At 47.2% G+C, this 285,921-nt stretch overlaps 6 protein-coding genes, 1 long non-coding RNA gene, 1 other non-coding gene and 1 pseudogene across 21 annotated transcripts; 2 read left to right on the top strand and 7 right to left on the bottom strand.

The window, feature by feature from the left end:
• Positions 1–3,754: 3,754 nt before the first annotated feature.
• Positions 3,755–7,744, bottom strand: MYD88 (MYD88 innate immune signal transduction adaptor). 2 transcript variants are annotated; one of them, NM_001279600.1, is made up of 5 exons: positions 6,013–6,340; positions 5,043–5,177; positions 4,473–4,653; positions 4,193–4,284; positions 3,755–3,909 (listed from the first exon to the last, which is right to left on the bottom strand). In NM_001279600.1, exons 1-5 carry the CDS (start codon positions 6,338–6,340, stop codon positions 3,755–3,757), a joined length of 891 nt encoding a protein of 296 aa, NP_001266529.1. The 2 variants fall into 2 exon arrangements, with proteins under 2 accessions (NP_001266529.1, XP_030864787.1); XM_031008927.3 differs by having other exon boundaries at positions 3,889–3,909; positions 4,492–4,653; positions 6,013–7,744.
• ACAA1 (acetyl-CoA acyltransferase 1) lies at positions 7,714–22,252 on the top strand. The gene is made up of 12 exons (XM_004033844.5): positions 7,714–8,175; positions 8,354–8,447; positions 10,967–11,024; positions 12,972–13,051; positions 13,338–13,380; positions 15,585–15,683; positions 17,106–17,186; positions 18,269–18,459; positions 18,628–18,807; positions 19,088–19,143; positions 19,259–19,404; positions 21,845–22,252. The coding sequence occupies exons 1-12, from the start codon at positions 8,005–8,007 to the stop codon at positions 21,918–21,920; spliced, it is 1,275 nt and encodes a 424-aa protein (XP_004033892.1). The 5' UTR covers positions 7,714–8,004; the 3' UTR covers positions 21,921–22,252.
• Positions 22,253–22,337: 85 nt separating this feature from the next.
• DLEC1 (DLEC1 cilia and flagella associated protein) lies at positions 22,338–97,338 on the bottom strand. Of its 7 annotated transcripts, none has more exons than XM_055381286.2 (37): positions 96,902–97,338; positions 90,841–90,991; positions 78,199–78,309; positions 75,683–75,882; positions 75,250–75,470; positions 74,132–74,210; positions 61,276–61,363; positions 59,185–59,358; positions 58,255–58,391; positions 56,562–56,654; positions 52,088–52,178; positions 51,213–51,375; positions 49,909–50,101; positions 49,033–49,091; positions 48,241–48,409; positions 47,703–47,796; positions 47,358–47,488; positions 47,093–47,251; positions 44,556–44,695; positions 37,239–37,392; positions 36,462–36,572; positions 35,402–35,532; positions 34,683–34,865; positions 33,226–33,296; positions 32,612–32,763; positions 30,490–30,608; positions 29,897–29,967; positions 28,290–28,495; positions 28,059–28,175; positions 27,848–27,973; positions 27,646–27,740; positions 27,337–27,421; positions 26,924–27,142; positions 24,359–24,520; positions 23,185–23,338; positions 22,773–22,896; positions 22,338–22,678 (listed from the first exon to the last, which is right to left on the bottom strand). In XM_055381286.2, the coding sequence occupies exons 1-37, from the start codon at positions 97,310–97,312 to the stop codon at positions 22,555–22,557; spliced, it is 5,268 nt and encodes a 1,755-aa protein (XP_055237261.1). In that variant the 5' UTR covers positions 97,313–97,338; the 3' UTR covers positions 22,338–22,554. The 7 variants fall into 7 exon arrangements, 6 of the variants coding, with proteins under 6 accessions (XP_055237261.1, XP_055237260.1, XP_055237258.1 ...); XM_055381285.2 differs by having other exon boundaries at positions 34,683–34,874; positions 96,902–97,334; XM_055381283.2 differs by lacking the exon at positions 22,773–22,896 and having other exon boundaries at positions 34,683–34,874; positions 96,902–97,334.
• LOC129532297 (serine/threonine-protein phosphatase 2A 55 kDa regulatory subunit B delta isoform-like) lies at positions 83,976–84,815 on the bottom strand (annotated as a pseudogene).
• A 9,532-nt stretch (positions 97,339–106,870) lies between the features above and the next one.
• PLCD1 (phospholipase C delta 1) lies at positions 106,871–129,111 on the top strand. Of its 2 annotated transcripts, none has more exons than XM_004033840.5 (15): positions 106,871–107,061; positions 116,220–116,384; positions 119,871–120,099; positions 124,942–125,071; positions 125,170–125,401; positions 126,053–126,254; positions 126,341–126,485; positions 126,563–126,712; positions 126,805–126,963; positions 127,185–127,344; positions 127,458–127,574; positions 127,980–128,158; positions 128,249–128,381; positions 128,453–128,602; positions 128,749–129,111. In XM_004033840.5, the coding sequence occupies exons 1-15, from the start codon at positions 107,028–107,030 to the stop codon at positions 128,832–128,834; spliced, it is 2,271 nt and encodes a 756-aa protein (XP_004033888.3). In that variant the 5' UTR covers positions 106,871–107,027; the 3' UTR covers positions 128,835–129,111. The 2 variants fall into 2 exon arrangements, with proteins under 2 accessions (XP_004033888.3, XP_004033889.3); XM_004033841.4 differs by lacking the exon at positions 106,871–107,061 and adding an exon at positions 111,431–112,224.
• LOC129532327 (uncharacterized) lies at positions 108,473–111,926 on the bottom strand. Its single transcript, XR_008678017.1, has 3 exons — positions 111,821–111,926; positions 109,064–109,132; positions 108,473–108,504 (listed from the first exon to the last, which is right to left on the bottom strand). It is a non-coding gene; the product is annotated as an uncharacterized lncRNA (long non-coding RNA).
• Positions 129,112–129,395: 284 nt separating the features above from the next.
• VILL (villin like) lies at positions 129,396–143,140 on the bottom strand. 3 transcript variants are annotated; one of them, XM_019024885.4, is made up of 19 exons: positions 142,910–143,140; positions 142,670–142,744; positions 142,176–142,381; positions 140,794–140,902; positions 139,450–139,560; positions 138,952–139,151; positions 138,469–138,547; positions 138,273–138,371; positions 137,587–137,725; positions 137,133–137,233; positions 134,981–135,118; positions 134,714–134,872; positions 134,001–134,180; positions 133,263–133,408; positions 132,176–132,320; positions 130,604–130,786; positions 130,326–130,397; positions 129,878–130,129; positions 129,396–129,636 (listed from the first exon to the last, which is right to left on the bottom strand). In XM_019024885.4, exons 1-19 carry the CDS (start codon positions 142,967–142,969, stop codon positions 129,523–129,525), a joined length of 2,568 nt encoding a protein of 855 aa, XP_018880430.4. In that variant the 5' UTR covers positions 142,970–143,140; the 3' UTR covers positions 129,396–129,522. The 3 variants fall into 3 exon arrangements, with proteins under 3 accessions (XP_018880430.4, XP_063559771.1, XP_063559772.1); XM_063703701.1 differs by lacking the exons at positions 130,604–130,786; positions 142,910–143,140 and having other exon boundaries at positions 142,670–142,741; XM_063703702.1 differs by lacking the exons at positions 129,396–129,636; positions 142,910–143,140 and having other exon boundaries at positions 129,891–130,151; positions 142,670–142,741.
• A 9,050-nt stretch (positions 143,141–152,190) lies between these two features.
• Positions 152,191–275,006, bottom strand: CTDSPL (CTD small phosphatase like). Of its 4 annotated transcripts, XM_031009404.2 has the most exons (9): positions 274,832–275,006; positions 189,345–189,499; positions 179,608–179,640; positions 171,981–172,082; positions 168,768–168,824; positions 165,153–165,245; positions 160,755–160,940; positions 155,780–155,901; positions 152,191–154,823 (listed from the first exon to the last, which is right to left on the bottom strand). In XM_031009404.2, exons 1-9 carry the CDS (start codon positions 274,908–274,910, stop codon positions 154,757–154,759), a joined length of 894 nt encoding a protein of 297 aa, XP_030865264.1. In that variant the 5' UTR covers positions 274,911–275,006; the 3' UTR covers positions 152,191–154,756. The 4 variants fall into 4 exon arrangements, with proteins under 4 accessions (XP_030865264.1, XP_030865265.1, XP_055237256.1 ...); XM_031009405.2 differs by having other exon boundaries at positions 152,191–155,901; XM_055381281.1 differs by lacking the exon at positions 179,608–179,640.
• On the bottom strand, positions 167,170–167,246 carry MIR26A (microRNA mir-26a). The gene has a single exon (NR_106223.1). It is a non-coding gene; the product is annotated as a microRNA mir-26a (primary transcript).
• Positions 275,007–285,921: the final 10,915 nt, after the last annotated feature.

Below are 285,921 nucleotides of genomic sequence, written 5' to 3'. Positions count from 1 at the left end.
TTCAATTCTTTGGGGTATATACTCCCAAGTGGAATTGCTGGGTCATATGGTAATTCTGTTTGTAATTTTTTGAGGAATTGCCATACTGTTTACTATAGCAGCTGTGCCATTTTATATTCCCATCAAAAGTGAACAAAGGTTCCGATTTGTCCACATCTTCACCAATGCTTGTTATATATATATATATATTTTTTTTTTTTTTGATAGTAGCCATCCTAATGGGTATGAAGTGGTATCTGTCTCATGGTGGTTCTGATTTGCTTTCCCTAATTAGTGATATTGAGCATATTTTTATGTGCTTATTGGCCATTTGTATTTTTTTTCTTTTTGTTTGTTTCTTTTTTTTCTTAGACGGGGTCTCACTCTGTTGCCCAAGCTAGAGTGCAGTGGCGCAATCTTGGCTTGCGGCAACCTTCGTCTCCTAGGCGATCTTCCCACCTCAGCCTCCCGAGTGGCTGGGACTACAGGTGCATGCCACTACGCCTGGCTAATTTTTGTATTTTTTTTTTTAGAGACAGGGTTTTGCCATGTAGTCCAGGCTGGTCTCCAACTCCTGGGCTCAAGCAATCCACCCGCCTCAGCCTCCCAAAGTGCTGAGATTACAAATGTGAGCCACCACACCTGTCCCTCATTTGTATATCTTCTTTGGGGAAACTTCTGCCCAAGTCTTTTGCCCATTTTTGAGTTAGGTTGCTTGTTTCTTTTGTTGTTGATTTCTAAGAGTTTTTTTTTTTATACATTCCAGATATTAACCCCTTATCAGATATATGGCTCAATATTGTCTTTTTACAATTGCTCTGTTTGAACCAGCATCCAACAAAGTTATACTATATCAGTACATTTGATCGTTATGACCCAAGTCTTATCTAATCTGGAGGAAATCCCTCTCCCCAATTCTCTCCCTGGTCATTGACTTGTGGCGGAATCCATCTCCATCGTCACACAGAATCGTAGTTTTGAATTTCAACTATGCTGCTGCCCTCCAAAGTTTCCTGCTTTGCCTTTGATAATTTCAGCAGTAAATTTTCCTTATTGAAAAAGGAAAGTTTCTCTTTTAAATGCTCGTAGAGGACTAAAACTGAAAATGAGAAGAGGAAGCTTTATCTACATTTGGGAACACAGCTAATGGGAAGGAAGGCACTGAAGACAGGCAGGTGTGAGGAGTGTGAGGGTCAGATAGGGGTGGGGAGAGCACATTTGGGTCAACAGCCTGGCCTAAGAGAAGAGAGGCTTTTCCCAAGAAGGGACCAGCCCAGGACTGTCTTCCCAGCCATGGGCAGCACATGGCAGATCCTGGGGGCACCGCCAGGGCCACACTGTGGCTCTGCTCCCCAGGGGATGCTGGAGAGAAAGGTTCAGCCTCAGGGGTTCTCTGAGTACACAGGGCCTTCCCAGGAGTCCCTGAGGGCACAGGGGCAAGGCTGGGGAGGCTACAGCATCCAGGTGGCTCAGGAGCCAGGACGTGGCAGCAGATAGACCACTGAGAAAAAAGCTACTGTCACTGACAATGTCTGAGCACTCTAAAATGTCACTAGAGTTCTCTCTGGAATTATCATGTGTGAGTTTTTTTCTTTATCTTTTCCAAATTTTCTTCAACAGTGAAAAAGCAATATTTTCTTTAAAAATAGATCAGTACCTTTAGGATTAACATAGATGTGCCCAAAGAAGATTATTAGGAGTAACAATGCAGCTCAGTGGCTGGAGTTGGGGGGGTCCTCCAGACTCTCTTTGGAGCATAGATCAGCCCCTACTCCAAGACTGGACCAGGACCCAGGAGCATGGCACAACCAAGAAAAGACTGGACATGGCCAGAGAAGGGCAGTCTCCTGAGTGTCTGTAGCTGAGGTCAGTATTCCTGGTTCCGCCTGCAGCCCTGCTGAGGACTGAACCTATGAGGAGGGGGCCCAGCTTTCAGGAAGCCCGTGCCAAATCCAGGCTGGAACCCACCCAGTGGACCAGCTTCTCTTACCTACATTACTGCTTCCAAACCTCTTCCACTCAACACACACACAAGTTTCCAAGGTAGAATATTATTTATTATTATAAACTCAGGATGCAAGATATATTCCAGGATACAGGAAGAATGGCAAATATCGGCTTTTCTCAGATATCTTTGAAATTATTTTAATGCGTACAAAACATGTAGAAGATGCCTCTCGAGATTGCTTTAAAATGCCCAGTATTAAAGGGGGACAGGTGCATGGCAGCTAAACGCCTCAACAAGATCATGCAGAGAAGGGCATCCATTCCCTCCCAAGATCCTAAGAAAAGGTACCTTGCTCCAGCCTGGCTGAAAGTGGAGCAAAGAGATGCATTTTCTATTGGATTTAGGGTCCTAGGGTCTGTCCTGGGGCACAGACACCTAAGACCATGGCACCTTCTCCCCAGAGGAGAGCCTGAGGGTAAAGTACAAATTGCTCTGGGAAGGAGAGAGGGAGAGAACAGCTGTGTCTGTAGTTCATTGTTGTGTGAGTTTAAGCAGCTCTCTTCCTCTCTCTGTGCTTCATTAGCGGTATAAATACTGGTACATTGGGTCCTTTCCAGAGTTTGGTTTCAATGAGTAGGGACACAAGAGACAAGGAATAGAAGAGTGCCCAATTTTTGTTCAGGGACATGGTTAGGCTCCTTCAGTGATGGGACTTTCTCACCTAGCTGTTCCTGGGAGCTGTACCTAGAAAAACGTGTGTATGCTGGTGCCTGTGTGTGTGAGAGTACACGTCTGTACATATATGTGTGTGTCTGTATGTGAGTCTGTATGTGCCCATGTGCCCACAAGCTTTGGGGCAGGAGGCTCTTATATGGTCACTGTTTGTAAACAAATAACTTTGTAAGGCAATCAAGGTACAAAGTTGGTGGGAAAGCTCTCTGCGGGTGGCCCAGGGAGGAAGGCTCCCTGCTCACATCATTACAGTGACTCATCCACAGAACTCATACTTGATGAATATGCCAGAGGCCAGGATCCCTTCTCATGCCAGGTGGAGCTGAGAGCATGACCACAGGCATCCTGACAGGCGGAAATGAAAAGCAGCCCAAGCTGCTCAGGCGAGTCTCTTGGGGACTTGTCACTGCTGAAGGTTGGGCAGAAGCTGGGAGGTGTGAAAGATGCAGATGAGAGGTGGACCCATTAGGAAATAAGGCTCAAGGTGGGATCTCCTTGGGCTGGGCCAAACTGCTTCCCCACCTGCCCTGTGGGGAAGGAGGAAGTGGAATGGGCGGTGTGCAGAGAGGCACTGAAGCATCAGTAGGCATCACTGTGGAAGAAGCTGTCCCAGCAGTGTCGTGGTCACAGCAGTGGCCAGCATGTAGTCCAGCAACAGCCAGCTCTCCCGCAGCCAAGCCTGGTCTCCCCCAGGAGACCCAGAGCTATGCTTCACCATTTCCTACAGGGATTCAAACACAGCTACTCTCTGTTCTCCCCATCCCACTCCTCAAGTGAGGAAACTGAGGCTGAAGATGTGTGAATGGCTCAGAGCAGAGCTGGCTCTGCTGGTCCTTCTCCTAGTCCCAGCTGGTCCTGTTCTATAGTGTCCTGGCTGATAATCCAGCAAGTGGACATGCCACTCACAGCCACTGGTTCCATGCAGGACATGAAATGTGATGTCCAGCTGCTGCAGACATGTCTGTGAAGTTGGCATCTCCAGGAATTGAGAGGTAAGTAGAGCACAGATTCCTCCTACAACGAAAGGAGGAGGCAGGGCAGAAGTACATGGACAGGCAGACAGATACACACACACCCAGGGCCTCAGAACAGTCTTCAGGGCAGGGACAAGGCCTTGGCAAGGCGAGTCCAGAACCAAGATTTGGTGCAGGGGTTGGTGTAGTCACAGACAGTGATGAACCTCAGGATGCTGGGGAACTCTTTCTTCATTGCCTTGTACTTGATGGGGATCAGTCGCTTCTGATGGGCACCTGCAAGCCAAGGGGTACCATGCTGGCATCAGGCCCTTGCCCCATGGTGGGACAAGCCCAGTCTTCAACCCCAGGGTTAACAACAGCCATCCCCCATCTAAGTACCCCTGGCACACATTCACTCACACAAAAAGGCACACACATGCACACACGCTCAGGTGTGCAGAGATCTTCAGCAGTTCTTTGGTACTGCATCCACAGTCCTTGGGGAGGGAAGGCTGACAATCCAGAGGCCCCACCTACACATTCCCTCATTCTCTTGCCAGAGCAGGGTTGAGCTTACCTGGAGAGAGGCTGAGTGCAAATTTGGTCTGGAAGTCACATTCCTTGCTCTGCAGGTAATCATCAGAGACAACCACCACCATCCGGCGGCACCTAGGGGAGAGTGGGCAGGCTGCAGGTCCTGTGGCAACTTAGTTCAGCATATCCCCTGGGAATAGCTTCAGGAAGGGCCCACTGTGCCCAGGCTGGACAGTGCACAGCTAGGAGGAGATGCCCAGTATCTGGACCCCAGGGCAGGGCTTCATGCATCCACGCACCCACCCCGTGGCCTTCTAGCCAACCTCTTTTCGATGAGCTCACTAGCAATGGACCAGACACAGGTGCCAGGCAGGACATCGCGGTCAGACACACACAACTTCAGTCGATAGTTTGTCTGTTCCAGTTGCCGGATCATCTCCTGCACAAACTGGATGTCGCTGGGGCAATAGCAGATGAAGGCATCGAAACGCTCAGGCATATGCCCTGGGTGCAGAGCACAAGGGTGGTGGTCAGAGCTCCATGGGAAGGCTTGGGAGGGATCCAGCCAAGAGTCCCCTGCCTAGGCAACCCTGGGCCCTGCACCCTTCCCAAGATGATACTCCTCAGAGAAAGTGCCCTTTCCAGGAGAGGAAAGATGAGTACCTCAGGGGCTAAGCTCTGGATTAACCACCAGACAGACATTATTTCATGAGCATCTCACAGCAATCCAGAGGTAGGACTATTATCTCCACTTCTTAAGTGAGGAAACTGAGGCTCAGAAAGATTAAGTGACTTGCCCAAGGTCTCACAGCCCATCTGCTTCAAACACCCATGCTCTTAACACCACAATGTCCTATTCCACCTGTCCCATGGGAACAGTATTGGACCCTTACCCAGGGGGTCATCAAGTGTGGTGATGCCCGCCAGCTCTGCTGTCCGTGGGACACTGCTGTCTACAGCGGCCACCTGTAAAGGCTTCTCAGCCTCCTCCTGCTGCTGCTTCAAGATATACTTTTGGCAATCCTCCTCTGTGGGGAAGAGACAGAGTAAAGCAGCCTCCCTGGGAATGCCTACCTCTTTACCCACAGTCAGGATCCAGCCGCTGTCCCACCTCCTCTGGCTGGGTTGTTCTAGAGGGCTTCCCCAGTTCACTGGTGCCACGCGAAGCTCAACGGCTCTGAGAAGTTGAGTTCCCACTGGCTCTAACTGACCCAAAGGGATGTCAGTGGTGTTCTGGCTTTCCGGAAGGCCATCAAAGTCAGGTTTGTATCTCTGTCCCTTCCTAGGGATCCTAAGAATGGTACCAAGGTAGGTCTGCTTCTTCTGGGATCCAGGGCAGATGTGAGCAAGGGGCTGTGCATGCCAGAAAGGCTCAGGAGACCCACTGGTTATGGTGCAGTGATTCCAACTCAGCAAGGTGTGCCTGTCTGTGGGCGGCTGTATCCAACGCCTATGCATGTATATTATGTAAGTGCCAGTGAGCAGAAAGAAGGGCTGCATTTCCCCAGGACTTGAGGTTTCTAAGACAGTCCACTGTCAATCGCCCCACCTGTCCTGTTGCTCTACTTGAAACAGCCCAGATGCCCCCACAGAAGCCTGATTCTGACTCCTGGCCCTACCTGAAAGCCTCTGCCTAAGCTGCTTCCTTCCCATCTCCGCCTATCCGGACCTTTCTCCAGTCCTTCTTAATAACCGCGACCGGTTATTAAGAAGGAACGGGACCCGCATGGTTCTCCCTCTGCAGGCTTCTTCGGGCCCCCGAGGCAGGAAATGGGGTCTCTCCATGGGAGACAGGATGCTGAGGCCGCGGAAAGTCAGCCTCCTCACCCCCCAGGTACGAGGCCAGGAAGGGGACGTCCTCACCAATGCTGGGTCCCAGCTCCAGCAGCACGTCGTCGCGGCCCAGCTTGGTAAGCAGCTCGAGCAGTCGGCCTACCGAGGCGCCAGGGCGTCCCTGCCAGGCGTCCAGCAGCCTGCCAGTGGGGTCCGCGTGTGTCTCCAGTTGCCGGATCTCCAAGTACTCAAAGTCCATCTCCTCCGCCAGCGCTGTCCAGTCGGCCGCCACCTGTGTCCGCACGTTCAAGAACAGAGACAGGCGGCGCCGCACTCGCATGTTGAGAGCAGCCAGGGGAAGGGAGGATGTGGAGGAGACCGGGGCCGCAGACCCCGCGCCGGGACCTCCTGCAGCCATGGCGGGCGGTCCTGGAGCCTCAGCGCGGTCGGGTCGCATTGTCTGCCAGCGCTTCCTCTTTCTCCTACGGCACCCGCCCCGCCCCGCCGGCTTTCGCTTTCCGAGAAGCGCCGCCCTGCCCTACAATCTGGAGCCCCGAGCAAAAGTGCGGAGGCGGGGGTGCCCACCTCTACCCTTGCGGTCTCGAGGCGGGTGATGTGGGGGCGTAAGAAGTAGGAATCTGCCTTTTGAGATCTGGAGAGGTCCACGGCACCGCCCTCGAGGGTCTGGTGATGGTGCTAGTAGGTTGGCGGCGGAGTGAGGACGACCCTCCTTCGGGGGTTGTAGGAAACGGGCCTTGCTTTTTGGGATCTGGTGGAGCCACGGTTCTTCCACGGAGGAATCTGAGGGGTTCATACGGTCCTGTCCTCGAGGATGGCGAGGAGGGGACAAGTGGGAAGGCACCAGCTCTGCCCTCCACTGTCTCTGGGGAACACGCAATCCTGCCAGTAGGGGTATTGGAAGACCCCTGCTGTGCTCCCCGAGGTGGGAGTGGGAAACGGACAGCTGCCTTCTGGAGCCTGAGGCATGCCGTGGCCCTGCCCTCGAAATGGTTGGGGAAGTCATGACACTAGGTTGGGGAGCACAAGGCACCCTGTCCTTTGGTGTCTGTGGGAAGCCCAGCACTACTCTCCAGGGTCTCAGGTGAAGACATGGCCCTCCTATTGGGAGTCAAGGGGGCACGTGGTCTTGCCCTTTAGGTTTAGGGACACAGTCCTGACCTGGGGAGCCCTGGTTCATTCACTTACTCATTCGACAAGTACTTATTGATCATCTACTAAGTGTCAAGGGTGTCGCAGGCTCCCCGGATACATGGTGCCTCTCTGCCTTGGTGGAGACCCCAGCCTAGCACGGGAAATGGGCACTAATAAAATCATTCCAATTGGGTGTAAAACTGGTAAAAGTGTGAAATGTTCATTCTCCAGTTAGAGAGCTTGTCACACCCCGCATGTCTGTAAAATCTGTTCTCCCGGCCAGCCCGGAAGCCCAAATTCCCTGTCTTCTCGAAAGAATGGGAAAGCCCAACCACGTCGGAGCAGGACTCGGGCGTCTCGGAAGTATTTAGGTCCCCCAGCTCGGGTACTGGGACCGGAGGGATAGCAGAGCCTCCTAGGAAGTGGGTAGAGGAATTAGAGCCTCGGCTTCCATCTCCAGCCCCCAGGCAGTAAGCGGTCCTGGCTGCTCAGCCTTCCGTTTGGCTGCGGGCAGGAGACAGGGATTTGGGGGTCAGGTCTCGGGTTTGGCTACAAAAGGTGGAAAGACTTCCGGTCTGCATTTCTGGGCGGGGATTCGTAAAGATACACCTTCTGGTTGGCTGCGGTAGGCCAAGGTAGGCGGGGCATTGAGTGGAAAGCTCGGCTGGGCGGTGCCTGTGGGCCCTCCTATAGAGGGCTCAGTAGGCGGTGGCGGGGAGGGGCGGGTTCCCAGGCCGACTCACCTTGTGGTTGGCTGAGGCTGGAGGTGGACGGGACTTTTGGAGGGTCGCTCGCGTCTGTTCGCAGAGCTGTGGGCGGAGTTGAGGCCTTGGAGGCTGAGATGTGGTTCTACGCGTGCGCGGACGGCTGTCTGTTAACTCCGCGGTCAGTTCCCGGACTGGTGGCTGGTCTGCAGGGTTGACCTGCGCAATGCAGAGGCTGCATGTAGTGCTGGGCCACCTGAGGGGTCCGGCCGATTCCGGCTGGATGCCGCAGGCCGCGCCTTGCCTGAGTGGTGCCCCGCAGGCCTCGGCCGCGGACGTGGTGGTGGTGCACGGGCGGCGCACGGCCATCTGCCGGGCGGGCCGCGGCGGCTTCAAGGTGAGGCCCGAGGGTCTGGGCGCCGAGTGTGGGAAGACGCCGGCGCGGGCTGGGGTCCGGTTCGTATGTTGGTTATCCTGGACGCCGGAGGCAGCTCCGCACCCAGCTGTGGTCGCTTTGTCTCCCTGGGGTGGGCATGGGGGAGTGGGGGTCACTGCGGCTGCTCTTTCTGCTGCAGGACACCACCCCCGACGAGCTTCTCTCGGCAGTCATGACCGCGGTTCTCAAGGACGTGAATCTGAGGCCGGAACAGCTGGGGGACATCTGTGTCGGTGAGGAACCACTCAGGCCCTGCGCTGGGCCTTTCCCGTTCTTCCGTTTGTCCAGAGCTCTCCTCACCTCCCCACCCCGAGTTTTCACTGGGGGAACCTCCATGGCCTTGACCTTTGAAGGGGTCCTGCCCCTCCACACCTGTGGGTATTTCTCGTCAGATGGGAAGAGAGACTGAGAAAAGAAATAAGACGCAGAGACAAAGTGTAGAGTGGGCCCAGGTGACCGGCACCGGTCTCCGAGTTCCCTCAGTATTTATTGATTACTATTTTCACTGTCTCGGCAAGGGGAGTGCGGCAGTGTGGGGGAAAGGAAGAGAGATCAGACTGTTACTGTGTCTGTGTAGAAAAGGAAGACATAAGAAACTCCATTTTGGTCTGTACAAAGAAAAATTTTTCTGCCTTGAGATGCTGTTAATCTGTAGCCTTAGCCCCAACCCTGTGCTCACAGAAACATGTGCTGTATTGAATCAAGGTTTGAGGGATTTAGGGCTGTGCAGGATGTGGCTTGTTAACCATTTGTTTGCAGGCAGTATGCTTGGTAAAAGTCATCGCCATTCTCCATTCTCGATTAACCAGGTACACAGTGCACTGCGAAAGGCCACAGGGACCTCTGCCCAAGAAAGCCTGGGTATTGTCCAGGTTTCCCCCCACTGAGATTGTCTGAGATATGGCCTAGTGGGAAGGGAAAGACCTTACGGTCCCCCAGCCCGACACCCGTAAAGGGTCTGTGCTGAGGAGAATTAGTAAAAGAGGAAGGCCTCTTTGCAGTTGAGATAAGAGGAAAGCATCTGTCTCCTGCTTGTCCCTGGGAATGGAATGTCTCGGTGTAAAACCCAACCATACATTCTATTTACTGAGATAGGAGAAAACCACCTTATGGCTGCAGGTGAGACATGCTGGCGGCAATACTGCTCTTTACTGCACTGAGATGTTTGTGTAAAGTCAAACATAAATCTGGCCTATGTGCACGTCCAGGCACAGCACCTTTCCTTAAACTTACTTATGACACTGAGTCCTTTGCTCACATTTTTTCCTGTTGATCCCCTCCCCACCATTACCTTATAGTAATGGTACATAATGCCACATCCCTCTTGCCAAGATAGTAGAGATAGTGATCAATAAATACTGAGGGAACTCAGAGACCAGTGCCGGTGTAGGTCCTCAATTGCTGAGCACCAGTCCCCTGGGCCCACTTTTCTTCCTCTATACTTTGTCTCTGTGTCATTTCTTTTCTCAGTTTCTCGTCTCCACCTTGTGAGAAATATCCATAGGTGTGGAGGGGCAGGCCCTCTTCAGGCAAAACGGGGTGAACAGGGTGATGGTGGGGAGAAGGTCAGCAGGAAAACGTGAGTAAAGGAATCTGCATCATAAATAAGTTCAAGGGAAGGTACTGTGCTGAGATGTGCATGTAGGCTAGATTTTTGTTTCTCTTTACCCAGACATCTCAGTGTAGCAAAGAGTAACAGAGCAGTATTGCTGCCAGCATATTTCGCCTCCAGCCACAGGGCGGTTTTCTCCTATCTCAGTAAATAGAACCAATAGTCGGCTTTACACCGAGACATTCCGTTCCCAGGGATGTGCGGGAAATAGAGGCCTTCCTCTTTTACTAATCCTCCTCAGCACAGACCCTTTACAGGTGTCGGGCTGGGGACAGTAAGGTTTTTCCCTTCCCACGAGGCCATATCTCAGGCTGTCTCAGTGGGGGGATACCTTGGACAAATACCCAGGCTTTCTTGGGCAGAGGTCCCTGCGGCTTTCCACAGTGCATCATGTCCCTGGTTAATAGAGAATGGAGAATGACGATGACTTTTACCAAGCATACTGTCTGCAAACATATGTTGACAAGGCACATCCTGCACAGCCCTAAATCCCTTAAACCTTGATTCAATATAGCACATGTTTTTGTGAGCACAGAGTTGGGGCTAAAGTTACAGATTAACAGCATCTCAAAGCAGAAACAATTTTTCTTTGTACAGATCAACATGGAGTTTCTTATGTCTTCCTTTTCTACATACACACGGTAACAATCTGATCTTTCTTTTCCCCACAACCTTCAGTCCAGCCCTCTATTCCACCCCTCACCTTGAAATACAGCAATATGATATGGCAAGAGTCTTATCCAGCAGATGCCACCCCTAGGTCGGCAATCACTGTTCCACCTCTCTGGGGTGACAGCAGGGCTCACAGGAGGATACCTGGGGAGATGTGCATTTTCAGAAACTCCCATTTCACTTTTAAGGGCAGACAACCTGCCCATCTGTGCTGATTTGGAAAAGCTGGGTGCATGGGCAAGTGAGCGTGGGACCCTCAGGGACAGGAGCTGGTGGATGACCAGGACAAGCTGTTGTATGGCTGGCTCTCCCTGCCCCAAACCCTGATGTTCCAGAGTTGCAAGTGAGCCTGCCAAGGGCTAGTGTCCCGAAGAAAGATCTGGAATGCCTCATCTCTGGTTTTCACAGCTATACTTTAGTGCCCAGAACACCACCACCTGGCACTGAATGAAAGTTTGTTGTCCACAGGAAATGTGCTGCAGCCTGGGGCCGGGGCAATCATGGCCCGAATCGCCCAGTTTCTGAGGTAAACTTTTCTAGTTCTAGCCATGGGTTGGCCATTTTGACACTTTACTGGGCCCAGGCCCCAGGAAACTCAGTGTGCAGGCTGGGGAGGATAAGGTTGGACACCAGAATGAGGCAACGAGAGTCCTTGGCTCCCTGCTCTTGTGGACTTAACCTCTCCCCTAGTTTGAAGTGCTGAGCCAGGATACACAAAACCTTTGGGACTGGAGCAGAAGTTCTCTGTAACTTGATTTTTAGCCAAAGCCAGGTTGTCATTTGCCTTTTGTGAGTGTGGACTCTGTCCTCATTTGTCAGGTGAGTAACCAAGTAAGAATGCTGAAAAGTGACTTTCAGCTTTTTTACTAGTTGAGCTGAGAACTCCAGTCATATCCCACTAGCAGAGACTTTGGGATAGGGCAGAACCATGGGGAAGGAGGACCCTCAGGAGGAGACCTGGTCAATTTTCCTTTAAGCGCCTGCAGGGGAAAGAGTGCTTAAATTATTTTCATGTGTAGATTTAAGAACTGCTTGGCTTTGTACTTCTAGATGCATAAATAAATAAATAGGAACATTAGCTAGTGAAGGAACAGGAAAACAAAAACCCTGTAGGAACTGGGAGAGGTTTAGACTGCCCAGCCTGTAGTTCAAGGCCCCCTACAATCTGGCTCCAGACTTACCTTCCAGCCTCATCTCCTAGCTGCTTACTCACCTTGACTTTTCTTCGTTCAGCCAGCTGTGGGCCTACTGTCTTCCCTGATATGGTCATTCTGTCTCCTTGAAGTGCTAGCCCTACCTCCTCTTTCTGCCCTAGACAGAAAGACAAACCCTGCCTAAACACAGTCTCACCATTTTGGCATGACTTATCCAGGCTCTCAGGCTGAAATTGAGAGCCCCTTCCTCTCCAGCAGTAGCCATAAACTTCCTTGTGATGTGGTTTGCCCTCTTGCCCTATTATTTCAGTCTCTGATAGTTGATTCATTTTCTGTGTGTTGGTTGGGCATCCTCTAGGGCACAGTGTTATAAGCATCGCAGCATCCCTCAGGTGATGCCTTGTGGTAAGTAGGTATTTAGTGAACACTTGTTGGATTGAGTGAAGGAATGGTAACTACCTGCTAGGGAGTTAAGGGACCCTGGAGGGGTCAAACAGGCTGCACAGGAGGCTATCCACCTGAGAGAGTCTCTGCAGAGCCTGGCCTGGGCACTAGTTCAGAGGTTCCCAACTCTGGCTACACACCAGAATCACCAGGATGCTTCCACTCCCTCAGATTCTGAGTCTGTGGGTCTGAGGAGGTCTGGAAATTTCCCTAGGGCTTTGTACTGTTGGCCAAGGCAGGTTACATCAGGAGGGGAAGCCCTACTAGCTTCCAGGGCTAAGACCAGTGTGAGAGTCTTGGGGAACCTACCAGAGCAATGGATGTTAGAATATATGATGCCCATCAGAGTGCTTCGTCTAGGTGGGATCAGGCTTTCAAGAGTCCAGGGGAACATGCAGGGTTAGCTATATGATTACTGGTAAGGCTGAGCGGTCCCTGGCCTCAGACTTTAGGCATTTCTTTTGCTCTGGTGCTCTGTCCCAGCAGCAGTTCCTTTTCTCTGTTTTTTGGGGGAAACAGAGATATACAGTTTTCATTTCTGAATCTTCAAAAGGAGAGAGAGAAGGATCCCTGTGGCCCAAACAGGCTTCCCTTGCCTTTGGGCTGTGCTTGGTCTTTGATTGAAGATTCTCATAGGAATAGAAGGGAATGTGCTTGTGGGGCCCTGGGGAGCAAGTGCCTGCAGAGATGGGGTCTGCCCAGTAGCTGCTCACCCCCATTCCATGGATCTGGCCTGGCTTGGGGGCAGAGCTGCTGGGTTTGTTCCCCTGCCCTTTACATCCCTTGAGGGGGGCAGTTAGAAGCATACGACTGCTTTCCATGAGAGCCTGGCATGGAATTGGGGGCTGATTCTACTCTCTCACCTTCTGTTTCAGTGACATCCCGGAGACTGTGCCTTTGTCCACTGTCAATAGACAGTGTTCGTCGGGGCTACAGGCAGTGGCCAGCATAGCAGGTAAGTTATGACTGGGTGGGTGCCTTGGTCCTGGACCTGTGGGTTTGGGTCAGCAAAGTCGCTGTCTGCCGGGCAAGCAATAACGATTTCTGAGAGGACTCTAACCACAGAAAGAGTGCAGGAGCGCCCCCTACCACTACCCAAAGCCTTTTCTGAACACTCCTGGGTCTTCCATTTCTGAGGCTGGGGCTGAGTCCCATCTAGAGACCAGGTGGGGAAGAGGCTCCACTGCTTCCAGAACAGGTGGACTCTGGCAAAGGATGTTTATGAAATGCTTTTGTTGCAGGTGGCATCAGAAATGGGTCTTATGACATTGGCATGGCCTGTGGGTAAGAATTTTTTTCTGCCGGAGCTTATTAACCAACTTGTGACAATAAAACTAATTTTCATCTGAGTTCTCAGAGGCCATGATTTCAGGATTCCCTCCATCCCCTTTAGGCAGCTGGCCAGGAGTGGGTTCTCACAAATGCAGGTTAAGAGTGGCTACCAACTCTGGCTGCTCAGGAATCACTCACACCTCTCAGCACTAGCAGGGGAGGGGAATTGGCCTCTAAAAGCTTACTTTCTTGGAAATCTTTCAGCCTGGAAAAGGTGGGAAAACATTTTGAGAAAACCCAGCATTTGGGTTTCCTTTGGGGGCCCTTGTTGATTCATGATGCTGCTGAGAGAGAAGTTGCAGTTTGGGTTCCCTAAAGCCAGGGACAGCGCCTACTGTATAACTAGTTTGTTCATTTTACTAGGCTGTCTGTCCCTTTGTCTCCCCACCTTGGTACCAGTGTGGAAACTTCCAGCTGCCTATGGGCTATGAGGGACATAATTAGATCTGTGGTGGTTTGGTCACTGTCACCTCCACCTAGACTGTGGCTCCATCATTGGCTGCAGCAAATGGAGCTGCAGAAGTTGTATCTGGCAGTGCCTCCAGGGAAGGTCAGGGCACAGGTGCCCAGGCTTGGGTGGGCATCTGGTGCTGGGAGGGCCGGGGAGTAAGGTCTTTGGCAGACTGGGGGAGGTGAGCAGCCCCAGGGTTCTGACATGCCCCCGCTGCCTTTCACATCCTCTTTAGAGTATTTCTTGAGAGGACCCATTGCTGGCCCCTGTCCCAGGGCTGTGGCAGCTGTCACTGAGTTGTAATGACCTATGTCTACAGTTGTAAATAAAGCCAAAGACCACTCTGCAAGGACTTTGGCTGGGCAAAGGCCACTGCCGTTTGATTTCTCTCAAGCTCTTCTATCTTACTGGGTGAGAGGTGGCATGGATAACTTGAGAAGGGCTGGAGGTTTTATGAGTTTCTTAGACAGTATCTGATTCCCAAGCAGGTTAAGGATGATGGTACTAGGATATTAAGATCTGGGCCAGGCCTGACACCCACATCATAGGCTGACTTTTCTCCATAGACTTTGATCAGCAAGTATTTAACACAGGGCACTCTAGTTGGAAGTGGGCTCTGGGGCCAGACTACCTAAATGTGGATCCAGGCTGGGTCACCATGGATAAGTTATACAGTCTCTCTAGACCTCAGTCTCCTGATCTATAAAATGGGGATACCTAGCTCAGCTCTGTTGAAGTTGAGAAGAATAAATGGAGTAATAGCAACAGTTTACACTGTGGAGTATTTGTCTGTCGTGTGACTGACACTGAAGCACTCTAATATCTCAAAAGAATTCAGAATAGTGCTGGGCACGTGAAAAGCACTCAGTCAAGGTTATCTGTTATCATCCCTTGAGGCGTTAGGGTCCCCCATGGCCTCAAAGCCCTTTTTTGACCACACTACACTGCCGTCTCCTTCCTCTCAGCTCATAGCACTTCCTTGTCTATGCAGGTCTGAATGCCCTTTGAGCTCAGCTTTGTGGTTACTTTTATTTTTATTTTATTTATTTATTTTTTTGAGACAGAGTCTTGCTCTGTCGCCCAGGCTGGAGTGCAGTGACACGATCTCATCTCACTGCAAGTTCCGCCTCCCGGGTTCACACCATTCTCCTGCCTCAACCTCCCACCCTGGCGCCTGCCACCACGCCCGGCTAATGTTTTGTGTTTTTAGTAGAGGCGGGGTTTCACCATGTTAGCCTCATGATCCGCCCGCCTTGGCCTCCCAAAGTGCTGGGATTACAGGCGTGAGCCACTACAGCCGGCCTGTGGTTACTTTCAAATTGTCTCTTCTCCCTTCTGAATTTGTGGGCCCTGAGGGCAGGCCCTGGCTTGTGGATGTGTTTCCTCCTCTGTGGCTGACAGCAGAAGGCTTTTCTCTGGAATTGCCAGTTGGCTGATTTAGCAGTGTATACGGAAGCATAGCCCTGCCCCCAGGAGTGTTTATTGTGCAGTGCTCTGTCCTGGGGTGGGGGTCGAAATAGAGACAGGGCTCAGTACTCGTGGCTGGGCCTTGCTGGCCAAGTGCCCTGCCTGTGACTCCCAGAGGCCCACTGGTCTTCCTAGGGCTCCCTGGCTATTTCCTAGCACTTGCCAAGTGTTCAGCTATCTCTGGAGGAGTCCTGCTAGGGCCCAGTTCACCTTACCTTCTCCTCTTCCTCCTCCCCAGGGTGGAGTCCATGTCCCTGGCTGACAGAGGGAACCCTGGAAATATTACTTCGCGCTTGATGGAGAAGGAGAAGGCCAGAGATTGCCTGATTCCTATGGGGTGAGTGCTCCCATAGCTCTGTGTGCTTGTGCCTTCTCTGCCTGGGGCAGGGAGCCAAGGAACTTTATCATCTCTGTGGCTGGCGGTGCCAAGCCTTGGCCTCCTTCCTTTGGGCATGGTCTGCTCCGCAGGGACTTTGGGGATGAGACTTGATGTTGCCCTTGACTTCCATTTCCTGAAGCCCCCAGGTCCTCTCTGTGCCCCCGAGTTTCCAAACATCGCCCACCTTGTCACTCCCACACTGAGGTGCTCAGTCATAGGAAGGACAATGGTAGCTCCACTCCAAAGCCTTGGGGGCCTAGAAAGTTGAGAAGGCAGTGGGAAGCTTGTGATGACGGAACATGCTGGTGAGGTGAATTGGGCCCTGTCAGGTGCAACAAGAAAAGTATGTGGCATTTGGCCGGGTGCGGTGGCTCATGCCTGTAATCCCAGCACTTTGGGAGGCCGAGATGGGTGGATCACGAGGTCAGGAGATCGAGACCATCCTGGCTAACACAGTGAAACCCTGTCTCTACTGAAAATACAAAAAATTAGCCGGGCGCGGTGGTGAGCGCCTGTAGTCCCAGCTACTTGGGAGGCTGAGGCAGGAAAATGGCATGAACCCAGGAGGCAGAGGTTGCAGTGAGCTGAGATCGTGCCACTGAACTCCAGCCTGGGTGACAGAGGGAGACTCTGTCTCAAAAAAGAAAAAAAGAAAAGTATGTGGCATTTGTATGGAACACTTTAGCTTCTCTGAGCCTCTGGGCCATCCCCAGGGTCTTTGGACCAGGAGTCCTGGATCCACTAGACATATGAGGAGACGGAGGCTTGGAGAGGGGCAGTGCCATGGCTTCTTTCACATACTGTATCTCCAAGGGAAGCCTATAAAGCCAGAAGCCTAGGCTGGAAGGCCTAGCTGTGGCTCTAGGTTCTCAGGATAAGCATAGACCCCAGCCAAGGTGACCAGGAAGCTTAGGTTTGGCCTTTCCAGAGGAGATTTGGGAGTCCTCATCTCCCTACATTGCAGCAGTCTTCCTTGAGGCATAGGAGAAGCTGGCCAGGAGTAGCCAACTAGTGCCCCCACCCAGGCCCTCCCCTGCTCCTTTTCTACCCTGCGCTGAGGCAGCTCACCCAGGGAACAAACTCCTTTCTGCAACTGCCCCCATGCAGGCTGCCCTCTCTTGAAGAAAGTCTCTTTGGTGTATGAGCTTCTCAGGATCTGGCCAGCATTGCTGACTTCCCTATCTGTGCCTTTATATCCACTTTCAGGGCAGGCTGTACCATATCCTGAGTCATCACTACTGTCTGTGGCATGGACTGGCCCTTACATCCTCTCCTGCCTACAGCCTTGGGAACCCAAAGTTCCAAGCACAGCTCTACAGCCTGGTCCCTTCCTCTAGGCTGTCAGACCAATGCCCACACTATCTGCTGTTTGTGTTCTAGGATAACCTCTGAGAATGTGGCTGAGCGGTTTGGCATTTCACGGGAGAAGCAGGATACCTTTGCCCTGGCTTCCCAGCAGAAGTGAGTGCTGCCTGGGGAGGAATGTTTAAAGGGCTGGAGAGTGAGGTTTTGAGTCTATCTAAGTGGTCTGAAGTTGCACCGTTTCGTGGTTACTGCTGGGCAGTGAGTGCTTTCCAGGCCTTGTGCCACCCAGGTTGGGGGTGGGAAGTAGGAAGTGTCAGGGCCACTGTGAGGTGGTAGTACTTCCAGGTTCTATTACTGTCTGTTCACCCTGACTGCCCTAGCTAGGCCTCAGTTTCCCCCTCTGTTATTTTCTGGCTGCGGTTTGGGGACTGGACATTGTAGCCTGGAGTGTGGGGCCAGCAATGTTAGGGACTCTGGCATCCTAGCTTCTGGACCATGCTGGGTCTGTGGCAGCATCCTGAGGCAAGAACTGAGGACGATATCAGAGAAACCCCAGGGGCTCAGGCAGGCTAAGATTGGCAAGTCCTGGCTGTCCAGAGAGGACAGCAAAAGCAGGGAGTGGTATCTGGGCCAGGTGGGCTTCCCTGAGGCAGTGATTCTTAGCCACTTTGGGTCACATAACCATTTGAAAATGTGTTAGAAGCCTTAGATTCCTTCCACTTGAATGTCCCTGGGCACTTATATGCTGCACATATTTGCAAGGGTCACCCTTAAATACCTTGTGCTTTAAAATTGCTTAAATACAAAAATACATGAGTAGTTTAGTATATGTCACTTTAAATAGGCGGAAACTGGGGAATAGATGACATCGAACTGTTGAGTTTGAGCAGAAAAGTTGGCAGAACCCAGCACAAATATTTCTGGGGTTCCATCCTCAGTTTAGCAGAGAGAATCAAGCAGGCTTAATCCCTCTTGGACAAAGGGCTCTAAGTGGAGGCACCACTTCCAAACACCCTTCCCCCCTTTGAGGTTGGGATTGGCCACGATCTGGAGGTCTGGGGCTGATGGTGAAGAAGGCCCTGTAAGGCCTTAGCCATGCCCTCAGAGCTTCCCCAAAGTCGAGCATGTCCCTGAATTTAGCAGCCTGAGCTTGTGTCTACCCAAATGGATAGGGGTTGGGGGCAGGGAGGAAGGGAACCCCAAGGGAGTCTGAAGCTGGCTGTCCATGGTGCTGGCAGGGCAGCAAGAGCCCAGAGCAAGGGCTGTTTCCAAGCTGAGATTGTGCCTGTGACCACCACGGTCCATGATGACAAGGGCACCAAGAGGAGCATCACTGTGACCCAGGATGAGGGTATCCGCCCCAGCACCACCATGGAGGGCCTGGCCAAACTGAAGCCTGCCTTCAAGAAAGATGGTTCTACCACAGCTGGTGAGACTGGTCCGGGGTTGGGGTATGAGAAAGCAGGCCATGGCCATGCTGAGTGCTGTACTCTGGGAACCTGGAATAGACCAGGCCCCTCTGCAAAGTAGAAGTGGGAGGGCTGGGATCTCCTTATCCCCACCCCGATGCCTTCTTACTCCAACAGTTTGCCCCTAGGAAACTCTAGCCAGGTGAGTGATGGGGCAGCTGCCATCCTGCTGGCCCGGAGGTCCAAGGCAGAAGAGTTGGGCCTTCCCATCCTTGGGGTCCTGAGGTCTTATGCAGTGGTTGGGGTCCCACCTGACATCATGGGCATTGGACCTGCCTACGCCATCCCAGTAGCTTTGCAAAAAGCAGGTAAGGTGGCTCCTTCACATCGTATCTGGGTCCCGCCTGGATCCTGCAGCTGCCCTGCATGCTGTTGCCAGGGGCATGAGGATGGTCCTGTGGGTGCTGCAGAGTGGAGGTGGGGCAGGCTAGTGTCCCATACTTCAAGCCCTTCCTGACCCCACAGCTGGGATTGGCTCACCCTTCTGGAAGAGACACACACCAGGCAGCCTGTAGGCCCATGGATGGGGTGGGCCCCAGGGGAGGCAGAGGGCCAGTGTGTCAGCTCAGGTCTTTACCTTGTCTGCAGGGCTGACAGTGAGTGACGTGGACATCTTCGAGATCAATGAGGCCTTTGCAAGCCAGGTGAGCCCTTGTTTCTCAATGTTGCCTTGGCCCTGGAGAGCCGAGGTGGAGTGAGCGGGCAGGTGGTGCAGGGGAGGGGTAAGAGGGCTATAGCTGATGATCTGCCTCCTTCCAGGCTGCCTACTGTGTGGAGAAGCTACGACTCCCCCCTGAGAAGGTGAACCCTCTGGGGGGTGCAGTGGCCTTAGGTCACCCACTGGGCTGCACTGGGGCACGACAGGTCATCACGCTGCTCAATGAGCTGAAGCGCCGTGGGAAGAGGTAAGGCTTTGCTCCTGGCGGTGGGGTCACGGGGGGATACCCAAGTTAGGGCACCTGAAGGGCAGGGGATAGAGGTAGGTGGGCTTTGGATCATAATCTCGACAGACACAGTCCTGAGCACCATAATCCCAAATGTTGAAATCCCAAAAGATCAAAGTCCCTAAGGTCTTGGCTGGTCCAGAGGTAGTGAGTTATCTTGATTGTTCAGTTACAGATCAAACTCCATGTTCTACTCTTTACCCCCTTCTTACTTCTACACTTGACTAGTCAAGGAGAAAAATCCTTACTGTCTAAAATCCCAAAAATCACAATCTCAAAAGATTAAAATCCTGAATGTTGAAATCCTAATGTTGAATTCATGTTATGAATTCTAGGGAAGGGATTAGTGCATTTTCCGCTGTATGCAGGATAGTGCATCATATTAGTTATACCATGTAACTAATATGATGCAACCATTACCTTGTTATTGTCTTTATTTGAATTAAGTATGGTTTAAGGAAATGTGAATGGGTGCTAAGTTGACAAGGAATGGACTTAATTTTGGGAATACCTAGAAACCTGACAAAGCATTGTTTTGGGTGTGTCTGTGACGGTGTTTGCAGAGGAGGTTAGAGTGTGCATCTGAGTGGACCAGGTGGGGAAGATCCGCCCTCAGTGTTGGCAGGCACCAGCTAATTGCCTGGGGCCCTGGAGAGAACAAATACAGAAGGTGAACTGTCTCTCTCAGAGCTGGGACACACTTTTTTTCTGCCTTGGACATCAGACATTTGATTCCATGAAAGTGCATTATCACATTGACTTTGTAAGCCTTGTGCATGTACATAAAAGTGTTGAAACTTCCTCAGTAAAAGAGGTGTGCTGTTTGTGCACCTGCGTTTGTGAAAGATAAAATTTCTCAAGATCTTGGTTCTTTGGTTGACTACTTGTGCAGTGGTGACCCATCACAGGTTGGTTTGTTGAGACAGGGTCTTACTCCGGTGCCTAGGCTGGAGTGGAGTGGCTCCATGTTGGCTCACTGCAACCTCTGCTTCCCTGACTCAAGCAATCCACCCACCTCAGCCTCCTGAGTAGCTGAGACTACACGTGGGTGCCACCACACCCAGCTAATTTTTTGTATTTTTTGTAGAGACGGGGTTTTGCTATGTTGCCCAGGCTGGTCTCGAACTCCTGGGCTCAAGTGATCTTCCCACCTTAGCTTCCAAAGTGCTGGGATTACAGGTGTGAGCCACAATGCCTGGCTCCATCACAGTTTTTGATCAATCTCATCAAAAGACGTAGGTTGTCCATCATGGTATTCATATGACTGCAGTTATAAAGCTGGGTGCACATGATTACCAGCAATTTATACAGTTTGCTTTTAACCTATTTATGAATACAGTTTGTCTGTTTATAATTGTTATACTCCTGTGACTATTGTTAGCATACCTGAGTGTTTGTGCTTGCAAAAATTTGTAATTATTTTCTATTTTATTGTGTAAAGTAGCCTGTGAAGTGTTCTGTTGTTTTTGTTTCTCAAATCCCCTTTTAAAAATGTACATTTTTTTTTTTTTTTTTGACATGGAATCTCACTCCGTTGTCCAGGCTGGAGTGCGGTGGTGTGATCTCGGCTCACTGCAACCTCTGCCTTTTGGGTTCAAGCAATTTTCCTGCCTCAGCCTCAGCCTCCCGAGTATCTGGGATTATAGGTGTCTGCCACCACACCCAGCTAATTTTTGTATTTTTGGTGGAAACAGGGTTTCACCATGTTGGCGAGGATGGTCTTGAACTCCTGACCTTAGGTGATCCGCCCACCTCAGCCTCCCAAAGTGTCGGGATTACAGGTTTGAGCCACCGTGCCTGGCCTAAAAATGTAAATATCTTTTAAATCAATCTTTTAAAAAAGTTTTTTTCTAAGATGGGGTCTTGGTATATTGCCCAGGCTGGTCTTGAACTCCTAGGCACAAGTGATCCTCTTGCCTCAGCCTGCTGAATAGCTGGGACTACAAGTAGATGCCATCATGCCAGGCTTTCAAATTATTTTTTCCAGAATTATATTTTCAGGATTTTGATCTTTTAGGATTGTGATTTTCAGGATTTTAGACTTTAGGGATTTTGTTCTTCCAGGATTTCAACATTTGGGATGATTGTGTTTGGGATTGTGTCTTTTGGGATTATGATCGATCCCTGGGGAGGGGAACATGCACACAGAAGCACCCTGAACTTAGGATGTAGGGGCATGATCCCTGTTTTCCTTAAGGGCCAGCCTTGAAAAGGATACTAGCCTGCAGTGGGCATCTGTCACCATGTGTGTGCCCAAGTGGGAGGCCAGGGTACCGCTTGCCCACAGATCTGGTCTTATGGTTTTGCATCCTACTTGTCCATGACGTCCTTCTGGGTCAGCCTGGTCTGGAGGTAATTTGGTGGGTGCCTTTGCCCAGCCAATTAAGTTTTGTTTTCACAGGGCATACGGAGTGGTGTCCATGTGCATCGGGACTGGAATGGGAGCCGCTGCCGTCTTTGAATATCCTGGGAACTGAGTGAGGTCCCAGGCTGGAGGCGCTACGCAGACAGTCCTGCTGCTCTAGCAGCAAGGCAGTAACACCACAAAAGCAAAACCACATGGGAAAACTCAGCACTGGTGGTGGTGGCAGTGGACAGATCAAGGCACTTCAACTCATTTGGAAAATGTGAACACTGATGACCTGGTATAGGAGTGGGTGGGGTGTTGAGCCACCCATCAGACCCTCTTTAGCTGTGCAAGACAAAAGCAGCCTGGGTCACCCAGGCCACAAGGCCATGGTTAATTCTTAAGGCAAGGCGAATCCATGGATGAGAAGTGCAATGGGCATAGTAAAAGTGCATGAATTTATCTTAGTGGCTGTGGTTTTTTTCCAAGACTAATTTTGCCATACTGGTCTTCGCTATGCACTGAGTAGTGATCTCAATGTGGTGGTCTCTGCTGTGGTGTGGCCTGTCCTTTATGTTAGCTCTGAGGACATATCATGAGGGCCTAAGCTGAGACCATTGTGGAAGGGGGTTCTTCCATTCCAGGAGCTGCCCAGAGGTCCCCAGGTCCCCAAGTCTGTGTCTTTGTGCTGAAGAGCTGCTCCTAATCCCTGGGCAATGTTTTTTCTCCAGCTGGGGCCTGGGGCTGAGGGCTGGGGCGGAGCCTCAGGGCTGGTGAGGCAACATGTATCTCTCATCATAGGAGCCTTGGCCCCGGAGCCGCAGGGTGCAGGACTTCTCACCGAGCACACCTTCCACCACCACCGTGGACTCGTACAGCTCACTACTCCTGTGGGGAGCATGTGGGGGCTGAGGTTAGGAGGCACCTGGGCAGGGGGTCCAGGCTCTGTGGGCAGTTTGGGGAAGGTTGGAAGGGGCTGCACCTGGCAGTGAAGAAAACCTGCAAGGCGATGGAGGTTGGGGGTGCATTGGCGGATCGTGCTTCTAGCAGCCCACTGTTTGGGGAGAGCCTGAAGGCCACAGCGGCCTTGGCTGGCTCCTGCTGGCCTGCACCAAAGGGAAGGGAAGACACATGAGTACAGGCAGCCCCATGTACTCCCACAGGAAGACTTTACCCACCCCCGGGCCTGTACCTCTGGTCTTGCTCAGCACTGCAGGGCAGGGCAACCCTGAGATCATGTGGGATTGGGGGACTGGCTGCTCTGCAGAAATTCCAAGTGGTGCCTGCCCTGGGAGCCAGCATGCAGGGACAGCGCACAGGGGCCCCTTCCTGGGGGTCTTCTCTTGGCACAGCCCTGTAGGGGAACAGTGGCTAGGTGGGAGGGTAGGACATACCCATCAGCATAGTCCAGTAGCTTCGGCAGCCGCTCAGGTTCATCAGGTAGACCTCCCGGACTCGCTGCTGGCTCACAAAGCAGGTCCCAAAGTCCACCCAGCTGGTGGAGAGCTGCAGCTCAGGCACGGCCACCACAGCCCGCAGGGGCACCACCTGTGGGAGACCAGGCAACCTTGTCCATTCTGGGTGGGCTCTGAGCCAGGGCCTCTGGGACACAGAGAACCCTGCTGACCCCAAGTGCTGATGCTCCTGAAGAAAACGGGAAGCTCCCAGAAGTTGGCAGGGGGCCAGCGCCACCTTAAAAGGCCACAGGCTGCTACTGGGAGTCTGCACAGGGAAAGGGCCAGGGTGATGCCATCCATTCCCCCACTGTCCCTGCCTCCCTAACTAACTCATAAAGCTTCAGTCCCTGCACCCTGGCTGGTTGGGCTCTGCCCTCCTTCACCGCTCCTCCTGTGGTGGCCCCCAAGGCCCAGCCCTCAGCTCCTCTCAGCCGTGGACCATTTGTCTGTATCCCTTGGCCGCAGGCCCCACCTGTGCCCTCCTCTATCTCCTGGCAGCCCCTGCATCACACTCAGGCACTGGCATGCACCATCCCACAGCCTCAGCCCCAGCAGCTGCCCAGGTGCCAGGCTAGAGCACCTCGGCTCCACTGCTCAGCCTCCTGCCCCCGGCCTCTCTGGAGTCCTCCCCAGGCCACTCCTTCACACTCCTTACTAGCAACCCCTGCTTAGCCTCCACACTACGGCCTGGTGACCTTCTGGTCCATGGTGCTCGCCCTGGTGCTTGAAGCCTGGCAAGCCCCAGGGCTGTCCTTCACAGCTGCATCAGGTGCTCTGTCCCACCCGTCAGGCCTTTCTTTTGGCCTGGCTGTCAACGTGTTTCCCTTCCTTGATTAAATGGTGTTCAGGCTTCATGTACTTCCTCCCGCAGGGAGCCTTCCCTGATTTCCCACACTCGGCCCCTCACCTGGTTTTGAGCTCATGAGGCAGGTGAGGTTGGATGGCCCTCATCTCTCTGCACACAGGGCCTCTTCTAGGGGAGACTGAGCCCCAGGACAGGGGCAGGGGCTCCTTATTTCTGAGGGCCCTGCTAGGTCTTTCCTCCTCTGGCCCCAGCAGAACACAGCCCAGCCCACTTCCTCCTCCACATGTAGGTGGGCCTGGGGCGTGCCTGAGTGGTCTGGTTGGTGTACTCCAGGAGCAGGTTCTGAGTAAACACCATCTCTCTCTCTCCACTCGCACTCTGCTGAATGTCCACCCCAGGCAGTGTCTGGTCGGCCGGGAGCTTCTGATAGGAGAGCAGCTCCAGGGAGAGTGAGAAGGACACGTTCACCTGAGCAGATGTGGACATGGTGTCAACTCCGGCTGCAGAGGGCAGGTGGCCACTTCCCCACCTGAAGCTCCATCCTCCTTTCCTCCCAGGCCCAGCCTTGCCCAGCAGCTCCCCAACCTGGTGCTTTCATTCCACAAGCGCTGCCCAGCACCTACTCTGCCCAGCACCCTGCTAGTGTCTGGGACAAGTCATGTCTGCCCTCAGAGGTCAGAGGCTAGAAGGGAAGGGACATGAGCAAGTTGCCCTTTACCGCTTCAAATGCCCAAGGCTGTGGTTGGGCTGAGAGACAGAGGAAGGACTTGGTCTGTGTGCTGAGGACAGTGAGGAGCCTCTGACAGGTCACTGACCTGGTGGGGAGGTGGGCTGCAGACCACACATGAGTGTGATGATGCCAGACCAGGGGCTGAGGCTGTAACTGAGGCTGGACAGGATGAAGCTTGGACTCCTGGCTCCCAGCACAGGTCCTTGGTACAAGCTTCTCAGAATCAACTGTGAGGCACTTGTTAAAAATACAAATTCTTGCGCCTCACCCAGACCTTCACATCTCTGGAGGTGGGGTCTGGGAGTTGCTGCCTTAACAAGCTTTGTCAAGGGTACTAATTTGCTGGGAGCAGTGGCTTACATCTGTAATCCCAGCATTTTGGGAGGCTGAGTTGGGAGGATCGCTTGAGCCCAGGAGTTCAAGACCAGCCTGGGCAATATATTGAGACCTTATCTCTGCAAATAATAGCTGGGCATGGTGGCATGCACCTGTGGTCCCAGCTACTTGGGAGGCCGAGGTGGGAGAATTGCTTGAACCCCCCAGGCAGTCGAGGCTTCAGTGAACCATGATCACGCCACTGCACTCCAGCCTAGGTGACACAGCAAGACCCAATCTAAAAAAAAAAGGCCACTGATCTATTGCCAGGCTTAGAAACTGCTGTCCTAAACCAAGATATGGGTGTAGGGATGAAGAAAATAGTGTTGGGAGAACTTTAGGAGGGGGCATCCGCAGGGCTTGGTGGCTTGGTCAGAGATGGGTCTAGGACAAGGGGTGCCAGACCTCTGGGCATGAGCAAGGGGGCTGGGGGTGGTATTGCTGAGACAAAATGCCACCACAAAAAGGAGGCACAGATGTGGGGCAGGACAAGGTGGGGAGGGGATGGGGAGTTCACTTTGGACAGATTGAGTTTGGCTCTAGAGCCTGGGAGATAATTCTGGCCAGGAGCGAGAAACCTGAGCATTGTTAGCGCATGGAGGGTGAGCTGCAGCACCATTAATTATGTGATGTCCTTTTTCTGGAACCTTTGGGCTTCCCCAGAGCTGCCAAGGACTTTTAAATGCCTGGTGGCTAACCGCCGTGTCTCCTTGGAAGCTCTGGTGGAATGGAACCTCTGGCTGTGCTCTGGGCCTTCCCATCCATTTAGCTCGTTGAAGGGAGCAAACGCAAAGTGGGTCAAGGGTGCCATTCTGTCTTCTGCAGATCCGTGTGTGTCCCTGACCTCCATGATGAGGTCCTCGGGGAGTACCATCACCTAGCACAGCATCTAGTACACAGCAGGCCCTCGCTACACAGTGGAGTATACATTGGATAGAAATAATATGGCTCTTCACTGAGGCTCTGGAAATGGATGAGACAAGCCAGAAATGTGCAGAGTGAGGCTAGGACCTGGCAGAGCTCAAGGGAGCACAGCATAAACGGAAGCCCTCCAAGGAGAAGAAGAAAGAGGGCCTCTGAAGCAGGAGGGGAAGTAGGAGACAAGGCAGGGCTGTCTACCCTCAGCCTGCCTCTGCACACCCTGGAAGCCCACTGTGCAGATATGGGTGTGCGCACACTCAGCCTCATTCCAGTTGCCTCAGAGACCAGAGGAAGTTGATGGTTTCCACTGAGGTCCTGACATTCCCAAGACCTTCCCCTACCTAACCAACTCTGAAAATCCAGGATCCAATTGTCACTGAGAATAAGTCAGAAGAGGAAAATTTACGTTAGAACCTGGAGTGTCTTACAATTACTGCAACCCCATGGGCTCACCTGAGCTGGGACACAAACCCTGAGCTTGCACAGGAGGACGGAGTCTGTGTGGGAAGGGGAGGTGCTCACAGGAATGCATCAGCCTCCGCCAGCATCTCAGCAGCGGGGACTAAGAGGGAAAGGGAAGTCTGGGGACATTCATGGAACACGTGCACGCATGTGTGTGAACACAACGTCTGGTGTGGCCATGCCCATGTCAGCCACTTGTGCAGAGGTGCTGAATGTGTTGTCTCTGGTGGGAGTGCACCCCTGAGTGTTCATGCAGGGTATGGCAGGGTCAGGCATGCAGTTTGCATCTGGGTACAAGCACATGAGGGTGGCGTGCAGGGGTGCTGTCTGTACACATGCGAGGGTGTGCCATCGAGGCAAGGGCTGCAGACTCCCCCACTGACCAGCATGTTCTCCTGTGCTCGGAGCACCAGCTGCTTGTCCGCTGAGGCTGTCTCCTCCTCACACTCCTGCTTCTGGCGACGGCCAGGAGCTCTGTGGTCCCGGCTCGCCCCATCTTGAGAAACGGAGAAGGGCCTGGAGACCATAAGCCGGAAGTAGTGTGGGATCTCTGTAGTGTTGGTCAGCTTCAGGTGGTGGGTGGTCACCAGCTCACTCAGCACCTGGGCAGCCACAGAGGTAGGAGGCAGGGAATGCATCTTGTCTCTCTCTTCAACCCCATGGCTCTAGGGTAGGGCTGGGAGGGCTGGGGGAGGGGATTTGGACTCAGACTATAAGGCCTGAGTCCCAGAAGGGCACACAGAGACATCTGAGGTCCAGGTAAGCTGGCAGGGCCAGAGGGTGGCAGCACACTCACCCCAGAGCAGGGCTGCTCGGGAATGAGGTCACTGGCCTGGCACCGGAATTCCATACTGCTGCCGTAGTCCAGCTCCACACTTAGCCTGCCCAGCAATAGGCATTGTTGGGGCAAGCCAGGCGCCTGGGGCCTCCTGGCTGCCCCCACTCTGCTCATCCAGCCTCGGGCCAGCCTTTCCCTGGGCTCCTCTGCTGACTTCTCCACCCATGCCCGTCCTTTTGCTCTGAGAACCCTGCCTGGCTCCACCAGTGCCTGGTGAGGGTGCACCCCATGGGGATGAAAGGAGATGGGGCACCCCAGCTGACTCACTGTGCAGGCCTCACGTAGCTATGCAGGTCCAGTTTCAGGGGTCCCACTGCAAAGTCCTGCAGGCGATGCCTCTTCCCTGGAATCTCCCTTTCCACCTACTGAGCCCAAGTCTGATCACAGCTGATCCCTGGGCTGAGTAGGCAGCATGCTACCCAGGAGGGAGCAGTGGCTGCGGCCCCCACCCCAGGCCGGAAGAGCTCACCTTGCTGTCTAAGCTCATGAAACCCAGGGCGTAGCCAGTACACTCCACCTTGTGCAGGATCTCAGGGCTGAGCACCATAGGGGTGAAGGAGATGTAGATGGTGCTGCTGCCCCCAGCAGGGACCACCTGGCATAGACACAGCAGCCTTAGCACTGTCCCATGCCCACTGGCCGGCCAATGCAGACAGCTCCCAGCCCATACCCCAACTCACCACCTGCTTGGGGCTGATACAGTACAGGTGGCCGGAGGGCACCCCCTCATGTGCCTGCAGGATGACTGAGATGAGCTTCTGTGCCACCCTGTTGCTGGCACTGGAGCTGCCCTCAACCTGTCACCAAGGAATCACTGAGGTTCACGCAGTCACTGAGGTTCAACTAGCCTACTGGCTACACCTCAGTGGCCCTCAGTGGCCAGCCTGCCCCGCCCCTCCATCCGTGCTCACTGATGAGTCAGTTTCATGGCTGAATTCCGATGAACTGGAGGGGCTTGGGGACCAGAGGAGGCAGCCACCCTCAGGGGTATCAGGGCACACAAGCTCATTCCTGGCTTGGTCCCGCAGCGGGAAAGGTGGCCCGTAAAACACCAGCAGCTCCACCAGCTGGTCTTCCTTGTCTTCTGGAACATAGGTCTCCCAATCCAGGCGGATGTCTGGGGCAGATGTGGGGGGCAGGGTGAGGAATAAGGGAGGAGCAGACAACCCCCCTGGGCCTCCTCCTCCTCATACCCCCAGACAGAAATGACCCGTTCTCCCATACCCAGGTGGAGGGGGTGCCTCTCTGCCTCTCTAATGCCACTTCCAGGCAATTCTCATTTAAAAATTTAAAAAGGCTTTACAGGCTTATGCCATTTGGCTCTATCACCTTAAGTCCTCATGGTCACAAGACCAGGTCTCCATGTCCAGATGCCTGAATGCAGGTGCTCTGCTCTCTCCCACAGCTGCTTCTCCTTCCGGCCTGTTTGTGGGCAGGCTGGGCTCTCTAACCCCCACATGCCCTTCCTTCTTCCCATCTATCCATCAGCCTATGTCAGCTTTCACGTCCTTCCCCAGGCAGACTAGTCTTTGGGGGCCGCCATGTCCACCTCTGTCTTGCCAGCATCCTCATATCTCCCTTTGCACCCACCTGGCAACACCTAACCCTGAAAGAACTGAACTGTGCCGTCCCTCTGAGTACCACTGGGGGAAGTCCCCCAGCTGAACAGATTGCCACCCCCATCAATCTGTCCCCAACCTAAGCTGGGGCTCCCCATTGCTCTCTCTCCAGCCTGCACCATGACAATGTCAAGCTGTCCCTGCCCTCCTCTGACACCTCCCATCTGCCTTCCCACACCCAGCCAGTAGCCCCACCTCATCTCCCAGAAGCCCCCAAACTGAGAAGTCCCCAAAGTCCTGTCCCAAACCTAGACATCTGCCTGCATCGAACCCATCTTCCCCTCCCCTTCTGCCTTCAGTCCTGCTCGCAGCTCTCCTCAGGGGCAGGCATGGCCAGGGCCCCCTCTTCAGTGTTACCAGCTTCCTCTCCTAATCCTTTCTCAGGCCCAGAGCACTCTTTGCCCCCACATGCTCCCTTGGCCCACATCGGCTTACCCTTCCTCTTAGACTCAGCCTACACTCTGCCTCCCCTCCACAGGGGAGCCTGGCCCCTCAACACGTTCCCCCAGCACTCCGGCCTTCCCTTCAGTTGTATGCCACACACTCCACACACTGCAGCCCACAGTCACATCTGTCCCACCTATCAGGAGGGAAGCCCCTCAGCAGAAACCCTGCTGTCCTGTCCCCGCTGTATCCCCAGCAGCTCTCAGGCAGGTCAGGTCCTGCCGGCTGGAGGAATGAGAAACGGATCCCCTCTTAATTGTCTGTTCCTCCAAACAGCAACCCTGGTGAGAGCAGGGCATCCGTGGGCCCATCCACACTTCCGTAACCACAGGTCCCCTGGACACCTGGGTCCCGTTCATGGGCCATCGGCTTCCCTCCCACCTTCCCTCCCAGCCTGGCTCACCACAAGGCACAGCCTGTGGCAAGAGCCCTGACTTCTCTCATGCATGTCTTACCACAGGGGCTGGAGTTATTCAGGCGAAGGGTTCGCGTAACTGTGTCTCCTCCGGAGACCTGGGTGCCAAACCTGGTGGGGGACAGACTGGACTCAGTACAGCCATAGCCAGCGTACACCTTGCAGGTAGGGAGGAGGGCTGGGACTGGGGGCTCAGGCAGGGGGAAATACCACAGTGGTCTGGCCTCACTCAAGAATTAATGAGACCCGGGGCTGGTGCTTTCCCCAGGTGGCACCAGGTGAGCTGGGCTCTGGGGCTGCCCTGTGCCCTGGCAACCCACCCACCTGCCCTGAGCAGACTATGCTGATTCCAGTTCAACTGTGCCAGGGGTCCCAGGGCTGGTGCTGACCTCGGACCACACTGACTACTCACCACTTCTGCCCCACAAAATCCCTCAGAGATGTCCAGGTGGTGGCCACGTCCCCTGAGGCCACCTTACCCCAGGGAAACCCTGGCCTGGAACCTTCTTGTAGGTGGCACCAATGGCCCTAGGCCAGCTGGAGAATAACAAGCCAACGTGGGCAGCCCAGCCCGGAGGCCGGAGGGTTTCAGGGGCTACCAGGGAGCAGAGGCTCAGGCTGAGCATGGAGCACCTGACGACTGGTTCCTTCTGGGCCTGGTCAGTAGTGTAGGAGGTGGTCCTCAGGGAGCTGATGGGGCAGCCCACCGCTGCCATGTGCACTGGGATGACTTCCGGCGGCAGGTCTCCCACCTGCAAACACACCCCAGCCCTTTGTCACTCCTGTCACCGGTTGCCATCACATCCCCTCTGGGCAGGGCCTCCACTTGTCCAGCCAGCCCAGGGGCCCCACAGTTTGGTCCCAGCCTCACTGTGTACCACTCTGTCTTCTCTCCCACTTCCCGCCATCTCCATTCTCCCTCCCAGCCAGGCAGCCTGCACAAAGCTCCCAGCCTGAGGACTTTTTTTTTTTTTTTTTTTTTTTTTTTTTTAGTAGACACAGGGTCTTACTATGTTGCTCAGGCTGGTCTCAAACTACTGGCCTCAAGCAATCTTCCTGCCTCAGCCTCCTAAAGTGTTGGATCTACAAGTGTGAGCCACTGCACCTGGCAAGCCTGAGGCTCTTCGGCCTCTGGTAGTCCCTTTGATCAAATTTCTGTCTTTTAAATGAAAAGAACTTTATTACTTTTCTCTGCTAATCAAAAGTAATAAATCTTATTTTTAGAAAATATAAGAGTGTGATAATCACCTCCAATCCTACCTCTGCAGCATGACTTACTGTTAGCATTTCAGTGTACAAGTGTCTACACTTCTTTCGTGAAGACCCAGATATAAATGGGGAGCATGCTGCACATGCCTTTAATAATCTTTTCTTTTAACAATATAGGATTATTATTATTATCATTATTATTATTATTATTATTATTATTATTGAGACAGAGTCTTGCTCCATCGCTCAGGCTGGAGTGCAGTGGCATGATCTCGGCTGACTGCAACCTCTAACTCCTGGGCACAAGTGATCCTCCCACCTCAGCCTCCTGAATAGCTGGGACCAGAGACATATGCCATCACGCCCAGCTAATTTTTGTATTTTTTGTAGAGAAGGGGTTTTGCCATGTTGCCCAGGCTGCTCTCAAACTCCTGAGCTCAAGACATCCACCCACCTCAGCCTCCCAAAGTGCTGGGATTACAGGCATGAACCACTGCACCCAGCGAACAATATAGGATCAATTTTTACTAATAAAGAGTTTACAGCATCATATAACAGGCTGTGCAGAATTCCCTTAGGGATGTGGCCCAATGTCTGTATCCACTCCTCTACTGACAGACATGGAGAAGGGGGCTCAAAGCACCCTTTCCCCTGTATCTTCACCAACAACTTTTAAACCTTGCTAATGTGTCAAAATCAGTATTTTGTGGCTCTTATTTTGCATTTCTTTAATTATCAGTGGTGGTGACAGATTTTAATATGTTTATTGGCCATCTGTATTTGTCTTTCTTGGAGTTGTTTATTCAAACCTTGCCCACTTGGGATACTTTTCCCCAGCTTCCTGTTACTTAAGATCCCTTTTTATATTAACATGATCAATTCTTTGTCATACAGAACACACACAATTTAAAGCAAATATCTACTACAATTAATCTGTTCAATTTACTAAATAGTTCATGAAAATCTTCTATTTAACAACTTAACGGTAGGATAACGTATGCAGGTTTCATCCCTCCAGACTAAACTAGGGGTGCCTTGCTGGTTACCTTATTCATCCCTGTATCCTCCACACTACAGTGGCCCACACAGGAACCCACACACGGTAGATACTCCATTTATGCTGAGTGCTGGAGCAATTAAATGGACCCCTGGGTGAGCCCCACCAAGGGCGGGGCAAGGACGTGGCTCTGGGAGGCTGCTACTGTCCCTCCACTCCACAATCCCTACTCCAGGTCTTGGGTCCTGGCCCAGGCAGCAGCCTACTGTCTCCTCTTCCCTCCTCGATATGGCCCCAGCCCTGCATCTCCTGGGAAAAGGTGTGAAAAGTTCTACTGCTTATGAGGACCCCTCCTGCCTGAAATGCCTCAGCCAGAACCCCAGAGGCTGCCTCAGGCACGAATGCCCATCCCAAGCTCGGTGGGCATCGCGTTTCAACCTGGTGAGGTTTGAGAGTCTGAGGGCCAGGTGTTGGAGGGGAGAGAGGCTGAAGGCAAGGGCTGGGCAGACTCTCCATCCCCCAGGCCACTGCCCTCTTGTGTGCCCTTACCGTGCAGATGAGGTTGTCCCAGTACTCGCCCCACATGTTGGCACAGCCTGTGATGTCAATGCACAGCTGCTGGTAGGGCCCCAGCATGCCCTGGGAAAAGTGAGGGAAGAAAGCAGCTCCTTTCCCATGGGATAGCATGCTCTCCATAAAATCTGGGAAAGAACCATGACTATGGGGGATTCACGGGCCTGGGGTTGGGAGTGAGGTCCAAACCCTCGGGTGTGAGCAAAGCACTGTCCCGGATAAGCCACCCTCCAGCCCCTCCTTGGTCAGGCTACATGTGCCCTCCTCCTGGGAGCCCGGAATCCAGAGGCAAGCTACTCAGGGTCCTGCGTGGTCAGCCTCTCTACTCCCTGAGAGGCTGGGTCCCCATGGGAGCCCTCCCTCATGAGCCACTCCCATCCCAAATGGAGTCCAGGCCCTGTGCATGAGCCTGTGCCCTAGAAGGGAAGTGGCCTCAACAGGAAGAGGCATTGTCAGGTGGAGCGCCTTGGCCATCTGAGAGCAGTCTCTGGTCCTGGTCCCGCTCCCTGGCAGCTGCCAGCCCACATCCACAGAAGGCTGTGGCTCTGGCCATGGCCTGGGCCCCGAAGCCCCACCCTGGTGGCGCTTACCCAGCTGCTCTCGCTTGGCCAGGTGCTCTTGCATCCGCACTGTCTTTAGCAGGGCAGGAGGCATGTCGGGACTTTACAAGTGGAGACACAGAAATAGTATCAAGTCAGACAAGCCTGTCCCAAGACCTGAGCCAGGTTCTAGAGCAACCAGCATTCTACCAGGTGCCCAGCAGAGGAAGGTGGCCCTGCCTGCTCTTCCCAGGGGAGAGCTAGTCAGTTCTTTCCTTTACCTCCTTCTCTGGTCTTTGTTCCCACTGTACCCCTACCATTCAAACATCCCCAGCTGCTGGCCACCCACCCGCTGCAGGGATTACCTCCCCAGAAACCCAGGCGGGCTCTGAAGCAGGACTCCCTGCCCACAGGCTCTGTGCCATGGTTACTCCTGGACACAAACTCAGCCCAGACTCCCCATCTCTAGCCCAGAATTCTGCAACAGGCCCATTTCCAGTTTTTCCTGCTGACATCTGTCCAGCATTGGGTACACACTAGCTTTCCACAATAGAAAGTTAATGCCTTATAAACTGTTCGTGGGTCCCCTTCCACCCATAGCCGTGGTTTCTAAGTTGGGCCCTCTTGCTTCACTAGATTAGGTGGTGAGGTGTCCACACAGTGGAGATTCCAGAAAAAAAAAGTCCTAAATTATAATGTTTCATTTCAAGTTAGAGACTTGCAAAATTCCTGAATATTTAACAATCAGTTCCCCTGAACCAGTGCTAGCTGGTTCTGGCACACCTGTGTGTATGTGTGTATGTGGGTGTGTGTGTATATGAGCATGTATGTATGTGCATATGTATGTATGTTTATGTATATATGTGTGTGCATGTGCGTATATGTGTATACATATGTGTATGTGTGTATATTTGTCTATGCATGTGTATGTATATGTGTATATGCATGTGTGTATGCATGTGTATATGTGTGTATGCATGTGTGTGTATATGTACGCGTGTGTGTGTGTGTGTGTCTGTGTAAGCAGCACTCTAGATCTTGCCTCTGTCCTTACACATAGTAGCTTTGCTGATCACTGTCTGATCTATGGGGCACCCCATCTCACTCTCCACATGTCAGCCCAGGCACGCTATCAGTGGTCCCTGAAGACTCCCTGCTCCTGAACTATTATTCCTCCCACCCTTTGGCCTGCACAGTTCCTTCTGTCTACAGTAACCTCTCCCTCACCACAGGCCCATCTGCCTGGTCCATCAGAAGCCTCCACTCCAGCAGGCCAGGCTGAGGAGAAGGGGCCGCAATCCCAGCCTCTCCCACACGCCCACTCAGGGCCCGGGAGGTGGACAGCAGGAGCCATTTCCTCTCTGCCTGTCCCCATGTCTACCTGTAAAAACACACACTCCCATCTCTCACACCGACCAGCCACTGGCCACCTAAGCCACACAGAGGCTCAACAGGGTACACCCCATCCAGCTTCATCTGCCCTGGGAAGTGAAAGAAGCAAGACTTACAGGCTGGTCTTTTTGCTCAGGCTGTTTTGGGGGCTCCCGAAGTACTCAAACTTGAGGGAGAAAGGGGTCCGTATTGGGGAGCGATTGGTGAGAATGAGCTGGCGAGTCACACGGGTCCTCAGTGGCACCGCTGAGCCAAAGTCCAGGCGGAGCTCCTTTGGGTGGCCTGGCCACTGCTCTGTGCTGAAAACACTGTCCTGTGCCCATCGGTACTATGTAACACACCACCCTTGGCCCTGCCCAGAGAGCCATCTTGGGTGGGCATGCAGAAGCTGCCCAGACACCAGGCTTCATCCTCAGACTCCTGTTTCATTGAGCTGCCAACCACAGCCCCACCTTTCCTGCCCACCCATGATGCTGAGAGAGGCCTCAAACTCTGCACAAACCGTCCCTGGCCAGCGGCATGCTGGCATGGCTCCCAGTTGCTGGGCCTCATGTGGGCAAGCCCAGGGTTCCTACAGCCCTGTCCCCTGCCATCTCCTGCCTGCCGGGGCACCATGCCTCCAAGTATGTGTGGGGAGACCACACAGAGGGCAGGGATGGGGTAAAGGAAGCTGTCCCCACAGGAGTAGTGAGTGGCCGCAATAACACTGTGGCATTTTCCTGGCTGCAGGAATCAGATGGGCGCAGACTGATACCACAGTGCCGTGCTGGTCCTGGGCACGGCTGCCTCATTCCTCAGTCCACTGCCACCCCCAGACCACCAACCCTGGGCTCACCTGCAATCAGAGCTCTCCTTAGAGATGGTGATGGCCACTTGCAGTCCCTGGGGCTTCCCAGAAATGCCTAGAACCAGTGGCTTCTTCATGCCTGACACGTGACAAGGGAGGGCCAGATGGGTCAGCTCTTCCTATAAGAAAGCCCATCCAGGGGTCAGACCAGGCCTGGGGCCTCTGAAGATGAGCCCAGATGGTCTTCCGCAGCACAGGGGATTGCTGTGGAGGGTTCAACACAAAGGCCTTGACCTCTGGCCAGGCTCATCTCCAGTCCCTCCAGTGAGCCCAGCCAGTCGACCCGCCCTCGGCCCCAGGAAGCCTGGCCCTTTCCTCAGGGCCTATGGCTGTCTGAGTCTGCCCCAAATATCTGGGCATGCCCACGTGAAGGGAGACCCCTCAGAGAGGGCCTCTGGAGAAGCTGCGCACTTCCTCTGATGAAGCTGCTACCCTAGAAATCAAACCCTCCCTGAGCAAGATCTGTTCCACACCTGGGCCTGCCTGTCTGTCGTCCCAGAGCTCAGGCCAGCCATCCCCATATTTGCCAGGGGGAACTGAGACCTGAGTCTGCAAGTCTCTGCAAGGAGGAAGTTTCTTTTCCCACAAGAACCACAAAGGGACAGCTAGGAACGGCCCTATGACTGAGCATATTCCACCCTGGTGGCCTCTAGCGGGAAACCTAGGTACCAGTTAGCCTCCCCAAGTAGTACCTGGCACAGTGCCTGCTGTGAGCAACAGCTCTGCTCTGGATCTCTGGGCAAATCAGAAAGCTGGGCCTACCTGCGGCCATAAAGAATGGCCTGGGGAGGGCAAAAGCTCATGCCAAAGGCCAGGCATGGCCAGTGGGTCTCAGGGCACATCCAGGCCTACTCCAGGCTCTCTGACCATGTGTCCCTAGGGAGCAGACCCAGCAGGAATGGGAACCCCAGACCCAAATGCAAGAAATCTCTTCCCCACCCACAAGAACCAGCAATGTGGCCTAAGCTAGGGCCTCCCTGGTGGCACAGGTACATATGGTTGGCAGGGTGCCTTCCCGGTCACTCAGGCCCTACATTGCCTTACTCACCTGGGTATGAGCAGTCAACTCCAACTTGAGCTGGCACTCCTCGCTCGGGCCCAGCAGGCCATGTTTGGGGGAGACTGTCACCATGCAGAAATCTGCTTGGTGCCCAAGGAGCTGGCAGACACATGAGTGAGCCTGTTGTCACTTACTGGGCTCCCAGAATGGACCAGTATCCAGAGAGTGCTCAGCACTGCTGCATGCAATGCTGGAGACTGGCAGACTGGGGCCCACAGCAAAACCGACAGGGCTGGGTGCTCACTTCTGGGGATAAACCACGGGTCCCTTCTCCTCTCCTCCCCAACCCTGGATGGACTTTACCACTTGTTGGGAGGTTATCTGGACTAAAGAAACTGCCCTTGAAGGCCCCGAGGGATGGGGAGCAGAGGGCAGATGCTTCTGGTGCACATGGATGTGGCCTTATGTCCCACGACACTCAGAGCTCCCCAGTCAGCCACGGGCAGGAGCAGCACCACAGCTGGGCTCCAACAGCTACCTGGGCCAGTCATGGGCTATGTTGGCTGGGAGGCTCTAGCTATGTTCACCAGAAACTCCTTCTTGGTCAGGGAACTGGAATTCCCTAGAGGCAGGGCAAAAAAAGCTGGACCAGATATGTTGCTCCTTTGAGGAGCTTTTATGCACACTATGAGCAAGGGACAGGATGTGGGAGGGAGGCTGAGTATCTCTGTTCTGCGAGGATATTTGGGGGACAATGCCCCCCTCTACGTGGGCCTCTGTGGCTGAGGGCTGCAGACTGCTGCCTGATGCTGTGGGCTCACTCACCTTGCCCCAGTGGAACTGGGTAGGCAGGAGCGTGCCATTGATAAGTGTGATGGTTGTCTTCGCGGGCACACCCAGGTAGAGATTTCTAACCTCCACCTGGCTGCTCTGTAGGTACACATGGGGCTTCTGTACCTCAGCATACACAGGAAGGTAGCTGGAACACAAGGAAACAAAAGGCATACTGATCAGAAAAGAAGAAGTAAAGCTGTCCCTATTTCTAGATGACATGCAGTCTATGTAGAAAATCCCAAGGTATCTATATTTTTAGAAACTCTAGAATTAATGAGTGGGTTTGGCAAAGTTTCAGGATATAAGATCAATATACAAAAATGAATCACATTTTTATATACTAACAACAAACATGTGGAAACTGAAATTTAAAATATAGTACCATTTATAATTGCTCAAAAAGTAGAAATCTCGGGTGTAAGAGAAATTGTTGCAAGAACACTCTGGGCTTATTTCAAAGTGGCTTATTTCATTTTTCCTCTGGGCATATTTCAGAATGGTTACTTCCCCTCCCCATCCCACCCTGGCTAAACAAGAGAGAATTTTTTTTTCCAGTTTTCACCATGAGAACCTACTGAGCCCCCAGGATTTTTAAACTCTTAAGCTAGCCTATACTTAGCCACCAGGAATTTGTTGAAACTACCATTTAAGTGTTCTTCTGCTTCAGGTAAACTGATCTGTATTCTCAGTATTTGCCTATATCTCCAGCTTTTGGGGTGGCCACTTGTCCTGCAACCTCAACTCTCTGATAGATCTAAGAAAAATCATTGTTTCAGTTTGTTCAGTCTTTCCTTGTTGTGAGAGCAGGAGCTTGATGGGCAAGCTCTTTACATGTCTGAACGGCTGAAGGTATTTTGTAGGTATGATTAATGTTCATAATCAGTTAAGTTTAAGTAAAGGAGATTATCCTAGATAATCTAGATGGGCCTAATTCAATTAGTTGAAAGGTCTTTTTTTTTTTTTTTTTGAGATAGAGTCTCACTCTGTCACCCAGGCTGGGGTGCAGTGGTGCGATCTTGGCTCACTGCAACCTCTGCCTCCCGGGTTCAAGAAATTCTACTGCCTCAGCCTCCCCAGTAGCTGGGACTACAGGCATGTGCCACCATGCCAGGCAAGTTTTTGTATTTTTGGTAGAGATGAGGTTTCAGTGTGTTGGCCAGGTTGGTCTCAAACTCCTGACCTCAGGTGATCCTCCCACCTTGGCCTCCCAAAGTGCTGGGATTACAAAGGTGAGCTACCGTGCCTGGCCACTAAAAGGTCTTAAAAGCAGAAATGGGGTTACCCAGACAAAGAAATTCCATGTGTTTATAACAGCTTCATCTTATCCCCAAAAATGCCAGCATGCCCTTCCTGCAAACCTGCCCTACAGATTTTAGGCTTGCCTAGTTAGTCCCTATAGTTGTGTAAGCTGATTCTTTGTAATAAATGTCTTAATAGGTTATTAAGAAATAAATATTAAGCCTTGACTGATATAACCATATCAAGGTAAATTCATATGTAAATACAAAAGACAGAATAAATGTATTTTTGCTTACTTTTCTATCTGATTTAAAGGGCAACTATATAAACCAATAACTGTAAAACTGTCTTGATAAACCTATAATGTATAAATATGTATGTAATTTGTATGACAATAATAGTACAAAGGAAGGGGAGAGAATAGAGCTGAGCTATATTACAGTAACATTTCAGACTACTGAAATTAAGTTGGTGTTAATCTAAACCAGACTGTTTTGAAATTAAGATATACTATAAAGCCCTGGACAACCAGTAAGAAAATAACTTTTTAAAAAGTAAAAGAAACATGGAAATTAAAACGGCATACTAGAAACTACCTATCTAACAAAGAAGAAGGCAATAATGGAAGAATGCAGGAAACACAAGGAATGCAGGAAACACAAAATACATACAGAAAACAAATAGCAAAATGAGAGATGTAAGTTCTACTTTATCAGTATTTACATTAAATATAAAGGGATTAAACAATCCAATCAAAAGGCAGCGATTAGCAAAATGGATTTTAAAAAAATGATCCAAGTATATGCTGTTTACAAGAGACACTTTAGATTCAAAGACACGAATAGTTTCAAAGAAAAAGGATGGAAAAATATATATCATGCAAACAGTACCCAAAAGAGAGCTCCAGGAGATATATGAATGTTAGATAAAATAGGCTTTAAGACAAAAATGGTTATTAGAGACAAGGAAGGATATTTTATAATTATAAAAAGATCAATTAGAAAGATATAACAATTATAAACATGTATGTATCTAACAACAGCACCACAAAATACATGAAGCAAAAACTGACAGAATTGAAGGAGAGATCAGCAATTCAACAATAATGGTTGGAGACTTCAACAGCCCATTTTTAATAATGGAAAAACAACCAGAAGATAAACATTGAAATAGAAGATTTAAACAGCACTATAAACCAAACAGAACTAACAGGCAACACTCTACACAATAACAGCAGAATACATTATTTTTCTCGAGTGCACAAGGAATATTCTCCAGAATATCCCACAAAACAAGTCTCAATAAGTTTTAAAGGACTATAATTATATAAAGTAGGTTCTCCAACAACAATAGAATCAAATTAGAAATCAACAACAGAAAGAAATTTGTGTAACAAAATATGTGCAAATTAAATAACACATTCATAAACAAGTCAAATAAGAAACCACAAGAAAAATTAGAAAATACTTTTATATCAATGAAAATGAAAACATGATATATGAAAAGTTATAGGATGCAACTAAGGCAGTGGTTAGAGGAAAATTTATATTTGTAAATACAATTTTCTTTAAACAAACAAACAAAAAAGAAAGATTGCAAATCAAAAACCTCAGCTTTTACCTTAATAAACTAGAAAGAGAAGAGCAAACTAAACCCAAAGCAAGTAGAAGGACATAAATAATAAAGACTAGAAAGCAGAGATAAATGAAATAGAAAATAGAAAAACATTACAGAAAATCAACAAAAGCAAAAGCTGGTTCTTTGAAAATATCAACAACATTGATAAACCTTTAGCTAGACTAGACTGACCATGAAAAATTTGCTCAAGACTCAAATTAGAGAAATCAGGAATGAAAGTGGGGACATCACTACTGATCATACAGAAATAAAAATAATTATCAGAGAATACCACTAACAACTATGTACCAACAAATTACATAACAGATAAAATGGACAAATTCCTAAATTCCTACAGTGATGCAAACTACCAAAACTGAGTAAAAAAAAAAAAAAAAAATCTTTTTTTTTGGGGGGTGGGGTGGGGCATACAGAGTCTTGCTCTGTTGCCCAGGCTGGAGTGCACTGGCACAATCTCGGCTCACTGCAGCCTCTGCCTCCCAGGTTCAAGCTATTCTCATGCCTCAGCCTCCCGAGTAGCTGGGATTACAGGTGTGCACCACCACACCCGGCTAATTTTTGTATTTTTAGTAGAAATGGGGTTTTACCATGTTGGCTAGCCTGGTCTCGAACTCCTGACCTTAGGTGATCCGCCCACCTCGGCCTCCCAAAGTGCTGGGATTACAGGCATCAGCCACTGTGCCTGGCCAAGAAAAAAGTCTAAATTGACCTATATAAGAAATTCAGTTACAAACATACCTCATCTTATTATGCTCTGCTTTATTGCACTTCACAGATACTGTGATTTTTACAAATCGAAGGTTTGTGACAACACTGCATTGAGCAAGCCTATCAATGTCATTTTTCCAATTGCACGTCCTCATTTCATGTCTCTGTGTCATGTCTTGCAAACTTTTTTGTTATAGCTGTTATGGTAACCTGTGATTAGTGATCTTTGATGTTACTACTGTAATTGTTTTGGGGTGCCATAAACAGCAATCATATAAGATAATGGGCTCAACTGGTAAATGCTGTGTGCGTTTTGACTGCTCTACTTACTGGTCATTCCCATCTCTCTCCCTCTCCTCAGGCCTCCCTATTCCTTGAGACACAACAATATTGAAATTAGACCAACTGATAACCCTACAGTAGACTCTAAGTCTTCAAGTGAAAAGAAGAGTCGTACGTATCTCACTTTAAATCAAAATGATTAAGCTAAAAATGATTAAGCTTAGTGAGGAAGGCACATTCAAAGCTGACACAGGCAGAAAGCTAGCTTTGTGCCAAACAGACAAATTGTGAATGCAAAGAAATATAATATCTAGCAAATGCCCTATTTGTGAAAATTTTGAAGTAAAAGATAATAAAGCAAATAAAATGTTATGCAAACAAGGAAAAGAAAATAGGAGAAAGAAATAATGTGATCAGGTTAACTGATAAAACAGAGGAGAACAAAACTGCTGCTTGAAATCCCTGCACACGTTACGTGCAATGCAATACTTAATGATGGAATGAGGGCATCAAAGGGCGGGGGAGCTGAGCAAAGCACTGCTGAAGATCCATTGGCTTAGCCAGGTCAGGGCTCCAGCCCCAGAGCTCAGAGCAACACATGGAAGAGTGGGCTGCCCCAGGCACAGAAGTCAAATATCACATGATCTCACTCAAGTGGGTGCTAAAAATGTGTACATACGGACACAGAGATTGGAATGATAGACAACGGAGACTTGGAAGGGTGAGGGCATAGGAGGGAAATGGGTGATGAGAAATTAGTTCATGAGTACAATGTATGCTATTTGGGTGATGGATACCCTAAAGCCCTGACTTGACCACTATATAATCTACGCACTTAACACAATTGCACATGTACCCCATAAATTTGTACAAATAATAAAAATTAAAATTGAAATTTAAGAAAAAGACTGGGCTGCCACAGTATTTGCCCCCACTGAAGACTGTGGGTATCACGCTGGAGAGAGGCCAGGGCAGAGCCTGCAGTAACACTGGACCTCTCAACTGTCATGAGGAAGAAACAACCAGAAAGATGCTATTCCTTCATTCTTATTTACGAATGAAGGCACGGATTGATTTGTGTAGCTGCCCAGTGTGGGTTTTCTCCACTGTTTGTTTAGGGCTGTTTTCCCCAAAGGTCCCTTTCTCTGATGGATTCACGCTAGCTGTGTGCTCTGAGGGTGGTGACTCACATGTACTTCACCCCTTAGAATAGGGGTGCTCTCCACATCTACCCCCTTTTACTCAGAAGAAACTTACACCACCAGCTCCTTATGCAAATCAACTTCCTCCTCCATTCAAAAACAGGACTGGACAGGCAAAGATTACTAGAAGCAGAAGAAAACTCAAAAAGTAAAGAACTCCAACATCTGGGAAAACAGAAATTCGTTTTCTTGGGGGAATCTGAGAGGCTGTTGCATTGATAAGACTATAACAGATTACTATAGAAAAGGAAAGATGCAAGAACAACAAAGCTTGAAATTTCAAAACATGATTGCCTCTTCTGGAGACAGATCCTCCCTGTCACCCAGCAGGGGAAGGGGCAGGTACACGACCCACACAAGAGCAAGAGCAATCAGGGCCTATCTCTGCAAAGAGCCAGATTCGCTCTCAGAGGTTGTTAAGGTGGGAGTGTGTGAGCCTGGAGCTCTAAGTGGCCTCTCCCCAAGGCAGAGTGCGAAGGGCCCTTGTCAATAGGGGAGAGAAAGGCCCACAAAAAAAGAGCAGCAGATGGGTTGGGGCTGGGATGGAGGTAGAGAAGGGAGAAAGAGGGTAGAGAAAGAGAGAAAGCAGAAGACCAGACAAAGGGAAAAGTGTTGGGCCCTTGGATTCAGCAAGGTGGGAATGCCCAGTTACATGAGCCAATGCTTCCTCTTTTTTGCCTAAGTTGGTAATGTCTGTGTTTCCATCACCTGCTACTGTAAACATTCTGATAATACAAGGTCCTTTCAGGAGAAAGAACAGAGACAGAAAAGGAAAGGAAATAAGCAAAGACTTAATAGAAAGCCCTTCCCCAGAGCTGCAGGCAGACTTAGCCTTCACATCTAATGCCCGCAAATTGCCCTGAAGGACCAATGCAAAGACTCATACCTAGACCTGTAGTTGTTATCACAGGAGGGGACATTTGAACAACTGTCAGATGGTCAAGTATACAAAGTCCAACAACATTTGTCATGGTGAGAGTGTGGGGTAATGGCTAGTCTCACACACTGTAGGCAGACGTATAAAATGACACAGTCTTTTTGGAGGATAATTCAAGAGCATCCATAGAGATTTAAATGAGCATTTAAATGTTTTTACAATGAAACACCAAATATATGCAAAAATGAGTATAAAACATATATACAGTTTAAACATATATATAGTTTAACGACTAATAAAACAACATCTATGTACTACCTCCACACAACTTTAGAAACAAAATATTATCACCAGCCAGCTTAAGAAAATGAATATATATATATTCATTCACTGCAACCTCTGCCTCCAGGATTCAAGTGATTCTTCTGCCTCAGCCTCCTAAGTAGCTGGACTACAGGCGAGCACCACCACACCCAGCTAATTTTTGTATTTTTAGTAAAGACGGGGTTTCACCATACTGGCCAGGCTGATCTCGAACTCCTGACCTCGTGATTTGCCTGCCTCGGCCTCCCAAAGTGCTGGGATTACAGGCGTGAGCCACCATGCCCAGCAGGAAAATGAATATTTTATTTGAAAATAATTTGGGAAGGAGTGGGGAGAAGGAGATAGGGGATATGGATGAAACAGTACTTGCAGTGAGTTGACAATTATTGAAGGGAGGAAAGAGTATGTGGGGGTTTATTATACTATTCTTTCTGTTTTTATATATGTGAGAAGTTTTCCACTAGAAAGAAAGAGAAGGAGGGAAGTGGGGGAGTGGAGGGAGAATGAAGAAGAAAAAAAGGAATACTACTAATACCTTTGAAACCTCTAGCATGTTCCTCCCAGAATACAATGGTATGTGCTCATTTAAATATGTCACACTTTTTAAATGTCCATTCTCCTGTTGACAGACAGTGGTTTTTTCTAGTTTTTCCTGTAGGAACAGTCCAGTCTGAGCATTCCAACATGAGCACACATCTCCCACTGTGCATGTATAAGGATTTCCCTGGGAGTATACTCAGAAGGGCAAACACTAGCTGATGCTAACGTAGTTTCGAAAGTAGTTATACTAATTTACATCTCTTTAATACACACACCCTAGAAAGATATATACATAATATTATCAGTGGATCATCCCTAGGGAATGGATTATGGGTCATTTTGAGTTTCTTTTCTGTAATTTACAAATTTTATAGAATACTAATTTTCTGGATTCAATAGTTTTAAATCCAGAACATCTCTAGATAAATATATAATATAGATAAATACATCACGAATATGCATAGTTTGTTGTAGTGGCTCTTCCCACGGCACCCTTACCTCCAGGCCCCATTTTCCACCTCCAGCTCCAGGACGGTCTCCAGATGCTGGCAGTGCAGGGCCTCCAAGGTGATGTCCACCCTGCACTCCCCCAGAGAGTGAAGCTGGCCACTCGAAGGCTCAATGTCGAAGGGAGACACCTGCCCCGGAGAACACTCAGGAGGATGAGCACTGAGGACACTTGGAATTGCAGAGGAACTGGGGGCTGGCCATGCCTAACCAAAGTCACTCCTAAGCTGCCCCAGCTCTTCCAAGAGCCATCTGGGATCCAGAAACAGGCAAGCAGGTGGGGGACCACAGCCACAAGAGTCTCAGGATTAAGAGCATAGAAACTGAGTCTCCAAGTAAAGGAATACATAAGTCAGAGGGCCCCATGCCCTGGCCCAGATCTGAGAGATAGAAGGTGGAGGGAGGTGCTCCAGGGAAAATGGGGAGAGCTGGGGAGCCAGAGGAGAGCTGGTGAGCCAAACTAGGGGGGTAGCCCTCTGAGCAGCTTCAACTGAGGAAAGCCACCAGGTCACTAGATTAGGGGAGGGGAGAGTCTGTTGTGGCCAGATTTCTCCTTTGCACCCACGTGGTCTTTCCCCCACCCCCTCCTTCTGTCCCCTACTGCAGGCTCAGCCTCATTTACCCACCCCCACCCCCACCCCGCCCCCCGATCTGCCCCTCCTCCCATGCCAGGCACACACACAAAGGGAGAGGGGAAGGGAAAGAGCAGGAAGAAAAGTGTCCCCATCTGGGGAGGGCTCTTTACATTCCATTCTTCCTGCCCTGACTGAGAGAGGACACTTGTCCCTGTAAGGAGCCACTTTGCTTTATTTTGTCTTTGTTGCTCATGTGCATCTCCCTTGGAGCTCTGGAGCTCTGGGGGTGGCTGTAGTCTAGGGTTGGGTTTCAGCAGCTCTGTGTCCCCTAATCTGAGACCATCTAACAAACCCCAAATCCCAACATTATTTTTGAGAGCTCAAAAGAATAGAGTGCAGAGAACTGTAGAGAGGGAATTATCTTACAATACTATAACATTGGCAATTATTTCCATTATAAAACATAGTTATTCTTCACAGTGGGAGAACACCACAGACTGAAAACTAGACAAGAGGGATCAGATGTGATGCCGCTACCCATCAGCCGTATGACCCTGGGGAAGCCCTGCCCCTTCCAGTCTCTCCTCTATCAAATGAGGAGGCTGGCTGAGGTCTGTAAGCTTCTAACTGTGCTCTGGAAAATCCCAGGAAATCCCTAGAAGTGCAGGGGACTGGAATGTGGGGAGAAGCAGGATGGGGCAGAGGTGCCTAACAAGGGGGTCTCTGGGTGGCTGGAGCAGTCACAGTTTATTCTGTGTACTGGGCTTTTGCATAAAGTTTCATGTGAAGAAAGGGTTCTTGGCTAAACATAACGTGGACACTAAAGATACTGATGCCACCCTGCCCCCAGCCCCATCCCAGCCCAAGCCCCAGCCTTAGTCTTTTGTGGTTTCAGGATCCATGGTGGGAGATCGATGAGCCCTGGGAGGGAAAGCATTGAACTCCAAGCCTGTGTAACAGGTACTTGGCAATGGCGTTGGCAATTTGATGCACACTGTCATAACTTCTAGGTTTCAGAGTGCCCAGCTATAGGCCATCAGGTAAAGGAGCAAGGCCTCCCTGGAATAGAAAGGAAAGTCCACTTTCCTTGGAGAAAGATAATGCACACTAGCAAAATAAGGTATATGCATGGCTTGGATTGTCTTCCCTGGGCTCCTTAATACAGAAGGAAAAGTGTGCGGTGTTCTGACTCGGAGGGCAAGTGGGCAAGCAGGATGGGGACCTCGGTGGGAAGCAGCCAGAAGGACAGTGTGGTCACCAAACAGACATGGCCAGGGTCTCACATGTGCAGTCCACCAGGGAGCTGCAGCCATGCCATGGTGAAGGGGCGGTGATGTACGACTCACTGCGGGCACTTTGCGAGTAGCTGGTGATTTGTGTGACTTTGTCTTGTTCCAGATCGCCCACTGCATTTAAATATGATTACGATAATACTTAGCTGCTTTTTTTCCTACTTTTATAGTGAAAAGTGCTATTTGAGTGGAAATAAATCTTGAATTTTCTTTTTGGAGCCTTGGGTTTGGGCTGCCAGCCTGTGACCAGATGCCATCTGGTAGCAGATCCCTGGGAGGATCCGAACCTTCCAGAGAGTGGGGAGGAGGTGGGAATGCGGCTGGAGCAGCAGCAGCCTTGGAGGCTTCCTGCCCAACCTAGCTGCCCATCTCTTCCTGCCTCAGACGGCTCTGAGGGAGAAACCCACGCCCTACTTCTAAATCCGATGGTAGCGAAAGGCACAGGAAATGCTGATGGGGGATTACATTTGGCTGTAGAGAGGAGCTGAGTTGCCTCAGCGATGGGGAGAACAGGAGGCACCGCCAGGCCGAAGTCACCAGGCAGGCTTTTCCTCCACCAGCCTCAAAGCTCTGATCTAAACACACCAGGGCAAGTTTCACCAGGGCAAGCTAAACGGGCTCATTGTGGGGGCACCAGAGGAACCAGCAGTGCCCGACTTACATCCTCAGGCCTTTCCTGGAGGCAGACTGGGCTCTCCTTCATGCGCCATGTGGCTGGGAGCTGGCTGACGTTCCGGATCTGGATGGAGTTTGTGGCTTTCTGCCCCAGGCGGAGCAGACCAAACTGAAGGGCTGAGACGTTGATGATGAGGGCAGGCCCCTGAGACACCCAGAGGGCCTGTCACTGGGCCACCTGGGGATGGTTCAGTATCCCAGCCCTGCCACCTCTCTGGGCCCACCCCACTGCCCAGCTCCACCTGCAGCACCTTAAAGACAGCCTCAATGTGTAACACCACTGGCGAGGGCGAGTCTTCGATTTCACACAGCAGGTCCTGGCTTGTGGGGCCAGGGACACCCCCAGTAAAGTTCAACTCAAAATCCCCGACCTCACTGGGCTCTGAGAAGAGAGGGAAAGAGAGAGGTGGAGAAGAGAAGCAGAGGCAGTTTCCTCCTATGACTGGGCCCAGACATCTCATCTCCCTCACATCCCAGGCCTCAGCCAGAGCAGTCACAGGACACCAAAAGCCCTGCACAAGCCCCTTTAACTCTGAAGATTTCTTCCTGAGCCAGCCCCAGGCAGGTCACAACCCCTCCTGCAGTCCCCAAGGTACCTATGACCCCTGTGCCGGGCTCCACTTCAATGATGTGGCAGTCGCTGATCTTCCCCCACAGGTATCTGATGGGTGACTTGCTGTTGTTCCACATCTGAAAGACACCCGAGACCAGGCTGCCCATTTACTGCCCCTTCATGTCAATTCTGTACCTGCTGAAGGACTGTAGGATTGTGGGCTCGTAAAGAGTCCATATGACACTTCCCGGCTAATTCCTGGCCACCCAAAGCCATGGGCCTCCCAACCCAAAAGCACCCTCCCTCCACACTGCAGTGCCTGTGGCTGACATACTCTGCCAAGGACGGGAATAGGTTCCACAGCCCTAACTTTCAGAGGATTCTGGGAGGCTGATAAAAGAAGACAGCCATGCCTGGCCTATGCATCTGTGCAAGTCAAGTTGGGTTCAAAGCCCTGGGAATAGCCTCAGCCTCCATGCAGTGGCTGCTACCATCTGCCCCTCCTGCTATATCCTCCCTACACTTGCACTCATGTCAACACTGCCTCTGCCAGCCTAGGCAGGGGAGAGACAACGACCTACCTTAAAAGGCTTCTTCACATTTATCCCAACGTAGTTCTCCCCTGGGATGATGAGGGCATATGGCTCTAAGAGAACCTGGAAAGGTTCTACTGAGCCTTTCACCTCGATTTCCAGGACGATCACATCATCCACAGAGTAGGAGGAGTGCCCCAGGCTCTCCGCTTCTGAACTAAACACAAACCCACCGTTAGCTAGGAGCCGGCACACCTGGAAGCACATCCTAGAGTGTCCCTGCCTCTGTCCCACATGTTTGGCCTTGTGAAAAGAAAACACTGCCTAACTCACAGCTCCTGAGCCCCCTAAATCAGAGGCATTAGCCAGTGCCTGAAAGGTGATGAGCACCGATGGCTGTGACAGTGGTTTAGTGTAAGGACTGGGACGGGGCACTGCCCTGCTGCCTCCAGGGACCATCTGCAGCCCTCCAGCCTGGGATCTCTGCACCGGGCTGCCTGGAGCCCTAGCCTGAAGGTTTACACCGTGGGAGCAAAGCTTTCCCTCCGCACTCACCACCACCGAGGGCCCTCCAGTTTGGCTCCCCAAGAGCAACAATGGGCCTGGGGCACAGCTCCAAAGTTCCTGGGGTGGCCTCATAGTGAGTTTAGTGAGCTTAGTGTGCTCAGCCCATTGCAGGGCTGGGTTGCCAGGGCAAGGCAAAAAAAATGCTCTCACTCCCCAAAGCCTGCGGGGGCCAGGCTGCCCACTCCCCCTCACCTGATACCTTCCCCAGGAGAACCCCCAAGGTCGGGGAAGGCCCAGCTGCCCACTTCTCATCCAGGGCCCAGTTTCTCTCACCTTACAGGCTCTGGGACTTCCTCTAGCACCATCTGGAGCACACTGTGAAAATCCCTCAGCTGCAAGGCAAACACAGTGCCCTGAAAACACCACTGCGTTCCAGCAGGTTGTCCTGGAGAAGGCTGGGGCATGGCAGGAATTCTTCCTCCCCTTAGCCTAGCCATCAGAAGGACCTTCTGAAAACCCAGGGTTGCTTCCCTGCTGCCTCCTCCCCTCCTTAGGAAAAGTGAAGTTGCTGCCAGAACATGAGCCAGGACTCAGGGGCCTGTCTCAGCTGGGCCTGGGGGCAAGAAGCAAAGGCCTTCCTGATGCTGACAAAGCCCCTCAACGTGTCTGAAGCACCACACCCTCCCAGGATAGACAACGAGGCAGCTGGATGCTGGGACCAGAGGCAGGATCACTCATCTCAGCCCCAAACCCACTAACAATGGCCCCGGAGCATCCTTTTCATGCCCAGCTTGAATTCCCTTCTAGCCTAACCGTGGCCCACAGGGCTTCCCTCCACGCTGGGGCCAGCGCTGTGCTAACCTGGCCCTCAGGTCCCTGCACCTCACTCTCTCTAGGGGATGCTGTGGTATGGGTGGGGATGGTAATGTTTTTTGCCATAGTAGACATGTGGGAGACACCCAGAGCGGAGGAAGCCGGCCAAGGGTCTTGCTGCAGATGGGGTGAGTCTGGGATCAGGACCAGACAAAATGAGCTGCTTTGCCCCGGACACCAGGTGTGTACTCCAACCCAACTCAGCCAAGTGCTGGCCTGGGCAGGATGGCGCCTCGGTGGGCCCAGCTGTGGCTTCAGTGTGATTGAAGAGCACGGGTGGGGGGTCTAAATACATGATCCAACCATGTGTGGCTACTGAGATGACACCATCTGAACCTCATGAGGAGAAAAGCTCAGGATGAACTCGTGGTCTGTGTGGGGGCTTAGAACGCCCTTTCTGGGCATGATGGAGAAGGCGGTCTCCTTGTCAGGGTGGCACTTGATGCTGTCCATGCTGAAGGTTTCTCCAGGCATGAGGGGCTGCAGGTTGGGCTTCATGATCTGCCAGTAGAAGGCCAGCTCCACGTGCCTGTGGGGGCAATGTATCCAAGGCCATGTCCCAGTTCTGCTGGGACCAGGTCCCTCCACCCCATGCCTCCCTACCCTGCTCCAAGAGGGAGCAGGAAAGGACCTAGGAACAGGAAGAAACCGGGTCAGTCTTCACACCCTTCCAATGGAGGACCCTCCAATGGAGGAGGGGCAGCAGGTAGGCGACGGAGTCTAAGACAGAGACTATGTAAGAGAGCTCCTCGCTTCCCAGCCATGGCAGCTGGAGGTTGGAGCTACCATGACTCAGGGGACATGGTAAGTCAGGAACTCATGTTCCAATCATTAAAGTGTAAGAGGCTATGCATCACCCCCTAATATTGGGAAGATCTTCTGCAGTGTCTCTCACCACATGAGTTTCCAAGGTTTGCCACATCAACCCCATTCCTGCCCTCTGCCTTTCCTGTTATGGGCTCCCAGGACAGCTGTGTCCAGAAAGATATGTGCCTACTGGCTGCCAACAGGAACAGTGGCAACTCCATAGCATAGGAGGGGCAGGACTTGCAGCTATCCCGGGGGAGAGGTGACAGAGTCCTGTGTAATGTCTGGGGTCCCCAGGGCAGCCCTGGTTGGGAGGCTCCCTGAGATTTGTCCTGGTTTCATGGTGGTGCTCAGAGGTGGGTCAGGAAATAAATGGCAAGGAGAATGAAACCCACAGACTATAGTCTGTCTGCCCCTGGGACTTGGATGGCTTCCCCTACACAGGCATGGTATGTCGTCTCTGGAAAGCTGGGGCTGGCTAGGGATGGTCCAGGATGATTTGGGGCAGCACTATCTAACATAACTTCCTGAAGGGATGGAGATCTTACAGATCTGCACTGTCCAATATGACAGCCACTAGCTACATGTGGCTGGTGCCACTGAGGAAGTGAGCTCTTAATTTAATGTTAATTGATTTAAATTTAAGTAGCCAAGAGTGGCTACTGGTTTCCATGATAGACTGGGTCAATCTGGATCCCTCAATTGAATTTGGATACCCATTCTGTGCCCAGTCTTCCCCAGGCCCTTGGAAGGACCTCCTGTCTCACTGGGACTGAGGGCCAGGTAAGCAAGAAGAAGGGTTGGGTATTGGGGCACACACAGGGGTTACCCACGTAGCATTTCTAATAATCAGCTGCTTCCTAGCCGTGGACCGAAGGTTTTCAGGCTCAAATCGTATGAAGTGCTGGGCTGTTAAGTCTGTGAGCTCTCCAGGGTCTGGTTGGCTTTTTTCACCAGAAATATAGATCAGATCCAAAGCAATCAGCTGCCCAATTCCTGCCAAAGTAGAGTAAGCAAAGTCAGTGAAGGCTCACTAGGGCTGAAATCAGGCCAAGGCTGCTGCAGGACCCATGCCGCCATCCATATGCAGCTGGCCTTGACCGTGATTCCTGCAAGCTCACACTGGAGGGAAAAGGGGGATATCCGCACACAGGTTAATGTTCTCACATCTTTGAAGACCAAAAGGAGGTGATTTTGAGAACCTAGCATATAGCAGACACTCAATTAATGAGGAAGGGAGAGAAGAAGGGAGAAAAGGAGGGAGGGAAGGAGAAAAAGAGGGAAGGAAGGAGGGAGGGAGGGGCGACCAGGGGCATCTTGTCACGATTCCTAGGATGCCTCTTCTAACCCTGCAGAAATCTAGAGGTGGCTCTGGCTGTTTATGTGTGAGCCACTGGCAATTCCCCAAAGGAGTCAAAGTGAGTTTCAAAATGAAACAATGAAAGATTTCACCCCAGGTTTCCATCTGTCTCTTGCTAGAAGGCTCCTTGGACTGTCTTGGAGGCCACACTGGCTTGGGTCTCCAAAGTCAGACCAGAGCAATGGGCCTGAAACTAGACTCTGGCACCTGGAGGCTGCAGCATTCTTAATGTGCGCTCCTGACACACAGAGGAAAGAGGTGGGCTGCTGCTAATGCTACTGCGGTCAGTGGCCCCTGGAGCTCGGGCAGCCTCTCCAGCCCTGCCCCTGGGAGTACACTCAAGCCCACCTATGGTCACCAGCTCCTTTATCTGGCAGTTGTCGCACATGATGATGAAGGTCTGCTCTGCCTTTCCTAGGCTCTTTGGGGAAAACAAGACCTGGGGGAGAGAAGGGTTCCGTTACCTCCCATTAAAGGGCTTCCACCCTCCCCACCTCCCACCCTCCTCCTCTCAGACACACACCCCTTTCTTTGCTCTTCACTCTCTGTTCCCCTCCCTGCCACCTCCCACCTTACTCCTAAGGCCAAGTGTTTTACCCTAGCTCCACCCCAGAGAAAAGCAGGGAGCAAGCTAAAAGGATATGAAGATAAAGTTCACAGAGACCAAAATACAAATGGCCCTTAAACGAATGACAACACATACCCTCATTCATAATAAGAGAAATGTCAGTGAAAACCATCCAGAAGAACGGCTTTTTACCACTCATACTGGCAAAGAGCAGAAGGTGAGCTGTCATAAATGCAATGATTTGTTTTCTATTTTTTCCCCAATTCCCCCAACCCCCAGCCCTGGTAATCACCATTCTACTCTCTGCTTTTACGAGTTCAATTATTTAAGGTCCAACATACAGGTGCAATCATGCAGTATTTGTCTTTCTGTGCTTGGCTTCACATAATGTCCTCCAGACTTATCCATGTTGTCGCAAACGACAGGATTTCCTTCTTTTGCAGGGCTGTTATTCTATTGTGTACATATACCTCATTTTCTTTATCCTCTATCAATAGACACTTAGGGTGATTCCATAGCTTGCCTATTGTGAATGACACAATGAACATAAGAGTGCGGATATCTTTTAAATGGTATCTTTTGAGCCCAGGAGTTAGAGGATGCAGTGAGCAATGATCACATCACTGCACTCCAGCCAGATTTCATTTGTATATATACCTAGTAGTAGGACTGCTGAATCATATGGTAGTTCCATTTTTAATTTTTTGAAGGAACTCCATATTATTTTCCATAACGGCCGTACTAATTTACATTCCCATCAACAGTGGGCAAGGATTCCCTTTTCTCTACATCCTCGCCAACACTTACCTTTCATCTTTCTGATAATAGCCATTCTAACGGGTGTCAGGTGGGAGCTCACTGTGGTTTTAATTTGCATTTCCCTGATGATTAATGATGTTGAGAATGTTTTCATATACTCATTGACCATTTATATGTCTTCTTTTGAGGAATGTCTATTTGGTCTTTGGCCCATTAAAAAAAGCAGGTTGTTTTCTTGCTATTGCATTAAGTTCCTTATATATTTTTGGAGTTAACCCCTCCTCAGATGTGATAGTATTTTCTCCCATTTCACAGATTGTCTCTTCACTCTGTTGCTTGTTTCCTTTGCCGTGTAGAAGCTTTTTCGTTTGAGGTAATCCCATTTGTCTATTCATGTTTGTTTTTTTGTTTGTTTTGCTTTTTGAGACAGGATCTTGCTCTGTCACCCAGACTGGAGTGCAGTGGTGTGATCATTTCTCACTGCAGCCTCTAACACCTGAGCTCAAGCGATCCTCCCACTTCAGCTCCCAAGTAGCTGAGACCACAGGTGCATGCCACCACACCCGGCTAGTTTTTTAAATTTTTTATAGAGATGGGGTCTCCTTATGTTGCCCAGGCTGGTCTCAAACTCCTGGGCTCAAGAAATCCTCCCACCTCAGCCTCCCAAAGTGCTGAGCCACCGCACCTGGCCCCTATTTTCACTTTTGTTGCCAGTGCTTTTGAGATCATATACAAAAAATCATTGCCCAGACCAATGTCATACAGATTTCCCCCATTTTCTTCTAGTAGTTTTACATTTTCAAGTCTTATATTTAAATATTTAATCCATTTTATTAATAAGTTAATTTTTGTATATGGTGAGAGACACAGGTCTAGTTTCATTCTGTTAAATGCAATGATATTTTGTCTTGATTTTGTTCAAAATAATCTAGAAGAGCAGGGTGGGGAATGTCTGAGGGAAATGGAGGGGTATAGATGTAATAAGATTGGCCAAGAGTTGATAATTGTTGAAGATGAGTAATGAATACATGGATGATTATTCTATTTTTGTATATGTTTTTATATACAACGTCCATGAACAGTTTCTAAGTTTTATAATACACTGTATTGGCAAAGGTGTAAAGAAACAGACACCCTTACATACTGCTGTTGAAAGTATAAATTGGTACAATCCGCATGGTAAGGATTTTGGCAACATGCATTACAATTATGAGGGTACAAAGCGCTGGATCAGCAAATCTACTTCAAGGACTGTATCCTGTGGGTAGACTCATCCTTGGACAGAGTGATGTATGTATAATTTATACATAATTTGTAGCCAGAGATCAGAAAAAAATCTTCAGGTCAATCAGCAGGAGACTGCCGAACTAAATTATGGTCCATTCACACAGTAGGATACTACGCAGTTATTAAAACATATGAGAATGATCTCTAAGATATAGAGTTAAGTAGAAAACACAAGGCAAAGAACAGAGTATAGAGTGGGCAACTTTGTGTGTGAAGAAAAAAATGGGGGTAAAAACATGTGCAGTTGCTTATTTGGGCATAGACTATCTCTGGAAGGGCATTCAGAAAACTGGCCAGGTATGGCCTCTGGATGGCTGAGGAACTGGGGTAAAAGGGAGCATTTCACTGTTTACCCGTTTACATCTTTGAATGTTTTATTTTTATTTATTTATTTTTAGGACAGGGTTTCACTCTGTTGCCCAGGCTGGAGTACAGTGGCTCAGTCACAGTTCACTGTAAACTCAAACTCCTGGCCTCAAGTGATCCTCCTATCTTGACCTCCCAAAGTGTTGAGATTATAGGTGTGAGCCACTACACCTGGCTCTTTTGAATTTATTTTTTATTTTAAAAATTGTCTATACAGACAGTATATCACTATGTTGCCCAGGCTGGTCTTTAACTCCCAGACTCAGCAGTTCTCTTGCTTTAGCCTCCCAAAGTGCTAGGAGTACAGACCTGAGCCACTGCACCCAGTCTCTCTTTTGAATTTTTAATCACGCAAATGTATTTCTTATTCGGAACTATGAATACATTTTGGAACAGACAAACCCCCAAACAATCAGTAAACAAAATATGCAAGAAATGCCAAGGGGAAAGCCTTCCCCAGCTCCCTCACTGCTCCCCTAAGAGTCCTGCTGCTACCCTCTTCCTTTACTTGGAGATCCCAGGAGGATGGGATGAGGGGGATGTCCAGGGCAGAGCAGCTCCAATTCCTTAAAGCTTCGATGAGCCTGTGACAAGGCCTGGACTACACCAAGAGAACAGGGAACCTGGCCTGTGTATGGGCCTTGTAGACCCAACCTGCCCCTCAGCAGTAGATGAGGCCTGACAAAGCCCCTGAACTGGCTCAGTCTCAATCCCAAGAACTAGTTTCTCATCAGGGATCAGATGAGCAGGGACATGAATAAGAGAGCCACATCCTAGGGCTGCAGAACCTACTGGGCACTTGAAACTAGAAAGCAGCTGATAAGAGGAAGCCCTTCCTGACAGCATGGCAGAGTCGCTGTGGCAGTTGAACTCCAACTTGGCTGCACACCAGCATTCCCTGGGGGACTTTAGAAGTCCGGCACCCAGGCCACAGCCCAGTCTAGTGAACTCAGAACCTCAGGGGTAGGGCCTTGGTGTTGTTTCCAGGTCTCTCAGGTGATTGCAATGTGCAGCTGAGTTTAAGAACTAATAAGGGCTGCTGGATCTCACTACCTGGTGATATGGCACAGGCCAAATCCACCCCCCAGAAGCCAGACGGTTTTTGCTCCTGAATGTCAGGGGCCTCCCTCGGCAGGCTAGTGTGAAAGGCCAAGCATGTCTGTAGCAGCCCACACCCAGTCACATGAAGTGGAGTCAGACTCCTAGACCAGGAGTCGGGGAGAGTGGCAGTGTGCTGCAACAGGGACAGGAAGTATCACCATTTCTCACGGGCATCTCTGGAGACCAGCGAGCAGGTGTGATCAGCTGAAGGGGGCAGCAAAAGGGGCCAGTTAGGAAAGGAGACACCCACAGCCAGGGGCAGACCGCTGAGAGCTTCTGCAGAGGTTCAGGATGAGGCGTAACGGAGTTGGGCCTTGCTGACTATACAAACTGAGGATGAAGCAGGAAAGTGAGAACAAAGCCACAATAACCGCAATAATCAGGTACCAGATGATAGAGGGGCCTGGGGGAGGGAAGACCCAAGAGAGACTGAAGAACCAAGGGAAGATCTTGGAAGCAGCTTGGACATTGGTGGAGGTGGCTCCCAGACTAAAGGTGTGGACTAGCGAGGCTCAGGTTTGTGATGTGATGCTAGGGCTATCTGCATTTGCTTTGTGAAAATGCTCATAAGACAGTCAAATGACATCTGACATCACCCTACAGAATGCAAGAATATGCGTCTACCCAGAAGTCACTAAGGCTGGGATATGGGATGGGACTGGACACTTGAGTCATGAAAACAGAGACAAATGCAAGCATGCAAGCAGTTGAGGAAATATATGCCAATGTCTGATTACCTACCTCCACTAATATAGCATGTCCCGGGGCCAGCTCAAACACCGAAGGCAGGATTCCAAAAGGAGGTTGTTCAACAAAGCCGACGGTTGCAATGGCCTTAAAGAAAAGCAGATTACCCAACAGTGTGGAAGACATTGTAAAAGCCAGTATTCAGATTGCAAACTTCTCTCCTTCAAACATCCATTTTGCAATGTGAAGGAACTTAAGGATCATCCAGTCACATGGTAATGAAGAAACTGAGGCTTATTCATTCAGCAGGCATTTACTCAGCCATCACCAGGTACCAGGTGAGGTACTGAAGGTTAAGGAGAGTAAGTCTTAGAACATCTGTGAAGAGCTGACTACTGGCAGGAGGTACAAGGAACACCATCACCAAGTGATTGGGACACAAAGTGACAAGCGTGTGAGGTCTCACTCAGGAGGTGAGCTGAGTGGGCCCTCCCCTGGGCTCCCAAAGCACATTGTCCTTTTCCTACAGTAACACCCAGTGTCACAGGTGCTAGCATATGTGTCTGCCTGCAACTCTGACCCACCCCTGGCTACAAGCTCCTGAGTCACGAGAGCTGCAGCCCCAGTGCCTACACAAGAAGTCACTTAGCATGCCAGGGACACAAACCCATGCCTACAAGACCCTGGTCAGTAACAGAAATGAGTGAAATGTCTTTCTTGGAACATCTTGAAATGTCGTCCTCTAGATGTATCCCTTGTTTTCTGGGTACAAATAAATATCTTTGCTATGAGAAAAATAATGGTGTGAGCATGCTAATGGATGGTGTCAGTGCTGATGGATGGTGTGAGCATGCTGATGGATGGTGTCAGTGCTGGGATGCTCTTGGGACTGGTGGAGCTGGGCACTCAGGACGAGGTACACAGGGCCTGCCCCCAGCCCTGGCCAACAGGCTCACAGTGAATCCTGGCCCTGGCCTTCATATCTTCCAGTTTTTCAAAGGACTGGAAATGTAGAACTTTATGTAAAATCTCCTTTTTTTTTTTTTTTTTTTGAGACGGAGTCTCACTCTGTTGCCCAGGCTGGAGTGTAGTGGTGCGATCTCGGCTCACTGCAACCTCCACCTCCCGGGTTCAAGTGATTCTCCTTCCTCAGCCTCCTGAGTAGCTGGGACTATGGCACATGCCACCACACCCGGCTAATTTTTTATTTTTAGTAGAGATGGTGTTTCATCATATTGGCCAGGCTGGTCTCAAACCCCTGACCTCAGGTAATCTGCCCGCCAAGGCCTCCCAAAGTGCTGGGATTACATGTGTGAGCCACTGCGCCTGGCCAAATCTCCTTATTTTTAAATGTTGGCTCAGAAAATGTTAAGTGCTGTGCCAAACAAATACCAGCAGAATTTGGCCAAAGGGCAGCCAATTTGTAACCTCTGAACTATTCAGTCATTTGCTACAATAAAGAAGGACTGAATGAGTGAATGCAGTCACATTTGAGCCAGGGCTTGAAGGATAAGAGAGGTGATACCGCTTGCCCAGCATGGTACAGGTATTAGTGACATAACCAGAACTACAACACTGGACCCTTATACATCCATTCTCATTCGGGTTGTGGCAGTTGCATAGAGAGTTTACAACACTCTGCGTTCTGTGTGTTTCCAATCATAGGTATACTCTAGTAAGTTCCTCTGGGGGTTATTTCCTTTGATGGATTTGTAATTTTTCCAGTTAGCAACCTGTGATCACTCACCTTGAAACTTAGTGGTGGCCAGCTTGTTTTGGGCATAATGCAGAACATGCCAACACTGAAACCCACATTTTTGCAGATGAATCTGGTCATCTTGACTCCCCCAATGAGGCAGTAACCACAGTCCAACACCGGTGACACTGTAGCCACAGGAGAACATGTGCAAGAGAAACAACAGGTCACTCTTAATAGGCCCTACTGTCATGCTTCTCCTGAGGTACAGCCAGAGATCAGGACAGCTGGTCCCAGCCCAGCACCCTATGCAGAGAGGATGAGTGGGGACATGTCCTGACCCTGCACCAACTTGGGCTCTGCCCAGGCTGCTGCTGGCCACATGGCAATAGTGCCATGGGACTCTATTCACTCCTGGCTAGAGCAGCAGAAGTCAGTGCCCATTGTGGATTCATGCTCAGCCAGGGCCACCCAGCATGGTCCTTGGGGGCTATGGCAGAAGTAAGGGGGATCATGGTCCCAAATTCCAGCCTATGCCCAGCTGTAGAAGCTTGTCGCTGAGGGAGCCCAGCTGAAGCCAGCTTTGCTAAGGACTCCTACCCCCACAGCCACGAGGACAACAACAACCTGTTAGGACTCCTCAGGGTGCACAGGCACTTCTTCCTTGCCCACTGTGGCATAGGTCCCCTCAGGGATGTTCATAAGCCAGCAAAACCTATGGTGGGGTTAGCTGGACTGTTGGCTTCATCCCCTGCTGTGAGTCAACCTCCACTGAGAAAACCCAAAAGCAAGCAGAACAATCATGGCTTGACACTGTGGATGGCTACAGAAGCTGCTAGCAGTTTCCTCTGCAGGACCCACGGCCCCTGCCCAAGAGAACCAAGCTGTGTGCTGCTACAAAGGGAACCTCAGAGGCAGGCAGTCCTTATGGGGACTCTCCAACCTTAACTGAATCTGTGGGAAGCTACGGTGCACACTCACATGTCAGCACGGGGGGCGGCCTCCGGGCCTGCAGGGGGATCAGAAGTGTGTGGGCTGACTGGGTCTCCACTAAAATAAAATCATCAAAATCCCCAAGGCAGTCAGGAAAAAACTGGACAATGAACTGGCAGGTCATTCCAGGAGCCACCATTCCACCTTTTCCTGGGAACATCCCTGTGCATGACAAAAGTGACAAGTGAGGATCCTGGGAGCAGCCAGCCACCAGGGCTTGAGCTCAGCTGATACAGACCCCAGCCCTGCCAGGGCTGGCTCTGTAAGTGCCTATTGGGCCAAAGCCGTGCTGATGGCAGGACAAGGGCATGAGAGGGGAGCAGGCTGCAAGGGTGGCGACTCCAGGTAAGCATGCCAGAGCCTGGGGGGAAATGACACCATCCATCCAGAAAGGTCAGGTGGGGCCATGCCTGGCCCTATGGCTTAGAATTTCTTTGGTGGATAGCAGAGAAACTTTTGAGATTTCTGAACGGGGTGACATGATCAGAGTTGTTCTTGAGACAAATACTGTGACACTAAAGTAGGAAGGCTGGCTGGGGGGCTGCTGCCGAGGCTTAAGTGAGGAATGGAGAGGGCCTGATTGAGGAGAATGGCAGCACGAGGAGTGGGGAGATAGCAGGACCAGTGCCTGGGTGGAGGCGGTCAGGAGAAAGGAGCTGTCAAGGCTCTGAGGACACATTGCTGGTGGAGCATGAGGAGCCCTCAAGGACTGCTGATGGGGGGAGTCCAGGCCCGGGCTGTAGACTCAGGGCGGGAGTCAGCAACTGGCAGCAAGCCCAGCAAGTGACTTCAAGGCAATCCACACTACTACTGCTACTGCTACTACTACTACTACTACCACCACCACCACTACTACTACTACTACTACCACTACTACTACCACCCCCACCACTACTACTACTACCACCACCACTACTATTACTACCACTACTACTACCACCACTACCACCACCACTACTACTACCACCACCACCACCACTACTACTACCACTACTACTACTACTACCACCACTACTACTACTACTACCACCACCACCACTGCTACCACCACCACCATCACCACCACTACTACTACCACCACCACCACTACTACTACTACCACCACCACTATTACTACCACTACTACTACCACCACTACTACTACTACTACTACCACCACGACTACTACTATTACTACCACCACCACTACTACCACTACTACTACCACCACCACTACTACTACTACCACTACTACTACCACCACCACCATTACTACTACTACCATCACTACTACCACCACCACTACTACTACTACCACTACTACTACCACAACCACCACTATTACTACTACTACCACTACTACTACCACCACTACCACCACCACTACTACTACTACCACCACCACCATTGCTACCACCACCACCATCACCACTACTACTACTACCACTACTACTACCACCACCACCACCACTACTACTACTGCCACCACCACTACTACTACCACCACCACCACCATTACTACTACCACTACTACTACTACCACTACTACTACTACCACCACCACCACTGCTACCACCACCACCATCACCACTACTACTACTACCACCACCACCACTACTACTACCACCACCACTATTACTACCACTACTACCACCACCACTACTACTACTACTACCACCACGACTACTATTACTACCACCACCACTACTACCACTACTACTACCACCACCACTACTACTACTACCACTACTACTACCACCACCACCATTACTACTACTACCATCACTACTACCACCACCACTACTACTACTACCACTACTACTACCACAACCACCACTATTACTACTATTACCACTACTACTACCACCACCACTACTACTACTACACTACCACCACCACTACTACCACTACTATTACTACTACTACCACCACCACCACTACTACTACCACCACTACTACTACCACCACCACCACTACTACTACCACCACTACTACTACTATCATTGCTACCATTACTACCACCACTACTACTACTATTACTACGAATACCACCACTACTATTACCACTACTACTAATGAACTTACAAATACTGAACTTACCCAGTCCCAGAGCGAAGTATGGCGTGGAAGGCGGGAGGACTCGCAGGTAACGGCTGGTCGTGGTGGTGTTCTGCAGTGCAATTACCATCTGTTGAAAGGTAAGATGATCTCTTTTAGACAGCAACACTTATAGACGAAATGATACGATGTCCAGGATTTACTCTAATATGGGAAGGGGGTAGAGGTAGAAATGAAATAGGCTTGGCCACATGTTGGTAACTGTCGAAGCTGGCTGAGGGGTACATGGGGATTCATTATGCCATCCTATGTACTTTTGTTTGTTTTGGGAAGTTTCCATAGTAAAAAATAAAATACAGGCCAGGCATGGTGGCTCACGCCTATAATCCCAGCACTTTGGGAGGCTGGGGCAGGCGGATCACTTGAGGTCAGAAGTTTGAGACCTGCCTGGACAACATGAAGAGACTCTCTCTACCAAAAAAAAAAAAAAAATTAGTTTAAAATTTTAAAAACAAATAAATAAAATACAAGGTAAAAATGAAGGCAGGAATAGATCTGTCAGACCTCTGAGCCTAAGCTAAGCCATTGCATCCCCTGTGACTTGCGGGTATATGCCCAGATGGCCTGAAGTAACTGAAGAATCACAAAAGAAGTGAAAATGCCCTGCCCCGCCTTAACTGATGACATTCCACCACAAAAGAAGTGAAAATGGCCTGTCCTTGCCTTAAATGATGATGTTACCTTGTGAAAGTCCTTTTCCTGGCCGATCCTGGCTCAAAAAGCTCCCCCAATGAGTACTTTGCAACCCCCACTCCTGCCTGCCAGAGAACAAACCCCCTTTGACTGTAATTTTCCTTTACCTACCCAAATCTTATAAAACGGCCCCACCCCTATCTCCCTTCACTGACTCTCTTTTCAGACTCAGCCCGCCTGCACCCAGGAGATTAAAAGCTTTATTGCTCACACAAAGCCTGTTTGGTGGTCTCTTCACACGGACGCACATGAAATTTGGTGCTGTGACTCGGATCGGGGACCTCCCTTGGGAGATCAATTCCCTGTCCTCCCGCTCTTTGCTCCGTGAGAAAGATCCACCTATGACCTCAGGTCCTCAGACCGACCAGCCCAAGAAACATCTCACCAATTTCAAATCCAGTAAGCGGCCTCTTTTTACTCTCTTCTCCAACCTCCCTCACTATCCCTCAACCTCTTTCTCCTTTCAATCTTGGCGCCACACTTCAATCTCTCCCTTCTCTTAATTTCAATTCCTTTCATTTTCTGGTACAGACAAAGGAGACACATTTTATCCGTGGACCCAAAACTCCGGCGCCGGTCACAGACTGGGAAGGCAGCCTTCCCGTGGTGTTTAATCATTGCAGGGACACCTCTCTGATCATTCACCCACGTTTCAAAGGTGTCAGACCACGTAGGGAGGCCTGCCTTGGTCCTTCACCCTTAGCGGCAAGTCCCGCTTTTCTGGGGGAGGGCAAGTACCCCAACCCCTTCTCTCCATGTCTCTACCCCTTCTCTGCTTTTCTGGGGGAGGGGCAAGTACCCCAACCCCTTCTCTCTGAGTCTCTACCCCTTCTCTGCTTTTCTGGGGGAGGGGCAAGTACCCCTCAACCCCTTCTCCTTCACCCTTAGCGGCAAGTCCTGCTTTTCTAGGGGGCAAGAACCCCCAATCCCTTATTTCCACACCCCAACCTCTTATCTCTGTGCCCCAATCCCTTATTTCCGTGCCCTGACCCCTTTCCCACTTTTCTGGAGGGTTAAGAACCCCCGAACCCCTTCCCTCCGTGTCTCTACACTCTCTTCTCTCTGGGTTTGCCTCCTTCACTATGGGCAACCTTCCACCCTCCATTCTTCCTTCTTCTCCCTTAGCCTGTGTTCTCAAGAACTTAAAAGCTCTTCAACTCACACCTGACCTAAAACCTAAACGCCTTGTTTTCTTCTGCAACACCGCTTGGCCCCAATACAAACTCGACAGTAGTTCCAAATAGCCGGAAAACGGCACTTTCAATTTTTCCATCCTACAAGATCTAAATAATTGTCATAAAATAGGCAAATGGTCTGAGGTGCCTGATGTCCAGGCATTCTTTTACACATCAGTCCCTTCCTAGTCTCTGTGCCCAATGCAACTCGTCCCAAATCTTCCTTCTTTCCCTCCTGCCTGTTCCCTCAGTCCCAACCCCAAGCATCACTGAGTCTTTCTAATCTTCCTTTTCTACAGACCCATCTGACCTCTCCCCTTCTCACCAGGCCAAGCTAGGTCCCAATTCTTCCTCAGCCTCTGCTCCTCCACCCTATAATCCTTTTATCACCCCTCCTCACACCTGGTCCGGCTTACAGTTTCGTTCCCTGACTAGCCCTCCCCCACCTGCCCAGCAATTTACTCTTAAAAAGGTGGCTGGAGCTAAAGGCATAGTCAGGGTTAATGCTCCTTTTTCTTTATCCCAAATCAGATAGCATTTAGGCTTTTTCATCAAATATAAAAACCCAGCCCAGTTCATGGCTCCTTCGGCAGCAACCCTGAGATGCTTTACAGCCCTAGACCCTAAAAGGTCAAAGGGCCGTCTTATTCTCAATATACATTTTATTACCCAATCCGCTCCTGACATTAAAAAAAAACTCCAAAAATTAAATTCTGGCCCTCAAACCCCACAACAGGACTTAATTAGCCTCACCTTCAAGGTGTACAATAATAGAAAAAAGTTCCAATTCCTTGCCTCCACTGTGAGAGAAACCCCAGCCACATCTCCAGCACACAAGAACTTCCAAACGCCTGAACCGCAGCAGCCAGGCGTTCCTCCAGAACCTCCTCCCCCAGGAGCTTGCTACGAGTGCCAGAAATCTGACCACCAGGCCAAGGAATGCCTGCAACCCGGGATTTCTCCTAAGCCACGTCCCATCTGTGTGGGACCCCACTGGAAATCAGACTGTTCAACTCACCTGGCAGCCACTCCCAGAGCCCCTGGAACTCTGGCCCAAGGCTCTCTGACTGACTCCTTCCCAGGTCTTCTTCGCTTAGTGGCTGAAGACTGACGCTGCCCGATCGCCTCCGAAGCCCCCTAGACCATCACGGACACCGAGCTTCGGGTAATTCTCACAGTGGAAGGTAAGTCTGTCCCCTTCTTAATCAATACGGAGGCTACCCACTCCACATTACCTTATTTTCAAGGGCCTGTTTCCCTTGCCTCCATAACTGTTGTGGGTATTGACAGCCAGGCTTCTAAACCTCTTAAAATTCCCCAACTCTGGTGCTAACTTAGACAATACTCTTTTAAGCACTCCTTTTAGTTATCCCCACCTGCCCAGTTCCCTTATTAGGCCGAGACACTTTAACTAAATTATCTGCTTCCCTGACTATTCCTGGATTACAGCTACATCTCATTGCTGCCCTTCTTCCCAATCCAAAGCCTCCTTTGGGCCCTCCTCTTGTATTCCCCCACCTTAACCCACAAGTATAAGATACCTCTACTCCCTCCTTGGCGACGGATCATGCACCCCTTACCATCTCATTAAAACCTAATCACCCTTACCCCGCTCAATGCCAATATCCCATCCCACAGCATGCTTTGAAAGGATTAAAGCCTGTTATCACTCGCCTGCTACAGCATGGCCTTTTAAAGCCTATAAACTCTCCTTACAATTCCTCCATTTTACCTGTCCTAAAACCAGACAAGCCTTACAAGTTAGTTCAGGATCTATGCCTTATCAACCAAATTGTTTTGCCTATCCACCCCATGGTGTCAAACCCATATACTCTCCTATCCTCAATACCTCCCTCTACTACCCATTATTCTGTTCTGGATCTCAAACATGCTTTCTTTACTATTCCTTTGCACCCTTCATCCCAGCCTCTCTTTGCTTTCACTTAGACTGACCCTGACACCCATTAGGCTCAGCAAATTACCTGGGCTGTACTGCTGCAAGACTTCACAGATAGACCCCATTACTTCAGTCAAGCCCACATTTCATCCTCATCTGTTACCTATCTCGGCATAATTCTCATAAAAACACACGTGCTCTCCCTGCTGATTGTGCCCAATCAATCTCCCAAACCTCAATCCCTTACAAAACAACAACTCCTTTCCTTCCTAGGCATGGTTAGTGCAGTTGGAATTCTTACACAAGAGCCAGGACCGCACCCTGTAGCCTTTCTGTCCAAACAACTTGACCTTACTGTTTTAGCCTAGCCCTCATGTCTGCGTGCAGCGGCTGCCGCTGCTTTAATACTTTTAGAGGCCCTAAAAATCACAAATTATGCTCAAATCACTCTCTACATTTCTCATAACTTCCAAAATCTATTTTCTTCCTTATACCTGGCGCATATACTTTCTGCTCCCCGGCTCCTTCAGCTGTACTCACTCTTTGTTAAGTCCCACAATTACCATTGTTCCTGGCCCGGACCTCAATCTGGCCTCCCACATTATTCCTGATAACACACCTGACCCCCATGATTGTATCTCTCTGATCCACCTGACATTCACCCCATTTCCCCATATTTCCTTCTTTCCTGTCCCTCACCCTGATCATGCTTGATTTATTGATGGCAGTTCCACCAGGCCTAATCGCCACACACCAGCAAAGGCAAGCTATGCTATAGTACAAGCCACTAGCCTGCCTCTTGGAACCTCTCATTTCCTTTCCATCGTGGAAATCTATCCTCAAGGAAATAACTTCTCAGTGTTCCATCTGCTATTCTACTACTCCTCAGGGATTATTCAGGCCCCCTCCCTTCCCTACACATCAAGCTTGAAGATTTGCCCCCACCCAGGACTGGCAAATTAGCTTTACTCAACATGCCCTGAGTCAGATAACTAAAATACCTCTTAGTCTAAGTAGACACTTTCACTAGATAAGTAGAGGCCTTTCCTACAGGGTCTGAGAAGGCCACCGCAGTAATTTCTTCCCTTCTGTCAGACATAATTCCTCAGTTAAGCCTTCCTACCTCTATACAATCTGATAACAGACCAGCCTTTATTTGTCAAATCAGCCAAGCAGTTTTTCAGGAAACCTTTATATCCCTTACGGTCCTCTGTCTTCAAGAAAAGTAGAACAGACTAAAGGTCTTTTAAAAACACACCTCACCAAGCTCAGCCACCAACTTAAAAAGGACTGGACAATACTTTCACCACTTTCCCTTCTCAGAAATCAGACCTGTCCTCGGAATGCTACAAGGTACAGCCCATTTGAGCTCCTTTTTATTAGGCCTCAGTCTCATTCCAGACACTGGACCAACTTAGACTGTGCCCCAAAAAAACTTGTCATCCCTACTATTTTCTGTCTAGTCATACTCCTATTCTCCATTCTCAACTACTCATACATGCCCTGCTCTTGTTTACACTGCTGGTTTACACTGTTTCTCCAAGCCATCACAGCTGATATCTCCTCGTGCTATCCCCAAACTGCCACTCTTAACTCTGGAAGTAAATAAATAATCTTTGCTGGCAGGACTATGCTGAATCTCCTTAGGCACTCCCTAATCAGATGTCCTAGGTCCTCCCAATTCTTAGACCTTTTATATCTGTTTTTCTCCTTCTCTTATTCCATTTAGTTTTTCAATTCATACAAAACCGTATCCAGGCCATCACCAATAAGTCTACACGACAAATGTTTCTTCTAACAACCCCAAAATATCACCCCTTACCACAAAATCTTCCTTCAGCTTAATCTCTCCCACTCTGGGTTCCCACACTGCCCCTAATCCTGATCGAAGCAGCCCTGAGAAACATCGCCCATTATCGCTCCATACCATCCCCCAAAATTTTCGCTGTCCCAACACTTTACCACTATTTTGTTTTATTTTTCTTATTAATATAAGAAGGCAGGAATGTGAGGCCTCTGAGCCCAAGCCAAGACATCGCATCCCCTGTGACTTGCATGTATATGCCCAGATGGCCTGAAGTAACTGAAGAATCACAAAAGAAGTGAATATGCCCTGCCCCACCTTAACTGATGACATTCCACCACAAAAGAAGTGTAAATGGCCGGTCCTTGCCTTAAGTGATGACATTACCTTGTGACAGTCCTTTTCCTGGCTCAAAAAGCTCCCCCACTGAGCACCTTGCAACTCCCACTCTTGCCCGCCAGAGAACAAACCCCCTTTGACTGTAATTTTCCTTTACCTACCCAAATCTTATAAAATGGACCCACCCCATCTCCTTTCACTGACTCTCTTTTTGGACTCTGCCCGCCTGCACCCAGGTGATTAAAAGCTTTTATTGCTCACACAAAGCTTGTTTAGCAGTCTCATCACACGGACGTGCATGAAACTGACCTATTGTTTAAAATAACAATTACTATTTATGAGCATCTGCTCTGTACCTCCTCAACCTCACAACAATTAGGAAAGGTGAGAACTGTTTCTATCTCACAGCTGAAGAAACTGGAGTTCAAAGAGGCACCAGTTAGGTTTGAGCCTAGGATATCTGGTTCCAAAGTTTTGCTCACCTCACCTCTTACTTACTGTCTTCCTCAACACATATCTCTTTGACCCATTCTTCCCATGGACAGAAAGAGTGTTATGGCACCTCTATGTCAGGATGTAATTGGGCCTCTTATGCAACCCACTCACCCCCTTTAAGCCCCACTTTCTTTTCTCCCACCCCAGATTGGGAGACCCCCAAGGGCAAGGTCTAGACCTAATCCTCCAACTGCACCCAGCACAGTGTGTAGCACATCAACACAGGTACACATCTTTTGTTAATATTTTGTGAAATGTTACACTAGAAAACAATGTATAAATTATAACATGACAGAAGCCATGTTTCCATCACCCAGCTTAAGAAATAAAACATTACAGATAAAGTTGAAATCCTCTACCAGCCCCCCACCAGATAAAAATTGACATAAATATGAAGTATGTCTTCCTATTTTTATTTATAGATTTGTATTCTTAAATCAGCATTTACATCAATTTTTGGCCAACACTACATATTACACCAATCCATCTGTGAAACAGCTGGTGGGAACTAGGGTGTGAGCACCATGGGATGGTATTGTCACAATTACCAAGGCTTTCACTAGTGGTCAACTGAAATGAGGTGCAGGTGGAAGGCCAGGGAGTGAAACATGGTAGCTGTGGTGGCTGCAAGGTTTGGGACAGTGATCATTATAAGGATTGTGGCATGGACTGGCTTTCCTTAACAGCACTGGAAGCTTTGGAGGAAAAAAATAATAGGCTCAGCAGAGCCAACTGCCAACTCAAGGCCTGCTGTGAAGACATTCCCTGCGTTCCTGGGTTTCAAAGAATTGGCTGCGTGTGTGTGTGTGTGTGTGTGTGTGTGTGTGTGTGTGTGTGTGTGTGTTGTTCCTTACTGTTTGGTTTGGTTTGCTGTTTTTTACCTAGTATTTCTGCACCTATGTTCTTAAGACTGGTATATATTTTTATTTGGTGTCAAGGTAATTAGGCTTATTACCTAATAATGATGGTACACTCCCTCTTTTTCTAGTCACTGAAATAGTTTCATAAAATAGGGAATAGCTCGAATATTTTATAATCTGTGCCTGCAAAATGATCTGGGCCTGGTGTTGCTTTTTGTGGAAAGTTTTGGTTTTTTTTTAATTGTTTTCTTCTAAGTTGGACAGCCACATGGTTTAAAGAGTCGGAGTTCGACAAGGTTTTGAAAATAGAATACTGCCCTCTTCCCCTGGCCCCATCCTGCCATTTCCCACTCCCCAAAGATAAACACTTTTTCATCCTTTAGCTGATTATTTCGGTATTTATTTCCATGTCTCCAAATAGTATACTATTTTTGTTCAGTTTTAGGTATTAATTATAGATGGAGGATATGGATATTCCCTCTTCCCTCTCCCATATCTGACTCACCATATGACATGCCCTTCCTATCCCCCATCTTTCCAATATAGTTATATCATACTACTGGTTAGATTAGTAATTCATGTTATATTCAAGTTACTAAGTAAATGCTATTCACAGCTGAGCATGAGGTGATTCCTTTCCCTGCCTTGTACAATTTTTGGTTTTCCTGGAGTGAATAATCAACTAATTATTTTGTTTGCTTTGTGCTTATCAATAATTCAATCCTTCTCCACCACCCTACAAATCTCTCCCCCATATGTCCAGGTGTATCAGGGACTCTTCTCAATGTCATTTCCATAAATCAACCTCTCCTAGAGCCTTCTGGCCTCTTCTAATCTGGGCTAGTTGCCCACTACACCTACTGCTATCATATAGGATAACTCCTGGAGCAGTTTTAAGACACATCCATAAGTTCTTTGACACTGTTCTCATTAGAGATGAAGTCTAGGCTGGACACTGGCTCACGCCTGTAATCCTAGCACTTCAGGAAGCCGAGGCGGGTGGGTTGCTTGAGCTCAGGAGTTTGAAACCAGCCTGGGCAACATAGCAAAAACCTGTCTATACAAAAAATACAAAAATTAGCCAGGTGTGGTGGCCTGCACCTGTAGCCCCAGCTTCTTGGGAGGCTGAGTTGGGAGGAGTTGCTTGAGCCCAGGAGGCAGAGGTTGCAGTGAGCCAAGATCATGCCACTGTACTCCAGCCTGGGCGACAGAGCCAGACCTTATTTCAAAAAAAAAAGGTTTAAAAAAAAAAAAAAAGAGATGAAGTCTACATATCTTCCCTTGAATCTGGATGAACCTTAGTGACTTGTTTGTAATCTACGGCATGCAGAGGATGTAGTGCTGTGCAACTTACAAGATTAGGTCATAAAATGTGATGCAATCTCCTTCTTGCTTGCTAGGATACTCACTTAGAAGTGCAGATACTTGGCCAGGTACAATGGCTCACGCCTGTAATCCCAGGACTTTGGGAGGCCAAGGCGAGTGAATCATCTGAGGTCAGGAGTTCAAGACCAGCCTGGCCAACATGGCAAAACCCTCTCTCTACCAAAAATATAAAAAATTAGCCAGGCGTGGTGGTGCGTACCTGTAATCCCAGTTACACAGGAGGCTGAAGCGGGAGAATTGCTTGAACCCAAGAGGCAGAGGTTGCAGTGAGCCAAGATCCTGCAACTGCACTCCAGCTTGGGCAACAGAGCAACATTCCATCTCAAAAAAAAAAAAAAAAAAAAAGTGCAGATACTCACTTGCATTGTCATGTAAAAGTCTGATTAACCTGAGATTGCCATACTGTAAGGAAGCCCAGCCCACATAGAGAAGCTATGTGGTGTAGACATTCTGGTAGACAGCCTCAGCTCTCTATCTACAACAGCATCAACAGCATCAACCCCAACTTTTATGTCACTCCTAAGCACTGACTCTTTCCAGTAATGGCCTCAGACATTGTGGAACAAGTCATTCCCATTGTGCTCTCTCTGAATTTTTCACCCAAAGAATTTGTAAGCATGATAAAATGATTGTTTTAAGTTGCTGAGCCTTGGGAAATTTTGCTTTGCAGCAATATTAACTGCAAAATCTCTTAAGAGTTATTAACCTGGAGATTTCCTTCACCTCTCCCCTATGTTGGATCTCTTGGTACCACATTCCATGCCTTCCTCTTCTTTGGTTTCCTCATTTCTATTAAAGAAGCATGTTCCCTGGGAGGTTTCAGAGAAAGGGTACACAGGACATACATTTTTAAAGACTGAAAATTTGAACTGTTTTTATCCTTACACTTTATAGTTTAGCCGGGTAAATAACTGTTATGAACATCAAAGGGATGAGAATTAGACAAGTAGGCAAAGATCAGAGGAAAGACTGTTCCATAGCAGTCTATGTCTACCTCATCTACAGCCTCAGGATCTCCAGGCTCTGAGCACAGGCTTCCACAGCAGGCATCTGCAAGCCCTGAAAAAGAATATCTTCCATATGTCCATCAGCAGCTCTCCCTTTTCCCTATTCTACTCCCTAACTGACATGATTTTAGCTCCTTTCCTCTGGGTGTTTGCCAGCTTCCACAACTGTCCTTAAAACGTGATGGCCAGACACAGAAGTCCCAGACACAGAAGTACAAAAGACAACACATTACTGTTAAGTCCAGGGAGTAAGCAAAATGCTTCCTCTAATGTTCAGCATATAGAGCTACCATATTGGTCTGCTTTTTGCCATGAGTGGTTGAGATATTCCTAAAGAATTATGGATAGGCAAGTGCTCTTTAAACTATAAAATGCAATCCATGTGCGTGTGAAGGGATTGCTATCATTAGGCCTAGTTGTCTTTGTACCTGGTGAGCAGAGTTGGTGACTGCTAAGCTTGGTCTTGACCTGATTCCCCAAGAAGGTGGGAAGCTTCTAAAAGAAAGAAGCTGGGAAAAAGGAATGAGGAAAGCCTCTGCTCTTGCAGGAATTACTGGATATACTGTTAAGATGTAGAGGACAGTAAGAAGGAAAGGGGGTTCAACTATATATACATATTTGCTTATGGTTCAAAAAGAAACAATGGAAGAATGCAAACTAATAGAAATAGTTACCTATAGATATCAGGAGAGTACAAGAAAGAGGAGGAGACAGGAATCAAAGTTAGAGGGAAAGTTTTATTCTGTTTTTTAAATGGAAAATCAAGCTAATAAATGTAGATGGAATAATAGAATTAGAAATTACCATTTTGTAAGCCCTGATTGAAGAAAAAATGGATCTGGACAATAGTCATTTGGCAGTCATCTAGGCTGTTAACTATTAAGTGAAAGTTTGATAAGAACTTTATAGAGAATGAATCAGACTTTCAACACCTGATGCCATTCATAACTGATCATGGGAAACCCAGATCCCATGCTTCCTCCTGATGGAATGCAATGAGAAATACACAGTACCACCAAGGAAGTATTCTTGTCAAAAAAGAGGAAAAATGGAACTTGAATCTCATCAAATCTCTATATCTAATGACCAGTTTGTGGAAAATATGGAAGATAAAAGAACACGTTTAATGTCACCACAATAACGCAATTAGCCAAATCCAGGGTGTACGAAATTGCAGTTTCTTCAACAAATAAATGGCATTTTTAAAAAGCAGGAGGTGGGAGAGGAATTATTATCAACTAAAGGAGAATTAAGAGATACTTTAATCAAATGCAATGTTTAGATTCTGATGCAAAGAAACCAAATATAAATGGACATTTTTTTTAAACAAATGAAGATCAGACATAGATGGGTATTAGTTGATATTAAGGAATCATTATTAATATGGCTGGGTGTGACAGTGGTACTATGGTTACTTTTTAAAACCCTTATCTGTTAGAGATACTAATTGATGTATTAACTGAAGAATGACATGATATCATATTTTCCTTATATGACTCCAGCACATACATGTGCATATAGATGTGTACATGAAGAGGTTGTAGGAGTAATAGATAAAACCAGATTGGCAAAATGTAGTTAACTGTTGAAGCTGCATATTGGGCACATGAGGAGTAGTTATAGTCTTTTCCCTAGTTTTGTGTACAGTTGAAAATTTCTGCCCTGTCCCTCTCCCTCTCCCTCTCCCTCTCCCTCTGCACGGTCTCCCTCTCCTCCCTCTCCCTCTCCCTCTGCACGGTCTCCCTCTGATGCCGAGCGGAGGCTGGACTGTATTGCCGCCATCTCGACTCACTGCAACCTCCCTGCCTGATTCTCCTGCCTCAGCCTGCCGAGTGCCTGGGATTGCAGGAGCGCGCCGCCACGCCTGACTGGTTTTCGTATTTTTTGGTGGAGACGGGGTTTCGCCTTGCTGGCCGGGCTGGTCTCCAGCTCCTGACCGCGAGTGATCTGCCAGCCTCGGCCTCCCGAGGTGCCGGGATTGCAGACGGAGTCTCACTCACTCAGTGCTCAATGTTGCCCAGGCTGGAGTGCAGTGGCGTGATCTCGGCTCGCTACAACCTCCACCTCCCAGCCGCCTGCCTTGGCCTCCCAAAGTGCCGAGTTTGCAGCCTCTGCCCGGCCGCCACCCCGTCTAGGAAGTGAGGAGCGTCTCTGCCTAGCCGCCCATCATCCGGGATGTGAGGAGCCCCTCTGCCCGGCCGCCCAGTCTGGGAAGTGAGGAGCGCCTCTGCCCCGCTGCCCCGTCTGAGATGTGAAGAGTGCCTCTGCCCGGCCGCGACCCCGTCTGGGAACTGAGGAGTGTCTCTGCCCCGCCGCCACCCCGTCTGGGAGGTGAGAAGCGTCTCTGACCGGCCACCCCGTCTGGGAAGTGAGGAGCCCCTCCGCCCGGCAGCCGCCCCGTCCGGGAGGTGGGGGGCAGCCCGTGCCCGGCCAGCCGCCCTGTCCGGGAGGTGGGGGGGGAGCCCCCGCCCGTCCAGCCGCCCTGTCCGGGAGGTGGGGGGCGAACCTCTGCCCGGCCGCCCCGTCCAGGAAGTGAGGAGCCCCTCTGCCCGGCGGCCACCCCATCTGGGAGGTGTACCCAATAGCTCATGGAGAACGGGCCATGATGCCGATGGCGGTTTTGTCAAATAGAAAAGGGGGAAATGTGGGGAAAAGAAAGAGAGATCAGATTTTTACTGTGTCTGTATAGAAAGAAGTAGACATAGGAGACTCCATTTTGTTCTGTACTAAGAAAAATTCTTCTGCTTTGGGATGCTGTTAATCTATAACCTTACCCCCAACCCCGTGCTCTCTGAAACAGGTGCTGTGTCCACTAAGGGTTAAATGGATTAAGGGCGGTGCAAGATGTGCTTTGTTAAACAGATGCTTGAAGGCAGCATGCTCCTTAAGAGTCATCACCACTCCCTAATCTCAAGTACCCAGGGACACAAACACTGCGGAAGGCGGCAGGGCCCTCTGCCTAGGAAAACCAGAGACCTTTGTTCACTTGTTTATCTGCTGACCTTCCCTCCACTATTGTCCTATGACCCTGCCAAATCCCCCTCTCCGAGAAACACCCAAGAATGATCAATAAATACTAAAAAAAAAAAAAAAAGAAAAAAAAAAGAAAATTTCCATAATAAAGACTTTTTAAAAATAAGAAAGCAGATGGGGTGGGAGCTGTAAAGAAACAAGATGTCTACCTCATAAACTGGACCAATTTCATAATCTGTGAAAAACCCAATTGGTGGCTTAGCTAGAAACACTGGAGTATCAGCACAACTGTGGGATGAAAAAAGAGGGGGAGAAAGGCTGTTAGTTTCATCCATACAATGAAATAGTAGGCAGTGACTGATTAATGTAAAAATAAATACATAAAGGCTATCAAAGATATTCACAATATACCATTTGTTGGGGGGTTTTTGGATCTTATTGTTAATGCAGGTTATAAAATAATTTTACAGTATGATCCAATCTTTGTGAAGACATAAGTAGCTACATATTTCATTTTCAATATGCATAGGAAAAACTCTACATGTTTAAACACCAATAAGTAACTGGGTTTTTAACATAGGTATCTCAAATATTAGTCTTTTCTAATCTTTCTTTCTTTTCTTTCTCTTTTCTTTTCTCCTCCTCTCTTCTCTTCTATTTTCTTTTTGACAGGGTCTCACTCTGTCACCTAGGCTGGAGTGCAGTGGCACAATCTTGGCTCACTGCAGCCTGGACATCCCTGTGCTCAGGTGATCCTTCCACTTCCGCCTCCCAAGTGGCTGGGATCACAGGTGCATGCCACCACACCCAGCTAGTTTTTGTATCTAATTTTTCTTAATAAAAAATATTAGTTGTCTAATAAAGAAATGTTAATAGTTTTAGGCTTACTAAAATTATGAACCCATGAAGCAACTCATTACTTTCATAAGGACAGTTACTGATATATAGGCAAAGGCACTCTTAAAGAAAAATCACAGTTTACACTAATTATTTATAATCAATCAAATTTCAAATGCTGTTATTACTCAAGACCTATGTCTCTAACGGGATTGCTTCCATTTGACCCAGATTGCTCCAATGTAAATAAAGGGCCAACACCAACCCCTATTTCTCAAGACCCCTGGCAGGTCAGAAAAGCATAAACCCAGGACTCTGGGGAAGGTTCAAAGGCCACACCAGTGGGTGACCCTGCAGCCCTGCTCTGTTCTGATACTGCTACCCTGCCCCGCAAGTCTAGGGACCTCTACAGCCAGACCAAATGGAGGACCATCTAGGTTAACTCTCATGGGTCAGGTTTTCTGAGAGTTCAAGTCAGAGAAAGACATACCTCTGTTCTGGCTCTGTACTCTGGAATTCTCCTATCGGTGCTGGCTTCTTTGGAGGAAAAACAAGAGACTTGCCTCCATATGGAGTGTTAGGAGGAAAAAAGCGGGGATTTTTTAGGAAGTGGTTCCGACTCTCCATTCTGGCAAGCAGAAGTCTGTCTAGCTCTCTCTGTGGCACACGTAAGTGGTTCATCCAGTTTTTATTCCTTGGTTGACTTGCTTTCTTTGAAACATACAAAAGCATAGAGTCAATGACAGGCAAAGGGATTGTGCTTGTTGACATCTTGACCAACTGCATGACCCATAGATGGCCAACACAAGCTCTACTCTATTTTGCGATGGATTCATCACAGCTTCTCATGTCATCTGAATGCCTTCCCCTTCACTGCCTCTCTGTCCCCCCAAACACTGCTCTGCACACCCTTCCAAACTGACCTTGAGAGGTTCTCTGGTCCTTTCTTTGGCCTTAGGAGTTAAATTCCATGTCAGGCTGTCCACAGTGTGGTCTAACTCATCTTCGAACTCAGCAAGCTTCTTCCTGCATGAATCTTCAAGCTTCTTGTTCAGCTCTTTCTTCTGGACGGAACGCTTCTCACAGCTAAATGTCAGTTTTGAACATCCAGGTAGGGAGATGCCTACAGCATCAAGGAAACAAACTGAATCACTGCAACAAGGTGAGGAAGTGGGCATTCCTAAGATGACCAAATAAAACCACCAAAGCCACAGTTAGCTTGATCTTTCTCCTAAACTTTCACATTTACCACACCAGCTATAATTGTTCTTCAACATATGAATTACTCCTGGAACTTATTCTATGTATTCAAAATGGCCACGTGTGGTGGCTCACACCTATCATCCCAGCACTTTGGGAGGCCAAGGTGGGAGCATCACTTAAGCCCAGGAGTTGACACCAGCCTTGGCAACATAGTGAGAGTGAGACCCTATCTCTACAAAAAATAATTTAAAAATTTGCTGGGTGTGGTAGTGCATGCCTGTGGTCCCAGATGCTCAGGAGGCTGAGTGGGGAGAATTACTTCAGCACAGGAGGTCAAGGCTGTAGTGAGTTATGGTTGTGCTTCTGCACTCCAGCCTGGGCAACAAAGCAAGACCCGGTCTCAAAAACAAACAAACAAACAACAACAAAATTTAGGACTAGAGTGTTAAAATATTTTCCAACATGGTCAAAGAACATGAGTAGACCACTGTCACACACACATGCCTGTACACATACCCCATACATGAACATGCTTTCTGAAGAGCTCAGAGAAGGAATGAAAGTTTGTATGAGCTTTTTACACTGATCATCCCCCACCCCCTGGCCAAGCACAGTGGCTCATGCCTGTAATCCTGGCAATTTGGGAGGCTGAGGCCGGCGGATCACTTGAGGTCAGGAGTTGGAAACCAGCCTGGCCAACATGGTGAAACCCTGTCTCTACTAAAAATACAAAAAAATTATCCAGGCATGATGGCAGGCGCCTGTAATCCCAGCTACTCAGGAGGCTGAGGCTGAAGCAGGAGAATCGCTTGAACCCAGGAGGCAGAGGTTGCAGTAGATCACGCCACTGTACTCTGGCCTGGGTGACAGAGCGAGACTCTGTCTCAAGAAAAAACAAACAAACAAATGAAAAAACAAGAAAACCATCCCTCCAAACGTTAAATGAGAACATTCATTGCTAGCAAGAATGCAATCAAATGGATACCATCACAAATCTCTTAGCACAATGCCTGGTTAACTCTCAATACATGTTAGCCCCATTCTTATTGACCTGCATAAGATACTGAGTTTCCAACTAACTTTAAAATACTAAGTGCTGGCCGGGTGCGGTGGCTCATGCCTGTAATCCCAGCACTTTGGGAGGCTGAGGTGGGTGGATCACCTGAGGTCAGGAGTTTTAGACCAACATGGAGAAACCCCATCTCTACTAAAAATACAAAATTAGCCAGGTGTGGCGGCACATGCCTGTAATCCCAGCTACTTGGGAGGCTGAGGAAGGAGAATTGCTTGAACCTGGGAGATCGAGGTTGTGGTGAGCCAAGATCGTGCCATTGCACTCTAGCCTGGACAACAAAAGTGAAACTCTGCCTCAAAAAAAAAAAAAAAATACTAAGTGGCTTAGTACTCCATGACACTTGATTCTGCTACCTCTTTCTTGCCTTACTTCCCTACGTAGCTCAGACCATCAGTGGAACTCTCCCCAGGAGCACCCTCAGTTTTCTAGATCCCAATCCTCCCACCCCAAATACCTTCTCAGCTCCCAAGCCCCAGAGAATCAAACAGTCCCTCAACTGGAGCTATGGGAGAGCTTGTCTTCTGAGCCCAGCATGCTAGGCAATCCCAATAACTGGACACAGAATCCACACAGGGACTTCTCCCTGTCCACGTGTGGACTCTTCCAAAAGTCTAACTCCCTGCTTAAGCCCACATCACAGCCTCCCACCCCACTCATTCTCAGAATATCTTGCCTCCCATATCACAGGAAACTGGCCCAATGTCACATACATGTACACACCCTCTCTGCCTCTCTACCCAGGCTTCCCTCCATTCTGAAAGGATGAGAAGCTGCTCTTTTCCTGCATGGGAAAACCCATAGGTCCCTGCTCCAACTCATCAGGAACATGCTCCCTTGCTTATCTATGTCTTCAGTTTTTCCTTCTCTTGGTTCTTCAACTGCAACTCCAAGCACTTACATAATTCTTGGTATTGGGCAGCAGATGTGGGCATCATAGTCCACATGGAGAAGCCTGGACTTCAGTCATACAGGTGGGGGAGCACTAGCAAGAAATTGGCATGCTCAGATGCTCAGATTTGACTTTCCCAACAGTCACCATCGAAATTAAAGAAAAGGTGAAAAACACCTCTGAGCAAGGAAATGGCAGCAGAGGTAGCCAATGTGGCCCTGCTGAACTTCCCCCAAATGGTATCAGAGGCACTGAGAGCACAGAAGCATTACCTTTAGGTGCAGAGTGAAACGGCACTGTATCGGTGTAGTAATCTTCTGGGGAGATCAAATGATGTTTCCGTAGCAACTTGCTGTCTATACACCATCTGAAGACACTCTTCACTTCATAGAAGGGAAGGGGAGAACAAGGTGTTTCCAGCCAGACTGACCTTGAAGAACCCACACCCAAACTTTCTTCATCCTCCAAGCCTAAACTATCTAACAAAATTCCTTCTCAGAACCCTGTGGGAATGTTGAGATTTAAGAAACTCATCAAGTATCTATCAGCCACTTAAAAGAGGCCAACCACTGGGCAAAGCTGTGTTGTATTATTTGAGCTAAAATACTGTTACAGAGAAGTCTATAAGAAAACAGAATTATGAGAAATATGGTAGATTGAATAAACGGTCCCAATTCTTCACTTCTGTCTATATCCAGGCCCTTGACTGTGTGACTTTGCAGTGCCTGCTACTAGAGACAGTGCACTTCTTCACTCCTGACTGTGGCCATGTGACGTGCTTTGGCCAACGAGATGTTAGCAAAGGTTTGAAATGCACTTGTGCAGCTGAGCCTTCCCTCTTGTGGCTTTGCCATTATTGTGACAAGAGCTTCCCTGTCCCTTCATCTTAGACCCCAGGGGGAATCCAGAGCAGACCTGAGCCTGACCTACGAAGGAGACATGCCTAGCTGGACCCACAGCTTGGAGCCAGTCCAGCCAGCCAAGCCCAGCCAGCTCGGCCAATTCCCCACTGACTTGCAGATACAGGAGAGCGAAAATTTCAAGAGAGGGAAGGTGATAATTAACGTCTACGGGTGATGAGCCCAGAAATAGTAGCAAACACATTATTACTTATATAACATATAAATAACATTATTTATAGGTATTCCAAAGAATTAAAACTAGCAATGGCTACCTTTGGCAAGTGGACTGAGGTTGGGAGAGGTGAGGTGGAAAAGGCTTTTTTAAAAATAGACTTTATTTTTTAGACCAGTTATAGGTTTGCAGCAAAATTGAGAGGAAGGTACAAAGATTCCCCATACAGCTCCTGCATGCACAGCCTCCCCCATTATCAACGTCCCCCACTAGAGAGATACATTTGTTACTACTGAAGAACCTACATAGACACATTATTATCACCCGAACTCCATGTTTACATTACAGGTCACTCTTGGTGTTGTACATTCTGTGCATTTGTACAAATTTATAATGTACAGGTGGAGGCTTTTTATTCTTCATTAGAAGTTCTTCTAAACTATTTGATTTTTAAAAACCGTATATATTTATTACTTTGATAAAAATTAAAGAAAAAACAGGAAGAATATAAGACTTTTTCAACTTTTATACAGTTTTATTATCACTTGTCAATTATTGATAGGCAATGCTGGCCTGGGAGTGGGCATTTCCACACTGTAAACAAGACAGCCGCCTAGCCGCCTGCATCGGTGCTGGCCTCAGGTAGGGACAGTGCAGACACACTCAAGAGCAAGCGGCTATGTCTGGTTTTGCGGGGCAACCTAGAGCACCAGAAAGTGGTGTCACACAGGGGATCAGGACTGGGCAGAGAGAGCACTGAAACATCTCATTCCCCTTCATCCCATCCCTCAACAGATATTTCCAGGCAAGAAGATATGGGAGTGTTTGTAAGAGTGAATGGAGTAAGCAAATATTACCAGGAGAGCTTTTGGATATTCTTAGGGATGTGTAATTTAAGTATACTTCACAATATTTCAGATATATCAAGAGGAACAAAGAATAATACAGTGGGCCGGGCACGGTGGCTCATGCCTGTAATCCCACCACTTTGGGAGGCCGAGGCAGGCGGATCACGAGGTCAGGAGATCGAGACCATGGTGAAACCCCGTCTCTACTGAAAATACAAAAATTAGCCAGGTGTGGTGGCGGGCGCCTGTAGTCCCAGCTACTCAGGAGGCTGAGGCAGGAGAATGGCGTGAACCCAGGAGGTGGAGTTTGCAGTGAGCCGAGATTGCACCACTGCACTCCAGCCTGGGCAACAGAGCGAGACTCTGTCTCAAAAAAAAAAAAAAAAAAAAAAAAGGAATAATACAGTGAATATCCAAGTACCCATAAGTCATTGCTAAGACAGTTAACCTCCACCATGTCCCACTCTAGAAAGATCATCTCCAATCCTGTCCCCAGCTGGGGAAATCACTCACTAGAGTACATATGTATCATCCCTATGCATGTTTATATTTTTGAATAGTTACAGATTCTTAAAAACAAATAAAACTTCTGCATGTCTTAAATATAACATGTCAAATGTCATCACACTGTATGTGTTCCGCCTGAATTTTCTTTCTTTGCGGATTATCTTTATCTTTGTGAGATCCACCTATGTGATCCATGTAGTTCTTTTTTTTTTTTGAGACACAGTCTCGCTCTGTCGTCCAGGCTGGAGTGCAGTGGCATGATCTCAGCTCACTGCAACCTCTGCTTCCTGGGTTCAAGCGCTTCTCCTACCTCAGCCGCCTGAGTAGCTGGGACTACAGGCTCGTGCCACCACGCCCAGCTAATGTTTTGTATTTTTAGTAGAGACGGGGTTTCACCATGTTGGCCAGGCTGGTCTCAAACTCCTGACCTCAGGTGATCCGCCCGCCTTGGCCTCCCAAAGTACTGGGATTACAGGCGTGAGCACTGTGCCCAGCTGTGATCCATATAGTTCTAATAATCGATTCTTACTGCTTTTTAGTATATGATAGACAACAACCTACCTATCCATTCCCCTAATGATGCACCCCTGAGCTGTCTCCAGGTGTTTGCTATTTCAAGCTTCTGAATACATTTTCTTGTCTGTACATACAAGAAGCTCCCAACTGGACTTGCTGTCACCAAGGAGGCCCACAAAAAGGCAGTGGTCTCGCCCACTGGCCTTCACTCCTTTCCCTGACATCATCATCATCATTCTGATGGGTGTGAAAGGACATCCCTCTGGCTCTAATTTGCTGATCACTAAGAATGAGCATTTTTATTTATTTTTCCATTTCTGCAAATTCCCAGTCATGGTTTTTGCTCTTTCCTAAGTGAGCTGTTTGCCACTTTCTTGTTGTCTCCTAATTCTTTACATATTCTGGATACTGAATCTGTTCGTTATATTTGCTTTTGTGGATTTTGTTTTCACTTTTTTTTTAAGATGAAAGCTAGTTTATTAATAAAGTAAAGGAATAAAAGAATGGCTACTCCATAGGCAGAGCAGCCTGTTTTTACTTTTTATTTCAAAATAAAGAAGTTTAAAATTTAATGTAGTTGGCCGGGCATGGTGGCTCACGCCTGTAATCCCAGCACTTTGGGAGGCTGAGGTGGGCAGATCACTTGAGGTCAAGAGTTCAAGACCAGCCTGGCCAACATGGTAAAACCCCATCTCTATTAAAAATACAAAAATCAGCCAGGTGTGGTGGCGCATGCCTGTAATCCCAGCTACTCAGGAGGCTGAGGCAGGAGAATCACTTGAACCCAGGAGAGAGAGGTTGCAGTGGGCCTAGATTGAGCCACTACACTCCAGCCTGGGCAACACAGCAAGACTCTGTCTCAAAAAACAAAAACAAAACCAAAAAACCAAAAACCACTAAATTTAACTACAGTATTGTTTTTTTTGAGACAGGGTCTCATTCTATCACCCAGGCTGGAGTGCGATGGCACGATCTTGGCTTATTGCAACCTCCACCTCCCTAGCTCAGGTGATCCTCCCATCTCAGCCTCCCAAGTAGCTGGGAGGCGCATGCCACCACACTCAGCTATTTGTGTGTGTGTGTGTGTGTATTTTTTGTAGAGATCAGATTTCACCATTTTGCCCAGGCTGGTCTCAAACTCCTGGGCTCAAGTGATCCACCCAACTCGGTCTCCCGAAGTGCTGGGATTACAGGCTTGAGCCAGCACGATCAGCCTGAATTTCTTAATGTTTTCCTTCACTGGGCATTTAGGACCTTGTTAAAGAAGGCCTTTCATCTCCAGAGCTCATGAAGATGCTTTCTCATAGCATCTTCTAGGCTTTAAAAGATTCAGAGCTTATTTGCTGTGTGGTGTTGGTGAGGGCTTTAATTTTTCTCCCCGCAACCCAGATAACCGGGGTCACCCAGTTAACAGAGCTTTAGAGTCCACGTTGCTTTCCGTTGCTCACGTCTTCACTGACTGCTCTGTTCATCTGCCTATCTCAGAATCACACCCTTTCTCCAGGACCACTCTCCTTCTGCTGGAAGTACGTTCTTCAGTGAGTTCCTTGAGTCTCACTCTCCTGAGTTTCCTGTGGTGATAAATTCTGTTTCCCATCTGGAAATGCCTTTACCATAAGCAGATTCTTGAACAACCATCTATTTCAATGCCTGATTCTAAGCTGATGGTGAAGAGTCCCAAGTCACACTCACTGTATCACATGGCTTCCGGCTCCTACTGTGGCTGCTACAAAGTCTATTCTCAGTCTCAGCATCTGCTCTCTGTAATTTGTGCTTTTTCCTTGGCTGCATTTAAGATCTTCTCTTTGCACTTGGTGTCCTGCAGTTTCATGATGATATGGATGTGGATTTCTGTGCTTCCTGCTTCTGCGTATTCAGGCTTTCATAACTTACAGAAAATTCCTGGCCACTGTCACTTTAAGCCTCACGTCCCCACACTTCTCTGTTTAAATGTGTGCTGTGCCTCATCCTGACCTCCACACTTCTTATGTTTCATGTTTTCTATCTCTTTGGTTCTCTAGTCTGCATTTCTACTGATTTTCCTTTCCATCTACTAATTCAAAATCTCTAGCCAAAATGGGCCTGTTGTTAAACCCACAGTTTCATCTATTGTACTTGTCATTTCCAGACGTTCTCTTTGATTCCTCTCCAGTCTGCCAGGTCATTTTAGTGGTCTTGTGGCTCCTGGTTCAGGCTGTTTCCTTCCTTTAGTCTGTAAATATCTCAAGCATTCTTAGTTTAATTTAGGATGTCAAAGGCTGGGTTCTCTGAGGTTCAGTTCCGCTGTAGTTCTGCTGACTTACTCGTGGTGGCTTTTCCCATATGTGCTTGGTAATTTTACCTGTGAGCTCATGTTTAGCTGGTTTTAATCTGGGGAAATCCAGAGAGACCTGGGTGTGCTGGGAGCAGCCACCCACCATGCATGTTCTCACAAAGTTTGCAAAGAACACCATTCTTTTAACCTGGGCCACTTCTCAGGGCTGTGCTTACAGCAAGTGGTCTAGAGGAATGAGGTCATGTTTCTTCTAGTCAAAGTGCAGGTTTGTTGACTGTCCACTGAAAAAGCAGTGAGTTCTCCAACCTCAGCATGCATCGGCCATGACATCAGCCCCACTGCTTGCATAGCATCTACCTGGGCCCCTTGTGTCACCCCCTGGGAAACCTGTGCCAGCAAGAGGCTCATGCTGCTTGCTGTGCTCCAAGGACCCAGGAACCTCATGTCTTCAGTCAACATCTGTGAAACACTGTAGGCTAGCAGATTAGTCTGTAAACAGAGTAGAAGTCAGACCCAGAAAAACGTCAGTCCCTCCAGGCGCCTGCACGCTGCCCTCATGGAGGCAGGAGAGCTCCTCAGTGTGAGCTTTTCCAGATCACGCAGCTGCCACCAACACAAACTTCAAACCCTTGTAATGGGAAGCTATGCTTACACATCTCAGGGGAGCTTTGGCCGCCCCAGTGCAAGATCTCAGATAAACTTCCCTCTGGACTCTAGTGGACGGAGACCTCATCATCTTTGAAGGCACAGTTCCAACTCCACACCTCATGTGGTCCAAGGCTTCAGCTCTGCGCCACAACTTGCTGTTCACAGGAGGCAGCGGTTCCTGCTATTGGCTGATGCACCCAAGGCCAGCCAGGGGTGTGGGGCTTCTCTCGCAATAAACGTCTTTAGAGGCTACGGTTCTGGTTTCAGCTCCCTCTTCGTTTCTGGCTGTTGGAAGATTTCCCTTGCTTATTTGTGGTTCAACTATGCACCTATCCGAACCATTCCAGCAACATTCAAAGCTATCAAAGATGCAGTCATTCTCATAGAGAGAGCAGAGCTTGCTGTGCAGGTACTCGTGGTCCCGGTGGGTCTCCATCAGCCTGCTCTCTATGTTGAGGTCCCACACCTTCACCGACAGGTAGTCTCTGGTCATCAGGTACTGCCCACTATGGCTACATTTTACATCGGGTATGGATGAAATTATTTCTGAGAAGAAGGACCTACTGCTGGGATCTTGAGGCTCTTCAAAAAACTTGGAGTGTCTGTTGCACAGGGCCGAGGAGCCCATGCTGCTTAGTCAATGGTTCCTTTGCTGCTACTGTAGACAAGCACGTTGCACTGGTATGAGTGGAACTTGGCTGCCACGATGACTTCTGTCAGCTGCTCCATGTTAGCAGGTTTGATGTCTACCACGTCAAAATGTCTATGTGTGATTTCTAAGTGTCATAAATTAATCCTCAGGTCATTGATAGTGCTGTAATTCTAAATGAATCTTGAAGTCATCCATCTTCATCATTCAAGTTATAACTTTCTGCTCTTTTATCTCATCTGCTTCTTTTCCATAATTTTATAGTTTTATCACTTGTAGAGAGTAGAAAATGAGCAGTGTTCTGTCGTAACCACCTAATTTTATTTTTTGCTCAATTTCTAGACTTTTCTAATAGCCAAACCCTGGTTCATGACCTTTAAAGGTACTGTAAACATTATATTCTCCCCTAGAATGAGGGCGGCTTTTATTCTCTAGCTCTGCTGAAAAACAACTCCACCGTCCTTGTCTCCTGCCACAGGATCTCCAGAGTAATTAAACTCAACGGTGGAAATGACATCTGCTGCAGAGTGAGGCTGTGTAGCCCCCTGGTCACTCATTGATGGTCGTCAAAGCCTCTTCTGGCCTCTCCCCTGCGGCAGATCTTCAGCCACGTCCTCCTCGATGGCCCCATTGACTTGCGAGAAGCACCACTGGAACTCGTTGCCCTCTGGCAGCAGCAGCAGCCTCCAGCTCCTGCTACGGCAGCAGGCAGCAGGGACAGGTGGGGTTGGGTGGGGACCGCGGTGGACCAGGGAGGAGGCCTCTGTGCCACTGCCGCTGAGCGATCAGTCCCGGCTGTCACCAGCGCCCGAAGAGAAGACTTGTTGGAAGTTTTCAAACTTTGTTGTTTGCTCCATTAGCCAACATTATCTTAAGACATGGTGCCAGCCAGGTGAGGTAGCTCACGCCTGTAATCCCAGCACTGTGGGAGGCTGAGGTGGGCGGATTGCTTGAGCCCAGGAGTTCAAGACCAGCCTGGGCAACACAGTGAAACCCCATCTCTACAAAAAATACAAAAATTAGTGGGTGTGGTGGTGCCCGTCTGTGGTTCCAGCTACTCTGGAGGCTGAGGTGGGAGGATCCCTTGGGAGGTGGAGGTTGCAGTGAGCCAGGATGGGGCCAATGCCCTCCAGCAAAAAAAAAAAAAAAAAAAAAAAAAAAAGAGAGAGAGAGAGACATGGTGCCTTTGAATGGTCTTTCCTTTTGGAGGTCTCCTATAACCAACCTATCAGTGAAGACATGCATTCCCCCATCACATATGTTCATTGAGAGTTCCATCAGGAAAACAGAAACCAATCTATGTATATCAAATATTAAAGGTTTTAATACAAAGGATTGAAGACTGAGGGAAATAATGTCAGGGAAGCCATCTGCTATAGTTTAGGAGTTTGTTCCCTCAAATCTTATACTGAAATTTTTTCCTAAGGTTGGAGGTGGGGCCCAATGGGAAGTGTTGGGTCATGGGAGTGGACCCCTCATGTGTAGATGAATGCCCTAGGTGGGGGCAGGCAGGGAGTGAGTCCCACTATATTAGCTCACCTGGCCCCCCCAAACCCTCCACTCTCACTTGCTTTCTCGCCATGTGATATCTGCATGGCTCCCCTTAGGCCTTCTCCCATGAGTGGAAGCAGACTGAGGCTTTCACCAGATGCCCAGTATTCCAGCCTGCAGAATGATGAGCCAAATCAACCTCTTTTCTTTATAAATTACCCAGCCTCAGGTATTCCTTTACAGCAACACAAATGAACTAAGACATCATCATTAACAACTTCAGCCAGCAGCACTGAAGCAGGGCTTTCTTAAGACGTTATCTGGAAACTCAGCCTGGGCAACATGGCAAGACCCTGTCTCTACTAAAAATACAAAAAACTAGCCGGGTGTGGTGGTATGTGCCTGTGGTCCCAGCTACTAGGGAGGCTGAGGTGGGAGGATCACTTGAGCCCAGGAGTCAGGGGTTGCAGTGAGCTAAGATTGCACCACTGCACTCCAGCCTGGGTGATGAAGCGAGACCCTGTCTTGAAAAAAAAAAAAAAAAGTTATCTAGAAGTTGTTTTCAAACTCACAGCCACTCAATCATCTGCCTACTACTGCTTTTTGAAATAAATGGCCTTCCTTTCCAAAACTCACCAAGGGCTTCTCATCAGCTGACCTATCCTGGAAGCACAAGGGGGAGGTGCCTTCTGGGAAATGTACTCCCTGGTCTCTCCTTGGCAACAGAGACTTTAGCAGGGGGTAACAGCAATGCCAAGTTGACACAAGCTAGCCCAGTTCCCAAGGACTTTGGTGATGGTTTATTTAAAATATCAAAAGATAAGACTTCTATACAAAGGATAAAGGCCACGTGACAAGAGATGTATCCTCTCTCTTCTGATACAATTCTTTCCACAGTCCTGCCCCAGGTTATGGGTGGCTAGGTGCTGTGTCTGCAGGAGCTGTCAGGCCTGGGCATGTACCCCGAGCCTTGGAAAAGCCTGCTCTGGCCTTGTGACCATCTTTTCTCCTCTGGGAAGGGTGGGCTTCCTATACTAACACTGTGGCTCCTGGGCATGGCTCTGCGAGGTCTTGGATAATGTGGACAAGTTTCCAGCAAGGGACAAGAATGAAAGCACAAGATGTTCTGCAGCATTCTGATCTTTCTCCCTCACTTTGGAGAATTTACATGTGCTTGCCACTTTGTCACATTTTTATTAGCAAACACAGAAAGGTTGCCTCTATGCCTCAAATAAGAAACTTTTAGGGGGATGTCCTCATTGCCAGTTATCTAAGTTACAAAAAAAAGTTACCTCACCCTTCTCTGAGAAGCAGACACACCAGAGGGGTATCCATGGAACTGGATTAGTGTGTCTACTTCTTCACTTCTTAAAAGAAAGACACATTACCAGCAGAGACCTGAGAAACCAGGGCAGATAATGGCTGATTAGAACTTAATATCATTCTTGGGTAAAAATAAAATGAAAGTCATTGAAAAATTCTCCAAACTGACATTTGTCTCCTGGTTCTCAATGTTTTATTTCACTTTCATTTAAAAAAAAAAAACCCAAATAGTTAATTATTTAATCTCCCCTAATCTCTAATCAACAACAACAAAAAAGGGACAGTAGCTGACTCCCAGGATTCAGGGAACATCAGGCAACCAGTAAAGACTCTGGACATTTGCTACCAATAATTTCTGCAAAATCCACATTATCTGGGCCACCATTGACGGAGGGGTCCTTGCAGCTACACTGTGCTGTGGTGGAGGGGGAAACAGGAAGAGATACAGAACCTGTGCCTGAGTGTTACTGTTTAATGGGACTTGAGTCTCAGAGGTCTGGCAGGCCTGATGAAGGATAGGGCTTCTGCTGCTCAGAGCCACACTCTAAGAGAAGTCTTCAACCCTCCTGAGACACCATGGCTCATCAACAATCCTTCCTCCTCCCAATAGAAGAAAGCCATGGGTTTTGACAGCAGACACACCCAAGTTCAAATCTAAGTCCCACCCCTTCCAAGCTGTGGGGCCTCAGGGAAGTCATTTGATCATCTAAGTTTAGTTCCTACACCTGTAAGATAGAAAGAAAACCTACCTTACAGGGTTGTCGGGAGGATTTAGTGGGATAACCTATGCAAAGCATATTAGCATCTGGGCCCTAGTAGGTCCTCATAAGTTTAAATGCCTTTTAAGGCACTGTATCTTCCACTTCTTCCTCCCTTAGATCTTTCCCTCTAGGCCAAAGATATAACAGGTCTCCTAAATATACTGTCTTTTCTGTCTACTGCACTGGAAAATGATAATTTTCAAGAATTCAGGAGAATAGGTCAAGGTCTTTGTGGGGAGTGGTGGAGGGAATAAAAGGAATCAGCGTTTCTTGAAGAAATGGCTGATTCCAGGTCTGGGGCCAGAAATACCCAAGATGAGCCTGGAACATCTCACCAGCTCAGAAAGCAAGGAAGTTATCAAAGACAGCTGATTGTCAAATGAATCAGCAGTCAACTGGAAAAGGCTCTCTGCCAAAGATGGAACAATTTGAGCACCAAAAGGATAATAAATAATTTGCAGTCATGAAATCCAAGCGTCCACAATGATACTAAAACAACCAAACAAACCTCATTAGTCACCTTTGGCAGATGTTAGGGGAACCAACTCACTATTTTAAACACTGGCAAATAAAGGGAAAGAATTAATGCTGCCCATACTTTGGGGTAATCAAAGTAGTTTCTGAAAAGTTTGTCTTTATAGAAGTAGTTCAGCTGACAAATAAATAAAGAAAGATAGAATTATTATTACCATTAGCATTTCATTATAATTTGTAACCCCTAATAAAATAATAAAATAAAAAGGCTGCCAGCATCATGAAAGGAGAGATAGCAACCACATATCATGTACCTCCTGAGGGAAACACATAGCATCACCTATGAAGTGTTCTTTCCCCACCACCTGGCCATCATTGAACCTAAACCTCATAAAGTCTCTAGAACTAATTACAGATTTATGGGAAATACAAGGAAGAACAGGTTAAATGACACCATGATGCTGATATTAGTAAAATCCAGATTATGGACAAGTCCATAGGAAAAACAACCCAATTTTGATTATAGGTAGTTAATTGCCCCCTAAGAACATTATTAACATTCTGATATACAAATTTTCAGCTTTTTTTCATGCATCTATACTATAAAAATGGGATTATCCTAACATTGTTCTGTGACTTTTTTGCTAAATTAATAAATAGCAGACAGCCATCTATATCTACAACACAGGTATAATTCATTCTTTTAAACAACTTTGCTGTATTCCATAGTGTGGATATACCATAATTCATAAAGTCAACTTATCTTTGCATAGTTGTATTTCTAAAGGATCACTCTTTAAACTTCTGCATTAAGAAAAGAATTTTCAGTCAGTGCTGGTGGTATGGCAATGGAGCTTTGATGAGGAACAAGATATTGGTGTAATCTGAGAATACCTCTCTACAAAATGCTAATCAATTATAATTTGATTTGGAGAATTTAATGCAGAAAATCCTGGCAGACACCAACCTATTCAGGGGATGGAGGTTAACACCACGTGACCCTCCTGCTGTGCTGCAGTGAGATGAACAAGGAATAACTTTATGTGGTGCTGTTGCCCAGAATGCATGCCTAAGTCTGGTCATGGGGAAGCATCACACAGAACCATCCCCATCCTACAGAATATAAGTCTGGTCAAGAACTGTCAGGAAGATGAAAGACAAGAAAAGATCAAGGAATTGTTCCAAATGAAGGCATCTCAAAAAGAGACATGACAATTGCATGTGGCATGACTTCCTGGACAGGATCCTGGGCCTGAGAGGGGGAAAAAGCCACAGTAGGACAGTCAGTAAAATTTGAATGGGATGTAAAAGTTGTCTGAATCAAAATGGAGTCACTTGTGTTAAAAAACCCTGACAAATGGTGCTGGGGAAGGCCATGCATAAGTGCCTGATAACAAGAATTATCACAAAAGATGCCTTGTATTAGTCCATTTTCATACTGCTATGAATAAATACCCGAGACTGTGTAATTTATAAAGAAAAAGAGGTTTAATGGACTCACAGTTCCACATGGCTGGGGAGGCCTCACAATCATGGTAGAAGGTGAAGGAGGAGCAAAGGCATGTCTTACATGAGCGAACGCAAGAGAGTGTGTGCAGGAGAATTGCCCTTTATAAAACCATCAGATCTCATCAGACTTACTATCATGAGAATAGCAAGGGAAAAACCTGCCCCCATGATTCAATACCTTCCACCAAGTCCCTCCCATGACACGTGGGGATTACGGGAGCTACAATTCAAGGTGAGATTTGGGTGGGGATGCAGACAAACCATATCATGCCACAAAAATCACAACCTCACACAGAGGTCATTGCAACCGTACATACACACACAAATCTGCCCAGCAACCGCCTGTTTAATCTCAGACTGGTACTACTCTTGTTAATGATTCTTCAGCCAAGGATAATTACTTCAAAACCATTGTGTAATCCTCCTCACTTTTCCTTTAAAAACCTTTGTCTTCCTTTACCTCCCTGAATATGCACACAGCTTACAATGGCACGTGTATTACCATTGCAGTGCCCAACATTTTCTTTTAGAGAGTCTCTCTCTGCTATTTAGGTTGACAAGTATCTGTGGGTCAGAGGTTAGTGTTGCACAGAAACTGATTTCCAGGTTGTGGGGGTTACATGCTGGTTATGTAGGAGAGCGTCCTTGTTTTGAAGATACACATACAGAAGTGTTTTGTGGTAATGAAATATTCTTTTGTGGTAATATTCATATTATCATGTCTGCGACTTGCTCTCCAAATATCCAGAAAAAGCCTAGAGAGTGGGCAATGGAGCAAACACAGTGAAATATCAACAGCCTGGGAATTGGGCAGGCATGTGGGAGTTCTTTATACACACCTGGAGGCAACCTGACAAGGCTCTCAAGGTCCTGTACTCCAGCCTGGCTCATGACCCGCTCGTTTTCTGCAATAGCCCGTGCTCGGGCCTGAGTGATATGTCTCTCCAACATTTCAAACTCATCCAGCCGCTGCTTATAGAGCTCCCGAATCTGGCAGGGGGATGATCAAATGCACAGAAATATGGTGAGATTACTTACCATTACTTAGCTTTACTCAGCCCTACCCCAGGATCAGGGCTTCCAGTGAAGCATAGAATAGTCAGAGAACTATTCCAACCATCTGGTCTGAACTACTAGATCTGAAAACTGAGACCCATAGAGGGGAATGGTTTAAAGGTTTCCATAGTAAGGCCAGTAACAGACTCGAGCTTGGTTACCTGTCTCCTGGCTTCACAATAAAGAGAGCTGCCATCCAAACAGTGAAATACCAAATACAAGTTAGCACACTTCCTGTGGTGCCACCCAGATCCACGTTCAAGGAAGGACTTGCTCCCTAGCTACAGGGAACGTCGTCAGCAGACAGCCCCTTCACAGTCTACCTAAGCTGCTGAAAAGGAGTCACCTGAGACCATGTCCTTTCTGCAGCACCCACATCCTGTGACTGAGAGAGGCAGGGGTATAAAGACCTGGCCATTTTGACCCAAAGAGAGAAACTTTGACAGGCAATACTCTCTTCAGAGCAACATGCTGCATTTGTCAAGGCTTGTTGGGCCCCCATCACAGTTCAGCTTCTTCCGTGGCTCACTCCTTCTTCCATTCCCCTCCCCTCACAGGTGTTGATAGCTAACAAACACCTGTAGCCCAAACTCTGTCACAGTACTTGCGCCCAGAGAGTCCACTTGGATGCCCAATATACTCCTCAAGACTAATTACTGATTGACTATTCAACCAGCCAAACTTCTGATCCATATTTTCTGGTTCAGACTTCTCGAGGCAAGAAGCAGAGAGCTCACTGGTACAGGTAATATGAAAGATAGTTTGCATTAGCCAGGCATGGTGGTGTGCACCTGTAGTCCCAGCTACTTGGCAGGCAAGAGAATCGCTTGAGCCTAGGAGTGCAAGATCAGCCTGGGCAACACAGTGAGACCCTGTTTCTTTCTTTTCCTTTCTTTCCTTTCTTTTCTTTTTTGAGACAGAGTTTTGCTCTTGTTGCCCAGGCTGGAGTGCAATGGCATGACCTTGGCTCACTGAAACCTCTGCCTCCCGGGTTCAAGTGATTCTCCTGCCTCAGCCTCTGAAGCAGCTGGGATTACAGGCGCCCACCATGATGCCCAGCTAATTTTTTGTATATTTTTTAGTAGAGATGGGGTTTCATCATGTTGGCCAGGCTGGTCTTGAACTCCTGACCTCAGGTGATCGACTCACCTCAGCCTCCCAAAGTGCTGGGATTGCAGTTATGAGCCACTGCGCCCAGTCTTATTTTCCTTTCTTATTTATTTATTTTTTAGAACTGGAGTCTTGCTTTGTGGCTTAGCCTGGAGTACAGTGGCACAATCACAGCTCACTCCTGCCTGCTATTCCTGGGGTCAAGGGATCCTCCTGCCTCAGCCTCCAAGTAGCTGGGATTACAGGCATACACCATATCCAGCTAATTTTTAAATTTTTTTGTAGAGATGGGGTCTCAAACTCCTGGACTCAAGTAATCCTCTCATCTCAGCCTCCTAAAGTGCTGGGATTACAGGCATAAGCCACCATGCCCAGCCAACCCCATTTCTTTTAAAGAAAAAAAAAACATTCTATGTAGGAAGACAGTGTTCCTTATTGTATTCCTAAAGTTGGTGGGATCGCAAAGATTTATTTAGTCATTCTTTTAATAAAGATTTATTGTGTACCCAGGCGTGGTGGCGGGCACTTGTAATCCCAGCTATTTGGGAGGCTGAGGCAGGAGAATCACTTGAACCCAGGAGGCAGAGGTTACAGTGAGTTGAGATTGTGCCACTGCATTGCAGCCTGGGCAACAGGAGCGAAACCCCATCTTAAAAAAAAAAGATTTATTGTGTAATTACCATTTACATTTGGGGAAATGAATCAGATATGGTTTCTGCTCTTAAAGAGTTTACAGTTTAGCAGGAGGGGCCTGGCAAGGATACAAATAGGTGAAATCAACTCTTAAAAGTGCTATAATAGCATATGAATGAGGATATAAGGAAGGCTAAGAGGAAGTAACTAAATCTTCTTGGAGTCAGGAAATGTTTTTCAGGAGACAGTGGCCTGGGACAGTTCCTCAAATATAAAGTACTATGTTCTGTGTTATGTGTCTTACTATTTGGGTCTGCTGACAATCTCTGACCCTAATTTCTGGATGTAGGAATTAGCATCTTGTCCAAATAACAAGACCAACTATCACTTACTGAGGGCTTACCATGTTGTAAATGCTCAATATTGTAAATGCTTTACTGTATTGACTCATTTAATCCTCAAAACAACCAACCTATGGGGTGAATATTATTATTATCTGCATTTTACACATAAGGAAACTGAGGCTTATAGAAGTAAATATCACCCAAGGTCATATGTGTAGGAGCCAGGACTTGAACCCAGGGTGTATGGTTCCAGAGCATTTGCTTTCAATCATTAGACCATGAGATATTTCTATAGGTGGGCTTGGGGAAGATCAGCTGCCAACGGGGTTATCTGAGGGAAAAACTCAGGCAATGCAGACACTCATACGGAATAGTGATTATTGCTCCTCCCAGGGAGAATGAATCTGAGTCCTGTACAGATGGTCACATGGCAGTGACATCTAGAGACGAGTGAGGAAAAGCAAAGAACAGATGACGAAAAAGGAAAGAGGGAGAGGAATATAGGTATAAGAACAGCAACATTGCTGGGCGCAGTGTCTCACGTCTGTAATCCCAGCACTTTGGGAGGCCGAGGCGGGTGGATCACGAGGTCAGGAGTTCAAGACCAGTCTGGTCAACATAGTGAAACCCTGTCTTTACTAAAAATACAAAAAATTAGCCTGGTGTGGTGGTGTGTGCCTGTAATCCCAGCTACTTGGGAGGCTGAGGCAGGAGAATCACATGAACCCGGGAGGCAGGGGTTGCAGTGAGCTGAGATCGTGCCACTGCACTCTAGCCCAGGCAACAGTGCAAGACTCTGTCTCAAAAAAAAAAAAAAAAAAAAAAGCCAGCAACATTACAGAAGTGGAATAACAGATGCCTGCTCTTTTCAAAGTTTCTTTTTTTGTAATTACAAAATTAATTCGTGTACACTGCAAAATTCAGACAATATAGAAATGTGCAAAGAAAAAGTTAAATGTCCCATAAGAATATTGTTAACATTTTGTTGTGAAAGTTTTCAGCTTTTTTCCCATGCATATATATTATAAAAATGAAATCATCCTAACATTGTTCTATGGCTTTTTTGCTAAATTAATAAATGGCAGGCCAAGCGCAGTGGCGCACGCTTGTAATCCTAGCACTTTGGGATGCTGAGGCGGGCAGATCACTGAAGGTCAGGAGTTGGAGACCAGCCTGGCCAACATGGTGAAACCCCATCTCTACTAAAAATACAAAAATTAGCCAGGCATGGTGCTGCATGTCTGTAATCCCAGCTACTCAGGAGGCTGTGGCAGGAGAATCGCTTGAACCCAGGAGACGGAAGTTGTAGTGAGCCAAGATCGTGCCACTGCACTCCAGACTGGGCAACAGAGCGAGACTCTGCCTCAAAAAATAAATAAATAAATAAATAAATGGCAGCTGTGTTTGTCTACAATGCAGGTATAATTCATTCTTTTTAACAACTTTGTAGTATTCCATAGTGTGAATATACCATAATTTATAAAGTCAACTTATCTTTGCATAGTTGTATTTCTTTTTTTTTTTTTTGAAACAGAGTCTCGTTCTGTCGCCCAGGCTGCAGTGCAGTGGTGCAGTCTTGGCTCATTGCAACCTCCGCCTCCTGGGTTCATGCAATTCTCCTGTCTCAGCCTCCCGAGTACCTGGGATTACAGGCACACACCACCACGCCCGGCTAATTTTTTGTATTTTTAGTAGAGACAGGGTTTCACTATGTTGGTCAGACTGGACTCAAACTTCTGACCTCGTGATCTGCCTGCCTCGGCCTCCCAAAGTGCTGGGATTATAGGCGTGAGCCACCACGCCCGGCCGCATAGTTGTATTTCTATAGGGGATCACTCTTTAAACTTTTCTGCATTCTGAAATTTCTGCAATTTTAAAACTTCAAATGTTTAAATTAAATGTCAGCTTCTAAATTAAGATTTTTATAATGTGGGCCAGGCACAGTGGCTCACACCTGTAATACCGGCATCTGGAGAGGCTGAGGTGGAAGGATCGATTGAGGCCAGGAATTTGAGACCAGCCTGGGCAACATAGTGGGACCCCATCTCACAATTTTTAAAAAATAAAAATTTAGGCCAGATGTGGTGGCTCATGCCTGTAATCCCAACACTTTGGGAGGCCAAGGTGGGCAGATCACGATATCAGGAGATCGAGACCATCCTGGCTAACATAGTGAAACCCTGTCTCTACTAAAAATACAAAAAAATTAGCCAGGTGTGGTGGCAGGCGCCAGCTACTCAGAAGGCTGAGGCAGGAGAACGGCATGAATGTGGGAGGTGGAGCTTGCAGTGAGCCGAGATTGCGCCATGCACTCCAGCCTGGGTGACAGAGTGAGACTCCATCTCAAATAAATAAATAAATAAATAAATAAATAAATAAATAAATAAATAAATAAGCTGGGCATACTGGTGCACACCTGTGGTCCCAGCTACTCCAGATGCTGAGGAGGGAGGATCAGTTGAGCCCCTGATGTTAAGGCTGCAGTGAGCTGTGATCACATCACTGCACTCCAGCCTGGGCAACAGAGCCAGACTCTGTCAAAAAAAAAAAAAAATTGTAATATGTATTACTTTTTTTCTTCAAAAAAAGGGATCACTATTTGCCAATTCAGACTCTGGTATAGTGGCTACTTATGGGACAGATACTGAGAAGATAGAATCCAGTGAACTGGGTGACTGGTCATGGGGTTTATAATGCTCCATATATTCTCGCTCATGTGAATGACAGGGATGTGAGTCTGAAGTTCAAGGGCAAGGTCTGGCTGGGTAGGTTGAAGTCTTAGCAGAGTGAACGTGGTGACCCACGAATCACTGAGTACAGGGTCCCAGCCAGGGGCTCTGGCTGCACTTTAAGAAGCCTATAACCCATGGAGGCGGCGAGGCTGGTCCTCTAAGTATCTCACATACTGTATAGGTATTCATTTTGTTAATGTCTATCTACCTCAGTTAGGTTGAAAGCTACAGAGGACAGGTTGCGTGTGTGAGTGTGGGTGTGTCCGAACACTGGCGTTTTTATTCACTGCTGAATCCCCACTGCCTAGAACAGAGTATGACACCCAGCAGACATTCAACAAATGTGTTAAGTGAAGGAATGACTGAAGCTAAGGACGTGGGATGCATGTCACTTAAGGGGCAGGTAGAGGACAGAACAGAAAGGAGAAGAAGAAGATCTGAGAGGCAGGAAGCACACCGGGGTAAAGGATCGGGTATGGGAGGAGTGCCCACAAGTTTAAGGGAGTCCTCAGTAGTGTGGCCAGCAGAAGCCGACTCAGCACAGAGGCCCCGAGTCAGCTGGTTTTCTCCTTGTACAGATGAGGAAGCAGAGTTGCTGTTCTAGAGACTAGACACGCTTCCTAAAATCTGCGCATGAATGGCCCAGTCAAGATTGTGGTTTGTGATACAAAGGCACCCCAAAGCCGGGTGACTTTTGGCTTTATCATCTCCATGGAACAACTATTCAGCGGTCTGCCGCAGTCGTTCATTGATATATGCAATATATAACGTATGTGTCTAGAGAAATATAGACAGGTGCTACAGATATATGCCGCACGTTGGGTGGTATGTGTGGTATTTGCATATGTGTGTGTATGGATAGAGCGTCCTTCCACTAGAATGTCGGGCCCACTTCGGCATGATGGGCTGTTTCTCAGCTGCAGCCCCAGATCCTGGAACAGCGCCTGGCACCTGGCAGGTGCTGACGCGTGCCGAGCGCTGAGACCCCGGCACCGTCCGCAGACGCGACGCCACCGCCACGTTACCTGCTGCAGCTGGTCCACGAACTCCTCGTGGCGCTCATTCTCGCTGCCGCGGGCCTTGATCAAGCTTGCGCTCACTTCGTCGCCGATGACCTCGGCAGAGTACAAGTTGCGGAAGACGCCAGTGAGCAAGTGCGAGATATCTTGGGTGCGCAGCGAGGAGGGGGTTAGACGAAGCCGCTGAGGCTCGGGACGCTGCGCCAGCGCAAGCTGCGTGAGGCGGCGGGGCCGGGCTGCGAAGCTGTAGTGGAAAGCCTCAGAGTAGGAGAGGGAGGAATACAAGGAGGACTTCCAGGTGGGCTGGCTGGGGCTGCTGGACCCGGCTGGTGGCGAAGTTGGCGCCCACATTGTCCCCTGGCACTCGTTGGTCCGGGACGCTAAAGACCTCCGCGTTTTGGAGCTCCTGGTCTCCATGGCAGCCGAGACGCCGCTAACTCCCTGCGGCACTTGGGCTTCCGGCCCCACCCCTTCCGCCTTGCCTTTCTCTCGGATCCCGTCATCGCTGTAGTCATTGTAAACATTTGTGTCTTCAGCATTGTCCTTTTAAAAGTGAGCTTACTAAGTGTGAGGACCCATGGAGAAAGGTTTAATTGACACAGCCAGGCCTATCTGCAAAACCTTGTACCTAACTACCTACCTTCATCCATTCTTTAATTTGTTAAGCAACTGTTCATTCCCTCATCATATTTATTGTGTAAAGATTGTGTTTCAGGTCTGTGCTGATAGCTGAAGATACCAAAGAAGTATGATGCTGCTTCTGCCTTCAGGAAGTGCACAGTCGTGTATGTGTGTGTTTGTGATGATGGCGGTGGGTGTGGAGGTAAAAGTAAAACAACTGTACTTTAGTGGGCTAAGGCCAAGGTGGAGATAAATATTGGTTGTCATGGAACTACAAAGGAGGACAGGAACTTAGTCTGTAGAAGGAGCGATTACTTCTTGGAACAAATGAAAACCAAGCAGAGATTTCAAAGAATGAGTAGACTGAACATCATTAGTCATCAAAGAAGTGGAAATTAAAACCACAATGCAATACTACAGTTAGTAGAATGACAAAAAACAAAAAAGTACCTAAATAAGAGCGTGTGTGTGTGGTGGCTCACACCTGTAATCCCAACACTTTGGGAGGCTGAGGCAGGAGGATCACTTGAAGCCAGGAGTTTGAGACCAGCCTGGGCAACATAGGGAGACCCCATCTTTACAAAATATTTAAAAATGTGGGAAGGACTGAATGTCATTCAGGAGGAGTGGAACTTAAAGAGTGTGAGGGTGGAGGAATGACACTGATAGGTTAGGGCAAGATCATAAGTGGGTTGGTAGGCCACAATAGGGAATTTGGACTTTATTTTGAGGGCAGTAGGAGGTTCATCAAGGGTCTTAAGCTGGGGCATGTCATGGTCAGCTCTGTTTTACTAAGATCATTCTGATTGCTATGAGAATAGACAGGAGAGGCAAGAGGCATCAGGAAGTTCAGTTAGGAAACTAGCACAGAAGTTAGGAAAGAGATGAAGGGAGATTGGATGAGAGAGAGGGAACTGGATTGGAGATAGATCCAAAAAGTAGAATTGATAAGACTTGCTGGTGGATAATGGGAGGTAAGAAACAGGCACCAAGAATGACTCCCAGGTATCCTGTGTGTGCAATCAGGGGGGTGATGACAGCATCACTGAGATGGAGAAGAGGACTGCATTTGTCCAGGGCAGCAGCATGACATCACATTGACTGTTGTCATTTGCACACCATGGCTTTTGCTCACAGGTGATACAACCAATCATTTTCTACTCCACATTGAGTTTGCTTGCCTTACATCCTGAAACCCACTTCCAGAGATGAGTGCTAGCATGCTTGCCCACACACCTGGGCTACTTCCACTTCTACTTCTCTTGGTTGGGCCTGGCTCTCTCTTTTGTCCTTTCCAGGACCTTTTCTGTCCTGAGAGCTGAGAAGCCAGGGCCGCCTGCCCTGGACTGTGTGCTTGAGAGGCCCATCTCTGGCTGTCCCCCGCACTCTTTCCCACAGAGTAAGAGATCACAGGGCCAAGATGATGTGCCCCGTGCCTCGCCTCCAGGCACATGGGACCCCAAAAGTATGTGCCCACATGTCCTGAGTTCATTCCAGGGCCTATGCAGGCCTCTTCTTTAAGTTTATCCTCCCAGGGCTGACTTAAAAGGGTAGCTATGGTGGGGGGAGGAGGAGGGAAGTGGAGGGAGCTTTGGCAAACAGGCATTTCTCCAATTTTCCACAAGCATGCAAGGCCCCCAGTGGTGTAGGAAGGAGCTGTGGGTAGGAAGAGGGGTGCAACAGTCTGGGGGCCTCCATTGCTCTAATGTGGCAAATGGAGCCCCAGTTGGGTGGTCTTGTCATTTAGGAGCAGTTCCGCTTGTGGAGGCTCTCTGGCCCCCTTCCCTGTTATAGGGAAGGACAGGACAATGGACTCTTGCCATTACTTTTGGCTTCTCCACCCTGCCTCTAGACAGCCTCAGAGACAGTCACAGAGTCTGACTAGCCTGGGAGAGGTCTCCCTTTGCATGACCCCTCCCCCCTCTGGCTCCAGGCTAAGGTTACCAGCAACCCTCCTGTCTCTCCAGTGGCAACAGTCCCCCCTCAGTCCTCATCTCAGCAGCCTCTGGTGCTGCTGCCCATTCCCTCCGACTGACACACTCTCTTCCCTGCCTCCCTATTTCTTCTGTGCATCACCTATCTCCACCCTCGGGTCCCTGTTCTACCAGTATCTCTCTGCTTGATAAACTGGATTCATCCCTGATTCTACCATGCCCAGCATTCAATTTCTGTTTGCTCCCTGGCTAACTGGAGAAATGAATGGCTGCGACCCTGCACCGATAACAGGGCTCAGGTCACTTTTGGAACCACTCTTCAGCTCCCCTCCCCTGGGGACTTCATCGGCACAAAGGGAATTCCTTGTGAGTTGCTGTCTTCATTTTATAACCCGTTCTATTGACTACATTCTTGTTTGTTTGTTTATCTCTGGGTTCCCACACAAATTTTTGGCCTTTACATTTTTTTTTTCACTGCTTTTTTCTTTTTGAAACAGGTTCTCACTCTGTCACCCAGGCTGGGGTGCAGGAGTATGATCACAGCTCATTGCAGCCTCAACCTCCTGGGCTCAGGCAATCCCCCTGCCTCAGCCTCCCGAGTAGCTGCGACCACAGGCGTGCACCACCATGCCCAGCTAATATTTAAAATTATTTGTAGAGACAAGGTCTTCCTAAGTTGCCGAGGCTGGTCTCAAACACCTGGATTCAAGCAATCCTCCTGCCTTCACCTCCTAAAATATTGGGATTACAGGCATGAGCCACTGCACCTGGTGTTTGGCCTTTTTTTTTTTTTCTACTTTTAAATACATTTCATAGTTTCATGGATGTCCGACTTTTTTTTTTTTTTTTTTTTTTTTTTTTGAGATGGAGTCTTGCCCTGTCCCCCAGGCTGGAGTGCAGTATTGCAATCTTGGCTCACCGCAACCTCCCCCTCTCAGGTTCAAGCGATTCTCCTGCCTCAGCCTCCTGAGTAGCTGGGATTACAGCCATGTGCCACCATGCCTGGCTAATTTTGTATTTTTAGTAGAGACAGGGTTTCACCATGTTGGCCAGGCTGGTCTTGAACTCCTGACCTCATGATCTGCCCACCTCAGCCTCCCAAAGTGTTGGGATTACAGGCGTGAGCCACTGCGCCCAGTCAGATGTCCAACTTTTTGATTGCAAAGAAATTTTTGCTTATCTGTGGTGATGTATATAATGAACATTATGCATGGACCTTTTTTTTTTTAAGCTTATCACTATTATTAGTGTTAGCATATTTGATGTGTGGCCCAAGACAATTCTTCTTCTAGTGTGGTCCAGGGAAGCCAAAAGTTTGGACACCTGTGTATAAAAACAAATTCAAATAGTACATAAATAATAAAAAGGAAGTGTCTTCCTCTCAGTCCTTTCCCCCAAATTATTAGAGTATTTCTGCTTACTTTCAGCTGTTTTTTTCTGCCTGCACGAACACTGATATCTGTCAAGACATTTAAAAAATTGTTTAAAAACAGGCCGTGCATGGTGGCTCGTGCCTGTAATCCCAGCACTTTGGAAGGATGAGCAGGTGGATTGCTTGAGCCAGGAGTCCAAGACCAGCCTGGCCAACATGATGATGAACACTGTCACTACTAAAAATACAAAAATTAGCCATGCATGGTGTCACATGCCTATAATCCCAGCTACTTGGGAAGCTGAGACACAAGAATTGCTTGAACCCGGGAGGCAGAGGTTGTAGTGAGCTGAGATAGCACCACTGCACTCCAGCCTAGGTGACAGAGTGAGACTCTGTCTCAAAAAAAAAAAAATTAATAACAAAAGTGAAATAATGTTATACATGGATATTGTCCTGCCATTTGTATTTTTCACTTATTATGTCCTCTGGCAACTCATGGAGAACTAATTTTTTCTTTTTTGCTCCTATAAATAATGCTGTAATGAGCAACCTTGTTCATGTTTGTGCATACTTTGCATAGCTGTACAATGTTTCTGTGGGATAATATCATAGAAGTGCTTGGCCAAAGGTGTGCACATTTTAATAGCTGAGATACTGCCAAAATGCCCTCCAAAAAGATTATACCAGAATATAATCCCATTTGCAAAATGTGAGAGTTCATGGACATTTTAAACATGTTTTGAACCATATCCCAGTTTTTATCCCTAGCTCACATCTCCCTCCCAAACTCCAGACTTGTACATCCATCATGTTCTTGACATCTGGATGGCACCTCAAACTTAATATGTCCAAAACAGAGTGCCTGCTCCTCCTCAGCCTTCCCCATTTCAGTTAATGGGAGCTCCATTCTTCAGTTGTCCAGGCCCAAAATTTGGAGTCATCCTTGACTCCTCTCTTTCTCTCACAGACCCCACCTGTAATTCCTGTTGACTCTACCTTCAAAATATATCTGGAATCCTATCAATTTCCACACTCAACTCCTACCTCCAAGGTCTGAACCACCATCCACTCCCACCGGAATTGGGTATTACAAGAGTCTCCTCACTGGGCTCTTGCTTCAGCTCTTGTCCCTCCGTGGTGACTTCCAGCACTCAGAGGATTCTTTTACATTAGTCAGATCATGCCCCTCCCTGGCTTGAAGCCTTGCAAGTGCTCCCAATTTTGCCCAGAGTAAAAGTTGAATTTTTTTTTTTTTTTTGAGACGGAGTTTTGCTTTTGTTGCCCAGGCTGGAGTGCAATGGCGCAATCTCGGCTCACCGCAACCTCCGTCTCCGGGGTTCAAGCGATTCCCCTGCCTCAGCCTCCCAAGTAGCTGGGATTACAGGCATGTGCCACCACGGCTGGCTAATTTTGTATGTTTAGTAGAGACGGGGTTTCACCATGTTAGTCAGGCTGGTCTTGAACTTCCAACCTCAGGCAATCCACCCACCTCAACCTCCCAAAGTGCTGGAATTACAGGTGTGAGCCACTGCGTCCAGCCAAGTTGTATTCTTTTTTGTTGTTGTTTGAGACAGAGTCTTGCTCCATTGCCCAGGCTGGAGTGCAATGGAGCAATCTCAGCTCACTGCAACCTCCTCCTCCTGGGTTCAAGTAATTCTCCTGCCTCAGCCTCCCAAGTAGCTGGGATTACAGGCACCTACCACCACTCCCAGCTAATTTTGTGTGTGTGTGTGTGTGTGTGTGTGTGTGTGTGTGTGTGTGTGTGTGTGTGTATTTTTAGTAGAGACAGGGTTTCGCCATGTTGGCCAGCCTGGTCTTGAACTCCTGGCCTCAGGTGATCCACCGGCCTCAGCCTCCCAAAGTGTTGGGATTACAGGCGTGAGCCACCGTGCCCAGTCATAAAAGGTGAATTCTTACAAGGCCCAACAGGACTTGGTCCCGGTTACCTCTCTTTCTCCTCCCATGATCAGCCCGCCGCACTTCCCCGTTCTCTTGCTCTCTTAGCTCCAGCCACACTGGCCTTGTCCTCCTTGGCTCGTCCTCCAGCACACCAACACCCTCCTGCTTCAGGGTGTATTTCCTGTGCCTGGAATCTTCTGCCCAGATATCTCTAAATGTCTCAGTCCCTCACTTCTGTCAAGGCTTTGCTTGACTGTCACCTTTCCCATAAAATCCAGCCTGATCAACCCTTTTAAAATTTAATTCTGTCAGGTGAGGTGGATCGCTTAGGGTCAAGAGTTCAAGAGCACCCCAGCCAACATGGTAAAACCCGTCTGTATTCAAAATACAAAAATTAGCGGGGCGTGGTGCCACACACCTGCAATCCCAGCTACTCAGGAGGCTGAGGCAGGAGAATCACTCGAACCTGGGGGGCAGAGACTGCAGTGAGCTGAGATCACACCACTGCACTCCAGCCTGGGCAACAGAGCGAGACTCCATCTCAAAAAAAAAAAAAAAAAATTAACCCTATCCCATTCCTGAACTGCTTTAACCCACTTTTTTCATTTTACTTATTATCTGCTAATATCCTATACAATTCATTTCTTACATTTGTTAAAATGTCTCTTTTCTTTCCATTAGAATTTGGGCTCCAGGAGGGCAGGGGTTTTTGATGTGTTTTGTTCACAGATGACTCCCAAGCCTCTAGAACAGTGCCCACTACACAGTAGCTGCTCAATAAATATTTGTTGAATAAGTGACATAGCAGAACAGTTTTCAAATGTGGGTCTCTTCAGTTCACACATCCCATAAGTGTGTTTCCTCCTTCAGGTGAGTTACCCCCTGCCTCCTCCTTCAGATAAGGGTCTGAGGGCAAGTTTCCTGTCTGTTCCCCATGCCAAGCACTGTATTCTGCCTCTGGGGTGGAGGTGAGCATTGGGACTCAGTCCACAGTGAAATAAACATCACAGTTACATTCACAAATGAATACACAATAAAATCCCACAAATATAATTATAGAATAGTAACCCCAAATAATCCCATAGCAGGTCCAGCAGCCTCATAGTTCACTATGGCATCCTGGATCCCTGCAAGGTCAGGACCTGAGGATCTGACCCTGCATGACCTGAGGACTCTCACTTTGCCACAGCTGCTCCCTTGGGAGGAGCAGCCTTCACTTTTCCTCCTGATGCATCTGGACTTGGGCCCATGACCCTCTGGAGGGAGCTCCTATGGGGGTTTTGCAGCCCTCAAAAGCAGCAGGGGCATGACCTCAGACCAACAGCCTCAGGCTGGGCTCTGGCCACCTGGATCTGTAGAGGAGGCCAGGCAGAGGATGGCTGTGGGACTATGGGATTCTGGTGGCCTTCTAGCAGGTACTTATTTGTGCCCTGTACTTGCCATCCATTAATTCTGCCAGTTCTAAGGATGATTATAGCTCCTGATTGAGGAGCTCAGAGAAGCGAAGTCACTTTTCCAAAGTCTTAACAGCAGGAAGCTGCAGAGTCAAGATTTAAACAGCCCCTTCACCCCATATCCTGGAGCAGAGGCTCTAAAGACAGGGAGGGGGCAGAATAAACCCCATTCACCTCACCTACCCAAGCTGGGCTAGGTTTGCATTTCATGGGGGAGGGACTGGAAAGGGCCAGCCCTGAAGCACGCTTGGAGCCTGACCATCCTGAACGTTGGCATTCTTGGGTGATAATACCCCCTCCTCAGGCCTCCAGAGAAAGTAGTGGTGGAGAGACCAAGTGAAGTGGCTTGAGGCAGGCACTGGCGCCAACACTAGGTTTCTCTTCCCTGTCTCCAGTGATCCCAGAAGCTCCATCACCCCATCCACCCTCACACAGACATAGAAGACTGGGCATGGTCAGGAGAGTGAGATGCCAGAAACTCCCCCATTAAAGAACTAGTCTTTGGGGCATGTGTGGGCCCTCTGTGTACCCAGACTAAGCCTGCCAAATAGCCCTCTGAGTCACCGGGATCTCAGGGCATCTTGCACAGGCAACTGAGAGCTGGATTTTGAGGAGGGTAATTTAGGCACCTGGCCAGGGCTGGGCCCACAGACGGCCCTGGGAGTTGAGGGCAGAGGGAGTGAAGGCAAAGGGAATGGAATCCAGCAACTTCGTGGCTTGGTACAAAGCCTCTTTGCCTCCTCTGAGCTCCAGCCCCTCCACACACGTTCACTCGTACCACACAGGCTTACCCCTAGCAGGAACCAGCAGAGCACCTCCGAGCCTGTGAGAGCCAGGAGGGGCCAATAGCCAGGGGAAGAGAGGAGAGGACTGGAGTGAGGGCTCACCCACGGCTCTGAGCAGCCGCCGGGTTTCTCTATGAGCAGGGCGGGGCCCAGCCCTCATGTCTGGCAGAACCTGGTTGCATGTGCCAGCTCTGAGTCAGCAGTGCCCATCCTGCCCAAGAACCCTGGGCTAGGGAGGACGCTGCAGCTCCTATGTCTGTGCCAGGGGCCAGAGGAGGGATTCTGTGAGGTGGGTTTGGAGAATGCAAAGGAAGAGCCTGGCTGCATCCCCACCATGGTACATAGACAAAGGGAAAGGAGAGGCTCCCAGGTAATGTCCTGGCTTGGGGCCTGGGGCTCAGAGTTGGGAGATGATGTGAATACATAGGAATGATGACTGAGATGAAGCCATGTCCACTCCTGGTGTCAGAGTTTCACTGTGACGCTGCCTAGGAAGAGGAGGGGGGCTTGAGGAGGCCTGATTTGCTGAGTACAGGGGCTTGCAGGCTCCAGGAGTATCAGAGGTGCAGGTGGTAGGCTCCAAGGCCTGAGGAGGCCTCCAGAGGGCAGAGAAGGGGACCCTTCTTCCCCACTCATCCCCTGTATGGAGGTCCAAAGTGATGCCTGCCAGTATGAATTGGCTCACCCCTCAGCAAACATGGAGTGTGGCCCTGGGCAGAAGGGAAACCAAGGAGGGACCTGACAGGCCTGCCCAGGGCAGGGGTGTTCGCACTGCAGGACAGGATTGGAGCTGAGTGCCAGGTAAGGGATGAAGCCCCGTCTGTGGAGAGGGGGCATGCAGAGCAGGGGGCTCTCCAAAGCCCAGAAGTCCTGATCCACTTTTAACCCCCAGAACCAGAAGACTGTCCTTCAGCTGTTTCACATCCCTTATTCAAGGCCACCTAGGGCCCAGAAGAGGAGGGATTGGGGTGAGCCCGGCCCCCTCCCCGCAGAGCTGGTCCAACTAGCTTTGCCTGACTCTCGCATTGGCCTTATCAGCCCAGGAGGCCTGGGTGGCTTCCTGGGAGGCCCTCTGGGGGCTCTTTGACACCAAGAGCCCAGTTTTCCCAAGGGACTCTCCAAAGGGGTGTTGGGCAACAGGATCTAGGGACCCTCCCAGGGTCTGTGGTGGGAGGGGTCTCTGGGCAACCTATAAAGGGGGTTTTCTGGGTCCCAAGAGTTAGGGGGTAGGTCTGCATAGGGACCTTGCCCAGACAGCCCCTTGCGAGGCCACCTGAAGAAGGGACCCTGGGGATCCTCCCCCTCGGCTGCATGGATCGCTGGGGTTTTGGGATATGAGTGGCTCAAAAGTGAAATCCGTGCACCTGCTTGCTTCCCCCTCCCAAACCCCCAACACTCCACCAAAGGCACTCTTGGGGTTAGAAACCTCCCAGCGAGAGGGAAGGGGACCCTCCTCCCGACAAGGTCCAGGTATTGCTCTCTGAAGACCTTCTAATTGTGTCCGTGCACCCATTTCGCAGAAGGGAATGCGAACACTGGGAGCTGCGGCTGGAAGCCTGGACGCCGCGTCTCCCTAGCGCAGCAGCCCGGCTGGGCGTCGGACCTTACACGATCCCTTCCCTAGGATGACGCCGGATTCTTTCCAGCATCACCCCGACCCCAGCGAGGCGCCCACAACAGGGCGTGGGGCCCGGCCGCCCGCGGTAATGACAGGGCCCGCGGCCCGTGGGTGGCGGCGGCGGAGGAAGCTGGAGGGATCTGGCTATTTCTGGTCGGGGCGCGCCCGCTGGCCCGGGCCAGGGTTGGCCAGTCCTCCGGGCCCCCAGCTCTGCCCTCCCTCTCGCGTCCCCAGAAGGGGGCGGGGAGAGACGCGGGTTGGCGGGCTCAGGGGGCGGGGGCGCAGGGCAGCGGGGGCGGGGCGGTGTCCCGGGACCACCCCCGGCCTCCTCCCACCGCGATCCATTCAGGTCCCTGCACCGCACTCCGCTCGGACCCCAGGCCGCCGGTGCTGTCGCTACTCAAGTGAGTCCCGCGGTGCCCCTCCCGCCGCGCCGCCCGTCGGGCATGGACTCGGGCCGGGACTTCCTGACCCTGCACGGTGAGTGCCTGGCCCGCGCGAGCGGGAGACCCTGCAGGGGTGGACGCCTGGAAAGCTGTTCCGGGCCCTGGACAGGGAGCCCCCAGCTCCTTCGGCCGCCTCCACACCACCCCGGGCCCGCCCCTCTGCCCCTTCGCCGGACTGGGAAAATCTCAGCCCGCGGCTCCCTGGGTGGGACTGCCGGGCACGACCCTGGGCGTTTCCAGGCTTGTCCGAGATCTAGCCCGGGGGGTGGGTGGGCGGGCGGTACGGGTCTAAAGACTTCCCTCCGCCTCGCGGACCCCCTTGTCCTGGTCATGAAAGTCTGGGCTCCACGATCCCGCTCGCACGGAGGGGAGGCGAAGGAAGGAAACAGCATCCAAGAACGACCAAAATTCTCCTTGCCCCATCCGGGCCGCCCCAGAGGCTCCCCAAAGCCTGGGCGTGCCTGGACCGCGTCAGGCCGCGCGGGTGTGGCGGAGCAGGGGCTAAGGGGGTGGGGAGAGGAGGTGTGCAAGGTTAACCGTGGTCGGGCTGTGCAGCCTTAACTGCCCAGCGCAGAATAGTCAGCGATGCTCAGGCTGAAAGAAGCAGCACGATCCCCTCTTCTGCGACCCTCCTCGGGGGACAGGGCCAGGTCTCAGCTGGAGCTGCCTGCTCCATCCTTTGTCCAGCGGAGCTTTGTTTCCTCCAATATGAGCCAGCTCTTTGCCCTTTCGCTGTCCCTCCAGCAGCGAGGGGAGCCTGGGCTCCCGAAGGCAGATCTGGAGGCCTTCTGGGAGGCGGGAGGTTGGGGAGGGTAACTTTGGGCGCCTCTTTGCTCCAGGACAGGCACTCACCCACTCTTGGTGGGGGCTTGCCCTCCTGCACCCCCAGGTCACTTGCCATCTCAGCAAACCCTGCTCCTTTCATACCAATCACTGCTTTACTGTATATCCCTCTCTTTTAGTACCCTTGGGGTTGGAGGCTTTAGTGGCCACCACCCATCCATCGAAACTATTCATGGACATAATAGATGGGAAAGAGAAGGGCAGAGTCCTCTAGCCTTCCACTAGAGTCCCCCTGGAATTTAGAGGGACTTAGAGATGTTCCCATCAGCCAGCCTCCAGTCTATCTCGTGTTCTGCAGCTGGCACAGACCTGGTCCTCCTGGCCCAGAGAGACCTTGCTCTGTGCCCAGAGCTGTTGCTTTTACACCAATAGCCTAGGCCCCTTAAAGCCACCTTGTCTAGATGAGTCATGGAGTCCCTGCCCCTTCCAGTGCTCCCTCTTCTTTCTTCAGGCCAGAGGTGTCTTTCGTGCGCCTGCCAGACTAGCAAGAAGGGAGGCTGGGCAGCTGAGAGGACACAGTGGACACCTCTGCTTTCTCTCTGACACAGCGTCATTCCTTGGCTCCTGTTAGAACAGGCTTCATCCTCAGTGTCTGTGCCTTTGTCCAGTTTCTCTCCTGAGGCAGCCTTGATATCTTTTCCATGGAGGAAGACACATGGAGGCTCAGTCAGGACCCAGTCCTGTGGCATAGGCTTGGCTGCCCTGGCCCACCCCATTTGAGACCAGCCTCCCCAGTGCCTAACTCAGTCCAGCCTTTCCTGAAGGGTTGACATGAACACTGTGACCCCAAGCTGTTTTCCCTGAAGGCCCTGCCACTTCTAGCTCATCACCCAAAATTACCTCAACTGCCTTCTGTCCACACTGCAAACCAGATGGGGAAATAAGAACCTGTCAAGGAGAATTGTTGGTGGGAGGGGGTGATCACTGTGCCCTGTGCTGTTCCAGGTTGTCTACACTTGCATTGGAGAGTCTGCATCCGTTTCACAGTGTGGGTGCCCCAGCACTGGATGTGCTGCAGGACCACACTCTCTGGCTTAGGGCTCCACACTCTCTGGAAGGAGCCCAGAGGGACTCCTTCTATTGGCCTGGGGAGCTATGCGGCTCACCTAGATGTGACATGTCCCTTCTGTCCTCACCCCAGATGCATGCAGAAGTAATGTAGTTTACTGGCATAGATTCTGAAAGCAAAGTACCTGAGTTCAAGTCTTGGCTTTCTCATCTCAGATGAATCCCTTGACTTCTCTGTGTGTCAGTTTCCTCATCTGTAAAATGGGGGATAATACCATCTACCTCATAGGGTTGCTATGAAGATTGAATGAGATAATATCTACACAGCAGTTAGAACAGTGCCTGGTACCCAGTGAGTACTATGTTCCTGCAGGAGGCCCCCTCCCCAAATTTCTATGCCCTATGAGTTGCCATCTATAGTTCTTTGGGAGATGATGGGGGCATCATAAGGTAGTTCCTAGTCATGGAAAACAAGGCCAGAACTAGATTCAAGAGCGAGCCAGCCAGCTCTTTCTAGTGCCTCTGAAGCCCTCAGACTGATGCGACAGCATCCATCCTCCTTCCTTCACCTTACTTCCTCCACTCTTTATTCTGGCTATGCCTGGACTGGCTTCTCTAGCAGGTCCTCCAATGTGCCCAAAAGAACATTACCTCCCAGGGCCCTCCCCTCACTGAACACCCCCCACATACACACTAACTTTTCCTGCACCCAATCCCTTTTGCCCCCACCCCTGCAAGAGATGCCGTTTGTAAAAACAGAAAATAGAGGGGCCTCATCTTGGCTCCAGTAGACCTGGGCTCCAGTCCTAGCTTTGGTTCTACTTACTGTGGGTCTGAGAATCATCCATGGGATAGCAGTACATATTTCACAGTGGGTGTTGTGAACATAAACGCCAATGGGCATAGAAATTCTAGGTTGCCCCAAAAACCAGTCCTCCAAGAGATGATGATTCCAGAGCTCTTAGCAAGTTGGGGTGGCCAGCTCCTCACTCACCTATGTTCCAAAGCAGTCTGCCCCTGGGCTTCCAGGCCCATGCTACACAGGCACACACTGATCCACACCAATCTTAACTTTTTGTGCCACAGACCACTTTGGCAGTCAGGTGAAGCCTGTAGACCCCTTCTCAGGATTATGTTTTTATTCATTTATTTATTTATTTATGAGACAGAATCTCACTGTCACCCAGGCTGGAGTGCAGTTTGCGCCATCTCGGCTTACCGAAACCTCCACCTCCTGGGTTCAAGGGATTGTCTTGCCTCAGCCTCCCAAGTAGCTGGGATTACAGGCGCCGGCTGCCATGCCCGGGTAATTTTTGTATTTTTAGCAGAGACGGGGTTTCTCCATGTTGGCCAGGCTGGTCTCGAACTCCTGACCTTAAGTGATCCTCCTACCTTGGCCTCCCAAAGTGCTGGGGATTACAGGTGTGAGCCACTGCGCCCGGCCAGGATCATGTTTTTAAATACAGAAAATAAAATACATAAGAATTCAAAGGAAGCCAATTATTTTGAGATGTTATTCTGTCTACAGGTTCTTGAGGGGTCTTTGGTCTGGTTAAGAACCCCTGCACAGTTTCTCCATAACACAGGCTCCCTTTGCACTCTGCTTCCCCTCTCCAAAGAATAGCTTTTCCGTGTTCATATTTCAGCTCATCTACCTTGTCCATCTACTCACCTTGCTCATGATTTATTCTCTCTGATATGACCTTAGGCAAGTTACTCTGCGCTTCAGTTTCTTGTTATTACTGCTGTGCTTGTCTGTGCCAATAACTGGCTTTGCCAGTGACTCACTGTCAATGCTGGTGACTGGAGCTGCAGTGAAGCGAACTGGGGGAACTATTCAGAGGCTGAGAGTAAGAGTCAGGCCTCTGGGTGGTGTCCTGACATTGGCACACAGTAGGGGCTCAATAAATAATTACTGGGTGAATGAAAGGGAAGTTGTGATGTACATGAAAGGACCCACTGTTCCCGAGCATATTGGCAGCAAAGTTTTGTGCAAAGTTACAGTCGTTCTCATGTATTCATGAAAGCCACCCTGGGTTAATTGGCTCATTTTAAGATCAGAATTTTTTCAAGAATTTCGTTTGCATCCGGCACCTTGGGGATTATCACTTTGGTGGTCAAACCGAGAGAAGCAAACAGGCCCACCTGAGGTTCACAAATGAGGCAACAGCAAGCTGAGTCGCAATGAATTAGTTGAGCAATTGAAGTAAAATACTTGGGGGGGGGCTCGGTGTCTGGCCCAGGCTCCATCCCCGGTCCCGCCTGACCTCGCCCCACTCAGGTCCCCGCTAGACTGCCGCCCACCTCCCACTGGGACTCCCCTCAGCTTTTCTCCCCAGACTCATCCCTTCGGTTCTGCGCCAGCCTCAAAGGTGGCGTTAGAATTCGCCGCTCAGGCTCCTTGGTCAGACCCCGCCCACACTGCCTCCCGGACCCTGGCTCCGCCCCCGCACCGCCTCCAAAGCCGAGGGCCCGCCCCTCCCTGCCTGGACACCGCCCTTCCAGTGCGGGATCCTCCCAGGCTCGCCTCCTGGGCCCCGGCCCCACCCCCGGGCTGCTTCCTGGATATGGCTCTGCCTCCACGTCGCCTCAGGAGCACAGGCTCCCGGCCTGAGCTCCGCCTCTGAGCCTGGCCCCTCCCTCGCCCCGCTGCCTTGGCTCTGGCCCCGCCCCCAGGCTTCGACACAGATTTGCTTCCTGGGTTACGGATTTGTCCCACTCCGCCTCCGCGGGGCCCGGCACCTCCTCGGCCCCGTCTCCTGGGTTCTGGATCCACCCCCACCCCCACCCACGCCTCGACACCACTCTCGCCCCATCTCCAGGGGTCGTTGGTCCCACCCCTCTTGGATGGCCCAGCCTTTTGGGGTCTGACTCCGCCCTCCCTTAGCCCAGATTTTCTTCTCGTCCCGCCTCCTGTATTCTGACTCCCCCGACTCACTTACTTTGCCTCGGTTTCGCTCTCGCCTCACCTTCAGGGGGCATAGGTCCCGCCCCTCGTGGACTAGCTCCGCCTCCTAGGGTCTGACTACCCCCTCAGCCCAGATTTCCCTCTCGTCCCTCCCCTCCGAAGTGCGCCCCTCCTCTCGAACTCTAGCTCCTCCTTCCCATTCCTGGACTCCGCCCCTGCTCCCCTCCAAGGGCGACAGTACCGCCCCCTGGACCAGAGCAGTGGGTGTTGTGAGCATAAAACACTGGAGGCGGCACTGTCCCGGACCCGGCTCCGCGCAGGCACGGGCACTGTGGAGGGCCATGCAGTGCCTGGGGATCCGGAGCCGGAGCCGCTCCAGGGAGCTCTACCTGCAGGAGCAGAGCCTTAAGGTGGCGGCGCTCAATGGACGGAGGCTGGGTAAGGGGCGCAGAGCACTCCGAGATCTGCGGGGGAATGGGAAGGCAGCTGGAGCAGGACGCCGACCACTTGTCCCTTAACGCGGGGCCATTTGCCTTGGAGCCTTTAATTGGTCATGTTTAGTACTTCTGTGAGTGTGTGGCCCACTGTGGGGCAGTGTTTGCAGTGGTAGCACGTCGGGGTGAGTACTAGAGTGATTAGTTACCCCTTCTCATTATTTAACTCAGCCCTTCCAACGCTCCCCATCCCTTGTCACCCGACGCCTTCCTGTTTACAAATTTCTGAGGCACCGTGTATGTGGCCTGGTCTGTGTAACCAATGAGGTGATCTGCAAGAGTTTGTGCTTCAATATGATCCTGTGCAAAAGTGTGCCTGTATGTGATGGGTGTGACAGTGGTGATCTAGTATGGGACCCAGTGCCGACTGAGTAGTTCTGTCATGCCTGCGGTCTGTGGTGGGGCCACTGTACAGTGTGTAATGATGGTGATGGTGTGTAATGTTGTGAAACAAAGTGTGTGACATTGTGGCACTGAGGGTGGCTGCTTGTAACCCAGTGTGACAGCGTGTGATCTGTTGTGATACTGTTCAACTGAGTGTGACTGTATAACCAATGTGACAGTGGGTGACCTAGGGTGACTGAGTGGTTCTGTCATTCCATTATGGTGTGTGTGTTATATGGATTTTCTGATGTTCTTACTCTGTGGCAGTATGTCCCTTCACAGTGGCTGCGTAAAGTTTCATACCGCTGACCCTGTGGGTACGCTACCTGCTTCTGAGTCCTGACTCCACCATGCAACTTCCTTGAGCCTCAGTTTCCTCTTGTGTAAAACAGGAATAATGACAGTGCCTTCCTCAGAGGGTTATTGAGACAATTAAGTGCATGTGCTAAGAACAGTATCTTATTTAAATATTAACTATTATTATGGGAGCCTCTATCATCATCATCATGATGCTCTGGCACTATATGTTGTGTGGCTATGCATGACTTAAGTGTGACACTGTGCAACTCCCTGTGACAGTGTGTAATTTTGGGGGGCAGTGTGTCATTGTGTGTGGCTCATTGTCTCTTTGAGGTTGTTTGAGTGGTGGTCTAGTGTGTGACTGTGTATTTGTGTGGCCATATCTGTGTAGCTGTGTATCGCTGTGGGTCCCAGGCCCAGCGTGTCGTCATTATGCATCACCCTAGGTATAGGAACAGGACTCCTGGCACCTCCCTCAGCTTCCCACTGGCACCTGCAACACCCTGTATGCCCCACCACATGGCCATCTCACTGTGCACAGCTAGCCTGGGCAGGCTGCAAGGTCAACCCAGGGTCAGCTCAAAGTCCCCTCGCCACGACCCTCCCACAGGAGGAGAAGCTATTAGATTGATGCAAAAGTAATCACAGTTTTTGCTATTGAAAGTTTTTGCTATTACTTTCAATAGCAAAAACCGCGATTACTTTTGCACCAAACTAATATTATGACTGGGTTGAGTAGGGCTGGGTGAGGGGTGCCACAGACTTTCTGGGTGCTAAGGGAGCAAGGGTGGTGGGGCAGGCAGTCCAGAAGCTTCGGAAACAGAAGGGCCCCAAATGAGGCTAAGAGATGAGGGCACCTGCCCAGGTTTCCTAATGGTCCAGAGGGCTGTGGCTATCACCTTTCTGGAATTATCACCCTGGAACTGATGTCCACTTTTTAGAAACCATTGTTGGCAGCTGGGGGTTTGTCTCTGCCTGACTGTAGATAGGGCCACAGCCTGGCTCCAGGACCGGATGAGCATGTCATCTCTTCATGGTGTTTTCCAGAACAGGAGGGTGGTGCTCAACTTCTACTTCCTGGCTCCCAGCTCCATTCCCATACATGCTGTTGGCAGTGGCTTGCCCTGATGTATGCCCAGCTTGTGGGGTGGGGTGCTGGCAGAGGGTAAGGAGATGTCCCTCTCAGCTTTAGAGGGACATCAGCCTTAGAAGGGATAGTGGAATTCCCTGCCGGAGGCTGGAGGTGGCCCTGTCCTCTGGCAGCCTGGGAACTCCCTTCTGCCTCCTCTTGTCTCAGGCTCCTCAGACACAGCCAGTAGTTGGGAATATTCTATCAGAGCCCCCTTCTTTTCCACTGGGACTCCCCTTGGGCTAAGAGGGAGCTGCTCACACTAAGGCAGAACAGCTCATCAAGTGGGTGGACAGACCTGGGAGAAAGGTGGAGGAAGGTCACATCAGACTGTCACCCCTGAGGAGGCCCAGGGATGCCTCCCCTACACTGTTCTTAGCCCAGTGCTGATGGGGGAACAAAAGCAGAGAGAGGGAAGGGAGTTGCCTAAAGCTATAGGGGGTGGAAGTTGGCACTGACCTCTATCCTGACTGGAAGCAGGAGACTGGGGAGGGATAAAGAGTGTGTGAGCAACTGAAGCCTAGGGAAGTGGTCCAGAGGGTTCTGTGAGCCCTGAAGATATGTGGGACAGGCTGGCTGGGGGAGGGGGTATGGATAAAATGGGAGAGGCCATCTGTTGTTGGGGATCTGGGCTCAGAAAAGAAAAGGCCTGTGGCTTCATGAGGGCTTCCCCACATAGGCTTAGGCTCAAGACCCTCAGACTAGACCCTTGAAGTCCCTGAGGCTGCCACTGTGCTGGAGCAGCAGGACAGAGATTGCTGATGGGCCACATAGTTCTAGGGAGAGAAGTGAAGTGGCCGATTGGCTCTCAATAGAGCTGGCTGCTGGACTATGTACGTGGCTAGGGTGATACACGCTCACATACGCCCTTATAGATGTTTCTATATTACACCAGTGGGTTACTAAGGGTTGGGGTCACTTTTATCAACTTTATCAGTTGGTGCAGAACCTGCTGGGTGGTGAAGGCTCTGGTGTCCTTTTGGTGCCTCCTGTCTGGGCCTGGTAGGACCGAGGGCATCGCATCTTTGGGAGGCCACGCCTCTGAGAGCAGCAAAAGAGTGGGGCAGGACTGGGGCAAGCAGCCAGGTTCCTCTCTGTGGGCTCTGGGACAGGACCTGCTCAGCTTCGGAAAGGGATGCACTGTGCCTTAAAGCTGCTGTATCCTGGGGGGTCCCAGACCCTGGGCACTCTGAGATGGGGCTGGGGCAGTGAGGGACAGGGCCATCCCAGCAGGCCAAACACAGGCTACAGTGCACTCATCTGTCTCTTCTTGGGGCAAGGATCAGAGATCACTCATGTGGGCTCAAGTCAGAGGTGGGGGGGGACAGCAAGGGTAAGGGTGGCAGAGATGGGCACAGGGGTCCCACAGCAACCACAATGTTGACACCAAGAACCCCAACTGCCATTATCTCGGGGCCTGCACAGATTCAGGCATCATCTCATTGAACCTAGAACTTCCCTTTGAGGTGGTTGCTGTTATTATCTCCATTTCATAGACAGGAAAGCAGAGGCCCAGCAGCATGAAGTCCCTTGCCCAGGTCACACAGCTTGTTGGGAAGGGCACCTGAACCTAGGCACAAATGATTCTGGAGCTATTGGAGTTGGGACGTTGTTTGGCTCCATGACGCTCTGGGGTCCATTTCCATCTGTGTCTGTCCCCCTTTTGTCTCCCTGCTTTGCCTAACCTTTTGATCCCAGCTTCCTTCAGTTCACTCTGACTCCTAAGTGTGACCAGGAGGGGCTCACCTAATCTTTCAAAACCATCTTTCAGAACATTTCTTAGGGGGCTGGTCCTCTAGCAACCAGGGGTGCTTGAATTAGCTGCCTTTCTTTTGTTCATTCAGCTGTGGGTGGCACGTCACAGTGTGTAAGTATGGTCTTGGGTGGGCAGGTGTCCCGTTTGCATGGTCACCTTAGCTGGCAATCAGGGATGACTTCCTGGAGGAGGGCAGGCTCTGGGAGCAGGTTGAAGCATGGGTGGAGGAGGGAGGAGTAAACAGAGCTGAGGATGAGGCTGGTGAAAAATGGGCTCTGAGAGGGTCCAGAGGTGGGCATGGCCAGTGTGAGGCCTAGGGCATCAGGGAAACTAGTGGAGAAGGTGGCATCTTACTGGCTTTGATCCCCAGGCCTACAGGATGATGAGGATCTACAGGCGCTGCTGAAGGGCAGCCAGCTCCTGAAGGTGAAGTCCAGCTCATGGAGGAGAGAGCGCTTCTACAAGTTGCAGGAGGACTGCAAGACCATCTGGCAGGAGTCCCGCAAGGTCATGCGGACCCCGGAGTCCCAGCTGTGTGAGTGCCCTGGGGTCACAGGGGAGGGGATAGAGTGTGGGATCTGCTCAGGGCTGGGTAAATACAAAGGCCAGTCATGGATCAAAACCACAGATGGGGAAACTGAGGCCTGGCCTGGTGGGGCATAGGTCATTTATACAACCTGGGCTGGCAATGGGGAAACTGAGGCTGGCTGGGGTTGGGGAGCAGGGCCAGTTAAATTGCCTGTCGGGAAATTGAAGCCTAGTCTGGACTGGAGAGGGCAGTCATGGAACGAGGACCACAGATGGAGATGGCAAAGCTTTTGAGGGATGGGGATACTTAACCATGACCACAGATGGGGACAGCCAGGCTCAGAAGCAGGGAGGGAGTTGGACGGTGGCCCAAGGTCCGGGCAGATAAGGTACTTCCGGGGTTGAGTGGCCAGATGGGAGCTAGGGCTGCAGGAGGCAGCTCCTCCCTGGGACTGGAGCCACAGGAGCGGTGTTAGGGCAGAGCAGGACTGGGACACACAGACAGAGGCCACTGTTGGGGAGCCCTTGTGGGTCTGAGGGCATTCTGGAAGCTTCTAAAAAGACCAAGGAACCCAAGTCTCAGGCCACAAATGGAGAGAGCCTCCTGCAAGGCCTCAGGGAGAAGAAAGCTCTGCTCACTTCACTCAGTTCTCTCCCTTTAAGGGAGAGAATTCCCTAAAGATCCTGTAAAGTGAGATGTCTCCCTCTATGCCTTTAGTTGGTGGGGAAATTTTAGACCGATGCTGTACAGTTGAACAATGATGGAAATGTTCTATATCTGCACTGTCCAGCATGGGAGCCACTAGCCACTTGTGGCTATTGATTGAGACCTTGAAATGTGGCTAGTGTGACTGCCAAACTGAATTCTCAATCTTATTCAATTTTAACTAATTTATATTTAAATAGCCCCAGGTGGCTAGTGGCTGCTGAATTGGACAGTGCGTATAGATCATTGCAGCCTGGGTTTCACATAGCCAGGCCCCTGGAGATCCCTCGCCCATTCTCCTGCCATTGGCTGAGGTGTGGGTGGGGAGATGGGGGCAGGTCTATGGGGAGTGAGACTGGACATGGGTGATAAGCCCAGGTAGAAGGAGAGCATAAGGAAGGGGAGGATCACCCCACCGAGGGTGCCTTTCACCCAGGAAGGGTCTGCCTTGCCTCAGGACACTGGAAAGGACCCTGAGAAGGTATGGCCTGCCAACCTGTGGCCAGTGGAGGGGCTGAAGGTAAGGCAGGACAGGAGCAGGGCCAGTTGCAGACAGCCGGCTGGGTCCTTGGGGCTGTGAGCCATGGAAGATTTCTGAGCAGGGCAGGGCAGGGTCTGAGGGGTAGGGGCTCCAGAACATTCTGAGGAAACCACACGGAGCCCCAGCTCAGCCTGCTGCCACACAGTACAGGAGTGACCGCCTGACCTTTTCTCTGTCTGTGGCGCCAGACAGGCTCCTTCATGGGGCTCTTGCCCTGATATGGGATTTCCTGTTAGATGCTGGTGGGTGGGAGCACAGTGAGAATGGGAATCTTACACTCTGAGCCCTGGGGATTCCCTGGAGCCCACCTACCTACCGATACGTATGGATGACTCCCAGTGTGTGCCTAGCTCTTGGGAAGCGTGAGGGGGGAGATAGAGGAGTGGAAGACCCAGGCCTTTCCCCGCAGGAACCACATTTGAGCTGGCGAGAGGAGGACCTTGTATTGGGACAGCTGTGAGCAGATGGGCAGGAAGGGCATTGCAGGCAGGAGGCCCAGTGTGAGCCAAGGTGCAGGGTGAGGAGGAGGAACAGGCATGAATGGGAGGCTGAGGGGCTGCGTCCTGCCAGGAGGAGGGGCTGCAGGGAGCCAGGTCCAGGGTCAGGGAGCCAGGTGTGCGCAGGTATGGAGCAAGGCCTGAGGGGGCTTTCTGCCAGTCAGACGCCTGAGATGGGTCTCGTGCTGAGCCTGCTTTGTTGGCTGCCTCCCTTCTCTGGGTGAGTGGTGAGACTGTTGTCTTCAATTGCTCTTTAACCTGGAAAACAGAGGCCAGGTGAGGGAGGCCTGGAATAGCCTCCCCTTCTGCCCAGTTTTCTTTAGCTCTGCTTCCTGCTTTTTAAGTCTCCCCAATCCTGCCACTACTACCCACCCCCAAGACTCTGGTTCCCAGAGGCCAAAGGTGTTATCAGCAGTGAAGGCATCTGGACTTTCTCTCTGTGGGTGAGGGCGCTGGCCTTGGGGCGGGGGAGGGTCCCATGGCTCAGGCTTCCTGTTTTCATTCCTGACCCAGGCAGCTGCAGCTGCACCCTGTGTGCGGCCATGTGGGTCACCAGGGGCTGCAGGCAGAGGGATTAAGCCGTGCTGTCGTCTGTCCCCCACATGGCCCTGGGCTCATGTGTCCCACTCCTCAAAGCCTGCAGCCCAGGCTGGCACATGTTACATCTGTGGGCCCTGCAGGTGGCTAGGAGGCCCCTGGGCACTCAGAGTGGGTGAGCACAGGGAGGGACAGGTGGACTTCAGCTAGAACCGTCTAGGAGCCAGGACAGATGGATGAGGATGGCTCAGGATGGAGGTATGGCAGGGGCAGAGCCTGGATCCTGCTGCTGGGAGGCACAGCATGAGCCTGACTAGAAGAACTGGCTCCTGGCCAGGCCATGGAGGGCACATTGGAAGCGGGGGTAGACAGGGCCTGGCATCTCCCTGAAGCTTGGAAGGCTGGGTGTGAGGGGAGGGCCCTCCCCTTGGCTCCCCTAAGGGCAGAATGATGTAATCTCTCAGACCCCTGCAGGAGACCCTCCAGTTTGCCTCTTGGGACTGGGGAAGGCAGAGTCTTCCTGTACCCCCTGCCAAGGGGCTCCCTGAAGTCAGGACACACACAGCTGCACACAGGGCATGACCCTGTCTCCTCTCCCATGCAGGGCTTCTCCCTCTGTCTTCGGCCCTCTGCCCATAGACCCCAGGGCTGGGGCTAACTGAGGGTGGTTCCAGTCTCTTGAATGTTCAGGAGAGGGGCCTGGTGGCTCTTGTGGCTTTATCGGGTCAGGACAGACCCAAAGTCCAATACAGTCAGAAGGGCGCATGGCCCTTCTCTGTCATGGGCCCCACACTCCAGAGTGGTCTGTCCGCATCTCTAAGAGCCTTGCCCTGCTCCAGTCCTCTCCCTGGGGCCCTGCACCCCCCATCACCGAGAGAGCAGGCCTGGGGTCCCAGGTGCCTTTTCCGCCCTAAAGTCTGTCTTTCTCTCACTCTCTGTCTCTCCTCTCCCTGTGCGTCTCCACTGTGCCTGCAATGACTGTGTCTCATGCTCTGTCTCCCCCTCAGTTTCTGTCTTCCTTTCTCCTTTTTGTCCCCTACTTGTCCAACCTCCTGCCCCTCTCCTTTCCTTCTGGACTCAAGGCCTGAGCTCCGGCCCTGGCTCTGTGTCTCCAAGCCATGCCCCTCTCTACTGTGGCCTTGGCCATGTCAGGGTCAGGGACTGACCTCACAGCATTCTCTCCCTCTCTCCTCCACCATCCCCCTCTCGCAGTCTCCATCGAGGACATTCAGGAGGTGCGAATGGGGCACCGCACGGAGGGTCTGGAGAAGTTCGCCCGTGATGTGCCCGAGGACCGCTGCTTCTCCATTGTCTTCAAGGACCAGCGCAATACACTAGACCTCATCGCCCCATCGCCAGCTGATGCCCAGCACTGGGTGCTGGGGCTGCACAAGATCATCCACCACTCAGGCTCCATGGACCAGCGTCAGAAGCTACAGCAGTATCCTTTTGGTGGCAGTGGGTCCAGGCCTGGCTTGTGGACACTGGCTGTGGTTATCCCCAGGGCAACTTGGGTATGGAAGCTGGTTTAGGTACTTTGGGCTGCCATAACAAAATATCATAGGTGGCTTAAACAGCATAATTTATTTTCTCACAGTGTGGAGGCTGGAAGTCCAAGGTCAGGGAGCCAGTATGGTCAGAGTCTGGTGAGGGCTCTCTCCTTTGCTGGCAGATGACTGTCTTCTTGCTGTGTCCTCACATGGTGGGGAGAGAGAGACTAGGTTCTCTGCCATCTCTTCTTGTAAGGGCACTAATCCCAACGTGGGTGCCCCACCCTCATGACCTCATCTCAACCAAGTTATCTTCCAAAGGCCTTGTCTCCAAATATCATCACGTTGGGCATTAGGGCTTCAACACATAAATTTTGGTGAGTTGGGGGGTGGGGTATACAATTCAGAAGGGAAGGAGGGAAGATACATGAAGCCCTCTTTGGTCTAGTCTGACCAGAGCCCAAATAGCTCTGCTGCTCTCTGATACTCCCTGTGTCCCCGTCTGTCACCAGCATGGAGTTGGGGGTCTGGGGAGCCTGAGGGGAGCAGCCTGCTGCAATGGGAGACCAGTCTTGGATGTTTTAATCATGTTTTCTAGAGTTACCACACGATTTCCCTCTGGGAGTTGGGAGGCCATGGTACCCTCCTGTGCCATTCTTTGGGGAGTGATCAAGTTCCCCTGGGTCTGGTGTGTAGGCCAGCCTGTGAGCTCAAAACAAATTAACTTCAACATTTAGTTACACAATGACACACTGGTTTATGATTCGAAGTGGTCAGGCTTCTGGCATGTATGGATTAGGGTGGAGCCAGCGCTCTCCATTTTTTATGGCAGCTTTATTGAGGTATAATTCACATACCATATAATTAACCCTTTTAAAGTGTTGAACCTGATTCAGTGCTTTTTAGGATATTCACAGAATTGTGCAGCCATCATCACAATCAATTTTAGCACATTTCCATCACCCCAGAAAGAAACACTGTACCCCCTAGCAGTCACTCCCCATTTCACCTCAACCCCCAGCCCTAGACAGCCACTAATCTACTTTCTGCCTCTATACACTTTCCTGTTCTGGGCATGTTACAGAAACGGAATCATGGAGTCTTTTGTGACTGGCTTCTTTCATTTAGCGTGATGTTTGCAATGTTCATCCATGTTGTAGCCTGTGTCAGTACTTCATTCCTTCCAATTGTCTAGTAATATGCTATTGTATGGATAGACCACATGTATCTCTTCACCAGGTGATGGACATTTAGATTGTTTCCACTTTGGGGTTTTTATGAAGAATGCTGATATTAACATTCGTATATAAGTTTTGGTGTGTATATATGTTTTCATTTCTCTTGGAGTAGAATCGCTGGGTCATATGGTAACTATGTTTAACCTTTTGAGAAACTGCCAAACTGTTTTCCAAACAGGCTGCATCAATTTACATTCCCACCAGCAGTATACGAGGGTTTCAGTTTTCCATGTCCTTGACAACACTACATTTGTCTTGATTACAGACACCCTGTGGGTATGAAGTGGTATCTCATTGTGATTTTGATTTGCATTTCCCTAATGATTAGTGATATTGAGCATTTTTCCATGTACGTTCATATATCTTCTTTGGAGAAATATCTATTCAGGTCCTTTGCCCATTTTTTGGATCATTTGTCTTTTTATTATTGAGTTGTAAGAGCTCTTTATATATTCTAGATACAAGTCTTTTATGAGATTTATGCTTGCAAATAATTTCTCCATTCTGTGGGTTGTCTTTTCTCTTTCTTGATGGGTTTTTTTAGGCTAGAAAAGTGAAACAGTGAGAGTGGAGAAGGAACAAAGAAATCTGGAACTGCTTGTGATCAATTAGTTGTAAACACCCCTGCACTCAGATCAGCCTCTTGATATTCTTTGAAGCACAAAAGTTTTTGGTTTTGATGAAGTGTAATTCATATACTTTATTTCTTTTGTTGTTTATTTTTTTTGGCATCATATTCACGAAAGCTTTGCCTAATCCAAAGTTCTGGGATTACAGCAGTGAGCCACTGCACCGGGCCTGAATTCTCAATTTTATTCTGTTTGTCTATATGTCTGTCCTTGCACCACTACCACAATATTTTGGTTTCTGTAACTTTGTTGTAAGTTTTGAAATAAGGAAATGTGAGTTCTCTAAATTTGTTTCTGTTTTTTTTTTTTTCAATATTGCTTTAGCTATTCTGGGTCCCTTGAGTTTCTATACGAATTTTAGGATTAGCCTGTCAATTTCTGCAAAGAAGCCAGCAAGATTTTGATAGGGATTATATTGAATGTATAGATAAATTTGGAGCATATTCCCAGTATAATAATGTCAAGTCTTCTGATCCATGAACATGTAATTCTTTCCATTTATTTATGTCTTCTTTCATTTTTTTCCAACAGTGCCTTATGGTTTTCCAGGTTTTGCACTTAAACAATTTCTTTAAAAGCATTTTGTTCACTTTGCTGCTACTGTAAATGGAAATGTTTTCTTAATTTCACTTTCAAATTTTTCATTGCTGGTGTATATCCACTCCTTAGGGGACACATTTTGAGCCCTGTTAATTTCCTTTTCTGTGTGCTTTTGAGCATTTGAAAGACTTTTAAGTGTTATTTCTCAATGGCACATCTGCCTGATTGTGAGCTTTTTAAAAAGCCCAATTCTATGGCATTTTTGTCATAATCCCACCTTTGGCAGAGCCTTGACCTTGGACAGTCTCATGCCCTCTGCAGAGTCCTGCTGCCTACACCTTAAGATCATAAAGCCATTCTAATTTATAGTGCATACACTCAGTGGAACATTATACAGTCATTAAAGCTGTTTATGGAGACTACACTAACACAGGGAAATAATTATGATATAATGTTACACAGAAAATGGACTACAAATGTATGATTTCCATTATTTTTGGCAGATGCATCATTAGGAAAATTAAAATCCGGGCAGGGCGCAGTGGCTCATGCCTGTAATCCCAGCACTTTGGGAGGCCGAGGCAGGTGGATCACCAGGTCAGGAGATCGAGACCATCCTGGCTAACATGGTGAAACCCCGTCTCTACTAAAAAATACAAAAAATTAGCCGGGCGTGGTAGTGGGCGCCTGTAGTCCCAGCTACTTGGGAGGTTGAGGCAGGAGAATGGCGTGATCCCGGGAGGCGGAGCTTGCAGTGAGCCAAGATTGCGCCACTGCACTCCAGCCTGGGTGACAGAGTGAGACTCCATCTCAGGAAAAAAAAAAAAAAAGAAAATTAAAATCCAGAAAGGCTGGGCTCGGTGGCTCACACTTCTAGTCCTAGCACTTTGGGAGGCTGAGGCAGGTGGATCGCTTGAGCTTAGGAGTTTGAGACTAGTCTGGGCAACATGGCAAAACCCCATCTCTACAAAAAGTACAAAAATTAGCCAGGCATAGTGGCATGCACCTGTAGTTCCAGCTACTTAGCAGACTGAGGTGGGAAGATTGTTTGAGGCTGCAGTGGGCCATAATCATGCCACTGCACTCAAGCCTGGGCAACAGAGTGAGACCCTGTCTCAAAAAACCAAATAAATAAATAAATTGCAGAAAAAAATATTAGGAGGAAAATGCAAATATCAGAAGCTTCTGGAGGAGGTAGGTAGATCTTTAAAACTTCATTATAGGCCGGGTGCCGTGGCTCACACGTGTAATCCCCGCACTTTGGGAGGCCAAGGCGGGTGGATCACTTGAGGTGAGGAGTTCAAGACCAGCATAGCCAATATGCTGAAACCCCGCCTCAACTAAAAATACAAAAATTAGCCGGGCATGGTAGCATACGCCTGTAATCCCAGCTCCTCAGGAGGCTAGGGTAGGAGAATTGCTTGAACCCAGGGGGCAGAGGTTGCAGTGAGCCGAGATCGCGCCAGTGTACTCTAGCCTGGACAAAAGAACAAGACTCCGTCTCCAAAAAAAAGAAAACTTCATTCTAACATATATATGTTTTCCAAATTGTATATATATGGGTATAGATGTGGAAAAGAATAATTATGACAGAAAGCCAGGTGAAAAAAATCAAGTTTAGAATGGTCCAGCCAAGCACGAGATTCGTGTGCTGAAGGCTATTCAGCAGGTGGAATATCCATTTCTTTAGTGTTGGATATTTATTATTATATATTATATGTTGAAAACCAGTCCAGATGGCTCATATCTGTAATCCCAGCACTTTGGGAGGTCAAAGCAGGAGGATTGCTTGGGCCTAGGAGTTTGAGACTAGCCTGGGCAACATAGGGAGACCCTGTCTCTTACCAAAAAAAAAAAAAAAAAAAAAAAGCCAGGCATGGTGGTGCGGTGCACACCTGTAGTGGGAGAATCACTTGAGCCTGAGAGGTCTAGGCTGCAATGAGCTGTGATTGTGCCACTGCACTCTAATCTGGGCGACAGAGTGAGATCTTGTCAAAAAAAAAAAAGAAAAAGAAAAAGAAAAGGAAAACCAGAAGGATATACTTTGGAATGTTGATAGTATTTATCCCTAGGTGATAGACTACGGGAGATTTGTTTGATTGTTTACTTTTCTGCATTTTCTAAATTGTCTACAGTGGGCCCTTTTGTAGTAAGAAAAGAAATGTTTAAAAAATTTTGAAAGGTTTGAAAACCAGCAAATAGAAAAAGATCCCTTAACGGGATGTAACATTTTCCTCTGAAGAGGCCACTGAAACATGGATGTGTAGTAAGTCAGGCCTGCAGGGAGCTGTGGCTATAGGTGGCTTCAGCTGGAGCCATCCATGGCTCTGGCTGGGACCTTGGTGGGTTCCAGGGTTCCTGGGTTCTTTCCTTACTTCTTGCCCAGCTGGATTCACTCCTGCTTGCGAAAAGCTGACAAAAACAAGGACAACAAGATGAGCTTCAAGGAGCTGCAGAACTTCCTGAAGGAGCTCAACATCCAGGTGGACGACAGCTATGCCCGGAAGATCTTCAGGGTGAGGCAGGAAGTGGAGGCTGGGGCTGCCTGTCCATGGGGCCCTTGACCCCAGCCCAAGGCCTGCTCTGAGCCCACTCGGCTGTCCTGGCTCTGCAGGAGTGTGACCACTCCCAGACAGACTCCCTGGAGGATGAGGAGATTGAGGCCTTCTACAAGATGCTGACCCAGCGGGTGGAGATCGACCGCACCTTCGCTGAGGCCGCGGGCTCAGGGGAGACTCTGTCGGTGGATCAGTTAGTGACGTTCCTGCAGCACCAGCAGCGGGAGGAGGTGGCAGGGCCTGCGCTGGCCCTCTCCCTCATTGAGCGCTACGAGCCCAGCGAGACTGGTGAGAGCCTGACCAGGGCCTGCTACCTGCAGTCGCAGGGCCGCACTGGGCTGGGAGACCCCTGGGGAGACTGCAGCCAGAAAGAAGGGAACCGGAGGGAAGGGGCTGCCTCAGCCAGCCCCGGGGCCCTGCTCCACACTTTCTGGTCCTATGAAAGCCGGCAGATGAGAGACAGGGCTCTGGCATCCCTGCCCTTCTCTGGTCCTGTTTCCCTCTTGGCACCTCCTTCAGGGGGCTTTGAGGACCCCTTCTTCAAGAAACAAGAGAGATAGCTGAAAAGCAGATGCTACTCCTGCTTCTTTTTTTTTTACTCATTCTTGGCCCAGCTTTGAGATGTGATAGAGCAGAGAAGATGGGTCCCTGCCCTGGAGGGGGCTCCAGTCTGGAGGTACAGAGAACGGGGAGATGACACCCTGTCCTCAGGGGTCTTAGAGTGTGCAGACAGGGGAGGAGGAGGAGACAGGGCCCCACTCTGGAGTAGCCACAGTCTGGTCGAGAGCCTCAGACTTATCCTAATTCCAAGAGCTCTGGGAGACTGGCTCAGGACAGGCAGGCAAGCGGGTTCAGAGGGCTCCTCTGTCCAGATGGGTGGGCAGTCAGGAGCGCCTGCTGGAGGCTGGCTCTGATGGGCAGTGGCCTCCTCCCTCCCAGCCAAGGCGCAGCGGCAGATGACCAAGGACGGCTTCCTCATGTACTTACTGTCGGCTGACGGCAGCGCCTTCAGCCTAGCACACCGCCGTGTCTACCAGGACATGGGCCAGCCGCTTAGCCACTACCTGGTGTCCTCTTCACACAACACCTACCTGCTGGAGGACCAGCTAGCCGGGCCCAGCAGCACTGAAGCCTACATCCGGTGCTGCTCAGGGAAGCCTTGGGTCGGGAGTCTGGGTGGGACCCGGGACAGGACCTGGAGGGTCCTAGCCACCACCCTCCCCGCAGGGCACTGTGCAAAGGCTGCCGATGCCTGGAGCTTGACTGCTGGGACGGGCCCAACCAGGAACCAATCATCTACCACGGCTATACTTTCACTTCCAAGATCCTCTTCTGCGATGTGCTCAGGGCCATCCGGGACTATGCCTTCAAGGTGGGAGTGCCCCTGGCAGGTGAGGAGTGGGATGCTAGGGGTGGCCCACCACTCCTAATGTGCCCTTGGGCCTCCAGGCGTCCCCCTACCCTGTCATCCTATCCCTGGAGAACCACTGCACACTGGAGCAGCAGCGCGTGATGGCGCGGCACCTGCATGCCATCCTGGGCCCCATGCTGTTGAACCGACCACTGGATGGGGTCACCAACAGCCTGCCCTCCCCTGAGGTGTGTGGTGGGGATGGGGGATCCCTGGGGGAGGGTGGGGAGCCTAGCCGGGGCGCTAGGCGTGTCTTGACCAGTTGCCCCTCCCCACCTAGCAACTGAAGGGGAAGATCCTGCTGAAGGGGAAGAAGCTCGGGGGGCTCCTGCCCCCTGGAGGGGAGGGTGGCCCTGAGGCCACTGTGGTGTCTGACGAAGACGAGGCTGCTGAGATGGAGGATGAGGCAGTGAGGAGCCGTGTGCAGCACAAGCCCAAGGTTTGAGGGGGAGCTGTGGGGTGGGGCAGCCCAGGCCTTCCCCATCCCCTCACCCCTGGGAGGTCTGCCTTGTCTCAGTTCTCTGTGGCTGCCACTCAGACCCTCTGCCCCGCTCTCTCTGTCTGTCTCCCTCTGTCTCTCCGCGCCTGGGTTTCTGGCTTTCTCAGTGCCTACCCTGCCCCAACCACTGAATCTAACCCGGGCCTCCCCGTGGCCCCCAGGAGGACAAGCTCAGGCTAGCACAGGAGCTCTCTGACATGGTCATTTACTGCAAGAGTGTCCACTTTGGGGGCTTCTCCAGTCCTGGCACCCCTGGACAGGCCTTCTACGAGATGGCATCCTTCTCTGAGAACCGTGCCCTTCGACTGCTCCAAGAATCAGGTGAGGCCTGGCTCCCCACCACTCCCCTGCTCTGTTACAGAGAGAATTGGCAGGGCAGGGCTTGGGCCTCACCAGGAGGCCTCCACTGCTGACTGAACCACACCTCCCCTCAGGAAACGGCTTTGTCCGCCACAACGTGGGGCACCTGAGCAGAATCTACCCGGCTGGATGGAGAACAGACTCCTCCAACTACAGCCCCGTGGAGATGTGGAATGGGGGCTGCCAGATCGGTATGGGCTGGCTGGGGCTGGAGGAGGCCTGGAGGAGGGTTTCAGTCCCAAGGCCGGGGGCCTGGAGCCTCGAAGGCCATGCAGTGGAGCTCTGAGGACCCAAGCAGGGTCAAATGCAGGGGCTTGTGGAGCTGGTAATATCAGTCTGGAAATATCTGCCCACCAGCATGTCACAGTGTCTGAAACCTCATTAGCACACTAGTCCTTTGAATTCTCACACCAGGAATGGAACCTGTGGTTAGCATGGTGGGTCACTGAGGGTGGCAGGAGGGCAGCAGGCATTGGAGTGATGCTGGGCCCTGCTAACTCACCATGTGACCCTAGGCCTTAGTGTACCCTGAGCAGGCTGTGCTCTAGGGCCCCAGGGCCAGCCCACAGCCTGCGACTGCTCTGTCCTGCCTGTAGTGGCCCTGAATTTCCAGACACCTGGGCCAGAGATGGACGTGTATCAGGGTCGCTTCCAGGACAACGGGGCCTGTGGGTACGTGCTGAAGCCCGCCTTCCTGCGAGACCCCAACGGCACCTTTAACCCCCGCGCCCTGGCTCAGGGGCCCTGGTGGGCACGGAAGCGGCTCAACATCAGGGTACGCCGGACCTAGGAGGGAGAGGTACCCACGGACCTCCCTTCCCCGCTACCACTCCTGAACTGTCCATTGTCCTCTGCCTTTCCTCAGGTCATTTCGGGGCAGCAGCTGCCAAAAGTCAACAAGAATAAGAATTCAATTGTGGACCCCAAAGTGACAGTGGAGATCCATGGCGTGAGCCGGGACGTGGCCAGCCGCCAGACTGCTGTCATCACCAACAATGGTAGGTGCTGGGCCTGGGCTGGGCTACTAGGGCTGGTGTCCATGCTGTTGATATGGTGCCTGTCCCCCTAGGTTTCAACCCATGGTGGGACACGGAGTTTGCGTTTGAGGTAGTTGTGCCTGACCTTGCCCTCGTCCGCTTCTTGGTGGAAGATTATGATGCCTCCTCCAAGAATGACTTCATTGGCCAGAGTACCATCCCCTTGAACAGCCTCAAGCAAGGTGAGTGTCAAGAGAAGGGGATGGCCAGGGTGGTGGGAAGCAGGGCCTGGCGTCTCTTGGGCTAGGGCTGGCTGTCCCTTGATGCATCCCCTCCCCGCCCCGAGTGACCAGAACTCTGTGTTCCCTCCTACCTGTCCACCCACCAGGATACCGCCATGTCCACCTCATGTCTAAGAACGGGGACCAGCATCCATCAGCCACCCTCTTTGTGAAGATCTCCCTCCAGGACTAGGCTGGAGGAAGCCAGTGGGGTCCCCGCTGAGTGGGCTGGGCCCTCTGTCCACATGTGGGGACAGGGCTGGTGTGGCTGCTCCCAGCCTCTTGCTCAGAGCTAGGCCCCCAAACTGCCTTCAGCTCTAACATAGTGTCTGCTGCTGCCTCCCTGGGGACCAGGAGCTAGCCCAGTCCCTGGAGCTGTCCTTCATTCCGTTAGGAATAACACTGCAGCCCTCTCCACCCTCCGGCCAGCCAGTGGTCAAGGGTTTTTATAAAAATCAGGATAAGATTAAGCCTTGTGGTCTCTTTACCTGGATGCCAGAAAAATCCCCTGTGAAGCATGTGTGTGTGTGTGTGTGTCCCCATGTCCTAGAGTGCTGGAGCCCTAGCACCTCACTCTCCACCTTCCTTGCACATAGTTGAGTAGGGCAGGGGTATCTGGAGAGACCAATGAGAAATAAACCCCTCTGTGGGGTGGCACCGAGAGCTCACACCCGCCAGCCCTGGAGGCCCCTTCCCCTGAGAGGTGGACCTGCTGAGTGGCCCGGGCTTGAAAGCACGCATACCACACCTTGTATGGGCTGCCTGCTTTTACTGACACGCAGAGGATGACCAGACGCCTCTGAGGGGAGTGGAAGCAGGGCCTCCCCAGCATTGTAGGTATGTTGGGGTCCAGGGGATGGGGCAGTCGAGAGGGCTTGGGTTCAGAAGAAGCCCAGCTGCTTTTTCTCCTGCCGCTGCCTCCACGTGGCCATGCTGTAGAATTCCTCCTTGGATTTCCCAAAGATATCTTGGAAGTCAGAGTCTGAGAGATAGAACTGGGCAGGGGAGAGAGGGGGAGGTACAGGGGAGGGTGTCATCTGAGCCCAGAATCCTGCCCCACTCAGTAGTGTCAGTCATCCAGGGCTTGGGACTCCCGCACCTGTTTGCCCACCACCCCAGCTAGAAGACACATCTCCCGGGGCAGTTGCCCACTGCCCGCCACCAGTGGATCCTGCCTTGGGCTCCTCCAGCTCAGTGTCAGATGCACTAGTGCTGGGGCAGTGAGGGGGTGCCCACCTCCCTGCGGGCAGGGTCCACGCCCTCTGGCAGGTCCTCAACGGCCTGGTGCATCAGTTGTTCCCGGCGCAGGCCCCTGTTGATCGTGGCGCTGGTGCTGCTGACGGAGCTGCTGGTTCTGCTGCCACCCGACTTGGGGCTTCGCACCAGATCATTCTCTGAGCTGTCCTGGGAGCCCTTGAGGGCCTGCAGGGCCACGGCACCTGCCCTGCCATTGCCCGGCCATCTGGATAGCCGGAAGTTGTTGACTTCCTGTCCAGAGAGGAGCCTCAGGCTGGGGAAGATGGGGAATCAGTAGCCCACAGGGAGGCTGCACTGAACCCACAGGCCTCTTGCCTCCAACTGCAGCCCCTCCCACCTACGAGGGCCTGGCACTTCCCCTGCCCATCAGGACCATGCTGTCGGAGCCCAGGCCACTGTGGGGAAGGCTAGGGGCCCCAGGACTCACTGCTGTTATCTCAGAGATGGTTGATGCTGCTGCCGGGCTGCCATCCACCACTTCCTTGTGGGACGGGTGGCTCTGGAGCAAGAATCGGGGCAAGTATCAGGGCCAGGGCAGGAGAAGGGGGCACCAATGGGACACAGGAGGGGCCTGAGGACAAGACCAGGTCTCTCGCACACACTGGCGATCCCCAGCCAGGGCAGTGCCTCCTCATTCCATCGGCCCAGGTCAGGCTCCTCTCCCCACAAATTAGGGTGGGACTGGGGGTTTCAGGCCTCACTCACAGTCCACTTGTAGGGGTCCCAAGTGAAGAACCATCCAATGAAGGTAGGAGGCTCATGGCCCTGCTTGACCAGCACGATGGGTGTGGCCGGGCTCCTCCCTGCTGGGTGGGTCTTCAGGTACTCCTGGCCCCAGGCCACCGCCTCCTTCCACTCACTTGCAGCTTCCCCAAGCCACAGGAAGATCTGGGCCACAGAGGGGGCCTGGCCTTGGGCAGGTGGAGGGGCTGCCCAGAGCTGACCCCTTCCTGTCCACTCCCTGTCCAGTTGTCCCAGACAGAACCCCACATACACATCCCTGGCCAAGCAGACACACTCAGCAAGCGGCTGTACCCACACACCCGTGAATACACGAGAAGGTCACAGGAATGCATGCATACATGCACACACACATTCAATCCACACATTTTTTTTTCTTGCATGTTTTACCTGGAGATCAATCCACAAATACTTATTGAGCACCTACTGTGTGCCAGGCATTGGTCTAGGCTTTGGGGAGTCAACAATGAAAGAAAATGGACAAAAATCCCTGCCCTTATAGAGCTTTCATGAGAGAGCAAGTCACATGTATGTCTGGAGGAAAAGTGTCCTAACCAGAAGAAACAACCAGTGTAAAAGCCCCGAGGTGGCCGTGTGCCCGGCATGTTCAGGGAACACAAAGAGGCCATTGTGGCTGCAGCAGAAGCAGTGAGGGGGGAGCAGGGGGAAATTGGGTCAAAGAGTTGGGGCTGGCCAGGTCACGTAGGGCTGTGGTAAGAGCTCTGGGTTTGTTCTAGTGAGATGGGAGCACACAGCTTCATCACCAATTCAAACAGTGCTGCAGACACAGCCCCACAGAGATGCAGAGAACACACATTATTGCAGCTTACACAGACACACAGTCATCCATCGCCACACAGCCAGACAGCAAACCATAGCCACACACTGTCATCCACTGTTGTCAGACACAGAGCTGCATGCAAACACAACAGCACTTGTTTACACAGCCACGCACACCCGGCCAGTTATACCACTGTGCGCAGAAACACAGACCCACAAACACACCCATCCATCATTCGCCCACAGCCAGTCATGGTCTTGCTCACAGACACATTTTCACCAGTTGCCACTGGTCTGGCCAGTTCTAGCATCACGTGACCTCACAGTCACTGACAAAGTGTCACACACAGGTGCACGAAGGCAAACGCTCACACCAAGCCACACACATGAATGATGCGATTGGGCATTCCACTCACAGTCACTCATGCAGCACCGACACATGCTCGGCCGCAGGCACTGTCGCTGGAGCCACACATAGTATCATAAGGCACACAGGGCCACACACAACTGCAAACATGGTCTCAGTTACCCCTGAGTTCCAACACACTCCTAATCTCCCAGAGTCTCACTGCTGCCACCTGGTGATGCACACTCATCCACGGTCTCACATGCACCGCAATGCAATTGCTCAGTGACAGGGTCAGACTCACCCACAGCCCTGTGTACAGAGGCAGATGGCTAGATACACACACCCAGTTACACAAACAGAAACACACCCCCGTCCATAGCCCCACCAGGCAGGGATGGCCGCCTTACCTCCTGCCAGGTGTCCAGTAACATGATGTCATAGTTGTCCAGGTCCTCCTGGCTGAAGAACACCACTTCTGCGAGGACCAGGCAGCCCACGTGGCTGGAGCACTCAAACAGTCGTGGCTGGAAGCTGGGGACCTCCTCAGGGAGCCTGGCCAGCACGGACAGCAAGGCTGTGAGCCACCCAGAGGGGCACCCCAGCCCATGGCACAAGTGCCCCACCCCAGGGGCTGGGAAGCCACTTCTCAGGAGTGGGAGCCCTGGGCCCTCCTCTGAGCCCCGTGGTTCGCTCCCCGAGCACTCCGCTCTGCTCTGGGTACAGGGTCCCTCTCTGCTCATGGAGAAAGCTCTCGCCCCACCCAGCTGTGATGCAAGGTGCCCCATGAATTTCCCTAGGAGAGGGCTGCAGGGGTAGGGGAGGGCCTGAGCTGGAGTCTCGCCCTCCCTGGGATGGGAGGAGCTCCTCAGCCCACCCCTGGCAGAGAGTAGGTCTCCGGCCCAAAGTGGAAGGAGGCAAGCCAGGCTGGGAGAAGGAGACGGGAGTACTGAGCTCAGGAGAATTGTGGGGAGTGCAGCACATAAACCAAGCCCCACAGGCAGACCAAGAGCGACCAGGACTCAGCTCCCTCCTCCCCTTGAGGCCTCACTCCTACCTCCTACACACACCCTGTCCACTTACACACCACACACAACACCCTGAATACACCTGTTCTTGCACATCCACACACACTGTATACCCACACATCATATGACACTGTATACACACACACTGGGCACCGTGATCCCTGAGGACTGTAGGGTGGGGAAGGGTGCTTTGTCCCCTGGCCCAGGACCAGGACAATGCAGGGAGGGGATGCTGCCAGCAGAGGTCGCCACTGCCCCCACCCTCCCCAGCATCTTCGAGACCCAAGTTACCCAGGCCTGGGAGTGAAGCGCGGGCTGTACTCGTGGGAGCCTCTGTGAGTGGGAAGCTGAGAGTCCTTGGTTCTAGTCTTGTCTTGCCAGCTCTCTGTGTGAATCCCAGTCATCCACCCTCCTCTCTGGGCCTCAATTCCTCCTCTGGGTAAGAACACTCTCCTCCCAACCCTGTTACCTCTTGTTGCTGGGGTAGGGGGCCCGGCCTCCCAGGGCCTCCCAGAAGTGGGGAGGCTCCTGACCCTCCAGCACCGTTTCCTCATTCTTCCTGGAAATGACAGTGACCACCACCCGTGCCATCTCACGCTGATCACCATTACAGCCCTAGCAGGCAAAGAGATGGCTCAGGCCCTGCATGAGGAGGGGCCTTCACCTCCGGCCCCACATCTCATTCACAGGGTGTATGGGGTGGGGCTGGGCCCAAGTCACAGGAAGCCTAAGCTGACAGCAGGACACCGGTGAACAAGGCATCTTCCTCACCCTACAGGCCTGTGTCCCCAGTTGATCTGGATCACAGGGTCTGGGACCCTCGCAGGGTCCAGAGCATGGGATAGGAGGCCCCCAGGCTTAGAGAGTCAGTCATAGTTTATGCTGAATATTAGAGAAAATTCCAGCAAACTGGCATAGGCCTCCCCTTTTCCCAAGAGACCTGGGAAGGGACATGCCCTGTGCTCCAGGCAGTAAGGAGGGGAGGCGGCCTGGGCCTGGCTCTGACCTGCGGACTCTCAGGTCCACCTGTCACTTTGTAACTTTCCCCAAGTTCTAGAGGGGACCCTGTGGCTTCTTCCCCTCCCCATTCCCCCCATCGGCCTATCTGAGGCTGGACTCAAAGTCTGCATCCCCTGTGGAGAGGACCCACCCCCAGCCTGGCACCACCACATCTGGGCATGAGTCAAGTGGTCAGTGCTGTGAGTACCTTCCCAAACCAGAGGTAGCAGACGCTGGCTGTGACCAGCAAGAAGATGTCACTGGAGTTGAGGGATGAGGCACGGGCTGGCACCTCCATGGTCCTGGTGTTGTGGCTGTCAGTGCCTTGCACTTGGAAAAGCCTTGTGGTGGATGCTGGCTGCCCCTTTCCATGGTGCCCAGCTCTCTCCTACAGGAGAGCAAGGCCTCAGGCTGGGCAAGGGCTCCCAGGGGTGCCTTCCTGTCCCAGTGTGGGACATATTGCCTCAGAGCTCAGGGACCCTTGCTTGAAGCCATCAAGGCCCTCACTGTGATTCCACATGAGGAGTACAGGACCCTCTAAGTGTGGAGGGCAGGAATCCCATCAGTCTGGGACAGGGACAGACCCTTTCTAAATGGACCTTTCCCCCCATCTCTGAGTGGTCGGGGCATGGGTGCTCAGGCCTTGGAGGTGGAAAGTGGGGACCAGGTTTGCTAGTGTGCAGCCCCAGGCAAGCCCCTGGCTCCCTTTCAACTCAAATTCCTCATCTGGCTCTGGGACTGGGGAGGGAAACTCAGGCAGGGGCCAACCTTGGAGCTCCTGGGCCTTGGACAAGCTCTGGGAAACTAGGGGATGATAAGCAGGCCCCAGGCCCAAAGAGAAGGTGCTTAGAAGTGTGTGCGGGGGCCATGGCCCATGCAGAACTGGGCAGGCTGTGGCCAGAATGGCAAGGTGTGACCTACCTGGAAGATCACCAGCTGGCCCTGGAAGATGGCGAGGAAGTGGGGGGGCTCACTGCCCATGGTCACATGCTCCTGTACTAGGACGCCACCATATATGACATCTAGTTCCTCAGCGTTGCTGTTCAGGGCCTCAATCTCATCTGCAGTGGCCTGGTGGCCCTGCAGGTAGGGGCAGTGAGTGAGGGCCTGGCCCAGCTCTCACATTTCACTCCCAGAGCCCAGCCCTTGGGCTTTAAGGTGAGTGCTGCCTCCCTCAGGCTGGCACACCTGCCATAGGTACAGGATGTACTGGACACGGCCCAGCCTCTGGTATGTGTAGAGCACAAGGTAGCAGTTGCCTGCACACAGCTGTCCATGACGCTTGGGGTCCACGGGCTGCCTGTGTAAGTCCTGGATGCACCACACCTGGGGAATAAGGGACCAATGGGCACAGGTGGCTGCTCTTCCTGAACCAGCCCACCCATCCTGTACCCAACCGGAAAGCTCTCCCCAGCCTCCGAGGCCTTCCTCATCCACGCAGGCCAGGGGCCCACCCTCAGCTCCAGGTCCATTCTGGGCCTTGTGCTGGGCTTTGTACAAGGATCTGCAGGTGACCGTTTCCCCATGGACCCCTGAAACCCACCACACTTGGGAGATGGGCCCAATCCCAGCCACATGCCCAGCCCTAGTCCCAACCCCACCAGCCACAACCCTGGTTAGGGGCAGTTCAGTCCCCTCCCAGCTGCTCGCTGCTCAGGCCAGGCCAACAGAAGCCGGGCGGAAAGGGAAGCCTTGGAGCTCTTGAATGAATTCCCTTTTATCAAGTGTCATTTAGAAAACACAAAGCCTGTTCAAAGACTGAAGGGGAAACACTGTCTCACATCTGTCAGTGTAGTTTCTTCTTCCTGTGGGTGGCAGAGCCTGGAGCCAGGCGGACTCTGGTCAAATCCCAGGTAGGCCCTGTGTTGGCAGTGACATTGTTCTAAGCTTCGGGCCTTTCCCACCTGTATATTGGGGATGATGACGCCTCCCTAACCTCACCTCTGCATGGCAGGAGACAATGCCTGGGTGTCCTTTCCCACACTGACCCTGACAGTTGTCCCTGGGGAGCTGACCTCGACCAGAGCAGCCAGAGCCCTGTCTTTCACAAAAGTGGCTGACTTGACTACAGGCCACCTAACAGTGGCACTTACCGGGCAGCCAGGACCCCTGGCTCAGGCCCTGTCTCTGCCTGCCTGTCCACTGCCTGCCAGGAGGGATCCTGTCCCTGACTTTGTGCTTGGCACCTGAGTCCCAGGGCTCTCTTTCCCTCCGTCCCTCGCCTTTCTCTCTGCTTTCCTGTCTCCCTCTCCCACTGTCTGGCTCTCTGTCTCTCTCTGTGTATCCCATCTATCACTGACCCTCCTTCTCTTCTCCCTGTACCCCCTCTCTCCCTGCTCTTCCTCCACCCCACCTCCTCCTCCCTTCCCTCTGCCTCCTCCTCATCCCCTGTCCTTCCCAGTCTTTTCTTCTCTGTCTCTCTTTGTGCTCCTTCCCTGTCTTCCTCTTTCCCTGTCTCCCCCTTCTTCCCCCTTGCCCCATCTCCTCCTCTCTCAGTCTCTTCCCACTCATCACTTCTGTCCATCCATATTAGGGCAAAGGAAGAAGGAAATCTTGCCTTTTCTCTGACCTCCACCTACCTCGAGAACTAGGACCCCTCGCATAGGCCCAGCAGTTCTGTTCCCACAAGACCACAGGATCCCCACATCAGCCTTGGGGCCAGATGGGACCACAGTTTCTGACCCCACTTTATTTAAAAACTAGGGCCTAAAAAATTCAGGGCTCTGCCTAGGGGGTCAGCCAACAAGTCAAGATACAACCACACCCTCTACAGAGCCTGGAAGTGGCCCTCAACCCCTGCGTCTCGCAGGACACTGGGCTGAGACCAGATGAGTGGTTGACAGTGTATGGCTGTGAATTGGGGTTGGGTGTGTGGGGCTGTAATTGATTATGTGTGATACTGTGTCTGTGTTGGTGTGTCTCTGCGGATTGATGGTTGTGTGTGACTGTGGTCATGTCTGATGTAGAGTTTTTGCAGCTTCATATTTGTGGTTGTGTACTTGGCTGTGATTATGTGCAATTACAAGGTGTTAGTATGTGTGTCTGTATAAGCATATGTTTGATTTTGTCCTACATGTGACTACAGGGCGAATTCAAGTGTCCAAGTGTTACTGTACTGTGTGTCTGTGTTGTGTGAGTGCCCGTGGCTGTGTATGATTAGGCGTGACTATGTATGAACTGCCTGCTAGGAGAGTATGTAAATGTACACGTGTCCCTTTGTGTCCCTGATTGTGTGTGGATGTGCACCTGGGTCACTTTAGATAGCAGTCATACCGTTTACCTGTAGGCAAAGCTTACCTCCGTGTGCCCATCTTCCCCCAGCTAACCCAGTACCCCTCACCTCCACCTTCCCAGAGCCGTCGTCCACCATCCTGAGCTGGGCCGCTAACTTAGGCTGGGTGTGCAGCTTGCCCACGTCCAGCTTTACATGAATCGATTTATCTGAAGGGGGGACAGTAGGCTTCAGTGGCGCCCTCTGCCCCCCCCCACACCATCTCCGCCCCGCCCACTCCTCAACCATCCCTCCAAGATTCCAGGTCCCGCCGCGTCCTCCGCAGCCCACGCCCCTTTCCTCAACCTGAGAAGGTTCTGTTCCGCCCCGTGCAGACCAGGCCCCGCCCCGTGCAGACCAGGCCCCGCCCCGTGCAGACCAGGCCCCGCCCCGTGCAGACCAGGCCCCGCCCCCTCCGGCCCCGCCCCGCCCGCTCACCCATCCCGCCGAGTTGCCGATTCCTGCCAGGCCCCGCCCCCGCCATTCCCGCCCCGCCCCCGTCAGCCCCGCCCTGCCCGCTCACCCCTCCCGCCGAGCTTCTGGTTCCTGCTCCGCTTCTCAGACCAAGTCCGGAAGAGCTGCTTGAACGCGGCCGACTCGGCGCCGTCGTTCACCACCTCCACGTTGGTGTAGGTCGGGTAGCCCTTGGCCTGGATGAAGCCCTGGGGCGGAAGGCATCGTCAGTCCTGCGACCCTGAGAGTCCACTGCCCCACTGCCGCTCCTGGGGACCTACTGCTCTGGGACAGCTGAGCTCCAAGAAGCGTTAATTAACCGAGCTCATGACCCACTTAGCGAATTGACTCTGTCACCACCGACTTCTCTGAGGTCCCTGAGGGCAGGCAGGGCCCCCTTAGTCCAGGCCTCGTGCAGGACAGGCCATGTCAACCCTCACGGACCCCAGACAGAGAGAGCCCTGTCTCCTCCCCAGCCCCACCCTCAGAAAGCGAGGCCGCCCAGTCAGTAGGGCCCCAGACCTGAAGGCAGGGCCACGTGCCCCTTTTACACATGGTTTCTCAGAGGCCACCTGGTCTTTACTCTCAGGGCTCCCAGGGCAGGGCTACCTCCCCTTTAAGACTCCAGCATAGGATTTCCCAACTCAAACTCTAGGGGAGGGCTGATTCCTCCCTTAGACCCTGGGGCGGAGCTGCCTCCCGACTCAGACCCCAGGGCAGTGCTCTGTTCCTCTCAGACAGAGCCCCAGGGCTCACCACAGCCCGGCTGAAGGCAGCCTTTCTCTCCTGGAGGCTAGACATGCGTCCCTGCCACACATAGATCTTGAAGCCACCCTGGTCCAGGATGTAGAAGTCCTGGGAGCAAGGGTGGGGCTGGTCAGTAGGTGGTCCAGACTGGGCTGGGGTTGTGCATGGGGAAGGATGCAAGTAGCTGGGGCCAGGCCTTCCTCACCTCCTCCTGCAGCAGGTCCTGGGTCAGTGGGGGGGTCGCCAACTCCAGGACCACCAGGTCTTTGCCCTTCTCATAGACACTGGGGGGACAGGAACCCAGGAGTGGCCAGCCCAGCCCCTCCCTGATCTGTCTCCATTCCAGCCCCTCTTAGGACCCCACCCCAGTCCCTCAGAGACAGAAGGCATGGGGGCTGGAGCCCCGAGTTGTAGTCTTGACTTTTACTGCAGCCTTGCCGTGGAGCTTTAGGCAGCTCCCTGGCCCTGGCAGGGCGCCACAGTCCCCCTGTATGTACAATAGGTTTCTCAGCAAGGCAGCTACATGCCATGGAAGAGTACAGGCTGGACCCATGGTCCACATGACCTGTCCCAGAAACCCAGCAGCCTTTGCTGGAGGGCCTTCTAGAGATGCCGTGTTATTGCAGTAGTGATGGACACAGAGTCCTGGACTGTCCCAGCCACCCCTGCCCACCCCAAGGGTACTCACTGGTACAGGCGAACATTGGCCTTCTGCAGCTGGTTGATATCCTTGCTGGGCGTGGCGGCACGCAGGCTGCCCACCCTGCGGCCCAGCACAGCCTCCATGATCTGCATGAGGTCCGGGGCTTTGGCCTCATCATCCACCACACCAATCTGTGCACGACCACCACGTTCCCTGTCCCGGAGGCTGTAGGTCAAGGCCAGCCCCTGCGGGAGAGGACCTGGCAGTCAGGGTGTCACCAGTGTGCCCTCTCACAGCAGACATTTCTCCTGTCACTGGCTCAGCTCCCAGAGGCTGATGGGGAGAAGGGCTGATGTCCCCTCATCCTGGCATCCAGGGGGACACCAACAATGCAGGGTCTGAACTCATCTTGTAACTCATAGGCGTTTCTTGGGTTGTAGCAGAGAGCCAAGCCCAACTCTTTGGGTGGCCGGAGGATGGTCAACTGGAGGATCATTCCCCGCCCAAGCCCCGTACTCCCTAGTTCCTTGGGCAGACACTGACCCGAGCCTTCTCAGAAATGCTGGTCTTGGGCCCATTCCACTGAATCATCATCTTGCCTAGGTCCAGCAGGAAGATGTCACCCTTATTAAAGCTGTTCCAGGAGAGCTCCACCTGCCAGAGCCAGGGAGGGAGACAGAGTGTCATACCACCAGCATCCGCTAGAGGGGAGCATAGCTGGGATGTGTCACGTGTGCATGAAGCTGTATGCAAACTGGGTGTACGTAGGCATGTGTGACTGTAGATAATGCTGCATTCCACAGGGTGTACATGACTTACAACACTTCTCACTCAGTGCATGTCTGTTGCTGTACATGTGTACATGTACACATGTATACAGGTGGGGTGTATCTGTTTATCTTTTGTGTGTGTGCATATACACACGTATGTATATGGGGACATCACATGTGAAGAAGTGTGTGTGCTTATGGTGACAGTGAATACCTATGGATGAAGATAGTCTCCAAACGGACACACTTTTGAGAGTAAAATGGAGTACTTTAGATAATTATGCCAGGATAATAGGAGAAACATGGGGCTTTATGGTGTCCCTGAATGACCAGAGATGTATGGTCACTGGGTCTGTGGGTGACATGCAGAGCCTATGTGGGATTGTCTCTGTGTCACAGGCTGCCTATGCAGACTCACTTGCATACCTCAAGGGTTACCATTCACACTGTAGACGTTGTACACCTGAATGTTCATTACACCAAATTATGGCCAGATGGCAGCAAAATGTTTTGTTCTAACAAACCCAGTATTTTCCTGTAATTTCCTGACAGATGGAAGAAAGGGGCACTGTTCTGATTTGCACAAGGGCACTCTATGGACCAGAGGAGCACCCGGGGATAACAGTGGGAGACAGTGTGTGTGCATATGGGTGACAATGACAATGTGTGTGAGAGAGTGTGAGGTTATGCACCACCTCTCACTGTGCTGCTAACAAGGACCATTCACAGGCGCCATATCATCTGCCCCATCTGCCCAAGTTCTTTTTTTGTTTCAGAGACAGGGTCTTTCTCTGTCACCCAAGCTGCTGGAGTACAGTGGTGTCATCATGAATCACTCCTGGGCTCAGGCGATCCTCCTGCCTCAGCCTCCCAAGTAGCTGTGCCCATGTTCTCAATATGTCCCTGAGATAGACGCATAAACAAAAGGTCCGGGGAGCAGTGGCAGAAGTGGGGCTAGAAGCCTGGTGTCCTCTCTGTACTCCTCATTCAAGACCATCTGGGAATGCTGACAGCTCCTTGTTCCCCACACCCCCAGCCAATTTCCAACCTCCTTATACCTCAGTACACCCAGTCTGAGCCGAGTCCAGAGGTCAAGAGGCTCCCCTGGCAGCCTCACCTCAGTGGCAGACACGTGCTTCCTCCCTTTGATGTGCAGCAGTCGCTGGATGTTGAACAAGTTGGTCTCCACATGCTTGAGGTCAGATGCTAGGCCTCCCTTCCTGTAGCTGAGGTGGGAATAGCAGGAGGGTATATACATTCTGTGTATGTAAGAACACAGACTGCCATGTGCACGAATGACTGCAGATGTGAGCACGTGCACGTATGTGCCTGCTTCATACATGCACTGGAGTCTGTGTGAACACATGTATGTATAAGTACATGGGTGCACACATAGGGCATGAGTGTGCATTCATTTCCATGTGTAGTGCACTTCCATGCATAGTCATGTGGACACATGCATATATGTGTACATGTACATACATTTGGGGGCACACTGTGTATTTGTTTATCCCTGTAAGTCTAGATGGTGAGTGCATGAAAGTGGGCAACAGCATATATGTGTGTAGGTGAACATGGATATTCACACACGTCCATCTATAGGTGGACATACATGAGGGTGGTGTGTGTTTCTGCATCTGCGCATATGCTTGTGTGCATGTGTTCATGTATATGCTATATGCATATATAGGTTCAACTGTATGAAATGGAAACGATCAAATAGCAGCAATTTCCTATATTTCCAAATATATTGCTAGTTAATTTAAAACACCTGTGAAGCAATTTACAGCGAAAGATATATTCCTACCAGCACAGTAACATAAAAGCAAACTCAAAACAACATTGGTGTCTGCTCCTAGGTATATATCAAGGGAAATGAAAACATTTGTCCACACAAAAACTTGTATACGAATGTTCATAAAAACAGATTCATAGCAGCCAAAAAGTGGAAACAACTCAAGTGTCTATTAAGTGATGAATGGATAAATAAAATGTAGTATATTCATAAAATGCAATATTACTTGGTAATAAAAATAAGTAATAACACATGCTACAACATGGATAAACCATGAAAACAATGTGTTAAAGCAAAAAGAGCCCGTCAGGGAAGACTATTTGTTGAATGATTCTATTTCTATGACATGCCCGGAAGAGGCAAATGTATAGACAAAGTAGATGAGTGGTTGCCTAGGGCAGGGGATGGGGGTGTTGGAGGGAAATGGGGAGTGATGGCAAAGGGGTATGGAGCTTCTTTTTAGGGTGATGAAAATGTTCTAAAATTGTGGTGATGGTTGCACACAACTGTTAAAAATCACTGACATGTATATGTACTTTAAATGGGTGAATCGTATGGCGTATGGGTTGTATCTCAATAAAGGTGTTACCCAACCCCTCCCGGCTTTCCCCATTCAGGGATGTGGACGATGGCCATCCCAAGACTGCCCCAGCCAAGGCACCGCCTCCACGGCTCCCTCCTGCCCCGGCCGCCCCCGCACTCACATGATTCCCAGGCGGAAGTAGCTGCAGAAGCAGTCGGACTCGTGGGCCTGCGCCTCGCGGTGCAGCACGGTCTGGCCCCCCAGCTCGTCCTGTAGGCGCTGCTGGAAGGCCTCCGCAGCGCCCTGCGCTTCCGCACCCGCCTGCTTCCCGACCCAGTAGTGCAGGTCGCTGGACGCCCCCTGCGTGGCCTTCGGGCTCTGGGGGACCTAGGGTCCGGGTGTTTGTGTATATGTGTTGCGGGGAAGACGGAGGTGCGGGTGGAGAAGGGGAGGATGTACCAAGGGCCATGGGGAGACGCTAGGCAGGGGCTTCCGCGGAGATCAGGAAGTGGGAGGGAAGGACTAAGAAGCCTCAATGGTAACCGCCCCCTTGTGGGATGTGATTCTCCGGCTCTCAACTTGCCGCTTCCCAGGGCAGAGTTTATGCCTGTGCCTCAGTCTCCCCAGTGCTGGGCCATGTCACCCCTCTCAGACAGACTTCCCCAAGCGACTCACGTGGAGGATGACATAGCAGTGTTCCTCAAAAAAGTTCCCGTAAGCCCCCTCGGGTACCGGCACCATCTTCCGGTTCTGGGAGAGGAGAGTTCCCCGTAACAACTCAGGAGGCCTCTACCCATGACACCCGCTGGGGTGGGGTGGAAGAGGACGCTCTGAGTTGGGGGCGGGAGAAGCCTTGTGTGGAAAACCCCACGCTCTTCCATGTCACCAACTCTCCTATTTGGTCGTGCCTCTCACCTCAGAGATCCATATGTGGAGGCCTCCCTGCATGCCTGGGAGGCCCTTGCTGATGTCCATCGTAGGCCAGGCAGGAATATGGGACGACACAAGGAACAAGAGCCAGAGTTCTCAGGCTGGAGACCGACACCTGGCTACCTGTACAACTTCATTATAGAACATGACTTTTATTAGGAGGGCTCTGTAAACACACAAATGTCAGCACACAGACTATGAAGACTCACAGATTCTGCAGCAAGTGACAGGCTCAGCTGATATGAGTGGGTTGGGCAGATTAGGCATAAACACTTGACAATTTTTTTTTCCAGTTTTTTCGAGACAGGGTCTTGCTCTGCCACCTAGCCTGCAGTGCATGATTCGAACACACTTCACTGCAACCTCCACCTTATGGGTTCAAGTGATCCTCCCGCTTCAGCTGACAAATTCCTGAAACAGAGCTGAACTCTGTATAAACACAGGCTCTGCAAACAGCCACAGGCTCTGCAAATAGCGATTTAGCTTGCTCGAGTCTGTGCTCTGTGGTTCTGCACGTGCAGAGAGGGAGAGAATGAGAGGGCAGTGAATGACAGTGACATGGAATGAGAAGTACCTGGGGGAAGGAAGGGACCCTCACTTCTGTCGATTTTGTTATGTCTTGGCACTTCATATTCAATTACCTGAGGCTTCCCTGCACCACTCCTTCAGAAACCTGTGTGTGAGGTTTGGTCCAAAAGTCACTTCTTTCTGAATCTCTCACTCAGGGTGACCCTGGTGTGTTAGTCCTTCCCTCCTCCCCCTCCACTCCCACTGTGTCTTATCAATAGCAGGAACACCCTTGGCTCCAGGCAGAACAAGGTGAGGGGACAGAGTTACAGAATCAGGTGTGGCACAATAGGTGTCATAGAGTGGCTCACATTCCTTACACCTTTGTCAGGGCCCCTGGTTTGGCCCTGGTGAGTTCACAGTACACTGTGGCAACACCCAACATGTAGCCAAAGAAATGTGGGAGCGGAGGAGGCTGTGGGGCGGGGGAGGGGGGCAGAGTGGGCTGTCCTTCTAGGGGGTTACAGCTGGGTCCGTCACAGCTCACAGCTCCTCCCGACACCCTATGGAAACCATAGGATGGTTGTTGGCTATGGTCTCCCTCACCAGAGCAGCAGATTCCTGAAGGCAGGGGTTTGTCCTGTTGTTTACTGTGGGATCCCAGCTGCCCGGCCCCCAGCAGGTACTCGGTAAGTAGTTGTTGAATGAGTGAAGTGCGCTGCCCTGCGACTGGACTGAGTGAAAATGAATGGAGAAGGGAGCCGTCCGTGCACCCTAATTGCCCCAAGAACTGTTGCCACAGTTGATGGCCTGTTGGTGTGACAATGACATGAGTGACAGGCAGACATAGTGGCCATGAAAAGGTGATCTCAAGCAACAGAAAACGTGAGGACATTGGGTGACAAGCAGGATGTCCACCAGTGGTGGCCCCGTAGAAGGACACTGTGTAATAGGCAGAAATAGTGACCAGTGACAGTTACCAGAGGCCCAGGCAGGCAGTGACCAGAGGTGCAGACAGAAACTGTGAGCTGTAGCTCATGGAAGAGTACAACATGGTGACAGAGTGCCAGAAAGACTACTGGATGGCCTCAGAACAGTGTCAACCAGGGCACATGGGGGACTGGAAAGTCAAACTGGCAGCCAAAAAGTTGGGACTTGGCTGGTGTCACTGGGAGAGGCAGCATCGCCCCCAGGGGTCCAGGAGCCCGTCTGATATCCAGCCCCAGCCCGTAGAGCCAAACCCTCAGCTGCCAGGGCTGAGGTCGCACTCGCATGGCACCTGTGTTCACTCTCTTTCACCTGGACTCCAGGGAGGAATGGGTGCTCAAAGATTGGGGGCCTCCTCCCTCCCCACAGTGCCACCTCCAGCCTCCCAAGCCCTCCTGCTGTCTTTCCTCAGGGGAACCCCCCACAGTGCCCCCTCCAGCCTCCCAAACCCTCCTGCCCTCTTTCCTCTGGGGAACTCCCTTTCACCACCTTCCCAAGTGGGAACCCTCCTATCCCTGGTCCTCTCCCTCCTCCTAGAAGCCCTCCTTCTCTTCCCTGGGGGTGCACTTCCTCCCCTCAGGGCCCCTTTCTCTTCCGGATGCCCAATTCCTTCCCTGGTTTCCCTTTCTCTCCCCATGCCCCACGCCTCCCCTTTTCCAGGGTTTCCTTCTGTCCCCACTGGGTGCCCCTGCCTCCCCCTGGTTCTTCCTTCTCCCCCCTGATTTCCCGTCTCCCCTGGGATCCTTCCCTTTTTCTCCCATTTTTCCTCCCCAGGCACCTCCTCCTTTCCTGGTTCCCTGTCTTCCCCTACACCCTTCCCTCTCTCCCTCCCCACCCTCCTCCCCAGGTCTTTCCTTCTCTTCTCCAGGCTCCCCTCTCTTTCCCGGGGCACTCCCTACCCGCTTCACACACCCCCTCTTCTCTCCCCCTGCCCCTCGTGTCCCTGGGTGCCTCCTCTCTCCTCGCCCTCTCCCTCCTCCAGTGCCTCTTCCTCTCCCTACAGGAGCCCTTCCTTCTTTTGTGGGTACCTTTGAAGGGAGCCCGAGATTACCTTGCTCAGCTTCCATGGAGCAGGGAGTGGTGCCACCCTCTAGAGTGAGGGGAAAGGAGGATGGGGCCAGGGTTGGGGGCAGGCACACTGAATCTGTGGGCCACGGACTTCCCTGCCCATCTACAAAATCTGCCACTTTCTTCCCCTTGGGCTGCCGGCCACAGCTGCCCTGCCCCATCAGTGTTTTCACCTGCTGGGCTGCTGCTGCCTCCCAATTCTGCCGCGGAGGCTCTGTGGCCCTGAGCCCTGGGACCCTATGCTCTATGCCCTTGACTTGAATAGCCCACTCTGCCCCACTGGTTCCCTGGAAACCCACCCACCCCCCCAACTCTCTGCCCAGGCCTACCTGCTGGAAACTGCTTCCGCGCCTTTGCCCTCCCTGTGGGCAGTGCTAGGCCTGGCACGGGGCCAGTCTCTGCCTCCCTACTCCTGGTCCCCGCCACTGTAACTCAATCCTAGCTCCTGCCCTGCAGGACACACCCCACCACACAGTGCTCAGCGGGCTAGGCATTCACTTAGTCAGTCAGTCAACAAATATCGAGCAAGCCGTCTGGGGACCAGCGCCCTCCCCAGGGCTATGGTTAAGTCTCCCAGGTCTCACTGCCTGGGTACTAGTGGCCAGAGAGAGCAGGGGATGGAGGCCTGGACTGGGCTAAGAGGTGGGGTGTGGAAGATACTGGGATTTCCTTCTCTGGAGTACTAATTGGGCCCCTGATCCCTCACCCGGAGTGGTGGGCTCCGCCTGGACCAAGAGGGCCAGGCCACTCCAGCAAACTTTAGGAGGAAGTAGGACCGAGGCTGGGGGCTGTGGGGTCAGGCTCTGTGAGACCCAGCTCACTTCAGGAGGGGAAGGTGGTCAGGGCTCCCTCTAGATATTTCTGCTGTCCCTACCCAAATGTGAGCTCACTGCCTGGCACAGCCCTCCTCAGGGAACCCTGATACCCATCATGGGAGAGGCCAGTCCAGCTCTTGCAGCGAAGACACCTCTCCCTCACCTCAGCTGCCACTCCATTGCCACTCTCTCTCTCTCACTGTGGGGTGGAGAGGCTGCAAACAGAGCCTTCCAGAAACTCCAGGGGCACAACCTCCTCTTGGCGGCTTAGGGCCTCAGTCCCAGCCAAGGTCTAGCCAGCGTGGGCCATCCCATCAAAGCCACGCTGCTAAAGCCTGCCCACTGCCCAAGACCCTCTCCCTGTGTTCAGTCTTCACCCCACAAAGGTCTCTGTTACAGGGGTCCGGGGACTTGGGGACTCAGGGGCAGTCTGTGTCCAGCAAGACCTACAGCTAGTGTGTGACTGTGTTTAACAGACACAATGCAGGGTCCCTGTGTGTGAAGGGATGCCTGTGTCACAGGCACTTGGCTCGTCCCCATGTGTGCCATTGCCTGTCCGACCTCATGTGTGTGCCTGTGTCCTGGCATGCCTGTCTGATCCCCACTTGGGACAGGGACCCTGTCTGTGACAGTGGCAGTGTGTCCACTGCACCTGTGCATACCTGTTTCCCTGTCCCTTTTTGTCCCTGTACCCAGGAAGACTCTGTGTCCTCACTTCTTCCCACTGACTCTTCCCCCATCTCCCCTCAGCCCACCCGCTCTGTTTGTTCTTGAATTCCCTGGCAATGGGTCTTTCCTAAGTCACCAATGCCCGCTCTCAACCAAGCAGCAGTCAGTTCAGTCACCATTGTTCCTTCCCTCTCACTCCACCCGTCTCCTTCAGGCCTCTAAATGGCAGCAGGTGCGAGCTTGGGCCTTCACTCCTGTTTGTTTTCTAGTTTCCTTCCCAGTTCCAGTCTGAAGGCTGCAAATAGCATGGAAATGCCAGTGACTCCCTGACCCAACTCCCCTGAACCTTGCCCCAGCCTAAGTCTCCATCTTCCATCTGTCACATATCTCTCAGCACGTTTGGTCTCACACTTAACATTGCCTCAGGCCCCTCCCAGATCTACCCTCTCTGAGCCCCAGGAACACGTTCAGTGTGAACATCCAGAGGGTGCTTAGGCTCCAAACCTGGAGTTGCCCTGGTTTCTCTCTCCCCCAAGCCACTGGCCCGTCAGCAGCTGGTTCATGGTGGATCCTGGGCCTGGCCCTCCCTCTCACGCCTCCTGCCTGCTCCGGAGCCAGCCTCCCTCTGTGTCTCTGGCTCTGCCTGGCCGCTACGGCCATCCTACCACAGTAGCCAGAGGGATCTTTTTTCCTAAGATTTAAAAAATTGTGGTAAAATATAAAAAATCTTTTTTTCACAAGATTTAAAAAATTTTAGTAAAATATACTTAAAATTTACCATCGTATCCCCTTTTTATTTATGTATTTATTTGAGACAGAGTTTTGCTCTTGTTGCCCAGGCTGGAGTGCAATGGCACGATCTTGGCTCACTGCAGCCTCCGCCTCCCGGGTTCAAGTGATTCTCCTGCCTCAGTCCCCTGAGTAGCTGGGATTATAGGCATGCACCACCACACCCGGCTAATTTTGTATTTTTGGTAGAGACGGGGTTTCGCTATGTTGGTCAGGCTGGTTGCGAACTCCTGACCTCCAGCGATCCACTGGCCTCAGCCTCCCAAAGTGTTGGGATTACAGGCGTAAGCCACCACGCCCGGCCTGTATCCACTTTTAAGTATACGGTTCTGTGGTGTTAAGGACACTCATATTGTTGTGCAACCACTGCCACCATTTCCAGAACTCTTTCATCTTACAAAGCTGAAACTCTGCAACTCTGCACCCATTAAACATAGACTCCCCATTGCCCCCGGCCCCTTGCAACCACCATTCTATTTTCTCTCTATGATTTTGACTAACTAGAGGGAAAATTCAACCTCAGAATTTAACCATAAACCCGCTCACATCACCCCCCTCTCCAAACCTTCCAGTGGCTTCCACTAAAACTGGGATGAAACTCTCAATGGCCGTTCCCGGCTGCCTCTCCCATCACTCTTCCATGGCTCACTGTGTTCTGGCAATATGATTCCTTGTGTCCCTTGAAGACGCCCAGGTCGTTGTCTGCAGACCTTTGCACTGCAGGCTTCTCTGCCTGGAAGCCCCACTCTCTATATTCCCGTAGCTGCTCCTTTACTGCATTTAGGTCCCAGCCAAAATGGCAGCCCCGCAGAGGGCCCTTCCCGCCCTCCTTAGCCACAGCAGTCTCCCTCCTCAGACGTCACCACTTTCCTCATCGTGGTGCTCCAAGAAGCTGGTCTCCTTGCTAAGTGGGATCTTTGGTTAGTGTCTGTGTCCCAGCTGGACTGTGAGTCACTGTGGGCAGAGCCTTGCTGTTGTCCACCTGTGTCTAGAACGGTGCCCGGCGCACTGCAGTTGCTTAATAAAACGTTTGCTGACATGTTTCTGTGGCCTGCGCCTGACCCAGTGTGTGTGTGTGTGTGTGTGTGTGTGTGTGTATCTGGACCCTTTACTGGGCTCAGTCCTCCTTCTCTGAGAAGCTGAGGGGGTGACCCCTCTCCACTTTGGTTGTGGGCCAGATACCCCAGCTGGCACAATCCAGTGTCAGCAACTTAGTGGGGGGCATGAGAACTTCTCCAAGGCCCCAACCCTCGGAATTGTCTGGGTCTCTGCAAACCAGAAGATGTCACCTGGACAGAACTGCCCTGTCTAGAACCACCTACTCTGTAACCTGTGATCCCAGGCCCAGGATAGATGGCAGTCTGGCCTTAGAGCCTGGCCTGGGGCCAAGATGAGGAGCACTGCCTTGAGTCTGGCCTGGACAGCCTCCGGCTCGTGGCTGTCACACCCCAGGCACACAGAGGGGAAACTGAGGCCCAGAGCAGGCTCACAGGCAGCCGGGCGCTGAAAGAATGGGAGGGTGGGATGCCTAGCCTTCCCCTCCCTCCTCCCCCTAGCAGGAAAGGGGTCCCACCACCCCACCCCCATCCCCACCTCCACCCTTCTTCAAGGGGGCCTGCCAGGAGTCAAAAGGGCCCTGGGCAGTTTGCCTTGCTAGCAAAGCCCTGCCCTCTTCCTGCCCCAGCCCCCCTTCATCTACCACCCCCTCACTCAGCAAGTTTCCACGGCTTGGGGCCTACTTTGTTCCTGCCTGGCTTATCTCCAAGGCCCAGCCCGCTCCATGTCAATATTGACCCAGGTGAAGGAGTGGCCCCAAGATAAGTCCAGGCTCCTCCCCAGTTTCTCTGGGCTCAGGCATCCTATCCCAGGCTTCATCCCCCAGGCCTTCTCCAGTCTTTCCCAGGCAGGTGCAGAATGTTGCCTCTCGTGGTGGAGTCCCGGCTCTGTGAGGAGCGTCCCTCTCTGAGGGCAGACAGGGATGGGGAGTGAGAACTGCTGACTCAGGTCCTGGAGCCCACTCCTGGAGATGCCCTGGCTCCTCGCGCTGGAGGGGAGCAGCCATGGGCCCGCATGTGTCCCCACATCTGGTGGTCCCGCCCTGGGCTGCGGGATGTGGAAGGAGCTGTGGCAATGGTCACCGGAGCTTGCACAGGCTGCAAGTGACTCCTCCCGAGGACACCACGGGAACAGCTGGGTGAGAGGACAGACCAAACACCAACCCTGGGCCCCTGCAAAGAGGTGTCACTGCCTTGCCCACTGTGGTCCTGCCCAGCAGCACACCCACCCATTAGGACCCAGCTTGGGTCAGGAAAGCCCTGGCCTGTTGGAGGGGTGGTGGTGCAAGGCTGGGGTCCGTGCCTAGTGGGCAGTGTGACCCTTCCAATGTGCAGTGGGGGGCTCTACTCTGCTCCCCACCTGTGTGAAAGCAGGTGCTGTCAGCCAGGCGGGGGTCTTACCAGGCCTCCCTCCTCACCCCTGCCTTGGGAAAGGCTCCCAGTGCCCAGGTGGGCTTTTCTCTGTACTTTTCTGGATTTTCCAACTTTTTAGCAATGAACATGTATATGGCTGATCTTTCAGGTAAAGCAACACGTCATTTTCCCCAAAGCTCTGGCCACAGCTCCTTTGCCACACCTGGGCATCAGGCCTGGAACAGTTTCGGAGGACTTGCCTTTCCTCTGTAGCCAGTCAGAGCAGGGGGTCTCAGCCCTGGCTGCCCTTTCCAGTCATCTTGGCACTTAAAAACATGACGCAGGTCCCCATATGCAGAGATTGGAAATGGTCTGGGGTGGACTTGAGGGATGTATGTTTGAGACCCCTCAGGTAATTCTAGGGTACAGCTTCAGCCGGAGCTGAGAATCACTGCACCAGGAGAGGGAGCTGTAATGGAGGTTTGGGGTGGAAAGCTCTGGGGCCATGTCCTCCTCCCGATGGCCTCTGTTCTCAGAGGTCAGGCTGGTGGCCATGCCAGTTGATGGCTCTGGGCCTTGAACAGTCTGCTGACCCACGGCCAGCCCTGACACAGGAGATTTATCGTGCAAGCATCCAGGTTACTCCACAACTCGGCCACAAGCCCTCAATGCACTCCTTATCCATAAGCTCAACAGAATGTTCGTCAGCTGATGTGCCACTGTTCCCAGGCTGGCTTTTCCCAGCCACTCCTTCCCACCCTCCTGGGCTTCCTGCCCATTCCTTGGTCCTGTAATACACACAGATGATATGTGCTCAAACTAGAAAACACGGAAGGGCATATCTCAGCATGTCCAAGTCCCAAATAAGTGCCCTCTTGACGCCCCGTGTGTCCTTCCCACCTATTTCGGGGACCAGTGGACACTCATGAGGATACCTCAGCCTCAGGCACTGCCACAATTCTCAGCCTTTTATCTGTTTGCCTGTATGCAAAGGTGTGAAGCAGTAGGGTACAGGGTTGATGCCAGAGAAGGTGAGAGAGGGACAGAGAGGGCTGGGGAGCAGAATGAAGGACACAGCCTAGGAGTCTGGAACCAGGGGAGGAAGCTGCAGTGACTTCTCTCTGGCTGGCCAGCTGCTCCACTGTGATGACAAAGAACCTAGGGGCACGGTACAGGCTTAGCTGTGGGGTATTTGGGGTTTTGTCTCTGGGTAAATATTAGGTCTCCTGGGCTGATACACATACTGTGTCCTGAGTTATTTGGGATGAATATACATGCCTGGTAGAAGAATCCTGTATCTTGTGATAGAGCAGACTGCAGAGCTTTGTCTCACTGGCCTGTTTTCTCATCCACAAAATGGGGATAAGACTTACCTTATGAAATTGACACTGGTGCTATCCAAATCAGATATGAAGAGAAAGAGTTCTGAGAGTGGCGAAGCCATGTCCAAGTCCCTGCCAGGAGTCTCTAGCAGAGGAGGAGTCGCTGCTTCTCTCACCTGCATGTACAGAGGGACTGGGTTCAGGGCACTGGCGACAGAATGTCTCACTGCGAGAAACTGCCTGGGACATCCTGACTCCTCTTCCGACTCCTTGCCGTGCTTCATCAGGCAATCATCTTGGCCACTGTGCCCATGGGTATGGGTATGGGTTTAGGCACCACATATAATGCCTGTGGTTCTTATGGAATGGGAGGCCCCAGTTCTCTCAGGCTGCATTTTCCAGCCTGCTGGGAGGGCTAGAATCTTTGTGGGAGAAGAGTGAGCCATACTGCTTCCGGAGGGAGGAAGCCAGGGGGCTGAACAGCAGTCACCCTTGGAGTGACAGGCAATTTGGGTGGGATGGACGAGGTAGAAAATCAGTCTGTGGCTCCTGGAGTGCTGCAGCCCCACTCCCATCTACCCCTGTTCCCCGGAAGTGGGGATACCAGGAGACCCAAGGTGATGGCATGAGGCTGTGCAGGAGGCGGGGAAGGGAGGGAGGAGAGGCGCTGCTGGTAGAAAAGTAGTCAATTCACAAAAGAGTGCAGTTTCACATGTTTATTTTTGGCAGGAAGGAAATCATTGCAAACCTTTTGATTGACAATACTCGCCCCTGGAAACGTGCACATTCCGCATGTAGCATTTCCTAAGTAATGCTGGATTGTTTATCACATTCAAATGTCCAACAGAAATCCATGACTACCCAGACACCAGCATCTCCACTACCCGGGGTGGGGGAGGGTGTGTCAGTCTGCAGAGAAGCTCCTGGGAGAATGGAACAGGAACAGACATGATCAAATTTACAGTACAGTAGGAACAGAGGCAGCCAGCCAATTTTGCACAGTTAACTGCAAGTACGTCAAGCCATTCACTCTTCTCGAACCCTGGCATGCCAACTGTCCAGCACAGCACCTTTAAAAGCAGAGGCACAAACGTAGGATTGTTTGACCATAGGGCTGTGTGGTTCTGGATTTTTTATTAGAAAGCCATCTTTAAAAATACAGGGTTGTAAAATGTTGCCAGGTTACAGACTTACAGGTTTTTTTTTTTTAACACCAAAAGTTCAAATGCTGCAACCATGACAAGTCAGCATCATTAGGGCATCCTCGTGTCCCCAGAGACATCTCATCAAAATTGCACCACGTCAAAGGAGCTTCCTCACCATCAACTGTGGCAGGTGGCATTCCTTTTTCAGTATGCAAATGCATTATTTACAAACAGCTAATGCATGGAACCACAGACCAACATGTAGGATTCCAGAACAAATGGAAGACAGAGCATTAACAACATTGGGAGTGCCTGTGCACTTCCACTGGAGGCCTGGCCAGAGAAGTCATAACATCATAGTGGGCTGCAGTCCACAAACCCAAGGTGTCCTGTCCCAGAGCTCAATGTCAAAAATACTTCTCCAGAAGACTACATTTAAACCTGGTACAGAAAGGAGCATGGAAACTCAGGAGGTCAGGGTTCTCTTTTGGCTAAAGAGTTGGGGGTATTTTGGTAACATGGGAAGTATATGGCACAGAGAAGTGGCTAACAGGTTTCATTAGGTTTCAAAGCCCACAATTTAATACATGGTAATAATTAAAAACAATACCCGTATTTACCTTAAAAAACATAAACCCCAAACATTCGTCTCATTTCTTGGCCTTATGTTAGAATTCTATTGCTTCATTTACATGTAGATGATTAAAAATATATAGATATAGATATAGATATTTTGATTATGTACACAAAGCAGATTCAAGGGTTAAAATAAAAACAGAATTTTGGAGTGTGGTCAAATAACGTGCACAGATTCCAGAACCTTCAGAGGGCCTGCTGGCCCTCTCCAGACATTCTGTGTCTGTGGTGCAGGAGCTGGGCCCGTCCCTAACAGCTCCGCACTGGCTTAGTGCAGTGGTGCTCACAGTTTCAGGAACTACTAGGTGAAGTGTCTGGCTCAAGTCTGCCAAGTGTCTTCACTCCATCGTCAGAAGTGGAGCACTATCCCTAGGTTCGATTCCCATGAAATATTTTATGATTTCCATCCTCTTTGCCCGCTCTTCCAAATAAGGCCCTGTGATGCCAACGAAGGGGGCGTGGTTGAGGGTCTAAGGCTCTCATTAGGGCCTAATTCTGTGTGGATATCAACACATGACAGACACTTGACTGCAACATTCAAGACATTTAAGGCAGTGGGTTCATTTAATGACTACTTTTCCAAATAAAGATTTGTGGCATGGGCAGTTCTACCATGTAACTGTCATTATCTGTGGTAATATCTAGCAAGGGGCTGTTCTATTTGAATTGGCATGCGGATTACTGGTTTGGAACACTCAGAATACTGGGAGACCTGTTTACCCCCTGAATACTTACTTCCCTTCTGAATATTCACACAGCAGTCCACAGGCCAAAGTGCTGTTGGGAGGATGTAATTGGCAGCTGGCTTCATTACTTTGTGAATGAAAGCAAAACAAAGATATTTTACTTTGACCCCCGATTTCCAGTCTTGTTAATGCCAGTCACTCCACCAGAATGCTGGCTGAAGACCAACCCACAGAGGACTAAGGCAATGGTGCCAACATGAAAGGGTTCTTTTTAATTGTTTTTAAGAGCAATACTTTACAGACTGTCTTGTTGTCAAAAAAGGAACATGGCACTGCTTAAACACCAAACTGGGAAAGGCTGCAAAGAGAGCCTGTGCTCTCCCTGCGGGAGCTCTTCCTCTCCCTGGTTTGGGGCAATGAGTCCCACATCTAGACAGGCTTCCCCAACCCTTGGCTCAGAAATAGGCTGTGCTTCAAAGGAGAAGACCAAGAGATGGACTTGGGCCACATCAGCTTGGTGGCTGGTCGAGGCCACAGGTTCTCAACAGAGAACAGTCAGCTTATTTATCAAACAGGATCTGATACTGACTGCAGTTTAAAATCCATGCTACACCTAAGTGGTGCTGTGGCCCTTTTGCCTTTGTACCCTTCAGGGGCCAATGCCAGGAAGGGGTTACAGGTGGTGGAGGCTGCAATGGGGTGGGACACCTCTGTTTCTGACCCTGTCCGAGTTTGTAGCTTAGCAGTGAGCATATTCTGAGCATAGGCACAGTGGCAAAGAACAGTGTAACAGCCGCTGGTCAATTCCATTTGGTGGCAGCGCGGTAGCAGCAAGGAAAATTCCCAAACAGCTCCATGTGTATCCAGCTTTTGGAAAGGAAAGATTTAAAAATCAATAAACAGATTTCTTTTATATCCAAGGGTTTTAGGGTTTCTTGTAACTGCTCTACCCCAAACAATAACAACAAAAAACACAAATGTATGGCAGTAGTGTGAGAGCAGAAGTGACAGGATGTCACTTTTCAAGGAGAAAATGTGACCTCACGACAAACTTGTCACCATCAGAAATAATAATATAAAATAATCTATTGTTTCCTAAAGTGTTGAGCCACACAATTGCAGATACATTCCAAACTGGGTCAAAAATGAGTGGAGACAATGACATAGTCATGAAATCCTCCTATCAGGAGCCTGACCCTGCAGCATGCCACAGGTTGTCAGAGCAGTCACACCTGTTGGGGGACAGGCTCCTGTGACTCACTCCCCTCCCTCAGCACCCCCCGCCACACACACACACGCTACCAGGTTCTAGAAAATTGTCATGTTCATCTTCTTATAGTATCTAAGACAATAAAAGACTAAAAGATGTCTGGAAATATGTTGTGTAGAAAAATTAACTCTCAGCTTAAAATAACATTCAAAAGGCACTTCATCCTGTAGGAAAGAGATTCTGAGTTGGGTCAGCTGCTCCGAGCTGGGATAGAAGGGGACAGGTGGTCTGCTTGGAGGGGAGGACAGTTGAAAGGAAGTCTGATAGAGATCAAGCTTTTTTTTTTTCTATTTTTTTCTTTTTTGGTATGTTTTAAGAAAAGCAAATCCAGTAAAATGCATGTCCCTTTATGAAATTTCTTAAAAGAGTTCTTTTAAAATAGTTGTTTCTGTTCTTAAAAAAACAAAACAGGTAGGCATGGCCACATTCACCCTGTGGCCTGGAGCACGGAGTATCCTCACTTTCAGCTCCCAGGGAGCTGAGGACAGGCAGGTCCCCTGAGGCCAGAGGTTCCAGAGTGCACAGGCGGGAGGCAGGCAGAGGCCAGGGCTACCTATTGCAGAGTCTGTGCAGCATGCTGTACACGTCGTCCTCCCGGCTCAGGCCCTCAAAGAAGGGGATGAGGTCCAGCAGCTCCGTGTCCGTCATGTCATCGAACCAGGACTGCACAGGCACCTGGAAGACAGTGCATGGAGGAGGCAGCAGGACTGCATCTAGCGCTGGGGGCTGCTCCTAACCTAACCGGGTACCCGGACTTTGAGCACTTTCTTTAGTAAGGATGACTGGTGTCATCATCGTTATCATCATGATTTTGTTTGTTCTCTTATTCAAATCGAGGCCAATCCAAAGCTAAATGGCTTGGGAGATGGCTCAGGGAGGCAAAGTTAAATGTACCCAGTTTGTGTGCATTTGCCTGTTTTGTTTTCCTGCCACAGAAAAGGTGGCCAGGGCATAGAATGTATGAGAACTAGCCTTGCTACTTGCCAACTTCCAAAAGCTCTTTCTACTGCACAAGATCGGCTCCTTGCACCTCAGAACACGGAGCCAGAGCTTACAAGCCAACCACTGACAGTGCGGAGCTCACATCCAGGACACAGGAAGGCTTCCACTTAGGGTCACTGTGCAGTATTACATCACAAAGAGAAGCGGTAAATTTCCTCCCTTGCTTAACAGTGATCAGTTAAAAGTAAAAGTCTAAAATTGTAGAACATTCTGAAGCTATGGGCAAAGACAGGATTTTCCCTTAGTTTTAGGCAGAGGAGTGGGGAGGGGTGGTAGCCAGGGGTACAAAGGAGAGATTTATAAACAAATTTGAATAAACCAAACATGTTTAAAAGTAACATTTTAGCCCTTTTACAAATCTAAAGATAGCTTAGAAACATAGACATTTATTACATAACTTTGAAAAATAAAGTAAGGACTAATAAAGAAATGACTACGCCTAGGGGATAGGGAGAGAGTGGAGGAGAGGGCAGAAATGAACACACTTCTCGATCTTTATTTATAGTTTTGATGTCGGAACCATGTAAATGTGTTATATAATTAAAATACAATTAAACCATTAAGAAAAAAAGCAATAAAAGTGAATCTAAGTGTATATAAAATTGGTGACACAACCACACAATTACTTCAAGTGATTTGTGTGTGTGTGTGTGTGTGTGTGTGTGTGTGTGACACAGCGTCACACTCTGTCGCCCAGGCTTGAGTGCAGTGGCAATCATAGCTCTGCAGCCTTGACCTCCTGGGCTCAAGTGATCCTTCCACCTCAGCCTCCCAAGTAGCTGGGACTATAGGCATGTGACACCACGCTTGGCTAATTTTTTTTTTTTTCTTTTTTTGAGATGGAGTTTTGCTCTTGTTGCCCAGGCTGGAGTGCAATGGTGTGATCTTAGCTCACTGCAACCTCCAACTCCTGGGTTCTCCTGCCTCAGCCTCCTGAGTAGCTGGGATTACAGGCACCTGCCGCCATGCCCAGCTAGTTTTTGTATTTTAGTAGAGACAGGGTTTCACCATGTTGGTCAGGCTGGTCTCGAACTCCTGACCTCAGGTGATCCACCCACCTCGGCCTCCCAAAGTGCTAGGATTACAGGCATGAGCCACCACCCCAGCCTTTTTTTTTTTTTTTTAGTAGCGACGGGATCTTGCTTTGTTGTCCAGGCTGGTTTCAAACTCCTAAGCTCAAGTAATCCTCCCTCCTCAGCCTCCCAAAGTGCTGGGATTGCAAGCAGCCAGGTAAGCCACCAAGCCTGGCATTCAAGTGATTTTAAAACATGGTGTTATAACTGTACATCTCTCTAAAAATTCCTAAACTGCATACAGTTGTCTTATTATTAGCCATAATTTAGTACCACTACTGAAATTATTAAACATACACTACAGATCAAATATATAATTATGTTAATATTTTTAGAAATCAAGAGTTGCAGCATAAGAGAAAGGGATACAAAAACAAAACAAAGAAGCAAAGAAGTTACATAAAAACGTAACGTTGTATTGGAAAAACCAGTATGAACTTATGATTTAGTTTTCTTTCTAAAAATATGTCATTTTTAGCTCTGCACTGTAGTATGGGCTAGAAGTAAAGTATATCCCATTAGCAATGAAAATCCACCTAAACTGTGGTCTCTAAATACCACTTCCACTAATAGGGACCAGGCACCATACAGAAATGGCTGGTTCCAGGGCTGAGGCAAGAAATGTTCATGATGAGCCTGGAACATCTTGTTGTTTAAGAAAGTAAGGAAGCTACAGGTTGAGCATCCCTAATCTGAAAAATCTGAGTCCCGAAATGCCTCAAAATCCAAAATTTTTTGAGCAATGGCATCACAAGTGGAAAATTCTACACTTGACCTCGTGTGCCAGGTGGTAGTGAAAATGCAGGCACATGATACACAGTTTATTTAGTGTCCCCAAATTATAAAAAATATTGTATAAAATTACCTTTAGGCTATGTGTATACGCTGTACATAAAACAGAAATGAATTTCATGTTTAGACTTGGTTCCATCCCCAAGATATCCAATTATGTATATGCAAATATTCCAAAATCCAAAAAAATCCAAAATCCAAGACACTTCTGGTACCAAGCATTTTAGATAAAGAATATTCAACCTATATCAAAGACTTGTTATTAGTGTCCATAGCCAAAGGTGAAAATTAGAGCATGCAAAAGAATAATAAATGGACTGAAACTACAACAAATCCATGAGTTCATAATGATACTAAAAAAAAATTATTGGCTAGTTTTGGAGGCCGCTAGAACACCAACTCATTAGTCTGAAAACAGAAATTGCCATTTTGCAATTCCTCATGAAATAGTGGGTGTAGACAATGATCACCAACAACTGCTAAAATTATGAGGTGAAAGGTTCATGGGGGAATTTTATAATAGATGGATCAGGCTAACACCACCTGAACCCAATGATGAATTTTAAATCTTTAAAAGTGGGCTAACCTGACATTTTATGCCTCCTTGATATGATATCTTCATAAGCATATAATACCTATGATGTATTTTTTTTTCTTCTTTTTTTTGGGATAGGGTCTTGCTCTGTCACTCAGGCTGAAGTGCAGTGGCATGAACATGGCTCACTGCAGCCTCAACCTCCTGGGCTCAAGAGATCCTCCCACCTCAGCCTCCCAAGTAGCTGGAACGACAGTGGAACCACAGGTGTCTGCCACCCCATCCGGCTAATTTTTTTTTTTTTTTAAGAGATGGGGTCTTGCCATGTTGCCCAGGCTGGTCTCAAACTCTTGGGCTCAAGTGATCACCTGCCTGGGCCTCCCAAAGTGCTGGGATTATAGGTGTGAGCCATTGCATCTGGCCTCTATGATATATTCTTGCAAAAAAAAAATATCGAATCTAATCAAGCAGTAGAGCTCTAATTACTTGTTTAGAGGATATAAGGTGGCTATAAGAACATATTAAACATCATCACAAGGCAGCAGCTGGACAAATCCAGAATATAGATTTCTACAAGACAAAACACCAGGGCTTCTTCAACAAATAAATGGCATAAAAGAGAAAAGGGGAGGAAAAGGAGATGTGTTAAGATTGCAAAAGAATGAAGAGACATAGTAACCAAAGCAATGCATGGATCTTTTTGGATCCCGACTGAAATACTCCAAATGCACGACACTTCAAGATGATAGGGACAATATGAACACAGTCTGGATATTAGACAATGTAAGAAACTGTTACTTTGTCAGATCTGACCATGCCTTGTGATTATATTAAATAGTAATCCTTATCTGTTAGAGACACGTTACCAAATATATTATGTTGAATTTGATTTACTCAGTAAAATGAACATATTTACATAGAAATACATTTGGAGTATTTATTCAAATAATGATTCCACACTAGCCAAATTAATTGAGTTTGAATTTTTTTTGGTTATAAGCGGGACTGCAGAGTTCTGGATTCAAGGAAAGGACTTTGCAGGCTTTTGTAGAATCTGAGAAGCCTGTGCTTGAGAGGAAGCATCCTCTCCAGGGAAAAATGCCTGGTCTAGGGGCCTGATGTGGCAGAGACTGAGGGGTCAGCAGTCACCAGAGGCCCTGGTTGGCCTCTTTTCCCCTGGAAGTGTCAGGCAGCAGGCAGGAAGGCAGTCCTTCTTGCCCTGAGAGTTGTGCTGCACCCAGTGAGTAGGCACCGAGAGCTGCCATGGTCCAGGGAGCTTTATGAAGGAAATGTTCCCAGTGGGTGCTTTTTAGACATCATGATGATGTAGCAAAGCTTGGCAGTCTTATTTGAAGACCTTATTGAAGTGTTTTATTCATTTTTTTTTTTTTTGAGACGGAGTCTCCCTCTGTCGCCAGGCTGGAGTGAAGTGGTGGGATCTCAGCTCACTGCAACCTCCGCCTCCCGGGTTCAAGTGATTGCCCTGCCTCAGCCTCCCGAGTAGCTGAGACTACAGGTGCATGCCACCACGCCCGGCTAATTTTCTGTATTTAGTAGAGACAGGGTTTTACCATGTTGGCCAGGATGGTCTCGATCTCCTGACCTTGTGATCTGCCTCGGCCTCCCAAAGGGTTGGGATTACAGGCGTGAGCCACCACACCTGGCCTACTCATTCTGAAGAAATACTTCTGTTAAAGAGATCAACCAGGCCTCCTTACTCTACAGGGGTCATGAAGTCCTACGCAGTAGCTGGCTCCAGGAGGTTACTGCCAACAGAACCCTTGTCAATAACAATACTAAAAATGTCAATAAGATGATACAGGCTTATAGAGCATTTACCAGTCTCAAGCACTATTCTAAGTGCTTTTTATATATTGCCACACTGCAACCTCCAATGATCCTATGAGATCAGCATTCCTATAATTCCCATTTGACAGATGAGGCAACCAAGGCTCAGTGAAGTTAAATAACTTGGTCAATGACACGCAACTGCTAAATGGCAGAGCTGGGATTTCATTAGGAAAAGGCCCAGAGACCTTCTTGTGTAGGTGCTCAAAAGGTGCTCTGCCTGGCAAGACAGAGGGCTCAGATGGAGCACGACATTTTCTTTCTTTGGGGCCACTTACTGCATTCTCAGGATGGAAGATGTATGAGGCAGGGGAATTGTCAACAATGATCACTTTGCTCAGCTCCCGCCCAAGGCGACTCAGGTCCTTCACGTAGTTCCCACGATGAAAAACACATGATTCTCTGAAGAGCCGGGCCCGGAACACACCCCAGCGGTCTAGGAGGTCAGCCACAGGGTCTGCATACTGGAAAAGAGGTGTCACAATGAAGGCTGGGTGTTTAAAAGAGCCCCCCAAACCCTGAACTACAGCAGCAAGATCCAGATTACGTTTTTTAAAAAGGGATTTAATAATTAGATGTGTCTTAGGATCCTGGTTATTTTCCTCTCCGTGTACATAAGATGGCACTGGATTCTTCCATTTCTCTCACATCCAACCATCAGGAATTGTCAGTTTCATCTCCAAAAATAGCCTGACTCCATTTGCATCTCTCTATTTATATTGCCACCACCCTTAGCCTGGGCCTCGAATCTCTGGCCTGGGATGGCTGTGTGAGCCTCGTGAAAAACCTGTCTTTCCCACAGGGCCTCCTTTCTAGCCCATTCACCTAGAAGCTGTCAGAGTGGCCACTGGAAAACATATGTGCCATCATGTCGCTCCTCTGCTGAAAACTCTCCACTGTCTGCACACTGCACTTGGAGTAAGGCCCACGTTCCTCACTGCCGCGTCCCACATGGCACAGCTGAATGAGCTCCATCTGGAGCCCCTGGAGCCACACTGGCTTTGAGTATGGTCAGGACCTTTGTACCAGTGTTCCCTCTGCATGCGTTCTCTCCCCAGCTCTTTGCAGAACATCTGTCTCCTGGTTTTTCAGGTCTTGACTTCCTCTCCCATCCACCTAGAGCCACATCTATCTTCCTTTCTGGGTTGTTTCCCTCACAGAGTGGAGTACTATGTGGGATTGCTTGATTTCCTCTCTCCTTGTCAGGGCCCAGGCCTGAAACATCCCCACCACCACATCCCTAGCACCTCCTAGAGTATCTACCACAAGAGGGGCTCAGTAAACATGAATTTCACCACTGAATGAATGAGCTGGCTCCAATGTGTCTTGAATGGCATGACACTGCCCCCTAGAGGTCCTCTGGGCACTTGGGCCAGACCAGCCCCTGAGTAACAGGATGGTGCCCAGCCGTCCACTCCCATAGATGCCCATCCACTTCCTTGAAGCCCAGGAGCTGGATGGGAGTTTGAGCCCAGCTCACAGTTGTGGATCATCCTGCCTGGCCCTCTCTCATGACCTAGGAAATTTCCCCCAGTGCAGGCTTGGAGAAAGAAATAAAGGGGTTTCTGAGAGAAAATCCTCATAACTGAAGATACCTAGAAGAGTGGGCCATACTGAGTGGCTGGGCCTGGAAGAAACAGGAGCAGTTGCCAAGCCTGACATGAGGCCAGGCCCCTGCACCAAGACCAAGTAAGGGGTACAACCAGGCATCAGCGGGACCCAGTGACTCTGCCAGGGAGGCAGAGAGCACCTGTGGCTGGTGGCGCTGGGAAGGCCAGTAGTGGAGTGCAGAGCAAGTGCCAGCACAGCTGTGGGACGTGGGCTGCAAAGCTGCAAGCAGCAGCTATGATTCCGTGGGAACATCCTCTCCTCTCCAAGGACATCCTGTAGGAGGCAGAGTCCAGGAGCAGCTGTGTTTCCTACTGGCCAAGGGAGGTGAGAGCTCAGGGCACTACAGTCATCTGCTGGTGAGGCTAACCAGGGGCCACGTGGGTGGGTTGTAGGCAACTGAGTCCAGATCAGGGGTATCCCATCTATCGGCTTCCCTGGGCCACATTGGAAGAAGAATTCTCTTGGGCCACACATAAAATACACTACCACTAACAATAGCTGATGAGCTTTAAAAAAAATCTCCTAACGTTTTAAGAAAGTTTACGAATTTGTGTTGGGCCACATCTAAAGCTGTCCTGGGCTGCACGCGCCCTGTGGGTCACAGGCTGGACAAGCTTGCTCTAAATGGAAAAAGATGATCTATTTCCTCATAATCATGAACACTTGTGGTAGCACCTATCTTTCAAGAGTGTCTGAGTCTGAGGCCTCCAGGCCTTAGAGAATGAATGTGAAGAATGTAAGCTTCACAAGGGGAGGGACTTTGTCTCTTTTTTTCTTTGCTATATCCCCAGTATTTAGTACTGTGCCTGGCACATAATAGGTACTAAGTAAATATTTGCTGGGTGAATGAAGGAAGGAATGACAATGAAGCAGATACTGAAAGGCTACAACAGTCAGCTTGAGGTTCCTGCGGGCTCCTGGGCAGCAGGCAAGGAGGTCCACTGCACCACTACTGCTGGCTGGAAGCCGAGGCCAGAGCCAAGGACAGGGGCATGACCACCCATCAGCAGGACATGTACCTCAGCGAGGAAAGAGGGTGGAAGGCTGCACTTGGGAGCTGATTCGGCTCAGCAAGGCTGGAGTAGCAGCAAGAGAAGGGTTGAAGAGACAGATGGTGGGGCAGGTGGGAGCCATCCAGGAAGAATAACTGAACAAGGATGTTTAAGCAAATGCTGGGGACAATGCCAAGGAAGAGTGTTCTCAATTTTCCCAAACAAAAAACAGCTCTCACTTCACTGCTATTGGTGCAATCTTCTTGTTTATTTCTTTGGTTATTACTTCAGGCTCTTCAGCATCCCAGAGCACTGTTGGAAGAGCCACTGATGCTACAGATAACAATTAATCTTGGTACCACTCATCTGTAAGATTACCCATTGGGGAAGACTCTGTTTTCCCTGAGGCCTTGTTCTTTTTTTGAAATGCAAAAATAAGGACGAGGATTTTGAATCCCACTCCACTGGCTCATGCTCTAAGGTCTGGTGATACGTCTGGCAGCATTTGTGCAAGTGGGGCTCTCCCGCCCCTCAATCATCACAGAGATGGACCCAACCAGCAGTGGCCAGGCCAGCAAAGCAGTGGAACATGCAGAGGAAGAGAAGGGAGTATGGGCATCAGGGCACAGTCCAGAAGCAGGACATGGCGGAGGAAGCTACTGTGTGATGTCCTGGAGACAGGCAAATGGTTAACCTGGGCCCCAGAAAACTCATCTTTGGGACCACTCAGGGTCCCTGAGATGTCCATGGAGACAACTGTGGTGCTACCAACAAATGGATGGTGTCAGCCCCATCAGAGTCAGAGTTTGGGAAATGGTCAAGGCAAAGATCTCCTGGGAGGAGCAAGGCCTACCCTGCCTGCCCCACACAGCACAGGCACCCTGCCACACCTGTGAAGGGGGAGACTAAACCATACTGGGAGGCTTGGGAACCTGCTAGTTTCCTTAAACAGTGGAGAGGACAAAGAAACCATTCTATTTGATCAGAGCCAGTGTAGATTTTAGGTCAGATTCATATCAAGCTTTAGGATCAAGATATGTCTGAATGATTTTATCATCATCAATAAATATATGTATATATATTTTTGAGACGGAGTCACTGTCGCCCAGGGTGGAGTGCAGTGGCATGATCTCGGCTCACTGCAACCTCTGCCTTCTGGGTTCAAGCAATTCTCGTGCCTCAGCCTCCTGAGTAGCTGGGATTACAGATGCCCGCCACATGCCCAGCTAATTTTTGTATTTTGAGACAGGATTTCACCATGTTGGCCAGGCTGGTCTTGAATTTCTGACCTCAGGTGATACGCCCTCCTTGGCCTCCCAAAGTGTTGGGATTACAGGCATTAGCAACCACGCCCGGCCTATCATCATCAACAAATAATTGTAACACAAAATAATGAACATCAGGAGTGCTTACCATGTGACAATGCCCAGCACAGTATGTGGAACACAGCAAGTGCTCAATGAATACTTGCTGTATGTGAGTCAGACACTGTGCTAAGTCCTTTACATATGTTATTTCATGTGATCTAGCCACAAGGTAGCTGGAATTATCCCCAATTTATAGAAGAAACCGACATGAGAAGTGAAGTAACTTGCCTCAGATCATACAGCTCATTAGGGCAGTTGGAACTCTCATTCAGCCCATGCATGTGGGTGAGTGTCCAACACTTATCTCTCACTTGCTTCTCCCTCAAATCTGTGAAAGCAAAACCCAAGGACATAGGGGCCTCTAGCATTTGGCTGACAGTCAATGGTTGAGGGGTACACCATCCTTTGTCCATTACATTGGACCTGTTTGTGATTCTCTGGACTGTAGACACCCAGCTTCAGGTGGCTGCACACAGCAACTTCATGGATCATTTGTTCTAAGGGCTCCCTGTCACCATGGTAACCCAGAAGGCTTTCAGACTGGCACCATGCACATGGCCTGCATCCATCCCATCTGGGGTGGGAACCTGTCACCATAGAAATGGCTTCCCCCACCAAAACAAAGGGCTGCTTGACAGATTGGGGGTAGGGGTGGAGGGGCTGGGAGTACCAGGCTGGGAGTGTGGGGCTGGGAAGCAGGACTCACCTTGGCCAAGCTGGCAGTAAAGAGCACACATTCAAAAAGCTGCCCCATCCTCTGGAGGAACTCGTCCACATGTGGCCGCTTCAGCACATACACCTGCAATGGCAGGAGACAGCAGGCTGGTCAGATGTGGCAGTTGCTGGGGATGGCCTGGGGCCCAAATGCCCACTGTAGGAAGAATTGCTACAAAGGTTCCGGCCTCCCTCCCCCAGGTCTATGCATAGCAGGCAGAGGCCCAGACTGTATGAGGGGCTATGGAGTCAGACGTGGCACTCCTCAGACAGGGCTCCAGGTCTGAGTTCACTGCAGACGCCCCTCCTAAGGGAAAAAGAGAAGCTGACCATGGTGTGAGGGTCTTGGGGATATTCAGGGCCAGCAAATGGAAGGGTTGTACCATGTTTGTGTGTAATGACTCATTCATTTCACGTGTATTTCTTGGCACCTGCTGAGGGTCAGGACCTGTGTGGGCACGGGCCACGGTCTGGGTGTTGTCCTTTCAGAGGTCCAGGCCCAGCATATTGCCCAGCAGGTCTGGGATTGCTCTGGCTGCCACCTTCTGTTCTGGATGGACATCCCCCTTACTAGGAAGGTCTGGGGTTGAAGCACAGGCCCAGCAAAGCTGCAAGAAGGGGCTTCCTTGTCAGCTTGGGAAGCTGTCTATGACACCATAAAGGGTGGGCTTGGTATGTTTCAGGGGATGTGAAACCATCGCTATTCCTGGACCCCAGACATAATCCATCAGGAGGGGTCTCTGAGCAGAGGGGTGCAAAGAGTAGCCTCTTCTAGAATGGCTGGGCTCTGTGCACCCTTTTGACCAGGCCAGGCCAGGGGGTAGCAGTGAGGAGGCCAGGCTTCAGACCATACATAGGTTCTTGATTAGGGAGCCTGAATGAATCTGGGGAAACAAGGGAGATGGGAGAGAAGGCAAAGCTGGTGAGAGAAGACAGAGGAAGTGGGAGGAGAGAAGAACTAATTCAAACTTGAATAAATTCCGTTTGAAATTAGCCACTTCACTAAAATAAATCAAACTCTTTAAAATTCAATTCAGCATATTTACTGAGCCCCAGCTCTGAGCTCAGCCTGATGTAGTTGCAAAGATGAATAAAACACAGGCCTTGCCCTTGAAGAGCTCACACTCTAGAACAGACATAGGCAAAAACATATAAAAATAAACATGGCATAATGAAAGTTGTAGTAGAGGGATAAATTAAGGACAATTAACTCCCCTCACAAGGGGAGGGGATCATAGAAGATAACATTTGGCCTGGACCTTGAAGGAGTTCACCAGGCCAATAAGGTTGAGAAGAAGTGGGCTTTCAGGCAGAGGAAACAGTAGAGCGTGAGACCGGAGGCCTGAGAATACTTGAGAAGCTAGAGAGTAGCCAGGCTGTGTGCCCAGCCATCAGAGGTAGTGAGAGAAGCGGGAGCAGCAGGGTCTGGGAGAGGAAGTGGCTGAAGGTGAAGTGAGAGGCAGGTCACAGTGGGCACATTAGGGCCTTGAATGGCAGACGGAGCAGGTGAGAATGGCAGGAGGAGCAGCAGAGGGGAGATGAGGGCTCTGCACCACATGCTGGGTGTGCTGCTGGCCGAGGAATTCTATACAGAACCAAGTCATTTTCAAGGTGCCAGAAGCAGGAGCTCAGGAAGACCAGGACTCAGTGGGAAATTCATAGGTGACTGAAAAGGAGGTGGACATGGATTTGTGGCTGAGGGTGGAGCGAGGGGCTGGAGGAACAGGATGTCATAGCACGGGTGCCAACACAGCTCTGAGGAGCTGGGAGGTTGGGGTAGGGCTGAGGGCAAGGCCTGTGGCTGCAACAGCTGCAGACTCCCACTTTGCCCACAAGACTCCTCGTTGCCAGCAAACTGGTGTGGCCTGTAGTCCTCAGTCACCCTGGGAGTCCTGCTTGGAAAGCAAGCTTTGCTACATGCAAAGGGCAGGAGACTGATTTGGGAACTCTGGTGTTGGTGCCTCTGGCAGAGAGGGGGGTCCTGAGCCCGGATGCCGGCGTCCAGGCCCGCGTCCCCGTGCAAGTAACCAAGAATAGGCCCATTGGGACCTGCACAGCCTATCCTGGATTACTTGAACGAGGCCACGGCCTTCGCCAGGGCCTTGGTCCTCCTGCTCTTGGCTCCTGTGGCTTCATTCCCTCGGGAGAGAATTTCTGACCCCAGCCCTGGGACCTTGTGATATCACAGCACAGCCAAGATGGAGGGTGGGGGAGCTCCTGCAAGAATGGGTCAGCAGTGGGCAGGCCAGTCATGCTTACAGTCACGTGGTACGAAGGATTAATTTCTCTCCTAATTCTTGCTATGCCATTGGGCAGCCTCTCCTTTGTCTCATCATGAGCACTATGTAACACAAGCCAAGATGATAAATGCAGAAGCCTTAACTGCTTCTCAGATGCTGAGTTAATTCAGTTGATGCTTTTGCAAATGTTAAATGCCCAAGTGCCTGCCGTTTTGGCTCTGTGATGGCTTTTAAAAGCATGAAGTGTGGAAACACTAGGGAAAAAGCTGCCTCTCCCAGGGACTGTTTCCTGGCAGGATGTCCTGGAGAATAAGCAAGAAAGCAAGGACATGGGAGGGAAGGGACTTGCGTATCAGGAAAAGAGCCCTGGGCCAGGAGGCAGGAGACTGGAATTTTCATTTTAATTCTTCCCATCGTATGACCTTTAACCAACCCTTTCCCTGGTGGAGCCTCAGTTTCTCCATCTAGACAATGAGGCAGCTGGACCAGCTGATTCCCAAGCTTTCTCCAGTTCTGACGCCTTGCACTCAAGAACCAAAGACTACTGACATTGCTAAGAAAAGACATCCCGTTGTGGCTCAAGTATCAGGAAAGTCTCCTTCCTGGGATATCAGGCCAGATACGCTCCCTTTAAGACCTTGGACTTGACAAGGAAGATGGTTAGATCATCCCTGTGGAAAACCTGACAAAAGCTCCCCAGCTTCAACCTCTAAAGCCAGTTTTCCTACAACGTTCCCAATTTGTTCATAAATGAAGCTATTTCCGGAAGAGCTTTATGCAGATAAGGAAAAAAAATCAGAAGCAACGAAGACGCATGCCAACTGACTACGGCATCTTTATTCATAGCAGCCTGCGGATCTGAAAACTCACACCCTTCCCCCTTTTTCTTTTGGGGTGGGTATTTGCTAAAGATTCTCTGGAGAAAACGACGCAGGAATGATAAGATCAGTCTGGAGCAGCTGGCATTGAAAATGGACACTTTTTCCCGAGAATCCACCATAAGTGGGTGACTTGTGGCATTTTCCTGTTGCCTGCTAGGAGAGTAGCCGAAAGCAATTACACAAGGAAGTTAATTAGACCATCAAGCTAGGCCAGTGGGGGATACGGAAACTTCTGAAATTCAAATCAAAGAACTATTTGAACTTGCAACCGCATCTAATATTTACGACTATAGTTTCCTTATAATCTCAGTATAAAATAAATTCATTGGAGTGAAAAAAAGAAACACATTGTATTTATTACAGTATGCTTCCTTTTGATTCCGTAATAAAGTTATTACTGAAATGAGAATTTAGAAATAAAGTTCATAGGAAATGTAATTACTAAAAAATCTTAATTGAAACTCAAATTTAGCTTCAATTTCTTACCTGATGTATAGTTCCATCGATTTCAACCGGAACAATAAAATCAGCATTACTAATAGGCTAGAGAAAAAAGAGACTATAATTAATATGTCTGAAGGAACAAAAAAACTCTGGAAATTTTAGCAAGAAAAAAGCCTGCCTAGACCAATGTTTTGGTTATTGGAAAAAACAGTTCAGGAGGAGGATGATGAAGCATGCCTTGGTTCCTTAAAATAAGCACAAGCAGGAAAGCACATTATTTTCCACTGTGAATGTCATTACATTTTCAGCATCTTGGTCCAATATCACCTGCCTGGCCTCAACCAAAAAGTGTGGCACTGCCTGGCAAGAGGATGGGGCTCCTGAAAACTCCAGCTCTTGCCCAGAGTCTTGCTGGGGTGATGGGGAATCACTGCTAGCCACCAGGGGGAGGAGCTGAGCATGTAATGGGCTCAGAGGACAGTGCTGCTTGAGGGAAAACTATTTGTACTTGGACCCACAACTGGGGGCTGCCCTGTGATGGGCTGCTCAGCAGGAGAAGATGGCCACATGGGCTCAAAACAGTGCCAAGGCCATGTGGGGGTAAAGTCAGAGGCCACAGGCCACACCCTTGGGCAGGCTCTTCCTCTCCTTGGACCTCAGTTTCTCCTCTCTTCCTTAGCTATTGTGATGGGTCTGATGCATGCCCATGGCCCCAGTCCAGTACTGAGAATCAGTGATTTCAGGCCCTCCCAGGTAGCCTGGCACCAGCTCCTGCCTTGGGTGGGGGTACAGAGCCAGCCCACCCTATGCCTGCTCCGCTCCAAGGAACACAACATCCAGCACACCCACAAACTTCTGGATATTTTAAATAACTCTTTGACAATATTAATGACATTTAAAATTCAAATATGATTCTTCAGCAGTCATTACGTTCTCAATGATGAACTTACACACAGTTCTCAATGGAATTCCACAAATGAGGTACAAAACTACTTAAATGAACAGGCCCAACTGAATCATCAGCCTGCAAACCCCTGGACAAGAGAAGAGAGACAGAAGGAAGGAGAAGGTGTGTGTGGTGGCCTCTGGGCAGGGGTAGGGGTACAGCATCTGGTCAGACTCTGAACCAAAGTCTGCTTTTAAGCCCATCACAGTACACACAAACCCTCTTTGTTGATATATAAACTAAAAAACAAAAAACAACAAAAAAAAACAAAAAAACATGGACAATGCTACGTCATAGCACCGTGGTTACTAAGCACTTAGCTTATGATCACTGTTTATTTACTCCCAGAGTTGGAAGGCCAAGGATGAGTTTAATATCATATAATTGCACAACTAAAATCAGAATCATGCCAAAAAACAAAAGGAAAGACTGAAGGAAGAGACTCTCCCAAGGCATTAGATTATGGAATCACATTCCACGGAGTATATTAAAAAGAGAAAAACCATTCCCCAGCTTACAGCAAGCACCATCCTTACTCTCCTCTCTCCTGCTGGTATAAAGGAGACTGCTACAGCTAGGGTTCTTCACTTGGGATCCATGAACCTGTGCATTGTACAAATGTACATTTTCGAAGGGAAGAGGGTTCACAGCTTTCAGATTCTCAAAGGACTTTGAAATGCCCAGAACTTTAAAAACCATAAAGAATATTCTGGTTGCAAATGTAGGCAGGCCAGGGGAGGGAAGAAATGAGGAAATGCCATTCACATTAGCTTGTGGCATCAATGCTCTCCGAGCAGGTGCTAGAGACACTGGGGGCTACCAGGGCCTTGCCTTTGGAGCCAGGAATCCTCAGTAACATCGGGTGATCTGGCCAGTGTTGCCTACACTCCCACAGCTGCTTGGGAGGGAGTTCTCTATGCTGTGATGGCAACCGACCCCTGCTCTGAAGGGCTTTCCTTCACAGAGACTTGGAAAAGTCCTGAGCAACTTGCCCATGGGGGAGAAATGGCTTCCAATGCTATCTAGGGTTAAGCTGGGACACAAGGTCACCATATCCCCTGGACCAACTATGGAAGGGGCTGGCCCTCAAGTGCTAGGGAATGAGGTGGTCCCTGCATGCCCCAGTAGCCGGAACAAGGCAACTTCTCACTGCTAGAGGTCAGTGTGGTCTCTTCTCCACTCTTCAAAGGACTCAAAGACAATTTTCTGGCTTTGTCCTACCAGAAAGGTCTCTGTTTAGTGAGAAGAACAAAGAAGGATGTTTCTGGTAGAAAGGTGTTTGGGCACATTTGACAGCTCTTCTGCTTCCTACAACTTGTAAGGAATGACTATGGTTCATGTGAGACACATGCCCCATCATGGATGGTGACCTTCATGTCTCTCAGTGAAGGGGAGTCCCAGGCTGGTGTGGGAAAGAGGAATGCAGTACAATGATAGAGCAGTCCCATTACCAGAAATAATCCAAGGAAAACAAGACCAGAATCCTAAATACCTGCTTCTTCTCCCCAAAACACCAATCTCCTATTTCCAAACTTTTCATCATTTGCCTCTTTTAAACAATTTATTTCACATAAAAAAAAAATGGTTAACTAACTCATTTCTTAGCAGTGTTGCCACAGCTCTTCCTGCATGGAGGCCGTTTCTGCTGTTTTTCCAGCAGGAAGATGGAGATCAGGGAAGGTGACAGGAAGGAAGAGTGTCTGACCTCCACACCCTTCAGGAGGGAAGTCCTGAAGGTGGGGTACTCATTTAGCTGTGAAGCTTGCAAAAAACCCCAGCCACTTCTTGTCATGAAGATGCTCAAATTAAATGGCTGAATCTGTTCAGATGCCCTGAAGTCTGGAAGTCTTCTTCAGAGTTGGACATCTTTCAGAAATCAATCTGGGAAAATCTCCACGATACCAGGTCATTTGACAGTTTCCAACAGAGACTCCCCTCCCCCTCCCAATAAAACACATAGCACTCTGGTCATCTTGACAAATATAAACAGTATCCTGGGGGCACTGAGTGCCTTGTGCCACTTGAAAAGTATTTCTGCAGCAGTTACAGCAATGGAAAATGCAAACCTCCTAAGAATGAGGTCCCAGTGATGTTGGTAGCTTAGTGTTTTCTTTCCAAACTAATTATGTTAATATTCAACTACTTTAGTTAATGTTCACCTGGGTTAATAAGCAGCTCCTGGGATTTCTACATGAAGAGTGAAGTCACACACTAACCACCATAAGCTTTCATCCTTTTTGTTTTCCCTTTTCCAATATAATTGTTATCAAATCACAAAGATCATGGATTGTTTTTTTATGTTGATTTACCTTAAACGAACTGTGCACCAATGTTTCATCTAAATCAATGACCACACATTTCTTTCCATAGTCAAGCACCGTCACCTCTGGAAGAAGGTACTTAGCTGGTGGCTAAAGGGGAAAAATAAATCAGTATTACATTTATGTAAAAGACAAACCAATCAGTATTGCATTATACTACTTTCAAACATTTAAATGCCTGGTCAAGCGTATAATGGGCTTTTATTAAGAACAATAGGAATAAGTAGTTTGCAACTAAAGTTTTATCAAATACGGTGCCACGATCTGAATGACTGCTATGAAGTCCTAGGCTTTGGAACCAGACAAACCTGGTTTCAATCATCAGCTCTGTCACTTTCTTTGTTGTAAATTGGGATAGTAATACCTACCATGAAAGGTTGTTGTTATCAGTTATAATGGCAATAAAATGCCCAGCATTTTGCCTCACACATATATTGGTGGCTACAGTTATTATTAAAATGGATTACACAAGAATGAGTATTTAATTATAATAGGTACTGTCACAATGGAGGTCTGTTTCGTGGGGTCATATTTTGCCTGAAATTCACTGTGGCACATAAGTAGATTTTAGAGCTATGTTGGAACTACAGATTTTTTTTTTTTAAGTGACTAAGATTTTTAAAAAACTTGAAGACAAACTATAGGCCCACCAGCATAATGTAGTCCAGAGTTACCCCCAACACTAGGAAACAGAAATAAGACTAATCCAGGTACAGTGCCACCTTGTGCCACCGCACTGTGGTAGAATACTGAGCAAATGTGGTATTTTTACCCCTTGGATTCTCTGCCTCTGAAAGTTATACTTTAATCCACACGTTGTGTGTTGACCAAACAATCTATTTATGTGTCTTAGTAGCAGGTGACTCAAATCTCGTGATAAAGAAGTCATAAAGAGTTAATAAAATGCTGGGTATCTTCAGCCAACCATAAAATGCTAGGTATCTTTGGCCAACCTCACTCGATTTAGAGGATTTATTTCTTTAGGCCTTGCCTCATTCTAGAAATGATCTGAAGTATTTTAGTCTACTTTGTGGCATATTCAATATCCAGAGTTAACTAATTAATTTTCTGACCTGCAAAGAAGGTCAAACTCTCTTTAATGTTTGATACAAAACAAAAGGAAATATCTATTCTGAGCCCCTGAAGAATGGACAATTTAGTTCATCAAATAAAACAAGAAAAAAATGAAATCAAGCTGTATTTCCTTTTACGTGGCTATTTCCTCTTTTTATTTTTTTGGTTCAAACTGAAAGTCAGTGATCAAAAGTTAATTTTGAACTTTAGCTGGTTAAATAGTAAATGTAACACAGGCAGTCAACAGGTTAGGTAAATTTGCAAGTACAATGATCACCTTGGCAGAGAGAGACTGTCCAGGGTTGCCCAGGAAGAGGCTACGTGTGGAGACATAAGCATTTCTAACTCCATGTTTCTTCCTTTCCAACGTCATCCAGAAGAAAGAGCCTTTACGGCCCCCCATCTCTTTCAGCTGGAAGCAATCCTCCCTAATCCTGCAGCACTGTGACGGGATGTGGGGATGTGCCTTGGAGACAGGCACGAAATTCGAGGATCTAGAAAGGACTCTGTCCTCTATTACAAACCAGTGAGTCAGGAGGTTATTTTTAAAAAATTAAATTTGCAAAAAGTTTTGTATCAAAAGGTGTTTTAAAAAGGCAGAGTGTGATGAGCTAAGTGAACATAGTAGAGAGAATGTGGGTCATTTTTGTTGTCTGGGACAGAGCAGAAAGCATGCTTGTGACCAGAATAAAATTTGTTTGAATTTTTATTACACAACTGTTTAATATAAAACACATTCTCATTGTAAAGATTATAGACCCATGAGAGTAAAACACAATCATTCTCTTTTCTATGTCTCCCTTTTGACATTAGTGTCTATCCAGTCCTTTTCCTATGAATTTATAAACTACTAAAATGTTTTAACTTATTAATTTAATTGTTAGCCTGGAAAATAAGGATCTAGAAATTCTAACCCTAGCATCTCTGAAAACATCAAAGATCTGCCAAAAGTGGTTCATTTTCCAAACCCAAGAATAAAGATTACTTTCTTAGCACAGTTAACCCACACTTTACAAGCATTCTTTAACAGTAAGTAAAACCCCTCATGGTACAATCTAAGAGAGAAAAGTTAACAGTAAGTAAAACCCCTCATGGTGCGATCTAAGAGAGAAAAGATGGAGAAGGGTGAGACTCATATTAAGCAAGCAATTGATTTTAATTTGTGCTGCAGGGAACAAGGCCAAGTTGGGAGGCAACAGGCTAGGAGGTTCCATTAATCCTCTGCTGTTTCCTAAATGCACACAGCTTCCCTGAGAGCTTGGCTTTAGATTAATGCAAATTCTTCAGCCCATGGGTAAGAATTCTTTGGGACAGCTGCATCCTTGGAAATGTAAGGATGCTATATAATGACAATACACAGTGCTTTGTTACTTCAATTGATCTGTTCAGGTGATGCTTGAATCATTAACTAAGAAATGTCCTGCACCAAGTTTTCTCTGAAGTCTTCATAAAGCTGAAGAACAAGAGAAATACCAGTCACATCAAGAAAGGTCTTTCTTATACAAAATGACTTGCTCAAATGTACACAAAGAGCATTGCTGGCGGGTGGGTGGAGGAGGAAGGGACCACGGCTTGCCATCCAGTTTGGGAATGGTATTCATTCCTGTTCCTTTCCTGGGAGTAAATCTGAAATTTCCTGTCCTTGGCAGAGAACTGGCAGCCATGAATAGTTAACACTAAGCTTATTTCCTCTTGGAGTGCCCACCCCACAAACTCTCATAAATCTTACAGATGTAGTACCTCTTCCTGGTACATTGGATTATTGTTTCCTTACTTAAGATTTCTCAGGCTTAAGGTCTGCATGCTGTGCTCCTCAAGCCCTCAGAGCTCCAGGTGGATGTCAGGGCCTAACGCAGGAGGGGAGCAAGAGGAACTCTAGACTGCTTTTAATTAGAATAGCTGTCCAGCTTGTATGTTCTTCATAATGTTTTCATGGAAAGAAGTGTACTATTGCTGTATTAAAAGCCTTAGGCAAATAGCATAGAAACATAGCTGTTAGAAAACAAATCCTCTCCCCTTTCAGCATTTTTATGGCTCGGTTACACTGCCAGCCTCATGTTTGTGAGCATCTGTGTGCTGTGTAATTTAAGCAAAAGTGTGGGATCGGTAGGACTCAGGACACAGCCTCAGTGGCGTTCCTCACTGGGGCCAAGGCATTCGAGTGCTCACCTCAATTCATGACCACCCATACTTCAGCAGTTTCAAACTTTCGTTCCCTCTGCATCTTTTCCTAATCCTTCAATACCCGACGTTCACCAAACAGCCCATGAAGCTTCCCACTAAGGAAGGCCCTAAATCCTGGCTCATAGTTGAGAGATGAATGATACTAATGGTAAGGATAAAGACGTCATTTCCAATAGGCGTGCAAAACATGATTACTCAATAAATGGTGCTGGGACAACTGAGTAGCCACTTGGAAAAAAAGATAGCTTCCTACTTCATGCCTTACACCAACATACATTCCAAATGGATCAAAGATTTAAAGGTATAATGGTGAAACTATTAAAAACTATTAAAATACTAGAAGAAAATATAAAATCAAGGAGCATAAAGGATGATATTAACATTTACTTATATAAAACTAAAACTTCCTTGTGGCCAAAATAATTATAAACAAAAAAGGCCAAAAGATATATCATACATTTGGGGAAAAGTATTAATTTCCTTAAAATTTAAAATGACAAGCAACACAGCATAAAAAACTAGAGGAAATGAATAGAGAAGAAGAAAGATAGCCAATGAACTTGTGAAAAGCTGTTCAAACTCATTGATAAAGAAATGCAAATCAAAGTAATAAACTGATACCAATCTTTTTTTTGTTTTGTTTTGTTTTTGAGACAGGGTCTGGCTCTGTAGCCCAGGCTGGAGTGCAGTGGTGCCATCTCAGCTCACTGCAACCTCCGCCTACCAGGCTCAAGTGATCTTCCCAAGTAGCTGGGACTACAGGCATGCACTACCATGCCTGATTAATTTTTTTTTTTTGAGACCGAGTTTTGCTCTTGTTGCCCAGGCTGGAGTGCAATGGTGCGATTCTGGCTCACTGCAACCTCCGCCTCCCAGGTTCAAGTGATTCTCCTGCCTCAGCCTACCGAGTTAGCTGGGATTAAAGGCATGCACCACCACACCCAGCTAATTGTGTGTGTGTGTGTGTGTGTGTATACATACATATATATATATATATATATATTTCTTTTTTTTTTTTTTGAGACAGAGTTTTGCTCTTGTTGCCCAGGCTGGAGTGCAATGGCATGATCTCAGCACACCGCAACCTCCACCTCCCGGGTTCAAGTGATTCTCCTGCCTCAGCCTCCTGAGTAGCTGGGATTACCGGCATGTGCCACCACACCCGGCTAATTTTGTATTTTTAGTAGAAATGGGGTTTCTCCAAGTTGGTCAGGCTGGTCTCGAACTCCCGACCTCAGGTGATCCGCCCACCTCAGCCTCCCAAAATGCTGGGATTCCAGGCGTGAGCCACCACGCCCAGCCTAATTTTGTATTTTCAGTAGAGATGGGGTTTCTCCATGTTGGTCAGGCTGGTATGGAACTCCTGATCTCAGGTGATCCGCCCACCTCGGCCTCGGTGGGATTACAGGTGTGAGCCACCGCGCCCGGCCACCATGCCCAGTTAATTTTGTGTATATTTTATAGAGATGGGGTTTCACCATGTTGCCCAGGCTGGTCGCGAACTCCTGAGCTGAAGCCATCTGCCCTCCTTGGCCTCTCCAAGTGCTTGGGTTATAGGCGTGAGCCACTGCGCCTGGCCTGATACTATTCTTTATTTTCAGATTAGCAAAGATTGAAACATTTGATAATCATTTTCAGTAAGGGTATGAGGCACTCTCATAGATACTTCATGAGAATGTAAATTAGCATAAGCTTTTGGAGGATAATTTGGCTTTAATGTACCAATACTGTAAAATATATCCTTTGACCTAGCACTTCCACAAATAGAAACTGATCACAAAGAACTATCACACAAGTCCATAAGCACACAGAAAAGAGGATATTTTTAAGAGAAATATTTGTAATAGCACAGAAGTGGAAACAAAGTAAATGCCATCAATGAACTATAAAACAATGAGGCAGATATATACCTACTAATATTTGGAAAGATGTTCAAGGCATCTTGTTAGAAAGTAACAAGCAATTTGCAAAATGGTGAATACAACACAACTTCATTTATATAAATATGTTTGTGTTTGTCTGGAAAACTTCTGGAAGGATAAATGACATATATTAAAAAGTGGTACTACCTAGAAGGCAGTAGGATTACATTGAGAGATATTTTCTTTTTGCTTTAATCTTTCAACTTCACGTATGTGTGTATGTATGTATTCCCACAGGTGTTAATCCCAAATCGTTCAATATTTAAAAATTAACCATGAGCTTGAATTACTGTTTAGTAAAAAATTAAAAGACCAAACCTACACATACAAACAGAGCAACATGCGAATGAAAAAAGAGGGGTGAGGTGACAGGCACAGATAGGGACCCCAGCTGCAGCTGCTCTGGTCACCACAGGCTTAGAGGATTCTTTACCTTCAGGGCCTGAAGAAAGCTTTCAGGAGGTTGTGGGATCTGGTTTGGAGGCTCAGCACAAGCCCAGATTTCTGCTCCTATGTATGGTACCCTAAGCTCTCAGGGCTCCCAGCACTGACCAGGTCCCCCTGAGGTCCAGAAAGGCCAGAACCACGCTGCTTATGCAACCTGGGGCCTTTTCAGGTAGGTGCAGATTTTGCAGGGACTCCCAAGACTTGATTCCAGAGCTGAGCTGGCCCGGATGGACTGGGATCAGTCCTATATGCTAAGCAGTCAGTGGAAATCACACTGTGCTCACTAGTGGAAATGCTTTTCTGGAGGTCATTATTCAAAAGTGCAAGTTCCTTTAGCTTGGCTGTTTCTTTGGGCAAGATAGTTCATAGGTTCACATGGCCTGACCCAACATCTCACATGTAGGACACAGTCAGCAGTTTATTGATCTATCACTAGGATTAATTACATAAGGAATTTTCTTCTTCTTTATCTTATTCCAGAATTCTATACATGGCTGTATCTAGATTTGTGGGAAAAGGGTCCGTTTCTTCAGTGGGGTTTTTATACTGACAAGTGCTTTTGTTCTGCACTTAACTTTGCACGTGGCTGCCAATTAGCTTTAAGAAAAAACAGTAATAGTGATATTGAAGGTGGAAGGAGAGATGCTACCTGCCATCATTTAATGTAGGTACCTCTGCAGGAAAAAAATATGTCAAAAACTACTTTATATAAAGGTTAAAGAGTCTTCTGGTATTAACTCTGCTGAGCATCTTCCTCAAACTCTGGATAAAAAGTTGTGCGTCTAGGTCAATCTTTTTGATCAAAGCCAGTTTTCTCAACAAAACCCAACCCTCAGGCACACGGGCAAAGTCAGAATCACTACACAGACTCTTGCAACGCATTAGTCAATGAAGAGTTAGAATTTTGAGAAAAATGAAATTACTGTAAACTTTTTGGGCAATTTGTAAGTGACATGTACCACCAAAGCCTTTGGAGTCAACCTGCACACGTGAAATCCATCTACTCCTTTCTATGTAAGATTGCTGTGTCTATTGTATGTTCCCAGAAAACATGTGAAAAACTCCGAGGAAAGAGAGATGAACACATTTGAATCAAGTAATCTGAATCTGATCATCTTTACAGACTAAAAAATTAATTTATAGACACATTTTGAAACCTAAATCCTTCTCTAAGGACATAAGACTATTTGAAAGGTCTTGTTTGATACAGGCATCTCAACTGTAAGTTTCTTTTGGGAGTCAGTCTTCAGTTTACTTCTTACTGACTGGCCTCAGGCTGGGTGGCTCTGCTGGCAGAGCAGGAGGAAGAGAAGGGACAGCCAGGACAGCGGATGGCTGAGGGGTGGCTGGTGCAGGACGGTGCTGGGGTGGAACAAATTTCAGGGATGACAACAGAAGTGGGGGTGGCCTCAGGGAGCGCCAAGCTGGGGCAGAGTTGCAGCACAGCAGGCCTGTGGGATGGGTCCTGCAAGTCCCGAGAATATAGTTATGGTGACTTCTCTGATCTCGGAGCTACAGCCATGCTACCACTGATAAGTTAGAAACAGTCTGGTCACCTGGGACGTGGGCTTGGTGAGCCCAGTTCCACTGGGACTGAATCTGCTGCAAAGAACTGGGTCTGGGCAAAACAATGTTCCCGCCAATCTATGGAGTTGAGGCTAAGATAGTGGGGTGTGGGTGAGGCCTCTGAGCAACCTCAGCTTGTTCAGCTTGGAGGTCCTTCCCAGAGAGAAAGGAAAAATGAGAATTAGGTTAATGGAGCTGGCTGCCCTGCTGTTCCTGAGAAAGGAAACTGTCTCTGTACAGAACTTCCTGCTCACAGTTTAAAATGCAGCTTCAGTTTTCTTTTGAACAGAACAGAGCTGTTTATACCACATGATAAACTCACCATAAGCAATAACATTAAAAAAAATCCTTTATTTAAGTAGGCCCAAAGCCACAAGATTTTATGACTGTTTTAATAAATAAAATTAGATAAATATACATACACTTGGTATGGGAATGACCTGCCTCTGGTCACCCTGAGGAAAAAGAAAAAAAAAATCATTGTCAGGTTTGAAGAGAAGATCATATTCTCAAAAGAAACTTCAAAGCCCTCTTGAGCACAGCAGCTGCATGATCTGCCATTCTCTGTACCTTGGTGGTGTTTAATCAACAAGAGGAACCTGAAAATTTTCCACAGTTAAGGCATGAGGCTCCTTCTGTCTCTCAGACACCTGCTCTCCCAACAAGCCAGGCTGGGCTCCTGAGACTCACAAACCATTTTGTGTATTTAAATAGCACCTCCCTTACTCCCAGGAATTCAATCCTTAATTAAAAAACAAAAATAAAAACTCATACTTTAATCCTTGATTCCCTCTAAAAACTGTTTGTTTTTTCTTTTAAGCAAGTTTTTCCCTAAAAAGACTAAGTCAATATCATATGCAGGGAATGGGAGACATGTTCACCAGATTACAATGACCCCCTGGTCATTCCAGGAGCTCCTCAGGGGAAGACTGGGGAGAGGGGACAAGGCAAGGTACAAGAAGTTCCCTCCCAGGCAACAGACAAGGGGATAGCTTTCCTTTAAGGGAAACACAACCTGTATTCACAGGGAGTGTTAAGAAAACCTAGGCCCCAAGGAAAGGCCTCAAATATTCCTCAGCCCCAAATGCCAGCCATTCCAAACCTAATTGATGGAAACACTTCATTATAGCATTGTTAAGAAATGCTAATAAAAAAGTTTATTTCCACTGAGCATTTCCAGTTTCTGTTTCTTCTTTTTTAGATGGCCTAATAAGGCAATGCACTGCTTCATGCCTTGTACACTGAAGGATTTGTGAAAAGATGTGTCCATTTTTATTAAGAGGGTTACAGTGATAATGAGGTCTCACGAGAAGGGGCCAAACCTGATGGCTGGCAATGGCAGCTGCCTGGCACCTTTCTGAGCTCTGTTTTGACACTAAGAACTATTTAGCAACTTCTTGATTATCTCCAACCCCTAGTCATCCCCTCTGCAGCATAAGAGCAAGTATCATTTCCTCTTGAGATGATCTCCACAGTTCCTTCCTTTTTCAGATTTCCGGCTTGTCTTAAGGATTTTAAGCTTCCTTCTGACATCACTCAAGGCAGAGCTATGCTGCTCTCCAACAGACAATGCAATCAAATAAATCAAAGTTTTCAAGATCTTGCACAGATAAATTCATTTCAGAAGCTCTTAAATAATATTATTCCTAATACAGGGACTCAAGAGTAGGTCACTGCCCCTACAGACATACTTGGCGGAGGACATATTTTTTTAAAAACTTTTCTTTTAGGTTCAGGGGTACATGTGCAGGTTTGTTATATAGGTAAATCGCATGTCATGGGGGTTTAGTGCACAGATTATTTCATCACCCAGGTAAAACGCATTGTACCCAAGAGATAGTCTTTTCATCCTCACCCTCCTTCTAACCTCCACCCTCAAGTAGGCACCAGTGTCTGTTGTTCCCTTTGTTGTCCATGAGTATTCAGTGTTTAGCTCTCACTTATAAGTGAGAACGTGCAGTATTTGGTTTTCTGTTCCTGCATTAGTTTGCTTAGATTAATGGCCTCCAGCTCCATCCATGTTGCTGCAAATGACATGACTTCTTCTTTTTTACGGCTGCATAGTATTTGGTGGAGGAGATTTTAACCAGAAGCTCACAGCCTATTTGGGTCTCCTTATTTTTATTTTATTTTACTTTACAGATGGGGTCTTGCTCTGTCACCCAGGTTGGAATGCAGTGGTGTGATCATGGCTCACTGCGGCCTCAAACTCCTGGCTCAAGCCATCCTCCTGCTTCAGCCTCCTGAGTAGCTGGGACTATAGGTGTGTGCTGCCATACCTGGCTGGGTCACTTCAGAGTAGGGTTTCTCAACCTCAGCACTAGTGACATTCTGGGCTGGATAACTCTGTTGTGAGGGATGTCCTATTTGTTGCAGGATGTTTAACAGCATCCCTGGCCTCTACTCACCATATGCCAGCAGACACTCTCTCCCCCTCTAGTGACAATCAGTCTTCAGCTCTGCTCTAGTAGGAGAGTGCAGACAGCCCCTGCACACAGGTGCACCTTCAGAACACACTTTCAATGAGATGAGCATGTCAACGATGTGCAAGATCACAACAATGCAGCTGAAGGGCCTGACAAAATGCCCACTATGAGCAAGCAAAGGTGCTGATCTAGAAGGATATTTGGGCTTGAAAATTACCCTAGAAGCTTACATGTATGTATGTGTGTGTATACAGCATGAGGTATGCATATATTTGTAAGTGTCCAGCAATCTGTTTTACGCTGTCCTTGCCCTTAAAGGTCCTCCATGGTCTTTGCCATTGGGGTGCTGACTCCTCCCAGCCTCTGGAGGCTTCTGGTCTGTAGGTCCAGGTTGTGGCTGTGATGGTGGCAATGGCTGCTAACCCAAGCCGCTGCTGCAGAAGCAGCTGGAAACTCAAAGGCTCCAAATCCTCATTTCTCCAGGTCAAAAGTAAACATGCAGGGTGGATGGAACCCTAGAGGTCATCTGTCCCATTCTGTCCATGGCCTTCCTTCTTCCTCTGGCACACTCAATTCTGAGAGGCATAGATACTTAAGGACTCAGCAGTAGAAATGGGCCTGGAATCTGCTTCCACATCTAATAGGCCTGGGCTTTGTGTTCCGAATGTCCTGAGCAAGCAGGGTGCAAGAGGTAGAGGGTCCTCCTCTGGGAATTCGCTGCCCTACTCTGACAGGGCTCTTTCTTTGGCATCTGGTCTCCCGGATTGACTAGTCAAGTGTTATGGAAATGACGTATCACCCCACTTTGGATTATTAAATTAACTCAAAGTTAACATAATTCTTTAAAAAGCCATCTTGACAAATGTTAATAGAAGGAAGTTCATGAATGAACAGTAAGTCCAAGTGAGCTCAGCTCTGCTGGAGGAACTGCCTCTAAAGGCCTCTATTTCCTGATAGATACGGCTGAGTACTCCAGGAAAGCTTCCAGGGCTGCCATGCCATTTCCTCATATCATTTCATCTACAAAGATACCAAGCTGTCTTCCTTATTTTCTTTCTAAAAATTTCTCGGTTCTTTGACATTTTTTGTCCCAGAAGAACTTAAGCCTTTCTATCCAGAAACAGCACACACATTTCTCATAAACATGAGAAATCAAAATCTGTTATGATTTGAATCAACTTTGGTGGAGTCTTTTGGGTTTTCTATGTAAACAGTCATGTCATCTGCAAATAAGACTAACTTTGTATCTTTTCCATGTTTATACCAATTGTCTCATTTTCTTGGCTTATTCCATTAGCCAGAACCTACCATTGATTTTCCTGTGTTGGTTGCTGTTTATTTTTAGAAGATAGCTTTTTATCATGTATAGTTTTCTTCTTTGGCAGCATTGTTGATTTTATATATAAAGATTTATGGGCTACTATACAGTTCATGTATTAGACCATTTGTCATAAAGTGCCCCTATTTATCCTGTTTAATGCTTCTGAATTTGAATTCTGCTTTATCTGATATTAACATTGCCACTCTTGCTTTCTGCTTGATCTGCCTTGTATATTTTGCCCATTTCTTTATTTTCCACCTGCCTTTATCTGTATATGTTATGTCAGAAACTGTCACCTACTGTAATTGTCATTAGCACTGTCCACCAAATAATTCCAGTTTTCTTTCTGAATATGTGGGAGGATTACACTTCCATTTCCCTTGAACTTAGATGCAGTCATGTGACTTACTTTAGCCAATAAAATGTAAGTTGAAATAAGGCATGTTTTTCTGAGTTTTCTGAGTGAAAACTTTAAGAGCCAATGTGATTTATCACATTTCCTTTGTCCTGCTGTGACAGTCATGGAAGCAAAGAGATGGGGCGTAGGCACGTGAATGAGGATAAGATGGTTATACTGTCCAGTATGGTAGCTACTAGTCACATGTGGCTACTAAGCACACAAAATGTGGCTGGTCCATATTAACATGTGCTGTAAGTATAAAATACACATCAGATTTTGAAGGATTAGTAAGATAAAAAGAATATAAATTGTCTCACTAATATTTTTTCTATTGATTACACATTGAGATAATATTTTGGATATAGTGATTAAATAAAATGTTATTAAAATTAATTTCACTTGTTTAAAAAATATTTTCATTAATGTGGCTACTGGAAAAAATTAAATTATACAGGTGACTCGCATTATATTTCTGTTGGATAGTGCCACAGAACAAAAGGCTCAGCCTCAGCCAACCCATTATAAAGAAGTAGCATGAGTGAAAAATAGACTTTTATTGTTTAAACCTCTGAGGTTTTGAGGTTGTTACTGAAGCATAAACAAACCCATACTGACTAGTGTATCTACTTATGAGTTATTCCTCCCTTGTCCTGATTTTGTTGAGAGCAGGAATATGCTGGGCTAAATTCCTCCCCTGTTGCTATTGGATAGCCATGTGACAAATGGCTATACCCAATTGGTTTGACTAATTCAACTGTATGCTATTTCCAAGAATATACCTGTCATCAGATAGAAATGATTTTGGCAGTAAGTAAAAGAAATCTGCCAGGCACTGTGTCAGGCCAATAAGACATAAGCAGAAGTCTCCCGGGTTTTTCTGTGAAAGCATTTACTTTCTATAAAAGGGACTGACATGGCCAGTGCCACCTCTTCCTATCTTCTTCCTTTAAATGTGGAAACAATATCTGAAGCTTGCGACTTTGAGATCATAAATAGCAAGCATGAGGATGAAGGCAAACATACCAAGGATAGGGGAGCAGAAACACAGAAGAACAGATTCTTGATGGCATCATCAGAAATCCAAATCCCACTAACTACCTGACTCAGGCTTTTTATGTGAGAAAAATAATCCCCTATTTGTCTAAGCTATTATTTGTCAGCTTTCTTCCTTTTCTTTTCTTTCTTTCTCACTTTCTCTCTCTCTCTCCTTTCATTCCTTCTTTCTGTTTCTTTTTTTCTTTCTTTCAAGACAGGATCTTGCTCTAGCACCCAGGCTGGAGGGCAGTGGAGTGATTAAGGCGCACTGCAGCCTCAACCTCCAGGCCTCAAGTGATCCTCCTGCCTCAGCCTGTCAAAGTGCAGGGATTACAGACATTAGCCACCGTGCCCAGCAGTTTTCTTTTACTTACTGACAAAACCATTCCTATTTGATGACAGGTATACTCTTGGAAATATCATACAGCTGAATTTGTCAAACCAATCTGATGTAGTCTTGGTCTTTGTTGGAAGAATCTAGTTCATCAAACTAGGTTTTATGCCTATTATTTATGTTATGTTTGCTATTTATTATCTGTTATTTGTTCTTTTTCCCTTTCCTTAATTTTGATGGCTTGTTCAATTTGTTTACTTCTCCTTTACTCCCTCTGTGAATTTTAAAGATCTATTTTCTAATTGTGCCACTTGTTACAGTTCTATTATTAGTTCTATTCCTAATAATAATATTTATTTCTACATTGCTTTTTGAGACAGGATCTTGCTCTGTCACCCAGGCTGGAGGGGAGTGGTGCAATCATGGCCCACTGCAGCCTCGACTTCCTGGGTTCAAGCAATCCTCCCACTTCAGTCTCCAGAGTAGCTGGACTATAAGTGCACACCTCCAGACCTAGCTGATTTTTTATTTTTATTTTTTTGTAGAGATGGGGGTTTCCCTATGTTGCCCAGGCTGGTTTCAAACTTCTGGGCTGAAGTGATCCTCCTGCCTTAGCCTCCCAAAGTGCTGGGATTACAGGAATGAGTCACTGCACCCAGCCTATTTCTAACATTTTTCTTTTTTTTTTGAGACTGAGTCTCGCTCTGTCGCCCAGGCTGGAGTGCAGTGCGGCGATCTCGGCTCAATGCAAGCTCCACCTCCTGGGTTCACACCATTCTCCTGCCTCAGCCTCCCAAGTAGCTGGGACTACAGGCGCCCGCCACCATGCCTGGCTAATTTTTTGTATTTTTTAGTAGAGACGGAGTTTCACTGGGTTAGCCAGGATGGTCTCGATCTCCTGACCTCGTGATCTGCCCACCTCGGCCTCCCAAAATGCTGGGATTATGGGAATCAGCCACTGCACCCAGCCCATTTCTAACATTTTTAATAATTATATCATAACTGAGTATCAATCTCACCCAGATTTTTATTTTTTGTTCCCTCTCTGAATCATTACATATCTAAGAAACTTTTATCTCAATAGATAAATGATATCTTGGTCACATACAGAATTTTTGCTTTCCATTTTTTTCTCTCAGTAGCCTATAAACATTTTTTCATAGTCTTCTGGCTTTTAGTGTTGCTGATGAGAAGTCTGATACTAATATAATTGTTTTGCTTGAAAATAACTTATTCTAGTAGCTTGTAAGACTTTCTCTTTGTCCTTAAACTTCAGAATTTCAACAGATACATCTAGGCATGTGCTCCTCTACTAATCCTGCTGTCGACTTGGTAAGCTCCTTCAATCCACAGATTCAAGCTTTGTTTTCAGCTCAAGAAAATTTTCTTCTACTACTTTTTCTCTTTCTAGAACTCTTAACATTTGCATGTTCCATCTCCTAGATGCCTGCTGTTCTCTCTCACAATTACCATCTCTGTGTTTCTGGTCTGAATTGTAAGATATTTCTTCTTCCACTTGCTTTTCCAGAACATGAATTCAGTTCCCAGCAGTGACCATTCTCCTGTTTACTGAATTTTTATATTTAGAAATCATGAGTTTTTAAGTTCCAAATGTTACTTTTGTACTTATAATTCATTTCCTGAGTTGTCCATTACAGTTCTCTTCCATCTCTTCCATTAGTTTTACCTCAGTGGGAGTCTCATTACAGTTTTTCCAACTTGGACTTTCTCAGTGGAGGCTGCACCAGGTTGTGTGTTCCCTTAGTGTCTGTGCAGGTCAGTCTATGAGGCTCTCTGGGAAGTGGCAAATGAGGGAGTACTGCAAGGCCCAGCAAGGAGTGCTGTTTTCATGGCCCAGCAGGGCCCAAGTTAACAAACCTCAGAGACTAAGAAAGCCCCTATACTACTGGCTCCTCCAAGGCACAAGCACTGGAAGCAATCCAGCTCACCAGGGCAGCCCCTCCAAGGACCACACACATTGTGTGGGCAGTGCGAGCCCTTTCCAAGGCGATCTGCCAGCTCCTTCTGGCTAGTTGACCTCATGGGACTATACATTCAAGTGTTTGTCCAAGGACTCAGGGAGACGTAAGCATTTTCCTCTGTTGGTGGTTCCCTGCTTCTTACTGAGTACCAGAGAGAATAAATCCTGTGCCTGCTCTCTACCCTGAAGGTGTCAGGAAAACTGGGGGCCTTAATGCACTTTCCAGGCTCCACCAGCAGGCCCACCTGGGTTTATCCTGGGAGGGAATTTTAATAGAGCCATCTGCTCAGGCTGTCATCTTCCCAGAATTCCCTTCTATATATCCACATGTGGTTTTAAAATAATTTTTTAAATCATAAAAGTAATTTAAGCTGATTTTATGAAAACTGAGGGAAGTACAGAGGGAAGGAGAAAATCCTAGCTATAATTCCACCAGTGTGAGCAATAGGAGATAACCTCTTCATATTTCGGCATCCGTCCTTCTAGTCTTATAAATGCTTGTGTGTGTATGTGTGTGAGAGAACAAGAGAGACACTCTATCCATTTCTTTATATCAGCAATATTTACGACATATCATTTTGAAGGGCTGTATGCTATTTGATTGCATATTTATTCTATAGTTTTTTTAACCAACTGCCTATTGTTGAACATCGGGTTGCTTATAATTTTTCGGTATTATAATCTATGCTGGATGGTACCTCATTGCTAAATCTTTGCACATTCATAATTATGTCCATAAAGGGGAACTGCCTGCATCAACAAATAGGGATATTTTTAAGGCTTTAAGATGATATTGCCAAATTTTCCTCCAGAAAGGTGTCATCAATTAACATTGTTACCAGCAACTTATTTACATTCTCTATCCTCCCTCCTACCACTCCATGCTAAAACCAAATATTGTGTTTAAAAATATCTTTGATAAGTAGAAAGCTGGAAAATGGTCTCTCATTATTTAGTTTGCATTTCTTCCATTATTAAATATGTTAAATATTTTTCATGTATTTATATGTGCAACATTTTTCTTATTTTTTCGTATGTTTGACCACATGAAAACCTTCAGCCTAATTCCTATGCTTCTACACTCCAAGCCTGTGAGACAAACCAGGCAACAGTAGTGTTCTCAGCCTTGCAGAAGCAATGTGGCTACTGCCACCGCCCACAGCCACTCCTGGTCTATGATATGAACAAGACTGAACCATCTGTATTTCTTATTTTGTGAATTACCTGTTTGTGTCCTTTGCTCATGTTATTTGGAACATAAAGTTTTATGACTTTTGTGTCCTCAAATGTCAACTATCTTCATAATGAATAATCTTCTTTCAGTGATTTTTCCTGAAATTCCATTTTGACTGAGATTAATATTGTAACCCTTGTTTTCTTTTAATTTATATTTGTATGAGGTCTCTTTGCTCATCCTTATTCCTTATACATATATATATATTTTTTTTTTGAGATGGAGTTTCAGTCTTGTCACTCAGGCTGGAGTGCAGTGGCGTGATCTTGGCTCACTGCAACCTCCGTCTCCTGGGTTCAAGCGATTCTTCAGCCTCAGCCTCCCGAGTAGCTGGGATTACAGGTGCCCACCACCATGCCTGGCTAATTTTTGTATTTTTGCTACAGAAGGGGTTTCGCCATGTTGGCCAGGCTGGTCTCTAACTCCTGACCTCAGGTGATCTGCCCGCCTTGGCCTCCCAAAGTGCTGGGATTACAGGTGCCCACCACCATGCCTGGCTAATTTTTGTATTTTTGCTACAGAAGGGGTTTCGCCATGTTGGCCAGGCTGGTCTCTAACTCCTGACCTCAGGTGATCTGCCCGCCTTGGCCTCCCAAAGTGCTGGGATTACAGGCCTGAGCCACCGTGCCTGGCCTCATCCTTATACTTTTAACTGTTCTGAGTAACTTTGTTTCAGATCTGTGTTAGACAGCATGTGGGTAGATTTTGGTTTTTGACCTATTGTGACAATCTGACATATTTTATTTGATACATACAAAAGAATATATAACATGTTTGTTATTAAACAAGGTAGTTACACTCATTTATTTTATTGCTAGCTCTTCTCTATGTCTGTTTCTCTTTTTATCTATTTGTGAGTCTGCTACTGGTTGTTTAACTGTTTCATGCATTCAACTTCCCAAGAGAGAATGTTATAAAAATGTGAAGTGACTAATGTAACTCCCATCAAATATAATCCTTAGTTGCTAAATGAGATATCCTTTATCAAAAAAGGTTACTTTTCTTGGTAATTTCAAATCTTTCAGTAAATGGCTGTACACATACTATCACATATTCTTTTCTTTTTGTTTTTTGTTTTTGAGACATAGTTTTGCTCTTATTGCCCAGGCTAGAGTGCAATGGCGGGATCTTGGCTCACTGCAACCTCCGCCTTCCAGGTTCAAGAGATTCTCCTGCCTCAGCCTCCCTAGTAGCTGGGATTACAGGCGCCTGCCACCACGCCCAGCTCATTTTTTGTATTTTTAGTAGAGATGGGGTTTCACTATATTGGCCAGGCTGGTCTCGAACTCCTGACCTCAGTGCTGATATTACAGATGTGAGCCCCCACGCCTGGCTCTGCATATTCTTATTAAGGATATTCATCAAGGATGGGACAGAGATGCCACTGCTGCAGTTTTATGGAGGGCACAGTTCCTCACCAGTACTGACCTTCTGAAGCCCACCATTCTCCTCCACCAGTGGCGGAAGCACACTGGGGCTGCTGGGTGGAGGGGCCTCCACATTGTAATCACGGAAGCAGCAGAAGAAGGAGCTAAGGATGCTGCGGCTCCTCTGCTTCTTTAAGCTGACGTTGCACTGGGAGGCTGGAAACAGAAACAGAGCACACTATGGCCAACTGCAGCATGTACTGATAGTTGTAATATAATGCAAAAATCTGAGTGTGCAGTTGCCCCCCAGACCCCAGATTCCAGCCCTGAGGGCCTGCTCAGCAGGAGAAGATGAGGGGCTCCTGGAAGTTACTCTAAAGAACTGTGAATCCAATGTGAGAATCCCAGGAGCCAGCTAGTTGATGGGAGTCCAATCCCTCTGGCTGGACAGGATCCCTTTGACCTCAGCCCAGCAGGGGCTGCCTGCTTATTAACTGACCCACCCACAGGGTCAGTCCCCATCTGCATTCCTGAACCTAGCAGATGAAGTATTCCCACCCTGCACCAAGCACTACTTCAAAACAAACATCTTTTCAGGCACAAATCAGACTTGACACTCCCTGGGAAGCATCTCTCCATTATGGATACCAACAAAGAATCACTTTGAATCTAGGTTCTTGGACATACCCTGCTCACTATGGAAACGACTAACTTCGTGGGTTAAGAAATGAGATATGTAAAGGCACAAAAGAACCGTCTGCTTAAACTCGCCAAGAGTTTGTCAAGAAGTTGGTGGGGGCCTGGATCCACAGAGCTTAGGGCTGAAGGCTTCCATTACACTTAAAAAACATAAACAGCAGGAGATGTTGGATGGAGAACACATGTTCCTGCCCAAGTAGGGCCAGCCAGGGCAAAGCCCATCTTCACGAGATCCAGGGCAATACTGTGCCCTGGCCTGCTCTGAACTAAGGCACTGGAGGGAGTGACACATCCTTTCTGTTTATCCAAGGCTCACGACAAGCTGCCACAAGTCAGGAATAAAAGGTGAAAATTAGTATAGATGAAAAACACCCCTCAGGGGAGGACTGACAACTTTGGGGCCAGGAGTATTTGCCTGGGAATGCAGCCGGGACTGTCCCACCACATGCCATGCCTGGGCGGATCAGTGGTGCTCTGAGAAGAGGCCGCAGGCAAGGGACCATGCTTAGGATTAATGGGAAAATTGCCAGAGCAGGAAATGATTTAAGTCCACATGATAACTGTTGGAGCTTATCTCTTCTCCCAAAAAGCAATTCTGGCACAATTCCTCTTTTTGTGCACTTACGAGTGATTTGTGTAACACCTAGTTCCTCCCAAGAGATCACAAAACCTTTGCTGAATGTTTTGGGGGTGCTCTTCTGCCAGCAGCAAAACTAAGTGCATTCAGATGGAAATTCTGAAAATGGACTGAAAAGCTGTTATTCCAGCAACTCCACAGATATGAATGGTTTCTACCCTAGGTTTGGGCAAATGGCCCAGTAAGTATGAATTTAAGATCCGCACTTACTAAAGATGAGCTTCAGAACCATAAATCTCTGAGAAAGCTGGCTGTTTTTATCTTCCTCAAGGATCCTTGGGTGCCTGTCATAGAGTACCAGCCATCTCATTTCAGGCGTCTCACTTCAAAGGCAGGTCAGGCCAGACAAGGCCATTGGGACCGCCAGGCATGCGGGCCGCCTAAGTGGCAGTGTGGGAAGAGATAATAATCACTGTTTACCAAGGGCCAACCCTGTAGGTCCCAATAGTTCACAAACCTCATCTCGCATACTCCTAAGGAGATAGGTTTACTGCTTCCACCTTACTGCTGAGAAAATACAACTATTGAGAAAATACAGCAGGATTGTGTCGGTTCCTTTGCCAGATTCAAACCCAAGTGGGCCTGTTTCCAAAGTGTGTGATTTCCCCATGTGCCATGCTGAATACAATCTTGAAACAACTTAGGTTAGATTAAGAAGGTGGAACATGCCAAATAGGGAGAGAAAAGCATTGAAATAAACTTGTATTTAATATAAATGATTCGTTAAACCATTTCATTGTTACTCTGGGTGTTTTAATTTTTATGCCACACCCAGATAATTTAGTCAGGGGAAAAAAAAAAATCTTTTCCCTGGCTGATAGCACATTCCTCTGCAAGTAAACAAGCTATTTGTTCATGTCTCAGACATTGAGCAGTCTGCAGAAAGCACCTTCCCAGGTCCTATTTTCATCCTTGGATCACACGAACTTTCCCCATAACTAACTAACTAATTAACAAATGAACTTACATACTAAAAAAATCATAAACCTGGAACCAGTACACTACTCATAATTTCTACCACATGATTACTTACTGTACAGAAGCTACACACTGCTAACAGAGTCAGTAAATTAGTTATCTGAACACCTGGGAGGCCATCGTGCTTCCAGACAGGGAAAGGGAGCTTACCCAGGTCTTTCCTTCTCTGTGTAAAGAGTGAAGCAGCCAAAGTGGTCTCATTTTCACAGCTGTGGGAGGTTCCAGGATTCTTCCTTTCAAATAAGGTTAGTTCTAGGGCCTGCAGGAACCTCTTGGAGGCTCAGTGGCTAATTTTCTAATCACTCTTGGATTGGTCTAGAACTCTCAGAATAGGAGAAGTGGGAAGGGTAAATGGAAGGATTTCCTCAGTATCAGCACTGGCCTCACCCACCCTCAGCATTCACTTGTTCCTGAATAGGGCTCCAGACGTGGGTGCTCTGGACTAATGACCCTACTGCCTTCCAGCCCCAGCTGCTACTTCTCTCCCCCAGCTACTATCCAGAAGGTCCTTGATTTGCTCATAAACTGGTAAGAGAGTTTTGGTTGACACATGAAATAAAAATTCAGTTTAATGGACAAATGTTGACGTCATAACATTAGGTGAAAAAGTTAATATATATTATTGTATATCTGATTTGATCATAACTAAGCAAAGCAAACTAAAAAAGATTATAATTGAGAAAAGATTTGCAAGAAATATGTCAAAAGGTTAACAGTAATTAATTGTCAGACCATAAGTGTTTACATTTCTTCCACATTTTCCAAATGTTTTCTGGTAATTATGTATTGCTCTAATAATGGGGGGGGGGAGTAAACAGTCTTGTTAAACTGTCTTTTGGCAACTTTGTGCTATTTCTAAACCATATCCTCCTTCTAATTCTCAACCTTCAGCCTAATTCCTACGCTTCTACACTCCAAGCCTGTGACACAAACCAGGCAACAGCAGTGTTCTCAGCCTTGCAGAAGCAATGTGGCTACTGTCACGGCCCACAGCCACTCCTGGTCTATGATATCAACAAGAATGAACATATCCACCAAACTCAAAACCAGAGGAGGCCCATGTGAAAAGAAGGTACCAAAGAAGTGTCCTTTTCCCAGTAGAACGCTCCTGCTGGCTTTCTCATCTGGCATCCAGCTCCACCGCTCATCCTCCTTGTACACACAAAAGGGGTCTTGTTGCTTCTCTGCTTTGACCAAGACTTTACCTCTCACCACCTTTCCTCGCTTGCCCCCTTTACGTTTCCACTGATAAGACACATGAGAGGTCTCCTGGTGGCCCAGGTATCCAAGAACAAGGTCTTTTAGGATATTAAAGATAGTTGAATGCATACATCTCCCCATAACATTGGTTTTAAGAAATTACTTTGGAAGAGCAAAGGAGGGAGTAGCAACTATGAACGTCAGTCTAAAATATTCCATAACGATATTCATTTTTAAAAATCAGACTTAGGAGGAAGGAGTCATCAAAAGTCATTCCAAAGTTTTCTGTCACTTTTCCCTGATAACCTCCCTTACCCAAACCCAGCACCTGCCCACCTTACTCCCTAGCTTCCTCCATGGTAGACTCCTCATCACACTGACATCCCTTCTCCCACTCCTCCTCCCCCCATTTCCCCACTTCTCAGAGCATCCTGCTCTTCAGAGCCTGGCTCAAAGCCAACCTCACCCAGGAAGCCTTCGCCAACCGCCCCATGGAGATCATTTGTTCTTTGGCCACTAAACTCCCAAATGAATGTGTGTATGACTGAGCTGTGTCTTTGGGCCAGGCCAGTTCATCCACCTGTCTGCTGGACATCTCCTCTGGATGCCTCTGACTCGGCATATCTAAATGGGGCTCACCACTCCCCTCTTCACTCAGGGTACCAATATCCTAAGCTAGACATCTGTCCTTTTCCCTCATTAAGTTGTTGGTTCTGACATCCTAATCGATTCTTAAATATATCCTTAGCAACTCCTTGTCTCTGCCCTATCCTGGCTCAGGTCCACTACAGTTGTTTTTAGACTTGTCTCTCTGCTGTTGATTTTGCATCCCACAATTAATTCTTGACATGACAGGTAAAGCCCATCAAGTTAGAAAAATGTGTGGTGGTTAGGAATGTGGGCTCCAATGCCAACTTGCCTAGGTGCGAAATCTGGCTCAACCAGCAACAGTACAGGACCTGGGCAAGTTGTGTGACTTCTTTGTGCCTCAGTTTCTTTATCTGTAAAATGGGGATAATAAATACCCATCTTAGGGTTTGTTGTGAGAATTAAATGAGTTCTTATAACAGTGCCTAGCATAGAGCAAGCACTCCATAATTTTTGTTTGTTTTTTAAAGACAGGGTCTCACTCTGTCACCCAGGCTGGAGTACAGTGGTACAGTCTTGGCTCACTGCAACCTCTACCCCCGGGGCTCAAGACATCCTCCCACCTCAGTCTCCCAAGTAGCTGGGACTATAGGCATGTGCCACCACGCCCAGCCAATTTTTCTATTTTTAGTAGAGACAGGGTCTTGTCATGCTACTCAGGCAGGTCTCAAACTCCTGAGCTCAAGTGATCTGCTTGCCTCAGCCTCCCGAAGTGCTGGGCTTACAGTTGTGAGGCACCACACCCAGGGTATACATTTTAGCTTTTATTATTATAGTCTCATAAAAGCTTTTGCTTCATAAATGAGTGAGGGTTCTCCAGGAACGCTGGATCAAAGGCTGGATTCTGCGGGCGTACATTTTTTTCTCTGCTATCTGACAACTAGGAGAAACAACTCACTATAACAGATCTTGGTTACATAAACTGTAATTCAGAAAGCAAAACTAGAAAAATCTCAGGAAGTGATTTTAATCAATTGCTCTAAAAATTAGATATAGACATGGGGAAGGAAAAGGGAGGGGTTGCGTGTCCCAGTGAGCTCTGCTGGGGGCTGTTTTCCCTTAGGAAAAGAACAATGCTTTCAAGTGGAGGTCAGGAAGCATACACTCTCCCTCCCCAATCCCCTTACTTAATTCCCTCTGGGGCTGAAGCTTGGCTCTCTTCTGCAGAGCATTCTGCCTGCTGGGTCTGCATCTGGTTCCAGGGACTTCTTACCTCAAGCTGTACATCAGAAAGGAGCATTGAGGAGGACCATGCAAGGAGGACCACAGAGGTGGCTAGCTGACCCAGCAGTCTCCCCTGCGGGGTCCCCCAATAGGCTACAACATGCTGCCATTTTCCCAAGGCTCAGCCCGGGGCAGGCCTGCTTTGAAGGACCACCCTCTTTCTCCTCCTTATCCCTGTCAATGAAAACATGCCCGGCCCAAATGAGGTGGCTCATTCCTGTATCCCAGCACTTGGGGAGGCCAAGGCGGGCAGATCACCTGAGGCCAGAAGTTTGGGACCAGCCTGGACAACATGGCGAAACCCTGTTTCTACTAAGAATACAAAAATTAGCGGAGTGTGGTGGCGGGCCCCTGTAATCCCAGCTACTCAGGAGGCCGAGGCACAAGTTGCAGTGAGCTGACATAACGCCACCACACTCCAGCCTGGGTGACAGGGTGAGACTCTGTCTTAAAAAAAAAAAAGAAAAAAAGATAGAAAGAAAGCATGCCCATAGACGGTCCCAGCACACAAAGATGCCATGGGCACAGATACCCCACAGGCAGAGTAAAGGGAAATCCTTGATAGAGATAGATGAGGTGATCCTAAGACTTAACTTTCTCCATTTCTGTGCGCAAACTCGGGTGGAGCAGAAACCCTGGAGAGGGTTGTGAAGAGCTGGAGATGTGGGGCATGGTCCTTGTGTATCCACTGGAGGAACAGGTAGCATGTGGCCCTGTTTTCCTGGATATGCCCTTAGAGCTAATGCTTCTGCCTAGGCCCCTGGCCCTGGTGTCACTGCAGCCCAGCAAACTAAGACCCTGTTTCCCACTCATACACATTTCTCCCTTGCCCCCTCCCATGGGCTGGGGACCTCCTATCTGCCAGCAATAGGCTTACAGAGGGTCTATGAATGGGGCAGCTTAAAGTGCACATATAGACAATTGCCTTCCTCTCTAAAGACAAGACAGGAAGCCTTCCAAATGCTTCCCTGGTCTTCTAGGCAGAGTGCTGGCCCAGCAGCAAGAACCCGTATCTTCAAAGCACCAGTTACAGATGGTGAGTGTAGTGGACATCTGACATTTTTTGTCTGCCAGAATCCATTACCCTTCTTTCTGGTAAAAGTTCCTCTATTTTCCTCTGGGGAACCACTCTCACCCTACCAATGTTCTGTTCTTTATCAAGGGCTGGCCAATCTGAGCCACATGACTGGCTTAGGGATGGGCACGTGACCCACCCTGGACCAAAGACTCTGCAAGGATTCATGCAAGCCCTATTGGAAGAGATATTTGCCTTTTGCTGGGTTTCTTAACATGGCAGGATATAAGCCTGGAGCAATTGGTAGTCATCTTTGCACCTTGTAAGAAATACCTACCTGAGCATGAAGCCAAAACTGAGAAAAAAGGAGCTGGGTCATAAAGAAGGACAGATTTCTGACGACACTGTCTGAGGACTTGGTTTTATTAAAACCAGACCCTTCTGGAATTTTCAGTTATGTAAGTAAACAAATTCCCTTTTGCTCCTAAGCCAATATAATTGGGTTTATGTGATTTGAAATGGAAAGGATTGTCTCTCAAAATGTAAGCTCTGATGCTAGGTGGTACAGAAGCATTGACCAACAACATAGGCAGGGGTCAGACCTCATGAAGCCCACATCTAGCAGGAGAGACATTTGAATATGTACTTCTGGTACACAATGAGTCTTCTTAGGATGGGAAAGTGCAGAGCACTCTTGGGGCCCAAAGAAGAGCACATAGCCCAGACTGGGGACTATGAGTAGGGAGGGGTATAGAAATAGCTTTTTTTTTTTTGAGACGGAGTCTTGCTCTGTCACCCAGGCTGGAGTACAGTGGTGCGATCTCGGCACACTGCAACCTCTGCCTGCCGGGTTCAAGTGATTCTCCTGCCTCACCCTCCTGAGTAGCTGGGACTACAGGCGCCCACCACCAAGCCCGGCTAATTTTTGTATTTTTAGTAGAGATGGGGTTTCACCATATTGGCCAGGCTGGTCTTGAACTCCTGACCTTGTGATCCATCTGCCTTGGCCTTCCAAAGTGCGGGGATTATAGGCGTGAACCACCGTGCCCAGCCCAGAAATGCCTTCTTGAAAGAAGCTGGGCTGAAAGTTTCATTAATTTTTTTGTGGTGGGAGGAGCAGGTGAAACAGCAATGTGTAAAAGGCCTGGTGTGAGAGAAAGCACAAAACATTTAAGAAATCAAAGGAGTAGCAAGGAGTATGAGATAGGAGTAATGACAGCAAGGGCCTTGCAAGCCATGGAGATGAGTTTGGATTTGATGTTATGGAAAAGGGGAGTGACGGGATCAGATTTGTACCATGAATGTCACTGTCTTAGCTCTGTAATTAAAACTACTGAGTTTAAACTTTAAATTATGACCAACGCAGCCAAGATCCAGGATACTTGCAAATTACACAGGTTGCCATTTAAGAGCCTAGAGTGAAATTTTTTATTCAGAAATTGACTTTAAATATAAGTTACATGGAAAGAACACAGGCTTTGGAATTACATTTAGGTTCAAGTCGCAGCCCTGCCACATGTTAGCCCGTGTGACCTCACCTACCTCCGTAGCAACAATAATACAGGAATGATAATCCCTACCCCACAGGACTATTGTATGGGCACAGTGAAAACATGTATGTTTGTGTAAGAGAGAAAATCTACCAGCAGCTTCAAACATAACAAAAAATTGTGACTGGTTTAGGTACAATGCAGGGTCTCACTGTGAACACGGAGAATTTAGCTTGTATCCAGACAACGGTCCTCACAAAAACAGCCTGGCTTTATGAAAAAACATGTAGGCAGATCCATTTTGTTTTTGGTTATGTGAAGTCTAAACTTAGAACATTAAGTAGCTCTTTAGAACTTTATCTCCTATCCAGTAAAGTTTTCTCTGTATAATAATAACAGTAATGATGATAGAAACTAAATAAACAAAAAAGCAGCTCCACATGTGGGGCTTAAAACAAACCTTAGGACTCAGGTCTTTTCTATGAAATCTCATATTAAATATGGTTAGAAAGAAAGTGTTGTAATTAAAAACATGAAATGGTGGCATGCATCTGTAGTCCCAGCTACTCGGGAGGCTGAGGGAGGAGAATCGTTTGAACCCAGGAGGCGGAGGTTGCAGTGAGCCGAGATCACGCCACTGCACTCCAGCCTGGGCAACAGAGCAAGACTCCATTTCAAAAAAACCAAAAAAACAAAAAACATGAAATGTTCAGGGCAAAGTCCACTGAAGCTGACAGTGGGGCTTGGTCCTTCGGTGGCCCAAGAAGACTGGTCTAAAGAGCTACCCAACAGATGTTTATGTTTATGCCAATAGATGGAGGCACAACTGGGTCCACATTCAGCTCACATCATAGGCTGAGGGTGCATTTCTCTTGTACTTCCTGACCTAACTGGTTCCCTTCAGTATCCAGAAGTTGAAACGTTGACCCCAAACAGCCAGCATTTCTTAATTAGTGTGATATCTGCCCATGCCATATAACCAGTGACTTTTTATAATTCTTTCATTCTGATCTGGTTTAGATTCAAGATGGGGGAGGCTTTGGAACCATCCTTAACCCCTGGCTTCAGGACCCAAACCTCTGAGGTCTGCACCGATTCAGAGCTTCACATACTCACATTCCTGAGCATACCCACCCACACGCATACACAGCTTCCATCTCTCCTATCTGTGATCTGACCTAAAACTCCCAGCACCCCACACACCTCTACACAATCAAAGGAGTTCAGGACAAGATCAGAGTAGCTGGAATGTAGGTGGAAATGTTTGCTACTCACTATGAATCCATCCCTCATCATTCAAGTTTCTCCTCAAGTGAAGAAACTACAACTTGGTAGCTACAGAAAACAAAGGCTTGCCTTTCATTTCTATGGTGCCGAGCCAGCCTCTCACAATATAAATGTCCTGGCACAGGGGCCGGATCCCTGAAGACCCAGCATGATAAAATTTTCAGAAGAAAACTGACTTAACACTGACAAAGATTCTTTGCTTGACCAAACTTCAGTCAAACTCCTAAACTCCTAGGTCCACCTGCATACTTCCTTGTAAAATCCAAATTTAGCAATATCCCTGCTAAATCAGTTTAGCAAGAATCCTCCATCCTCCATATCTGACTGCTCTTGATACATAATTGGGTTCCTCACCCTCCACCATCTCCCAGGTGATGACTGATCTACCCTGGCTTGTCTTCATCAAGAATCCTGTTAGTTCAGTGCCTCATTCCATTTAGCACTGGTGTAACAGAATACTTGAAACTGGGTAATTTATAAAGAAAAGAAGTTTATTTGGCTCACGATTCTGGAGGTTGAAAAGTCCAAGACTGGGTAGCCCAGCTGGCGAGGGTCTCGCGCTGCTTCAACTTATGGTGGAAAGCACAAAGTGGAGGGGGTATGCATAGAAGGAGGGAGGGCAAACGTGAGGAGGAGCCTTTCTTTATAACAACCTACTCTCAAGGTAACTAATCCAGTCCCACAAGAGCAAGAACTCACTCGGGCCAGATGGCATTTACTTACTCATGAGGGATCTGTCCCTGGGACTCAGACAGCTCCCATTAGGTTCCACCTCCCAACACCACTACAATGGCAACTGCACCCCAATATGAGCTTTGGTGGGGACAAACCACGTCTAAACCATAGCAGTCAGATAAGCCACAAGCCCCCCTACCTCTGATGTTTCCTCTTAGCAGTTTTCTATCCACTGACTCCCACCCTACTCCTTGGCTGTGAGTACTCACTTGTCCATGCTGTATTCAGAATTGAGCCTGGTTTTGGACTGATGTCTCTTTCCTTCTACTGCAACAGTTTTCAATAAAATCTGCTTTTGCTGCTTTAACTACTGCCCAGGTCTGGTTTTCATTTCATTTCATTAGCAAATGTACTGCTAATGACTCAAAGCACCAAAAGCCTGCCCTCAAACTAGCTTCTTTCTCATCACAAGAGCAGAACTAGGAAGGTAATCCATCGCAGATTTACATTGTTCAAGTATTTATAGCAGAACATTAAACATATGCTCTGTACCAAGCATCAGTGGGGACATCAATGCTGTTAATGCTACAAAACTGAACACTGAAATTGCCCAAGTGAAGGCTATTTCTTCACATGTGGGAAGGTCAGAGCCATTACAACCTTAAAGAAATCACAGAGTTGAATTCACAACTATATTATTACAGAATAAGCTAAACACCTTTTTTTTTTTTTTTAACTGGGGAGAGGAGGAACTCTTTCTGAAGGCCAGGGACATTTAAATGAATGCGCCATTTCTTCTCTTTGAGAATTGGGCTGTAATCTCTGGAATGCATCCCAGCACCGTGGTTTGGAATGGGTGTCTAACAGGAAATTCTGGGCAGTCTATGCATACATTACATTCCTTTCCCACCCTGAAAGAGTGGTCAACAAACACAACTGTCCTCTGTTTGAATAAAAGGGGGAGTGTTGGGAGTGGTAAGAGGCCAGGGCACAAACCGCAGAGTTCAAAAGCAGATGTGGCTGCTGAGAATCCAAACATCCTTTTCTTCTAGAAGAGAGACTCAGTCACTAAGAGTCACCTTTTGAGATACCCAGTCAGTCCTTCTCCTATTTCCATGAGATAAATGTCCCCAGGGAATTCCTACCGGACACTCTATAAAAGAAACGTACCTTTGAAAGCTCATTTTCCCACTGCAGTACTGGCAGTAGTCCCTCCAGCAGTGACAAACCAAGGGAAGGAGCAAGGCTGATGGCTTAACAATGGTCAGGAGGGATTCTGCTCTCATCTTCCACAAAGGCAGATGTGTTTCCCCATCCACTGTGGGTTCATAACAACCCATATTTGTTGAGTGCCTTATTTGTGTGTGCAAAGCCCCTGACATAAATCGTTTCTGGTCTTCACAGTATGCAACACTGACATGACCATCCCATTTTCCGATGAGAAAACAGAGACTCAAAGTACATATTCTCAACTATGCATTGGGATTGCTGGGGTTCAAAGCCAGAACAGCCTGACTCCAGGGCTCCCAGCTTTCCCACTTGCCCCTCCCTACCTTTCCCTGGCACTCTTGTAGGTTTTGATCTAATTTCCATAGAGAAACTCTGAATCTGAGGCCCAATGCTGCCTGCCTTCACTCCAAATGCCACGTTTGAAAACTACTCCAGAACAAACCAATAATACTCCTGGTAGCCTTATTAGATGAAGCCAGACAAGGTCCCACCACACCTTAAATGTACCCAGGCCACCAACCTCTCACTAATTCTGCTTCTCAGAAGAGCTCCTCTGCTGGAAATGCCCTTCCTTGCCTCAGCACTTCCCTAAACCCCTGTGACCAAGGTCACATAGCTTCTAAGTAGCAGGGCTGGACATAAACCAGATTTGTATGAGTCTAGAATCTGAGCCCTTAGCCATCACTGCACAGAGTCTGTTTATAACATTTAGAGCCAAAATAAGTAACAGAACAAAGGATGTGAACAGATAATGCACTTAAGAGGAAGTAAAGGTTAAAATTTAACAATAATCAAATAAAAGAAGTTTAAACAACAAGGCCCCGTTTTTTTTAACCTATTAAATGAATAGAAATGATAAAAACATATAGACGATGGTGGTGAGATTTTCATGGCACAGGCCCATTCACTCACATGTTGCTGGTTGCTCTGTAAACTGGGACAATTCATTTGAAAAGCAGTTGAGTAACGTGTCAAAGACTATGAAGTATTCATGCAAACAATATGAATATCCAACAGAGTAGGAATAGTTAATAAAATCAGCACATAGCAACTGGAGGGAACACTGTGTAGCCACAAGAGATGATCATTATGAAGACATGCGGGGAAGTGTCTGTGGTCAGTATTAGATGAAGCATCTCAGGCACATGCACACATACCCTATGTCTGTAAGTCGGTAATGAATGTCTGTACAAGCTCTGGAGAGTAGGCTCCAGGGGTACAGGGACCTTACCTATCTTGTTCATATCTGAGTCCCCTAGGACCTAGAAACACGTTGGTATAAAATAGGCCTCTAATAATAGATGTTTACTGAGTGAATGACTATATGGACGGAAACACAGAACAATGAGAATGACTGATATATTCAAAAGGAATAGCTCCTGTTATCCTTCTGGAGATAGCTCAAAGAGCGCCACTTTCCCAGGAATACCTCTTGTCTACTGCAAGCCTCCCTCCTCCAAGTAGTTTTAACCTACGCCATCCACATATGGCCAACCCCCTATTTGGGGAACCCAATTCACAGCTCCCTGCTACTTTTAGCAAAGATGGTAACTCTTGCTTCCCATAAAATAATTAGTGTAAGTTTTCAGAAGGAGAGATTATGTAAAATATACCAACATGTTGAGTGTGGCTATTTCTGGATCACGGGGCTAAGGTGATTATACTTTTCTATTATTTCTAAATTTGTACAATCTATATCATGTTTATTATGGGAAAAATCTAGTAAGTATTCAAAAGTGTTTGTTTCTACTTAATAAAATGTAAACATTTTCACATATCATGAGATATCATTGTACCATCTTTTCTTTCTTTCTTTTTTTTTTTTTTTTTATGAGACAGGGTCTCGCTCTGTTGCCCAGGCTGGAGTGTGTGGTGCAATCATGGCTCACTGTAGTCTTGACTTCCTGGGCTCAAGCCATCTTCTCACCTCAGCCTTCTGAATAGCTGGGACTACAGGCATATGACACTGTTCCTGGCTAATATTTTGAATTTTTTTTTGTAGAGAGAGGGTTTCCATATGTTGCCCAGACTGTTTTCTAACTCCTGGCTTCAAGAAGTACTCCCACTTTGGGTTCCCAAAATGTTGGGATAACAGACCTGAGCCACCACACCTAGCTACAATCTTATTCTGATTTATTCCATCATATGGACATATACTGTGCCATAATTAAACTAACTTTGGACATTTATGTTGTTTCCTTTAAAAATATACATCACAGCAAATGCTGCAATTTGTTTGCAACAGTAATACTAGGAACAATCTAGTTGTCCATCAATATGAGACTGGTCAGACAAAATAAAATATATAATACATCCAGTGTAGAATATTATACAGGTGTTAAAAAGAAGGATGTAGCTCCATATGTATTCGTAATAGTTAATAATTATGTAAAATGTGCCAAGCTCTATATACTTCATGTATCTTGACTCACTTAATACTTACAGTCATTCTATGCCTATGAGGTAGGGACTATTATATCCATTTTATAGATGAAGAACTTAAGGCCCAGAGAAGTTAGAAAACTTGCCCAAGATGACTTAGCTAGTAAAGAGTGGAGTTTGTTCAAACCCAGTGGTCTGTGCTCTCAATCTCTGCACTATATTGCCTACTGAGAATGGAGCATACTCCAAGAGACAGTAAATGAGAAAAGCAAGGTGCATACAGTAGCTTGCTAGGTCCATGTAGCATGCTACCATTAACCTCTAAATACAAAATTAAATAAAATTTTAAAACACATGTATATGTACAATCTTATATGGGTAAAGACTATCTCTGGAAATATTTATAACTAACTGGTTGTCCCTTGGGAGAGAAATCGGGAAAATAGAAGACAGAATTGGAAGGGAGAGGAGAATGATTTTTCCCTCTAATCCCTTTTGTATCTTTTGAATTTTATATCATGTATTAAATAATAATTCTGTATCATGCATTATTTTAAACTCCAAAAATAATACTGCACTGAGCATCAGTGAACATAATCTTTTTTTTTTTTTTTTTCTTGAGACAGAGTGTCTCGCTCTGTTACCCAGGCTGGAGTGTAGTGGAGCGGTCTTGACTCGCCGCAACCTCCACCTCCCAGGTTCAAGCGATTCTCCTGCCTCAGTCTCCTGAGTAGCTGGGATTACACGTGCCCACCACAATGCCTGGCTAATTTTTGTATTTTTAGTAGAGACAGGGTTTCACCATGTTGGCCAGGCTGGTCTCGAACTCCTGACCTCAACTAATCCACATGCCTCGGCCTCCCAAGATGCTGGGATTACAGGCGTGAGCCACTGCGCCCAGCCAGTGCACATAATCTTTATGTGCATGTCAGATTATCCCCTTAGAAGAAATTTCTAGACATGTAATGGCTGGGACCAAAGTCTGAAAAAATGTCAAGCCTCTTGATACCTATGGACAATCTGCCACCTAGGAAGGCAGTGCTAGTGTGCACTCCCACCCACGGGGTGTTCCAGTAAAGCTGTGCCAATAGAAGCACTGATGCCAAGACAGAGACTTAATGGCCTTTGCCAATCTGAAAGGTAAAAACAGCAACTCAGTGTTGTTTTAATTTGCATTTCTTTGACTGCCATCCCAGTTCTACATCTCTTTTATGCATTTTGGTCATTTCTATTTCTTCTTTTGAGAACTCTGCTTATATACTTTTTTTGCCCATTTTTCTATTTTTTCTTTGATTTATAACAGTTCCTTTGTCATATATCAGCAACATAATCCCTTGACTGTTCTGTATGTTGGAACTGTTGTCTCAGTTTGTTTTAGGCCTTTTACTTTTGTTTATAGTTGTTACGGATCTGCAGAAGTTTTAAGCTTTTAGGAAGTCACATCTAAAAATCTTTTTAAAAAATGGTTCCTTCTCATTCTAATACGATATACTATTCACTTATATTCTCTTCTAGTAAATATCTTTTAAAGTAAACATTTAACTGTTTGGGGTTTGTCCTGGTATACAGTAGGATGTATGAATCTGCCCTTTTCCTCCAAAAGATTAATCAAATATCCATATATTTACTGAACAATTTATCCTCATACAGTGATTTGGGTATCCTGTTCGAATCTATCCTGTTCTCTTCCATTCCATTCTCCTGCTTGTGCCAGTAAAACACAGCTTTGCTACTGTAGATTTATTGTTTTATGTTTAATAGTACTAGTCTCCCTTTTACTTTTTTTTTCCAAAAATTTCTTGGCTAGTCTAACACTTTACACTTACAAATGAATGTTAGAGTCACTTTATCAAGCCCTAAAACATACCATTGGAACTTAGTTCTATCAACTTGTGAAACATACATTTACTAATTCTAGTTTAATTCTTTTTTAAAGCAGTTAAAGTTAAAATGAAAAAGTAAAAAAAAAAAAAAATTGTTATAGCTTAGACCTAAAAACTGTTCCAAGATTAAGACTGGCCCTGTTTATCAGCTGAAAATTATTATTACTACAAAATGTTTCATGTAAGCACTATAGTAACCACAAAGAAAATACCTATAGGAGATAAAAGAAAATGAGAAAGGAATCAAAGCATGTCACTACAAAAAATTAATGAACCACAAAGGAAGGCAGAAAGAGAGGAAAGAAGAACAAAAGAACTGTAAGATAAATAGAAAACAGTTAACAAAATGGCAATAGTAAGTCCTTTCCTATCATAATTAAGCACAAATGGATTAAACTCCCCAATCAAAAGACACAGAGAAGACACAGAGGGGGCTGGGTATGATGGCTCACATCTATAATCCCAGTGCTTTGGGAGGCTGAGGCTGAGGCAAGAGGCTCGAGGCTGAGGCAAGAGGCTCACTTGAGGCCAGGAGTTTGAGATCAGCCTGGGAAACACAGTGAGACCCCATCTTTTAAAAAAACTAAAAAAGTTGGCTAGTTGTACTGGAGTGCACCTGTAGTCTCAGCTATCTGAAAGGCTGAGGTGGGAGGATTGCTTGAGCCCAGGAGTTCAAGGCTGCAATAAGCTGTGAGTGCACCACTGCACTCCAGCCTGAATGACACAGTGAAACCTTGTCTCGAAGGAAAAAAAAAAAAAAAAAAAAAGACAAAGAGGAGCTGAATAGAGGGGGAGAAAAGCAAGACCCAATTATACACTGACTAAAAGAGACTCACTTTAGATTTAAAGACACACATAGGCTGAAAGTGAAAGGATGGAAAAAGATATTCCATGTAAACGGTACAAAAAGAGAGCAAAAGTGGCCATACTTATATCAGACCAAAAAGACTTTAAGTCAAAAAGCTGTCACAAGAGACAAACAAAGATATTACATAATGATAAAAAGGAGTTATATGTTCACCAGGAAGACATAACATCAGAGCACCCAAATACATGAAGCAAGCACCGATAGAACTGAAGAGAGAAATAGACAGCAACACAATAATAGTAGATTTCAACAATGGTCAACAAGGAAACGGAAGACCTGAATAACACTATAGACCAAATGGACCTAAGAGACACAGAATATTCCATCCAACAGCAGTAGAATATGCATTCTTCTCAAATATGCAAAATACTCTCCAGGATAGATCACATGTTAAGTCACAATACAAGTCTTTAAGAATTTAGGAAGAGACTATCTAAGTGTGGTGGCTCATGCCTGTAATCCCAACTTTTTGGGAGGCTGAAGTGAGAGGATTGCTTGAGGCCCAGAGTTCGAGACCAAGCCTGGGAAACACAGCAAGACCTCATCTCAATAATAATAGTAGTAGTAGTAGTAATAATAATCATAATAATAAAGAAAAAGGAAAAGAAAAAATTAGCTGGGCATGGTGGTGTGCTCCTGTAGTCTCAGCTACTTGGGAGGCTGGAGGCATGAGGACTGCCTGAGCCTGGGAGGCTGAGGGTGCTGTGAACTATGATTGCACTGCTGCACTCCAGCCTGGGTGACAGAGTGAAACCCTGTATCTAAAAATAAATTTAAAATAAAAATTAAAATTTTAAAAGACTGAAATCATACCAAGTATCTTTTCTGACCATGAAATGAAACTAGAAATCTATAGAGGAAAAACTGGAAAATTCACAAATACGTGGAAGGTAAACACCATACCCTTCTTCTTTTTTTTTTTTCTTTTTTTTGAGATGGAGTCTCACTCTGTCACCCAGGCTGGAGTGCAGTGGTGCGATCTCGGCTCACTGCAACCTCCACCTTCCCGGTTCAAGCTATTCTCCTGCCTCAGCCTCCTGAGTAGCTGGGATTACAGGACGCGCCACCATGCCCAGCTAATTTTTGTATTTTTAGTTGAGACAGGGTTTCATCATGTTGGTCAGGCTAGTCTCAAACTCCTGACTTCAAGTGATCCACCTGCATCAGCCTCCCAAAGTGCTGGGATTACAGGCGTGAGCCACCATGCCACTCTTGCCATTTCTACTGAACACATTATGGGAAATTCTAGTCAGGGCAATTAGACAGGAAAAAGATATAAAAGGCATACAAATCAGAAAGGAAGAAGTAAAAATATCACAGCGACATGATCTCATATGTAGAAACCCTAAAGAGTTCACAGAAAAGCTGTTAGAACTAATCAATGAATTCAGCCAAGTTGCAAGTCAAAAATCAACATGCAAAAGACAGATCTGCTTCTATACACTGACAATGAATAAACCAAAAAGGAAATTAAGAAAACAATCTCATTTACAATAGCATTAAAAAGAATAAAATACTTAGGAATAAACTTAACTAAGGGGGTGAAAAATGTGTACACTGAAAACTACAAAACATTGCTGGAAGAAACTAAAGAAGATCTAATAAATGGAAAGACATCTGTGTTCATGGAGTGGAAGACCTAATATTGTAAAAATGTCTGTATTACCCAAAGCAATCTACAGATTCAATGCAATCCCTATCAAAATCCAAACGGCTTTTATTTTTGTTGCAGAAACAGGAAAAACAATCCTAAAATTCATATGGAGCCACAAAAGACCCTGAATAGCCAAAACAATCATGATAAAGAACAACAAAGCTGGAGGCCTCACACTTCCTGACTTCGAAACAAATTACAAAGCTATGGTAATTAAAATAGTATGGTACTGGCATAAAGACAGACACATAGACCAATGGAACAGAATAGAGAGCACAGAAATAAACCTATGCATGTACGGTCAAATGATCTTTGACAAGGATGCCAAGACTACACAATAGGGAAAGGATAGTCTTTTCAAGACATGGTGCTGGCAAAATGATATCCACATGCAAAAGAATGAAGTTGGACCTTTATTTTATGCCATACACAAAAGTCAACTCAAAATGGATTAAAGACTTCAGCATAAGACTTGAAACTATAAAAAGCCCAGAAGAAAACACAGGAGAAAAACTTCATAACATTGGTCTTAGCAATGATTTCTTGGATATGACACTAAAACCACAGGCAATGAAAGCAAAAATAGACAAGTGGCACTACATCAAACTAAATAGCTTCTATGCAGTAAAGGAAACAGCACAGTGAAAAGGCAACCTAAAGCATGGGAGAAAGTATATGCAAACAATATATCCAATAAAAGAATATCCAGAAAAATATAAAGAACTCTTACAATGCGGAACGAAAACAAAAACCAAACCACAACCCAAATAACCTGATTAAAAAATGGTCATTTGCAACCACTGAAGTACAGAAAAAAATAAAACATGGGCAAAGGACTGGCATAGATATTTCTCTAAAGACATACAAGTGGTCAACAGGTATATAAGAAGGTGCATGACATCACTGACCATCAGGGAAATGCAATTCAAAACCACAATGGGATATCACTTCACACCTATTAGGCTGGCCACCATCAAAAACAGAAAAAGAAAATTAAGTTTTGCCTAGGATGTGGAGGAACTGAAATGCTTGTGCATTGTTAGTGAAAATGTAAAATGGTATAGCTGCTGTGGAAAACAGTATGGAGTTTCTGCAAAAAGTTAAAAGCAGAACTACCATGTAATCCAGCAATTCCACTTCTAGGTATTTATGCAAAATAACTGAAAACAGAATCCTGAAGAGCTATTTGTACTCCATGTTCACTGCAGCACTATTTACAATAAACAACTGAAACGTCCATTAACGGATGAAAGGATAAAGAAAAAGTGGTCCATGCACACAATGGAATATTATTCAGCCTCAAAAAGGAAATAAATTTTGACACGTGCCACAGCATAGATGAAGGAATATTACTCAGCCTTAAAAAGGAAGGAAATTTTGACATGTGCCACAGCATAGGTGAAGGATATTATACAAAGAGAAATAAGCCAGTCACAGGACAAATACTGTATGATTCCACTTACATGAGGTATTTAATGCAGGCAAACTCATGGAAGCATAAAGTAGAATGGTGGCTGCCAAGGGCTGGGAGGAGGGGGAAATGAGGAGTTACTGCTCAATGAGTCTTGAGTTTCAGTCAATGAAATAAAAAAATTCTAGAGATTTGCTGTACAACAATGTACAATATAGGTAAGACTGTACTGTTCACTTAAAAACTTAAGAGGGTAGATTTCATTATATATATATACACACATATATATATATATATATACACATATACACACACACACACACACACACACACATATATATTTTTCTTTTAACCACAATTAAGCAAAAAAAGACTGGCCTTGGGAGAAGCCACAATTACTGCTGACGGAATGCCTGCTGTACTCATGCCAGTGGCTCACATGCCAACCTTATGCAATCTTCACCACACGTGGTACCCTGAAGATCCCTTATCCAAAATGCTTGGGACCAGAAGTGTTTTGGTGCTCAAATTTTTTCGGATTTTGGAATATTTGCACATACATAATGAGTTATCTGGGGGATAGGACCCAAATCTAAACACAAAATTCATTTATATTTCATATATACCTTAAACACATAGCCCGAAGGTAATTTTACACAATATGTTTAATGATTTTGTGCATGAAACAAAGTTTTGACTTTGACCCACCATCTTTGAGCATCTTTTCATATACCTGTTGGTCACCTGTATGTCTTTGGAGAAATATCTATTCAAGCCCTTTGCCCATTTTTAATTTTTATTTTTTCTATTCTTCAATGGTTACAAATGCCCATCATGAGGTCAGGTGTGGAATTTTCCACTTGTGGCTTCACATCAGCATTCAAAAAGATTTGGATTTTAGAGTAATTGGACTTTGGATTAGGGATACTCAGCCTGTACCATTACCCCCATTTTACTGGCCAAGATGTGACCAAGAAGTGAAGTACCTAGACTTCGCCCAAGGATGCACTAAGTAGTAGAATTGGAATTTGAACTCAGGTTTGTTGGACTGCAAAGCTTATAGTTTTCTGCCTTCTGGCATTACGATCATCGTCCTGTGGGATATCTTTCCCACCCGTTCTGGACTGTGAGTGACCCAAGTGGAGGAGCTTGTTCACTCCTGGCTCACTATCACTATTGCCTAACACTGAACACTGCAAGCCTCCTCCAGATAATAAATGCATTTGCTTCTTATACTTATCTATGGACAAAAGCCACAATTCAGTGATACAATTCCTCTAAAATCTGCCATAATTGTATCAAACTTCTTCCCATGATGTTTAATTAGAATGATTTGTTAAAGTAGTAAGCCAGTTCATCCAGAATATTCCACATTAGTTTTGCAATGAAAATGTAACCATATCTACAGTCTGCTCTCAAACCACTCACACCAAAAACTGGTTCACAACTGAATAAAGGAATAATCACCTCCAAGAATGCCTCAAGAGTCCTCAATAATCCTTTTCAAAGGACTGACATCACCTAGGCCAAAAAGAAAAATAATTCCTTAATAAGTAATTTATTTGCTAGCACTGACCCATGGCCCATGGTTGGGGCAGGAATGAAAAAAATAATGGTGTTTCTCATGTGGGCTGGAAACCTACAATCTTACCATCTACCTTAGCTGTTGCTCTCAGTTCCCTGGCATGGCTTTGATGAAGATCTCTGACTAGCTCCTGCTGCTCTGCTCACTTGGGCTCTGCTAGTATTTGCCCCACTTAATTGTGTGGTACCTTTTAATTTCCCTTTGTCAGCTGGCCTGCCATCTCCTCTGTGACTTTCCCATGGCCTCACAGACCTCTCCCCAGCTACCACAGATCACCCCATGTAGCAGGAATGCCAGCCCCTAAAGGGTAGTGAATTCATCCAACACTTGCTTATTTGGCATTTACTATGTGTCAACTACTGTGGAATAGATAAGTGAACAAAACTTAAAAAATTCCTGCCCTTATTGAGCTTAGATTCCAGCGGGAAGAGAGAGACAATAAATAAACATGTAAAATATAGAGTACGTCACACAGTGTTAAGTATTGTGGATCAAAGCAAAGCAGGGAAGAGGTTAAAGAGTGGTGTGTATGTGTGTGTGTGTGTGTCTGTGTGTACTGGAGAACTGTCACCCGTGCGAGAAAAGTGCTTCACAACTAGTGCATCTCTTCCATTCCTCCTTTTCCCATTCTCTGTCACACACCCTCCACTGGCCTCCACATGTACCCCAACAAGCATCCCTTCTGCTTATCTGCTCTGTTCCCAGGTTTGGGTATATACTTTGTGGGCCCCTTTGTTCAAAATGCAGGGCCTTTGTTCAAAAAGTAAGAAGGTCAGGATGGTAACAGCAGAGTATTAAAACAAGTTTGAGGCCTCTGCAGGGCATACATTGCAAGCCCAGGAAGACAGCCCTGCTTGTTCCTATTCTACCCAAGATGATAGGTGAAGGCAAGGCCCTGTGAATGCAGGCCCCACACCCTCCAACAAGCCCCAGCGGGAGGAGAAGGGTAGCTGCTGCCACTGCTACATTCTACAGAAAGCTCAATGAGTCCGGGTAGAGGAGAAAGACAAGCCCAGGAACCAATGCTTGGAGGGTATGCCTTTTACAGGAAAAGAACAGCTTCTAGAAGGGGGAAACCTGATGTCAAAAGGGAGGGCTACACAGAAATGTCTCCTGAGTACCTCCTTTGCACTAGACATTGAGGGAAAGAGACAGTGATGGATGGTGCAGACAAATATTCAGAGGGGTCAAACAAGGCTTCCCTGGGCAGGGCAGACTTCTGCTGTGGGGAGACAGGATGGGGGCAACTACAACTGAGCAAGGAAGGATGGACAGAGGGGACAGGGAAGGATGTTTATGAGGGAGAAATGGAAAGTTACAGGAGGCAATAAGGAGGACAGTTTGGCTGGTGGCAGAGGATGTACCACTAGGTGAGACCAGAGTGGGGAAGGGCCTCTAGCCTGAAAGCAGTTGAGGGAGGGGGTGGTCAGTGAATGCTTTGAGGAGAAACAGGGACAGGATGAGAGCTGTGCTCTTGGAAGACCTGTCTGGTGGTGTATGAAGGACAGACAGCAGGCTCAGAGCAGCATCTAAGGAGAGGTCATGCTGGTGAGGGCAGGACAGCGAGAGCCTACCAAAATTAGCTGGGTAGAGCTTTCCTACCGTCGGCACTGGGTCTGCACAGATGGGCAGACATGAGGGAAGGTTTAGATGCACATTTCCAAGCAAGCAACAACACATAAGAAACTACATATCCCTGAGACAAAGTTCTCCGGCAGGATGCCCCAAACCACGTGCATTCCACAGAATCCCTAATTTTAGAAACCAGACTGGAACTTATCTGACCAAAATAAATGTGGCCCCAAATATTTACTTTTGTTATTTTCCCGTTGTGGAGGAAGGAAGATCAATATGGACCTCAGGACATTTTACATGTTCCTCACGAAGATAATTTCTTAGGGTGCCCTCTTGTACACCATTGTTGGAAAAGCTGGCAATTACAAAACAAGGAAGTCTCCCAGTAAAAGTAAAAGCTTTGGGCATTTTTATCACACATCACTGTTTTTCAGTTTCTCAAATATCAACTCTGGACTTCATAACCCTTCGATTTCCTTGTACATGTGGATAAAAAAAAGTCTTCCAATTGTGGGACAGTAACCATAATGAAGAGAAAAGTAAATGGCAGCCCTAGAAAAATTTATTTTCATCATATAAACAGGACACACAATACTCTTCTCTCTTTAGGCCGAATAATGGAAACAGCCTTAGTTTGAATCATCATAAACGGAATTCTTATCTCAAGAGTTTTAGGACGAAGAAACTCTCACCTTGGACTGGGTTGAATGGCATACGGCAAGAGGCCTGTTGTCCTCACTCCCAGTTTTCAAACATAGAAACTCTTCTCTGTTTCATTTTGTTTTAATGAGAAGAGGAAAATAGAAGAGTTTATGCTTGCAACATTCTGCTTCAAACAGGCATCAGCTCTCATGCATACTCACAGATGTTTTGGGATTAATTGTGAAGATGTCATCCAATTGTATGTTTGTGTTGTTCCCTTCCTGCTATCATGGCTCTGATAGCCTAAATGAGTGATTTAATACTGTGTGAATTTTGCATTGGTTTATAAGTGTGTTGTTTCATTAAAAAAAAAACACAGAGAAAAGCAAGGAATACTTAGAAAGCTTCTTTGTATCAACTGACAGTTAATCATCCAGATGGAAATATGCACGTTAAAATGTCATTGCCGACAGCCTATAGTTTTTAGCTGTACAATTTGAATTCCCACAACAGTATATGGCTTTATAAGATATTTTTAAGAAATGCTCTAAAGTTATTTGTTCCTTAACCTGGAATTTTATAGGGTATATAATAACTTTATAAATGGAAAAATATTAACAAATGACCCTAAGAAACCTCTCTTGATAAAATTGCATAAACCACATATTTCAAAATAGACACCACACGCTGGGGACCGAACATGGAATAAGAAGTACCATGTGATTCTTCCTACACAGAGTTCCACTCTGCCAAGATCAGATATTTTAAGAACGCATTTGAACTATCAGTTGGGATGGCAGTTCTGTGGAAGTCTTCACAGCATTTTCAGGGTTTCCCAAAAGAAGAGCTCAAGGCTCCTCTCTCCAGCTGACTACTTCAATGTCACTCCAAGAACACCAGAAATGTGGATACCACCCTCAGCTTTTCCTCCTGCATCTCCTACAGCCAGCCAGCTGCCAGGCCCAGGCTCTTCTCCCCATATGCTCAGCAGTCATCCTGTCCCACGCCACTGTCCCTCCCTCTACAGAACCTTTGCAACAGTCTGATTACAGGTTTCTCCTCCCCTAGAACGATCTTTTCTGAAATGCAGATGTGGTTAGGCCCCCTTCCTGCTTACAGCCCCTCGGTAGCTCTACATGGCTCAGACTGGGTTCTTGTCATGTTACACAAGATAAGGTAACACAGGGTAGTGAAGGAAGCTTGGTGAACTCACCCCTTAGTGTCCCCAGTGGAAACACTGCCCTGCTTGTCAAACATCCACAGACCTGAATGCCAAGCCTGTGGGCTCTAAGCCTGTGCTGGACTGCAGCCTTGAAGGTAGCCCTCACACAGAAACACACTTAGTGCTTCAGACCAGGAGTGGCAAGGCCCTTGTTGGTGACTCAGCTGTGTTCCCAAGCTTCCCTTGCCAATCCCTTGTTTGGAACCTGGAATGCTATTTCCCACAAATATCATGTAATGTGGAGTGACAAAGTGCCCATGCTAGCCCATAAGGGCTGATTTAATCCATACCTCAACAGAGCCACATTTGCAAGGAAAAAGAATGGTGGTCTGTTTAGTAAAGACTTATCTGGCATCTAATGTAAGGAAGCCTGCTAGCTGCTTTAATAAAAAGACACTCTGAGCTGAGAAGGGAGAATCTCCCCATGGAGTGGAGCAGTAGGAGATCCTGGCCCAATTGTTGTCCTGACATCTATCTTCCCATTAGGAATCTTACTGGTCACTCCTGTCCCTCAATTGGGGGCCTCAGCATACTGCTTCCCAGGTCACACAGGCTCAGTCTTGGGACAGGCCCTGCCTTCATACTCCACAGCACTGCAAGCCTTCTGTTCAAGGACAGCATTCGGGAGTCCAACTCAGAGAGTAACTTATAGGGGCTGCTAGAGGTGGCTGCCCTCAGGCTCCTCTGTGTGGGTACGCTTTTTTTTTTTTTTCCTTGAGACAGAGTCTTGCTCTATTGCCCAGGCTGGAGTGCAATGGTGTGATCTCGGCTCACTGCAACCTCCACCTCCCAGGTTCAAGTGATTCTCCTGCCTCAGCCTCCTGAGTAGCTGGGATTATAGGCATGCACTACCATGCCTGGCTAATTTTTGTATTTTTAGTAGAGATGGGGTTTCACCATGTTGGCCAGGCTGGTCTCGAACTCCTGACCTCGTGATCTGTCTGCCTCGGCCTCCCAAAGTGCTGGGATGAGAGGCGTGAGCCACCGCACCTGGCCCTGTATGGGTACTCTTTAGGGGCTGTCCCAGTTATTCCTCCTCCCTGCAAGGAGAAGTCTTCATTCCCCATGACCTGGGAAAAAGTCTTCAAGTGCATCTTATTCTGCAGAGGTAAGGCCCAAGACAACAGGCACCAAGAGAAGAAACAGTTCGCCATCCTCGCCCCAGGATGACCAGCAGTGGGAACACCACTTCCTTACAGGTGGTCTGGCCCCTTACCACAGGGATGAAGCCTCATAGACCTCAAAGAGTCATAATAGTTCAATATCAGCACAAAAGCTGCATATACTGTTTGTGTTTGTGTGAGTGTGTGAGTGTGTGTGTGTGTGTGTGTGTGTGTGTGTGTGTGGTAGTTAGGGTTGTTTCTTATATCGACCATCTTCCAGGTGCCGAACTAGGTACTGGGAGAAAAAAACAGTTACATAAGGAAAAAGGAACTGTTCCTGTCCTCAGGGAACTCTCAAACTAGTGGGAGGAGACAGATACACCTCCGACGACCTGTAATACAGTCTCTAAAGTTGAGGATGGCTATGACATGGGTCGAACAAGTCTGGCAGAGCAGACACTTGTCCCTTACATCCTTTGGCTCCTTGTCCTGACTGTGGAGGAGACAGGGGCCGCTGCTGTGAAGGCCAGCCAGGCACAGCCAAGGCCTGCTCTTTAGATGGGGCAGTGGAAAGATCTGGGACACCATCCAGTCTCCAACATCCTTTTCCTCTGGCAAGTCATTTAGCCAGTCAGAAGCTAGACTCTGTTATCTGGGGGGAAAATGGCCCTGTGCTGCCCGCTGCCAGAAGATGTGAGGAAAAGATAAAACGATGCATAAGAAAGTACTAGGAAAACTGTCATGGGCAGAGGCAGGGGAGGACTGTTTCTCTGCTCTTCCTCTCTGGACTCCCCTCTTTCTCTCCCTTGTCATGAATGCGCTGACCTATTGAGGCTCACAGAGGCCCAAAAGACCCGGGTTCAAACCTACAGGTGATAGAAAGGGCTTGGGATGGGCTGGACCCTGGCCCATAGGGCTGAGGAGTACAGGGGAAGCAGGTCTCACAGGTGGTTTGAGAGCAGGGAAGAACCAGAACTGGGATGAATTATTAGATCCTCTTAGACCTGAGTGAGCGAATCAGACCAAGCCATTTGCCTCATGCTATACAGCAAGTGAAATGCGTCCACATTAAATCCCCTAGAGCTACTGAAAGCACTACTATGGGTGAGGGTGGAAGTATGAGCTTAAGCCAGACACTGTTCTTCCCTAACAAAAGGTCACTTTTTGAAAATCCTACTTTTTAGAATGATGTTCGCAGACTGAAAATACCATTAGTGCCTGGCTCTTTACCATCTGTAGGCTCAAGTGAGGAAGAGCAGGAAGCTCTCACATGCCTCCTTTAGGGCACCTGGCAGGGCCTCTGCAGCCTCCCACCCTGATGTTAAACCATCAGGGCAGATGGTGGCCTGGGGAAACACAGCTGATCTGTGGTGCAGTAAAGCTACAGAACTATCAAAGCTGCCAATTAAAAGGCGGAGAACTGTTTCCTCCTAATGCAGTCGCAGCAGCTCACATTCCTGCTTCCAGCACCAGACAACTCAACTCTGGAGAGGCTGCCCCCACAGCGCTCAGTCTCACCAAGACCTGGTGCACACCAGGGCACATTCCATCTGCTGAAAGGAAGGTCTGGGGATCTCACCTCCGGCAACAGTCCAGGCTGGTTCTGCCCTCAAGACAAAGTACCTGAGCATATCCTCAAAGGCTTCAAGTGGAGATCGCGAATCCCTGCCTTCATCTAGCAATTGTTCCTCTGAACAATTTCAGAACCTCCAGAAGGAACCAGTCCTGACAATATCTTGACTTTAACCCAGTGAGACTGTTTTTTTTATTTCCACCCTCTAGAACTGCAAGAGAATAGATTTCTATTGTTTTAAAAGCCACTGAGTTTGTGGTGGCTTTTTATAGCATATATAGGAAGCAAATACAAGCCCCCATCAGAGACTAAGAGAAGAAAACATCCCCAGGGCTTCCATAATTCCCTATCCTTTAAAATTAGCTCTCTGGGCTCCTGACCTTCTAGCCAGTTCCCTTCTCCAGCTATCCTGTGGGCTTTTCACTTGGCTTACTCAGGCAAACTCAACTTTCTTCTCTGTTTCCCCCAGGGCCCAGTGAAGCACAACTCCTGGAATCCAGGAGAGGCCCCAGGAACAGATGCTGATGGAGACTCCATTATCCTGAGGAAGGGAAACCCTGGCCCCCTTTCCCATTCCATCTCTGCTGATCCTTCCTCCGCTGTAGGCTTCTTCCTGCTAACCAGTTCTCCAGCTCTTGAAATTGCAGCCTTCCACCAATTCCTCAACTTCTCCAGGACCTGGTTTTGGATTAGAAAACACCTACTACTATTAAGTAATCCTTTCTGGAAATGGCCCTCAACACCTGCCTCACCTATTTCCTATTCTGGTTTCTACCTTACACTTCACTTTTTAAAAAAAGTTGGAGGTGAAAATATATTCAGAGAACCTGTCCTTCTGTCATGTTGTGTTAATAGTCAACTTGAGGCAAAATTCCAATACTGTTTTTCTGAGAAGGGAAAGCTGTAAATTCTATGCTGGAAACTGTTCTAAATATTCCAAGGAGAGGGGTCCCATCTCAGAGCAGCTTCTTGAGAAGGAAAATCCTCTGCTCACAAGATCCCAAAATGCAGCTTCTCAAGAGAGTCCAGGAGTCTATGATGAAGCATCTTCTATAGTATAGTTTCCAAACTTTAAAATATCAATGGATAGCCTTTGTAAACAGCAATTCTTACAAGGACAGTTAATACAAAACACAAACTGAAAAGAGCTGCTTGGTGGGGGGTAGGGGGAAGGCCCTGGTAGCGACTAGGGGTCAGGAAGAACTGCATGGAATCCATTCAGCCAATGAGAGATTTTCAGAGTCATTTAACAACCACTATTATACAGAACTATTTATTATATTACATATAATTTTTTTCATGATAAATAATCCCATTGCCACAAATTCTATTACAATTAAAGGCAAACACGGCTCCCCACAATGTCCCTTAGTGTTTTCTTATGCTGCAGGGCCTGTTTACCCTCCTAGAGTGGGAGTCCTGGAGCAGAGAACAGTGTTCTCAGCAGGGGGCCCAGATCACATACAGTTTGAATGTTTGTTGGGTGAAGGAATCAAATTGTTTCCAAGCTCCAGGCATTGTCCTTTATTTAAGCCTGTATCAGATGCAAACAAGCACAAAACAAAACTCTACCACAATTAAAGAATACAATCCCTTAGAGTTACTGTAAGGAAACATCAGTTTTGCTTTACCCAGATGAAGTCTGTTATCATATTAAATCAAGAGAACATGTAATGGAAGAACTATTATGAGAACCGATTAATATGAACATAGAAGGTGATTGAAGGATAGAATGAAAGAGTTCTCTAGAAATGCCAGCCCAGATGACAATTCTAGAGGCAGACCACATTTATAGGCTAGAGAGCTCCAAGAAATAAAGAAAATGCAAGAAGGCATGGGAAATATTTCACATGAGGCCACAAGGACCCCAGCTTTCTGGAGCAGACACAGAGACTTCCAAAGCTGGCAAAGGCCTTGGCTGGATGAGACAGGCAATGGGGACAGGCTGAGTGGGTACAGAAGGAGATGCACAAATTAGACTTTGCAGAACTTCCTGATACTAGATAGATTTTTGAGTTCTTTAACAAAGTTGCAGAGAAATGAAGTGACCTGCACAATATCAGAGTTGGCTGGTTAGAGGCAGAGAGAAGACTATACCTTAGGCCCAGGTCCTGAGGTTTGTTATCTTATTCAGTGAGCAAGCATGCACGTAACTGGGTTTATTTAGCATATGCCCCTCCTGGGGCACCCTTCTGTATGTTTCCTATTTCCTCCTTGCCTCTGCTCCCCATCTCCCCTCACTTAGAATCCCCTCAGATCTTCCTTTATCCCCTACTTGTTCTTATCTTTTAAGAACTATTAATAGTTCTACGAAACTTGGAAATTCTTTGTGAAAACTTTAACCCATACTTCTCCTCCCTAAATCCTGCTACGCCCTTGGGGTCCTTGGCTCATCCAGCAATTTTCTCCGATATCTGCTGTCAAACACAATCACAATAAATTTTACACTTTATTTATTTATATATTATTCAACACATGAATGCTCATATCCGCAGTGCCTGGATACTCAAATTAAGGTTGAAGGAATTAAAGCATGAACGTTTCATTGCTGACAGTTTGTGGCTGAGGGCAGCAGCTGCCTGATGCTTCCTTTATATCCCTCTGAAAGTTCTAAATAAAAATTTGATGACTGAGTGATACTGTGTACTAAATGGAAACGTTTAATAGTAAAACTATATCAGCACATTATGGTCTGGCATTTGCTGTAAGGCTACATTTCCAACTAGATCACATCGACCTAATAAGGTCTACATTTATTCATCTATATTGGGATATAATTTAGGACAATTTATCAGCAGACAATTTTCTAAATAATTACAACGAAAGTGCCTAACACTTTAGGGAAAAAGATGTGCCATAAATATTAAACAGCACATACAAATGCTTTCTTAGTTTTCATTTGTATATAAACCAGGAAGAAAGCTCACTTTACATTAGCAAGATTATTCATACCCTGCTAAATTCTACTATAAACATGTACGTGTGAACATGTATCCTCTCTACCACTGGACTGTGAGCTCCTGAGGGAGGGGACTGAGTCCTTGCTTTGTCCCTCTTGTGTTTGTCCCTGTCCGTACTGTGCTCCCACCCTTACCCAGGTGTAGGACGTCAGTGCTCAGTTAAGTGTCTGCTGAACAAATGAATGAACAGACGAATATGTGTACTGCCCATTCAATAAAATACTCTGTCCTTTTCACCTACAAAGCAACAGGCATCAGTACAGGGTCACTTGGAATTTCCTTATACCTACGACACTAGAAAGATGTGAAGAAGCTGGAGAAAACCTGCAGCATGTCAGTGGAGCAGAAAGCAGCAGGACACCCAGGTACCACCCAAACTGCCAGTGACTCATGGCACCCAGATTGTTGACGCCTCCTCTCTAGGCCTCAGTTTCTCTGATCCCATCTAGCATCACCTGTCCTCCTGCTTCCCTGCCAGGAGGGTTGTGCAGAACAAACAAGGGGATTATGGGAAAGTACTCTGTACATTATAAAGCACTGTATTAGTTTTCTAGGGCTGCCATATCAAACTACCACAAGCAGGATAGCTTAAAACAACAGAAATTGGCCGGGCGCGGTGGCTCACGCCTGTAATCCCAGCATTTTGGGAGGCCGAGGCGGGTGGATCACGAGGTCAGGAGATCGAGACCATCCTGGCTAACACGGTGAAACCCCGTCTCTACTAAAAATACTAAAAATTAGCCAGGCGTGGTGGCGGGCGCCTGTAGTCCCAGCTACTCGGGAGGCTGAGGCAGGAGAATGGCATGAACCCAGGAGGCGGAGCTTGCAGTGAGCCGAGATCGCGCCACTGCACTCCAGCCTGGGCGACAGAGCGAGACTCCGTCTCAAAAAAAAAAAAAAAAAAAAAAAACAAAAAAACCAGAAATTTATTGTCTCTCAATTCTGAAGGCTGGAAGTGTGAAATCAAGCTGTCAGGAGGGCCATGCCTCTTCCTTGCCACTCCCGGTCTCTGATGTTTGCCAGCAATCCTTGGTGTTGCTTAGCTTGTAGATGCATCACTCTAATCTCTGCCTCTATCACCTTCTCCCTATGTTTGTCTGTGTCTCTTTTCTTCTCTTCTTATAAGGGCAGCAGTCATATTGGATTAAGGGTCCACCCTCCTCCAGTACGACCTTACCTTAACTACTTACATTTGCAACGACCTATTTCCAAATCAGGTAACATTCTGAAGTACTAGGGGCTAGGACTTCAACATATCTTTTTGGAGGACAAGATTCAGTCAACAAGTACCATGAGAATAAAAGCACCACAGTAAAAAAAAAAAAAACCCTGAAATAATGTTAGTTCGGACTAACTCTAAAGCTAGAAAAATACTTTAAAAATTCTGCTTCAAGTTATGGAGAATTAGCAGGTAGTGAGGAATAATGGGGCCAAGATTCTGGTGAAGAGAGAAATCCAGAGAGGTCTGCCTGGGATTTAGGGACACTCTTCCTGTTGGGATACCTGCCACTTCTGAAAGAGTCTGAGAAGCGGAGCAGCACTTTGGACAGCTTGTGAGTGAGGTGGGCTGAAATTGGAGTTCCATTCTCCAAGGGCTATACCCAAGCCTAAAGGTAAACCACAAGAAGTGGACTCGTTCTCAGAGGCCGTCTCAATCTCTGAAAATGAAATCACAGTCATACCAGATTCATAGTGCCCCAGATGCCTGCCAGAGACAAGTATAAATTCTCCCTAAGGAAACATAACATCATCAAAGGCCTCAGATTATTTCTAGAAGTTTTCACCTATTATGTCTGACACTTAATAAAAAATAACTAGGTATATGAGGATATAAGACAAGATGAATGTATTATATTCCAAGTAAAACAACAGGCAATAGAAACAGTTCACAAAGGCTACAAATAAAGGTGTTATTAGATATGGGATTTTTAAATAAAAAACTATGCTTAAAGAGTCCAAAGAGGTAAAAGATAAAATTGAAGTTTCTCAGAGAACTAGAAACAAAACAAAACCCAGTAATTCTAGATTTTAAAAACAAAATAACTAAAATTAAGAATTCAATATGGGGGTTTAATAGCACTTTATAGCTTGAAGAAAAATTAATGAACTAAATGATAGGTCAAAAGCAAATATCTAGTTTGAAACTCAGAAAGACACAAGGACAGAAAATAAAGATGAGAGGGTAAAAGATAAAGGGGTAGTGAGCAGGACTAATAGATATATAATTAGAGTCACAGGAGAGGAGAGAATTGAGTAGAAGACACAGCCAAGAATTTTTTAAAACTGAAGACATCAAACACAGATTCAAGATCTTAAATGGATAAACCCCAAATAGATAAATAAAAATAAAACTATACCTAAGCACATCATAGTAAACTGCTCAGCACCAAAGACAAAGAGAAAATCTTAAAAGCAGCCAGAGGGGAGGAAAAACAGATCAATGGAGTATCAATTAGATCAACAATTCATTTAATGAATATACTAAAAGCCAGAAGACACTAGAATATCATCAAAATACCATGAGAAAATGTCAAAACTTTTAAAGAACAAATAACAATGTTAAACAAACTCTTGGGAAAGAAAATAACACTGGCTGGGCATGGCAGCTCATGCCTGTAATCACAGCACTTTGGAAGGCCAAGGCAGGACTGCTGGAGGGCAGGAGGAGGTTGAGGCTGCAGTGAGCCTTGATCACACCACTGCGATCCAGCCTAAGCAACAGAGTGAGACCCTTTCTCTAAAACAAAACAAAACAAAACAAACATATATATCTTATATAAACTCTTCCAGAAAACAACAACAACAAAAAACACTTCCCAACTCATTTTGCAAGTCTAACCAAACCATGACACAAAAATCTGACAAGCACATTATCAAAAAGTGAAATTATAGTAAAAAATCCTTCTTAGGAGCAAAGCCTTGAATAAAATATGAGGGAACTAAATCCAGAAAAGTATATGAAAATGATAATATGTCACTAGCAAATTAATTTTATTGCAGGAATGCAAGTCATCATATTAACAGAATAAAGGGGTGAATCAAACGATCATATCCATAGAGTCAGAAAAATAATTTGATAACATTCAACATCCGTTTATAATAAAACTCCTTGCAAACTAAGACTAGATAGGACCTTCCTAAATCTGATATGGTATTTACAAATAATTACAGCACATATAATACTTGATGGTGAAATACTGAAGGCTTCCTGCTGAGATCAAGGATAAGACAAGAATGCCTGCATCACTACCTCTATTTAACATCAAACAGGGAAAAAATATATAGGGGAAAGGAGAATAATTCACAGAATTTTAATGGTATGTGTAGAAAATCCAAAACAATCTGCAGATAAATTCCTAAACTAAACAGTTGGGAGATATATAGCTTGAAAATATAATAAACATTTGGAAAAGGAAAAATTTTCAGTTGCAATTTACAATAAAACCAAAATATAAAATATATAGGAGTAAATAAAAATATGTAACAAGACCTCTACACAGAAAATTCTAAAATGTTATTTGGAGAAATTTTTAAAGCCCATAAATAAATGGAGGGATATACTATGTTCATGGTTTTAAAGATTCTATACTGTGAAGACGTCAATTCTGCCAAACTCGCCTACAGATTGCACACAATCTCAATGAAAACCATAGCAGTTTTTGTTTATTCATTTTGTAGAAACTGGAAACAGATAAACTGATTTTAAAATCTATATGGAAATGCAAAAGACCAATAATAGACTTGTCCCACCGGATACTGAAACTTATTATACAGCAACAGTAATTAAGAAAGTGTCATTTTGGCAAAAGAGCAGTGTAATGGAATAGAAAGCCCAGAAACTCAGGCACATATATGTTCACCAGAGGGAAACCAACGTTGGTAGGTTCCTGGAGCAATATCCTCACTCTCTGTGTAATCCCAGAGAAGTTCTTCCCCTTTTTGGACCTCAATTTCTTCATCTATAACATGAGGCAGATAGACTATGTCACCCAAATTCTGATTTGAAATGAGAATAAACAGATTAATAAATCCTTCCAGACTGCAGGTCTCCCCAATTCTCATTTCTACTCAAAAGCAAGACAATCTTCTAAGGAAATCAAACAACATTTCCCCTCTGTTTTCCAGGTTAAAAAGGCAGGGATTTAGGCACTGTGTCTTTCTACCTACTGATTTTAGTCCAAAATATTCCAGCCAGCCTGAATATAGAGGTCATGGCCAGAGTCTTGCTCTGTTTGCTCATTTAGAAGGCATGTAAGGTAGTGGATAAATCAGGTAGAACTAGGTTTTAAAATACTGTTTTTCTTTTTCTTTTTTGAGACAGAGTCTCACTCTGTCACTCAGGCTGGAGTGCAGTGGCACAATCTCAGCTCACTGCAACCTCCACCTCCTGGGCTCAAGCGATCCTCCCACCTCAGCCTCCTGAGTAGCTAGGACTACAGGTACATGCCACCACACCTGGCTAATTTATGTGTTTTTGTAGAGATGGGGTTTTGCCACGTTGCCCAGGCTGGTCTCAAACTCCTGGGCTCTAGCAATTTGCCTGCCTCAGCCTCCCAAAGCGCTGGAATTACAGGTGTGAGCTGCCACATCTGGCCAAATACTGTTTTTCATTTATATACTTATCAAACTACTTCTAATCAAACTATCTAAGATCTCTGAGCCTCAGTTTCCTTATATGTGAAAGGAAAATTTTTGTGAAGATTAAATGGAATAATGCTTATAATACACTTAGGACAGTATCTAGCACATAGCAATTATTTAATAAATGGAAGCCATTGCTGGCAATATACTAGAGCTTTGTTGGGGCTATGATGATGAGAAGACAGGATGACAGAAACAGCAAACTAGACTTGTGAGGGTTTAACACATAGTGCCTAATGTGTGGCTGATGCTCAATAAATATTAATGGAATAGGCAAGTTACTAACTTGTCAGGCTCTCACAAAATCCTTAAGAGTCAAGGTCCGCTTGTTTATAGTGCCAAGTTCCCTTCAAAATAACTGGATTCCAGTGCATTTTTGCCCTTGTTATTACTGAAGACAGAACTCACTGCCACGTCCCCAGTACTGCATACCCCCCAACACACAGCTGGCCTCGGCTAGCATCATTTCCCTTCTTTCCCATCCTGAACACACAGGGGTGCCTCAGCCTCGTGTGGTCATCTTGTGCCTGGGTGGCTTGCAGCCTGCCTAACACCTAGTTTGTTTACTAAGCCTTTCCCTCACCCAGAGATTCCTTAATTCAAAATGGCCTATAAAGAAAAGATTTCAAAAGCAGCAAGAGGATGGGTACTACAAATCCTGTTACTTCAGACCTTACATTTCTGGCCTGTAAACACATGCCTAGAAGGTAGGAGTGGCCAGGGCTGAGTGCAGGAAAGAACCGGCCTCCCCTCCACTAGGGGGAGCCATGCCACTCTTACTCACTCCTGGGTGGACCCCACTTGCGGGGCTGTGAAAGGAGGTTAGGTCCCCTCACTCCCTCCAAAGACAACATAGATCAGGATGCTTTTAGAGTCACAGATGAATATGCAGAACTGTAGTTAACTGAAGAGGTTTTCCTAATGACGGTTTTTGACTTCTAAGTGTATCAGGACCAGGCTGGAGAGCAGTGGCGCAAACTTGGCTCACAGCAACCTCTGCCTCCCTGGTTCAAGCAGTTCTCCTGCCTCAGCCTCCCGAGTAGCTGGGACTGCAGGCGCCCGCCACCACGCCCAGCTAATACATTTTTGTATTTAGTAGAGACGAGGTTTCACCATGTTGCCCAGGTTGGTCTCAAACCCCCGAACTCAAGTGATCCACCCACCTTGGCCTCCCAAAGTGCTGGGATTATAGGCGTGAACCACCGCGCCTGGCTGTCCTCCTTCTCTCTTTAGCGAGGGTTACACCTGCCACCCAGGTGTGTAGACAACTTTCTGATTCTTCTGCCACTCGTCTTCTTGCCCTTCTCAGAAACAGAATCTGAAATGGAAACCCACTAAAACGTTCAACCAGACAAACATTTTTCTCCAACAAAAATCCCTGTTATTTGCCAAAGGTTCTTGTTGGGGGTTCAGTGGAATTAGAAATAGCTACTCTGTAGCTAATCCAGATAAAGAAGGCTTCATTATTCCCTCACCCCTCAGCCTTCTCTGTGTAAGCTCCACGGCTCTGCTTCCCTCAAGGCTCTGCGCTCCCACATCTTGCAGGCCCTACTCTTAATTTTCTCCCAGTTTTCGCAGAGTAACAAAAGGGAAGTCACCACTCTGCAGCCTTGACTCAGTTCTGAAGTTCCAAAGGCAATGAAAATTGTTACTTAAAGGTGTGAGCTTCCCTAGTTTGTAAAACCTGAAGAGTACTATCCTCTTAACTTAGAGCTCGGTCACCTTGACAAACCACCACTCTGTGGAAAAGCTAATGCAGCAGCCACTGTAATCCCATCTGGGGCTTGCCCTCTGCTTTGATTTCCTGAGTACAGCAATAAACCAAGTCAATCTTTTATGAGAACTGTTTTGAAGGAAGCAAGGGCATTAAGTGACTTAAATGACCGCATGTGCACACTCTAAGGTCTGCATTTCTTTTTGTTTGTTTTTTGTAAGGTCTACCTTTCTGTTAGCACCCCTGAAATACAGGACAACAACATCCTCCAGCAAATCCATTTACAGTCATAAACCAGGGGCAGACGCCTGCCTTCCCACAACAGGGGAAGCAGAAGCCTCAACCTTGGAACCACTAGAGCTTGGGAAGGGCTGTAACCCAGGGTCTTACCTCCCCCAGACAGCAGGGACCACATTCACATGTGGTGAGCTCACACCTCTCTCCATCACCCCATGGCCCCCACCCTGTGGAATGGAGTAATTCAGACTATGTGTTTCCCTGGGACAAAGAGGCATTTATTTCAGTGGGAAGCAAACTTTTTTCATGAGAATACAGCCCTGAATTTTAGAATCAAAGCAGATAAAAAGAAAAGCTTGATTTTATAATATTTTATAGCTAACTTTTAAGAAATATATTTAAATATACACTCCATGCAGATTATTCATAAATACTGTCTACTTCTAATGAACTGAGAAATTTTACCAAATTACCTTTACCATGAATTCAACTGGAGTTTAGCAAGTAAAATATTCAGACTGGTTTTTTTTTGTTTTTTGTTTTTTTTTTGTTGTTGTTGTTTTTTGAGATAGAGTTTTGTTCTTGTTGCCCAGGCTGGAGTGCAATGGCGCCATCTTGGCTCACTGCAACCTCTGCCTCCCAGGTTCGAGTAATTCTCCTGCCTCGGCCTCCTGAGTAGCTGGGATTACAGGTGCCCACCACCATGCCCGGCTGATTTTTTGTATTATTATTAGAGACGAGGTTTCACCATGTTGGCCAGGCTGGTCTCGAACTCCTAACCTCAGGTGACACACCCGCCTTGGCTTCTCAAAGTGCTGGGATTACAGGTGTAAGCCACTGCGCCAGGCCAAAATATTCAGACTTTATACTAACTATTATGTGGTTACTATGTGGCCTAGAACACTGCTAATACTTTACTCACATTACCTCACTGAATCCTTACAACAACCCTCTGAGGGAGGTACTATTATTCTCCTCATTTTACAGATGAGAAAATTGAAGCATAGAAGTTAAGTCACTTGCCTAAAGTCATATCGCTAAAAATGACGGAGCTGGGATTTGAATTCAGGCAATCTGGCCCCAGTGATCATGTCCTAATCATTCTTCCTAGAATGTGAGAACAGGAATGTGTGATACCATTCACTTTGTGGGAAATAAAAGTTTAATGTTTAATCAACATACCTTTACATTAGCATTAGTTCAAGCAATAGTGACTCGCTGTCTCCTCATTCCCTCCCCAAATGTGGGACTTGGCCTTGTGGCCCAGCTCAAGGTCACACAGCCTCGTGATCACAGAGTCCATGGTGGAAAGGGCCAGAATTTCTTCCAGCAAAAGGATTAGAAAACCAAGGTTACCCATCCAGGACTATTTCTTTCCCTCCTGCTGTTGACTAAAGGAATATCACCACACTGGGAAAAACAGGAAGTTGGTTACCAGATATGCCAGAACAACAGCTCCACTGTTCAGAGCTACTAACAAGAAGCACAGTCACTGCCATGTCCCTGGGCCTCCTGCCTGGAAGGAAATGACCAGCTCCAGGGCAGTGCTGAGCAGGCCACAGGCAGTCTGGGGTGAGCCCTGAAGCCCATTTCTCTGAAACAGCCACTTGGCCACCCTGAAAGACCTGCTCAGCCCTAGGATCTGGGAAGAGCACCCAGGTTTATGCTATGCCAGTGTTTGTTCATGATCCCAGTCCCACAAATGAAGTTGGGTATCATTTCCATGGCAGAAATGAATTCGGCAAGGCTTGGAGAGCTTCAATGATTTGCTCAGCCAGGACACCACAGGGGCAGGGACTGGAACCTGGCTTTGTCTACCTTCAAAGCCTTCAATTTGATGCATTTTTCATCATGCCATGCTGTGAAATTTCTTTCTTGAATTTAGCCAAAAGGGTATCTTCATTTTTATTTAGCCCAACAAAATAAAGAGAAAGACAAATTAATTGGTATCAGTTTATTTAAAGAAAAACACTTTATGTAAAATTTCAAATTCTAAAAGGGAAAACAAAATAGTTGTAGTAATTACGACAAAGACTAAATATCGATATTGAGTAAAGGCTACATATATACGGAAAAGAATAACCCAAGACCATTCCAACAGCAATATGAACAGAAATACCAATCTCTAACAAACTTGGACAATTTTCAACCTCACTATTAATCAAAGAAATGCAAAAATAAAAACAATGTACACTGGCTCTTAAATTGGCAATTAAGAACTTACAGAACACAATGCTGGTCCAAGAACACACTGCTAGTGGAAGTGTAAATTGTTACTATCCTTCTGGAAAGCAATTTAGTAATTTGCACCAAGAGTCATAGATGTGTTTGTACACTCCTTTACCCAGTAATTCAATTTCCTGTCTATCCTCAGGGATTAATTTAAAATATGAAGAAGCTATACATGCAGCATAGATACCTTCCTCTCTGCACTGCTTATAAGTGGCATAAGCAGAAAGCAGCCTAAATGTCATACAAAGAGGGAATGGCTAATAAATGTTGGTACATTTAGTCAATAAAATATTACCCAGCCATTAAAAATAATGGTGACACAGTCTACGTAGCAAAATGAAAAAATACAGTTAACTGCAACATTAGGAAAGAATAATTGAGATAAAGATATTAAAATGTTATAGAGGGTATATCAATCAAAATACTGTATGCAGTCTCTTCTTACAGGCTTAACATGCATTTGCCATACCTTCCACTTTCTATTAGGAGATTTTTTAAAAACAGAAACACATTTGGAATACTCTTGCCTGCTGTGATGGACATTCGCCCACTTGGCGGGGGCTACCAGGTGGTGAGTTTCCAAAAGTGAGCCTGAAGGGCGGCTCACAGCATCCCTTCTTTCATGTGGTTTCTAGGCAGCGCTTGTGCTGTGTTTCTGTTCTGACCCTACAAAGGGTACTTTTGTTGCATTAACCACTTGTGGTTTAGCTGCTACACTGAGGGTTATGGGGAAGACCATGCAAACTGAACTGTAGAAGCTTTCAGACTTCTTAAAAACAAAACCCTGCAGACTTTCTGTTTGTTTTGCATCTCAGGAGCATAGGGTCGCATTTACCATGTGTGATAGTTCCTGGCACACCACTAGCCGTATCTAGGCAAATGCCCTGTATGTATACATGCTTTTTTATTTCCCTTTATCCTCACAGCCCACCTCCACTCCCCTCAACCCACAGGCAAACTTTCTAACGTGCTTAAAGTATATCTTTGTGTTTACAGGAGTGCTAGAAAAATGTGCATTGTACTTTTCTGAGCACTTATTTTTAACTTATAGAAATATTAGTCTGTGCATCTCATTCTTATTTTTTCCACTAAGCGCTACGTTCTTAACATTCCCCCACACTGATACACGTACAGTTCCTAACTGCTGTGTGATAAATACACTGTGGTACACCCCCACCCAGGGCATTTAATGCTCTGTCCTCTCCCAGCCTGTCACTCTTTCATCCTTTCTCCTTCACCTCCTCCACTCATCCTGCACATGTGCTCTATATGCATATGGTTGAACAATATCAACAGTGTCAAGTGAACAAGACTCAAGTTCTTTAAGTCTCTTAATTTTTTCCTTAGAGAGAAAATTGCACTTGACATTTGTAGTTTCCAAGAATGTATTTTTCATGTATTTCAAGAAGTCTCTGTGATAACTTTAATAATTAAGAATGTATAGGTTTAAAAATGCCCTTAATTTCCTTCATTCTCCTCCCTTAGGCCTATTTTGAAGCAGCTGCTTTTAGAAGGGCCATAAATGGCCACCTAAGACCCTCAAGGTCAGAATCTAAATTCCAGAGATGTCAGAAGGCGGCTGCTGCAGTTTGATGGCATGATTTTGTAATTTGGTATCACTTAGGTCATGCTTTGATCCTAAAATTGACACTCGAAGAGCCATATATGTCTCAGCAAGTGCACATACCAGGAAAGAACGAAAGGAAGTGGGGGTTTTTGGCAGGGACAGGAGCAGGGGTAATGTCCCTACTGGGCCCTGTGCCCTAGCTGTGACCCCTACCACAATAAAAGCTGTTTATGACTGTAACTCTCTTTAGTCCTGCATTTTACATTCAACAAAGCAGTTTGACACAGACGCCTTCGTTTGTACCTCATAACCACTGTGTGTGGGCCAGAGTGGGTATTCTCAGCTTTGGTTTAGGAGGGAAGGAAAGGCTCAGAGGGCGAAGTGACTTTCTTAGTCACAAAGGCAGAAAGGAGTGGCAGTGACAGTCCAGCCTCAGTTGGTGAGATTGTCCCTTACCCTCTCCCCACTACTAGAGTGGGCAGCACAGCAGCACACTTTACACTCTTTGGGAATCAGGTTCCTAACAGTCTGTGTCTACCAGGGCATCAGTGGCTCTTGTCCTAAGGGACTCTGTGCCCTGGAGATCATACTGCTACCAGTTCCTCCTTCCCATGACCTTGGGGAACCATTCAGGGAGGCACCAATGAAAAACAGGAGCCCCAAAGGGCTGGCTCCTCCCTGCTTGTGGTCATCTTTTTTCAGAGCTGGAAAAGATCTTAGGAACTTTATCCAGCAGGGTTCTGGCAGGAAACAGATGGCACTCTCAAAATGAGTAATCTGAGGAGACTTTAATAAGGGAAGCATTTATAGAACGGACCGAAGTGCAGTGGTCTGGGACCAGTAACAGTCGCACATTTACATGCCTAGGCCCAAAAGGGTGAGGAAGGAGAGGCTGCTGGACCCCTGAGACAGAGTGCCCTGTGGAGAGGGCTGCCTGCCAGGAGCCCAGACCTTTGGTGATGCCACAGGGTGGAGCCAGGAGAAATCAATACTTCCTCCGATCTCCTGTTAGTGTTCCCCACTGGGCAAAGCACACAATAGGGGCCAGGAAGCAAAGAAGCCCATTCATAGAGTCCCCACTGGTCGGCTTCCAGGGCACAGGGTAGGACAGAGAGTAGATGTGGAGGGCAAACAGAAAACATCCGGCACAAGAACTAACTAACCCAACCCTCCTGACTTGAAAGGTACTGCGCCTCTGCAGGGGAAAGGCCTGGCCCAGAAAAATCAATGGGCGATTTGCAGAGCTGAGCTGAGAACTCAATCCCTGGGTGCCAGTCCATATTCTTCTCTCCTCTTCATTGGATTTGAGAGTATCTTCTCCTATAAGCATGACTCAAACCTGGAAAAATATCAGGCTTTCAAATCAGCTGGAATTTGTTTATTTCTCTTTTATAAATGGTGTATTCCAAAGCTACTTCTCCATGGTACAGTTCCCAAAGCCTATTTGTTCAGACCTGTGTGTTACACCTTGGACATGGGAGCCAAGGTTCTCACAATCTAAAGAAACCACAACTCAGAATAAAACACCTTGCAGCAGGTATAGGTATGCAAACACAAGTAGGTCTGGAGAACATGTCTGCACTTCTGCAGTGCCCAGCTGTGGCACAAGGAGGGACGGGGGGAAGGAAGCCTAGCTCAGCCAGTCAGGCCCCGGGCCTTTGTGAACTGACAGAGTATTCTCCCAGCCTACTTACATACAGAAATAGCTGTGCATTGACCCACGAGTTGCCCAGGCCTGGAAAAAAACTCCAGGATATTTTAAAAATCACATGTTCTTCCAAGTCTTTTAAAACTTGACTGGAGAACTGGCTGGCTAAAAAAAGAATGAATCATTGAGATCCTTTTTGTAGGCATTATCTGAGACAAATTCAAAATCAAAGATCAAAATGTTATTTGACTCTTAATTTCCTTTATATATTCTATAAACCTTGCCCCCTTTATGAAGTAAGGCAGGCTTCCCAATTCTTTGGATAACAGGCTTGTATCAGGGAAACTGTGAAAACACTAACAATGATTAATCTTATGTAGATATTAGCATGATAGCTCTGTAACTACAAAATTAAAAACACTAGAGCATTTTTGCTCAGCTTTTTACTTTTTATATTCATTCATTCCATCTTTAAATGTTTTCTGAGTCCCCGTGTTTGAAGCTGTGGGCAGAACAAAGTGTAACAAGACTCGGAGAGGCAGCAGGGGGTCAAATCACAAAGGAAGGTTCTCCCACCTTCTTCTGTTTCTTGTAGGCAGTGAGGAGGCACTGAAGGCTTCCAGAGGAGTGATTAGACTGAGTCATGTTTTGGCTAGTTACTTGGAAAGATGGACAGGGTGATGATGAGGAGACCTAGAGGCAGGAAATCCAGTTAGGAGGCTGCTGTAATATTGCATTTAAGAGGCAAGGATGGGCAGCAAAATGACTTTCCCAGATCAGAGAAGGAAGTAGCAGAGATTTGGATCAGGTCTGTCTGATGCAACAGGGAGATATATACTGGCCATGTGGGAAGAAAGGGACTCCTGGCCACTCATACGTTTTCTCTACAAAAAGGGGGCTGAGCAGAGAGCCACAGGCTGAACACCAAGGCTCTGGTGAGCTATGCCACTCCCAGGGTCTAGTCTCAGTCTGGCACTCACAGATACTGATCTTTGGGAGCCCGGGGTGGGCTAGTTCTCTAGCCAGGGAGTTGGAAGGGGACCTCTTGCCCTTGACAGGTGCCCCCATTTATCATCCAATGGGTCACCACCTCCTGGTGAGCCAGTTCTCCCTTGTATAGCTCTTCACACTGTGAAGTTCTTTCTCATCTCAGGTGAGATCAGTACCCTAGGGTCTTCCATCCACTGGGTGGGTCCTTTCCTCAATGCCTGATAGAGTGCCCCACTCCTCCTTCTCCTGGATGCCTAAGAAGGGGCCAAGTGCAGACCCTTCCTCAAAGGGAACGGGTGCTAAATAGCCAAGAAAAGAACCCTAACCAGCTTGGCTCTTCTCAGCAATCTGGCTTGCTTCTCTGCTTCAGGTGCAAATGTCACATAATTAAGTTCAAAGTTTCAGTGAAAGGCTGCTCTGTTCTGCTGGCAGTCTGACAGGCAGCCAGCCCACAGAGCCAACTTTATCCTACAGAATTCTTCATGTTAAGATTTACTATCCAGCCTTCCAGCCTTGGACAGGTTGAAGGAGAAGTCCTGAAGCCACAAGAGTGTGCAGCAGGGATCTTGTGAGGAGGGGAGTGCCATCTTGGTTATTTTCTGCTTACACTGTAATAGCCACTGCATGAACTGCTTGAATAAGTCAGTAACCTGGTGGCAGTGGCAGTAAAGGCTGGCCTGGTGACCTAGTACCAGCCAGAAGCAACTGCACATGGACTTGGCAGGAACCCTGTCCTGGCAGTGGCACTCGCTTGACCCACTGTAGCTTCTCTGGGGAAGAGTAGAAATGCAAGGTGGACAAGAAGAGGGACTCCTGGGCTTTTGTCCCCAAGAAGCTCTGAGCTTGTGCCTGGTACTATGAAGCCACCTCACAGCTCAAACTGAGAGGAGTCTGGCGGGGGGTGTGGCAGAGTGTGGTACATCCTTTGCTGACTGTCTGCCTCGACATGTTTGTGATAACCCTTGTGATAGCAAGGACATCCTTGTTTGACCCTAAGGTCCCAAGAATTACACAATAACCTAAAGCCACTACTGAGGAGACAGAAGACCCTTATTCATCAGTCCTGCTCAGGTCCTGGTCAATGAACATAAGTTCACACATCCTGTGTTACCAGAATCTCTCCCACCCCCTGCCCCAGCTTCCAAAATCAGCCTCATACCTCAGGGTTCAAAGCTGTTTTGCTGCAGCAGCAGCTGTAATAACAGCAACAAGAAGGCCTCTCAAATGGATCACTGTTTCAAAGTATGTGCATACATATTCCCTCATTTGTCCTGACAACTGTCCTTCACCTCTTACTAGCTAGGAATGAAAGGTGTAGCTAACAGCAGCCTCCTTTTCTAACAACAAAGTCTGCCTCAGGAATTCCAGCAATCAGACCGGCTGCCCCTTCCCAAGTCCTCTCCTCCATCTTTTCATAGAACGCATACTCTCCACTGTGCCCTTACCCTTGGCTTAGTATACCAGTGGGCCAAGGCCTGTGCTTGGCTGTCTAGCTGCCAGATAATGAGAAGCCCACCACCATCTCAAAGAGCCTCAAACAGTCTCAAACAACTGAAGCCCACCTGGGACCAGCACCACGTTATCCAACTTCAGAACGGTGTTTGTTGGAGCACGGCTCACATACCTTTCACTGTAGATGTTGCCCCCTAGAGTTGTGCAATACTGTGCATCTGAAACTCTCTGAGTAACGTATTGGAGAGGATGTGGGATCCAGTGAGCACTTGTCACAGCCACAGGCCTGTGTTGAGGAAAGCAGCCACAATATGTCCTGTAGTTAACGGGTGACTGGTGACCCCTGGGGCAGCCTGGTGTAAGACTCTGTCTAACTGCAGTGTTGCTCAGTGGGAGGCCACTGACCCACCCAAGATGTTGCCTCCTTGTGGGGGGTTTGAATGTGAGATGCAGCAGAAGCAGCAGAGACAGCAGTTGGGGTGAGAATACAGACAGAGAAGGAGAAACAAGAGGAAGAAGCGGGCAAAGAGATTAGCTTTCCACATCTGGAGGAATCCCTAGGGAGGGGAGCCATGGATGCCCAATTCTAAAATGGTGGCATGATGGGAGGTCCCTAGGAAGACTCCTGGCACATCCTGAACAATGAGGTGCCCACAGGCCTACTGGGAAGTACAGAGACCCATGGGAAATGGACTATTTGTTGCTGTGACCCATACCAAGTTTCCCTATGTCCTTAGAGATCTTCACAAGGAGCTCCCATCCCCTGGGGCAAACTAGGTAACCTCTTGCAGGTTGAAAGAGCCTGACTAGAATAGGGAGATACTATTACCAGAGGAAACTGAACTTCAAAGAAATGCAATGACTTGCTGGCATAGACACTGATGGCCACTGACCCATCAAACACTCACTCTTCTCCCTTCCTAATAGAACTCTGATTCCTTAGGGATGGCAATGTGCCCACCTAAAGCTTTTCCCTGGCTTACAGATAGGTGACGATGAGACATAGTCCTGGCCTGACATATAAGCTGAGAGTTTCAAGAACAGCATTTGCTCTTCTGAAATAGGAATTGCTCCTTCCTCCTTCTCTACTTTTTCCTCCTGCTTGGACCCCTCAGAGGAGAGGCCTCAGAATGCAGCAGCCATCTCGCAACCACGAAGATGAAAGCCACATACCAAGGATAGTATAGGCAGGAAGATAAGAGATGAGTCCCTGATGTCACCATATCAGCCTGGACTGATTCCATCCAGAATTCTCACTATGTCAGAAAGATAACTACCTACATATTTAAGCTACCTGTGGTTGGGTTTTCTGATTTTTGTGTAGCTCAATACCTTTCTGGTTGGATACACCTGCCTAAGTCACAGAGTTGCTGGTAAATGGCAGAGCTGCAGATCTAACCAAGGTCTGTTCAACTCTAGAGCCTTCTCTGCATATTTCCATTGGATGGTACCACCTCCTGCTCTCAAAACAAGAGGTCTGCAAAGTAACAAGATGCTGCAAGTAAAGCACATGACATATCATAGTAAATGCACAATAAATATGAGCCATTGTTATTTAGGTCAAGTATTACTATTATTAGGTCTAAGCCACTAATTGCTCATCTGTTTTAGTGCCTTAGACAATAGAGAAAATTTGGGAACTCACAAAGAGGTGTCTCTGCTTCTGAGGAAGGGAGAATGAGGAAGGGCTAGGTTTTTTGGTTTATGGAGTGACTGGGAGCAGAGGGGTTGTGTATTGAGATGGACTACCATCCCCAGAGAGCTGCCTGTCCCCCTGGGAAGAAAAGCACAGACACAGAGGCCAGAGTGAACCCTGGCATGATCAGTGGATCTGAGTTCTCCCTTCCTGTTCTTGACCTGGACCCAGGTCCCTCTGGAGCATACACAGAAAGGCAGAGGCCCTGAGATGGGGGCTGAGCAGGTCCAGCTGGGAGCATCAGGCACTCTGGCAAACTCACACATTTCTCTTCCTGCCCAGACTACTAATGATTACTAATATTCTGTAGTCATTAAATATGATGTTCTCAGGCTGGACGTGGTGGCTCACACCTGTAATCCCAGCACTTTGGGAGGCTGAGGCAGGCAGATCACCTGAGGTCAGGAGTTTGAGTCCAGCCTGGCCAACATGGCGAAACCCTGTCTCTACTATAAATACAAAAATTAGCCGGCGTGGTGGTATGTGCCTGTAATCCTGGCTACTAGAGAGACTGAGGCAGGAGAATTGCTTGAATTGGGAGACGGAGGTTGCAGTAAGCCGAGATTGTGCCACTGCACTCCAGCCTGGGCAACAGAGCGAGACTTCGTCTAAAAAAAAAAAAATAATAATAATAATAAATATTATGTTCTCTAAGGACTTTTAATGACATATAAAAATTCTCATGGTACATTAAAAAACAGCTGGCATATTAAGCTATATATGTGAGATAGGTTTCATGGTCTCCTCATGATATTTATCCATATACATATATAAGAAATTAAAAGGCAAGAAAGCTCTTAAAAAGCCAATGATGGTTAACAATATTATGGATGACTTATCTTTATCGTTTTCTATATTTCATAAGATTTCTACAGTTCCTTTAATAACCATAAGTCCTTATAAATAAGTTTTTCAAACAATATCACAACTTGTCACACTTTCCCTTTCTTTCTTCAAATCTTTGTATCAATAGAAGCCAAACATTTTCTTCACTGTCAAAATGTGACCCTTACTAACTCCTATAAATATTATCCTAAAACTTCAAGGCTGATTTGAAGAATTGCTAGTTCTAGTTGTGAATAATGTCAGTTCAGGGGTTGTATACATGTTTCGTATTAGATATTCCCTCAGCCTAATTCTATTGCCTTATGTCCGGCCAAACAATTTTCACAATTTGAGTAGATGTGTAACATCCTCAGCTACACTATCTCCAGCTCCATTCCCTCCCCGCTCACACTCAAGCCTTCCTCTCAAGAATGGTGACGATGACATGAACTTCCTTCCTTGGTTCTAACCCAAGGTGTAATTCAGTGATAAAGCTCAAAGGCAACAAAAATTCTCATTTTCATGGGAGGCAATATTTCATTGTGATTAAAGACCCCAGGCAAGTTGTTTAACCTCTCAGAGTCTCAGTCTTCTCACAGGGAAAATGGAATGACATGACCTACTTCATGGTCTCCCCACTGATCCAAGCTTTTTACAAGTATAATCTTGTAGGTACCATTATTATCTCCATTTTACAGATGAGGAAACTGAGACCCAGAGAAGTTAACTAATTCATCTAAGGTTATTTAGAGATAAGCAGCAAAGCTAAGATCTGAGTTCAAAAAGTGTAATTACAGAGCCCATTCTTTTAACAACTACACCTACTTTGCAATACTCCATTGCAACTGTCTACATAGCCTGTGACTGCAATTGAAGAGTCTTTGGGACTCAAGGCTCCCTCTGAGTCCTTGCTTTTTTGAGAGCATCTGCAATGTCCTGGCCTCCTCACTTTCTTCTCTGCTATCTTCTCTGATCCTCATGCCTTCAGTTTGAGCTTGTCTTCTGACTTTCTAAGCTCAGAATTCTCACTTGCCACCACATCATCAGTCTCTCAGTTTCTCAACGCCAAACTCTAGAGGAAGCAGCCTGATTGGCTCCTGTTTTTTGCCTCTGCCCACAGGATGGTCGTAATTCAGGCTATGAGTTGGCAGCTCCTGCACATGGGGCTTTCCTTGAACCAGACCCTTGTGGTGGGTAAGAGTGGTTATGTGCTACAGACTGCAGCATGGCCCCTTGGCCCACAGGAATAGATTTCCTATGATCTCTTGCTTTAGGATGGGCTAGTTACTGAAGGCATGAAAAGTCACTTTACAATTTAAAAGATGGCATTCCTCAGGAATGTTTAGTCTCTCTCCCTAGGTGAGCTCCTCCATTCCCATGAGTTTAAATATCATCTATATGCTTGTGGGTCTCAAGTTTACATCTCCAGCCAAGACTGCTCTTCTGGGTTCCAGCCCTGGGTATCATTGCCTACTTAGCACTTCTCCCTGGAAGTCCCACAGACATTGCAAACTCTATTTTTCCAAAACAGAAGGGCTGGTATGGCTCTCCATATATGACCTGATCCTGCTTACTTTTCCAAGTTTATCTCAAGTTTCTTTCCTCCTCATTCACTCACTGGGATTCTGTTGACTCCTGGATCATGCCAAGCATTTTCCTGTTGCAGGGCTTTGGCACCTGCTGTTTTCTTTGCCTAGAATGCTCCTTAGTGGTATCTCTCCCCATAAGATATGAGGCTTCTCTGACCACACATAAAACTAGGCCCACCCTGATATTTTCTATCACAGTTCTCTATTTATAGCTTTCCTAGACCTACATAATCTGTAATTAATTAATTTTTTGGTTCACTTGTGATTGCCTGCCCTCCTCACTATATAGTAAAGCATATAAGGGCAAGAACTCTGTTGTATATCATTGTTGTATGTTACTTGGCACATTAGCAGGTCCTCAGTAAATATCTGCTGAGTGACCAAATAGAATGTGAGTCAAGCAAGCAACAAAAAACATTTTATAAATGGAATACATGAGATCATGTGTGTAAAGCTCTTGGCATGGGGCTCGTAGTAAGCACTCAATAGATGGCACTAGTAATATTATTATTACTGTTGCTAGGTTAAACCATGTGATATTGCTAATATTTGAACTCTCTTTACCTGCAAAACAGCAACTTAACACGGTCCAACCTAATATTGCTATTATTTGGACATGATATGTGGCTTTTAAACATGCTGTCTGCTAACAGCCAGAAAGCATACATTTCAGTACAGTATTCTTAAAATGGAAGAAAGTCTCTGATGCAGCACTCTTCATTTTCCAGCTAACACAAAGAAGTACCTTTCTCCTCTTACTGGGGCCTGGGCCTAGGGGTACATCCTTACCTCTTTGAAGCAGCTCTGATCTGAGATCTTTCATTCTGGGGTTCCCTGACAGAAGACCTTCTTTGTAAAAGACCCTGGTGCTTCTGAAATTACTCTGGACTCATTCCGGCAATAAATGTGAATATTGACCATCTTTGCCCAGTTCTCAGATGACAAATATACGAGGCACTTGAAGAGTTGTGGCTTTGTGTTCAAATGCTTTTTATGAGGTCAGGGCATGGTTTCTCCCTAATACGATGAAAAGTGAATAAAAGATAAACACATTTTCTCTATGACAGAGCTCTCTAGTGTATAACCGGCACTCCAAAAATAATCACACTTGGATTTCTGGAACTAAGTCTAAGCCAGTTATCACACACAACGGCAATGGCAAACTTACTAATGGCAGTGCTCTGTGCTACTTTTCTTTCTGTTTTTCTCACAAAAAGTTTGCATTCCCATATCATACAACTTTTTCAGCTTATCAGTCCTTTCTCACTTCTGATGCTTGACCCTAGTGGTCTGAAAATAACAATTTTCCAGCATCCTGCCTTCACTCTTCACACAAGCAGATGTCCATCTAGGCCTGGATGTTTAGAGATGAAAAGTTAACTTTTCACCGCTCACCCAATGGTTCAATACATTGTTTGGGATTTTTATTTCTGAGACAAAGATTAACACACTTATTACATCAGAGATAATAGAAAGATGGCTAAAAACTCATACAGTAAGAGATTTTCTTTTCAAGAAATGAAATTATACTGTCCCATAAAATTTTAAAATCCTACTTGCATTTGGAAATTAGCAGAATGACGTAAGCATTCTGTGAAGAGTATCATTTTAAATTGGGAAAAAAATCAATAAGTAAAATAAATTGGGATTATCCAGACTTACCTGAGACATGTGCAGAACTACTAGATCTTCATGAGAAACTTGGTAAGCTTCCCCCTATAGCCCCCATCTAGCTTAACAGCACAGTCATTTTTTTCATAACGTGAAAGTTCAATAGCTTAAAATGTTACAGCTGTGAAAAACAACATCACCACACAGCAACAGCTCATGAGTTCTGACACTCTGAATATCGAATCTGTATTACTGTATATCTTACAGTACAATCCAGACTTTATGAAGAAGAGTTGGCTAACAGAGCAAAATAATACTGCAAGACGAAATATTTAATCTGTGCAAGAAACAACTCTTTCAAGCAGCCATCAGATCATAGAATGCTGAGCTGAAAGAACTGTGGAGATCCTCTAGTCTAACTCCTTCAAATTAAAGTGCCGGCCTGGGCCCTCTACCAAGAGGATGTGTCTGAAATAAAGCCTCAGAGTGAAGGGGAGAGGAGGCTAAGGTGGCAGGGTCCCACCTGAAAGTCCTGCATTTCTAAGTATCACACGAATAACTGAATGTTGGCCAGGCATGGTGACTCACGCCTGTAATCCCAACACTTGGGGAGGTCGAGGTGGGAGGATTGCTTGAGCCCAGGAGTTCAAGACCAGCCTGGGAAACAAAGTGAGGCTCTGCCTCTACAGGAAATTTTAAAATTAGCTAGGTGTGGTGGTATGTGACTGTAGTTCCAGCTACTTAAGGGGTGTTGAGGTGGGAAGAACCCTTGAGCCCGGGAGGTTGAAGTTACAGTAAGCTGTGATCACACCACTGCACTCCAGCCTGGGCAACAAAGCAAGACTCTGTCTCAAAAACAATTAAAAATAACAAAATAACACAATGTTAAAGCATTCACTTCCCACCCTCACTGAAAGACACAATGTCTCCTACCTATCTATTGAATAAAACCCAAAATTGGTTTTCAAGGCCCTGGCCCTACCTTTCTAGCTCTTTTTCACATCACTCTAAACATCTACACAGACTCCTGCACCTTGGATATCCTTCCGCCCCCTTGGTGATGCTCTCTGTCCTGCTGTTTTAAGATATCCCTCTTTCATGCAGCCTCCGTGGCTCCTCGAACCTAATATGCGCTTACTCTACTGAACAACACCCCAGCATGTCTGTACCTCTCTTAGAGGATGTATCATATTCTGCATTCAGTCATTTGTATGTTTGTATCATATCCTTCGTTAGGCTGCAAGTTTCCAGAAGGCAGAGAAAACATCTGATTCTTACTGATTGATTATTCCACAGCCCTTTGTTTATAGGAGCGCTCAAGAAACTGAGAACAAATGTGTTCATAACACATTTTTCTTGTCTGTTTATAAAAGCAGATCCCAATGAAGCCTCAACCAACTGCATTTCAGGGATTCTGTGTACATGGAATCAAAAAGTACAATTTTACTTCACTTTTTCTCCTCAATATTTTATTTTGTAAATGTTCAAACATACGCCTGTCATTAACTACAGTTCACTATTAGTTTTTTTTTGAGGTGAAATTTACATTCAGTGAAGTGCCCAAATCTTAAGTGTACATTCACTGAGTTTTGACAAATATATATACCTGGGTAAAAACTCTTACTTCTCTATAGGAAACTACTGTTTTGATTATTTTTCCTCTACCATAGACTAGGTTTTCCATCCTAGACTGATTCTCCTGGAGAAAACTATAAACTATTAACAAAATATAAAAAATAACTACCTGGAAGCACTGTAAAAAGATAGACAGTAAGCAGATTTCAGAGCGGGGAGAATGACACTTGGAAAATGGAAAAAGATCTAGATATGTTTTTCAGTTTTATGGCTTTCAGCCTGGTGTCAGGCTGCCACCAGTGCCATGCTGCATGGCCAAAACTCCAATAGAGAGCATGTAGTGCTCGGGTGACAGACTTTGGGACAATCACAGCCACTACAAAGTGAAAGGGGGGAATCTAGAAAGTACAGAGCCAGAAAGGGAGAGCCCCAAATTCTATGTAAAAACTGCCCAAATCTTTGGCTGACCCCTGAACTATGCATGCATGGGGCAGACGCTAAGCAACCTAGCTAAGGATAAAATAACTAAGCCGAGAATTGAGGCAGTGCCTCGATTCAGAGACAGAGTTTGTGGTTTTAGCTCAACCAAGCTGAATGTTGGCAATGGCAAAAAACAAAATAAACAATAATAAACAACGACCCCTCACTTCCCAGAAAACCTGTACAGAGGAATATAATAGAATCCAGAGTCTCCACAATGTAATATGCACAATGTCCAAAATACAATCCAAAATTATTTAACATACAAATAAATAGGAAAATGCAACCCATCCTCAAGAAAAGAGACAGTCAATAGAGATTCCAAGATAACCTAGACGGTGCAATTAGCAGATAAGATTTTTTAAAATAGCTATTATAATTGTGCTCAATGGCATAAAGCAATATATGAAATATATAGGAAACCTTGGCAGAGAAAGTATAAGAGAGAACCAACTGAAAGTTCTAGAATTTAAAATATAATATGTGAAAAATTTTAAAAATCACTGGATGAACTTAACAGAATAGTGATAACAGAAAAGGTCAGTGAACTTGAAGATAGATTCATAGAAATTATCCAATCTGAAGAACAGAAAGGAAAAAAGATTGAAAATAAATGAACAGAGCCTCAGACCTGTAGGACAACACTGAAAGGTCTACCATAGGTTTAACCATAGTCCCAGAAGGCAAAGAGAGAGAGAATGGGACAGAAAAAACATATTTTTTTAATGGCTGCAAAGTCTTTAAATTTACAGATTTAAGAAGTTCAATAAAGTCTAAGCAAGATAAACATAAAGAAAGCCAAAGATAAAGAGTAGAAAATCTTGAAAGTAGCCAAAGGAAAATTATACATTACATAAAAGTAACAATAATTCCAGTGACCACTCACTTTGCATCAGAAACCAAGGATGCCAGGAGATCGTTATAACAGCATCTGGGAAAAAAAACTTGGCTGGGCCTGGTGGTTCACGCCTGTAATCCCAGTGCTTTGGGAGGCTGAGGTGGGAGAATTGCTTGAGGCTAAGAGTTTGAGATCGGCCTGGGCAATATAGCGAGACTCTAGCGAGACTCTCGTCTCTACAAAAAAAAAATAAATTTTTTTAAAGTTAGCTGGATAAGGCGGTGTGTGCCTGTAGTCCGAGCTACTCGAGAGGCTGAGGCAGGTGAATCACTTGAGCCCAGGAGTTAAAGGCTGCAGTGAGCTACGATTGTGCTACTATACTCCAGCCCGGGTGACACCGTGAGATCTTTTCTCTTAAAACAAAACAGAACTTCATCCCAGAATTCTATATCCAGTGAAAATATCCTTCAAGTATGAAGGTGAACTTTACATTAAGTTTACATTACTTTACATTATCTTTTAGTCAAAACTTTTTATTTTATACTAATGGTTAGCCATGTAGCAGTTTGCATACCAATTCATACAAACTTCAAAACACATTTAAAAATTAAGAGTAATTAAAAATATCATGTGGACTGGGGGAAAAATCAACAAAACAATCTGTCACCCATTTTTTCTTTAATACTGAATAGTGTGCAAGAAGTTACTTTTCTGTAATCTGCTCTAAGACTGAGAATCATTTATACTGCTCTATACCATCCTGGCTATCTCTTCTTCCTCCTTTTCCACAATTATACCACTAAGAAAATCAAGGAATATTTATACTTATTCCTCTAAACATTATCGAGACCTAGAGAAAGAATGTAGAACTGACCACTAAACAACCACCTGCTAACCACCTTCAAAATGAAGGGTAGGCAAATGATTAGGCATAAAGAAAGAAAACAGGCAAGGTATCCTGAAAGGACACATTCGAGTTGGAGAATTAACTGCAAAGGTTGAGATTGAGTCAATATTTGCATTAGAAATCTCAACCTGAATTAACACATTTGTTGGACTTGTTAGTCCAGAAATAGTTCCCCAGAGAGCTCTGGAAGTGTGATCTCCAGCACATCTGCTCTGACTTTTATGAGTTCTCTTAATACTTTTTAAAGCTGCTGCGAAGTGTTAATTTTTGTTCAAAGAAAGATTACCAAAGAACCTGTTGGTAACACAAAGATTCCCTTCATACTATTCTTCTGGCCTTCCTTAAACCTAGAAGCTGTTAACATCCTGAGCTGATTGCCAAACACAGTTATTAACTAGCCTCTGACATCCAAACAACAGCTGTGTTCTGTCCTGCTAAAGGGCAGCCTCACTCAGACAGTGACTCTCCAAAGGTCAGCTGTGTCCTGCAGCAGGAAGTCCACTCCACGGTTGGTGGCACATGCCTGCACAATGGAACAGTCTATGTTTGTCCCAATTCCCTTTCCTCCCTCTTGGCTAATCTTCACTGGTCGTAAATGTTCAGCTTGCCTTGCAGAGGAAGTGGGGGCCTTAAACTTCATCCTGCATGTTCACCGCTGCTCTCACTCTCAAACTCTTTTCCCTAAAGATTGCCTTGGAGCTGCCACTGAAAACGGTGCTGAAGACAAAGGACCAGAAGATAAATTAAAAACACTTGCCTCAGAAGCAAGCACACTTATTAAGTATTTATTGTCAGACATCGTTCCAGCTTTCTTATACTATCCCCCCACTTCTGTAAGGGTTGACCCTCCCATTTACAGGTAGGGAAAGTGCAATTGCTCAGAGAGTTTAAATGAACTGCTTATGGTCACGTGGCTTTGGAGGGACACCATAAGAACATTCAGGTCTCTCTGACTCAAGCTTAAGGGTCTTTCTACTCTGGCAACCTTCAGAAGTAGAGATACCCTTTAGAATTCCAACTGGATTAAAAAAAAAACTTGTCATATTGATGAGAGGTAGGTGGAAAGTTGATTTTAAAATTTATTGGAGGAGTAAATGCATAGAAATAGCTAATGCCATTTTAATGGTGATGATGCCTTTACAGGTATTTAAAAAATATGTTATAAGACTAAAGCATAAAACAGTTGGTATTTGTTTACACACAGTACCTGGCTGATAGTAAGTACTCAATAAATGTTAGCTATCATTATTATAATGTTAGGTGCCTTTATATGTATTCCCTCATTTAGCCTTTTTTAATAGGAACACTGTGAGAACAATTTTATTCCCATTTAACAGATCAGGAAATTGAGGCACAGAGAGTTTAAATAACTTGCTAAAGTAAGTAATTGAGTATCTAGAACCTGAACTAACTCCGTCTGACTTCAGAGTTAAAGGTGTTAATGCAGCACTGATACTAATTATCAAAAGTCTGGGGAACCTAAGTGTTCATCAGTAGGGAGATGCATAGATGAATTAAGGTGCATCCATATAAAGAATATTCCTGAAAATGTGGCAGATCTATAGGTTCTGATATTAAAAGATGTTTACAATGTTATGTCAACAGAAAAAAAAGTTGTATTGATCTCATTTTTATTAAATGATTATATATGTATTGTTATAGCTGTTGTAAAGTACATAAGCACATATATATGTGTGTGTACATGTATGTGTGTGCATGTATGTACACACACATATATATGTTGTACAAAGCTGTACAGACAGATATACACGTACACCATCCTTATTCTCTATGGACCAGTACATCATCCTTATTCTCTATGGATAGAATTAGGGTGAGGGATGGCAATCCTTTTTTAAAAATTTTTTATTGTTTCAACCTGTTACGAGCATGTACTGCTTCTATAATAAACAAACAAACACATTTTAAGAAAGTGACTCACTATCTGAAAAATGAAAGATATTCTTTTTTAAAAATGCTTCCATTAACAGGTTAAATGAAAACTAATTCAAAGTGCAAATGGGTCCTTCCCTACTAGGAATTCAGTACAACAGTTTCCACTATAAAATGGCACTCTAAGCCTGCAGTAAAAGAGGACAGTCTGGGTTTTAATGCACACAGTCTCCACAAACAGCTGTGTCCTCGCCTGCAGCTGGCCTGGTGCCCCGCACACCTGTGCGTAGGAGTAGAAAGGGCCTTTCCTTCACAACCACTGCTTTCAGCCAGTGCTGGTCAACAGAAGTAGGGTACAGAGGAGTGAATGGCTGCTTGAATATCACTGTGGTCTGGGTGGTCCAATTATAACCATACACACAGTGAGCCCAGACATGGATTAATCTGGTCTGGGGTAGATCCCAGATATATAAGGTACTGTAGGTCAGCGGTTGTCATGTATGGAAAGGTCACTCCCTGGGTAACGGGTAGGGACGGAAGGAAATCTGGTTCATTCTCTGTTCTCTAGACTGATTACTGGATCAAGTCAGCCTAGAACCATATCCTAACCCCAGCATGGAACAGGGTAGGCATGGGAGAGCCTAGTGTGCCCACTGGTTAACTCTACCCCTGGGGCTGGCCTAGAGATATACTCTTGTGTCATACTAGGCAAGCTTCAGACAGTGAAGTAGAATTGTCATTTGATGCCATATTCCGCTGGTGGGTGGATTTCAGATAGAATTTCCTTGGAGTTGTCTCAATAACAAGGTGGCAAAACCGTTTTCTAAATCCATCTATGAAGGAAATTTTCTCCTTCCTTCCTCTTTCCTCCCTTCCTGTTATTAGGTAGACACCCCCGCTCAGCCTTATAACCTCATCTGAAACTGGGTATGGCTCTGGCGGGAGACAGCCCAGTTACCTGCCAACAGACAGGGAGGACATCCTGTGAGGAGGAGCCTCAGAGCACGGAGCCTGGATCTGATGGAGACTCTGTGCTCTATCCACCACGCTGGCGACGCCTGTGGTGGCAAAAGCTTCTTGGATGATACAGGTTTGAGTTTTCTACTCACAGTCAAACTTTTAACTTTTACTTTTTTATCAAAACAAACAAAATCACATGGTTTAAATCAAATTGCTGAAAAAAAAATTTAAAACCCACTACTTTGAGGCAAACACTTTCAAAGCTTTTAGCTTTTTTTAACCAAATATGCTAATATTGTCATTTCTTGATTTCTCTATTTTATCCTTCAACTATTAATTTCCTGTTTAACTGTTTACATTTTAGCTCTTTCGCACCACCACATTTTCCCTTCCCTTACATATTGTAAGAACTGTTCATTAAAAAGCTAAGTTTTGTTTTATTTTCCCTTGTACAACTCCCTTACAGTTAACATTCCCTCTTTATTTCATTTGCTTAATATTCTATGCATCTATATTCAAATTTTTCCAAATATCCTGCCTTAACTCTGTGTGGGTGTGCGCGCATATGTTGAGTGTGCGTGCATCCGCGCATGTGTGATTTTCCAAATGGTCGGTTATATCAGATCATTTGGGAATTCCCAAGTAGCTGGGCCTACACCACTGGGCTTCTCATGGCTGTTTTCCTGTGTTGGTTTTCTGGCTCCTGGGTTCTGTTTCTCTGTTTTTGATTTATTTCCTCATTTTGATGTAGTACTTATTCTGGTTGTTTCCTAGAAAAAAATCCGCAGGAAGCAAAATTTTCAGTCCTTGCAGATTTTTAAATGTCTTTGTTCTGTCTTTACACTTGATTGAAAGTTCAACTGTATATAAAATTCTAAATGGAAAATAACTTACCCTCCAAATTTTACTGACTTTATTTTGTCTTCTAGCTTTCAGTATTGATGTTTAAAAACTTGATAGCATTCAGATTTTCATCAGTTTGTTTGGGACAAGTTTTCCCCCTCCAAAAGCTTTTATGATTATTTCTGGCATTTTGGATGTCGATTATAATGTGCCTAGGTGTGGCTCATTTTTTCCATTTATTGTATTGGCCTCTAGATTGAAAACATCTTTCAAAATAGAGTGTCTTGACCTTCAGTTCTGAAAATTCTCTCACATTATTTCTTTGATAATTTCCTTTTCTCTCTTTTCTGTGTTCTCCTGGAACTCCTATTAGCCAGATATTGAACCTCCTGGATGTGCCATTTAAAGTTGTATTTGTTGTTTCTCCCCTATTTTCTGTCTCTTCATCTTTTCATTCTACCTTTTGGAAACCGCCGATTTCATTTTCTAGCCCTTCTATTACATTTTATAATTGTTTAGTTAGTGATATTTTTATTTTCCAAGATCTCCTTCTTATCCTCAAATGTGCTAAGTTTTAAAAAACTTTATTACAAAAAATTTCAAACACTTTGATATCCAAATTAATGCCTTATATATAAGGGCTTGAGGTCAGATCGTGTTATGTCAACGTCCTCCCTCTACGGCACAGTGTGGTCCACGTCCTGTACTGAGGAGGGAGTACATGAATAAATAAAAGTTACAGCTAGCTAAGGCCTCCCTGCTTACTGCCTGCTACTCAGCCATCAAGCTAACATTCTGATCTCCCATGCTGCTTGGACAGGCAGCAATAAAAAGAAAATCTTCATTCCAAATTCTATCATCATTTGTAAATATTAAAATTTGATTTATTTTAAAAGGCCCAGAGGTAAGATTATACATTTCAATCCAACAAGGCTTACCTGGGCCTCATGCACTCCCAGGAACTCATTCCACAGGAGCTTCTTGCTAAGGAAAATGGTAGGCTAACAAGTGCTGAGGCAGAGCCAAAGCTTTCAGCCTGCCCTGGCTGGTGGCAGTGCCCTTTAGCACTCTCCTTACCCCTGGATCTAAAGGCCCCCAGCTACAGCATCATATCCAAAAAGGTTGGGCAACAACCAAGCTATTCTGGCCACTTCTAGGAGATGAGGATGATGCTAGGCCTAAAGATGGTCCCCCAAACAAACTGGCTTTCTGGTCTCTAAATGTCTGAGCATTATGTTATGATAAATACTACGCAATCTATGTAAACCAGTCAGTTCCCTTTTAAAGAGATATCATACAACTCAAACAGGGTGGTCTACGTATTTTAGTGGTTAGCACACAGGATCACTTGCTGAGTGCTCACGGACCAGCATCTCCTACCCAAAAACAGAAGTAAGCTACTGCAACCTGCTTTCCGACACCCTTCTAGGGCTCTCCTGTACTTGGAATCTGGAGAATGGCACCACTAAGTCGGAGCATCAAGAAAAGTTAACTTGGCAACATGATACAGGAAGGTGATGCTTTGGCAACACTCTAAGTTGAGTCTTTTGCAAAAGTTTGATAAAACATATAAATTCCAGAGACAAATTCAGCTTTGTGTCACCTTAGAGACTGATGCAATCTTACTTTTAGCTTAAAAACATTATCAAGGAATAAGAAAACATTGGTAATATGACAAATATAAGGCAAACTTTCATTCCTCCCATTGGTGTTAGCCTGACAGTAAATGTCAGGAGATGTTTTTCCTGCTGTCAAGCCATTTATAATGTCACAGTGCATGTGTGGATCCTTCAGACCCAAACTTTATGAAGACTGTAACTGCTGCCATGTCTTTCATCTCGCACAGCCTTCCCTCCAACACTCACACATCTTTTCAGAACACCCTCTCCCCCACCTTTGGCTCTGCTCATCTGCGTGGTTGCAGCCTGTTATGTAACTGCCACCTTATCAAAGCACCAAAATGTGGAATTGCTGTATATTTCTTAAATTATGCAAGGCTTGACCTTATTGCTGGGAAATACCTAGCATTTTTAAATTGTCTTCAGAGGTCCAGGCAGCATTTGGAGGAGCTATTACTATATCGCTTGCCATTCTTCTGATCTATGCTCATGCATGCAACCAGGAGAGAATTGATAACTTTTAGATTGATAACTGCACAGATGCATACTGAGTCATCTCTTTGCAGTCTAAGTATTTCACCCCAGTTTTCAAGAAACAATTTTAACAATAGCAAGCCCTTATTGAACACTTACTATGCGCCAAACACTGTTTTAAGCGCTTCACATGCATAGATTTGTTATCCTTATAACCACCCTGGGAGCTAGGAATTATTTTTATTTTGTAGAATATAATTATTTTTATAGTTTGAGTTGTTTTATAGATGAGGAAACATGTTAAAGGTCACACAGCTAGAAACCGTGGAACTGGGATACAAACCCAGGCAGTGTGCCCCAGAGCCTCGCCCTCATCACTATACAAACTGCCTCTCTACCTCCTAATCCTGGCCCAGGTCTCCATGTGCTGGGGTTTGGCAAGCTCAAGGCTCATGTTTGGATTGGGTTTACTTGGGTGCAGACAGTTTGGGTTTGGTTTATCTGTGGTGCAGACAGTTGGCAGGCCACAGAGGCTAGGCATCCACACTTCAGAAGGTGCTCACAAACACCTTGACAAATGGAGCGTTTCCCACAATAATTCTACTATGCTCAATACTGTGTCACAGTATGCCCAAGAGTACTTTGAAAAATAACCTGGCCCAAGCTTGGGCCCAGGCCAGTTTGGCTGAGAAGGTACACAGGCTGCAGTACTGAGCCACTGCCGTGACATCCTGGATGGAAATCTGGTTGTAGAGTAACCCAAACCTATTCCTGAGATGAGAAAGCTTCAGAAAAGCTTCAGTGTCCACAGGGGTGATATCAGCGAGCTCAAAAGAGAAAACCGAACCAAAGAATGAGCTCTAAAGCAGATTTTCTCAAAGGATGATCTGAAAGCTCCCTGTGTCAGGATCATCCAGGGAGGTTTTCTTGGAAATACTCAGGTCTTACCCTAAACCTACCAAATCAGAGTTCCCCCCTATTGGGCTTAGGAGTGTAGATTTTGATAAATCTCCCCAGGTAAATCTGATATATTCTAAATACTGATAACCACTGTTTTGGTCTCTGGGGCTTCCTGGCCAGGAATCTATGAAGAGATGTATTATGAATGCAATTTTCAATTCAACAAGTAGCATTCATGTCTGAGAATCAAGGTACTAGGCTCAGCTCTAATAGATTGCTGGTTGACTTTGGGGATGTCCCTTGGTGTCTCTGAATATCAGGCACCTCATTAGTAAGATCAGGGGAATAGGTTCAACTCAGCTCTACATCCTGTGCTTCCTACCTAAGCCTTTACTGGAACAGAACTAATGTAAATCCTAAAAGGGGTGATCAGATGAGTAACTGGAAGGGCAAAAATCACTATGGGCTAAAGTAGGGTATGGGACCTCAACAACTGGGATAATCTGGATGGGACTGGTCATTGTGATAGGGCAGACATCCTAGTGAGGGGACAGAGACCCAGATGTGAGGCTGTAAGGGAAGTGGGTCGGGAGGGAAATGGGAAGGCATGTCTAAGTAAAGCGGAAGGTTTGGAAACAAGGGTGGGAAGGTAAGATGGTTCTAGGTTACAGACACCCTTGAGGGCCAGGGAAGGGATGCCGAATATGATACAATCTAATAAGAAAAGTGACTGAGGAAAAGTCATGTTTTGGGAAGATGACTTTGGCAGCCCAAGTAGGATGTGAAGGGTGGGGTTCTGGCAGCCCTGGGGGCTCAGTTAGAGACACTTGGGAACCAGAGCACAAGCTCATTCTAAAAGCAATGTGGCCTTTGTGGCCTTGACCTGAAGCTGTGGCAGTGGGAAATGGAGGGGAGGAACATGTCAACTGGAAAAGCTCCAGGACCCTGAGATTGTGGGTAGTTCTTACGCTTCTTTCGTTTACTTGTTCTTGCTGTTTGCTTGGCTGTAGTTTCAGTTCTCTCTGTAGTAAGCAGACACTACTTTGTGATTAAAAGAAATATACCATTCGGCATTTCCTTTGGAAAACCTGCATATAAATCTCCACCCCTTTGCAGATCAGCCCTTCCTAGCACTAGTCTGTCTCTCTTCAGAACCTACTTTCTGGCCGGGCGCGGTGGCTCACGCCTGTAATCCCAGCACTTTGGGAGGCCGAGGCAGGCGGATCATGAGGTCAGGAGATCGAGACCATCCTGGCTAACACGGTGAAACCCCGTCTCTACTAAAAATACAAAAAATTAGCCAGGCATGGTGGCGGGCGCCTGTACTCCCAGCTACTCGGGAGGCTGAGGCAGGAGAATGGCGTGAACCCGGGGGGCGGAGCCTGCAGTGAGCCGAGATCGCGCCACTGCACTCCAGCCTGGGCGACAGCGAGATTCAGTCTCAAAAAAAAAAAAAACAAAAAACAAAAACAGAACCTACTTTCTCACATCTTTTTTCCTGCTCACCTGTACCCCAGACCCCTTGTCCCTTTGCTAAGAAGCTTCTGCAGAGCATTCTTCTTTGTTTCCAGATCATTTTTCCTGCCAGTCTCTGGTACTGCAAACCTGGTTTTGCTCTTCAGCCTCGAAGAGAGACTTCTGCCAGGGTCCAGGTTCCCAGCCTTGGGAGAGAGGGTCAGCAAACTTCCTGCTACCCCACAGTAGCTCACACCACGACACTACTAGTTCTCTTCATCAAGCCTTCCCTGAGGAGTCAACTTTCTTTCCATCCTTGAAGACAATCTCTACTTGCCTCAAAATCTTCTTCTCCAAAAGAATTCCTGTCACCTCCCTGGGAAATGCTCTCATCCATGAGGAAGAACACTGAACCTTCCAGCAACACAACCCTTTGACCTACCCACGTTCTATGATCGTTCCTTTACTTCCATGACTACCTATTAAACTCCAGGTTGCCCAGAATTCCTATAACATGTCAAACTCTGAAACCCCACTTTGGCCATAAACTCCTATCCTTTGGCCTCTTGGATATCCATATTCCAACGAATTAATTAATTATCCAGTCCTTGGCACTATCTCTAATTCACTCTTCTCCCAAGGATTTGGATTCTAAAGCCAATCATTTAAATTGCCCTTATCAGTATCCTGAATTCTCTCATCCTCTGAAGCTCTGTGAAGCCTGCTGGGCCACCCTCTAACTCCATACCAGTCATGCTCTTTTGGGCTCCCTAAAAATGCGGGCTTATAGTTCCAGTAAGGCCTCTGATCAACTCAGCTGCCCACACCCCATCAAATCCCTTTCCTGCTGTCAGTTCTATTGGAGACTCTTATCACTTTCCTCAAGACCCCTGTTCTACTCTGATTCCCACCCCCACCTCCTGGCAAATGGTCTTACCTCTGATTTCACCAAGAAATTAGAAGCAGTGGCTTATGAACACTCTAATTTTCCCTTCTCTCCAGCTCTGAACTTCTCCATATCTTCAATCATCTTTTCCTCCTTTCTGGAAAGAAATATTGTCCTGTCCCTTTAAGGGTAACTTCTGTGTCTGAGTACAGGCCCTCCTGTCTTTCTAAGGGCTTTACTCAGCCGATTACCCCTTCTTTCTTACAGCTCCAAACTCTCCTTCCCTGACTGTTCCTCAGGAGGCAACAAAAATGCTTTGACACTCTCCTCCCCTACCACCCTCTCATCTTGCAAACTGCTAAGATCTTTAGAAAGTTTTGCTATTTTTGTAGGAATGATGCATGCTCATGCAAACATCTTAAACAATACAGAAGAGCAAAAAGAAAATAACTACTACCCAACATCCTACCACTCATAGATAACTGCTGTTAGAATTTTGATAACCATGGTTCCAAACCATTCTCTATGTACATATTCATTTATATTGATGTATATGCTTCAACACAGAAGAGCCTACACTGTATATGCTCTTCTGCAACCTGCTTTTTGTAACTAACGATATGTCCCTTGCACTTTTCCAGGTCTATATGGTATGTTTTATAACATGAGGGCATTCTAGTGAATTTAATTACTTCCTTGTCCCCTACTGATTTTTTTCAATATTTTTTGCTATTATAGGTAATCCTGTGTTGAATATTTTTGTGAGATTATTTACTTACGGCAAATTCCTTAAAAGGGGTTGCTGGATGAAATATACTCACATTTTATGTTTGATATACACTGTTTTCTAGAAAAGTTGTATAACTTGGACTCCTATCAATAGTGACCATTTCCCTAAACCCTTAAGAACCCTGAGTTTTGTTAATGTTTACAATTTTTACCTAACTAATATCAAGAATGAAAAAGAAGACACTGTTATAGATTCTACAGACATTATAAAGACAAGGATATTTTGAGCAACTTTCACTCATTATTTTGAAAAGAGATGAAACGGGCAAATATCTAGGAAGAAGAAACTTGTCAAAACAAATATAAGAAGAAAGAGAAGATCTGAACAATCATGTATCTATTAAGTAAATTAAATCTACATTTGAAAACTCTCCCATAAAGAAATTCCAGGCCCCAAAGGGCTTCACTAAAGTATTCTACTAAGTATTTAAAGAAGAAGTAACACCACCTGTTCACAAATTCTGCCAGAGAATAAAATTCCTCAACCTGTTTGAGGCCAGCATAACCTTGATACCAAGACCTCACAAGGACGTTTAAAGAGAGGAAAATCACAGGCCAACCTCTTTCGAACATGATGATAAAGTCACCAGCACTGTTAAGTACTACAGTGGTTTGTTGCCTACCTTCATAACTGAGAAAAATGCCATGTTTTAGTTAGAGATCAATGAAAATTAAGATGTAATATTTGTCTAAGTTCATGGACTCCCTGAATTCTATTCGTGGACCACTTGGGGACCTGTGGACTCCAGTTTAAAAATTCCTACACTAAAGACACAGTGATAGTGGCAGCTTAGACCACGGGGGAGCCAGTGCTCCAGCCCGAGTGGAAATCCCAACAATTAAAAGCCTTAGTGGAGCTTCTGTGCTGGGGATGCCACAGGTCTTCAAACACTTTGTCCAACTGGATTTATTTTAAGATGACTCTTCTTAATATTCCATTTCACATATGTCTTTGTTCTCTTTCCAATATGATTTCACTTTGCTTTGTATAAAGGCCCTGACTAAACATTCAGTTTCTTTATTCCCAAAATAAATTCCCATGATAACAAGGTAGAACTGGCAAATCATTCCTTTGATGACACCCATACTATCTGGCTACACGTCTGTAAATAGAACATGTTAAACCATTTGTGGCTAGAGCACTACACAAAACCAACTTGGCTCCAAACCAAGCACGTAGAACACCGTTTGGAAGGTCACTTTAGAGAAACATATTAAGACTGGGGTCTGACGTGGCTCCAGTGTGCATACCTGGCACAGCCTGAACTGTCACTGAGGATCACCTGAACCCCCTTTGGAAAGCTCAATTACCAAGTTTTTTGGCAATCTTCCTGAATACTCTCCTATTGGAGGAAAGAACCAACTAAATGTAATAACTGCATTTTAACCTCTTCTTTTGAGTTCATCTGTATGTGAAGGCAGTAATATTTTTAAAATTTTATCCTAATACTCAGCTAGAGTCCAGGATTATTATTATTATTATTTTTTGAGACGGAGTCTTCCTCTGTTACTCAGGCTAGAGTGCAGTGGCGCAATCTCGGCTCATTGCAACCTCTGCCTCCTGGGTTCAAGCGATTCTCCTGCCTCAGCCTCCTAAGTAGCTGGGTTTACAGGCGTGCACCACTGCATCCTGCTAATTTTTGAATTTTTTTTTTTTTTTTTTTTGAGTTAGAGTCTTGCTCTGTCGCCCAGGCTGGAGTGCAGTGGTGCGATCTCAGCTCACTGCAAGCTCTGTCTCTTGGGTTCATGCCATTCTCCTGCCTCAGCCTCCTGAGTAGCTGGAACTATAGGCACCAGCCACCACACCTGGCTAATTTTTTGTATTTTTAGTAGAGACGGGGTTTTACCATGTTAGCCAGGATGGTCTCGATCTCCTAACCTCGTGATCCGCCCGCCTCAGCCTCCCAAAGTGCTGGGATTACAGGCGTGAGCCACCATGCCCAGCCAATTTTTGTATTTTTACTAGAGAAGGGGTTTCACCATGTTGGCCAGGCTGGTCTCGAATTCCTGACCTCAGGTGATCCACCTGCCTTGGCCTCCCAAAGTGTTGGGACTACATGCGTGAGCCACCACGCCCGGCCTAATATTTTTCATTATGAAATATTAAACATACAGAGAATAAATATCACAATTATATATTGAACTACCCAGCTCTAGCAAATCTTAACATTTTGGTATATTTATTTCAAGAAAACAGTTCATAAAAAACAAAACATTAAAGATAGAACAGAAACTCCCTGTGTACCCCTTCCTGATCCCTATCCCTCCTTTCCTCTCTCTCCAAAAATAACTATTATAAATTTGTTATTCACCATTCGTAAACATTTTTTTTTCAGTTTTTCAACACACAAGAAACTATGTTTTGCACGTTTTCACACTTTATATGTATGGTACCATGCTGTATGTATCATGGAACTTGGTGTTTTTTGTTGTTGTTCAACATTACATTTTTTAGTTTTAGCCATGTTAGTAGATGTTATGTTAGTGTTTTCCTTTTAATTTCATTATTTGAACATGTATCAATTTATTTATCTAGGATTTTTATTTTTATTTTTATTTTTTTGAGACGGAGTCTCGCACTGTCATCCAGGCTGGAGTGCAGTGGCGCGATCTTGGCTCACTGCAACTTCCACCTGATGCATTTAAGCGATTCTCCTGCCTCAGCTTCCCGAGTAGCTGGGATTACAGGCGGCCACCACCAGGCCCAGCTAATTTTTGTATTTTTAGTAGAGAAAGGATTTCACCATGTTGGCCAGGCTGGTCTTGAACTCCTAACCTCAAGCGATCTGCCTGCCTCAGCCTCTTAAAGTGCTGGGATTACAGGCGTGAGCCACTGCACCTGGCCAGGATTTTGTATTTATATGATCTCTTCTAAACAGGTCTCAGTGCAGCTCCTCAAAAGAGTATATACCTAAAGAGAATCAAGGGGCCTATAAGAACTGGCCTCTTTTTATTTCTAATAGTTCCTAGAAAATGAGCACCAAGTTTAATTAAAGCAAGTATCTTATGAAGCTTCTTCCAAGCTGAAACATGAGCAGGTGGGAGCCACAATACATTTCTTTCTTTCTTTTTTTTTTTTTGGTCCCCCTCAAGAGCAAGTAAGCTGCAGTATATTTCACTAGAATAGTTCCATGGTGTAGCTGAGCATTTTTCCTGCTGTGAAATGGCCAAATCTGATTCTTAGGCTACACCAGAGGGTCCATAAGCCACTAACGTCTTTTGACAAACTCCTTTCTATCTAAAATAGTTTAAGTGGATTCTCTGGTTTGCAACTAAGAACTCTGACCAATACAATGAGATTCAAGCATCTTTAAGAGCCTCCTTAGCACAGCTTCCTTCTAAAAACATCTCAAAACTCCATTTGTATTTAGTTATACACCTAGATATAGTGTGTAAGTGGTAAGAGTGAGGCCTATCACTTCTCCCAGAATTTCAGAGATAAATGCTATTGGATTCTTGACCTTTACTACAAATTCTTTCTCTCACTCCTACGATTCGTAGTACCCAAGTGATTATGAAGACAGTCAAGGGTTAACAAAAAGATTCAAGGCAACAGAATTTGTCCTATAAACAACAAAATAACGTGCATTATAAGAAAATGTGGACTGTCATCTTGGGTGAGCTTAGAATTTATTCTGTTAAATATGCTGCCCATGACAGAGGCAAAAGTGGCATCTTTTGGAAAAATACATCTTTCAAGATGTAAATCTGAAAGGGCTTGTAATAGTCTCCAAATACTATCTAAGCTTCATTTTTACATTGTAGTCAGACAGACTAGGTTTGCCTCCTGGCACTACTATTTGTTAGGTGCATAACTACATCACAAGCAAGTTACTTAACCTCTTTGAGACTGTTTCCTCAGCTGTAAAATGGAGAAAATAATACCTATATCTTAAGGCTTTTGGAAGATGAAATAAGATATATATATATATCTTATTTATATATATATATATAATATTACTTGGTACACTGTAGTCATAAAAACATGATAGCTTCCATGGCACTTTGCATATATCCTTTTCTTAAAGCACTGTGCTTAAATACCTCAAATACAACGGCAAGGTCTTATTCACACATGCATCCCAAGCACTTGGAATGACTGAATAGCACAGTGGTGCTCAAGAAATGCTTACTGAATAAATAAGAGATAGTATTAATAATAATTAATGTTTATTAAATGCTCATATACTTTGTACTCTATATGTATACATAAAATAATATTTAATATTCATATTAACCCTATAAGGTATTTACTACCATGAAATCAAGGCTCAGAGAGATTAAATAACTTGTCAGAGTTCACATAACTCTTAAGTGATATAGCTGGGATTCAAATCCAAGCCCACGTCCTTATACTCTATTTGCTGCATCCTGCATGAGCACTGCAGGAAGGTGTCAAGAGAAGGTGACACTTGAGGGGATCTCAGAGGAAAACTAAGCACCTATCAGGTACATGAGGGAAAAGGCATCTCAGTAAGAGGAACCAGTATATGTACAGTGTACAGTGAAGTGAAAAAACGGTGTTTAGGCTCAACAAGTGGCACAGAAGGAGAATCCCGCATAGGAGGCTCAAAAGGTGGCCTTTGGCCAGACTATAAAGGGTTACATGCTGTGAAACTCATGTTTTGGGGGTCACTGAGAAACATCTTTAATCCAACATTTCAGAGCTGTGCTTTAGAAATTTACATTCAGCAGCCCCTTGGAGGTTGTCTGGAATGAGAGCCCTGATGAGACAGGCAGATAGGTAGAAAAGGATGTTAGCCACTTGTCCAGTCTTTGGCCAACTCTGGGACTCTGGCCATCTCTACATTATTTTCTAAGTGATGTCTTGAAATTGTTGGCAATCAGAATTGTGATCTCCATATGAACTGGATTATACTTCCTGAATGAAGACTTCACTCTTAGGAAAGTTTCACCTGATTTATTTACCTGGTGGTGATAGAACTCAAGCCACTTAGAGAAAAAGCTTGGCTCTTCCCTTTTGTTTTGGGTAGTGTAACCACTTCTTTGTTTTCTGTAGATTTTTTTTGGATGGCCAGAAAGGTGTCCCACACACCCTCAAGACCCTAGGCCCTCTCTGCAGAGCTGGGGCTTCAGTACATTTATTTTTGTTTTAGTGACATGCAACTCCCTTATTCTCTTAGACACCCTATTAAGACAGTCATCATTTTTATACTATTGTATAATTACAGTTTAAACTCAAATGCTTATTTATCTTATGCTTTTGTATTAACTTTCTGCATAGTATACTCAGTATTAGAAGAAATTCTCAGCCCCAATTTTAAACCTGAAAAAAAAGATACACGATACAAAATCTGTTTGGGTAAGTGACTAAAATAAAGAGTGAAGAAAGTCCTACATCTTGCCTTTCAGAGTCCCCCTAATTGCAAAATGTAGAATAAATCTGCCCTGACAGATTGTCCAATGCTTTCATCTTCTCTTCTGTTTAAATCATGACCAAAAATTTACTTCTGAGGGAAAGCTGGTACTATCCTAAGTTTAACACTGCTTCACATTAAGGAAAGCGATCAAAATTTAAGGAGAGATTAGAATCCAGAAATAGGCCCACACATATATATAGTCATTGATTTTTAATAAAGGTTCAAAGGCAAAACAATGAAGAAAGGATGGTCTTTTCAATAAATGATGCAGAAACAACTGGACATCCCCATATGCAAATAAACTTTAATCCATGCCTTTTACTTTATCCAAAAGCAAATCCAAAATAGAAACCTCCCTTTCCTCCCTCAAAAAAGCTTCTAGAGAAAACACAGGAGAAAATCTTTGTAACCTTGGGTTCACAAAGATTTCTCAGGTATGACACCATAAGTATGATCCAGAAAAGAAAAAAAATGATAAACTGGACTTCATCAAATTAGAAATTTCTGATCTTCAAAAGACACTGTTAATACCTCACACTCATGAGAATGGCTACTATAAAAAACAAACAAACAAACAAACAAACAAAAACAGAAGATAACAAGTGTGATGAGGATGTGGAGACACTGAAACCCCTGTGCACTGTTGGTGGGAATGCTGTGGAAAACAGTATGGAGGTGATATAGTTTGGATGTCTGTCCCCTGCACATTTCATGTTGAAATGTGATCCTCAGTGTTGACAGTGGGGCCCGGTGGGAGCTGTTTGGGTCATGGGAGCAGATCCCTCATGAATGGTGCCCTCCCCGTGGAAATGAGTTATCAGGAGATCTGATTATTAAAGAGAGTCTGAGACCTCCTCGCTCTCTCTCTTGCTTCCTCTCTTGCCATCCCCCTTTGCCTTCCGCCATGACTATAAGCTTCCTGAGGCTACATCAGAAGCCAAGCAGATGTCGGTGCCATGCCTGTACTGCCCGCAGAACCCCAAGCCAAATAAAATGTGTTTCTTTATAAATTACCCATCTCAGGTATTCCTTTATAGCAATGCAAAACAGACTAATACAGGAGGTTACTCAAAACAGTACAAATAGAATGACCATATCCAGCAATTCTACTTCTGTATATATACCAAAGAACTGAAAGCAGAGACTCAAACACCTGTGTTCATATGAGTATAATTCACAATCACGAAAACATGGAAGCAACACAAGTGTCCATCGACCAATGAATGGATAGGCAAAGGTGGCATACATACACAATGGACCACTATTCAGCCTTAAAAAGGAAGATAATTCTAACACATGATACAACATGGATGAACCTTGAGGGCAGTATGCTAAGTGAAGTAAGCCTGTCACAAAAAAATACTGTATGATTCCACTTATATGAGGCAGCTGGAGCAGACAAATTCACAGAGACAGAAAGCAGAATGGTGGTTGTCAGGGCAAGGAGGGAATGGGGAGTTATTGTTTAATGAGTAGTTTCGTTTTTGCAACATGAAAAGAGTTCTGGAGATGGATGGTGGTGATAGCTGCACAGCAATATGAATGTACTTAATACTAATGAATTGTATACTTAAAAGTAGTTAAGACAATCAATTTTTTTTTTTTTTTTTTGAGACAGAGTCTCACTGTGTCACCCAGGCTGGAGTGCAGAGGCACAATCTCGGTTCACTGCAACCTTTGCCTCCTGGGTTCAAGCGATTCTCCTTCCTCAACCTCCTGAGTAGCTGGGATTACAGGCGTGCACCACCACACCTGGCTAATTTTTGTATTTTTAGTAGAGACGGGGTTTCACCATGTTAGTCAGGCTGGTCTTGAACTCCTGACCTCGTGATTCACCCGCCTCAGCCTCCCAAAGTGCTGGGATTACAGGTGTGAGCCACTGCTAAATTTAATGTTATATGTATTTTATCATAATAAGAATTTTTGAAAAAAAAAAGACATTGCTAAGACAATAAAAATATAAACCATAGACTGGGAAAAACATTTACAAAACACATATTCAACAAAGTACTTGTAAACAGAATTACATTAAAAACCCACAATAATAAGCACTCAAACAATTCAGTTTTTAAAAAATGGCAGCAGTTTGAACACTTCACCAAGGAAGTTATTTGGACAGCAAATAAACACATAAAAAGAAGTTCAACATCATCAGAGATTTAGGAAACACAAAATGAAACTATGATGAGATACCACTAAATACCCACTATAATGGCTAAAATTTAAAAACTGACAATATCAAGTGCTGACAAGGATGCACATCAACTAGAAGTATCATACATTGCTGGTGGGAGTCAAAATGGTACCACCACAGAGAATATTTTGGGGGTGATGGAAATACTCTCTATCTTGATTGTGGTAGTGGTTATACAGCTGTATGAGTTTGCCAAAACTCTTGAAACTTTTTAACCTGGGTTACACGAAAAAGAGTAATTTTTACAGTATGCAAATTTACCTTAATTTTTTTTTTAATGAGACATGGTCTTGCTCTGTCACTCAGGCTGGAGTGCAGTTGTGCAATGATGGCTCACTACAGCCTCCACCTCCCAGGCTCAAGCAATCCTCCGCCTCATCCTCCTAAAGTGCTGAGACCACAGGTGTGCACCACCACGCCCTGTTAATTTATTTTTATTTTTTGTACAGATGGGGTCCCACCATGTTTTCCAGGCTGGTCTCTAACTCCTGGGCCCCAGTGATCCTCCCACCTCAGCCTCCTAGAGTGCTGGGATTACAGGTGTGAGCCACCACACCCAGTCAATAAAAAATTAAACTTAAAAAAATTCAAGGACAGAAGACAGGCCTATGTAGTGATACAAGGTCTACTACAGAGTATAAAAACTAACGCTTACCAATAAGTGCTCATACATTAGACAGAATTAATAGCAACTCAAATTTTATACTTATTTCACGATTGCTATGAAATGTATAATTCTAACTAAACAAAAATGAATATGTTCAGCTATATCCTCAAAAAAAGAAAACAAAATATGACTCTAACTGAAGTCTTTGGAATTAAAATCAATGGTTTCTGACTTGTACATAAGGGAGCCAGATACTTAGAACAAATGTATCATAGGCTAAGCATAAGAGCTAAATCTTGATCAGAATACAGAGAGAAAGATTACATACAGTTTAAAGTACAGTATGAATTCTTATTGGTACTAAAAGGCTACATTTATTCAAGCCATGTTGACAAGGCAGTGCAGTCTGTTCAAGAAAGCCTGAAACACTGAAAGCTTAAATACTGATTTTGAAAGGTAAGAATAGCATCAGTCATCAAATATTAAGCTGCTTCTCTTCAATTTTTAAAGTGCTTTAAATACCAGGATTTTAAAACATTTTGGCAAATAGCCTTAATATAAATTATAATTACAAAGAAAGCTTTTCAGTTTTTAACTAGAAGCAGCTACTCAGAATCAAAATGAGCTATTACTTAGGTGATTACATAATCTCTAGCATCCAGAAAGGCCACTGCTTATTAGGTCCTGGTTTCAGAGGACTATACTACCAGTGTTTCCAGTCCTGATCTCAAATACAAAAATGTCCACATCCCAACCCAGTGCTACAAACAGTTCCTGAGACTTTGCTCCATTATTTGATACTACTTCAGAGCCATAAAGACAAGTATTTGCTTAGTTTTATTTCAAATAAAGCACTGAATATGCATCCCCATTTTTTAAATATAGGAAAATATATGTTAAGAAATTAAAGGGAAGAATTATTTAAAGGTAGTGGATTTTTAAGAGGAAGATAGGTCATTAAAATACTGAACTTTAAATGTCTGGTAAGTCAAGATTTCAAACCTGCAAAGTAAGTTCTAAGACATATAATTCTTTCAACATTACCCAAGAGAATCCCTTCACTCCCTTTTTCAATAGCTAGATGCTGCTTCCCTTGGCACCATAGGTTACCATCAAAGCAAATGAAGAAACTTGTGTGTGTGCATGTGTCTGTCTGTATTTATTTATTTATTACTATTATTATTTTTTGAGACGGAGTCTCGCTCTGTCGCCAGGCTAGAGTGCAGTGGTGCAGTCTCGGCTCACTGCAACCTCTGCCTTCCGGATTCAAGCAATTCTCCTGCCTCAGCCTCCCGAGCAGCTGGGACTACAGGTGCGTGCCACCACGCCCAGCTCATGTTTGTATTTTTAGTAGAGACGGGGTTTCACCATGTTGGCCAGGATGGTCTCAATCTCTTGACCTCGTGATCTGCCTGCCTTGGCCTCCCAAAGGGCTGGGATTACAGGCATTGAGCCACCGTGCCCGGCCTTGTGTCTGTATTTAAATCTAGACTCATTTATGGCCAGAGCATTTCCTGACCATGGCCAACTCCTAGCTGAACAGCCTGGTGAACCCACTGGCACTTTTATGTACCCCCTCAATCCACACCCTCAACATCACCAAAAGGGAAAAAGCCATTTACTTCAGAATTAAACTTGAAGTGGTGTGGTCCCTTCTGAACACCCAGTGCTGCCATGCCAAATGGGGTTCTTCCCCAACCTGGGATGCTACAGTTAAGTACAGCTTGGGGCAAGTTTCTGGAGCCCAAAGACCTACTTTCAGGGTAGCCCAGACTGGAAGCAGACTCTTCTAGTCACTGGCCAGCAAGCCCTGTCTACGCACCATGAGTGCTAAATCCAGATATAAGGTCCTTTGTGTTTGCCCCAAGAAGATATTTCTGTTTACTTAAATGGATGCTTCCTTAACTGAGAAACAAAGTGAAAGCTATCAGGTTAAATATGCTTGCTAATCAAACAGAATATTAGATTTGAAATACATTTAAGTTAGGACACTCATGAACTTGAAGCTAAAATTTTGATATTAAGACCAAAGTTTATGAATGCATCTCATTAAGGTTGCTTAAATCACAGTTGTCACTGATGCCCTACTGATCTACACTTGATTTCACAGTGAATTATCTTTTCTCTTTTTAATGGACAATTAAGATTTTCAAAGCACTAACTGAATTTGACTTTTACATCAGTCATTAGCATAATATTAAAATAAACCTTTAAAATGACAACTTTCTAATTCTAGTCTTCCTTAAAATACTTAATTTGGATAGGTCTAAAAATCAGGGGACTTCTGCCTCCAAGAAGATGGAGTAGACATACGTCTTCCTCTGTTTGCCACTAAGTACAACTGAAAATCCTGGACATTATATATAAAATAAACATCAAAAGACTGTGAAAGATGGAAAGAAGAAAGCAGATCAGCTAGGGACCTTGAATACTAAAGAACAATAGGGTGGTGATTTCCCTGGGTTTTCTTTTTGCCTGGTAGATAGGTCCTAGACTTGGAGGTAAAGAAGCTGGCTATGGGAGAAAACCGACAGTTGCAGACAAAGATACCCAATAAAAGCCTACTCTCTGTAACCAAAGGACCAGAAAAGGGGCAGTCTTGCAAGACAGAAATCTTTCAGACAAAACTGCTCTACTATAGCCTAATATCACCCCCATCCCTTCCGCCACACACCTACTCATGCCAGAGAAAACCTAATGGCTACCTAGAATTCCACCCTCATAGGGTGTAATGAGGCATCCTACCACCCATGCTGGAGTGGTGTTAAAGGTGGCCAAATATGAAGCGGGGACTCATCCCTGAAAGCTGGTAATGAGCTCCCTCTTCTCCCAGTGGTCAGTGGAGACCACATGGCCACCTTGGACTTCTACTCCTATCCAGCAGTAATGAGGTGCTCCCCTTCCCATTGAGGTGGTGTCAGAGGAGGCACAGGAAGTCAGGGCTTTCACTCACAGCCAGTGGTAATGAACACTCCCATTGCAGTACAGTAGAGACCACACAGAAGCCGAACTCTCTTCCTGCCCAGCAGCAGGTCAAAAGAGGCAAAGTGGGGGCTGGGCGCGGTGGCTCATGCCTATAATCCCAGCACTTTGGGAGGCCAGGGCGGGCGGATCAGGAGGTCAAGAGATCGAGACCATCCTGGCCAACGTGGTGAAACCCCACCTCTACTAAAAATACAAAAATTAGCTGGGCATGCTGGCAGGCACTTGTAGTCCCAGCTACTCAGGAGGCTGAGGCAGGAGAATCACTTGAATCTGGGAGGTGGAGGTTGCAGTTAGCTGAGATTGCACCACTTCACTCCAGCCTGGGCAACAGAGTGACTCAGTCTCAAAACAAAAAAAAAAAAGATAAAAAAAAAAAAAAAAAAAGAGCCTAAGTAGGGAGCCTTGACATCCACTCCACCTGACATTAACAAGGCAGTGCTTCTTTCCTGCTGGGGGCATGTCAGAGAAAACCAACCAAAACAGAAGGCTTAAATAAGACCCAGAGTCTCATAATATAATACAAAAATGTCCCGGTTTCAATTGTAATTTGCTTATTATACGAAGAACAAGGACTTCCCGAACTGAATGAAAAAAATCAATAAATGCCAACCCAACACCAGGATGACAGAGATCCTACACTTATCTGATAAAGATTTTAAAGCAGCCATGATTTTTTAAAAAATGCTTCAACAAACAATTAGGAGCATGTTTAAAGCCTGGGTAACATAGGCTGACCCCCGACTCTACAAAAAATACAAAACATTAAGCCAGGCAAAACAAAACATGTGCCTGTAGTCGCAGCTACTCAGGAGGCTGAGATGGGAGGATCACTTGAGTCCACGAGGTTGAGGCTGCAGTGAGCCATGATCACACCACTGCACTCCGCTCCAGCCTGGGTGAGACAGAGCCTCAGCAAAGAAATAGTCTCAGCAGAGAAGAGGAAGATATAAAGAAAAACCAAATGGAAAACTTAGAACTAAAAAATATAATAATTGAGATAAAAACCTCAGTGGATGTGCTCAATAACAGACTAGAAGAAATAAGGAAAAAAACCCAACAAATTTGAAGACAGAACAACAGAAATTACCCAACTGAACAACATAGGGGAGAAAAGACTGAAAACCAAAAAAGCTCAGTATGGATAAACCTCTGGGACTATAACAAAAGATCTAACATTTATGTCATCATAGTCTCAGAAGGAGAAGAGAAAGAGCAGAGCTGAAAAAGTACTCAAGAAAATAATGCCTGAAAACTCCCCCAGTTTAGCAAAGACATAAACCAAGAAGCAGAATGAACTGCAAACAGAATAAGCTAAAAGAAATCCATGCCAAGACATATCATAACTAAACTTCTGAAAGCTAAAGATGGTAGGGCCACTTTGGAACACAGTTTGGCAGTTTCTTACAAAACAACAAAATACTCTTACCATACAAACCAGCAATCATGTACCTTGGTATTTACCCTAAAGAGCTGAAAACTTAAATCTACACAAAGACCTGCACACATATGTTTATAGTAGCTTTATTCATAAGGGCTAAAACTTGGAAGCAACCAACATGCTCTTCAGTAGGTGAATGGATAAACTGTGGTACATACAGACTATGAAATATTAATCAGTATTAAAAAGAAATAAGTTAACAAGCCATGAAAAGACATGGAGGAAATGAAAATGCATATTACTAAGTGAAGGAAGCAAATCTGAAATGGCTACATACTATACGATTCCAAGTATATGACGTTCTAGAAAAGGCAAACCTATGGTGACAGTAAAAAGATCAGTGGTTGCCAGGGATTGGGCAGGGGAGAGAGAGATGAATAAGTGGAGCACAGAGGATGTTTAGGGCAATGAAATTATTCTGTATAATACTATAAGGGTGAGTATATGTAATTATACATTTGTACAAACTCATAGAATATAAAACCCCAGGAGTGAACCCTTATGTTCTTGGACCTGGGGTGATGATGACATGTCAACACAGGTTTATCAATTATAATAAATGGGCCACTCTGGTGTGGGATGTTGATAGTATGGGGAGCTATGCATCTGTGCAGTCAGGGAATATATGGAAATTCTCTGTGCTTTCTGCTCAATATGGCTGTGAACCTAAAACTGCTTTTAAAAATAAAGTATATTTTTAAAAAGTATTGAACTGAATGAAAACCAAAATTGCAAAATATCAAAATTTGTGGGACACAGCTAAGGTAGTGTTGAGAGAGAAACTTGTAGCACTAAATGCATAAATTAGGAAAGGGAGAAAGCCTCAAATCATTCATCTAAGTGCCCCTTCAAGAACCTAGAAAAAGAAGAGCAAAATAAACCCAAATAAAGCGGAAGGAAATAAAGATAAGAACAGAAATCAACAAAGTTGAAAACAGAAAAGCAATTTTAAAAATCAGTGCAACAAAGAACTGGTTATTTGTAAAGAATAAGAAAATTGAGAAACCTCCAGCAAGATTGACACACAAAAAATAAGATGGAAGACACACATTGTCAACATCAGGAATGAAACAGGGCATAACACTACAGATTCTGCAGGCATCAAAAAGGTAATAAGGGAATAATGCTATGAATAGCTCTATACACACAAATTTGACAACTTAGATGAAATGACTCAAATCTCAGAAAAACAAAAAACTACCCAAGTTGCCCAATCTGAAAGAGATAATTTAAATAGCTCTATAACTATTAAGAAAATTCGATTTGTAGTTTAAAAATTCCCCCCAACCCCCATCCCTCCGAAAAAAAAGTCCAGGCCCAGATGATTTCACTGGAAAATTCACACCAATTCTACACAATCTCTTCCACAATACAAAAGAGAGGTAACGCTGATACCAAACCAGATAAAGACAACACAAAAAAAGAAAACTGCAGACCAACATCACTTACAGACAAAAAAATCCTTAACAAAATATTAGCAAATAGAATTTATCAATATATAGAAAGAATTATACACCACAACCAAGTAAGATTCATTCCATGGACGCAAGTCTGGTTCAATATTCAAAAATCAGTTTAATCTATCGCATTAACAGACTAAAGGAGAAAAATCACATGATTACACTAATTGTTGCAGAAAAAGCATAAGACAAAAGTTAACATTCATTCTTGATTAAAAACTCTCAGAAAAATTGAATTAGAAGGTTACTTCCTCAACCTGTTAAAGACTTCTATTAAAAAATCTACAGCTGACATTATACTAATGATAAAATACTGAATGGTTTCCCCCTAAGACTGGGACCAAGGCAAGGATGTCCATTCTCACTACTCTTGTTCGACATACTGCTAAAGTTCTAGTCAGTGCAATAAAGCAAGAAAAATAAATAAAAGGCATACAAGTCAGAAATGAAGACATGTAAGTGTTCTTATTTGATGACATGTTTGTCTATGTAAAAAACCTCAGGGAATCTATAAAAAGCCTCTTACAACTAATAAGTGAGCTCAGCAAGGTCATAGGATACAAGATAAGTATTCAAAAATCTTTTGTATGTCTGCATGTTAGCACTAAACACGTGGGCACCAAAATAAAAAATAAATACAATTGACAGTCGCTTAAAAAATAAACACTCTACAGCATTGTAGGATAACTATGGGCAACAATACTATATAGTTTTAAATAACTAAAAGGAGGATAATAAATGCGCCCAACACAAAGAAATGATAAATGTTTGAGATGATGGATATGCTAATTACCTTGATCTGATCACTACGCAATGTGTTTATATGATTATATACCCTATAAATATGTAAAATTATGATATATCAATTAAAATATGTATAGTTTAAAAAGAACACTCAGATGTAAATCTAATAAAATATTAATAGGACTTGTATGCTGAAAGCCTAATGGCAGAATCAAAGATCTAAATAAATAGAGAGACATACTGTGTTCATGGATTGGAAGACTTAATCTAGAAAAGATGTCAGTTCTCCTCAAATTGATACACAGGTTTAATTCAATTCCTATCAAAATCTCAGGAAGATATTTGTAGATATAGACAAGAGTATTGTAAAATTTACACAATGTGGCAACAAAACTAGAACAGCTAAAACAATTTTGAAAAAGAACAGAAGTTGGAAGGATCAGTCTACTCTATATCATGACTTATTATTTAGCTACAGAAATCAAGATTATATAGTATAGGCAGGGGGATGGACATATAGATCAGTGGGACAAAATAAATAAACCCAGAAACAGACCCACATAAATATGCCCAACTAATTTTTGACAAAGATGCAAAAGAAATTCAAAGGAGGAAGGACAGATGACTTTTTCAACAAATGTAGCTGAAGCAACCAGATACTCAGAGACAAAAAACCAAACCAAAGTTTCACGCCTTATTAAAAAATGGACTCAGAATGGATCATGAACTTAAATTTAATGTAAAATTATAAAACTTGGAAAAAGCGTAGGAGAAAACCTTCGGGATCTAGTGCTAGGCAGAGAGTTCTTAGATTTGACACCAAAAGCACAATCAATAAAAGGAAATATTTATATATTGCACCTTATCAAAATTTAAAACTTTTGCTCTGAAAAAGGCTCTTTAGAGGATGAAAAGCCAAGCTATAGGCTAGAAGAAATACTTGCAAACCACATATCTGAAAAAGGACTAATATCTATAATATATAAAAATTCTCAAAACTTGACAGTTTAAAAAAATCCAGTTAGAACATGGGCAAAAGACATGAAGGGACGGCTCATCAAAGAAGATATATAGAAGAAAAATAAGCACATGAAAAGATGTTCAACATCATTAGCCATCAGGGAAATGCAAATTAAAACCGTATAAGCTACCACCACATATCAGAATGGCTAATATGAAAAATAGTGAAGTGATAATTACTCAAGGTGATGGATACCCTAAATACCCTGACTTGATCATTACACTATTGTATGCATATAAAATATCATATGTACCTCGAAAAATGTACAAATATTATATATCAGTTTTTAAAAAAGAAATGAAAAAGGTAACTCAAAGGAGTTCCTTTGTGGTGACAAATGAGTTCTGTAGCTTATGATGGTGGTTATACAAACATAAATGTGTTAAAGATGCATAAAGCTACAAAAAATGAATTCATGCAAAAACTGGTGAAATGTGAGTAAGGTCTGTAGTCTAAACAACTGTATTTGCCAATGTCAATTTCCTGGTTTTGATAATGAAATATACAATTATATAAGACGTTAGCGTTAGGGGACACTAGGTGATGGGTACATGGGACCTCTCTGTATTATTTTTGCAACTTCTTTCGAGTCTATAATTATTTCAAAATAAAAATTTTTAAAAACAGTGACAACACCAAATGCTGGTGAGGATGCAGAGAAACTGGATCACTTATACATTGCTGGTGGGTATGTAAAATGCTACATTTACTCAAGAAAACAGTTTGGCAGTTTCTTTAAAAAGTAAACATGCAACTACCATATGATCCAGCAATTGCACACTGGGCATTTATCCCAGAGATATGAAGACTTAGGTTCAAACAAAAACATGTATACCAATGTTTATTGCAACTTTATTCATAATACTCAAAATCTAGAAACAATGTACAGATCATTCAAAGCGTGAACGGTTAAACGAACTGTGGTATATCCATGTCATGGAATACAATTGAGCAATTTTAAAAAAAAGATTAATACAAGGAACAACCTGGATGAATCTCCAGATAATTATGTTGAGTGAAAAAAAGCAATTCCAAAAGATCACATACTGTTTGATTCCATTTAGATAATGTTCCTAAAAAGATAAAATTTTAGAAATGTAGAGTGGATTAGTGGTCACCAGTGGGCTATGGAGCAGGGTGGGCATGGGAGGGAAGCAGTGTGACTCTGAAGGGCAACAGGAGGGATCCTCCTGGTGATGAAATTTTTCTATACCTTGACTATATCAATGTCAACATCCTGATGTGATACTATACAGTTTTACAAGATGTCAGTAATAAGAGAAACTGGGTAGAGGGCATAGAAAGTCTCTGTGACTTCTTAAAACTGCGTGTAAATTTACAGTTATCTCCAAATAAAAAGTTTAATATAAAAAAGTTAATCAGTCTGAATCTACTATAAATCTGCTTCCGTCATCTGAAATAATTATTGCTTCCAAAAGTCTTCTCTTTGCTATAATTTTATTAGCAGCCCAAAGCTTAAAGTTTCTGAATTAACACTGAGTATTACAAACATTTAAAGGAAACACACCTAGCACCTTAGGCAAAAATATCTGCCCAAACAAATTTTCCTGCAGAAATCTCATCAAGGACACATATTAGCTTACAAAATAAGTAACTGTTTAGATATCATTGATATGTTCTTGCTAATACTGCATACTAATTGAGATTTTTTTTGGTTTTATTATTGTTCAATTCCCTCAAATTATTTCTTTCCCTTCAAAGAGCTATGGGAAATTTCATTTTTTAGTTAAAAAATTTCATCTGTAAAATGAGTATATTTCATTAATATTTAAACAAAAGGCAAAGTTTCCTCTCCCTAGAGGAATCTTTGTTGTCCAGTCTTCTCCCAGAGGAATATTTGTTGTCAGCTTATTTCCTTCCATATTACTTTTTCTGTATTTCTAAACAAATATACAGTTGTGTGTGTGTATGTGTGATTTTTTTTACAAAGGTAGGAACCATACTGTTTATACTGTTCTTCAAAATTTTTCCTGCTTTAAAATGTCTTGAAAATTCACATATCTGTATGTTTAGATTTAATTTAGCTCATTCTTTTCAACTGCCTCACAGTATTCTGCTATTGATGTATCATAGCCTAACCATTCACCTACTGACACTTAGGATGGTTCTAATACTTGCTATTGCAAGCAATGTAGCCGTTAAGTGAAAATCCTTGTACATGTTTCTTTGAGCACAAATGAGGTTATTTCTCTAGAACAGAAACTCAGAAGTAGAACAGGAGCTTTCAGTGTGTGGTCAATACTGCTGTTTGGCTGAACCAATACCTGTTCCCACCTATTTTCAATCTTCTCCCCTCCTGCCTCCCACAGCAAAGGCTGGTTTAAAAGCTGGAAACTCACTTTCCTCACTCTGTTTGCAGCAAGGGGTAGCCATGTGGCCTGGTTCTGGCCAATTAAACATCAGCAAAGTTTTCTGGGTGGTCCCTAGGAATGTTTTTGCGTTTCTGCTTTCCAGGTAAAAGGAATACACAAGACTGGCACTCTTTTTCCTGCCCTAAAGGTGGCTGTGGTGTTTGGAGGGGTGGCAGCCATGCTATAACATGAGGGAAAACCAGGAGAATCACTATGATGTTGGCCCTGGTATCAATGAGTTGCTGAAAAAGCTATCAGCAGCCTACCTCAGACAGCTTATTATGTGGGAAGAATAAACTCCTATTGGTTTAAGCTGCAGTAAATCTGGTTTTCTGTTACTTGCAGCCAAATGTGTTCCTAATTGATTCAGTATTAAATTACTCTCTAAAAACTCTGTACTCACTTTATTCTCTCACAAAAGTCTATTAAGTCATTTTCCAAACCTTTCTCTACTTTGAACATTGGCAGTCATTTAAATGTTTAACCAAGCTGATGCATGAAAAGGTTTCACATGAAGTAGAGCACCATTTCATATATTTATTGGCCATTCAGATTTCTTCCTCTATGACTTTCTTGTTCCTAACTCTTGTCCACTTTTCTACTGTACTGTTGGACATTTTCCTATTAATGTGTAAGAGGAAATTTCCAGATTGCAAAGTAGGCTGAGTTAAACTTACAGGGAAATTTGTCTCTTTATCTTGACATTATCAACCAAATCAAACACAACTGTAAGATATGAGCATTCTGTGACAGGCCAGGCTGACAGTGACAGTCATCTCTGAGTTGTGCACCACCACGTGGCAATGTGTCAAGAAGTAATTCAACTTGGTGCAAAACACCACAGCCCATGCTTAGTACTTCCTTTGTAAATCTGTATCTAAAGAAAGATTTATGGAATCATGACACAGTGGTGAACCAGGCAGAGTCTTTAATGTACATCATCTCTTTGAACCCTCAGGTCACACCCCAGAGGTAGTCATTACTATTCCTATTTTACAGAATAAATGATGAAAGTAAACATGTAAAAGCAATAGTTTCTTCCCTATTATAAAACTTAAATATTTAAAATATTCCAGGCCCAATATTTTTAAAACAAAATAATTGTTTATCTCAAAATAAAATTATGTAAAAATGTGTTTTACATGATTTTATGTGCCCATCTGAAGATATCAACACGCTTAAGCTAGAAACATTGCTGAACCGGTTTACTGGTTTACAAATCTGAAGAAACTGTTCCAACATTTGACTTTAGAGTTTATTGCGACATTATAGGTAACCAAAATTATTTCCATTTTTTAAAGTGAAGAACTAAATTGAGTAGGATTTCAATGCTTCAGCAAGAAGGACCTACGAGCCAACCACCCCACCCCAGGGCTGCAGGTAAAGAATTCCTCTAATCGGTTAACAAACAACCAATCTGACACTGGCAAACAAAATAGGCTGCTGAAGATAATAAAAGATTGTCATGAAAAGTAATGTAAACAAGTTGAATAGAACAAGCTCTATCCTGGAGTATTTGTACATGGTTTGGATTTTGGATAGATTGATTCTTTGTTTTAAAAATCCTAGCACCTAGAGGAAAAGGGAAAGTTGGCAGAGCTCCTGCTCCTGCTCCTGGAGTCAGGTGGGGGGCAGCAGGAGGTCTGAGGCTCTGACAAATATTTCCCTGCTTTGTGCCACACCTCTCCTCAAAGAGCTGTGGATTCTCTCTGGCAAAGCATCACACAAAGCACTCAATCCACAGCTGGTAAGGAGCACAGGAAGCAAACCTCCTTGATGCCTCCAACCAAACGCTCCCTGAGGGCACACATCCAGCCAGGGCTCCAAGAACTAACAGCCCCTATGGCAGGAAGTCCAGATCACCAAGCAGCTGCCCACTTGGGTCCCAGAGAAATACGGGGATTTACCAGGAGCACTCTCTTGCAGAATTTTTTAGACCATCTGAAAGGCACAGAAAAATGACTGAGAGAGTTTGAATTCTTTATTTTACATAAAAGAAATCCAGTCTGCAGACACATACAATGTTTGTGGTCTACGAAACTGCAAACAGGTTGACAAATGCCCAACCTGAGGGTACCTGCTGGTTCCTTCCGTTTTTCTGATGGGCTTGTCCAGTGGCCTCTGCCTGAGGAGAGGCAGAATATTCCCCTCACTCCCACGCAGATTTCTAGCAGGGGCTGCACACCTCACCCACTGGCACAGCAAAGGTGGGAGCCCCTAGAAAGAAATCTGACTCATCCCCAAAGCCGGCTGTGGCCAGCTCCGGCCTGGAGAGGGGTCAGGGGTCCTGGTGGGCTGCACCTGACCTCAGTCCAGGTGTTCACGAGGCGCAGGACAGGAAGAGAATGAGGCAAGCTTTAGTCACCAGAACAAAAGAAGCCAGATTCCTTGACCCTTCAAAACAGTCTGTCCAAGTCCCAACACACTAGAGGCACAGAAAGCTCCAGGCATGCAAGAGAGGGGGACACGCCAAGTCTCTAAGTGGGAACACAGACACCAAGAGAAAGGACAAAAAGGAAACAGAATGGGGGGCTGGGGTCAAAATGTGCCAAAATCAAACCAGGCACAGAAGCACAGTGCTGGCTGAGCCCTTGGCCAGCTTTCTGGGAGGGGACACTCCTGGCACCATAAGGGATCCACAAGTGCCCTTTAAAGCTGGGTCCTAAAAGGGCCCTGGAAGGGCCAGGCCTCGTAAGTCCTCCCAACATGCTGGTGGCCCGGAGACAGCAGAGTGGAGAAGGGAGAAAGCGGGGATGGCTCCGAACTGCCTCTTCTCCCCCCCAGACTCCAGCACTTGCACAACCAACTAAACACACCCAGACACATGGCCTCATTGTCTGATACACAGGAAGGCACACACATCTGTACACACAGGTTCGTGGTTAGGTGCACTGATGCACACAGCCTCATTGTATACAATTTACACACATACACGCCCTCCCAGTAGAGGTATACAACACATTCAATCTGCCAGTTGGGTGGTGTAGTCACACAATTATACACACTCACAAACTCTGTCAGGAGTGAACAGACATAGAACCTCTCCAGGCTCATGTTCACGCACACACATTCCACAACCCCTCAGTCAGGCCCATACAAACCTCTAATACACACAACACAAACTCACAGCCTGTCAGGAAAAAAAGCACTCACAACGTCTCCGTTAGGTGCGCAAACCCTTACAATCTCACAACCTCTCTGTGAGGTGCACACATATCCTTACAATCACTCTGTCCGCGTGTGCACACACACATACAAGTGCACACACTTAGAACCTCTGTGTTAGGTGCACACACAGGCTCACAACTTCTCTGCGGGCGTGCGCGCACACAAACTCACAACCTCCCGGTTAGATGCACACACACTCGCTCCCAGTCTCTCCGCCAGCCCCTGCACACTCACACTGGCTCGGTCGGCACACGCACTCTGGCAGCCTCGCTCTCCTCCGGGCGCACCCCACACCCACGCACCCTCCGGGCCCTGTGCACCCCTCCCCCAGGCCCATGCCGGCGCCCGGCAGTGAACTCCAGCGGCGCGGGGTGTGCGCTCGCCCCCAGCCCGCGGCAGCCTGCGCCCCTCCTCACCTTTCTCGCCCGCGCCCGGCAACCGGCCCTCGTCCTCCTTGGGGTTGGTCACCTGGGTGATGATGGCCGGGCCGTCCATGGGTGCGCGGCGCGGCGGCCGCCCGCAGGCCCGGCCCCCCGCAAGCCAAGCGCGCGGGGGCGCGGCGCGGGGGGCGCGGGGGCGCGGCGCGGGGGGGCGCTCGCAGCCGCTGCCTGGGCGCGCCCGCCGCCCGGCCCCGCGCTCTGGGAGAGGCGGCCCGGGCCCGCGCCCCAGCTCCCGCCGCCGCCGCCGCTGGGCTCGAGCGGCCGCCGCCTCGTCACCATGAACCCCGGAGCCGCGCCCGGGAGAGCCGCGCACGGGGAGGCGGAGCGGGAGGCCCGGCGCCGCTGGAAGCGGGAGCGGGCGGGCGAGGGGGAAGGAGCGAGCGAGGGCGGGAGGGCGGGAGAGAGGGAGGGAAGGAGAAAGGAAGGGAGGGAAAGAAGAAGGGCGGGCGGGTGGGTGTGTCCCGGCCCGGGGACCGGCCTCCGCCGCGGGCTCTGCCCGCTCGCCTGCTCGCCTGGTGGGGGAGAGGGGAGCGGGGCCGACACAGGGTGAGTGGAGGGCGGGAGGGGGCGGCCGCGCGCGCGGGGGCCCAGGGCACTTGAGTGGGGTGAGGGGCTCGGGGTGTAGCGGACGGCAGAGGGGCTCGGGGGGGTAGAAGTGAGGGGTGTCAGGGGGGCCTGGCAGAATGAGTGAGGTGAGAGGCCTGGGGTGTGAGAGATGTGGGGAGGAGTCTGAGGCAGATGGGTGGGGTGAGGGGAGCGGGGGGATTCGCGGGGGCCCGCGGAGGGCACTGGCAGGATTCGGAAGGGTGCAGTGTGGGAGCCCGGGAGCCGAGGGGGCATGGCATGGAGGCAGGAGCGAGGAAGGGGGCCCGAGGACGGATATTTACCGCGAGGAGGCGCGGGAAGTGCTGGGCGGAGGTGCTGTGAGGGTGTCTCGGGAAGGTGCTGGGCGAGGGGCGTCCAGGCGAGGGAACCGAGGGGCCTGGGACGTGAGTGCGGAGGGAAGCGGTGTGCAGAAGTGGGGGCTGCTCAGGAGCGGTAGTGACACCCAGACGGCCCGCAGAGGGGCCCGGGCGCGGCGCTGCTGTGATGGAGACCGGGGAGCCTGGGGAAGGTTTGGAGAGGCCCAGGGCTGCGCTCCCCGGATTGAGGGGTCCCAGGAGTGAGCGGGATCGGAAGTGATCTGTGCAGAGAGGGGGTCTGCGGACCGGGCCAGAGGCTCAGGTTGTTCGGATGCTGGCGGGACTCGCGTCAGCATTCGGCCCCAGAGCCCGCGTGAGGGGCGGCGGGTCCTGAAGGACCAACCTCCTGCACGTGAGGGTGTCGTGACTGAGAGGGGCCTGGGCAGTGGGCATTTTCGGGTGCTGTGCAGCAAGGGGACCGGGGGAGTCCGTCGAGGGCAGAAGAGCGGAAGGCGCTGGTGGCAGACCGAGTCTGGCAGGGACTGTGCTTGTGCAAGGCAGCTGGCCACTGTCAGGCCTAGGACGACGGCCAGAGCGTGGGAGAGACGACAAAGTGCCCCCTCAGCCTGGGAGCGTCGGGGCCCTTGGGCGCCCGCGTCCTCCGCTTCCAACTTGCAGGCCACACTGCAGCCCAGTAAGCCGGGGGGGCGGGGTAGTGCCGCAGGAGGGCGGGCTCGGGGGTGGGGCAGGAGCGCTCGCGCGCGCTCTCCACGAATCAGGAGGGCCTGGGAGGGCCTACAGGGCGCGACGTCGGTGGGCAGGGTTCAGTGGGCGGCCTGAGGCGAAGAGCTGCTTGCCTCCGCCTGCTAGGTTGCGCGCGCACTTCAGGCCTTGCGGGCATGTCCAGCTCTTCTGTGGCTTCCAGCAGGCGAGGCCAAACAGGATCTTTCTGACTTCCCCACATCTCCTGGATCCTGGAGCTGATGCAGTCAGGTCCCGTGCTCACCGGGGGAACCGGCGAGCCTCTCCAAAGTATTAAAGGACACTTCCGGAAGAGCCTTTGGCCTGTGGTCAGCCTGCAGACATTGGTGGTCTCTGTACCTGTAGGAGCCCCATGAGGGTCCAGGTGTGGGAGACAGTCCTGGGACAGGGCTCCTGCGGCCGAGGCAGGTGGGAAGGCACTCCAGAGGAGCTGCTGTAAAAGGTAGTTGGTAGGCAAGAGGTGGCGTTCTGCTCCAAATCCAGGACCTCCACTGGCATTCTGGCTCTGTGTGTGTGGGCGGGACCAGGTGCCACTTGCCCTTGGGGCGTGCTCACGTGTGAGTAGCTGCTTTTCCAAAGGCACCTTTGGGACCCCAGTGAATCACCTCATGGGGTAGATCCATGATAGTTGAAGAAGTGCCCTTTTAGTCAGGAAGGCAAGCCCTAGTGTAATAGCCCAGGCTCCAGGGCATGCCCTTCTTAATCCTCCCAATACAGACCACAATACTGGGACAGACTCCCAATACTCCCTAATACAGACCACATTAGGGCCCCATGGCACCCAGCATTTCCCTTGTTCTAACTTCTAATGCTCTTCACATTTGTTATGAGGGTGTGGCTGACCTGGGACCTGGTGAAATCAATTTTCTAAAATAAAGAAGAAAAATAAAAAAGAAAAGAAAAAGACTTCTGAATTCTAAGGGGTCAGAGAAGGATCTTCCAGAGATTGCTGAGTGGGGAGGGCCTGGGGATATGGTTCTACAGTTTTTGGTCATAACCACAAAGATTAGCATCTCTGCTGCCTGGTCGATGAAGCATCCCAAATAGTCCATCAGCGAGGGCAAAGTGATGGAAACATTTGGAGTCACTGAATAACATGCTTGAGGGCTGGATCCCTTATTTGGGAGGTGGGAGTACTTCCAGAGCTGCTTTTCACTTAATGAAGGCTGGGAAGCTCAGAGCTCAGTGGTACAGGGCTGGAGGAAGTCATTTTCATATATAGAGTCTTTCTTGTTTGGCCTCTTTTGTAGCAATGACTCCCCAGGACCCTCCAGTAACAATTTTCCTTTACCTGCATCCCCCACCATCCTCAGGTTCCTGAGATCACCTTGAAAAAAAAAAAACCCTTACCTTCGCCCAAGTCTTTCAGGCTCAACCAAGAAAACAACTTGCTATCTTTTAAGTCCTTGTTCCCCTCAGTTATGCTCTTTGATTTATTATTTTATCATTATTAATAGAATCAAAGAAAAGTATCACCTATAGCCCTATCACCATCCCTTAGTCCATCTCTAATTTCCTCCATGTCTCCCTGTCCTTCCCTATATGCTGACATAATTTTATGTAGCTATAAAAAAGCCATGTTTAAAATTATAAGGTTAGCATTTTCTTATGTGGTGACATAATTGCTGTTACTACTATTATAAGTGATTGCATAATACCTTACTGAAACAGTCTTAGATAACACAGTATTTTGGTTTTACACATGAAAGAAAGATTCAAAAATTGTTGGGACAAGTACCTATCCATGAGGAAAAAATATATCTTTATCCCAGTCCTTACAGCACATTCAAGATAGACTGAATAATTAAATATAAAAAATTAACATAAACCAGAACAAATGGGTAAGTGCGTTTTGATCTTGGATGGGAAAGGCCTGAGAGTGACAAAAACTTAAGAAATTGCCAGGATAAGACTGATAAATTTGGCTATATTCATTCAACAAACATTTATTGAGTGCATATTCTATATGCAAGGTTCTGCTCTAGACACTGGGGATCTCAGAGTTACCTAAAATGACAAGCAGGGAGTTGAGCTATCATACTCTCACACAAGTCAGTCAGTCATAGCCAAAGGCTGTCCCTGGGGGCCTTAAGCCCCTGGGCACTCTGGGGCTCTCTGGGAATAGGAGCAAAGCAGCCCCACTGACCTGAGGACAGGTGCCAGCCATGGGAGGCCAGAGCACATCAAGCGCCAGTGGGGGATGTCCAGAAACAGTGAAAGGGGCCCAAGGGGACCTAGACAGAGCACCAAAGTGTTGGTTGAAGTTACGTTTCCCAAATTCCCATCATACAGTGTCCTTGTACCACCTGTACAAGAACAGGTTTAATATTTTTCTTTAATTTTTATTTACATATAATTCTTTTAATAGGAAACTAATGGATTAGGTTTTGAGTTTTTTGTTTGTTTGTTTGTTTGTTTGTTTGTTTGTTTTTTGAGATGGAGTCTTCCCCTGTTGCCCAGGCTGGAGTGCAGTGGTGCAATCTCGGCTCACTGCAACCCCCACCTCCTGGGTTCAAGGGATTCTCCTGCCTCAGCCTCCTGAGTAGCTGGGATTACAGGCACACACCACCACACTCGGCTAATTTTTGTATTTTTAGTAGAGATGGGGTTTTACCATGTTGGCCAGGCTGGTCTCAAACTCCTGACATCAAGTGATCCACCCACCTCTGCCTCCCAAAGTGCTGGGATTACAGGTGTGACCCACCACGCACAGCCTAGATTTTTTTAAAAAACATACAAATGAGACATGTAGAAAGGACCATGACCTTAGAATGAAGGTGCTACACAGAGTAGGGGGTAAAGATTGGGATACCAAGGGTGGGGGGACATGAGGCTAGGGCTGACGAACCCAGCCCCAAGGGACCAAGGACAGGAGCAGATAGGAAGATGGAAGGAATTGCCCAGGGCACCCTAGCCTGGAGTCTCTGGTAGAGCTCCAGGAGGGAGTGGTTGGAGTTGGACTCAGGTGACACATAGGGGTGACACTGCTCTGTGAGTGCAAGCGTGAGGAGTGAGGCCAGAAAGAGGCTGCCCCTGAGGAAGGAACATTGGGCATTGAGATCAAAATGAGATGGTGATTTGAGGAAAGGGGAACTGGGGAGTGGACATCACAGATGGGTGTTCAGCTAGAAGGAGCAGCAGCATGTTCCAGGCCTAGAGGCGAGGGACAGAACATGCTCTGGAAAGGTCTGCAATGGCTGGGATTTTGGACACTGGTGCTGGGTAGCTCTCAGATCAAGCAAAGCCTTGTAAAGCAGGAAAAGCATCTGGGCTTTATTTGGGGGGCTGTGGGAATGACGTAATCAGATATGTGTTTAGAATATTTCTGCTGAGGTAGTGCAAGAGGCAGGGAGACCTACAGAAGATATTGCATTAATACAGAAAGAGGATGATGGTAGTTGTGAGGATTAAGGGGGCTAGACAGATTCCAGATACATTTTGGAAGGAGGTTGGACAAGTCTTGCCTACTGCTTGGGCTTGAGGAGTGAGGGATGAGCAAGGAGGAAATGGCCTCCCAAGTTTCTGGCTTGTGGGCCCAGACAAAGTTGAGGGCCCTTTGCAATGCTCTCTGCCTCCATCATTCGCAGCCTGCCCCTGCCCTGCTCTCCACCTTTGAATCTCTCCTGGCGGGCACTGTTTCTTGGTCTGCTTTTTCTCCTCTTTGTGGGCATCTCAGTCTCAAGTTTTGTGTGTCTGTTACTCAGACTGTGTCTCTCGCTCTCTGTCTCAGGTATTTTTCTATGTCTCTGTCTCTTTCTGAGTCTAGCTTCACATGTCTCTAGCTCAGTCTTCCCAGCCCTTTCTTTCAGGAGCTGGGCCTGAGGGTGGTAAGTGTCCTATTGGGAAAGAAGTGGAAGTTGGATTTAGGCAGAGATTCGTGGTGATTAGTAAAGTGGATATGAACCTGAGCCCACCCACAGGTCTCTCTCCTGGGGTCACCTTGGGACCTAGATGAGGTTCCTCCAGGCAGCAGCCCTTCTCTCCTACTGGGAACCAGGCCCAGAGTCTGAAATCAGTTCCAAAGAGCCCTGTGCTAGCCTAGGCAGGCCAAACCACTCCCACATCAAGTATGTATTGGGTGCCCTTATTGTGCCAGGCTAGGGCCACATGCAGTGGACAAAATACCCTTAAGGGGCTCACAGCCTAATGGAGGAGGCAGAAGAGCAATCAGAGGGTGGCACAGAGTAGAACTGATTTATTCTCCAGGGAGTCCCCACAGAGGTGATGATGCTAACAGTGTCATTTCCAGAGCCTTCAGTTCCTGGATGAGCGGACTTTTTCATCTATAATCTCCACAGAGAAGGCTGTATTTGAGGAGAAGTAGGACATAATGACGGAGGAAGAGGTGGAGGTCCTGAAGACCAGGTTGAGTTTGGAATTTAACCTAAGGGTAATCTGGAGCCACTGAGACCTCTTGAGCAAGGAACAGGCACCAGTTCAGAAACTAGTTAAGATCTGAAGGTTAAAGTCAAAACTCAGACCAGCTTAAGCAACAGTGGGGGCTCTACTGGCTCATGTAATCAAATCACAGTTACATGCCTGGGCTGGAGTGGCCTGCAAGTAGCATCTGAAGCAAGGAGGTAGAGATCTCTAGGGGAAGGGTGTGACCTCCAGCTACTACTTTTCCCCATAACCGGGATGATCAAGGTGTTAGGAAAGGCAGAGGACATCCTTACACCTCAAGACACCCTGTATTCCCCACTCAGCTTGTTCCAGGACACCATCCCTAAGGGGTCCCCAAAAGCTCATCCTTCTGCCTTCAACACCCATAACTCCCATGCTTCCTCAACATCCTGATCCTTTCTTACCAAGACCCACTCTCCCCCATCACACATGGATTCTTCCAATCAAATGTCTATGTCCACTGACACCTGGCTTCCTAGCCATCTTCTACCTCTACCCTTGTCCCCAGGGATGTTCTCTGCTTGTCCCCAGGTGGGACCTGGGGACAGCATCCTTCCCATCTCAAGACACTTCACTCCCAAGAATAAGGCTTTCAAACGGGTCAGTGGTCCAGCAGGTGCAGCCCGCCCCCTGGTGGCCACAATGTTGTGTGGTCCTTTTCCTGAGCCCAGCTGAATGTGGAAGGCCTCTCTCCCTGCCAGTTCCTCAGTGTACACCACAGTCAGAGTGGGCTCAGTCGTGTCTCTTACCTTACCTGTCATGATTTGCACTCTTGTTCAGTTTTCCCCAGAGTATTAGCAGAAATGCCCTCAGGAGGCTGGGCGCGGTGGCTCACACCTGTAATCCCAGGACTTTGGGAGGCCAAGGCGGGCAGATCATTTGAGATCAGGAGTTCAAGACCAGACTGGCCAATGTAGTGAAACACCCGTCTCTACTAAAAATACAAAAATTAGCTGGGCGTGATGGCGCAGGCCTGTAATCCCAGCTACTCAGGAGGCTGAGGCAGGAGAATCACTTGAACCTGGGAGGCGGAGGCTGTAGTGAGCTGAGATCGCACCACTGCACTCCAGCCTGGCAACAGAGTGAGACTCCATCTCAAAAAAAAAAAAAAAAAAAAAAAGAACGCCCTCAGGAATATGAAGGCCTGAGTGCCTGTCTGGAGAGGGTAGAAAGCAGGGGAACTGGAGCAATGTGTCCCACTTGGCAGCCAGTCTTGGAGGAGGAAAATGAAAGGCAAAGTGGATGCAAGCCACTGGTGAAGGAAAAAAGGGCAGTCAAGCGGGGTCCTGGGCACACAGAGAAAAGGGCATCTGGCCTAAAGCTGGTGGTCAGGAGATATTTGGGGAATTTGAGAACAAGACACATCCTGATCTGAGATAGACTCTAGGACCTTGGGAATGAGCTGAAACATTCTTAGCGTACCCAGAAGCCCAAGAAGCCTTCCTGGAGGGGGACAAGCCTGCCACCACTTCTGTACCTCCAAAATTACAGCCCTGCCTTACCCAGAGAGTTTGGGTGCAAAAAGGGGACATGGCCTCAGGCTTGGGCCCTGTCTGACAGCCCCGGCTGGGGGAGGACATGGCCCTGCCCTGAAACCCTATCACAATAGAATAGCTCCCAGAGCAGAGGGGGCAGGGTATCTCTGTGTGCCCTCAGCCCACTAGCAGGAGTGGCTTTGGCTCCTGAAAGGGCAGAGAGTCACAGAGTCTCAAGTTGATTTAGTGACTCTGGAGCCATTGAGCCCCTTGAGGTGGAAGCCCACACTTAGCCCCTGTGTGGATTGTCCCTTGGATGACTCCCCATACCAGCTAGCAGGTATCATGTGGCCTGGCTGATGGAGGTTACTTTTGCTTGGCTGCTGTCATCTGTTGCCTCTCTCAGCCAGGCTCCCCAGGCCCTGGGCTCTGGCCCAGCCACAGGTACCCCCTTTATTCCCTGGCCTGTGCCTACACAGGCTGTATTGGAGCTGAGGTGAGCAGACCCAGACGTGGCCACAGTCTGTAGTGTGAATTCTATGTCACCCGTCATCCCAAGGCTGCCTGCTGATAAAGAGGAAGGGCCAACCCATATGTGCATCACTGCATGCACCCGTGTGTATATTAGGGGGTCCATGTGCATGTGTATGCAGCCCCTTCTGGGAAGGTAGTTGCCCTCCCACATCTTTTATAGCATCAGCTTTGACAGGCAGCTGCCATGGCAGACCTCCCACTGGCATCATTCACATGGGCGGTGCCTTGGCTGGGCAAGGGAGATATTTCACGGGCAGGTCTGGTCACAGACACACACCTTGGTACGTGCAGCTACATGCTCATTTGTACTTGGGCTCACACGTGACAAGGCTGTCTCTCTGCCCAGGCTGGTTTCTCTACGTTGGCACTGCCTGTTTCTCCCTCCCTCCCTCCCGCTCTGGCCCTCCAGGTCTCAGCCCTGACAAGCACTGCCCTCCTCTTTCAGCTCCCCTGGAACCCAGCCTCCTACCCTCTTGGTCTTGGAAGGTTCTCAGAGCCTCCCTCATGAACATGATCACAGATGAGCATTTGTAGGCAATTTCTACTTTTCACACTAACTTCCCAGAGGCCTGGGTAGAGAGAGAGCTGGGCTCTCTCCTCTGGAACAGGGGTCAGGGTGTGGGAGGGAAGAATACAAGGAGGTGGCCAGGCGCCGTGGCTCATGCCTTTAATCCTAGCACTTCAGGAGGCCGAGACAGGCGGATTTCCTGAGCTCAGGAGTTTGAGATCAGCCTGAGCAACACAGTGAACCCCATCTCTACTAAAATACAAAAAATTAGCTGGGTGTACTGGCGTGCACCTGTAGTCCCAGCTACTCAGGAGGCTGAGGCAGAATTGCTTGAGCCTTGGAGGCGGAAGTTACAGTGAGCCGAGATTGCACCACTGCACTCCAGCCTGGGCGACTGAGTGAGACTCCTTCTCCAAAAAAAAAAAAAAAAAAAGAATACAAGGAGGTTAAAAGAAAAAAAATCCGTAAATTAGTCAGTCTGTCTCCTGACTCCACTCTCCTTCCCTCTCTCCCACCTCCCCCTCCCCTGCCACACAGCCCTCCTTGGTTGCTGCTAACATACACTCAGGCGTCCCTGATGCACACTGTTCCCCTCCCCTATACGCTGCCAACCCACATTCCTAAATGGGGCTCTTAACCCCAGTGAACTGTCCCCATCTACCCCATCTGGCTCTGATCCCACCATGGCCATGGGAGGCACTCCTTGTGATCCACACCTGAGTGCCTAGCTGGGATGGGTGGAGAAGGAGGCCCTATCTCAGCTGAAAGAGGCAACAGGCAAGTGGCCTCCTCTCTCTGGACCTTCCTTTCTAGGCAAGAACACACAGATGATGGTTTGTTGCCAGAAGGCTCTGGAATGGGTGCAAACCAGAAGGGGTTCTCTGTCCTGGTCTGAGTTTAGGGATGGGACCAAAGAAGTAAAATTTCTGGACGTTCTACTAAAAATTATTTTTAAAATATCAAAAGCAAAAAATATTTTGGGAAAACGGATACTAGCCACATGGAATTGACTAGACGTTGACAGTTCACACAGCTTGTTAATATTTAGTGTCTTTCTGACTCCCTGATGGCCCTTGGTAAGAGAAAAGAAGGAGGGTGGTTGTCACCCATCCCGCCTGTTTACTGCACACCAAGCTGTGGCTGGGTACCATGTTTCCAAAGGCGAGAGGCTCCCTTGGGTGCAGGAAATGGAGACCATGTCAGGGAAAGATCAGCATGAGGGTCCTGGAGTGGGAGTCTCTGCCCATCCAAGGCCTCACAGGAACTCAGCTCAAACCATAAAGAAAGCTATTATATCACCTGGCAGGCCTCAGGGATGACCTCAGGAAACTGGGTCTTTCAGGAGCAAGGCCACTCCAGACTAAACTCCTGTTACTCCAGACAAGTCATTTGTCATGAATGTGACTCAGCTGCATCTTTCATCAGTGCTTCAGTTTGGGTCTAACCATTTGTCCTCTTGTTAACAACTCACTAATTTTCATAAGTCCCAGTTTAAATCTGGGAGACAGAGTCTGTTTGCCTTAGTTCATTCCGATTTTTCAAGTTACTATACTTATGTAAAAAATTACCCCCAATTTTAGTGACTTTTACAGAATCAAAAAATACTTATATGCTTATGAATCTGCAGTTTAGGCAGGGCTTGGTGGGCCTAGCTCATCTTTGCTTTCTATGGGGTCACCTGGGCTGCTTGATAGTGGGAGCTGGACTGATCTGGAGGCTTACTTTCTCGCATGTCACAGTTGATGCTGGCTGTTGGCTGATGCTTTGGGCTGTTGGCTGGAAAACCTACAAATGCTATTGACCATGTCTTTTATTTTCTGTACTCTGATGTTTTGACATATTGGGGTCTTGTTTTTGGCATCTTGGGGCCTTGCTGACCTTGGAGGGACTGCCCCTTTGATAGCAGATTCCTAGAGATAGCAAATAACTGACCTGTGAGGGTGTCTTTCATATGCAAGCCAGTCAATCCAGTGCCCACATTCCCAACCACCCCCTTTATCCAGCAATTACAGGCCCCTATTTCCCTGCCCTAGTCACCCAGGGGCCAAGTACCAGACAATTGGGGCCAGCCCCTACACCTCAGAGCCCACCAAAATTATTTAAACTAGCTAATCCTGAACCTGCTTACCCTGTTCCTTTTTGTAGAAACCACACTAAAGGCCTTTGCCATAGTTTTCCTTTCTCCCTCAGGTTCCTGACCAAGCTGGTGCTTCTGCGTGTGTTCCTGCATGACTTGGTGTGTCCCCTTCTCTTGGATCTGTGAGTAACAAACTATCTTTTCTTTTTTTCTTTTGAGACAGAGTCTCGCTGTGTCTGTGTCACTGAGGCTGGGGTGCAGTGATGCAATCTCAGGTCACTGTACCTCCGCCTCCTGAGTTCAAGTGATTCTCCTGCCTCAGCCTCCTGAGTAGCTGGGATTACAGGGATGCACCATCACACCTAGCTAATTTTTGTATTTTTAGTAGAGAGAGGGTTTCACCA

This window comes from Gorilla gorilla, chromosome 2, assembly GCF_029281585.2.
Source record: "Gorilla gorilla gorilla isolate KB3781 chromosome 2, NHGRI_mGorGor1-v2.1_pri, whole genome shotgun sequence".
In the NCBI taxonomy this organism is placed as follows: domain Eukaryota; kingdom Metazoa; phylum Chordata; class Mammalia; order Primates; family Hominidae; genus Gorilla; species Gorilla gorilla.
Note: the sequence above shows the minus strand (reverse complement) of the source record. Positions and strands in the feature narration are given on the sequence as shown.

Excerpts from the sequence above, each read along its gene's own strand:
- MYD88 (NM_001279600.1), bottom strand. The coding sequence starts at position 6,340 with ATGGCTGCAGGAGGTCCCGGCGCGGGGTCTGCGGCCCCGGTCTCCTCC. Across the intron at positions 5,178-6,012 it reads GGAGCTGGGACCCAGCATTG|AGGAGGATTGCCAAAAGTAT; the intron begins GTGAGGACGTCC and ends TCTTCCCCACAG. Across the intron at positions 4,654-5,042 it reads CACACTTGATGACCCCCTGG|GGCATATGCCTGAGCGTTTC; the intron begins GTAAGGGTCCAA and ends CTCTGCACCCAG.
- ACAA1 (XM_004033844.5), top strand. The coding sequence starts at position 8,005 with ATGCAGAGGCTGCATGTAGTGCTGGGCCACCTGAGGGGTCCGGCCGAT. Across the intron at positions 11,025-12,971 it reads CGAATCGCCCAGTTTCTGAG|TGACATCCCGGAGACTGTGC; the intron begins GTAAACTTTTCT and ends CTTCTGTTTCAG. Across the intron at positions 13,381-15,584 it reads GACATTGGCATGGCCTGTGG|GGTGGAGTCCATGTCCCTGG; the intron begins GTAAGAATTTTT and ends CCTCCTCCCCAG.
- DLEC1 (XM_055381283.2), bottom strand. The coding sequence starts at position 97,312 with ATGGAGACCAGGAGCTCCAAAACGCGGAGGTCTTTAGCGTCCCGGACC. Across the intron at positions 37,393-44,555 it reads GTGGAAAATGGGGCCTGGAG|CTACCTTCCTGTGTATGCTG; the intron begins GTAAGGGTGCCG and ends CTTGTGTTCCAG. Across the intron at positions 27,974-28,058 it reads GTATCAGCCCCAAGCAGGTG|GTGGTCCCTGCTGGGGGCAG; the intron begins GTGAGTTGGGGT and ends TGTCTATGCCAG.
- PLCD1 (XM_004033841.4), top strand. The coding sequence starts at position 112,128 with ATGCAGTGCCTGGGGATCCGGAGCCGGAGCCGCTCCAGGGAGCTCTAC. Across the intron at positions 112,225-116,219 it reads GCTCAATGGACGGAGGCTGG|GCCTACAGGATGATGAGGAT; the intron begins GTAAGGGGCGCA and ends TTTGATCCCCAG. Across the intron at positions 126,713-126,804 it reads ACAGCCTGCCCTCCCCTGAG|CAACTGAAGGGGAAGATCCT; the intron begins GTGTGTGGTGGG and ends CTCCCCACCTAG.
- VILL (XM_019024885.4), bottom strand. The coding sequence starts at position 142,969 with ATGGACATCAGCAAGGGCCTCCCAGGCATGCAGGGAGGCCTCCACATA. Across the intron at positions 137,726-138,272 it reads CTGCCTTCAGCCGGGCTGTG|GGCTTCATCCAGGCCAAGGG; the intron begins GTGAGCCCTGGG and ends CTTCCGCCCCAG. Across the intron at positions 130,398-130,603 it reads GGGACCCCTACAAGTGGACT|AGCCACCCGTCCCACAAGGA; the intron begins GTGAGTGAGGCC and ends TTCTTGCTCCAG.
- CTDSPL (XM_063703689.1), bottom strand. The coding sequence starts at position 274,910 with ATGGACGGCCCGGCCATCATCACCCAGGTGACCAACCCCAAGGAGGAC. Across the intron at positions 189,500-274,831 it reads GCCGGGCGCGGGCGAGAAAG|CCTCCCAGTGCAACGTCAGC; the intron begins GTGAGGAGGGGC and ends TTCTGTTTCCAG. Across the intron at positions 165,246-168,767 it reads TCGATGGAACTATACATCAG|GTGTATGTGCTGAAGCGGCC; the intron begins GTAAGAAATTGA and ends CTGCCATTGCAG.